The sequence below is a fragment of the Balaenoptera borealis genome, assembly GCF_965194805.1.
Source record: "Balaenoptera borealis genome assembly, chromosome: 15".
Taxonomy (NCBI): domain Eukaryota; kingdom Metazoa; phylum Chordata; class Mammalia; order Artiodactyla; family Balaenopteridae; genus Balaenoptera; species Balaenoptera borealis.
The window spans coordinates 5945273-6172558 of NC_138871.1; the positions used below are offsets into that span (position 1 = coordinate 5945273).

Here is a 227286-nt window from a genome sequence, read left to right on the forward strand (position 1 = left end):
TTTACTGGGTGAGTTATTGAAACCCTAGAACGGTATGTTAAAACTGGAGCACTGAGAAGGTGTGAGAATGAGCATGGAGTAAAGTACAAAACACGTTAAATCTGTGATATTCACATTTTGCAACCAGTTTTGATGTAAAGATGTATTTATTTATATATATATATATATATATATATATATATATAGTTATATTTTGTGGATCCTTTTAGAACTTTTAAGAAAGCTTCTGTATCAGACTTGAGATTTTAATTCTTAACAAGGGTTAATTATTTGTAATCTCTTTTCATAATTGGGGAAATTTTGGGGGGTAAATTCCTAAATATTGACGCATTTGTTGTTTAAGTAGTATGTGATTAATAAGGGAAATGTTGACTATTTAATGGTTAAAAGAATGCTAATCGATAAATTTATAAGATTAGTCAGTTGGACATTAAATGACTTACAGTTAGTGGTGACTATCTTTCCACGTACAAAATCCCCTTTGACAGAAATGAATTTACCAGCGTGGAGGATAAAGTGTTTCAGTTCATGTCCATGGGTGGGGTTGTGGCTTCACTGGAAGAGGTGGGGACTTTGGGGGGGGCAGATGGTTTTAAAGGAAGTTGAGTCACACACTGAATTAAATTCAGGACCTTTTAAGTGTGTATGAAGTGGTAACCCAACATTGGAGTTTATATTTTAAGGCCTGTATTATTTCAGTGAATGTGCTGATGGCTTACCCTGCTTCTCCCATAACTGGACGTTGGCTGGTTAGGGAATAATCCTAAAGGAAAATTTTTTTTCTTTCTCATGAGCTTTTTTCACCCGAAAAAATAAAGCTGCTTCACAGATACCATAAGGCCGTATATTTCAGCTATTTAGTCAACCATGTCATGCTTACAGAAGTATGCTATCGTTTGTACTATCGCACATAGGCATTGTATGAAGTTCATACGTCTGTGTCCAAAAAGCCACATATGTCATGTCTCCGGAGGATCCAAATTAGTTATTTGTCTGTGTTATTAAGGGATGACTTTAAAACCTTCAGGCTTCCCATAAAGTGAAGAGAGAAATTGAAGCAATTTTATACCCAACACCCACATTTTACCAGATAATTTTGGCAAGAGTCCAACACGTCATGACTTAGAATGATCTCATAGTTGATCAGTTCACCGTATTGCCTGTATAAACAAAAATTTTAAATTAATTTAATGGACGTTAGTTGCCATTAGAGACAGAAGATACTACATTTTAATTGAGTTAGCTTAAAATATTCTATAACTCGGTGTATTCCAGAGTTCACATTTCAGTCACTTCTCATGAGCCAAGACTTTATAGTTTTCCAAATAGAAAGGTCATGGCTTTTCTCGAAACAGAACAGGATTGCAAAACAGTTTTTTAATGACCAAAATTAAATGAATCAAAAGCTAAGGGACTAAACTTCCCCTGATGTTATGTGGGTTTAAAGAAATATCACCCAATAAGAGTTTTCTGGGTTTATCCAGACTCTGAACATGTGTAAGGTTTAAGCAATACTAAATTAAATTAGTAGCGTGACATACTCCGCCCTTTTCTAATGGCTTCCAGCTAGAAAATCCTAGGAAAACAAATATGCTGCTTCCATGAAAAAAGTTGTTCTACTTAGAAGTGCAGATTCTGACAGCCAATTAAAATACAAATTCTTTTACAGAAAAATCAGATCTGTAAACCTTTGAATTTACAAAACAGTTAAATTACAAAATAGGTAATCCAGTGTCACACAGACTTTTTGTTTTAAAAGGAGGGTTCCTTTAAAGAGTAAATGATACTAATATATGCAAAATATTTAGACTTACCTGTTTTCAGGAATATTGCAGTTGTGTGAATAATAAAACTCCTTTTGATGTATTTACCTGGCAGCCTCTTATGCCACTGAAAACTGATCCTGGCCAGAGAACGGAGAGGAGTTTCCCCTGTGTTACAGGGAAGCAGGTAGAAGCACAGAACTCCAGTGATGGAGCAAGGAAAGGAACTCAGTTCTCTTGGGCCAATGCTTGTAGAAAGGGCTCTGCTGAGCATGGCCATCTCAGTGATTCTCAATCACGGTGTGCCAGGGCACCCTCACTCCAGCGTGCTGAAGCCTCATGGGAAAGGGGGGGATGTCTGCTATTGCTGTATCTCCCCCGTCCACATGACGTGGGCACACATCTCCCACACAGACACACAAACCCTGGGCACATCACTGATACCTAAGTGCTAGCAGGCAGAGCCCATGCAACTCCAGCCCAGGTAAGTTTAATTATGGGCTATGCCTGCTTTGGTGGATAACAGCTTGGCCATCTCCATGGATTACCTGTGTCTCTATAAGGTGGAGATGTTTCCAGGAACTTTTTCTGGTTTTGTCAGTTTGTTTTGCTGTCATTTCTACAATGAACTGTTGTTTTCTTCTGGCACAATCTCTCAAATGAAGATCAGGATCCCGACAGGCTGAAGCACATGTTGAAGTCAAAGAACCTAAGGTCATTACCCGGCTTACTTGTTGCTTGCTCCCGCCTTTTCCGTATCTTTGATTATCCTTAAAAACATCTTGAAATTAAAAAAAAAAAAAAGTTTATTGATGAAAAGATGCATGCGTGCATCTAGAACAAGGGACAGAAACTGCCTCCAAAGGAAATCATACAAATTTGTTAATTTATTACAAAATGTCCACTCACAGAAATACACAAGAAAACTTTTATCCTCTTATATTTGGGAAAGGAACTGGTGTCTCAGATACAAAATAATTTACACATAATCCATACAATTTTATTTTATATAGAAATAGGTCCTTATTACAACAGCTGTACAATTCACTACACTTCATCTTATAATTACATAAAATCTTTTCTTTAGAAACATCTCAACAAAACATACAAAAAAAGCAAAGTGCATTTTGAAAAGGAAAATCCAATCCTCGGTCTTATCAGGAAAGATATGTAGAAAGATGCAGCATTCTCACTCCAAGGGCCAGCACATGGTGGGGCTTCCTGGGGACCTGGCGCTCCACAGACCCGTCTGGCTGGTAAAACCTTCCCAGTCGTCAAGTCCTCAACTAGAACTCCAGAACGTCAGCTGCGGGATTGTGCTTTGCTTCGAGTCCGCCTTCGTGGTTGTAATTGCCGAAGTAAACAGGAAACAGTCCAGTGTTATATTCGGGGGCAAAAAAAAAAAAACCAAAACCAAACCAAGCCAAAAGACACCCCACCGGAACGGTGTGGGGGGAAGGGCCTTATTCCGTTAGGGCCAGGCCGGAGGGTGTGGCGCTGCAGCCTGGTGACTGACCACCAGCTTTGCCATCTGATCCGTGGGCTGTTTTTGTTACTGGCGTCTCCAAATGAAGTCATGGGAGGAGACAGTATTTTTAAGAAAGGAAGGTGCCTAAGTTATCTCCTTGTGCAGCTGTGCAAATTAAAACAGAAGCAATCATCTAAAAATAACAAAAAAATCATCTCTTTATTCTCTCTCTTCAACAAATCCCTGACCCGGTGCTTCTCCAATGCAGAGGAAAGAGAGTCAAGAGAGCGCAGGCCAATGGGCACGTGCGCACGGGCGGCAGCGGTGGGAGGGACCGGCGCGCTCCGGGGGCGGGGGCAGAATGCAGTGAGATGAGCCACCGCTAAGGTGAACTAAGTGATGCACTCCCGTGGGGACCGCGGCCCCTTCCACGTATGGCTGTAGACTGTGGCCGTGAAGTGCAGGGACAGGGAAACACGGCCAGTGTCCCTGCCCACTTCCACGGGCCGGCCGCTGTGCTCAGACGTTGTCACCATTCAGGAGCTCTGAAACGGATGCGGCGCGTACGAAAGCCGGGGTGTCCTTTAAACTCTTCTCCCCAACTCCCTGGCCATCCCCCCCTCGACCGTCCATTGGTTAAAGCTGATGTGACCCAACTGAGGCGCCAGGGCACTACCGCGGTAGCTGCTGGAGGCCTGAGGACTCAGACAGGCTGCTGACCCTTCGGGGAGGGCGCGAGGGTGCGGGAGGTGGGTAGCCCAGGGTCCCTGGCTGCTGCGAGTAGGTGGAGAGAAGGAGCGAGTCCTGCGGCTCACTGTGCAAAGAGGTTGGTGCCTGCACCTGGAAAGAAAGGAAACGGCTCCAGGGGAGGTTCTGTGATTTGGGGACTCCTCCCCTGAACGGCTGGGGCGGTGATGTGGTCAGATGAAAGGCCATCCTCCCGGCCGGGGGTCTGGGGGAGCGCCAGGCGGGGAGAGAGGAAGCCGAGGCTCTGCCAGAAGGGTGCGAATTCTGAAGCCCAGCTCTCCGCCAGCGCTAGGGGTTCCTCCTGGCCCAGCGGCCGGGCCTAGGCTGCCGGGGACCGGTTTCCTGAGCACGTGCTCCACGTCGCCTGTGGGTTTGGGGATGTTGGGACCTGGGACCACACGCACACAATGGATGGGGCAGCATCCGAGCCCGCGTGCCGTCTGCCTACTTTTCACCGGTGGCCCCTGATTCCAGAACTACTTCCAAACACCATCACTGGCCGGCATCCACCAGGAAGCGTCCTAATTTGCAGCTCAGAACCTTCAACTGGTCAAACGTTAACTCTGGATCCTTCCATCTCACCTCCCACGGTCCCCATGCACGAAACCTCCTCTGCCAAGCAATCTGGTCCGCCCTGCTCCCCCAGCCGCCCAGGCATGGCTGCTCGCCCACTCTGGCTCGGGCTGCCTCCCCTGCTGGAACACTGTCCCCCCCGCCCCCACTCAGCCGTCCCCCCCTTGGAGCATCCCCCCGCCCCCCGTCCCTTCTCCACCAGGGCCTCTCCCCACCCTCCCTTTTTTTTTTTGGCCAAGCTGGCAGCACGTCATGCAGGGATCTTAGTTCCCCGAGCAGGGACTGAACCTGTGCCCCGGGCGGTGGCGGCGCGGAGTCGTAACCACTGGACCGGCAGGCCACCCTAGCCACAGTGCTCCACCCACACAGACCCAGGCCTGGGCGCCCTCTGCGATGTCCCCTGTCCCCCTGCGCTCAAGGCCCCTGAGCGCCCTTTGTACCCTGAGCCCTGACAACGCGTCTGTCACTCCCCATGCAGGAATATATGGGCGGCCTCTAACTCGCCCCCAGACGCTCCCTGCCTGCTCACACCCCATCAGTTCCCAGCCCAGATCCCTCGGGGGTCCTGTGGGCTGACGGGACAGGCAAAGCTGACGTCTTGAGTTGACTCCCACGAGGCCTGGGATCAGGGAGACTTGAACACTCTACCATAGTTGAGCAGCTTTGGAATTCAATTACATTCTAGACCTCAAGGAAGACTCTGCACCGCAGTCGCCTTGCTCAGCCCCCTATGGCTTTGAAGCTGCCCAAGCCGGGGGTGGGGTGGGGTCAGGGGCTGGAGGCCGGGGAGGAGGCCCCACATGACAGGGTCGGGCTGGGGCAGGAAGGGGCGCCCGGGCCGGTGCGGGACGGAAGGCCAGAGCCCCGGCAGACACTTCTGTCCCATCTGAACCCCCAGCCACTGGCTCTCCCCCTCCTTCCTTCCAGTGTACGTGGCACTTGCTGGAAGTAAGAAGTGACCACAAGGAAACATGCCCCCCATTTTCCTGGACAGCCCCAATTCCATGCAACGTCATCTCATTCATTTAAAGGAAGTTTGATGAATCTTTAAACATGATTTAATTTTATATTTATATGAGACTCTGCAATATAAACACACTAACAAGTCCAACAAACATAGCAATCAGTGTCTGATTTTTGCTCTAAAAACTCCAGACACCATAATAAAAATTACTTTAAAAAAAAATGGACCTTTTTAGCACATAACCACATGAGGCATAAGAGCTGCTTCTAAATTTCTCACACTGTATATACATAGACTTTAGCAACTTTGAGCATTATAAACTTTAGAAACTATGAAGATTCAACTATGAATCTGTCTGGGGCTTATTTTGATACTGAGGACCAGAGCCCTACTGAAAGCCCGGGGGGAAGGGCCGGTCCGGCCTGGGCTGGGGGCTCGGCCCTGTCTCCCCCGCCCCGGGTGCAGCCCGGCCCCACCTGCAGGAAGCACGGAGGCTGCTGCTGGGTCTGCGCGAGCTTCAGGGGCGACGGCTGGGAGGTGGGGAAGCGGGGGTGAAGCCCCATCAGCAGGACAGGGGTCGAGGCGCTGCTGGTGCTGGTGTGCACGTCTGGGTTTGGACACACGGCCTGGCTCTGTGGATACCTGTTTGGTGACACGTTAAGAAAGACCTTTAAAAAAAAAAGCTATTGACATGACACCAAGAACATGGGCAACAAGAGGAAAAAGAGACAGACTGGACTTCATCACAGTTAAAGACTTGTGTGCGTCACTCTATCCATGCAGGGAAAAGGCTGCCGGAAAAACCTTTGCAAATCATATACCTAATAAGAGATTGATATCCAGAATATAAATACAATTCCTACAACTCAGCAATCACAACAAATGCAAACAACCTGATTAAAAAATGGGCAAAGGGCTTGAATAGACATCGCTGTAAAGAAAAGATACAAATGGCCAATAAGCACGTGAAGAGATGTTCAATATCATAAGTCATTGGGGAAATGGAAATCAAAATCAAAATGAGATACCACTTCACACCCATTACAATGCTATTATGAGAAAAACCAGAACACAACAAGTGTTGGCAAGGATGTGGAGAAATTGGAACCCTTGTGCACTGTTGGTGGGAATGTAAAATGGTACAGCTGCTGTGCAAAACAGTATGAAGTTTCCTCAAAAAATTAAACTTAGCATTACCATCTGATCCAGCAATACCACTTCTTGGTATATGCCCCCCAAAAGTGAAAGTAGGGACTAAAACAGATATTTGTACATCCATGATCATAGCAGCATTTTTTACAATAACCAAAACGTGGAAGCAACCCAAGTATCTGTCGATGGATGATGGATAAACAAAACGTGGTCTATACAGACAGTGGACTATCATTCAGCCTTAGAAAGGAAGGAAATTCTGTCACATGCTACGACATGGGTGAGCCTTGAGGACAATATACTGAGTGAAATAAGCCCGTCACAAAATACAAATACTGTATGATTCCACTTAGATGAGGTACCTAGAGGAGACAAATTCATAGAGACAGAAAGCAGAAGGGTGGTTGCCAGGCGCTGGGGGAAGAACGAATAGGGAATTAGGGTTTAATGGGGACAGAGCTTCAGTTTGAGATGATGAAAAAGTTCTAAAGATGGACAGTGGTGATGGTTGCACAACAATGTGCATGTACTTAATGCCACCGAACTGTACACTCAAAAATAGATAAAATGGTAAATTTCATGTTATGTAGAATATACATTTTTTTTTTTTTTTTAAAGAAAGAGTAGTTAGTGAAAATGGTCCAATAACAAGGGGAAGGCTGTTTGGGAAAGCTCTGGAGGAGCCCAGACCAGGAACAGATATTTAAAGACACTACAGCGAAGTCCATTTAGCGTTATATTTGTAGAAATGTTATATCTCTGTATGGGTCATTTGTAACAGGCATTGGCGATTCCAAAATTCCCCTGAAGGGGCCTCTGTGTGTGGTAGGCAGACTCTGACCCGCCCTAGAAGATGGAGTGTTAGGTCATGTCTGGAAGAGACGGTGGGGAAGGTGGGGACGGTATAAATTATTGGGTTGACCGAAAATGGCAGTTTTCCTCTAGAGTTGCCAGAGGAAAGAATTTCCAGTTTTGCCTAGTTCACTGCATTTTAAGCATCTCTGGACAGCGATGTCACAAGACTTTTCTGTTTCCACTTATTTGGATCACTTGGAAAGAACAGTCAGAAACCAAAACCAACATTCCCCGCACCCCCTGCCTGACTGAGGGCATCATCAGAGAATTTGAAGGTGGTTTCCCCGCAGTGCCCAGCCCCTGCCCGCCTCTACCACCATAGGGTTTTCATGGATGTAGGTACAGGCCCCACCCCTCAGAAGACGCAGTAACCATCCGATGTTACTATTATTACTGGCTGAAGGAGGACACAGGAGGAAGGAAGCGGAGGGGACGGCCCCAGGGGATGGCTGCAAGGCCCCCGCATGGGGGCACAGCAGGCCTCATTAGCTAGCACTGTCCCAGTGAACTTCTGACACAAATTAAACCAGTGTTTATACGACAATGGTGTCTGCTTCATTTCTAAGGGCTAGAAACTATTTTCCAGTAGCTTTCCAAGTATTCCCTCCTCTGTCTTCAGTAACCTCTGTCCCTAATAATTCAACGGCAAAGCAAAGCTGCTTCTTTGGGTCCCGAGGGTTGCAAGCAAAGAGCCTGGGGGAGGAGAGAGAGAGAAGCTTGCGCGTCTGGGAGGGCAGGAGAGTCCCACATCTGCAGGGGGTTCCAGTTCCCGGCACAGCACCGGAACCACAGAGCAGGCGAGCTGGGTGTGCCCGTGGAATCTGCCAGCATCTGCCGGTCAGCTGGGGCTGCGGGAGTGCCCTCGGCAAGGCGGGGAAGGCTCCATTGACCTGGGATGTTACCACTTAGACCTGCAAAGATCGGAAGGTGGATTCTCTAGTAGGTCTGTGTCTTTAGTCCCTTCTTGCCACTAGGTTCTTCATGACCTTTTTTTTTTTTTTTTCCTTAGATTCCATATATATGTGTTAGCATACTGTATTTGTTTTTCTCTTTCTGACTTACTTCACTCTGTATGACAGACTCTAACTCCATCCACCTCACTACAAATAACTCAATTTCGTTTCTTTTTATGGCTGAGTAATATTCCATTGTATATATGTGCCACATCTTCTTTATCCATTCATCCGTACGGGGAGGGGGAAGGGTAAGCTGTGACAAAGTGAGAGAGTGGCATGGACATATATACACTACCAAACGTAAAATAGATAGCTAGTGGGAAGCAGCCGCATGGCACAGGGAGATCAGCTCGGTGCTTTGTCACCACCTAGAGGGGTGGGATAGGGAGGGTGGGAGGGAGGGAGACACAAGAGGGAGGAGATATGGGGATATATGTATATGTATAGCTGATTCACTTTGTTATACAGCAGAAACTAACACACCATTGTAAAGCAGTTATACTCCAATAAAGATGTTAAAAAAAAAAAAAGATCAGAAGGTGGTGACAAACTTGACATATAATTCATAGTTTCCTTTGGGTCCTGTTCTCAGCATGGGATGCTGACACAGAGTTTTCTCTCCTGACACGGGAAATGGAGAAAGAAGAGCTAAGAGGAGGAGTCCTTTCGAAGGGTGTGGGCACACTTGGACCCTGCCTGTAGTGCCAGACTCACAAGGGGTGCAGCTGGTCCAGGCAGGTGAAACCCTGACAGCCTGAGACCACTCGGTGCGGCTCTCTTCCTCCCCCCGCCCCCGGGGCCACCTACTTGACTTGCCGTCCAGGCCTGCCGACCTCTGGGGGCTGCCTCGCATCGCAGGACCCGGGCATCATGGGCTGAATGGGCTGGCTCAGCAATAGCCTTCGAGCAGAGGAAGAGATAAATGGGAAACTTTGATCAGTACCCAAGCTGTAGACCCACCGGCTGACCCAGCACCTGCCCAGCCTGGCTGTGCCCTTTCTGTCTGACCCGAATCCCCACTGGGCCTGCTCTGTCCTCAGAGGATCCTTGAGGCAGCAGGTCACTTCCTCTGGCCATCAAGACCCCAGCCCTGTCCTGCCGCTTCCTGAGCTGAGATCAACTGCAGAGGCTTTAGAGTCTAATGGTCTGAACTTTGCCTCCATCTCCAGCAGAAAGAAGACCAGAAACGAATGGTATAAAACTATGTCTCAGTTATCTTTCCAACAAGGACAGTGTCCGCACCTGAGCTGCCGATCGTGGCTGAAGTCTGGGCTGGGCCGGCCCTGGCTGGCCTCCTGGGAGGCGGAAGCAGGCGTGGTCAGGCTCAGAGCCGGCGGGAGCACAGCAGAGGTGCTGCTGAACTGGGGCGTCAGGCTGTTCCGCTGCATCATCTGCGAGCTTCTCAATGGCTTTGGACCCTGGAGCAACCAGTGCAGCGAGAAAGGTAAACCTTCAAGTCAACTCAGGTATCACCTCCCCAGAACCTCTGTCTTTTACCCACTTTGGCCTCTGCACTCGCTTAGGACCCAGTGACTATTGACTGAGTTGTTGTGAACTTGTCTTTCCCGTTGGATTGTAAGCATCTCAAGGATTCTTTAAATCCTTTGGGGCTAGGACAGTGCCGGGCTTGCGGCAGGCAAGCAACCAATGTGCATTGAACGGAACTAGGAACTACTTTCTGCTTCATAGATTCCACTCCCGACTTGTGGATCTCCTTGCTGACTCTCTAAGTCATCAGGCCCACCCCTGCCCCAGGGCCTTTGCACTTCCTCTACGTGGAATGCTCTTCTCCTTGGTACCAGTATGCCTCCTTCTCTCACCCGCTCAGTTCTTTGCTCGCATATTACCTTCTCAGTGAACCTCCAGCCCCTCGCCCACCTTCCCCAGCGGTCTCACATCACCAATTATCACATTGTTAATTGTCACTTGTTTGTTTCTCTCTCTCCCCACTTGGATCAGAGATTTTTTTCCTTTTCTCTTTTGTTCACTGCCGCCCCTCAGTGCTCAGGACTTAGTGCCTGGCATGCATTTGTTGAGTGAAATTGTAAATGAATGAGGGAATGAGCTTGCATGTGCTTTTGCTTTTTGGGTTTTCCACTCTGTTTCACTGACACCATTAATATGATGGTACCACCACATTCTCAGAGCTTTTACAAAATCTTTGAACGTGGTGTAAATCCTACCTCAGTTTTTTTCCTCTCCAGAATGTTCTTGGCTAATCTCATCCATTAATTTTCCTGTTAACCTTTAGAACCAAAAGGCTGCATTTTAAAGTAAAACCCTTAAATCTGGGTGAAGATGGAGGAACTCTCTTATACATAGACTTCTCCATATTTTATCATACGTCAATGTTTACGTCCCAGAACCCCTGCTAGACTAGAAGCTTCCTGGGGTCAAGGACAGCTCTCATTTATCTTTGTTCCCCTGGGAGCCCAGCAGATGCCACTGAATCCATGTGAATATAAGAGGCTTCAGGAGAGGCTGTATCCTGCCTTCCAAGCCGTGATCATCTGGAAACGAGGGCTCAGAACTTCTCGATTCCATTGGATTCAGTGCCACTGACTGATGGGTGACCCTGTCAGACTGCAAGGTCACTGGTGGCTTGTAGTAAGTGGCAATGGCTGCGAGGATGGGGCTCGACAGGGAATCTGGGGCACCGGGAGAAGCTTGGTGGCCCTGGGGAAAGCGATGATGAACAGAAGTGGGTAACTGTGATCTCACACTGATAATGGCTCAAACCAGTAGTCGGTGATGGGCACCAGGGACACGCACGTGGGGACGTGTGGCTTTCAGCGTGCATGTCTGGGATGGCCATATCCACCTCCAGCCCAGCTCAGGATCAGAGCTGAAAGTTTCAGCTGCATGATACCTCTTTTTTTTTTTTTAAATAAAGTTGTTCCTTTTATTTAGTTATTTATTTCCCCTGCACCGCACGGCTTGCGGGATCTTAGTTCCCCGACCAGGGATTGAACCTGCACCCTCGGCAGTGAAAGCACGAAAGCGTGGAGTACTAACCATTGGACTGCCAGGGAATTCCCTGCATGATACCTTTAAGGTATTTTAATATACTGATAAAACACAGAAGGAAACCAAGAGAACGTGGGGCTTCAAAGTGACAAAATAAAGAAAAGAAAACCCCCACCATCATCATCCAGCTCCGGTCACAGGGGAAGCAGGTTTCTGGTTCACGAAGACTGGTCTGCTGGTGGCAAGGACTGAGTCTGGAGACGAGCATGTTTACCTGGGTTGATATCACACTCGAGTCTCTGAGCAGGTGCTGGCTTGTGACCTGGGCAGAGGCCATCTGCCCCAGAAGCTGAGGGCTGGCCACGAGCTGGGGCTGGGGGCCTGGGCCCGACCTCTGCTGGAGTTGCTGCTGAGCCTCGGGCCGCTGGGCACTGCTGAAGCTCAGGGATACATCTGGCTGCTGCAGAAACATCTGGAAGCAGAAGCAAAACGCTTTTTAGGCTGGGATCACGGTGCCTTCACAGGCCTGCACCTTCTTTGTATGGCCTGTCCACGGCAAGATGGCAGCTTTCTCGCTCTCTCTGACCTGCCTGGGGAGGTTCACCCACTGGACTGAGTGCCTGGGATGCCACCAGCAGAGTGCACGGCCCGGAGAGGGGCAGTGGGTCAGACGGATGCCGACCCTGCCCTCGAGAAGGTTCCGGTTGAGCGACTGGGGTCTAACAGTGTGAAAGATGCTGAGACCCAGATACGTCACTTGATATGCTTGTTTAGTCTGGGTTGGCTTATCCATTTCTTATTAGAAGGAAAAACATCTTGTGAATGGAGGGAATGACGCAATCACAGTGGCAGAGGGTTGGCTGACCAGTGGTGTGGGGCGCATCGTCCTGGCAGTAGGACCTGCGCCTGGTCTTGAACCTCTGACCGTGACCATGGTCTGTACCCATCCTACGATCAGCATCTTCGACCCCAGCTTCCAGCTGAGAGGGCAGATCTGCTCTGGTTCATTAGTTGCCTCTGCATTCCCAGGAAAGCAAATAAATCCAAAGGATGACATAACATCAAGTCCATGTACTTTAAAATGATGTTTAAGAATACGTTTTACAATCACCATGCTAATCTCTATTTGTTATCTAAGATGTCTCAGACATTCAATAGGCTGTGATATATCAGCCTGGTTGTTTTAATGGGAAAGGTTTAAGAGAATTTGGTCAAGTTTATAAAGAGTGTTTAAGTGGTTCTGAGAACCTTGATCCACCTCGTTTATAAGTTTGGTGTATTCAATTTAAAAGAATTCCTTAAGTGCCCAGAAAGATTTTACTTCTTAGGTTTATAAGTCTGCCTTGTTAGGTACATGAAATGTTTGAAAGGTTCAGATATATTAAATTTGGAAGTTAATGGCTTTGGTAGAGAATGTTGATGATTTACCATTTGTTAAATTTATAAACTGATTGAACGTGAACAAACACAAGTAAAAGCATTGCTATTTTCAGCCAAATCAGTAGATTTGGAAATAAAATATAATCTGTGAACTGACGCTAAAGGCTTAAGAAAAACAACTTCGGTAATTTCAATAATAATTTAAACCTAAGACCTGTAGCTAGCTCTTTTAACAAAAGCTCCTCTTGGGCATTAAAAACTGGTATTCTCTGTATCAGATTCTTGACAAGCAGTGTTCCACTCCATTTTAGGCCCTTAGCTTTGACGGCTAAGGCTCTCTCCTTCCGAGCGTCTGGAGCTTTAACCCCGATTCCTGTACTCAGTGTAGCATAACCTCATACCCAGTATGGAACTGACAAGCCGACATTTCCTGAGTGACAGAGTGGTTTTGGAACAACAGATGTGAAATCACGCCAGGCAGACACTTAACTAGTTAGTTCAAGCATCCGCTCCGCAGGGGGTGTCAAGTCATCTCCCAGAGACCCGAGCGAGGTTCCCATCTAGTGCCCTTCCTGCCACACCACCAGGTCTCCCTACTTTCCTTCATACCCCACCCCCACCAGAAAAGCCTGCAGTTTTGAATGAGGGCTCTTTGTCACTTTAGAAGTTAAGAAGAATGTTCTGGGTCTCCATCCTCGCAGATCCAACACCCAAACCTTTAGGATTAGTGCTTTACGCAATCTCAGCGACCTGGCTTGTTTACAGCACACAGGGTAATTTACACTTCAGCAAAAACCCAATATTCAAACTACATAACATGTATTTTTTCTGGTGGGATACAATTTACCTTCTAATTAGAGTTCAAATAAATGCAACCTTTATGTATGACAGGCAGTATAATCTAGCTTAAATCGGACAGACTTTAGTTCAAATTCCAACCCCACTATGTACTGGTGGTAAGACCTTGGGCAATTTTCAAAACTTTTCAAAGTCACTGTTAGTTTCCTCACTAATAAAACAGTGACATTAACAGCACATATGTCATAAAAGATCAAATGGGATTTATGCTGAGGCACAGTACTAAGTGCTCAATAAATGTTAGATAATAACAATAACACTAAAATAAAAAAGGAGCTCCTTTTGCTCCTTTGTCTCTCTGGGCATATAAAAACTATCTGAGGAATGAATAGAATAAATAAATGAATCAACAAATAGATTAAGCTTTTGCTCAAAGAAGGGAAACTTTATGCTTGTGTTATGGCAGAGACTGCTTGGTCTGCTACTCTGTCCCACTGATGTATGCTCTCTGAGGGCAGAAACCCTGTCCTGTGTGTCTCTGTATCCCCACAGTACCTAATCAAGGGCCTGGTACATACTGGGTGTCTGCCAGATGGGTGGATGGATGGAAGGATGGAGGGGTGGGGGGGTGTGTGGGTGTGTGGATGTGTGGGTGTGTGGATGGATGGATGGATGGATGGATGGATGGTGGATGGATGGATGGTGAATGGATAGAGGGGTGGAAGGACGGACGGGTGGAAGGATGGATTAAAGAACCAACCATTGGTTGTTCTTTGTGAACCATTGTCACAGGTGTCTTTCTCGGTATTTCTTTCAACCGCCAGTAGAGGGCGCGAATGCTCTCTCAGAAATAAACTAAGAAGCAGCCTCCCACGGACGCAAGGGGTGACAACTTTTCAACAGAACAGCTCTCTATGTAGCGCCCTTCATGACCCCATCTAGGTGCAAACACAACACCCTGAGAACCTCTCCCTCATAACCCAATCTCTTTTGGAAAAAAAATCATACTTAGCAAGCATCTCAGGCACACACAGTATAGTCTCAATGAAAGCTCCGAGCCAATGGACTAGGTAGGAAAGTCCGCTGAACTTGGGATAAAGGACTTGGGCAGGGGGAAGGGGCGAGGGGGATTGCTACTGTGTGCACATTCCTGCCTCTGCTTTAGCGACAATAAAGGAGAATTCATAGCTTAAGAAGATGACTTTTTAACTAGGCTCGGGTCAGTTTTATAGAAAGCACGAGAAAAACAGTTCCCTAATTCAAGTGGAAAAAGTCATTAGAGGAAAAAAATAGTTCTCATTTTCCAGAACAAACCAATCCTATGCTCACATATGGTTTGTCATTGTTCTTACATGCTTAGCTTTACAAATACTTATTATCACAGAACATTTCAGACGTACAGAAAATAGATATTGTATAATGAAATCCGATGTGTCATCACTAGGCTTCAGCAATTATCAACGTTTTGCTCTTATTTAATCTATCCCCCCACTTTTCTCAGGGGGAGGAGCGGAGTAATTTTTACTTGCTTTTATCCTTTATGCTTGACTCTCTTTTTTTTTTTTTTAAGTCACATTTTGGCTAAACATTTCAGAACGTATTTCTTTAAATCCTTAGACTTGCAAAAATACATGAAGAAAGACTCCTTGAGGAATCGTTCTCTGGTTTGACTATCTGTGGATTTCCAAGTTCATTGGAAAATTCCACTGCAAAGATAAGGTCACAGGGAAGAAACCAGGGGAGGTACACGCAGGAGGCCTGGTTCCCACGTCATCCCTTACAAAGCTCAGGTGCTAGACATTGGGGGTCAACAAAATGCACTGTCAGGAGGAAGAAAAGCAATAATCCTTCATGTCAAGGAGTGAAAGAGATAGCCTTGTGTCCCAGTTATTTAAGAGTTCAGCTTTAAAGTTGAAAATAGAAAAGTCCGGGCTGTGAGGCGGCTGTTTATCCGCCTACCTTGCTTTCAGCAGCTTCTGGCTCAGTGCCCCCTCCCTGTTAGTGTAAAAATTCCATTCAAGTAATTGGAGTCAGGAGTTCTAGCCGTCGGACCCTGGATCAGTGAGAAAATAAGACTGCTGGGAACGAATAAGTAACAAGGGACTGACACCTTGATGACTCCATGCGTTTTCACCTAAATGCTGCAGTCTTGTCCCTAGGCAGTTTGGGGGTGTCACTGAGGAGGTGGGTGGGGTGAAGGGCTGTGGGCCGGGAGCAGGGCCATGGGCGGGGCTTGGTGCCCAGGGCTCTGCACAGGCGCACCTGACTGGGCTCCCCTGCCTTGGGGAGGGGAGGGGACGAGAGGGAGGGGGAGGGGAGGGAGGGGAGGGAGGGGAGGAGAGGGGAGGGGATGGAGGGGGAGGGGGAGGGGAGGGGAGGGATGGGGAGGGGAGGGGAGGAGGGGAGGGGAGGAGGGGAGGGGAGGGGAGGGGAGGCGAGGGGAGGGGAGGGGAGGCGAGGGGAGGGGAGGGGAGGGGAGGTGAGGGGAGGGGAGGGGAGGCGAGGGGAGGGGAGGGGAGGGGAGGCGAGGGGAGGGGAGGTGAGGGGAGGGGAGGGGAGGCGAGGGGAGGCGAGGGGATGCGAGGGGAGGCGAGGGGAGGCGAGGGGCCCCGCTGGACAGAGAAGGCTGCTTGGGGTCCCTGAACTTCTGGAGAGCCCGCCGGGAGCGCCTACGGGGGCCCAGGGAGGCAGGATGGCCGGCTGTAGGCGTCGCCAGGCCGCCTAACACCTCTGCGCTATCCTGCGTTCATCTCAGCTCAGGGCTGCGCCCGTTGGGGTGTTACTGTGTCCACACGCGGGGCTGTGTGGATGCTGGGGCAGGGGGCAGCAGGGCCAGCATTCCCGCCGTCTCCCCCAGGGGTGTCTTCTTCTTCCTTCTGTCTCCTCAAGTGGCTGCCAATGCTTACGTCTCTCAGGGCAGACTCCAAGGTTGGCTACATTTACAACCAAGGGCATGCACTTGGGAACAAAAATAGTCCTGGACTGATTTAAGTGGAAATAATTTATCCTTGAAAGAGATCCAATATATAAAGTTTTTCCTCCAGAAAGAATCTCTCGAAAGGCTTCAAAGACGTGACATCTGGGGATGGGGTGGGGTCACAGTTAAAAGCAGCTGCTGTCAGAGCATGCGGAATGCCCCAATCGCTGTGCCGCAGTGGGGTGGCCCAGGGGTGCCAGGGCGCTGACCTCCAGCTCCCACCTCCTCGGCCGCCCCCTGCAGGGTGCAGGGTACACAGCACAGATCATTTCCCATATCTCCCTGCATTCATGCTTTGGATGAGAGGAAAGAGCAGACCTGCTTCCATCTCTCTGTCAGCAGCCTGCGCCGGGTGCTCAGAAAGTAGTTACACATGTGCTGGGAGTTTAAAACCCCATAGGAGGGAGGCCGGAGTCAGGGCAGGGCGACCGACCACCAAACACGTGAAAGAAAGCGCATGTGATGCAGGAAACATGTGCCCAACAGAGTGAGGAGTGAGTGAAGAGGATGTCATGTGAATTTCAGGTTTGCCCTGGAGCTGGGGATGGAGGAGGTGGGATTCATTCCTCGCACTTCACTGGTGGAGGTTTCAATTTGTTTAGGAGGCAGGGCTCAGTAAGGCAGCACAGAGGACTTTGGAGGAAGTCCTGCCTGCCCCTGCAAGGGTGGATGAGGACACATCACAGAACAGGGGGGAGGACAGAGCTCAGTGCACCACCGGCCCAGGAAGGGGCATCACCTGGACGTTGGAGTCCTGGACCAGGCAGAGCTGCTCCTGGATCTTGTGGAGCTCTTCCTGCTGCCACCGGATGTTGGCTTGCAGGATCCTCGTCCTCTGCTCCAGCTGGTCTTTGATGGTCTGGAACATGCTGAGCTGTGCTGAAAACTTGAAGGCGGGGTCAAAACACAGAACCCGATGAAAGAGTTATCTCAGCCTTGCAGACAGATGTTGCTGCTGCTCTGAGCGGCCCTGCACACTTTCATTTCCGGTCCTTTACCCACCCTTTGCAGCATCCCTGACCCACTGCTGCAATGAGTGACCCACTGTTGAGGAGCGCACCAGGGAGCAGGGGTTCTGGCTGAGGGCTGGGTGGCCCAGGGCCCCCTGCCCACCCCACCCCCACCCCCCGTGAGCTTTTCTTAGGCCCATGGGAACCTGCAGGTCTCATTTATTGCGCTGGAGTCTGGGAGGGCCACAGAATCAGGACACGATTTTGTAAGCAGTGCAGTGCTTACAAACTCATATTCTAAATTCGGTTAGACGGACAAATGGTTTTGGAGAGGAATGTCAAAAGCAGGGCATGAGAATTTGCAACATCATGGATGGACTTGGAGGGCATTATGCTAAGTGAAATAAGTCAGTTAGAGAAAGACAAATACTGCATGAGATCATTTATATGTGCAATCTAAAATATAAAACAAACTAGTGATTACAACAAAAAGGCAACAGACTCACAGATACAGGGAACAAACTAGTGGTTACCAGTGGGGAGAGGGAAAGGGGGCGGGGCAAGATAGGCGTAGGGGATTAAGTGGTATAAACTATCATAGTATAAAATAAGTAAGCTACAACCATATATTGTACAGCAAAGGCAATATAGCCAATATTTTATAATAACTATAAATAGAGTGTAACCTTTAAAAATTGTGAATCACTGTGTTGTACACCTGTAACTTATACAATATTGTTCAGCAACTATATCTCAAAAAAAAAAAGCAAGGCATCAGACAGCCCCCTTCCCTTTTTTCTCTCATCTAGGGCATGACGATTTGCATGTGACAGCTTCACATGCTGTTTTGGATCCTATCATTATCCTAAAACTGATCCTGGAGAGCAGGGCTCTTCTGGAACAATTCACAGACAAGCTTGGATTTTTTTTTTTTTTTTTTTTTTTTTGGCTGCACCATGTGGCATGCGGGATCCTAGTTCCCTGACCAGGGGTTGAACCTGTGCCCCCCTGCAGTGGAAGCGTGGAGTCCCAACCACTGGACGGCCAGGGAATTCACAAGCTTGGATTTGATGGTACTCTAAACCCTCCTGGGGCCGTGAAAGCCTCATCACCCTCCCTCACTTCCCCAGGCTCACTTGCAGGCTGTCCCTGCACTTCTTGGAAATCTGTGTAAAAAAGAGCTAAGGAGACAAGCAGTACAGTCGCCCTATGTGCACCCCAGGGGGTACCGCTGGCGGAGGTGACCCTGCAGGAGCACGGACGTCTGCTGTGTGCAAGAGCCCAAGCGTCCCCTTCCTCCTGCCTTGTGACTCCTTCCTGGGATGGAGGCTGGCTTTAGGAAGATTTCCCAGGTGATCTCTGCCCTGTGTCACCTGTCTACCTGGACACAAGGTTCTTTCCTTGCAGGAAATGTGGAGGGGGGAGGTCATGAGACGGGAGGTGAAGCTGACACTCCCGGGGCTGCCCGCCCTGCTCTGGGCGATGTGGGGCTGTCCGTGACTCCTGCTTATTGAGGAAAGTGAGTTTGCTGGGCTGGGGCTTCTGCTCTTTATTTTGTCCCCCACTCACCCCTTTATTTTTTTTTACAGTGACTTAATCTGCATTCCCTCAGTCTCTACCTCCGACAACCTCCTGAGTCTGTTTCTTGCCCGTTGTCCTTTGCAAACACCTCCAGAGATTGTCTCTTTTCTTTTGCCCTTTGCCCTCCCATCCATGGAAACACAGGGAGCCTGGGAGAGGTTAGAATACAGGCAGGATAAACCAGAGGATGGAATCACACTGACTGCAGTTTTGGAGCAGCAGAATAATAAGAAAAAGAACCAGGAAGAAAAATAGTGGCAGGTGCCACCACTTGTGGAGACCTACCCTTGCCAGGCCAGCAAAGCAGGACCCTGTACCTCCTCGCAACACACCCATGCCACGCAGAGAGGTTGTGACTGGCTCCAGGTCCACGGCAAGGTGGGGGGGCGGCCCCAGTGTGAACCCAGAGTCTCAGGAGGTGGGAGAGGCCAAGAGACTTTGCCAATGACACCTCCCCACCCCCCAATTCCACCCCAATCAGAGCGGCTTTGACCTCAGACTTCACTGAAAAATCCTGCTGCTAAACATGGGCTTAAAAATACCTATACCAGACTGTATCACAAAAGTCTCAATCAGAATCTCACTCATCAAAGCACCAGCTGGGATTTTGAAAGAGAATTTGATTGAGAAAGAAAAGCTGTTATCAGGTATTCAATTAAAATAACAAAAGACAAAAGCATCTGTGCTGGGTTCTACAAAGTCTGGAGACAGTTCAGGCTATGACATCCACATCCAGGGGTAGATGCACTGGGCTGTCCGTCGGCTCCCAAGGGAAACAGTGAGGGGGTCGGTGGTCGGCAAGGTGCCAGCACCGAGCTTCATGAGTGTTACTCTATTCATTTATTCTTATTTTCCCAAGGCATTCCAGGACACCCAAGCATGAGTCTCTTGTTATATTCTTGATTGTGGCCTTTTTGATAAAGAGATTTCCCCTAACTTAGAGACACGTTAGCAACACGCTATGAAGCAAAACCATCACTTAGCCAGATAACCGTTTCCCAGATTTTGGATTTTATTTTTTTCCCCTTTCCCTTGATAGGGTACCACAGTGATAACATCAGTGAGGGGAAAGAGAGAAAATTGTAGAATCTCATTATTTCACGTGAGTAGGTATGAGAAGAACTATCTGATTTGAAAGGCCAGCATTACACAAGAACATCTTAAAGAATACGGTTACTGTTCATTGCAGCACTATATACAATAGCCAGGACATGGAAGCAACCTTAATGTCCATCAACAGATGAATGGATAAAGAAGGTGTGGTGCATATATACAATGGAATATTACTCAGCCATAAAAGGAAACGAAATTGAGTTATTTGTAGTGAAGCAGATGGACATAGAGACTGTCATACAGAGTGAAGTAAGTCAGAAAGAGAAAAACAAATATCGTATACTAACGCATATATGTGGAATCTAAAAATTGGTATAGATGATCTTACTTGCAAAGCAGAAATACAGACACAGACATAGAGCACAAATGTATGGATACCAAGGGGGAAGGGGGGTGTGGGATGAATTGGGAGATGGGGATTGACATATATACACATATATTGGTACTATGTATAAAATAGGGTACTAATGAGAACCTACTGTATAGCACAGGGAACTCTACTCAATGCTCTGCGGTGACTTAAATGGGAAGGAAATCCAAAAAAAGAGGGGATATATGTATACATATAGCTGATTCACTTTGCTGTACAGTAGAAACTAACACAACATTGTAAAACAACTATACTCCAATAAAAAAAATGGTTATTATTAAGTATAATCTGCCTAAGAGACTAAGAACTGTTACTGTTAATTAAAATGAAGATCAATATATGAAAAACTAGAATTCCAAAGGGGCCTTTATCACACCATGACTTATTACAATGCAAGACCCACAAGATGAAGGAATTCTCATTTCATGGGCCTTTGGACTGAAGAAGTTACTCATTTCATACCAAATGTGCCTTGGAAATTTGAAGAGAAAAAAAATTCTTCTTTTTCTTTTTTTTCCTAATGAGGATGAATATAGATCATTTGCATTAGTCGACTCTGGCTGGGTAGGTTTTATATCCTTACTTAAGCCTAACTCTGGCAAGGAGCACGTGCTAGCAGCATGTGTCTTTCTTATTCCAGGAAAACATGCGAGGCCACTGTTAGTGGGAACGATGTATGTTCTGAAAGAGTTTTCACCAGTGGTGACGGATTTGCACCAAGACAGACGTCCATACTTTGGCAAGTGTGTGGGCAAGGACACATCTTGGTGGACTGCCCCCCTGGGACCCCCTTGTGGCCAGAAAGGGGGCAAAGCTCAATATGTCATAAAGGAATGGAAATCAGAGGTCTGGCCAGTCAGCTCAACTGCCCTTGGACTTCCGTAGACAGAATATTTTCTTACTGGTTCTATAAAAACACACGCCCTGCCGTGGCGGTTTCTCTGTTTATATGCCCATCTCGCCCTTGAACTCCAAGTCCAAAAGCGAGGGCTGCGCCACAAGCATCTTTGCGTCCTTCACACTCACTTCCTGACTGACCCAAACAGTAACTCGCTGAACGTTGTTGCAACATAGAAGGAATTACTCAGCCAAGCCCTGATCCTTTATTTTAAAAATGTGGTATTTATAATACTGGACTCAGAGCTTTTAAACCCTTGCAAAGTCTTCCTGTAACATTTGGCTTCCTTCAGACCTTTTCTAAAATATCGTGACCAATTAGGAGTCGTGAAAAATGAGAGGAACACGGAAAAGTGGCAGAGAGATGAAGAAAGATTGTTAAAAGGATTGAGAAACAGACGCCGGAGAAGATCAATGGGAGGATGGATGGAGATGAGGACGGGGGAGGGGCAACGTCCACAGCTCCACACGCCCCACCTGCACGTGGGGAGAAACAGTCCCGTCTGGGGGGCCTTGGTGTGGAGCCTGTAGGTCGGCACCAGTGCACCCACACCCTCCAGAGGACCCCAGCATCCTGTCTCGGGGAAGTGCTGCCCCGGGTTTCCCTTGCCCTGAGTCCCAGACTCACCTGTGTCACGGGGGCAGGTGGGCTTTGCAAGATGGTCTGAGGCAGGAGCTGCTGTGTGATGTCACAGGACGCCGGGGCGGGCAGGGGAGCCTGGGGAAAGGAGAGGGGCCTTGCTGTCAAATGCAGCTTCTGGGCCGCTACAGAAAGGACCGGGTGCTGTCTCTCAGCCAGCTGGGTTCTCTGGCCTCAAGGAGGCCCTTCTGCCCTAGAGTGGACGGCTTACTTCTGGAAGGCATATGTTCCCCGGGAAAGGTGGGGTCGCAGGTTGCTGCCCTTGCAGGGCACGGAGTCAGCGGTGACACGCGGTTGGTGAAGGGTGGGGGGCACTGTGGGCACTCGGGCCCGGTGCCTTCCATCACAGTGTGCTCTGCAGAGCCCTGCCACCGGCCGGAGCTGGGCATCTCCACCCCACCCTGCCTCGCCTCCTGTTCTAGGCTCCGTTCTTGGTGGATTTGGTCGCTCTTTTCCCAGATCAATGCTTTCTTAGTGGTGCTGTCCAGCAGAAAGAATGGGAACTCATAACCCATGTCGGCTCTGCGTGGCCTTTCTGCTCAACACTAATGCCGACGGACAGGCCCCCGCACGTCTCTACCCGCTGACCCACCCAGGCAGTGAATGTGGCTGCAGCTTCGCCAGACTCTGCCTGCAATCTGGTGGAGAGAGTCCTGCAAGGTCAGCTGAGTCCCAGCCTCTGCGCCCTGATCACTCAGGTGGGCAGGGGGGCAGGGGTGGGGTGGGACAACGTGTAGAGACAAGAAATGCAGCCCTCAGCTTCCCGAGGCTCTTGAGAGTTTTGAAAAGAAAAGTAAAAACCTTCTTCTGAAGTTACCCCAAAGCTGCCCCAGGCCCTGGGGACTACAAAAGGCAGCCCCAGTGGAAAGCTGTCCCCGGAAGGACATCAGGAGCGGAGGCAGCAGGAGAGCTGTTCTGAGTGAGAACCCGGGACTGGCTCTGGTTCCCCCAGTTTTGTTCCCTTACACAGCTGGGACAGAACTGTGTCACCAGCAGTGGCAGAGAGAGTTGCACGGACAGCCAATACCAGAAGAGCGGCCATCAGAGCTCACAAGCTCGTCAAAAGGTGGCTGGAGACAAAGAAAGTGGTCTTTTTTTTTTTTTTAAGAAAGTGGTCTTTGTCATGTTCTGTTTGAAAATAAAACGTGTTGCCCAAGCTTTTCAGCAGGGTGGGCATAACTTCCACGGTGACAGCACGAAGGAAGGAGACACTTCACTCCCATCTCTAAAAGGTCAGCGAGGGATGAGTAGGAGGTACTTGGCCACTATGTGGATGTGGCCCCTAAAATTTGGGGACACTTTTCCCATTGACAGCGAGGTCTGTGTCCCTCTCTGTGGGTGAGCTTGTGACTGCTTTGCCCGAGAGGGATGGCAGAGGTGACATGTGGGACTTTTAAGGCAAGGTCACAGAAAGCCACGCAGTTCCGCCCGGCTCTCGTGGAAGTCCCTCTCCAGATATTTCCTCTTGGAACCCAGGAGCATGCCGGGAGGATGGCATGGAGAGGTCCACGCAAGTCAACAGAGGATGCTCTCAGCTGGGCCCAGCCATCAGCCGGGGATGCAGACACACCGGGGATGTGGACCTCCCAGCCCTGATCGGGGAGGCTTCCAACACCAGGCAGCAAAGGAGTCACCCCCACTGTGCCTTTTCTGAATTCCTGACCCAGAATCCATGAACATGGAAAATGACTGCTGCTTTCTTTCTTTTTTTGTGTGTTTTTAAAATTTATTTATTTTATTTTATTTTTGGCTGCGTTGGGTTTTCGTTGCTGCGCGCGGGCTTTCTCTAGTTGCAGCGAGCGGGGGCTAGTCTTCTTTGCGGTGCGCGGGCTTCTCATTGCAGTGGCTTCTCTTGTTGCACAGCACGGGCTCTAGGCACACCGGCTTCAGTAGTTGCAGCACGCGGGCTCGGTAGTTGTGGCTTGTGGGCTCTAGAGCGCAGGCTCAGTAGTTGTGGCGCGTGGGCTTAGTTGTTCCGCGGCATGTGGGATCTTCCCACTTCCCACTTCGAACCCGTGTCCCCTACATTGGCAGGTGGGTTCTTAACCACTGCGCCACCAGGGAAGCCCCATGACTGTTGCTGTATGCCACTGAGTTTGGTGTGGTTTGTTCCATGGTGATGGATAACGGGAGTGTGGTAGGTCCATCAGTGACTTTGCATCCAGCCAGCGTGCTTTCTAGGAGGCCACACGTTCCCTGATGTTCTGGAGAGGCCTGGCATATATGAGGGACACTGCCTGATATATGCAGGGGGACCTTCTTGCTGACATCAAGCTTCTCAGACATCTGCACTGGAGTGAAATGGGATCTAAACTAGGAGGGTCCTAATCACGCACCCCCAGAGGCTCTGGGGGTGTGACCCCAAATTTGAAGTTTTGAGCTTTATCTTTAAAACTCTTTTGGATTTTGAATTCTGTGGATATACATCCATGTTAATTTTGGAATAAAAATGTTTCAAATTTGTTGCCAATTAAACTTCTTAACTTCCCACCCCCACCTGCCACCAGCAATGTGTAAGTACAGCTGGCTCTCTGCGGAGGTGCAGCACGCAGTCCTGTGGCCCCGCAGGCCCCCGCGACGCCGCAGCACAGGCTGGGTGACGAGTTCGGGGTCACTCACGTACCGGCGTCGCGGCTGCTTGGCTGAGCCCTAGCGCGGGGAGCTCTCGAGCCGATCTCGGCAAAGCCGCGGTGCCGGCCTCTGCCCTCAGCTTGCCTGGAGTAGCTGCAAGAAACACATCACCTTTCAGACGTGCACACGCTTCACAGCTTTCTTATCAAAAGAGGGGAACGGTGACCACGGTGTGCTCGCAACACGGGCCTGGCTGGAATCTGATAAAGGAAGCCCAGCGCAAGTGGAGGTCGTTTCGAGAACCACGGAGGTTCTGCCAGCCTCCAGCATCACCTGGGAGCAGGTGGATGACAGCAGAGCACCACCCACGAGCTCTACGTCCGCCGCGTGGTGCAACCAGCTGCCTGATCTCACACGTCACCGGGTCCGCACGTCGCCTGCTTTATGTCGGCTGCGTGTGCCAGTGGAGAAACCAGAGTGTGGAGCCGGGGCGGGGGGGAAGAGACCAGTGGAGATGGGGCGGGGGGGGGGGAAGAGACCAGTGGAGATGGGGCAGGGGGGGAAGAGACCAGTGGAGATGGGGCAGGGGGGGAAGAGACCAGTGGAGATGGGGCGGGGGGGGGGGGAAGAGACCAGTGGAGATGGGGGGGGGGGGGAAGAGACCAGTGGAGATGGGGCAGGGGGGGAAGAGACCAGTGGAGATGGGGCGGGGGCGGGGAGAGACCAGTGGAGACGGGGCGGGGGGGGGGAAGAGACCAGTGGAGATGGGGCAGGGGGGGAAGAGACCAGTGGAGATGGGGCGGGGGCGGGGAGAGACCAGTGGAGATGGGGCGGGGGGGGGAGAGACCAGTGGAGACGGGGCAGGGGGGGAAGAGACCAGTGGAGATGGGGGGGGGGGGAAGAGACCAGTGGAGATGGGGCAGGGGGGGAAGAGACCAGTGGAGATGGGGCGGGGGGGGGGGGGAAGAGACCAGTGGAGATGGGGCGGGGGCGGGGAGAGACCAGTGGAGACGGGGCGGGGGGGGGGAAGGAGAGCAGTGGAGATGGGGCGGGGGCGGGGAGAGACCAGTGGAGATGGGGCGGGGGGGGGGGGAAGAGACCAGTGGAGATGGGGCGGGGGCGGGGAGAGACCAGTGGAGATGGGGCAGGGGGGGAAGAGACCAGTGGAGATGGGGCGGGGGCGGGGAGAGACCAGTGGAGACGGGGCGGGGGGGGGGAAGAGACCAGTGGAGATGGGGCAGGGGGGGAAGAGACCAGTGGAGATGGGGCGGGGGCGGGGAGAGACCAGTGGAGATGGGGCAGGGGGGGAAGAGACCAGTGGAGATGGGGCGGGGGGGGGGGGGAAGAGACCAGTGGAGATGGGGCGGGGGCGGGGAGAGACCAGTGGAGACGGGGCGGGGGGGGGGAAGAGACCAGTGGAGATGGGGCGGGGGCGGGGAGAGACCAGTGGAGATGGGGCAGGGGGGGAAGAGACCAGTGGAGATGGGGCAGGGGGGGAAGAGACCAGTGGAGATGGGGCGGGGGCGGGGGGAAGAGACCAGTGGAGATGGGGCGGGGGGGGGGGGGAAGAGACCAGTGGAGACGGGGCAGGGGGGGAAGAGACCAGTGGAGACGGGGCGGGGGGGGGAGAGACCAGTGGAGACGGGGCGGGGGGGGGAAGAGACCAGTGGAGATGGGGCGGGGGCGGGGGGAAGAGACCAGTGGAGATGGGGCAGGGGGGGAAGAGACCAGTGGAGATGGGGCGGGGGGGGGGAAGAGACCAGTGGAGATGGGGCAGGGGGGGAAGAGACCAGTGGAGATGGGGGGGGGGGGAAGAGACCAGTGGAGATGGGGCAGGGGGGGAAGAGACCAGTGGAGATGGGGCGGGGGGGGGAAGAGACCAGTGGAGATGGGGCAGGGGGGGAAGAGACCAGTGGAGATGGGGCGGGGGGGGGGGAAGAGACCAGTGGAGATGGGGCAGGGGGGGAAGAGACCAGTGGAGATGGGGCGGGGGGGGGGGAAGAGACCAGTGGAGATGGGGCAGGGGGGGAAGAGACCAGTGGAGATGGGGCAGGGGGGGAAGAGACCAGTGGAGATGGGGCAGGGGGGGAAGAGACCAGTGGAGATGGGGCGGGGGCGGGGAGAGACCAGTGGAGACGGGGCGGGGGGGGGAAGAGACCAGTGGAGATGGGGCGGGGGGGGGGGGGAAGAGACCAGTGGAGATGGGGCGGGGGGGGAAGAGACCAGTGGAGATGGGGCGGGGGCGGGGAGAGACCAGTGGAGACGGGGCGGGGGGGGGAAGAGACCAGTGGAGATGGGGCAGGGGGGGAAGAGACCAGTGGAGATGGGGCGGGGGCGGGGGGAAGAGACCAGTGGAGATGGGGCGGGGGGGGGGGAAGAGACCAGTGGAGACGGGGCAGGGGGGGAAGAGACCAGTGGAGACGGGGCGGGGGGGGGAGAGACCAGTGGAGACGGGGCGGGGGGGGGAAGAGACCAGTGGAGATGGGGCGGGGGCGGGGGGAAGAGACCAGTGGAGATGGGGCGGGGGGGGGGGGAAGAGACCAGTGGAGACGGGGCAGGGGGGGAAGAGACCAGTGGAGACGGGGCGGGGGGGGGAGAGACCAGTGGAGACGGGGCGGGGGGGGGAAGAGACCAGTGGAGATGGGGCAGGGGGGGAAGAGACCAGTGGAGATGGGGCGGGGGGGGGGGAAGAGACCAGTGGAGATGGGGCAGGGGGGGAAGAGACCAGTGGAGATGGGGCAGGGGGGGAAGAGACCAGTGGAGATGGGGCGGGGGGGGAAGAGACCAGTGGAGATGGGGCGGGGGGGGGGGGAAGAGACCAGTGGAGATGGGGCAGGGGGGGAAGAGACCAGTGGAGATGGGGCGGGGGGGGGGGAAGAGACCAGTGGAGATGGGGCAGGGGGGGAAGAGACCAGTGGAGATGGGGCGGGGGGGGGGGGAAGAGACCAGTGGAGATGGGGCAGGGGGGGAAGAGACCAGTGGAGACGGGGCGGGGGGGGGGAAGGAGAGCAGTGGAGATGGGGCAGGGGGGGAAGAGACCAGTGGAGACGGGGCGGGGGGGGGAAGAGACCAGTGGAGACGGGGCGGGGGGGGGAGAGACCAGTGGAGACGGGGCAGGGGGGGAAGAGACCAGTGGAGATGGGGGGGGGGGGAAGAGACCAGTGGAGATGGGGCAGGGGGGGAAGAGACCAGTGGAGATGGGGCGGGGGGGGGGGGGAAGAGACCAGTGGAGATGGGGCGGGGGGGGAAGAGACCAGTGGAGATGGGGCGGGGGCGGGGAGAGACCAGTGGAGACGGGGCGGGGGGGGGAAGAGACCAGTGGAGATGGGGCAGGGGGGGAAGAGACCAGTGGAGATGGGGCGGGGGCGGGGGGAAGAGACCAGTGGAGATGGGGCGGGGGGGGGGGAAGAGACCAGTGGAGACGGGGCAGGGGGGGAAGAGACCAGTGGAGACGGGGCGGGGGGGGGAGAGACCAGTGGAGACGGGGCGGGGGGGGGAAGAGACCAGTGGAGATGGGGCGGGGGCGGGGGGAAGAGACCAGTGGAGATGGGGCGGGGGGGGGGGGAAGAGACCAGTGGAGACGGGGCAGGGGGGGAAGAGACCAGTGGAGACGGGGCGGGGGGGGGAGAGACCAGTGGAGACGGGGCGGGGGGGGGAAGAGACCAGTGGAGATGGGGCAGGGGGGGAAGAGACCAGTGGAGATGGGGCGGGGGGGGGGGAAGAGACCAGTGGAGATGGGGCAGGGGGGGAAGAGACCAGTGGAGATGGGGCAGGGGGGGAAGAGACCAGTGGAGATGGGGCGGGGGGGGAAGAGACCAGTGGAGATGGGGCGGGGGGGGGGGGAAGAGACCAGTGGAGATGGGGCAGGGGGGGAAGAGACCAGTGGAGATGGGGCGGGGGGGGGGGAAGAGACCAGTGGAGATGGGGCAGGGGGGGAAGAGACCAGTGGAGATGGGGCGGGGGGGGGGGGAAGAGACCAGTGGAGATGGGGCAGGGGGGGAAGAGACCAGTGGAGACGGGGCGGGGGGGGGGAAGGAGAGCAGTGGAGACGGGGTGGGGAGGGGAGGAGACGAGTGGGATAGAAGGGAAGGCACGGGAACCGAATGGCAACTTCTGCTTCAGACCACAGACTGCCCTGCTTCTGCTCAAGTTCGGGGGCCCCTCGTGGGACTCTCGTATACCCCCCACCACCCCAGCCCAACAGGCGCCCACCCCCTCCCTCCGCGGTGTCACACTCACAGGGGGGTTCGGACACAGCCGTGCGCGATGATTTGTGGGAACTTCTTGAGGACGCCGATGGCGAGTGGCTGGTGTTAAGGCCCGAGGCGCCCACGTCGAGTGCATTAAAGTGCTGCGGAGCTTCCAGGCTGGAGCCCTTGTGCTGAACACACACACACACACACACACACACACACACACACACACACACACACACATATACACACACGCACACAGAGTTCCACGTTGCAGCATCGAGATCATGGCAATGAATTAGGTGACTTCAGTTGTTCTCTAAATATTTAGGAAACTTTGAAGGGTATTGAGAGAAATACTGTACCTGTTTGGAGATAATTCCAAACACATTCGGGTGGACTGTTTATACAAAGATGTAATCTAGCATCTTTGAGAGGCTGGTAGCCTGTAAGCAGTGTTTATTATACTTTCTCGCCTTGTAGTTTGATAGTTTAGATTTTCGTAAGGGATTTGGCATTTTCTTTTTTCCTTAAAATTGTCACCTCATGCCCAGAATCTTGGCTTTCCCGGAAGCGGGTGGAGAGGCCGGTTCTAGAAATAAGGTTGTTGGTGGTACTGGATTATTAATACTCCCATGAAACAAACGCCTTTGGACTCTTCTGGACACTATCCCCCCACTGCTCTTCCTCTGCAACCTCAGGGCCCCCGAGTGGAGAACAGGCAAAGGGCCAATGGTCTCCAGTTCTTGACCCCGGGATCCCAACTGATGCTGGGCCCCCAGGATGCCTCTGCCTTGAGCACAGAATGGTGAGAAAGCGGCTGTGACGTGCCAACCCTGAGGAACCATCTTTCCATCCTGCACTGGGGTAGGTGTCATAAGCCTAAGAAAACAGGGATTATAATGATTTTTAAGCTAAAGAAGAAACATAATGCTTACTCTCCTGGGCTAGGCTTCTACCTGGTCTCAGAAGGATGGCGAGATTCCTGGGCTGCTTGATGTCTCCTGGTCTCAGTTCTTAAATCTCTGTGTGTGACTCTACATGGCTGCTCTGTATTTTGAGTCGTGGCTCCAGGGAGGGTGGACACCGCGTGTGCCCGAGTACGGCTGAAATGATTGCTACGAGACCTACGGGCCTTTGTGCAAAACAGAAACGCAGGATGTGCCTGGGTTTGCTGTGCTAAATGTCCATTTTGAGGTCCTGTTGCTTGGTCACTGTCTCCCCCAGATCACAGCCCTTAGAGTGGGGTCCCTGGCCCATGGCCATTGGCGAATTGCATGCTCCTGGTCAGCAGAGAAGTAAGTACAGGAAGTGAGAGTAGGAGCTGAGAAACTTTTATAGCCGTTTGACATAGCCACACATCCCATCCAAGCAGGGGAATCTGCATTTTTAAAAAGCGTCCATCAGTGACAGGTTTGAAATTAAAAAACCAAATGGTCCATTACTGCTGAGAGTTTGAAAAGCATGGTCCTGGAGCTTTTCCTTTAAAAGGGGCTTCTTAATCTGGCAGCCTGAGATTGTATTTGTGTGCTTATACATAAGTGCAGGTTGATGAGAAGTTCCGTTGGGCTCTAATATTCCCAAAGGATCGGAAACCTCAATAATCAACTTCCGACTGGATGATACACACTCTGCCCGATCTTCAGCTGTGGTGTATGGTGTGTCTAACACCTGCCTATTAACAGCTTAATTCCACCCTTGGACGTGATACATGATGCATTAATGGACAGAGCTGGGTAATAAACACATCCATAAACGATGACAGAGGTGTCGCATCAGTGTGCTGGTGATGAATCACTGTACGACACATCACCATGTAGCCTGCCAGCAGGGGAGGCTCAGCAAAGATGCGACTGCTGTCTGGTCTTTAAAGGGGATTTCTCCCTCTTCCCAACTGAGTTCTCAATGGACCAGAGATGCTTTTGTCGGACCACTGCTGCTGCGTCAGTTTCTGGCCAGAGACTCTGGATTCTAGGTCACGGGCAGGCTGGAACTTGAACCCTATCTCATCAGTTCTAAGAGGCCCTTTCCCTCTCACATTGTGACATATCTGAAGTTGGGATGTGTCCTTCAACTAATGATAAGAAATCCTGACTTCACAGATTGGCAGCATTTTCTCTTTCTCAGTGGAGATAAAATAATGGTAGACCTTACAATTGATGGCTTCTTAGCTTTGATGAAATACAACACTCCCTTCCTTGCTTTCTCTCTTTTTCTCCCAACATTTGTGTTTGCTTGAAGAATGACCTTTGAGAAACAGAGCTCTCGTCTACTTGCAAGTTCCCTTCCAGTTGTCTGACACGCCAGGAGCAGAGACGGGGGACAGCCTGGCCAGAGGGGTCCAGAGAGTTCAGGCTGGACGAGGAAGGAGGTCTGGGCTTTGGGAAGAGAAATACCTCCCCACAACTCTCAGAGCTCCCTGATGCAAAGCTGGCTCCAACAAGGCTGTCAACTCAGAGCCCCAGACACAGAAATGGAAAGTACGCCCTGCCAGTGAAGCCACAGAGGGTGTGCGAGGGGCAGCGTGCTTGTGGGACGCTCTGTTGTAGGCAGAGTATCAGCCTTAGGCTAAGGGGAGGGCAGGGCACTCAGACTATTCTCTGCCTCGATGGGACGATGGAGTAACCCCCAACTTTTCATCTGTGGGACAGACACAAAGTGGACGTACTATAGGCAGACCTTGTTTTATCACGTTTCACCTTATCACACTTCGCAGGGAGTGTGGTTTTGTACAAATGGAAGGTCTGTGGCACCCCTGCCTTGTCAGATGATGCTTAGCATTTTTTTAGCAATGAAGTATTTTTAAATTAAGGTATGTACAATTTTAAAAAACCTAATACTATTGCACACTTAATAGGCTACAGTATAGTGTAAACAGATCTTTTATATGCACTGGGAAACCAAAAAAATGTTGTGTGACTCGCTTTACTGCGACATTCGTTTTATTGCGGTGGTCCGGAACCCACGCTATCTCTGAGGTGTGCCTGCACAGCCGTTCTTGTAAGGCTGGAAAGTGCCGAACCCTGCTCTGAGTCCAGAGGCTGTTTCTTGCACAGCTCTGTGAGTTCCCAGCCTCGGTGGCTTTGGGTACGTTAGCTACATCCTCTGTGTGCTGCTGTCTCACCTGAAGAAGGACAGTAACGGTGCCCGCCTCACAGGAACCTCACAAGGGGCAAATAGGCCAATACCCCAAAATTACATTGAACAGTACTGGGAACATAGCAAGAGCTCAATAAATACGACCTGCCATTTTTAGGATGACTGTCTGTATGATCACAACTCATGGAAGATTCTACTTAGCCAGACTTTGCCTTTAACCTCTGCTGGGCCTCACAATACCTTCAGTGCCGAAGGGTGGACGGTCTCCAGAAGCGGGTCCTCCAGGGCCAGCTCTTGCCTTCTTTCCACCCGGACCTCTGCGTAACTGCTCAGGAAATCAAGAGACCACAGCTGGAGGGGGGGACCTTCCAGGACGACACCAGCAAAGAGGGCTAGTGTGACAGGTCCAGGTTCCCTGCGTGATACCCCTCCCAGAACAGCCACCAGCAAGGAGGTTAGCCCTGTTACTTGTCTGAGGCTGGAGTTTCTTTCTGGGCCTAAATTCCACTGCAGTCACTTCCACTGTGACATTCAGGATTATCTTCCTTTCCAGGATGTTTTTATTTCCTTCTCCTTTACTGATCTCTACCCACCCTCACCCCGCAACCCCCAAACATAGTTGTCTTTAGAAACCTATTTTCCTCTGTAGAATGAGCCTCAGCCTTCAAATAATTAGAAGACTTTCTTAAGACCTACTCAGTTTGGACTATGCATAGGAGGAAGTGACACGTAACTTTTTTTTTAGTAATTACAGACTACGAAACTGCCGGAAGCTTTCTTTCGACCAAACCTAGAACTAACCAGACCCAGACTGTCGATTAGTCTATGGACCCACTTTTTGAATAGCGTGGGTAAATCAGTTCAACATGGTGATGGCTGAGTGACTCAGCTGTGGCTTTTGCCTCGTGTGTGGAGACGCAGGCTGGGCGAGGGGTCTTGGGAGTGGTGGTGGCTCTTGGGCCTATAGAATGCTTGTGACCTCGTTTACTCACTAGGTCACTCCCTACTTTCTCTGAAAATCTGGGATCTGGGAGGCAGAAGGTGGAGAGGAAGAACAGGGTCAAGGGCAGATCTGAGGAGAAAGGTGCTGATGATGTCCAGCCTTCCCTGGGGGCAAAGGGACCCTCTGGCAAAGGGCCAGGCAGAGAGGGGGGACTGGCCATGGAATCAGAAACCAGTGGCTGCTGACGTGCCCAGGGTAGGCTGCGAAGCCAGGATCAGGTCCCTGAGAGTGGGTGCGCAATGTGATGGTCATGGTCACTGGCCAAGAAATACCTGTGTTTCTTATCTCTCCTCTTTCCCCACTTACTAAAGAAGAGGGATTTACTTGTGTGTGTGTGTGTGTGTGTGTGCACGTGCGTGTGTGTATGGATAGTATTATTCATCCATTATCTACCTATCTATCCATCCATCATCTATCTATTATCTATCTATCCATGTATCTATTATCTACCTATCTATCCATCTATTATCTATCTATCCATCCATCCATCATCTATTATCTACCCATCGATCATATATCCATCTATTATCTATCTATCCATCCATCCATCATGTTATCTATCTATCCATGTATCTATTTTCTATCTATCTACCTATCCATTATCTATCCATCTATTATCTATCCACCCATCCATCATCTATTATCTCTATCCATGTATCTATTATCTACCTATCTATCCATCTATTATCTATCTATCCATCTATCCATCCATCATCTATTATCTATCCATCCATCATCTATCCATCTATTATCTATCCGCCATCTATCCATCTATTATCTATCCATCCATCATCTATTATCTATCCATCTATTATCTACATATCTATCCATGCATCCATCATCTATTATCTATCCATCCATCTATCCATTATCTATCTATTCACCTATCTATCATCTATCTATCCAAATATTATCTATCTATCCAAATATTATCTATCTATCCATATATTATCTATCTATCCATCCATTATCTATTTATCTATTATCTATCCATCCATCCATCTCTCCACCTACCTACCTACCCATTATCTGCTATCAATCATCCACCTCTTATGTACATGTATATAATGCAGTAGGTATGTATATGTAACTCTCCATCTATCATCTATCTGTTATCTATCATCTATCTGTTATGTACGTATATAAAATGCAGTCCTTCTAAACTTTCTTTCTTTGCTCTCCTCCAATGCTCTCCTCTAGACCAGTTTAAAACCGATTTATGTTCTTAAAATTTTTGTAGTTGGGAAACCCCCAAAGAGCACCTCTCCTTTACCTTCGGGAGGGACTGCGACCCGCACGGCAGCGCCCAGGGAACGCCGGTGTGCTGCCTCCCTTGGAAGCCCCGCCCACCCACGCTGGGCTGGGGGCGCCCCCGAGGCCACGGGACCGCCAGGAACCCTCTCCCACCGGCAGCCTGGCTCTTGTACCAACCCTGCCTCGGTTGCCAGCAGGGGTTTTTTAAAGCGTTCAAAAGAAAGGGGACTATGTCTCTGAGTTATTTAGAGGCAAAATTTTAATCTTCTTCTCCAAACAGCGACAAGGGAAGGCTGGGGGCCGAATGGAGATGAGGGGAAAATCTGTAAGTAGGTCACTGAAGCAGTAACTTACTAAGGAACATCCTGGCCACCTGGAAGGCTCAATAAGGCTTTTCAGAGGGGCCTGACGGGACGCTGGGAGGAAGTCTCAGCCCTGGGAGAACAGGGCTGGGTGTGGAGCCGGAAGGGATCTGAGCTCTGCGGATTATTCTGTCCACTGCAGAGCACAGCCCAGGCCCCGCTGAAGAATTCAAGCCCGGGGCTCGCTCCTCAGAAACGGGGTCCACTGAGGGTGACGGGGCTCTGACGGAGCTGCCGGGGGCCGGGCCCACCCTCCCAGCCCCCTGCCCGCACCTGACCACTGAGTGCGTGCACACGATGAACTCGGGCTTGGAGTTCCACTGGTGGTAGGTGATGTAGTAGTGAGTCTGCAGCCAAATCCACTGCTGGCCTTTCGTCAGAAACCGGTAGCAACACGACTTGCCTTTGCCAAACTGCATCACTGTGAAGAGAAGACAGAGTCCGCACATCACCAACGTTAAGACGAAAATGATCCTTTTGCCCCAAAGTTACCGTGAAAAACACCAGCTTTCAAAAAGACAGTGCCACACATTGGTCCCTTCCCCAGTTGTGACGGATTTTAAGTCATTATCAAGGTCAGGGTAAATGGTAATGAATTCTGAAACAACGGAGGAATGATTCGCCTGCTTTCCCAAATGCTCCAAGGCTTAAGAGAGCCTTAAATCAGGGCAGATCCTCCAACTGGAATTTAATTAAAGAGAGGCCCTGGCTTTCCTGGTGCTCATCCTCTTGCTGCAGGGGGAGCTGCCTTCGGAGCGGCAGGAGCCCAGCGTGGGAAAGACCATCCAGACGCTGGGAGAACTAGACTGAAAATAGACATGCCAGCCAGCGGCCTCTGGACACATCCCGTGGCTGCCAATCTGCCACGTATCCTCCTTCTACGCGGTTCCAAATAGAGAACCGGCCACAGGCGCCTTCCACCCCGGCTCCGCCGTGCGGGGCTGCGTGGAGGCCCTCCGGTCAAGCCTCTTCCGGCTTCCCTGGGGGCGCCCAGCACACACGGATGCCGCTGGTTTAAGCCCGGGCAGGGCAGAAAGCTGGGCCATGGGTCCCAGGAAGAGGAGCAGTTGGGCTTTATTGTTTTTATTTATTTATTTGGACGCACCAGGTCTTAGTTGCGGCAGGCGGGCTCCTTAGTTGCGGCATGGGAACTCTTAGTTGCGGCCTGCACGTGGGATCTAGTTCCCTGACCAGGGATCGAACCCGGATCCCCTGCACTGGGAGCGTGGAGTCTTCTCCACTGCGCCACCAGGGAAGTCCCAGCAGTTGGGTTTTTTTTTTTGTTTTTTTTTTAACATCTTTATTGGAGTATAATTGCTTCACAATGTTGTGTTAGTTTCTGCTGTATAAGAAAGTGAATCAGCTATACATATACATATATCCCCATATCCCCTCCCTCTTGCGTCTCCCTCCCACCCTCCCCATCCCACCCCTCTAGGTGGTCGCAAAGCACCAAGCTGATCTCCCCGTGCTATGCAGAGCCGATGGGTGTTATTGCCTCAGTGCCTGGAATTTAGCTCCTATTTACGCAAACGGTCAAGAGAAAGCCTAATTAGGAGACTCAAGTGACAAAAGGAGGCACTGAATCTACCAATAAAATAATATTTGTATTAAATTCTTTGAGCCTGAGACATGATTAAATGAAGATTGTACCAACACACTGCTAAGGGGACAGTTGGAGCCTCAGGTAGACAACTAAGTTACTCACAGGAAGATCCAACTGGATTTTTAAACTCAAGATGCCTTCAGTCTCTCCTCAACACAATAGGAAGAGGGACTTTTTCGACTACCTAAAATATATCCCAGAGTACTCAGAAAACAGTTTCCTGATATTTTACAGGAATCATACTGTTTACTGTCTTCCAGGGTGCCTAGAAAAACCTCTTCAATGGATAGTTTGTCCTTGTCAAAAACCTTTGTTCTGTTTCCCTAGGAGACTAATATCTTGAGGTCATTTTAAAAGGCCTGATCATCAAAATTGTTAATAAAATGTTCTAAAGCTTAAAGAAAAAAAAAAAGAAAAAAAAAACGAGGGAACTTCAAAAGGCAGGGCGGGTAAGGGTAGGGGCCCAACAAGCTGAGAGTGTCTTGCCCAGTCCTTCAGACACTTAAGGTAGTTCTACACCCAGGGTGGCCTTTCTCCCTTGGAAGAGTCAGAAGCAGCCAACGGCTTGAAGTAGCCGTGCTTCTCACATTTCACGGGCCCCCGGAGCGCTAGGGGATCCTGTTAAAATGGATGCTCTGATTCCATAGGCCTGGCGGCGGGGGACCTGAGGATCTATACGTCTAACAAACTCCTTTTGACACCCACGCTCTGCTCGAGGACCACCTTTGAGAAGCAAGGGGTTACCGTTTTCAAGGTGAGGCTTAACACCTAAGGGCGGCTCCTGATGGAACTCACGCCTGTTCTTGTGTCAACGAGATTACCATGGGTCCGACAGACGGGCATCTGGCAAAACGCAGTGTTGGTGGTCAAGCCGTGTGGCAGGAGCCGTAGGTCAGTATTACTACAAATGTTCCTAACTCAAAGGTAGAACCTGGCACCAAAAATATGGCTTTAAATGGTGAATTCTTGACCCCTCTTGCTAAGTGAGAGCCCAGACGTGCTTCTGGTTTCCCCTCCGTCACACCATGAGCCTCGCCCCCCATCCCTTCGCCAGTGTGTTCCCCTGGTCTGTGGCAGAGCGCCTTCCCCGACCCCGTCCCCCAGCGGGGTGAGGGACCCTCCTCTGAGCCCCTCGATACCCTGTGCACAGCCCCTTCCAGACACCAACATCCCATCAAGTCACTGTGCTTTTCCATCAAACCTTGCTCCTGCAGGGCAGCAAGGAGATTCCGGTCATCTTTCTGTTGTGGGCCTCGCTCAGTATCTGACCTGTTGCTTGTGACCCACACATGTCTGCTGACTAAAGAAGAGTTAGGAGAATTCGGTATTCTGTCTTTGAAACGTATTGAATAATTTAGAAAAAAACACGGAGCGGCATCCCCTTAGTTTCTTAAGATCAAACAGCTTGCGTATCTCAGGGGTGCTGGGAAGGGGCTGGAGGTGGAAGCAGACAGACCAAAGTCAATTCCAGGTGAAAGCAAAACATGGGGAAATCCAGATAGGGACTTCCACCTACTCCTAGATCATCTCCGAGAAGACAAAGTCCTCCACCTCAGAAGAAACCAAGTAATAAGTTGACTTCCAAAGCCTAAGAGTCCTGCCGTCAGGGCTGCGGGGAGAGAGCGGGGGGCCCTCTGGCTGGGGCTGGTGTGAGGTACTCACGGTGCTGGTGGCACCTGGCCAGGAGCTCCAGATCGTCCACGTGGTAGTAATCATAGCCCGAGGTTCCCAGAACTTCAAACGGCAGGTATCCTATGATCGGAGGAGCTCTGCCGAGCAGAGTGGGGGTCATTCATCAGAGAGGAAGGACCGCAGGGCTTGCCATGGTGGCCGACGAGGGGGCAGTTTGCATGTGTAATGATCAACCTGGGGGCCTCATTTCTCGAGAATAAGAGCAGGAAAATAATTTTGCAATGGTCAAAACCGGAGAGGCTGTGTTTTCCAAAGTGCTCAAATTTTTTTTGGCATTTAGATACTCAGTTCCCTTGGCCTGACCTGGCCCCGATAATCATAAATGTTGTCACTACTGAATAATTAAAAACAGCTATACATTGGGTCAGCCCAACCCCAAAGTGTAATAAAAAAAAACAAAGGGTGGGAAGGGGAGAGTTCTTGTTCTTAAACTGTGAAAAATGTCACGAAAGAAACTAAGCAGATTGGGTTAAAGGGACAGAAGGGTGGTGAAAGAAATAAGATGAGAGTTTCCCTCACATCTGGTCCTGCCTGATGGGAGCTGGAGAGGGTCCCGAGTGGGGTGGCGGGTGAGAGTATCCCGAAGATGTCCCGGGCTGAGATGCCTGGCTCTCCTGAGAGGCTCTGACCCAAACCCAGGACATATCCTCAGAGGGGGCAAATGCAGTGGAGGGAAACCTCCTGCCCCCGGCTGGGAAGCAGTTTCCCCACTGCCAGAGAGCCCTTCTTGCATAGACCAGGCCTGACTTTCCTCCCCCAAGGAGAGCCTGGCTCATGGAAACAAGCACTTGAAAAGCACCCAACCCAAATATGTTTTTCTTTTCACAAACCTGTGATCCAGAAATAAAAATTTCCATTCCAAGCTATGTCTTGAAGTGAATTCCTCTAAAGGTTTGTCAACGATGCACATTTCCTGTATTAAGAGGGAGAAAAATATTACTCGGGGTGCCAGATGCTCAACCCCGGTTCGTTCAAGAATGCACGGTCGGCAACAGAAGTTAAAATCGTTTAGAGCAAGTCTCCAAGTTGTGTCGGACTGCAACTCCGCATCTGTAGCTAATTTTGGTATCAGATGATGCTAAATTTATTTCACAAGCTGCGGAAAAATACCTAAGAGCCAAAATGTCACACCACTCCTTTCCTATTATCTAGACGTGTGGTAAACATGTGGCAAATGGCTTTTCATCTGAATTTGAATTACTAATTTAACTCAGCATTCATGCAATGTTAAATTTGCAATGCTGAATTCATGCAATTCATGTTGAATTCATGATGTTAAATTCTGATGTGAAAGCAATCACAGATAAGAGACCACAGGCCGGCTCTCAATTTGACTCAGTTTTTACCTCTGCCTGCCCTGAGTGGTGTCAACAAGGACGTGAAGGGTAGGGAGGCTTACAGAGTTCTAGAAGAGCATCTCTGCAGGCTGACCAGCAATTCATGCTGCCTTCCAACAAAATGGCTCGCAGGGAACCAAAGTTCGGGGAAAGAGCTTGTGGGGCTGTCACCATACAGAAATCAGACATTTAACATTCTCAGAGTCGGTGACAAGTTCGTTGAAATCTTATTCTTTCCCAGAAAGACAATGAATTACCCATCACTCAGTGTGACTCAGTGGTACTCGCTCCGCATGATAAATTCTCTCCGGGTACTTGCCTTCAAGAACTGTGGTGTTGCCAGGCGAACAGTGGCAATGAAGCAGACCTCCTTTCCCAGGGGCATTCGGCAGGGCCTCGAAAGGGCGCTGTCAAAGCCGTTACAGGAGGGGCTGGGCGCTGGGCAGAGGGGAAGAGACACAGGTCAGCCCCGGCTGGTGCAGAGCCAAGCCCCCACTGGGCACTAACTGAGAGGCCTCAGGTCCATCAGCTACCTCATTTTCACGGCGACTCGGGGACCTAGGTGCTACTCTCATCCCCACTGCACAGGAAGCCGAGGCTCAGGCTGGGAAGCAACTCGCACAGGCCAAACAGAGCTGGAGTTCGAGTGAGTGGCACGGTGCTCTCCCCCGCCCGCCCCCCCCCCCCAAGTCCTGCAGCCACGGCGGTTACGGAGCCGGGAAGAATTCTCTGCCAGCTGAGCAGCCGGCCCCGTGCTGCAGCAGGGCCTGGATGAGCACATCAGCCAGGGGCCTGAAGGACGAGCTGCATCGTCAGGCAGTGCTTCTGATACTGATGGGCTAGGGGAAGTCGCAGGTCTTGACACACGGTGACCCCGCCTCTGCCCCTGGCCCTGGAGCGGCCCACTTGGGATTCAAGGGCTTCTGTCCTGAAACCCCCCATCTACCCACCCCCCGGGAGCCCACGCTGATGCAGGGGCTTGACTGAGGAGATGGACTCAGGATTCAGGGTGGCCCCAACGGGTATGCAGTGTCCACAACAAAACTCGCCGCACAGGTGACAAAACCTGCTCACTGTGTCTTACGTATTCTTACAAGTCTGGGAAGCTGTGACTTCCCTTATTCTACAAATGAGGATGTTGAGGTCCAGGAAGCTTGTGTATATTAACCGAGGTGACTCAGAGTGGAAATGATGCAGCCGGGCCTCCACCCAGGTCTTGGGACTCCCAAGGGGGGGCTGTTCTGGGCTCCTGCCTACCATGATGCTGAGACCAGGCCCCCAGGGACCTGGGGGCAGTACCACTTGGCATTAGCAGCAGTTTCCCTGGGAGCCGAACACCTGTCTTCATGGTGCCTGTGAAAAACCGCTTTACCTTCCAGGCCAGAGAAATATTCTGCTATTTTAGGTGGAGTTTGCTAGGTGGGAAAAAGAGCCCTGTTCAATATGAGAAAACTCACTGAATTCTCTCCAGATTCCCCAGAACATTCGACATGATTGCCCCCATCCCAGGTCAGCTAATTCAGAAACTCGGGGTGAAGCCCAGGTATCGGCACTTTTAAAAGCCCCCCAGATTTACTAACGTGCAGCCAGGGTTGAGGATTATTATTCGAGATAAACTATACTACCTCTTTCTTTTTAAAATGTATTTGATTATATCCTGTACATTTCTGAATTGTAGATTAAGACAGAGTTATGTTTTCCAATCTGAGGACATATAAAGCGTCAGAAAACTAACTGTGTTCTAAAATGAAATCTGCGCAACTCTCTTTGGATTTTGGCTTTCCAGTAATCTTTTGTTTTCTATGTTTACAGCTTTCTAAGTGATTCTATCTATAATGGGTCTTCTATCTATAGTGGTCTTCTACCCACTAACATGAATAAATTCTTTTTACCAAACATAGTCTCTGAATGCATTCCCATAAACACTAATAAAGGTTTCCAAACATGAATATAAAGTGGGTAAAATAAAAAACCGTGGGCCTGAGAGACTTTACATCTGTCAGTTGTTGGCTTCAACAGATTAATTTGTAGGGCGAGCCAAGGAAGTCATCAAGGGAAAGGAAAATAAGTCCACATAAGGGAAGGGCCTGCAGATGTGAACATCTGCGTAATAAAAAGAAAGACATTTAAAATACCCCAGATGTGAAAATATCCTCTCTGCTTGGATCTAACAGACATCTCCCACCAGAAAACAACCTAATAAAATTCTCTCTTTCAGGATAGCAAGGCCTTCCAAGTGAATATCTGAGGACTTCCCAGGAATTTAAGAGAACGTCTCTTTAATCTGTCTCTAAACCATGAACTGGTTTGATCCTTTCGGCTGCTAAATTCACGTGCTCTGTCAGTAAGCGCCTTCCTCGGTGATTTACAGTGAAGAGGACAAGGTTGGGAACACCAGCCCCTGACCACTTCTTCAAGGGGCAGAGCCTCAGATCACGGAAATTAAGTGGATGTTTTGCAGACCTTGCCATTGGCCTGGGTGTCTCCCAAGGTGGTTTTACCAGTCCTTTTATAACTTCAAAGGCTTTAAAGATGGAAATGCATCCAGGAGGGAAATTTCATGATTGCTTATAGTCTGCACTTGATAAGCCAGATACTTAACAGAGGGGCCTGGAACTGAGCAAATTCCTTCTAAACAAGCTTCTCCCTCCACAAAACCTGAAGCAGATGAAGGCTTGATCAAAGGTGAATGTGAATCAAAGCTGAAAGTTGTAACAGAGGGCAAGGGGAAAACCTTGGGGGAAAACCAGGGGGAAGAGGACACTTTCAACCTTTGGCCAGTTGTGTCTGAAATGACTTGTTCTCTCAGCAGGAGCCTTCTCACAAATTCTAGAGGCAAGGAGAGCAGGCTGTGCCCTGGGACCTCCTGGTAATAGGGAACACTTAGAGTAACTTCTCTGGCACTTCTTATCCCAAGGTGGTTTAAAAACATTAATTAAGGATTTAATTAGTTGTTTCGATTTAAGTCATAGAAAAAAATAGATCTAATTACAACTGGCCTCCCTAGCCTCTCAGAAGGATTAGCCACTCATTGCAGCATAGCCCCATCTTATCAGATCTCTGACTGCTTCCAGACTTTTCCTTTCCCCGCCACCCAACAGGCATGCGTGTGCACGCGCGCACGCGCGCACACACACACACACACCGCACTCACAACCAACAAAAGTGATGAATGCTTGCTACTGATACACTCCCCATCCCCGCCCCCCAGAGTTACTCAAAAGTGATCTGAGCACAGCCTAGTGAATCACTACAGTGCGGCCTCACTGTTTTGTTTGAGGTGTAACAATAACATAACAATATTTTACAACATTTATATCTTGTGTAATTATAAAACCCAATATAGGGGCTTCCCTGGTGGTGCAGTGGTTGAGAATCTGCCTGCCAATGCAGGGGACACGGGTTCGAGCCCTGGTCTGGGAAGATCCCACATGCCGCGGAGCAACTGGGCCCGTGAGCCACAATTACTGAGCCTGCACGTCTGGAGCCTGTGCTCCACAACAGGAGAGGCCGCAATAGTGAGAGGCCCGCGCACCGCGATGAATAGTGGCCCCCGCTTGCCGCAACTAGAGAAAGCCCTCGCACAGAAACGAAGACCCAATACAGCCAAAAATAAATAAATTAAAATGGTGCTAATATTAAAAAAAAACAACAACAACCCAATATACTATCAAAGATAAGTAATTTTGTGGTTATTTGCCATGCAAAAGGATCCAGTATTTGTTTGCATCCCATTAATACAAATAATGAAATACGATCTGTTTTAAACTGTAATAAACTGATTTATAGTGCGGGGACCGCAATATACTAGAGATATATTTAATTGTTACCTCTGCCCTCCTCAAACACGTATTAGGACACAATCCCCAGAATAAGTATTTAACTTTGCATCAGATGTAAAGGAGACTCTGGGTGCCATAATTAGATTATTTCGAGGCAGACAGAGAGCCGTTATTCCCAACTGATTTAGTATGTTCTGGAATGGAGAAAATGTTCACCAAACTATACTTTTTAGTGATTTACATGTACATTTTACAGGGGACATGTTCTGTGTATAGTGAATAAATAGCTTCTATAGTATCCAAAAGAAGAAGTGACCTTGTCTTGCCCAAAGCTAAAGAGCTAGCCTTCTCCGCGCGGCAACGGGGGCAAGGCTTCTGTCTCCAGTTCTGAGTGGGCGTCTTACCCACAGCAGGCATCCAACATGTGTTTACTGAATGATGCTCTCACGAGGTGACCTTCCACCTCACAGCTTAAAGCCTAGTTCGGGAAGAGACCTTCTGATCCTCACCAGCAACCAACGCGCAGACCTTAAGACCCCAAGGTGGCTTCCCTTCCACAGCCCAGCCTGGTACTGCCGGTGGCTGGCGCACAGTGGGAGGGTGGCCCACGGACACGGTTCTGGTTCCACTGAGGCTCAGGCTGACTCACTGCCCTCTGATGCATTAACCCCGGTCAGAAGGACACCTGGGTGAGATGAGCTGCGAACCTGCTGTGAACCAGCACACGGCCATCACCACTCGGTGGAAAACAGTCAAGCGCCCGTCGTGGGCCTCGTGCTTGGAGAGATGCAGGATGTGAAAAGGGTCTACGGGGTTATGGATTCCCTTCTTTACTCCCATATCGTTCATCACTGAAGCCTCTGATTTCTGAGATCCCGAAAGAACTTTGCCTTGGGCTGGCATTCTTAGGATTCCAAAACCAAGAGATCCCAAAGGTTCTCTGGAGAATAAGAATGATGAGGTCTGTCTCACCTGGCACCTGGGGCTGGCTTCCAAGTCTGCCTGATGACAGAGGTGAGCTCCCAAATCACTCATGATGAGGAGATAAGGATACCATGGGGGCAGGGAGACCCCAGGGGGTATGAGAACGTGCTTCCAAAGGGACAGGAGAGATGGAGGGAGAGGCAGGGATGGTGACAGGGAAGGTCAGCCAACAGCACAGACTGGGAATAAATGGAGAAAGAGGTAACTTTTTCTCCTCAGCATTGGTTCAGCCATCAGGCCCACACAATGGAGTATTCTGATCAGAGGTGGCCTGCGGATAAATTCGTTCCAACAGCTGTAGGAAAACACACTAATAGTCCACAAGGAGAGTGACAAATAGCTTTCTCTGCACTTCTTGGAACAAACGAAAAACAAATCTGGTAGGTGTCTGGGAAGACGTGAAACAGTCGATGAGGAGGTTTGTTAAAGGAGGAATAAAGTCCCTGAATTTCATTTGTGATAAATGTCCAAAGTGTTTGGGATGGAGTGTTAGAATGTGGAGGGAAAAGTTAATTTTCTGCACCTTCGTGAGAAATCATCTCTGGCTAATTATGCACTCTTTCCAGACTCTTTTTCTCTCTCTTCACAGTATCCTTCCCCCAGTGTGTTGTGAAAAGCCAGCCAGGTGACCGGGCTCTTAGGAGAGTGGCAGCAAAATAATCCCGTGCAGTTTTTAGCCTGGGCCACCACCCAACTTGCTGGGGTAACACACGGTTCTTCTTTTCTTTCTGCCAGTTCTGTTTGGCATTTGGAAAAAAACAATGTCGGAGAAAGGCTGAGAGCCACACGGGGGAGCTGGGGGTTTGCAATGTGCTGGACTGAAAAAAAAAAAAAAAAATCACCCTAATGGAAAAATACATGTCTTACTTGAATTTCTTCTTTCCCCTGGCATTCGTCAATTAAAATGAGTATTTGTCGGGGCCAGAAGCTTGTGAGGGCACAGATAAGATCTCCCCCAGCTGGTCGGTGCCCACAGGGCCTGATTACTGGCTGCTCAGGAGAGTGAACTTCCTACAGGCCCTCGTCCCCTCCTCCAAGTGGATATCTTGTGCACATTTTTATCACAATTATCGGACAACCCGGACAAAAGTTCCCTGCTCCCGGGCTGAAACAAGCAGAAAGATGGGGTTGATAAAGGTCTGACCATTCCTCACCACTCCATTTTAATAGATGCTCATGCGGGACGATGCCCTTGGGTAACAATTTGTTCTAGATCGTGATTCCTTTGCAATCTAATCTGGCAGCGATGACCGTTGCTGGAGAAGGACGCCGTGCATCGCCGTCTGGGTGGCAGGGACACTCCGCTTCTTACTCTTGGGGGCCTGGGACAGACAGATCAGACTTCCCTCCGTGAAGCTGTCCTTCTGTGCGAAACTCACGTCCCCACTCCCAGCGAGGTCTGGTGGGCGTGCCGTTGGTTCCCTTCACTGAGACGTCTCAATTAGTTCAGCTCAGGAAAAAAAACAAAAACCCCAAAGCCATAAAGTGAGGCAGCCTACAGAAATCCCACAGAACATACGGCATCAAGTGTTGAAAGCTGGAAAGCGTCCACTTCTGCCAGCATTTCAAATCTGGTTGCGTGGTTAGAGGTGAGGAGGTAAAATGAGGGCAGGGAAACTTTTAGCCTCTGGCGTGTGGTTTCTGGAAAGCCCAGAGCGGAATGTTTGCTGAGGGTGACCTATCTGGAACCACACCAGCCACTTTTGAAATACTGCTTTCTGGATTTCAGTCAGATGCGCACTTAAATCCAAGTCTGGGGGCGGAGGTCGGCTCACAGAGAGGACACTCTGCTTCCAGATGCCAAGTTCTTTGAGGAACGGGGGGACCTGCTTCTTAGGACCCCTTCAAGCTGTCCCTTCTTAGGACTGTTCTTTATGCCTTTGAATATCATCTGGACGGTTCCTTCCCAATCAGACTGTAGGGCTGGGGCTACCTGACTTGGGTTGGGGGTGTATTTATTCGAAAGCTTAAAAAAAAAAAATCTGTTAGCAGACAAACATAGCCCCAAATAAAGTAATTTTGTTTCAACTCTATTCTGGAAACAGTGGGCAGAGCAGAGGTGGCCCAGGGGCTGCTCTGACCAGCGGTCCACCCCGGGGCTCCAGACCACATGGCTGGGGTCAGAGTGGGCTTTTTATGGGGACAGGATGAGACATGTGATTCTACATCCCAGCTTCGATTCCTACAGGAAGCTTCTCACACAGCAGGACAGAAACTGTCCCGAAGTGAAACAGTTCGAAGAAAACTACTTTCTCATCCCATTTCCTGACACGTATGTCTTCACAGTGATTAAAAATCTAGGTTAAGGATGGGAAGTCCTGTCTGCCCTCCCTTCCCCTAGAACATCTGTGGCAAATGATGGAGTCCTAAGGAGTGACCAAGACGTGAGGATACGGATGCAGGGACATTCCATTTTGCTCAAGTATTCAGGCAACGGTTGGTGCGTTTGTCCCAGTGCCCAGGAGTCGGGGGCGGGGGGGAGGTAAGGTGGCACAATTGATGGGTGAATCTGAAAACATCCAATTAGAGGGTTTAAGCCCGTCAACAAGGGCAAAGGTGCTTTGTCCTCCCCTGCCCCGGCCCCCCAGGGTCATAGGGCCAGACGGATCCGAGCAGGTGAAGCCGATGGCATCTTCATCTACACGGTGTCAGCGTCTCCTATCTGGCTCCGTCCCACCCTCTCTTCCCTGCCCTGCAGTTGACACATTTCACCTGGGGCCTTTCGGCTTACGGCCCAGGGGTTCCCCGTGGATGTAAGTTTGGAGTAGCAGCCAGCACCTATCAGCCTGGGGTCCATCTATCCATCAGATGGGTTGGTGAGATGAGCTCTAGGCTGGGAGAGGGTGTCAAGGACAGTTCTGGGGGGGGGGCTCCCGAGTGAGGGGCCTGGGAAAGACACCAGGAAGGGGGCCACTGGCCTCCCAGCACCCCGAGACCCCAGGTGGGAGGGGGTCAGTGGGGAGTGAGTGGAGGCCAGGGGTCAACTTCTCCGACCACTCAGCACTGCTCCAGAGGCCTGCCAGTGCAGACAGCTCACAGGGCAGCAGAAGGTAACACTCCAGTTTACCCAGTGTGTATGAAAGTGGATTTCATCTTCACTTTGGATTTAGGGACACAGAAGTGGCGGAAGCCCTCCAGGAAGGTGCTGGCCCTTCCCTGGAGTGCGCTCTGGGCTCAGTCTTATTAGTCAACTAATAAGAACTTGCTGTATAAAAAATAAATAAAATTCAAAAATTCAAAAAAAAAAGGAATGATGCCATGTATCTGGAGAAAACTATAATTTGAAAAGATACATGCACCCCAATTTCATAGCAGCACTATTTACAATAGCCAGGACATGGAAGCAACCTAAATGTCCATTGACAGATGACTAGATAACAAAGATGTGGTATATTTACACAATGGAATAATACTCAGCCATAAAAAAGAATGAAATAATGCCATTTGCAGCAACATGGATGGACCTAGAGATTCTCATACTGAGTGAAGTCAAACAGAGAAAGACAAATATCATATGATATCACTTATATGTGGAATCTAAAAAAAAATACAAATGAACTTATTTACAAAACAGAAACAGACTCACAGACATAGCAAACAAACTTATGGTTACCAAAGAGGAAAGGGGGAGGGGGAAGGATAAATTAGGAGATCGGGATTAATAGATACACACTACTGTATGTAAAATAGATAACCAATCAGGACCTACTGTACAGCACAGACAACTACACTCAATATTTTGTAATAACCTATAAGAGAAAAGAATCTGAAAAATATATATATTCATATATATACACACATATATACATATATAGGTATATATACATATATATATAAAACTGAGGGGCTTTCCTGGTGGTGCAGTGGTTGAGAGTCTCCCTGCCAATGCAGGGGACGCGGGTTCAGGCCCTGGTCTGGAGGATCCCACATGCCGCGGAGCAACTGGGCCCGTGAGCCACAACTACTGAGCCTGCGCGTCTGGAGCCTGTGCCCCGCAACAAGAGGGGCCGTGATAGTGAGAGGCCCGCACACCGCGATGAAGCGTGGCCCCCGCTCGCCGCAACTAGAGAAAGCCCTCGCACGAAACGAAGACCCAACACAGCCAAAAATAAATAAATTAATTAATTAAAGAAAAACTGAATCACTGTGCTGTACACCTGAAACTAACACAACATTGTAAATCAACTATACTTCAATTAAAGAAAAAAAAAAAAGATGGGATGATGCCATTAACACCATCTCATGAGATTGCCTCCAGAATTCAATGAGACGACCGGTGTCAGGACTGAGCCCGGGGCCTGGTACTGAGGAAACACTCCTAAGGTGAGCTATTTTTATGATCCCATCATTCCATGTTTATTGAGAAATAAACCTACAGAATCAAATCTGAATGATTTCTTATGTTAAATCTTACTTTAGCAGCCAAAAATGGTTGAATGTTGGTGACTTCATAGGGTTCCATCTTAGAAATTCATTTGTCTGACATTTTTTGCTGTTTTAATCCAAGTGAGAACTATATTTCAGTTTTTCCACAATTACATTTGGAGACTCTTGTCTCAAGAAAGCTCCCCTAACTTTGGTTTGTTTAGCAGGCTCTGCAAAGACACTGGTTTTAAACTCTTGGTTTTAAAATTTCCACTTTCAATGCTGTGTGTTTATAGCAGTAACAGTTCCCCCCACCAAAAAAAAAAAAATCACACATAACTTCCACACATTCTTTCAGGCAAACAAACATTGTCTCAACTTGAAGTGAAAATAAAGCCTTGCTGGTTAAAAAAAAAAAAAAGTCTCAGGTATGCACAATGAAGCCTGCCTATTTCCTTGAAATCCTCTAAAACGTGATAAAAGACAGGAAGCTTCAAAGCGACGTTCAGTAGCATCTTAATGAGAGTCGTGGAAATGTACATTCACAGGATAACGCTGCTCACCAGCCAATCACAACCCGGTACCCTTCATTAAGTGCGTGTGCTGTTGTCACGGAGACACGTGGGAGCAGCATCCCATGATTCCCACAGTCTCGGCACTCTGGGGACCCTTTCTTGCATGCGGCCAACTGGGATAGGCTGCTACCCCAGCAGCTGGCATTATGGCCACGGGACACATTTTAAGCAAATTCCAAACCACTGCTTATATTAATTCAAGGATAGAGGTGCCTGGCACCATAAAGCAAGAGGAGTGTCATTAAAATTCCTATGGAATGCCACGTAGTAGTACAATGGGGCAGTGTTTCTCAAAGTCCACGACCCTTTGCATCAGAACCCCTAGGTTCTTTTCCAACTGCTCAGTCCCAGCCGCACCCTCAGGTGTGCTGAACTAGAATCTTCCAGGGGCACCTGAGAATCTGCATTGTAACAGGCTGCCTCACCCAGGGAACCACAGCACCGGGCTGGCACCACGTTGAGTTTTCCACGAGGTACCCCTCAGGTCAGTTTCTTTACTTAGTTGTGTGGTTCATTACACACGTGTCTCATGAGGTTCAGGAAAGCCTCTCAGATGAGTCGGATTAGACACGGGCAGGTCTTGGCTTCATCCCGATTTGCCCAGATTTAGGGGTCCCCTTGGGAAGGCTGACCTGCCACCACTCCCAACCACTCGGGCACCCCGAGCCCTAGGTGGGGAGCTTCCGCAAATGGCCCCGACTTGGCCAGGGAGCCCATCATCCAGGCATCAGCCCTGAACACTGGGCCTGGGGGATCATGCTATTTAGCAAACAGTTGGAGCCTCTTAAGCAAAGCATGTATATTTACGCAAATAACATACAACAGGGACCGTCATTAGGACTCAGTGCCATTACTTTGGCTGCTTCTAATGGAAACTCTGGGACTCATTCGATGGGGGTAATAGACTGGACCGTGGGTCCAGAGTTAAACAACAGCAAGCGAAGCAGCACAAGTCAGCCGCCAGCATCCACTCCCTTGTGTCACCCACCGGCCCACCCCCTCCTTCCCGGGGCTCACCTTTCTGTATTTGTTTCCCTTTGCCATTTTTTTCTCCTTCCCTCTTCTCTCTTTCTACCATTCCCTGTCAACACCTCGTTCTATTCCCCCCGCCCCATCTTTGCTATTTTAGGAAACGTTAGAGCTTTCAAAGTTAGGTGTTTTGTGTTGGGTTTTGAGGACTGGCCACTCTGTCCCGGGCTCCCCAGTGGGGCTGCGTGTTGGGACTTGCGTTTCTGAATCTCTGGCGTCAGGCCTGCATCCCCATTTTGCCTGGGTCAAAAGTAAAACGGAGTGTTGAAGTCTGCTTGAGAGTTGCAGCCTGGGCTTGGACAATTAGTTATCTGGGTAATTTCAGAAAGCAAGATTTTACTGCTTGGCTTATGCTGCCTGATAATTCATCTAAGGGAGATGGCTGGCTCCTCTTAAAAGGACCATGTCCTGTGCATTAGGGCCAGACTTAGCAGAAGGGCCGTGGAGTAGAGCTATGAAAACAGGCTGTAAAAAGCAGCCTGTAAAAAGGAGGATAAAAATGCAGAAGCCAAGGTTAGGGATCTTCATGTCACAGTGAAGCCCTGTTTGGCTGTGTGTAGGCTGAACCCGTTCTTTATGAACCGTAAGTTGTTTCTCACAGCACAGAACTATTCCATTAGCCTGAAAATAAATAAATGAATACGGTGCCTCTCAGTGGGACTTCATGGGCTGGCATAAACAGGTGGGGATGCGTGTTCTTCCTGAATGGGAGATACCATTTAGGAGCACAAAAAAACACATCTTGGGAACACAGAAATCCAAATGCAAATATGGAAAGCACATATGCTCGCCCTTCCTCCCGCCCCTACGTGCACGTTTGCGTGAGAAAAGCCACTGCCACAATTATACGACAATGAACGCTTACCATTGTTGTAAGAGCGAAAATTTCCTACAAATTTTATGTATTCATAAGTTGGAAATTCCTTTGGGTTCAAGCTGCCTCTGAGAAGATGGCAATAAAACTCTAAATCGTTGTCAGCTGGGCCATTAAAGGAAAAAAGGAGAAACGGAATGAGAGCATTACACTGATTCTAGACTAAACAAGCTGCATCTTGTGAAACTCACAGGGTTTGGTCAACACATGGCCGGGCTATTTCTCTCATTATGACTGACTTTCGGACATGGTTTTATAACCTTTGCAACACAGGTTTTTCCCCTCCGTAGTTTACAGATGTTTTGCACTCCATACTCGGACCCGATTAGTCTTAATTTGCTCACAGATGTCTGCGGTTGGTTCTGTCGGCCTTAATTAGTTCTGGTTGTTTTCATACTGTATATTAAAATAAAGCTGCTCAGATAGAGCTGCTCTCTTTAATCTTTCCACTTTGCTCTGAAGGAAAATCAGATGTACAATGGGACACATTATTCACGGAAAATGGACTAAGGCTTGAATAAGTACAAGGCACCCTTGCTACTGCCATCAAAATACATGCTTCATTAAGTGACCAGACCAGCTTTCTATCCAGGCCGCCAATTTTGACAAAAACTTTAAAATTCCATAAAACCTGCAAATGTATATAAATAACCAGATGACAGCCTCAAAAGAGAATTTGGAGTTTTGACCTAATTATTCAGTTTTTAGTTGGTTACTTAGTATCATAAATACAAATCTAGCCTCATAGTGTCCTCCAAAATAAGCAGATTATTCACTTAATTTTGTACCCTTTATTACTAAAAGGCTCTCATGTGGGGGAAAAAAAAAAGGGATCTCTTGTATTCCATGCAAAACAAGTTATTATTCTTAAGCTCTGTGCTTTAAAATTTTCCGCATAAAAGTTCAACGTCTTACATATTCCAAACTCCGGTTTTAGCTTTGAACTTAAAATATACCTCTAAGGATCTTGGAAATGTTCTGAGTCACAAGGAAAATTATTTTTAAAATTAGTCCTCCCTTCTTAATTCATTCTAACCTCCTTTCAAAAGTGACATTCTCATCTTTCTATCTCGTAAAACCAGTGAAGTTAAACTTACATTTTAAGTGTTCTGGGGAGGGGGAGTCCGTCACGAGCATATGGGAAGAAAGCATTTTGTAGACTTCTGAGTGTTCTTGTTCTGGAAGGAAACGTAACAAATTCTGATCCGTGACATCCGACTGGAAAAGAAAAGAAAGAACCAAGGCACACATTCCACAAAGACGAAAAATAAAAGCATAAGCAAAACCTGAAACTTCGTGACAATTCAGAACTGGTTTCTGAAATGAGAAGTTCCAGATCTGAGTTTCTGTGAAGACTGTGTAATTTTGTTCTTCTTTTTTTTTTTTTTTTTTAATTTTTTTTTTTTTAAGTTAGTTTATTTATTTATTTTTATATTTATTTTTGGCTGTGTTGGGTCTTCGTTTCTGTGCGAGGGCTTTCTCTAGTTGCGGCAAGCGGGGGCAACTCTTCATCGCGGTGCGCGGGCCTCTCACTATCGCGGCCTCTCTTGTTGCGGAGCACAGGCTCCAGACGCGCAGGCTCAGTAGTTGTGGCTCACGGGCCTAGTTGCTCCGTGGCATGTGGGATCTTCCCAGACCAGGGCTCGAACCCGTGTCCCCTGCATTGGCAGGCAGATTCTCAACCACTGCGCCACCAGGGAAGCCCAAGACTCTGTAATTTTGAATTGTAATCTAAAAGGGTTTACCTGTTCAAATGCAAACGTGCTATTGCCTGTGGGCCTGAGAAGGAACTAAGACTCAAGCCAGACAAACACGCATTGGAGCCCCATGTGCTGACAACACCCCCGTGTTCTGGCTGGGGCGGCACGGCTGGTGTGGAGCCCCAGCTCGAGGCCAACCACGCACATGAAGGCCCCTGAAGAGCCCACGGGTTCCTTCTCCGACCTCTAGGCCAGCAAACGGCTGACTGTTTACTTCTTAAAGGTCTCTAATCAAAGGAACTGTACTTTTTTTCTGAGGACCTGGGCACCCGTGGACACAAAATAAATACAATGGAGTCTAGACTCAGTGTCATCCAACAGAACGGTCTGTGATGATGGTCTGTAACCTGCACAGGCCGTTAGGGAAGCCACCAGCCACAAGGCTTCGGAGCACCTGAAACAGGGCTAGTGTGACTGAAGACAGAATTTTTTTTTTTTTTTTTTTTTTTTTTTGCCGCACCGCACAGCTTGTAGGATTCTTAGTTTCCCCATCAGGGATCGAACCTGGGCCCCGACAGTGGAAGCACCGAGTCCTAACCACTGGACTGCCAGGGAAGTCCCTGAAGACAGAATTTTTAATTGTATTTAATTTTAATTATTTTAATTGAAATTTACATCACCACATGTGGCCGGTGGCTCCCATAGTGGACAGTGCAGGTTGGAGATCACGGTGGGGAGAGAGGAGACAGGCACTTCCCTATCCCTCAATAAACTCACCCCCTCCCACAGCTTCAAACACGGTCTGTGCACACCCTTTCATTTGCACGCCAAGGCAACTCGCCCTTGGGGGTGCTGACTTCACATTCCATCTGCCTCCCAGATATACCTGGGGACCCCAGATCCACATACACCCGCAATGTCCTCAGTATCTCCTCCCCCCGCTGTGTTTTCTGTCCCCACGTGTGGTGTTGTCAAGCGGTCACCTGCCCATACCCGACACCCAGCTGGCATCCTTGACCTCTCCCTGTCGTCTTCACATCCAGTGTCCCAGTGCTGTGAGATTTTCCTCCCTCGAACTCTCTCAGATCCATTCACTTCTTTTCCTCTGGCCTCTACCCTAGTCCAGGCCGTCATCTCCTCTGGGGAGTGAAATGGTCAAGCTGGTCTTCCCACATCAACTTTCGTCTCTGTCCAATTTGCTCTCCGCCAGCAGCCTCGTATCAGACCAAGTCACCACCTTGCCAACTAACACAGCATCGTAAATCAACTCTACTCCAATATAAAACAAATATTTTAAAAAAACAAACTTTCGCTGGCTTCCCGCTGCTCCCGGGATGAAGCCTAAGCTCCTCAGTTCATTAGTCAGGCTCCGCACGGCACAGCCTCCGCTCCCAGCCCTTCTCCAGCCCCGCAGAGTGCCTTTTCTCCGGGTCGCCAGCGCTACTCTTCCTCTGGGCCGCCCCTCGGGCTGCACCCGCAGGCTGGAGCATTCTGCACCCCCTCCCTGTGCTCAGTAACTCCCGTGCTTCCTTCAGGTCCTGGCTTCGAAGTCACTTCCTCTGTGAAAGCACCCGTGACAGCCCCTCGCCTGGAACAGGACCACCACTGCCCCTGCTCATGTGGCCGCTGCGCCCGTGTCATCTGCACCCACCGGGGAAGGGCACGTCTGTGACCACGTAGTAAGCCCTGGGAGGGGCCGGCGAGGCAGGCGAGAGCCCTGGAGGTGGGGTGTGGGAGCCAGCTCTGCCCTCCAAGCTGCACTTTGCTTGACGGAAAGACGAGGGGGCTGTGAGGGGGCCACGAGCTGGCTTGAGTCAGCTGCCGATACAAGGGCGCACGGCGAACGCCAGGCGTGATGGGGGTTACTAACCATGTAGGAAACAACTCCAAGTTTTCTTGTTCCTTCCCACGATAACGTGTGGCCCCTGCCTGCCTCACCCCTGTACCCCTGACATCGGATGGTGCTTGGTCTTCAAGAAAAACATGTTGATGAACGGAAAGAACAACATGGCAAGTGCTCTGATGGAAGTAAAAACCAGGCGCCTGGAGAACTCCGAGCATGGAGTGCCGGATCCAAAAGGACGGGGAAGGGGAGCCTCGCAGGGGCAGTTGCCACGGGGAGGGATCCTTGCGGCGGGGGGCGTCTGGGGACAGGCGGTGCCCGCCAGGCAGCTCGGATGCTCCGGGCAGGGGCACAGCCCACACAGAAGCGGGGATGGGGGCGAGGGTGGGCGCCCTGACAGCACAGTGGGTGGGGGAGCAGTGGGGAAGGGCAGTAGGGCTCGGGGTTAGCAGCCCACAGAGGAGTCAAGGCTGAGCCCGCGTGCCAGGGGACCCGCGGGGGTACGTGGAGGAAGGCGGGCAGGGCTGTGCTTGTATTTCGGACCCTCTAGTGGCCTGGGGAGGAAGGGAGCACAGGAGCCAGGCTAGAGGCGGTCGAAGTCTGAACAGGTCCAGGGAAGGGGAGACACAGAGGAAGGGGCCGCGTGCAGACCACTCAGCCCATAGCACCATCCAACGGACACCAACTCAGGGGGCCGTGTGCCAGCCGCGGCTTCCGGCACCGGAGGGAAGCACAGCAGAGGGGGCAAGTCCCTCCCCTCCTGCAGCCACGGTTCCAGGACTGTAAGCATGTGCTTGGTGGCTGAGGAAGGGCAGGGCAGCAGTGGAAGGAGGGGCTTGGGGGTCCCCAGGCTCCCTGCTTGGACGCACCTGTTTTGATCTCTGTGGACACTCTGCAATCCGCCCCCCCCCCCCCCGCCGCACTAGCTGTGCTACCATTTTCTCATTCTGGCTTTCTCCAAGTTCCTTCTGATGTTCTTGACTTTATTTTAAGCCCAATCCCTTTAGTTTTTTAGAACATGACTAATGCTCACACATGACAGTACTCTCTCTTCTTAAAGACATTTCAGATACTTGAAAATGCTAACTCCGTCACTGCATGGTCTTTTCTCGGAGGGCCAGTCAGAAGCCCACTTCCCTGATGGAGGGGGTGGCAGAGCGCAGGGTGGGGGGCCGCCTGGCCTCGCTGCTCCTGTGGGACACGGTTGGCAGGTCACAGGGCATCTCAGGTGACAAGTTCTGCACAGAATAAAGACGAACACTGGAGGGAGGCGGAGGTCCTGAGGGTTATGAGTTGACCCACGAGGAGGGCTCAGAACACACTTGGCAAACAGCAAGCTCTTTCTATGCCTTTGCTCTTATACTCCTATTAGGCCATTTCCATGTGCTGGAAACCAACACGAACAATGATATTTTGAGAATTTAAATCCTAGTGCTTACAGGAGAGTAAATTATATCTGCAACTGAACTGTCCCTTGAATGCGCTGAGCTCTGTTTATTAAAATCATGGCAATTACAGAGACGAGGGAGGGAAGGCACCATCTTCACAGCTGAATCACCTTATCAGGAACATCATTTACCTGTTGGAGGCGGGAGGTTCTCCAGCCAAACTTATTGCTATGCCCTTGGCTACTTTGTCAAGAATCTGGCCCTTTTCTGAGTTTCGCACTAAATGCCTGATCTAAATCCCCAACAGCACTTCTCCTACCTTTTCTCTGGAGGCCCTGTGACAGCCTGGGGAGGATGTGAACAGACAGGAAGCATATTCCTCTCTCTGTCTTTTGAACCCACAGCACCGGTGCAGTCGCATCAGCAAAGTTAAATGAGCCTGCACAGGAGTCCACAGGCTGGCCGGCTGAGCTGGAAGCGGGCTGTGTGGACATCCAGTTCAGGATGTCCCCAAGGGGCCCCGGCAGTTCTGACTGGAGATCTGTGTCGGCCACGGTTAGAAGGGGGACCGGTGAGTAGCCTCATGCTGAGAGGGGGCAGGACTGGGTTGGGGAAGCAGAGAGGGCCCTGGGCTCCCGAACGACCAGGGTGTGGGAGGCATACGTGATCTGCTTTGATTCAGTTTAGATTCAGAATCAAACTGACGGCCAAACAGGAATGCTTTCCGAAGACAGTATAGAGAATAGCTTCGACCCGGGAGGAGTGAAGAATGAATTCAGGTAGAAAAAGGACCAACTCTAAAGACTCTCTCTGTTCATCAAAAGACCCTAAAGATAGGGAAAGGCAAACCACAAAGCGAGATCAGATATTTGCGACACACAGACCTGTGGTACAAGCCCGGAATGAAGGGTCAGTGTGATATGCTGCCTTGTCACCTGGCAAAACCGAGAGGGTCTTGACTGGACCAACCAAAATCCTCCTCCCCACTCTAACGGAAAGTTCCTTCCTGCCACCAATAAGGTCCCCTAGCTAAACAAGCCTCCTTACTGTTGGGGGTGGAGAGAAGCAGCCGCAGTTACTGTTCGTCCTGCAAGTGGGTTTCAGTGCCCTGCCAGCCAATCGTATCCTCCGTGGGAAGCAGGGGGCACCCCACCCTCTTGCTACTACCACACCACCCCTGCTTGTTCACTCTGTTCCCAAGTGCAGCCCTGTGCGTCCCTGCATGGCATGTGGTACGCCCCTCCCTGGGGCTGTAAGTACATGGGATTAATACACCGTCAATTAATACACCGTCTCACCTGTCCAGTATCGGCTGTCGTGTGTTTGGCCATCCCTGTCACCCTAGGGCAGTGTGACGAGGAGGCGATTAAAACCATACCCGACAGAGGACTCGCGTGGAAAGAACGCTTACAAATCATTACACAAAAGACCCAGACAGTCCAGTAGGAAAACGGCAAAATACCTGAAAGAGCATTTCATAGAGAAAGGAAATCCAAATGGCCGACAAACTATGCAAAGACACTCAGTCACACCGGCAACTGGGAGAAAAGCAAATCAAGACTCCATGAGATGCCTTCGCATGCTAGGTTGACAAAAACTGACAATTCTGATAATACCAAGTTCTGGTGACATGGAGGAGCTGGAACTCTCCACCCCGCTGCTGGATGGTGGAGTGGTGCCATCACCATGGAAACAACTCGGTATCACCTAGTAAGGGTGACGGGTTCCCACCCCACAACACAGCGATCTTACTCACAGTCAGCTCTCTGAAGGATGCTTGCAAATGTTCATCAGGAAATACATACAGACATCCACAGACACACCCTCTCAGAGTTCCACACTGGCCTGGGGGCAGGGATTGTAGCACATGCCTACAGCAATGAGGACAAACCAACGACAGCTACTCTGGACGGTGTGAGACGACGAATCCCTTAGCAAAGCTGAGCGAAAGGAGAGGTCACCAGAGTACACTTCCTATGACTCTGTTTACAGAAAGCTAAACCAAAGGTCATACTAAATTACAGTGATTAATGATGAATTAAAAGTGGGCAGAACTGCAGAGAGAAACAAGGACACGATGGTGTGGAAGTGGTCATCTCTAGGTGGAAGCGGGTGGTGTGATGGGAAAGGAGCGGACAGGAGATTCTGCGGGCCTGGTCACGCTCTGTTTCATACCCTTGGTGACAGCTACATGTATGCTTGCGCTCACCTTATCATTAGTTTTAAAACGGAACCTATGTTTTATACATAGTTCTGCAGGTATGACACAGAAAGATCAAAAGGCACATAAAAATCAAACAAATCTAACTGGCAACCTGGACCCTTTTAACCTGTGATCAACTCTGAGCTGCAGCCACATCTCCCTCTTGGGGCCCCTCCTAGACAGAGCATCTACCCAGGTCCGCCCTGACATGAAGCCACCTCCGACAACCTGACCTGGACCAGGTGGGCTCTCCCAGCAGGTGAGGACACGTGGGTGACGGAGGGCAGAGGGATGCTTCCTGGAAAGCCCTGGGCGGCCAGGGACTTGCTGCTGCGTTTCATGGTATCATAAGCCAGGCGCTCTGTCTTCCTTCTCTGTGACCTCTTCTCCCTGGCTGTGACCCCTGCCCCAGGAACTCGGCCCACTGTCCCCTTTGACCTTGTACTTCCAGCCAGAGCTTTTACTTGGAGAAACAGCATTACACAGAGGTATTTTTTTGGTGAGTAGATTTCTCCAACTTTATAGTCACTCTGTGCCTTAGATTTTTTGGGGAGGGTGGGGGGAAGTTGTATTATCCACGCCTGTATTTCTCACTTCTGAGGCACTGTCCACTTGTGCCAAGCTGTTTGCAACTGCTCTCGATGCAGGAGCCCCACTTGCACCCAGTCCCTCATTCAGTGAGCATTCGGGCACGTGGGTATCTGCTCGGGGCTGGGGACAGGGCTTCTGCCTGACGAGCGAAGTGTGATCCAGCTCCTTAGGCCAACATCGCCTTCATTAACAGATCGGAAAAGCAATCCAGGAAGTTAAATTTTCTAAAAAATCAACGTCCAAACAGGAAACACAGACAGTGCCCACTTTGGGTGTCATTTGGCTCTGCCTCAGCCATACTCTTTCCCAATTATGTCCAAGGCATGTGATGCTCGCCCCTTGATCTTTTTCCTGAAAGGTTTTCATGCAGAAGCCCCTTGAGGCCCTGGTCCTCCATCAGCATGCTCATCTGTCAGCCCAGGTCTCTTCCTTGACCACCTATGTTAATTCTAGATGCCAAAATGTGCTGGTGTCACCACCACGGATAAGTTTTGACTTTCCCTTAAAATCATTTTCTGCTTTGAGCTATTTTCTTCTTTCTTTTCTCTGTCAAACTGGAAAAGAAAGTTCTAGGATCTTTCATCAGGAAATTGCTGTACAAAAATCTACCATGTAAACTTTGGAGTATCTGAGTTTCTAGTGGTAGGAAGGACACACAGAGAGATGCTGAGACTTTTGACAGACTTAGAAGAAGAAAGGAATTCTTGCTGCTCTTCCCCCCGCCCTCCAATCGCCAATGGTCCCCCAAACCCAGGCCACACAGGGCGCGGTGGTACCCAACGCCTGGCATGCCAGCTCGTGATGCCAACAGGGGGCATCCCTGTTACCGTGAGGCCCTTGGCCTCCTGGCCCCAGCCCGCTGTCTCTGCTGGCCGTGCCTCGATTGATGGCTGCCTCTTCCACGAGACAGGACATTGCCTTCCAGGTCCTCATCCTACCTCTGCTCAACACCCACCCCACCAGAGAGCATTCAGCTTCACGCTGTCACATGTAGATGTCCGAGTGGTGGGTAAGCACCAAGTTCTGGGGTCAAAGTGTCCACGTGCAAATCCCAGCCCCACCACGTGCTGGCTGTGGGGCCTCAGCTGCTCTGTGCCTTGGTCTGCTCATCTGTGAACAGGAGTAAGTGCCTATTTCATAGAGTCATCATAAGGACCAATAAGTATAAGGAGAATGGACCTTCTAAGTGCTTTAACCATATTAGTGCATAGCAGGGACTCTTAATAGTGCCTGGTACATAGTAAGTGCTCAATAAATATTTTTATTAGTCTTTGATGGCTTAACAGATGAAATCTCTCTACAAAATTGCAAACCGTTAAGGTTTAAAGAATCTCATATGGATTTGCAAATGAAGTGACTGACAAGGGATTAATCTCCAAAATATACAAACAGCTCATGCAACTCAATATCAAAAAACAAACAACCCAATCAAAAAATGGGCGGAAGATCTAAATAGACATTTCTCCAAAGAAGACATAGAGATGACCAAGAGACACATGAAAAGATACTCAACATCACTAATTATTAGAGAAATGCAAATCAAAACTACAATGAGGTATCACCTCACACCAGTCAGAATGGCCATCATCAAAAAAGTCTACCAACAATAAATGCTGGAGAGGGTGTAGAGAAAAGGGAACCCTCCTACACTGTTGGTGGGAACGTAAATTGGTACAGCCACTATGGAAAACGGTATGGAGGCTCCTTTAAAAATTCAAAAATAGAGCTACCACATATGACCCAGCAATCCCACTCCTGGGCATACATCGGGAAAAAACTATAATTTGAAAAGATACATGCATTCCAATGTTCATTGCCCCACTATCTACAATAGCCAAGACCTGGAAACAATTTAAATGTCCATCAACAGAGGAATGGTTAAAGAAGATGTGGTATATATACAATGGAACACTACTCAGTCATAAAAAAGAATGAAATAATGCCATTTGCAGCGACATGGATGGACCCAGAGACTGTCATGCTGAGTGAAGTCTGACAGAGAAAGACAAATATCATATGATATCACTTACATGTGGAGTCTAAAACAATGGTACAAATGAATTTATCTACAAAACAGAAATAGAGTCACTGATGTAGAAAACAAACTTATGGTTACCAAGGGGGAAAGGGTGGGGGAGGAATAAATTGGGAGATTGGGATTGACATATACACACTACTATATATAAAATAGGTAACTAATAAGAACCTGCTGTATAGCACAGGGAACTCTACTCAATACTCCCCAATGATCTACATGGGGACAGAATCTAAAAAAGAGTGGATATATGTATACGTATAACTGATTCACTTTGCTGTATACCTGCAACTAACACAACATTGTAAATAACTATACTCCAATAGAAAAAAAAAAAAAAAAAAGAACCTCATATGGGCCATTTGAATCACTGCATTGTCTGTGGACGGGTCCTGCGCTTGTACTGAGTAATAAGCAAGTTTGAACTGAAGTGAACTAAACTGAAAGCGGAATTCCTAAAAGGCAACCCAAATCCTCAGCATCAGACACGCACTAGGTAGAGAGGTGGCGAGTTTGGGCTCTGCGCTCAGTGGGCCTGGCCTCAGCCCTGCTCTGCTCCTCGCCGGCTGGGCCACCTCGGTCTCATCCTCTGTCAAGTGGAGGTGACAGGGCAGCTGTGTGATGGGCACCAGGGAAGTTTCTTGTCTACCACTAGCAGGGGTACAGCGAATGCTAAGTAAAAAGGGGGAAGAAGATGACGATTTGGGTAAAAACTGGACAATGTAAGCTACAAGTAAATAGAAGTTAAATGTGGAGATTGTCCATTCTGGCGTCACCTCCGCTGGGGAGCGTGAGGGCTGACTCGGTGTGCGTCTGGGTCCATGGATAGGCACTTAATAAGCATTCAAATGGGTCCGGCATTGACAAATGAGAGTTGGGGTCATTTCTGGCCCTTCCAGAGTAAGAAAATAATTCATAAAGGTGATGCTAAGTTGCTCCAGAATTTCAAATCAGAATTCCCAGCTTACTAAGTCCGCTCTGCCACGTATGGCAATTGGGTCATCAGGTAATTCCAAGAGTAGAAATCAGAACAGTGCAAATCCTGTTTCCCCAAACAGCTCTGGGTCACTCCCAGGCCATTCTGGAGTTGACACCTGTTTGCTTTCCATCAGCGCCGCTCACTGCCAGATCCCGTCCACTCAATACAAAACCCAACGCCCTCCAAAGAAGCACCCCACCTCCTCAGATCAGCCCAAAGAAGCCGTGCTGATTTGATGGGGTCTCATCACTACTCCAGCATGAGACGAAAATCAAGATGAAACTGCTTTCCCGACTCCTTAGGGCTGAGTGAGAACCAGCCTCTTCTGACGGCTCTCAGAGGAGAGAACCCCCAGCCTTGTGCACCCTGGAAATGGGCTGAACCACAAAGGTCAGATGGATTCAGGGTAATGCAAAGGTATCTGCCTTGCAAAGTAAAAAATGCTTTTCTGGGCTACCACACACAGTGACCCACAAAGGAAAAACATGGACGGTGGTTTTGATCTACACACAGCATCGTTTGCAGGAGCAATGGGAGGGGGGAGTGGCTTCTGAGGAAAAGAATGATCCAGGATGAAGTGGAATCCTGGGCCATTAGGGAAGCCGGGGTCATCACCGCTGGCGGGGGGGCTGCCCACACAGCAAGGCCACAGTGCTCCCGGGCAGGTGCGGCTAGGGAGGGGCCACCATGGTCCTCCAGCATCACCTGGCCAGCGATTCCCTACGAGCAGGCACCCAGGGCAGCTGCCACCCTCCCATCTGTGTCCTGGCCGCGCATCCACCCACGTGTGGGAGTCGGGGGGGGCTCAGCGGTTTGGCGGGGTTTTTTGGGAGGAGAGAGAAGAGAGGACGTTTTAGCCCAATCAGTCCCACAGGTGCTCCTGGTACAGCTTCCTTCCAGGTCGGTCTCTGTGGGAATAAACGATGGTGTGGCGGGAAATGGAAGGCTGGCCAGACGCCTCCAAGGGGCCCCCCAAGGTGGACCCTCCACCAGCTGGGTGCTGCTCTGTGAGTCAGAGCATCCTGACGGGGGTACCAGGGAGCCAGCGAGGCTCAGGCTGAGAGGAGGGAGTGTGATGGAGATGGGAGGGGGGAGGGAGAGGGGGTGAGGGGGAGGGGAGAGGGGGAGGAGAGGGAGGGAGAGGGAGGGGGAGGGAGATGGGGGAGGGAGATGGGGGAGGGAGGGGGAGGGAGATGGGGGAGGGAGGGGAGGGAGATGGGGAGGGAGGGGGAGGGAGATGGGGGAGGGAGGGGAGGGAGGGAGGGAGATGGGGGAGGGAGGGGAGGGAGGGAGGGAGATGGGGAGGGAGGGGAGGGAGGGAGGGAGATGGGGGAGGGTGGGGGAGGGAGGGGGAGGGAGGGACGGAGATGGGGGCGGAGGACCCGGAACCACACGGCACTCGCCCTCCTCCGCGCCCCACCTGGCTCGCCAGGACAGGACGGCAAAGCTTGCCCTCCTGCTCAAACCCTCCTTGTTCCTCAAGTCCTTCCTGGTCCAACAACATCTTCCCAGAGTATTTCACTCCCCCACTCCCGCCATCATCCCTGGCACTGAACCCTTACCACCAGCAAGCGTCACAACCTACTGCATCTCAGTTACATCTCCAGCGACCCCCAAACCCCCTTCTGTCCCCAGCCATCCAGTGCACATCCCTCCACCAGCTCTCAGGGGACCCTGTCTTTCTTTGCAGGTGTCCGTCAGCCTCCGTAAAGGCTCTGAGCTCTGCTAACTGTGCCGTAGGCTCACGGCTCCTGGGTGGTTTCTGGGGCACTGGAGGGTCAGGACGTTCACCACAGCCCCCGTTCCAGGTCTTGCTCGTTCCGGGATGACACAGGCCTGCACCCGCCTCCCTCGGGCAGCCTCCGAGGCTTGGCCTTGGCCTGGTGGAGGGCACTCCTCGGCCCTCCTCACACACAGACTCCCGCACACCTGCAGCGCCCCGGCTCTGAGATCTGAATGGTTCTCGGGGAAGGAGGATCACACGTACTGGCAGAGGCCATCAGAACAGAAACTCACCGGTAAATGCCCAAGGAGAGGCGTGATGCTGTCAGAAACGTAGAGGATGCTGCCGTCCGTCGTCACAGCGATGATGAAGCCGTCTAATGCCTGCGGAAAACACGGCAGGTGAAGCCTCCTCAGTCATGCTTTTAAGGACGAGAGGGTCCCCGAAGCCAAGGACCCCGGGTTAGGACGCCAACTTTATTTCGTAACCCTTCAAATATTTTCACGACTAACCTCACAGCACTTTCCTGTCTGGCACATAAGGCGGTTTCTTACACAGAATTTGTCTAGCCCAGGCAAACTGCTTGCAAAGCACAAAAAGGCTCGGTGAAAAACGGGACCTATTGGTATCATGAAACAGAATTTAGCCATGGAAATTACCTAACTAGTTTTTTTTTTTTTTAATGTCTAATTAGGTTTAATCTTAAAAGTACAAAATGAAAAAAATCTAGAATGTGTTTCAAATAATCTGAAATAGCAATCCTATGACAGTTTTAACAACTGCAATTTCAAACACCAAGGCTTGCATAACTTCACAACATAATCATCTCAAAACATGTGATCAAAAACTTTGGGTAGGAGCTTCTTTCATAAATCCTTTGAGGATAGCTACCACACTTTTGGCTTTGGGCATTTCTTCGTGTTCCACTTTAACAATCTCCAAAAGGATATCTCCACTACCACAGTTCTTTAGGAACATGAAACATTGAAACAAAGCATAATGATTCATTTCAGCCTGCCAGATAAATCTCTTCAAATTATCTGCTTCTTGTATGGCTTTTAAAGTTCTCCAGGACTTGCCGAAAAAGAAAAGGGTTACCTCCGTCAGCACCATTCAAAAAAGCCTGCATTCCATCCTCACAAGACCAGTTGCTTCCTGTGCCGTGGAACTGAGGCTGGGAGCTACTACAGTCGATGATCATGGACTTAAGCTGCTCCTCCGTGGCCATGCACAGAGACGTCATGGTGCCTTCGTGAATAAGGCCTTGGAGACTGGCCACACTCAGAAAGCTGTGAATGTCTCTGTTTGCTTTTTCATCTGATTCTTTAACCTCAACATGAGTATAACTCAGAACAGCGTGTAGCAGAAAGGTAAGCTTCTCCTGAAAGAGATGAACCACCCTTTGGATTGGGCACACAACATCCTCAAACCAGCTGCTCGGGTCGGACTGTATGTGGTTCTCCCCAGCCCTTTCCTCACAATTCATGTTATTTTTCAGCCCTTGAATATACTTGTCCAATACAAGCCTGAAAAGCTCAAAGTCCTTTTTCAGACCCTCCTCAAAAGCAGACCGTATACTCAAGAGTATACTCAAGGGAAGCAGTTTTTTTTGTGGAAAAGGCAGTAATAATAACCGACTCTGTAACCTGGAGTTCTCAGCTCCACAGATGCAACATTCCCCAGCCCTTCAAAGACTGCTCCCTTAGAAAGACGCTTAGCAATGAAACTGCGCAGCTCTGGCTCCACTTCAGAGGGTAGATTAGCATCCGCCAAGGAGGGGCTGAAATCATCACCAGAGGGAGTTTCTGCATCTGTGCCACTTGGGCTTCCACCATCACTGTCTGCTCGCTGCTGTGCCAATCTGCTTCCGCGGTAGCTGTAGACACAGTAGTGGCCGCTGGGCAGCGGCTTGAGTCTCCACTCCTCGGCGGGGCCACCCTGCTCGCTGCTGTCTAGCTCCTTCTCATCCCCATCCAGCGATTCCTGCAAGGAGGGGAGCGTCGCGGCGGCCTCTGACCGGCCCTGTACCTAAGTAGTTTTAACGATAAGCGTACCTTTGGGCCGAATCAGAAATATCACAATTACCCATTAAAAGATGTCAGTGATATTTTACGGTCCTTGTCCTCCTATCCCCCATATCACTTTGAGTTCACTGGTAAACATTTACTAAAAGATATCAGACCTCACAGAGGTATTAAAAAAAAAGAAAACCTGTGCCTGTTGGTTGGCGTAGACCTCTGCTTACATCCATTGCCTTAGAAAGACCTCCTGAAGGAACTGTTTGTAAAGAACATTCACATGAATCCACCAAAGTGAAAGGTAAGGGCCGTTGGGGAAGTGCTGTGTAACTCAACTAGATCCATGAGAACAGCAGTCCCTCAATATCCATGGGGGATTGGTCCCAGGACCGCTGCAGACACCAAAATCCACAAATGCTCAAGTCCCTGAGAGTTGCCCCCATATCCGTGGGCTCTACATTCTCAGATTCAACCAACCTCGGATGCGGAACCCACGGACACGGAAGGCCAGCTGTATTTCAAAATAACTGGAAAATTCATTTGTTTAGAAGTTTTCACTGAGTGCCTGCTCTATGCTAGATGCACTGCTCTGGGTGCTCATGAGAGAAAAGATAGAGGCCATCCATGATTTCTCACAGACTCACTGACTGTTTTGTTTTCAGGTTCCTTATCAGATGATCATGACGCTCTCATAAGACACATGAGAAAGGTGATTTCTAAAATTCAGACTCTCTTCAGCAGAGAATGGGGTCATCCTGGCAACTGGCTCTATGGGCACATTGATGAGATGGAGGAGATGCAAAACAAAGTCCATCTCCCCAAAAACAAATTTTTGAGGACGTAATACGCTCAGGCAGACCATCCCTGTAAACTATCACTGTTGCCTCACTGACTGTATTGTTAAAATAGCATCTTCTGCAAATATGGGAATTTTTCCACTTTGGGGGAAAAAACCCCAAACTGAAATATGTGTTTAGAAAGTTCTGGAAACATTTTGTATGCACTCAGCTATATCCTCCTAGGGTGTTACTGAGCATCTGCACAGCCAAAGGGCACGGATTCCTTCAGGGTAGGAGGGCGTGGCCAAGTGCATGGCAGCAGTAAGCGGAAATAGTCCAGTAAGTGTGCAGAGAAGGGCACCCACCATCACCATGCACCAAAGTGGGAAAGAGTTCTTTTCACCAGGAATATTAACATGTGGGTCATTTACTGTTTAACACTTATGTACTGCGGGATTTAAGACTGAAAAATATATTAAAGCACATTTCTTAAGTGGACCTCATCCACTTGGAATTTAACTGTGGTTTTCAACTGGGGGCAACTTTGCCCCCCTGGGGATATCTGGCAATGTCTGGAGACATTTTTGGTCATCAGTTCTGGGGTGGGTGCTCCTGGCATCTAGCGGGTAGAGGCCAAGGATGCTTTGAAACATCCCATCTACAACACACAGGATGTCCCTACAACAAAGAGTTATCAGGTCCGAAATGCCAATAGGGCTGAGCTGGAGAGATCCTGGATCAGATTTATGGCTCATGGTGAACACCGAGGTACATCCTAGTGACCTTTATTACTTTTTCCCTTAAGTATTTTTCTAAATTAAAAAAAAAAAATCATATAAGCAGTGCTCCTGGAAGTGAATTTTTTTGAACAGGTGGAGGCACTGTTGATGACGTCAGCTGGACCATTTTGGAAAAAGTAGATTAGAATACCGGGAAAAGCAGGAGCAACATAAATTCTCCCCTTGCACAGGGAGCCCATGCCCTCCTGAATTTGTAAAGCAAGTGGGTGTTAAAAAGCTGAAGGTATTCATAGATGGAAGATAATGCTCATCAGCCCATTGGCGTTTTCCATCAAATGCACAAGAATTACACTGAGTCACTGCTTTAAGAATGCTCGTGATGGTTTTAGAAGTCCCATCAGCGGCATTTGAGAGGGACTCAATAGAACGTGATTGAAAAGCGATGTGCCCCTCTTATTGCAATGGGGACTCTGGCAGGAGCTTCAGGGACGCCAGAGATGCCATAATGGCCCGAGTTTCATACCTGCCACACACCAGAAGGAAATGAAACCACCCCTTTCTGCCAATTCCTGGCTCTGATAGAATGTTTTTTTGTCTTCTCTGGGACAACATCTGGGCTAAGAGAAAAGATGGCTGTAGCTTTTCTGAACAAAATTCAGAAATACCACACACTCCCTAATTGCCAGTCAATAAGAGCGTTCCCTTTTTTGAGTTTACTTGTTCCAATGCTTATAGCCACCATCTTGGCCAGTTTACACTCAACCAGCTTGGCTGGTCTGCGACCAAGTCATTTTGTTCTTTCAAATTCCATAACTCTATGAGTTCTCATGGAGTCTGGTTTGGGGCTTTTTTGGGAGAAGAGGGAAGAAGGAGGGATTCACATCCAGACGGCACCAGCAGTGCAGTTCCCTGGGGCCTGACGGGTTCTGTCCTGGGTTTCATCTTCGTTTAAAAAGGAACCTCCTGGTTATGAAGACATGGCATCTGGATTCCTCACGCTCCCTGAAATGGCGCTGAACAAAGGAGGGGGATATGCAGCTGGAATGGGACACACACTATGGAGAAGCTGCATCCTGGAAAATGAGAGCATCATCCTGTGGGAACCATCATGGAGAAGGTACCGGAGGCTCCAGTCACCCGTCACCTGGTCTGTATCTACTGAGGGGCAAGAGGGTAGAAGAGGAGGCTAAAACAGTCAGAGATAAGTCAAAAGTTCTAGTCGGTGGGTTTCCCATATGTCTCAAAGATTCAATTCACCCAGAAGGTCCACTTGTTGTACAGGCTTAATTTCGGGTCCAATTCACTCATCTAGCATGATTTCCTTTAGACTGGCTTTAGGGAGTCTATACTGGGAGCAGAGGAAAGTGCCTAAAGCATATCCGTACAAATCTAAGATCTTCTTTTTCTAGAAATTCCAGTCTCCTAAGTCTCAGTTCAGCCCAAATTTTTGTCTTTAAAATAAAGACTGTTATAAGAGACAAAGAAGGACACTACATAATGATCAAGGAATCAATCCAAGAAGATACAACAACTGTAAACATATATGCACCCAACATAGGAGCACCTCAATACATAAGGCAAATGTTAACAGACATAAAAGGAGAAATTGACAGTAACACAGTAATAGTGGGGGACTAACACCTCACTTACATCAACAGATCATCCATACAGAAAATCAATAAGAAAACACAGGCCTTAAATGACATATTAGACCAGATGGACCTAATTGATATTTATAGAGTATTCCATCTGAAAGCAGTAGAATACACATTCTTTTCAAGTGCACAGGGACCATTCTCCAGGTTAGATCACAGACTGGATCACAAAGCAAGCCTTAGTAAATTCAAGGAAACTGAAATCATATCAAGCATCTTTTCTGACCATAACGTTATGAGATTAGAAATCAGCTACAAGAAAAAAAAAACTGCAAAAAACACAAACACATGTTTTGGAGGCTAAACGATATGCTACTAAACAACCAATGGATCACTGAAAAAACCAAAGAGGAAATCAAAAAATACCTAAAGACAGACGAAAATGAAAACACGATGATCTAAAACCTATGGGACGCAGCAAAAGCAGTTCTAAGAGGGAAGTTTACAGCGATGCAAGCTTACCTCAGGAAACGAAAAATCTCAAATAAACAACCTAACCTTACACCTAAAGCAACTAGAGAAAGAACAAACAAGACGCAAAGTTAGCAGAAGGGAAGAAATCATAAAGATCAGAGCAGAAATAAATGAAATAGAGACTAAGAAAACAATAGAAAAGATAAATGAAACTAAAAGCTGGTATTTTGAAAAGATAAACAAAATTGATAAGCCTTTAGCCAGACTCAGCAAGTAAAAAAGGGAGAGGGCCCAAATCAGTAAAATTAGAAATGAAAAGGGAGAAGTTACAACCAACACTACAGAAATACAAATGACCATAAGAGACTACTACAAGCAACTATTATACATTGTTAACCTTATAAAAGTCCTGTTTCCTCAAATACTTTTGATACCCTGAAACTCCCTGGGGGGGAAAAAAGCTGTGCTACAGACTTTTTAAGAGGGTTATATGCTACAGGGTTATGTGTTTTAATTACTTTTTCCTAAGAATTAAAAGATAAAATGATTTCTGTGAAGTAGCATAATGATGCATTAATTCAACATGATATTTCACAAGCTCCTCTAAATTTAACATACTTAAAATGCATTGCTTCTGGAGAAAGTTCTGTATTTTCTTTAAATATAGTTCACATGCAGATTTAAGTATCTTTCATTTCATGCAAATGTACATTAATGCTTTTATATTTCATAATATTTGGACATCTTCATTCTGGCATTTTCTTACTCCAGTAACTTTCTGTTTTCTGCACACTTAATCTATGTAAATTAACGTTTACATCAGTCTTATATAGGCACATAAGATGAGATCTAGACAGACAGATCCCAAAGAGCCATTCTCTAAAACCCTGCCAGGAACCACTGACACAGCCAGTGTCTAACTTCCTCTGGCTGAACCCATCCGTCCCAGGTTTCTTCTTCTAATTCAAGGGCCCAGACATGCCATGCCTGGGGCTTTCTCTCTGTCCACCATTGTATCCGAACACTCCCAGTCTTATCCCCAGTTCAGAAGTCAGCACCATCTGGATGTTTGTGCAGTGACTTATCTTCATCTGTACTGAGAAGGTTCACCCATAGAGAAACGTGATGTTGAAGAAGGCCAGGCACTCAGATCAGTCAGATTTCCTCAAATCCAGCCCAGCAGATGGGCGTGGGCCCTTAACTTTCCGGAGGAAGAAATGTGAACATCCTTCTTGGCACAGAGAGACCACGTGCTGGGTGGGGAGGCACAATCACGTATGGCTGATATCCACACGTCATGTTGATGGAATAGGAGCTCAAGTTAAAAGCATTATTTTAAAAGAAGACTTTTGCTTTCAAAATGTGTCCTACTAAGGGAAAAATATATAATTGCTGCATTATATTCTACATAAATACAGTGCAGAGACGTAATCCCCTCGCTCTCCCCTACGTCCAACTCTGTTCCTGCCTGGCTCCCCCACTAGGTGTCCTCTGGTTGGGAGATGTGAGTGGGCCGGCAGTCACCATGGCAACGGTACACACTTGCATTGAGTTTGGGGCTTCTCGCTTCTACTGCCCAACTCGGTAGCCAAAACATAAGCAAGAGCAGGCAGATTTTTCAAGAGTCTATCTGTTCCCAGCCCTCTTTCCAGGGTCAAGAACAGTTGTTTACTTTGGGCACAGGGTCTTATCTGGAACACGCAGCTACATTTTAATTTGCAACCCATTAAGCTAATTGGAAAGCGCATTTCACCTCCAACATCAGCTGGGTGAATTCTTCATTACTGAGGAATGAAGGTTTCCAGTCCTGCTGAATGTCACAGATTTCCGTTTGCGCTGAGACTTCTAAAAAAAAAAAAGCATAAACAAGCTTTTAGATGGGAAGGCACCTAGAAATTGGAATTAACAGATGAAGCACACATTATTTCTATGTGATTTTGTGTAAATGTGCAGTTTAACGAAAGAAGCTGATATAAGGACTTAGGTTACTCTGATTTCTGAGGACTGGGTGCTTTGGATACAATGGGCTTAAAAACACCTCTTGACGTTTTCACACCCCTTTAATGAGGCTTCTGTGAGGAGAGAACCCCACCCTCTGCACTGGGTGTACTGCCTACAATTAGCAGGTAGCACCATGCCCTTGAATTTCTACATGACAAAGCCCATCAACAGCAGTTGGAGTTAGGTGGTTGCCACCTCTCAAGGCAACAGGAACAAGGACAGGGATGGAGGGTCGCATCCTTAAGCTGCTTCTTCAAGGTCAAGATGAAACAAAATGCTTTAGCGAGCTGGTATTTTCAAAATTCCGGAAACATCTTAGGTGCGTAGTACCTAACCTACTGTGTCTGTGCAGATTGTAATGTATTTTTCAGCATTTCCAGTTCCTGAAGTATAATGTGCTATACAAATACACGTTACTTAGTTGCTTTTAAGGCCAGGATTTACTCTTCCCAAAACTTTTTTGGGTTAATCTGTACTTTGCCCGTCTCAAGTAATTACCTTGTTTGGAAGACGTTTTTCATATTTGTAAATTTAATAGTCATTGGTCTACACAGGACTCCTTAAATACTCTAGTTCTCTTGCCCTTTTGTCTTTTCTTTTCTTTATCATAGTTGATGGAAATTGGTTTTTACTATTCATGATTTAGAATAATTTCCTTCTGCTTCACAACTTGGTAACTTCATGTAAATTCTTAGGATTTTTGTCAAGTTTGGGAAAACGCCAATCAAGTTTCTTTCCTACAAAAACTGTAAGATTTCAGGGCATTTCACTTTTTTTTGGTTTACTGACTAATCTTCAAAGCTCTTTTTTTTTGTTTTTTAATTTTTATTTTTATACAATTTTTAAAGGTTACTTTCCATTTACAGTTATTATAAAATATTGGCTCTATTCCCTGTGTTGTACAATACATCCTGGAGCCTATCTTACACCCTACAGTTTGTGCCTCTCACTCCCCCAGCCCTGTATTGTCTACCCCCTCCCACCGCCACTGGTAACCACTAGTTTGTTCTCTATATCTGTGAGTCTGCTTCTTTTTTGTTATATTCACTAGTTTGTTGTATTTTTTAGATTCCACATATAAGTGATATCACACAGTATTTATCTTTCTCTGTCTGACTTATTTCGCTTAGCATAATGCCCTCCAAGTCCATCCATATTGCTGCAAATGACATTATTTCATTCTTTTTTTTATGGCTGAGTAATATTCCACTGTATATATGTACCATATCTTCTTTATCCATTCATCTGTCGTTGAACACCTAGGTTGTTTCCAGGTCTGGCTTCCGCCTTTTTGAAAGAGGGTGCTTTATTAACAAAGTACCTCTGATAAGATTATTACAGGGAGCTCAAATGCTGTACTGAATATATTTGTTTTTCCTTCAGTTTATCCCCCATCTTTAACCAATGTTTTGCTCCACTTTATGTAGTAAGAGGTTTCTTTAGGGGTTATTTTCTTGGTGCTAAGAAAAACCCACGTAGCTATGATTTCTCTCTTTACCTCAGAGAGAATCATATTCTGTTCAACAACTTCCTAGAAAATGCAAATTGTTCAGGCAGATAAGCTATAAACTTAAACGAGGAGAGACATTTCAAGGCCTTCTCCTTTGACGCTGTGTTGTTGGTAGTTTCTCCGCAGGGAGTTTGGCGAGTTCATCCTGCCATCTGAGTGAAGGGATGTGAATGAACTCAGTGGTCACTCCTGAATGAAGGTGCTGTGAAGGGTGAGTTACACGTGTGACTCTGTAAACCTTCCCGAGTTCAGTCACCCCGCGTTCCCTGCGGGGAAGAGATCGCCCTTCTCGATTTCTGAAAGAATATTTGCTGCTGTTGCACACAACTGAAGTTTTGTCTTTCATGATGTGAAAGGAGCACAAGAGAGCCACTAACAGCTGTTGGTCACTGAGCACAGGAAGAAACCCAGGAAAGGAAACCGTGGTGGACAGGCAGTCAGCCAACGGCACTGAAGGGCCACCAGCGGGGACCAGTATGGGGACCCCTCTCGGCTGGTGCCACTGTGGCCACAGGATGTGCCCAGTGAAAGGCATCCTGGGAAGCAGAGGCCGGGCGCTACACACACATCTGGGCCAGTGATCGTTCTGGGGTCCCAGCTGAGCCAGAGGGGAGAGGGTGAAACTCCCAGTTGCTCAGATCAATGACTGCGACCCTTTCACCACTTAGAAAAGAGATGGACTGCGGCTATGCTTATCAACTAACCCATAAATACCCTCCGCCTTTTCCCAACACATACGCTCATCTGTAAAATTCCTCTGACCATTAGGATCAAACTGTAGATTAATCGTTTGTCTAGGAGGAGAGTCTTTCTGGCAGCCCAAATCTGATATAGACAAGGACAATCCAACTTAATGGTAAAGGAAATGAAAGACCCATTTCTTTTAGATCATTCAGTATGACTAGATGCTTTCTAAAACAACAGCATAATAATACTGAAAGCTGCCATTTCATTCACTTTGATTTCCAATAATCTGATTACAGCCCTTGCAAGTTAAGGCTCCATCCATAGCATGTTAAAAAAATATACAGATAAGGGGCTTCCCTGGTGGCGCAGTGGTTGAGAATCTGCCTGCCAATGCAGGGGACACGGGTTCGAGCCCTGGTCTGGGAGGATCCCACATGCCGCGGAGCGACTAGGCCCGTGAGCCACAACTACTGAGCCTGCGCGGCTGGAGCCTGTGCTCCGCAACAAGAGAGGCCACGATAGTGAGAGGCCCACACACCTCGACGAAGAGTGGCCCCCGCTTGCCACAACTAGAGAAAGCCCTCGCACAGAAACGAAGACCCAACACAGCCAAAAAAAAAAAATAAAAACAAATAAATTAATTAATTTAAAAAATATGTATAAATACAGATAAAATGTCTCCAAGCAAGTTAAACTGGGAAATCGAATTCAGTGTTATAATCACATCTCTACTGGCATTTTACGGGAACAATATTACAAGCTATAGGTGATAGGGCAGGATTAGCAAAGCAATATCGTCCAAGTGGTTTCCAAACCGCAAGGGAAGCACAACCATCTGGGAGCAATTCTACAGGGAAACATTGCAATCAGAAGCTGAACCCCAAAAGCCTACCATAGTTTAAGTTGTACTTGTGCCCTAGAACGCTCACCTCCCAATAGCTCATGCTATGCATGAACAAACAGGTACGACTTTGGGTTATATATGGTCAAGGAAGAGTCTGGAAAATGGGGCAGAAAATAGGCTGGATGGGGTAACTATTACCCTGTCCAACAGGGACATTTCTCCTTGTTCTGCTGCCATCTCCACCCCACCCCCGCTCACTAAGGCAGACGTACTGAAGGGGCAAGGTTGAGGACTAGGATTTGATGTTGGGAGAAAAGGACATTGAATCAGCTGAGACTCGCACAGGAAGAGGAAAGCGCACAGGTCGGCCTGGTCTTGTAGAAGTAACATTTCGACGGGTGTGGCTAAGGTTGCCCAATATGCCTTGCTATTTACATAGTTTAGGGGTTTCTCTCCTGTAGTAGATACTGATGACACAACATTTCCCTACAGAGAAACACGGTCAGGTTCTCATGTTGATTTGGATTACTTCAAAGAGAAAAAGTATGCATTCCAGGATCAAGGTTTATCTCCCAAGCTGAGAAAATAGGGATGCTTGACAGATTATTGGGGAAAGAGCTAAATAATTATAACGACTACCTGCACCTCATCATCGTGCCTGACGCATCACGTGGCCTACCTTCAGCGTGAAGGCAGAAAGCACATCTAAATCCACAGTTCTTAACCCTGGCTGCATGCTGGAATCACCTGGGCAGCTTTAAAAATACTGATGCTTAGGCCTGACCCAGGGATGAGCTGGTAAAAGGCTCTCCACACCCACAACAGTACTGTTTGCCTGTTTTTATGGTGGAAATACTCAGACCCTGGCTGATTTCAAGCTGCCAACTTGATGTCAACTGGCGTGTAAAACTCTTGAAAATTTAACAATCACCTTTTGCAAGCTGGTACGAGCCAGCTCCAGCTCACAACCCGGGTTCCACCCCTAGAAATTCTGAGGTGTTGGCCTGTGAGGTGTGACCCAGTTACATGTATTTTTGAAAGCTCCTCAGGTGATTCTAAGGGGCCACCAAGGGTGAGAGCCAGTAGTCTAAATGGCCACAGTAATAAACAGCTATAGTGTAGCTATGATGTCTCTATCTATAAGAGTCCCATAAATCACGTCTTGTGGAGAAGCATCACGGTGTAATGTTAAAAACTTGGGCTCTGGAGACAGAAGGCCTGGTTTAGATTCTGTACCTTCCTGGCTGTCTGATAATAGTGGCCTAACATCTCTGTGCCTCGGTTGCCTCGTCTGTGAAAAGGTACCAACCCAAAGGGCCGCTGTAAGGCTCAGATGAGTTACACTCCAGTGAGTTACTATATGGAGTCCTTAGAACAATGCCTGCCTGGCTCAAGGTGAGCCCCAAATTGATGCTAATCATGCTATCCGCCACTCCACTGCAGATGCTTGTGGAGTTCATGTCCATTTGGATTATAAGTTAAGTTATTGTTTGTTTTTGTTTTTTGCTTTAATCTAAATTTTGGCCCAACCATTATATTTCTCAATAAAATCTGTCTTGGATTTTCTATTTTCTTTTGAATGTGGAATAAGGATGAGGGAGATCTGGGGTTGATCCTGGTTGCATTTCAGGGGGCTGTGTGGAGTAGGCCTTAGTCGTAAGAAAAAGGTGAGATGGACACAGGCACTCCTGGTGGTAGGAGGCTGCATTTCTGCTGACTGATCCTTTCCAGGTCCCAGATTTGACAGTTCTGTAATTCCACAGTGGACAGAGCCCAGCATAAATGTCACACGGATGAACTTGATCTCAGCTGTCCTATTTCTCAGTGGCACTGACCTAGTTTGAGTAATTTGCACACAATATCTTGGTAATCAAACCAAGCTGCTCTTTCATTTAGCTAAATCATCATTTAGGAAATATAACCATTCTGCTTAAATTATTGGGGGCAATCAAATATTGCTGCAATACTTTTTTTTTTTTTCATGCAACAGCTATCTGGGGTTTTTTTTGCTGTTTTTTTTTTTTTTTTAATTTTTGGCTATGTTTGGTCTTCGTTTCTGTGCGAGGACTTTCTCTAGTTGCGGCAAGCGGGGGCCACTCTTCACCGCCGTGCGTGGGCCTCTCACTATCGTAGCCTCTCTTGTTGCGGAGCACAGGCTCCAGCCGCGCAGGCTCAGTAGTTGTGGCTCACGGGCGTAGTTGCTCCACAGCATGTGTGATCTTCCCAGACCAGGGCTTGAACCCGTGTCCCCTGCATTAGCAGGCAGATTCTCAACCACTGCGCCACCAGGGAAGCCCGCTGCAATACTTTATCGTTCTTGTTCTCGGCTTGACTGTTCTTCCCTGACTTTTAACAAAAGCAATTAACATATTCTTTACTCTCCCCTGGGCAGCTTTGGGGTAAAAAGGAGATATATCATTACTGTCACATTTGTAATAGGTATATACAATTATTACAGAAATAATAAAAGAATAACAAGTATAATGAAAATTTCTAGTGTCCCAGCTGTGCCCTCTTCCATGAAATCATCTTGTCTAGGAAAATGTTCAGTGAAGGAGAAGCATCACGGTAAGCACAGAAGAACTGTAATTATCTCCTCAGTAATCTGACATTTCTGACTTTAATATGTTTGGTGACATGGTTAAGGAAAAAAAAAAAAAAAGAATTCTGTTCTTGCTTGTTAGTTGCTCCTGAACCCTCCTAACTCTTCTTCAATTTTCTGGTACCATCCACAGGGGAGCAGTAGTGCAGGGTAGGCCGTGCTAAGAGGTAAAAGGGTTGGAAGGAGAGTAAAATGGAGACAGGATGATTTGAGAAAGACATAAGTTCAAGGATGGATTCAAGTAATAAATTCATATAATGGAATACTAGGTACCAATGAAAATGAATTAGCCATTGCACTGGAAGAACACAGAGTAGTCGCACAAACATCATGTTCATAATGTATGATTTCATCTGAGTAAGGGCCCAACAGACGAAGCCAGTCTCTGGTATTAGAGGTCAGCCAGAGAATACCTTTGGGGAAAGCAGAGGTAAATAGGAAGGGGCAACTATTGGGGAAGCTTCTATTTCTTGACCTGGGTGTTGGTTTCCTGGCTGCATTCACTCTGTCATAACTAATTCAACTGTACAGTTATGATCTGTGTATTTTCTGTATGAGTGTTATACCTTTATAAAGTATTGAAAAGTTTAAAAAAAAGAGTGGAGTGCTGGAATAACTAGATAGTCACATGTAAAAGGATGAATTTTGACTCCCTACCTTACTCCATATACAAAAAATTAACTCAAAGTGGATCAAATATCTAAATGTCTAACCTATGGCTTATATCTAACTGGTTAAATTATAGCTTAAAATTATAAAACTCTTAGAGGAAAATATAGATTTAAATCTTCATGACCTTCATCAACAATAGTTTCTTAGATACGATACCTAAAGCACAAGAAACCACCACCACCAACAAAAAGATAAGTTGGGTATCATCAAACCTAAAACTTTCCTATGTCAAAGGACATCATTAAGAAAGTGAAAAGACAACCCACAGAATGAGGACTGTATTTGCAAATTATATATCTGATAAGGGTCTAGTACCCAGAAATCTTACAACTCAGCAGCAAAAACATAAATAATCCAATTAAAAATGGGCAAAGGATTTGAATAGACAGTCTCTAAAGAAGACATACAAATTTGCCATGTGCCAATAAGCCCATGAAAAGCTCAACATCATTAGATATTAGGGAAATGGAAATCAAAACCACAATGAAATATCACTTCTTATCAACCAGGAAGGCTATAATAAACACACACTCACACAATCAGACAATAACAAGTGTTGGTGAGGATGTGGAGAAACTGGAATCTTCATACATTGCTGATGGGAATGTAAAAATGGTATCGCTGCTATGGAAAACAGTCTGGCAGTTTCTCAAAAATTTAAACACCAAGTTACCATTCGACCAAGCAATTCCACTCCTAGGTATACCCAAGAGAACTGAAAATATATATCCACTCAAAAACTTGTATAGGAATGTTCACAGCAGCATTATTTAACAGCCAGAAAAGGGAAAATAGCCCAAATGTCTGTCAACTGATAAACAGATAAGTGAAGTGGTATATCCTCACAATAGGATATTATTTGGCCATAAAAAGAAATGAAATACAGATACTTGCTAAAATAAGGATGCTAAGTGAAAGAAGCCAGAAACAAAAGACCATATATTGTATGATTCCATTTGTATGCGATACCCAGAACAGGCAAATCTATAGAGACAGAAAGTATTCAATAGATCAGTGGTTGCCGAGACTTGGAGGGAGGGTGGAAATGGGAAGTAACTGCCAGTGGGGTACAGGGTTTCTTTGGGAGATGATAAAATTAGATAGTGTCTATGGTTGCACAACCTGTGAGTATACTAAAAGCCAGAGAACTATAAACTTTAAAGTAGAGAATTTTATGCTATGTGAGTTACATCTCAATTAAAAAATGGATTTGATATTAAGTCAATTAATTATTTTTGATTAATTTTTTCCATGGTATTTTTTTTCCATGGTATTAATTTTTTCCTTCTACCTAAACTCTTTGGTAGAAGGCCAAAGCATTTAGGGGCGGTGGCAGCAATGGATGGAGACACCAGTACCGTCTGATCCACTGGAAAATGAATACCTGGGCATGGCAGGGCTATACGAAAAGGCTTGCTCCAGACATTTTTCATCAAGGTGCTCCCATTGTCAGTGCCGCCCTACTTGGGTTGGGTGCGACCTGTGAGTCTGCTCTGGATTCCCTCCTCTGGCTGAGAAAGCAATTTGGGAGGTGAGTGTCCCGTCCCAAACCTGCTGGAGATAGGGTTTTTCTAGAGGGTGGAGTGCCTTGGAAAGAGGAAACCTATGACGGAGGAGATCGGGTTTGCTGGGGAGAGAGAACCAAGCAGGAAGATCAACTTGAGGAAGTCACTGCCAAATGGAAATGGCAGGAACGGAGTAAAAACGGAGAGAAGCGTCACCATTACCGTTGTGTTTCTGCAGGAGCCCGATGACCTTCTCCAGCACGGTGGTCTTGTCCATCTTCCGCGTGTTACCAGGCAGCATGGAGCTGAGCTCTTTGATGAGAACATTGAACTGGTCCCGACGTTTCTTCTCAGACTTGTTTCGAGAAGCTCTGTCAACGCAAAATACACAGGTTACTGGAACACTCCACTTCTGGAAGCCTTCCTTACGGGACGGAGGCACTTTCGGTCAGAGTGTGTTCTGCTGAGATCATCTAATCAAAACTTTTCAAGGAAAGAAACGTGCGCCATATTTCCGAGCTGAGTAACGGGGACAGAAGAAATGTTACGCTAGGCTCCCGGCCACAAAGAGAGACAGTATCAGTGAGTCCTGACTCAGATGCAGAATCTTACAGATCGGCTCTGTAGCCAGATGCTCTGACTTCAGAGAACAAGCGACATGCTGATTATCAAGATAAACAGCCCCGAGGGGTTTGCTCTGACAGTCTGTCCTCAGGCCCACACCAGGTCCCCTCCAACCCAGAGCGCCTAGCCCCTGATGCCAAGTCACGAGGGATAGCCAGGCATCCTGAGTGTCCAGTAGAGAGCCAGTGCCACCCTGGCACACGTCCTGCCCACTGCCCCAGAGCTCATCGTCCGGCTGGGGAGTCCAGGCTCACCCCACACAAAACCATCCACAAGCCACGCATGGTCCAGAGCCAATGTGACAGGGACTGCACGTGACTGTCAAACTGCTAAATGTGGCTGAACCCTTTTAAAAATGACATGGTGGAAACTTCAGTGCATGTTACTAAGTGAAAGAGCTAATCTGCAAAGACTCCACACTCGAGGACTCCAACTCTGTGACGTTCTGGAAAAGACGAAACTATGGCGACAGGAAAAAGATCAGTGGCTGCCAGGGGCTGAGGTGGTGGGGGAGTGAACAGGTGGACACAGAGGATATTTAGGGCTGTGAAACTACTCTATATGATACTATAATGGCAGATGCGTGTCATATATTTGGCCAAACCCAGAGAATGTACAACCCTAAGAGTGAACCCTAAAGTAGACTACGGTCTTTGGGGGACAATGTTGTGTCAATGTAGCTTCATCAGTTGCAGCAAATGGACCAGTCTTGCTGGTGGGGTGTTCGTAATCGGGGAGGCTGTGCATATATAGCGACAGAGAGCATATGGAAAATCTCTGTACCTTCCACTCAATTTTGCTGGGAACTTAAAACTGCTCTAAAAATAGAGTCTATTTTTTTTAAAAAATGACATACTACACTGCACGCCTACAGAAGAGATCAAAGTGGAGCTGCTCAGTTTGAAGGGAGGGGATCTGCCCTGAGCCACTGAGGCACTGAGGAAGCCTAGGATCCCAGGAACTCGGATAGGAAATCGCGGCTGCAGGGGCTGCTCTACTAGACAAGGGACCACCCCGCCCCCCATAGCCCGAAGAAGTCTGAGAAGCTGTGGCACCCCAGAGGCCTTGATCCTTAGACACACCACAGGCCAGGCATTCCTCCACAGCCAGCTTGCTCAAAGCTGACCCACCCCGCCCAAATTCACCCCAGATGGATTCGTTCCAGAAAGTCAGCTCACCGAGACAGAACAAGGGCCACAGCTGCAGGGTCCATTGAACTTGTTGGTCCAGGCCCCCTGGGGCCCGGGGTCAAGGTGCCTGGAGCAGCAAATCACCCACCAGGAGGCCACTGGCCAACGCGTGGTCAGGACAGGATGCTGGTGGCTTGTGACAACGCAGCAGGTTCCCCTCAGAGGGATTCACCTCCCCTAGGGTGGGTACCAATATCCACAGGTGTCAGTATCACCATAGATTCACCTTCCCCAAACAGCCCTTAGAAAGAGAGGCACACACCCCAAACACCCTTTCCCTTGATGCTGTGATGGTCACAACAATTCCGCTTGTCACTGCCTAATTGCACACGACCTGTCTTGGTTTCAACCCACCCGTTTACAAGTCATCTTTTGCTGATTTCGTCTCAGTTTGGGGGGTTTCCTGATAACATCTGAGGTAATTCTTCACAGCTCACCTCAAGCGCATGGTAGCTACCCTTACCTAAGGGTCTCTTCCTTTTCCTGACTTTTCCCTCCTTCCTCTCTCTCCTTGGATTTTTGGGAGGACCTGAAATCCTCAAGGCGTTTCTACAAAGGCCTCATTCCTAGGCCAGTCACCATCCTCAAGTACACTCTCTCCCAATCTCTCCCACAGTCTGACTGCAGGTGTAGCAGTAAGATGCCGAGGTGCCTTTGTGCTAGTCCGAGGTAAAAAGCATACTGTTCAAACACATGGGAGAGAAGAAAGGAACCTTTTAACTTTCTGAGTGACTGTCTATGCATTATAAATAATTTTTTGGCCTAGATTTGAAGAGTGACATGCAACCTCCTTAGTCAGAAAAAGCTCTGTTCCTGTCCTAGTTTGCCCATTATAAATTATTGGTGAGCAGATAACACCCAGCTCATTATGACTCTGTTCTCTTCTTCAGTGGGTATAACGGCAATGAACACAGCCTGGCAGAGACAATGATGAAGGCTTGTATCATTAGTGACAGGAACACAAGCTTGCTTCTGTCGCCTCCGCCTGGGACACACGATGGTGCCCACTGGAAATTGGTCAGTGTCAGCGGAATCCACAGCTCTGAGCCAAGAAGGAAAATAAAAAGCCTTAAATGACCTTATTTCTGATAAGGAGGTCTGCTCGGCAGGCCCTGAGACCACCATGCCTAAGGCACTGGGAAAACAGGCTGAAAGACACTTAAACAATCAGCCTTTGGGTTTGTTTTTTCCTTTAAGGCATTATTTATGTTCAGTGAAACTCATCCATTTTATGTGTGTAGTTTGATGAATCTTGGTAACTGTGGAACCACCACCAAAATTGAGCTGTAAAATAGCTCCTCCATCCTAAAAGGTTTTCTCCTGCATCTTTGTTTGCTGTTGATCTCCCCTGGACCACAGCCCTGGGAAACCACTGGTCTGCTGTCACTGTAGTTTTGTCTTTTCGAGGATTTCATATAAATGGAATCAGATAGCACAGAGTCTTTGACTTTTATTTAGCATAAAGTTTTGGCGATTCAGCCATGCTGTTGCATATATTAATACTTCATTCCTTTTGCCGGCTGACTAGTATTCAATTGGGTTGTTTCTACTTTGGGGGTATTAAGAATAATGCTGCTCTTATTATACAACACAGAGAATATAGCCAATATTGTGGAATAATTGTAAATGGAAAGTAACCTTTAAAATTTGTATAAAAAATTAAAAAAAAAAAGAATAACGCTGCTCTGAGTATTCATTTCCTTGTCTTTGTGTAGACACAGGGGTAAATACAAAGGTACGAAATTGCTGGGTCATATCATAAGAGTATGTTTAACATTGTAGGATAGCACCGTACAGTTATACAAAATGGCTGTCCTGTTTCTGCATTTCCACCTGCAACGTATGAGAGTTCCTGTTGCTCCACATCCTTGCAAACACTTGGCATTGTCGGTCTTTCTTCACTTTAGCCACTGTAGCGTTATCTCATTGTGGTTTTAATTGGCATTTTTCTCATGATGAGTGATGTCAGCATCTTTTCACATGCTTAACTCTCGTATATCTTCTTTTGTGAAGTGTCTTTTCAAATCTTCTGCCCATTTTTCAATTGGGTTGTTTGTCTTCTTTTTATTGAGTTTAAGAGAGAGAAAAAAAGAGAGAGGAGGTCTAGGAGGAGGGAAGGGGTGTGTGTGTGTGTTTTAAACATACATTGATATAAGCCTCAGCCTTTGACTTTGAATGCAGGGCTCAAAAAGCCCCATGTTACCTTTTCTGATGTCTCCCATGGGACACTGGTGACATAGATAACACTTGCTGGGCACTTACTATGTAATAGCACTATTTTAAGTGCCCTACATGTATTCATTCCTTTAATCCTCACAATGACCCTTGAAGGTAGGTACTGTTATCATTCCCATTTCACAGGTGAGGCTGAGGCACTGAGAGGCTGTATAACTCCCGACGTCACAGGACTAGGAAGTGGTGGAGAAGGCCAACTCAGGTGCCCAGGCTATGAGGCACTGCACTCTCCCACCTCCTTCTACAACTCCCTCTAAAACTCCCTCATTCTCTCCACATCTGTAACCCCTGGAAGCCCCGGTTCTGTTCTCCATCATTGTGTTCTCTTTTTGAGAATGTCATATAAACAGAATCAGACAGCATGAAACCTTTTGAGCTGGCTTCAACCCAGCACGATGCCTTTGAGGTTCGTCCAAGTTGCTGCACCCACCAACACCTTCCCCTTCTCATTGCCGAGTAGTTTTCTATTGCATGGATGTTAACACAGCTGGCTTATCCATTCACCTGCTGAAGGAGATTTGGGTTGTTTCCCATTTTCGTTCATAAGTAGAGATGCCGTAAACATTTGTGTACAGGTTTTTGTGTGAACATAAGTTGTCAGCTCTCTGAAGTAAGTAACCTGGGAGTAGGATGGCTGGATCACGTGGAAAGTGTATGTTTAACTTTCTAAGAAACCGCCAGACTGTTTTCCAGGGTGGCGGTACCATTTTATCTCTTGCTAGCAATGTAGGAGTGATCCAGATGTTCCACGTCCTCAAGGGGAGTTAGTATTGTCAGTACTTTTTATTTTAGCTCATCTAAGAGATGTGCAGTGCTATCTCATTGGGCTTTCATTTGCATTTTTCTAATCGCTAATGATGTTGAACATCTTTTCACGTACTTTTATGCCATCTGTATATCCTCTTTGGTGAAGCATCCGTTCATGCCCTTTGGCATTTTAAAATGGGGCTGTTTGTTTCCTTACTGTTTGAGGTTTGAGAGTTCGTTATATATTCTGATACAATCCTTTGTCAGACATGTGATTTGTTATTTTTCCAGCTTGCCTTTTCATTCTCTTAATAAGTGTCTTTCACAGAGTAAAAGTTTTCAATTTTGATGAAGCCCAAGTTAACCATTTTTTGCTTTTTACGGACTGTGCTTTGGTGTCAGATCTAAGAACCCTTGGCCTAACCTCAGGCCACGAAGATTTTCTCCTGTGTTTTCTTCTAAGAGTTTTACACATTTTACCTTTAGACTTATGATCCATTTTGAGTTATTTTTATAACACGTAAGGTTTAGGTGAAAGTTTGTTTGCATATGCTTGTCCAGTTGTTCCAACTCCACTTTTTTGAAATGATATTTCTACACTGAGTTACCTTTGCACCTTTGTAAAAAATCAATTGGTCAACTTTATGTGATTCAGTTTCTGGATTATCTATTCTCTGTTTGTTCCAGGGATATGTGGAGCTTTCCCTCCACCAGTACCATACTGTGCAATTACTGTAGTTTTATAGTAAGTCTTAAAATTAATAATGTGATTCCTCCAACTTTATTCTTCTTTTTCAAAATTATTTTGACCATTCTAGTGCCTATGCCTTTCCATTAAATTAAAAAAAATTGATTTTATATTGGAGTATGGTTGATTTCCAATGTTGTGTTAGTTTTAGGTGTACAGCAAAGTGATTCAGTTATACATATACATATATCTATTCTCTTTCAGATTCTTTTCCCATATAGGATATTGCAGAGTAATGAGTAGGGTTCCCTATGCTATATAATAGGTCCATGTTGATTATCTATTTTATATATAGGAGTGTGTATATGTTAATCCCAATCTCCCAATTTATCCCTCCCCTCCACCTTTCCCCTTTGGTAACCATAAATTTGTTTTCTAAGTCTGTGAGTCTGTTTCTATTTTGTAAATAAGTTCATTTGTATCATTTTTTCCAGTTTCCACATATAAGTGATATTATATTGTCTCTCTCTGTCTGACTTACTTCACTTGGTATGATCATCTCTAGGTCCATCCATGTTGCTGCAAATGGCATTATTTCATTCTTTTCTAATTTGACCATTCTGGTGCCTATGCCTTTCCATTACATTTTACAAGTAACTTGTCTTTATCTACAAAGAGTTCTGCTGGGATTTTGATTGGAATTCTTTTAAATCTATGGACCAATTTGGGGGAAATTGATATCTTTACTCTGTTGAGTCTTCCAATACATAAATACAATGTCTTTCCATTTACTGAGGTCTTCATTAATTTCTGTTATGAGCATTTTGCAGTTTTTATATACATATTTCATACATGTTTTATTAGATTTATACCTAAGTATTTCATTTTTGGGGATTGATTATAAATTATGTTTTTAATATCAGTTTCTAAAAGTTTTCATAGCTAACCTATAGAAAGATGATTGATTTGTGTGTTTTAACTTTGTATCCTGTAACCTTGCTAAATTCACTTATTACTTATAGGAGCTTTTTTTTTTTTTGGTAAGTCTCTCAGCATGTTCTATATACACAATCATGTCATCTGTGAATAAGGAAAGTGTTGTTTCTTTTTTTCCCAATCAATATGCCTTTGATTTCTTTTACTGTCTCATTACTCTGGCTAGAACTAGCAGCACGATGTTGAATAAAAGTCATGAGAGCAGACAATTTTACCTTGTTTACCATTTTAGGGGGAAAACATTCAGTCTTTTGCCATTAAGTATATTAGCCATAGGTTTTATGTAAATGCCCTTATGCCTTTTATGTAAATGCATAAATAGGAGGAAATTCCCTCCTACTCCTAGTTTGCTGAGAGTTTATATCATGAATAGAAGTCAAATTTTGTCAAATTCCTTTTCTGCATCATTTAATATAATCATGTGGTTTGGTTTTTCTTCCACAGCTTTCAAACTTGGTGGGTTACACTGATACACTGATTGGTTTTCAAATATTGAATAGCCTTATTTCCCCTGGATAAAACTCTGCTTGGTCATGATGTATTTGATAGGCAGATAGATAGATATAGACAGACAGATGGATGGATATGATTTGCTAATGTTTGGTTGAGGATTTCTGCATCTATGTTCATGAAGAATATTGGTCCATAGTTTTCTTTTCTTGTACTGTCTTTTTCTGGGTAATGCTGGTCTCACAAAATAAGTTGGGAAGTATTTCCTCCTCTGGAGGAGACTGTTAAAATTGGTGATATTTCTTCTTTTAATGATTGACAGAATTCATCAGTGGAACCATCTGGGTATGGAGATTTCTTTTTCACAAGATTTTAAACTACAAATTCAATTTCCTTATTAGTTATAGGATTCTAGGCTTTCTATTTCTTCTTGTATGAGTTTTGGTGGTTTATAGTTTTTGAGTAATTGCTTCCTCCCATCTAAGTTGTTGTACTTATATAGGTCCCGTTGTTCAAAGAATTCCCTTATGGTCCTTTTAATGTCTAAAGGGTGGTGCAGTGACATCTCCTTTATAAAATTCCTGCTGTTGGTAATTTATGTCTTCTTTTTTTGTCATTCTTGCAATAGGCTTACCAATTTTACTGATTTTTTAAAAATCACCTTTTGGTTTCACTGATTTTTCTCTATTATTTTTGTTTTTACTCTTATTGATTTCTGCTCTTATATCTATAATTTCCATTCTTCTTCTTGTTTTGAGCTTACTTTGCTCTTTCATTTCTAGTTTCTTACAGTGGAAGCTTAAGTTCTTGACTTAAGACCTTTTCTCTTTTCTATTATGAACATTTAATGCTATAGCTTTCCCTCTAAGCACTGCTTTAGAGGCAACCCACAGATTTTGCTATGTTATAATTTTACCCTCGTTCAGCAGTTCAAAATAGTTTCTAATATTCCTTGAGACTTCCTCTTTGACCCTTGGATTACTTAGAAATGTACTGTGAAAAAAGTGCTATCTTCCCCCCCCCCCACTATATTTCTGTTTCTAATTTAATTTCAGTTCATTAGACTTTTTTACATTTGTTTTGTGAAGCAGGATTTGATTTATCTTATTGAACGTTCAACGTGTACTTGAAAATAATGTGTATTCTGCTACTGTTGGGTGGAGTTTTCTACAAATGTCAAGCATATCTTTTTGGTTGATAGTATTTTTAAATTCTTCTATATCCTTACTGAATTTCTATCTACTAGTTCTATTACTGAGAAAGGCATATTAAATTCTTGTCACAGTTCTTTAGGTTGTGCTTTATGTATTTCGAAGCCCTGCTGTTAGGTGTATACACATATAGAATTGTTATGTGTTCTTAGTATACTGACTCTTTATCATTATGTAATATCACTCTTTATTCCTGGCAATTTTCTTTGCTATGAAGTATACTTTATTTTATAGTATTTTACAGCCACTCTGGCTTTCTTTTAATTAATTTATGTGGTATATCATTTTCCATAGTTTTACTTTTAACCTATCTATATCATCATATATAAAGGGAATGTCATGTCATGTCATTTTAAAAAATCCATTCTGAAGATCTGTCTTTTAGTTGGCATGTTTAGGCCATTGCATTTAATGTAATTATTTATATGTTTGGATTTAGGTATACCATCTTACCATCTGTTTTCTGTTTTTTCACTTTTTGTTTGTTCATTTGTTTTTTTGTTGTTCCTGTTTCTCCTTTCCTGCCTTCTTTTGGGTTTATTCCATTTTAATTTATCTAACCCATGCAGCTACGGTCAATTAATCTTTGACAAAGGAGGCAAGACTATACAATGGGAAAAAACATTCTCTTCAGCAAGTAGTGCTGGGAAAGTTGGACAGCCGCGTTTAAATCAATGAAGTTAGAACAAACCCTCACACCATACACAAAAATAAACTCAAAATGGCTTAAAGACTTAAACATAAGACATGACACCATAAAACTCCTAGAAGAGATCATAGGCAAAACATTCTCTGACATAAATCATACTAATGTTTTCTTAGGTCAGTCTCCCAAGGCAATAGAAATAAAAACAAAAACAAATGGAACCTAATCAAACTTACAAGTTTTTGCACAGCAAAGGAACCATAAACAAGATGAAAAGACAACCTACGGAATGGGAGAAAATATTTGCAAATGATGCAACTCACAAGGGCTTAATTTCCAAAATATACAAACAGCTCATACAACTCAACAACAAAAAAACAAACAACCCAATCAAAAAATAGGCAGAAGACCTAAATAGACATTTCTCCAAAGAAGAAATACAGGTGGCCAATAGGCACATGAAAGATGCTCAACATCACTAATTATTAGAGAAATGCAAATGAAAGCTACAAGGGACCACCTCATACCAGTCAGAATGGCCATCATCAAAAAGTCTACAAATAACAAATACTGGAGAAGGTGTGGAGTAAAGGGAACCCTCCTACACTGTTGGTGGGAATATAAGTTGGTGCAGCCACTGTGGAAAACAGTATGGAGGTTCCTCAGAAAACTAAAAATAGAATTACCATATGATCCAGCAATCCCACTCGTGGGCATATATCCAGACAAAACTATAATTCAAAATGATACATGCACCCCTATGTTCATAGCAGCACTATTCACAATAGCCAAGACATGGAAACAACCTAAATGTCCATTGACAGATGAATGGTTAAAGAAGATGTGGTACATATATACAATGGAATACTACTCAGCCATAAAAAAAGAATGAAATAATGCCATTTGCAGCAACATGGATGCAATTAGAGATTATCATACTAAGTGAAGTAAGTCAGACAAAGACAAATACCATATGATACCACTTATATGGGAAATCTAAAATATGACACAAATGAACCTATCTGTGAAACAGAAACAAACTCCTAGACACAGAGAACAGAGTGGTGGTTGCCAAGGGGGAAGGTGTTGGGAGAGGGATGGCTGGAGTTAGCAGATGTAAGCTTTTACATATATGATGGATAAACAACAAGGTCCTACTGTGTAGCACAGGCAATTATATACAATATCCTATGATAAACCATAATGGAAAAGAATATTAAAAAAAGGAATGTATATATATGTATAACTGAGTCACTTTGCTGTACAGCAGTAATTAACACAACATTGTAAATCAACTATACCTCAATTAAAAAAATAAATATCCACTGTGTTTTTATTTACTATATTTCTTTGTGTAGTTTTTAGTAATTAAGGATTATAATAGAAAAACATCTTTTCAGGGCCTACTTAGAATATTTTGCTATTTCAAGTGGAATGTGGAAACTTTACTCCTAATAGTTTCCTTTACCCTCCCCGTCTTTATGTTGTAGTTATGTTACATACACTGAATCAGATCTACATACGCTGAATCAGATCTACACACGCTGAATCAGATCTACATACACTGAATCAGATCAGATTACTTTTTTCCCCAAGTGTCAGACTACCTATTAATATTATATTTAGGCAGATATTTACCATTTCTGTTACTCTTCCTATTTCATATCCCAAGTTTCCATCTGGTATCATTGCCTTTCTGTTAAAAAAAAATCCTTTAGCAATTCTTTCAGAGCAAGTCTCTTGATAAGAAGCTTTCTTAGGTTTCCTGAATTTGAGAATATCTTCATTTATCTTCATTTCTGAAGGATATTTTCACTGGATATAGAATTCTGGGCTAATGGTTCTTTTGACATTTAAAAAATATCCTGCCACTACTAGAAGGCTCCCATGGTTTCTGGTGAGAAATCCATGGTGCGACGGAGGAGCTTCAAGATGGTGGAAGAGTAAGACACGGAGATCACCTTCCTCCTCACAAATACATCAGAAATACATCTACATGTGGAACAACTCCCACAGAACACCTACTGAACGCTGGCAGAAGACCTCAGACTTCCCAAAAGGCAAGAAACTCCCCACGTACTTGGGTAGGGCAAAAGAAAAAAGAAACAACACAGACAAAAGAATAGGGACGGGACCTGCGCCAGTGGGAGGGAGCCGTGAAGGAGGAAAGGTTTCCACACACTAGGAGCCCCTTCGCGGGCGGAGACCGCGGGTGGCAGAGGGGGTTAGCTTCGGAGCCACGGAGGAGAGCGCAGCCACAGGGGTGCGGAGGGCAAAGCGGAGAGATTCCCGCACGGAGGCTCGGCGCCGAGCAGCACTCACCAGCCCGAGAGGCTTGTCTGCTCACCCGCCGGGGCGGGCGGGGCTGGGAGCTGAGGCTGAGGCTTCGGTCGGATCCCAGGGAGAGGACTGGGGTTGGCGGCGTGAACACAGCCTGAAGGGGCTAGTGCGCCACAGCTGGCCGGGAGGGAGTCCGGGAAAAAGTCTACAGCTGCCGAAGGGGAAAGAGACTTTTTCTTGCCTCTTTGTTTCTTGGTGCGCGAGGAGAGGGGATTAAGAGCGCCACTTAAAGAAGCTCCAGAGACGGCGCGAGCCGCGGTCATCAGCACGGACCCCAGAGACGGGCATGAGACGCTAAGGCTGCTGCTGCCGCCACCAAAAATCCTGTGTGCGAGCACAGGTCACTCTCCACACCGCCCCTCCCGGGAGCCGGTGCAGCCCGCCACCGCCAGGGTCCCGTGATCCAGGGACAACTTCCCCAGGAGAACGCACTGCGCGCCTCAGGCTGCTGCAACGTCACGCCGGCCTCTGCCGCCGCAGGCTCGCCCCGCCTCCTCTGTACCGCTCCCTCCCCCCCGGCCTGAGTGAGCCAGAGCCCCCGGAGCAGCTCCTCCTTTAACCCCGTCCTGTCTGGGCGGGAACAGACGCCCTCAGGCGACCTACACACAGAGGCGGTGCCAAATCCAAAGCTGAACCCCGAGAGCTGTGCGAACAAAGAAGAGAAAGGGAAATCTCTCCCAGCAGCCTCAGGAGCAGCGGATTAAATCTCCACCATCAACTTGATGTACCTGCATCTGTGGAATACCTGAATAGACAACAAATCATCCCAAATTGAGGAGGTGGACTTTGGGAGCAACGATATATATATATTTTTCCCTTTTTCTCTTTTTGTGAGTGTGTATGCTTCTGTGTGTGATTTTGTCTGTATCACTTTGCTTTTACCATTTGTCCTAGGGTTCTGTCTGTCCTTTTTTTTTTTTTTTAACTTAAAAAATTTTATTTTCTTAATATTTTTTATTTTTTATTTTAATAACTTTATTTTATTTTATTTTACTTTGTTTTATTTTCTTCTTTCTTTTTTTTCTCCCTTTTATTCTGAGCCATGTGGAGGACAGGTTCTTGGTGCTCCAGCCAGGCGTGAGGGCTATCAGTGAGGTGGGAGAGCCAAGTTCAGGACACTGGTCCACAATAGACCTCCCAGCTCCACGTAATATCAAATGGCAAAAATCTCCCAGAGATCTCCATCTCAATGCCAAAACCCAGCTCCACTCACCGACCAGCAAGCTACAGTGCAGGACACCCTACGCCAAACAACTAGCAAGATAGGAACACAACCCCACCCATTAGCAGAGAGGCTGCCTAAAATCATAATAAGGCCACAGACACTCCAAAACACACCACCAGACGTGGACCTGCCCACCAGAAAGACAAGATCCAGCCTCATCCACCAGGAAGCCTACACAACCCACTGAAACAACCTTAGCCACTGGGGACAGACACCAAAAACAATGGAAACTACAAACCTGCAGCCTGCAAAAAAGAGACCCCAAACACAGTAAGTTAAGCAAAATGAGAAGACAGAGAAACACACAGCAGATGAAGGAGCAAGGCAAAAAACCACCAAACCTAACAAATGAAGAGGAAATAGGCAGTCTACCTGAAAAAGAATTCAGAATAATGATAGTAAAGATGATCCAAAATCTTGGAAATAGAATGGAGAAAATACAAGAAATGTTTAACGAGGACCTAGAAGAACTAAAGAGCAAACAAACAGTGATGAACAACACAATAAATGAAATTAAAATTTCTCTAGAAGGGATCTATAGCAGAATAACTGAGGCAGAAGAACGGATAAGTGACCTGGAAGATAAAATAGTGGAAATAACTACTGCAGAGCAGAATAAAGAAAAAAGAATGAAAAGAATTGAGGACAGTCTCAGAGACCTCTGGGACAACATTAAACACACCAACATTCGAATTATAGGGGTCCCAGAAGGAGAAGAGAAAAAGAAAGGGACTGAGAAAATATTTGAAGAGATTATAATTGAAAACTTCCCTAATATGGGAAAGGAAATAGTTAACCAAGTCCAGGAAGCACAGAGAGTCCCATACAGGATAAATCCAAGGAGAAACACGCCAAGACACATATTAATCAAACTATCAAAAATTAAATACAAAGAACAAATTTTAAAAGCAGCAAGGGAAAAACAACAAATAACACATAAGGGAATCCCCTTAAGGTTAACAGCTGATCTTTCAGCAGAAACTCTGCAAGCCAGAAGGAAGTGGCAGGACATACTTAAAGTGATGAAGGAGAAAAACCTACAACCAAGATTACTCTATCCAGCAAGTATCTCATTCAGATTTGACAGAGAAATTAAAAGCTTGACAGACAAGCAAAAGCTAAGAGAATTCAGCACCACCAAACCAGCTTTACAACAAATGCTAAAGGAACTTCTCTAGGCAAACACAAGAGAAGGAAAAGACCTACAATAATAAATGCAAAACAATTAAGAAAATGGTAATAGGAACATACATATCGATAACTATCTTAAATGTAAATGGATTAAATGCTCCAACCAAAAGACACAGACTGGCTGAATGGATACAAAAACAAGACCCGTATATATGCTGTCTACAAGAGACCCACTTCAGACCTAGGGACACATACAGACTGAAAGTAAGGGGATGGAAAAAGATATTCCATGTAAATGGAAATCAAAAGAAAGCTGGAGTAGCAATTCTCATATCAGATAAAATAGACTTTAAAACAAAGACTATTACAAGAGACAAAGAAGGACACTACATAATGATCAAGGGATCAATCCAAGAAGAAGATATAACAGTTGTAAATATTTATGCACCCAACATAGGAGCACCTCAATACATAAGGCAAATACTAACAGCAATAAAAGGGGAAATTGACAGTAACACAATCGTAGTAGGTGACTTTAACACCCCACTTTCACCAATGGACAGATCATCCAAAATGAAAATAAATAAGGAAACACAAGCTTTAAATAATACATTAAACAAGATGGACTTAATTGATATTTATAGAACATTCCATTCAAAAACAACAGAATACAAATTCTTCTCCAGTGCTCATGGAACATTCTCCAGGAGAGATCATATCTTGGGTCACAAATCAGGCCTTGGTAAATTTAAGAAAATTGAAATCGTATCAAGTATCTTTTCCGACCACAATGCTAGGAGACTAGATATCAATTACAGGAAAAAAACTGTAAGAAATACAAACACATGGAGGCTAAACAACACACTACTTAATAACCAAGAGATCACTGAAGAAGTCAAAGAGGAAATCAAAAAATACCTAGAAACAAATGACAATGAAAACATGACGACCCAAAACCTATGGGATGCAGCAAAAGCAGTTCTAAGAGGGAAGTTTACAGCAATACAATCCTACCTCAGGAAACAAGAAACATCTCAAATAAACAACCTAACCTTACACCTAAAGAAATTAGAGAAAGAAGAACAAAAAACCCCCAAAGTTAGCAGAAGGAAAGAAAACATAAAAATCAGATCAGAAATAAATGAAAAAGAAATGAAGGAAACGATAGCAAAGATCAATAAAACTAAAAGCTGGTTCTCGGAGAAGATAAACTTGATAAAGCATTAACCAGACTCATCAATAAAAAAAGGGAGAAGACTCAAATCAATAAAATTAGAAATGAAAAAGGAGAAGTAACAACTGACACTGCGGAAATACAAAGGATCATGAGAGATTACTACAAGCAACTCTATGCCAATAACCTGGAAGAAATGGACAACTTCTTAGAACTGCACAACCTTCCGAGACTGAACCAGGAAGAAATAGAAAATATGAACAGACCAATCACAAGCACTGAAATTGAAACTGTGATTTAAAATCTTACAACAAACAAAAGCCCAGGACCAGATGGCTTCACAGGCAAATTCTATGACACATTTAGAGAACAGCTAACACCTATCCTTCTCAAACTCTTCCAAAATATAGCAGAGGGAGGAACACTCCCAAACTCATTCTACGAGGCCACCATCACTCTGCTACCAAAACCAGACAAAGATATCACAAAGAAAGAAAACTACAGGCCAATATCACTGATGAACATAGATGCAAAAATCCTCAACAAAATACTAGCAAACAGAATCCAACAGCACATTAAAAGGATCATACACTATGATCAAGTGGGGTTTATCCCAGGAATGCAAGGATTCTTCAATATACGCAAATCAATCAACGTGATACACCATATTAACAAATTGAAGGAGAAAAACAATATGATTATCTTAATAAATGCAGAGAAAGCTTTCAATAAAATTCAACACCCATTTATGATAAAAGCCCTGCAGAAAGTAGGCATACAGGGAACTTTCCTCAACATAATAAAGGCCATATATGAAAACCCACAGCCAACATCGTCCTCAATGGTGAAAAACTCAAACCATTTCCACTAAGATCAGGAACAAGACAAGGTTGCCCACTCTCACCATTATTATTCAACATAGTTTTGGAAGTTTTAGCCACAGCAATCAGAGAAGTAAAAGAAATAAAAGGAATCCAAATTGGAAAAGAAGTAAAGCTGTCACTGTTTGCAGATGGCATGATACTATACATAGAGAATCCTAAACATGCTACCAGAAAACTCCTAGAGCTAATCAATGAATTTGGTAAAGTAGCAAGATACAAAATTAATGCACAGAAATCTCTTGCATCCCTATATACTAATGATGAAAAATCTGAAAGTGAAATTAAGAAAACACTCCCATTTACCACTGCAACAAAATGAATAAAATACCTAGGAATAAACCTACCTAATGAGACAAAAGACCTGTATGCAGAAAATTTTAACACACTGATGAAAGAAATTAAAGATGATACAAATAGATGGAGAGATAAACCATGTTCTTGGATTGGAAGAATCAACATTGTGAAAATGACTATACTACCCAAAGCAATCTACAGATTCAATGCAACCCCTATCAAACTACCAATGGCATTTTTCACAGAACTAGAACAAAACATTTCACAATTTGTATGGAAACACAAAAGACCCCAAATAGCCAAAGCAATCTTGAGAAAGAAAAACGGAGCTGGAGGAATCAGACTCCCTGACTTCAGACTATACTACAAAGCTACAGTAATCAAGACAGTATGGTACTGGCACAAAAACAGAAATATAGATCAATGGAACAAGATAGAAAGCCCAGAGATAAACCCACACACATATGGTCACAGTATCTTTGATAAAGGAGGCAAGAATATACAGTGGAGAAAAGACAGCCTCTTCAATAAGTGGTGCTGGGAAAACTGGACAGGTACATGTAAAAGTATGAAATTAGAACACTCCCTAACACCATACACAAAAATAAACTCAAAATGGATTAAAGACCTAAATATAAGGCCAGACACCATCAAACTCTTAGAGGAAAACATAGGCAGAACTCTCTATGACATAAATCACAGCAAGATCCTTTTTGACCCACCTCCTAGAGAAATGGAAATAAATATAAAAATAAACAAATGGGACCGAATGAAACTTAAAAGCTTTTGCACAGCAAAGGAAAACATAAACAAGACGAAAAGACAACCCTCAGAATGGAAGAAGGTATTTGCAAATGAAGCAACTGACAAAGGATTAATCTCCAAAACATACAAGCAACTCATGCAGCTCAATATCAAAAAAACAAACAACCCAATCCAAAAATGGGCAGAAGACCTAAATAGACATTTCTCCAAATTAGATATACAGATTGCCAACAAACACATGAAAGGATGCTCAACATCATTAATCATTAGAGAAATGCAAATCAAAACTACAATGAGATATCATCTCACACCAGTCAGAATGGCCATCATCAAAAAATCTACAAACAGTAAATGCTGGAGAGGATGTGGAGAAAAGGCAACCCTCTTGCACTGTTTGTGGGAATGTAAATTGATACAGCCACTATGGAGAACAGCAGGGAGGTTCCTTAAAAAACTAAAAATAGAACTACCATACGACCCAGCAATCCCACTACTGGGCATATACCCTGAAAAAAACCATAATTCAAAAAGAGTCATGTACCAAAATGTTCATTTCAGCTCTATTTACAATAGCCAGGACATGGAAGCAACCTAAGTGTCCATCAACAGATGAATGGATAAAGAAGATGTGGCAAATATAAACGATGGAATATTACTCAGCCATAAAAAGGAATGAAACTGAGTTATTTGTAGTGAGGTGGATGGACCTAGAGACTGTCATACAGAGTGAAGTAAGTCAGAAAGAGAAAAACAAATACTGTATGCTAACACATATATATGGAATCTAAAAAGAGAAAGAAAAAAAAAGCTCAAAAGAACCTAGGGGCAAGACGGGAATAAAGATGCAGACCTACTAGAGAATGAACTTGAGGATATGGGGAGGGGGAAGGGTAAGCTGGGACAAAGTGAGAGAGTGGCATGGACATATATACACTACCAAACGTAAAATAGATAGCTAGTGGGAAGCAGCCGCATAGCACAGGGAGATCAGCTTGGTGCTTTGTGACCACCTAGAGGGGTGGGATAGGGAGGGTGGGAGGGAGGGAGATCCAAGAGGGAAGAGATATGGGGACATATGTATATGTATAACTGATTCACTTTGTTATAAAGCAGAAACTAACACACCATTGTAAAGCAATTATACTGTAATAAAGATGTTAAAAAAAAAAAGAAATCCATTTAAATCCATAAATTTAAATTTATCCCATGTGGCTAGTCTTGGACCTTGGATGGTGGTCTAGCCTGAAGTTCAGATCTGAAAGTCTATGGTACACATTAAGGTCAGATCCATGCATATTCAGCTCAGTGGTGAGCTCAGGGGCTCACAAACTTCTTTACAGGGTCACTTTCCTGAGCTCCTCCCTCTCTGAGATCTCTGCCTGGTATTCTCTGGTTCCCAAGGCTCCCTTTTTCCTCCTCTGGTCAGAAAGCTGGTTCTTTATTTCTTCTGCTCTGCCTCAAGCTCCCTACAGCTGCATCTTCATCTGGGGCAGTAGGAAGATACAGAGGAAAATAAAAGCAACAGGGTTCATCCCATCCCCTTAGAACTAGAGCTCCTCTGCTCAGAGAGATGGGTCCCCCTCCCTCAGCATTTTAGGTTCCTGTGGATTCCTTTTGGCACTTGCTGTTGCTACTGCTGTTGCCACTATCAGAGGATTGCTTACAGGGTGCAAGAAAATGGAGAAAAGAACTAAAAAAGACAGATTCCCCCTCAATCTGAGCATTAGAGACCCTGTTTCTGTTCCTCACACAGTACTAGAGGGCTTCTCCTGGTCCTCTCTCCAATGGCACAGATGCCTGCTTCTGGGTTTGGAGTTGCCTTGAGTCTAGGCTAGAGGATGCTGGAGGGAAGAAAATGGTGAGCTCATCGCCAGTTCGCTGGTACCTCAAATTCTGATACTTCCCCAACCTGCTCCCTACTATTGACTTCTCAGGGTCCTCAAATAGCTGTTCCATGCACTCTGCCGAGATGCAGGTGTGATGGATGTATTCAGTATGACAGACAGGATGGAGTCGGCTGACTTCCTCTTACCCCAATCCAGAACCCCCATATGTTTTTTCAGACTTATTTATTTTTTTTAAAATTAATTTTTATTGGAGTATAGTGATTTATAATGTTGTGTTAGTTTCCGCTGTACAGCTAAGTGAATCAGTTATACATATATACATATATCCACTCTTTTTTAGATTCTTTTCCCATATAGGTCATTTCAGAGTATTGGTAGAGTTCCCTGTGCTCTACAGTAGGTCCTTATTAGTTATCTGTTTTATATACAGTAGTGTGGATATGTCAATCCCAATCCCACAATTTATCCCTCCCCCCCCTTTCCCCCTTGGTGACCGTAAGTTTGTTTTCTACATCTGTGACCCTATTTCTGTTTTTTAAGTAGGTTCATTTGTACTATTTTTTTTAGATTCCACATATAAGTGATATTGTATGATATTTGTCTTTCTCTGTCTGACTTACTTCACTCAGCATGACAATCTCTAGGTCCATCCATGTTGCTGCAAATGGCATTATTTTGTTCTTTTTTCACACTTTTTAAATGAGTATGTAAGAGACCCATAGGAATCAAAAGGTGGGAACACAGATTCTGAAAGCCTGAAGGCAGTGTCTGTAAATAACACCCTTTTGCAGGAAAGCATATAGGGCTGAGCTGGACAATGGCCACAACAGACTCTTGAGGAGACGTATTTCTGGGTGGTTCTTGGGGAACAAAGAGGATAACAGATAAATTGGGCAGGTCCTCCTTCCCTGGGCATGCGTGTATCACTCTGGTATGACCTAACATTAAAAAAGCATCAAATAGAAACTGTCACTGTAAATCCCCATGGGGTTCTAGTAAACCGATAAAACTACTCCCCCATGCTTCCCTACCCACCGAGGGTAGATTAGGGCACCCCTCCTGGCCTAGCTAGGGGATCTGGGGTGAGGGGAGAGGGGTGGGCCCCCAGAGCTCTGGAATTCCAGAGGAGGGTTGTGCTTGTAACTCAGGATCTAGGTGAGATTTAGTAGAGCCGCCTGTGTTCTTACAAGGCGACCATGTTTATGGTGTGTCAAGAGGACTCAAGGAAGGAAAGGTGCTGCAGAAAGTAAGGCGGGAGAGGACCATGGTTCCAAGGCCAAGTGTCGTGGAGGGGAAACGTGCATATGTGCACATGCACACACACACGCACACGCACACACACACACACACAGCCCTTGGGTTTCTCCAACAGGCAGAACCTTGAAGGCCCTTCTGTTGGTGGATTTCATGAGAGAGACGTGTATTAATAAACCATGCTCAATGCCTCTCTCCTTCTTGGTGGGGAAATGGTCAGAGGCATGTACTCGTAGCGTGCAAGACTGAGCTTCACCCAACTACTCAGGAGGCATGGCTGTCACTGGGGTGGGTATCCGGTCCCTCTGAGGAGCCTGTGGGCATAGACCAGGAAGGGAGATGTTCATCTCCCATCCTTCTGGGCGAGGCCCCGAGGCAGGAACGGGGAGTTTGAGTGAGCAGGTGAATGCGACTGTGCACCCCCAGGTCTGTGTGCTCGGCCTCTCTCTTCCTTAAAAGCACAAGGGCACGAGACAGTGGGGCAGGTGCATTTTTAAACGTTACCCCAAATCCCATGTCCCTAGGGGAGAAATTAAAAATCACTGTATCAGAACTCCTGATCTGTGAGTCAGATCAGGAGTGAGGATAAAGTCCATGAAAAGAGGAAAAATTAACTATTATCACGATCGGGCACTTCCTTTTAATCCACTTCATGTGCAGACCAGCCGGGCTGGCAATGCGTCAGCTCAAGCCTCCTCAGCATCCAGTGGGAAAACATCCATGACTCCTCAGAGGCTTTCATACTAGGATCTTTTTCTGATCTTCGATCCCAAGGCTGCCATCTTTTAAACTGGCCCCAATAACTCTAGTTGTTAAGGAGTCAAGAGAACAAAGCTGATGGGGAAACAGAAGATGCTCTTGGAATCCAATGCACTTGGTTAAATGGAGTAAAAGCTGGTAAAATCAAATACTTCCCAATAAAAGTTGGAAAGCAAAGGACAGAACTGGTGACGGAGGCACCAGTGGGCTCCCCTGGCTCTCAAGAGCAGCTGGGGCTTTGAAAGATAGGTGTAATAATGAGTCTGTAAGTATGCAGTTCCATGAAGAGCGGCTTTTTACCTGTGGAGGGTCTCCATGGTGAGGAGCTAAAGCCATTTGATGAGGCATGTGATTTTCACATTTACAGTCACCGCTGCAAGCGTTGGGGAGCAGGAGAATCGGGACAGTGCAGCTTAGCTGCAGGAGCATCAGACAGAAGATTCAAGTTCTCACCCTGGTTCTGCCACCTGTACCAGGAGAGAGTGGGCAAGGCAATCCCCCTTCCACAGGCCTCAGGTACCTCTTATAAAATAGTGATGATATTGTTAGGGTCATTTTTAAAAATTATTTTTAAAATTTAATTTTTATTTTATATTGGGGTATAGTTGATTTACAATGTTGTGTTAGTTTCAGGTGTACAGCAAAGTGATTCCGTTATACATATATCCACTCTTTTTCAGATTCCTTTCCAATAGGGGTTATTGCAGAATACTGAGTAGAATTGATAGGGTCATTTTAAACCAGAGAATTCAAAATTCTCTGAAACTCCCCCCATGGAAAGATGAGCCCTAATTCCTCTCCCTTTGAGAATGGCTGGCTGGCCTTAGTGATTTGCTTCTAGTGGGTTGAATGTGGCAGAAGTGACCCTGCCTGACTTCCAAGACCAGGTACTAACGGGACACACAGCTCCCCCTCCTCCCCCAGCTCTCTCTCATGATGCTCACCCTCGAACCCAGTCATGTGCTGTGAGAAGGTCACACCTCCACGTGGAAAGCCACAGTGCCAGCTGACAGCTAATGTCACCGCCAGCCATGGGGGTGAGTATGTCTTCAGATGGCTCTGCCCATCATCTTTGAGCCACTCTAGCTGAGACTACATGGAACAGGGACAAGCATTCCCTGCCAAGCTCCACCCAACCTGAAGATCCATGAGCAAATAAATGTCTTTGTTTCAATCCCGTCAATTCTGGAGTGGTTTGTTACACAGCAACAGATACCCAGGATAGCTAATGCCTAAAATACAGGCTCAGTGAGGTCCAAATTCCTTCCAGGTGGGAATTCTGACATGTCTTAAAGGGGTTAACTGGTGCCACATTATAGGATGAGACAGAAACTGATAAGGGTGGAGACTAGGCCTCCCAAATCTGAGTGTTAGAAACCTGAGCAGAAGGAACCTGTCTGAGAAGGTTATCTGGATTAGATCTTCTGCTTCTTTTGTAGCCTCCACAAAAGTCCTTTGTAGCCCCTGAAGCAGAGGGGATGGTTGTAGAAGGAACTCAAATTTCATGTAGAACTGAAATATGCCAAGTGGGGGCTCACTGTCAATGTCCGGAGAGGCAACTGTGACGTGCAACGTTCAGCCACAACGTAAATTTTAAGTGTCCTCTACACGAAGACAGTCCTGTCCATGAAAGAGAACTTCCGTGAAGGATAAATAAGAGTCTGATCAGGCACATTAACAAAGAGCTTATAAGAATATTCCTGGAACTACAATCCTGCAGCCTGTGGAACAAAAACCACATTCACAGAAAGATAGACAAGATGAAAAGGCAGAGACCTATGTACCAGATGAAGGAACAAGATAAAACCCCAGAAAAACAACTAAATGAAGTGGAGATAGGCAACCTTCCAGAAAAAGAATTCAGAATAATGATAGTGAAGATGATCCAGGACCTCGGAATAAGAATGGAGGCAAAGATTGAGAAGATGCAAGAAATATTTAACAAAAACCTAGAAGAATTAAAGAACAAACAAACAGAGATGACCAATACAATAACTGAAATGAAAACTACACTAGAAGGAATCAATAGCAGAATAACTGAGGCAGAAGAACGGATAAGTGACCTGGAAGACAGAATGGTGGAATTCACTGCTGCAGACCAGAATAAAGAAAAAAGAATGAAAACAAATGAAGACAGCCTAAGAGACCTCTGGGACAACATTAAACGCAACAACATTCGCATTGTAGGGGTCCCAGAAGATGAAGAGAGAGAGAAAGGACCAGAGAAAATATTTGAAGAGATTATAGTTGAAAACTTCCCTAACATGGGAAAGGAAATAGCCACCCAAGTCCAGGAAGCGCAGAGAGTCCCAGGCAGGATAAACCCAAGGAGAAACACGCCGAGACACATAGTAATCAAAGTGGCAAAAATTAAAGACAAAGAAAAATTATTGAAAGCAACAAGGGAAAAACGACAAATAACATACAAGGGACTCCCATAAGGTTAACAGCTGATTTCTCAGCAGAAACTCTACAAGCCAGAAGAGAGTGGCATGATATACTTAAAGTGATGAAAAGGAAGAACCTACAACCAAGATTACTCTACCTGGCAAGGATCTCATTCAGATTTGATGGAGAAATCAAAAGCTTTACAGACAAGCAAAAGCTAAGAGAATTCAGCACCACCAAACCAGCTCTACAACAAATGCTAAAGGAACTTCTCTAAGTGGGAAACACGACAGAAGAAACGGACCTACAAAAACAAACCCAAAACGATTAAGAAAATGGTCATAGGAACATACATATCGATAATTACCTTAAACGTGAATGGATTAAATGCTCCAACCAAAAGATACAGGCTTGCTGAATGGATACAAAAACAAGACCCATCTATATGCTGTCTACAAGAGACCCACTTCAGACCTAGGGACACATACAGACTGAAAGTGAGGGGATGGAAAAAGATATTCCATGCAAATGGAAATCAAAAGAAAGCTGGAGTAGCAATACTCATAGCAGATAAAATAGACTTTAAAATAAAGAATGTTACAAGAGACAAGGAAGGACACTACATAATGATCAACGGATCAATCCAAGGAGGAGATATAACAATTATAAATATATCTGCACCCAACATAGGAGCACCTCAATACATAAGGCAACTGCTAACAGCTATAAAAGAGGAAATCAACAGTAACACAATTATAGTGGGGAACTTTAACACCTCACTTACACCAATGGACAGATCATCCAAAATAAAAATAAATAAGGAAACAAAAGCTTTAAATGACACAATAGACCAGATAGATTTAATTGATATTTATAGGACATTCCATCCAAAAACAGCATATTACACTTTCTTCTCAAGTGTGCACGGAACATTCTCCAGGATAGATCACATCTTGTCACAAATCAAGCCTCAGTAAATTTAAGAAAATTGAAATCATATCAAGCATCTTTTCTGACCACACTATGAGATTAGAAATGAATTACAGGGAAAAAAATGTGAAAAACACAAACACAGGGAGGCTAAACAATGCGTTACTAAATAACCAAGAGATCACTGAAGAAATCAAAGAGGAAATCAAAAAATACCTAGAGACAAATGACAATGAAAACACAATGATCCAAAACCTATGGGATGCAGCAAAAGCAGTTCTAAGAGGGAAGTTTATAGCTATACAAGCCTACCTCAAGAAACAAGAAAAATCTCAACTAAACAATCTAACCTTACACCTAAAGAAACTAGAGAAAGAAGAACAAACAAAACCCAAAGTTAGCAGAAGGAAAGAAATCATAAAGATCAGAGCAGAAATAAATGAAATAGAAACAAAGAAAACAATAGCAAAGATCAATAAAACTAAAAGTTGGTTCTTTGAGAAGATAAACAAAATTGATAAATCTTTAGCCAGACTCATCAAGAAAAAGAGGGAGAGGACTCAAATCAATAATATTAGAAATGAAAAAGGAGAAGTTACAACAGACACTGCAGAAATACAAAGCATCCTAAGAGACTACTACAAGCAACTCTATGCCAATCAAATGGAAAACCTGGAAGAAATGGACAAATTCTTAGAAAGGTATAACCTTCCAAGACTGAACCAGGAAGAAATAGAAAATATCAACAGACCAATCACAAGTAATGAAATTGAAACTGCGATTAAAAATCTTCCAACAAACAAAAGTCCAGGACCAGATGACTTCACAGGTGAATTCTATCAAACATTTAGAGAAGAGCTAACACCCATCCTTCTCAAACTCTTCCAAAAAATTGCAGAGGAAGGAACACTCCCAAACTCATTCTATGAGGCCACCATCACCCTGATACCAAAACCAGACAAAGATACTACAAAAAAAGAAAATTACAGACCAATATCACTGATGAATATAGATGCAAAAATCCTCAACAAAATACTAGCAAACAGAATCCAACAGCACATTAAAAGGATCATAGACCATGATCAAGTGGGATTTATCCCAGGGATGCAAGGATTCTTCAATATACGCAAATCAATCAATGTGATACACCATATTAACAAATTGAAGAATAAAAACCATATGATCATCCCAATAGATGCAGAAAAAGCTTCTGATAAAATTCAACACTCATTTATGATAAAAACTCTTCAGAAAGTGGGCATAGGGGGAACCTACCTCAACATAATAAAGGCCATATACGACAAACCCACAGCAAACATCATTCTCAATGGTGAAAAACTGAAAGCATTTCCTCTAAGATCAGGAACAAGACAAGGATGTCCACTCTCACAACTATTATTCAACATAGTTTTGGAAGTCCTAGCCACGGTAATCAGAGAAGAAAAAGAAATAAAAGGAATACAAATTGGAAAAGAAGACGTAAAACTGTCACTGTTGGCAGATGACATGATACTATGCACAGAGAATCCTTAAAAATGCCACCAGAAAACTACTAAAGCTAATCAATGAATTTGGTAAAGTTGCAGGATACAAAATTAATGCCCAGAAATCTCTTGCATTCCTATACACTAATGATGAAAAATCTGAAAGAGAAATTAAGGAAACGCTCCCATTTACCACTGCAACAAAAAGAATAAAATACCTAGGAATAAATCTACCTAGGGAGACAAAAGACCTGTATGCAGAAAACTGTAAGACACTGATGAAAGAAATTAAAGGTGATACAACTAGATGGAGAGATATACCATGTTCTTGGATTGGAAGAATCAACATTGTGAAAATGACTCTACTACCCAAAGCAATCTACAGATTCAATGCAATCCCTATCAAATTACCAATGGCATTTTTTACAGAACTAAAACAAATAATCTTAAAATTTGTATGGAGACACAAAAGACCCCAAATAGCCAAAGCAGTCTTGAGGGGAAAAAAACGGAGCTGGAAGAATCAGACTCCCTGACTTCAGACTATACTACAGAGCTACAGTAATCAAGACAATATAGTACTGGCATAAAAACAGAAACATAGATCAATGGAACAAGATAGAAAGCCCAGAGATAAACCCACGCACCTATGGTCAACTAATCTATGACAAAGGAGGCAAGGATATACAATGGAGAAAAGACAGTCTCTTCAATAAGTGGTGCTGGGAAAACTGGACAGCTACATGTAAAAGAATGAAATTAGAACACTCCTTAACACCATACACAAAAATAAATCCAAAATGGATTCGAGACCTAAATGTAAGACCAGACACTATAAAACTCTTACAGGAAAACATAGGAAGAACACTCTTTGACATAAATCACAGCAAGATCTTTTTTGATCCACCTCCTAGAGTAATGGAAATAAAAACAAAAATAAACAAATGGGACCTAATGAAACTTAAAAGCTTTTGCACAGCAAAGGAAACCATAAACAAGACGAAAAGACAACCCTCAGAATGGGAGAAAATATTTGCAAATGAATCAACGGACAAAGGATTAATCTCCAAAATATATAAACAGCTCATGCAGCTCAATATTAAAGAAACAAACAACCCAATCCAAAAATGGGCAGAAGACCTAAATAGACATTTCTCCAAAGAAGACATACACATGGCTAAGAAGCACATGAAAAGCTGCTCAACATCACAATTATTAGAGAAATGCAAATCAAAACTACTATGAGGTATCACCTCACACCAGTTAGAATGGGCATCATCAGAAAATCTACGAACAACAAATGCTGGAGAGGGTGTGGAGAAAAGGGAACCCTCTTGCACTGTTGGTGGGAATGTAAATTGATACAGCCACTATGGAGAACAGTATGGAGGTTCCTTAAAAAACTAAAAATAGAATTACCATATGATCCAGCAATCCCACTACTGGGCATATACCCAGAGAAAACCATAATTCAAAAAGACACATGCACCCCAATGTTCATTGCAGCACTATTTACAATAGCCAGGTCATGGAATTGACCTAAATGCCCATTGACAGACAAATGGATAAAGAAGATGTGGTACATATATACAATGGAATATTACTCAGCCATAAAAAGGAACGAAATTGAGTCATTTGTTGAGACGTGGATGGATCTAGAGACTGTCATACAGAGTGAAGTAAGTCAGAAAGAGAAAAACAAATATCGTATATTAATGCATGTATGTGGAACCTAGAAAAATGGTACAGATGAACCAGTTTGCAGGGCAGAAGTTGAGACACAGATGTAGAGAACAAATGTATGGACACCAAGGGGGGGAAACCGCGGGGAGGTGGGGATGGTGGTGTGCTGAATTGGGCGATTGGGATTGACATGTATACACTGATGTGTATAAAATTGATGACTAGTAAGAACCTGCTGTATAAAAAAATAAATTAAATAAAATTTAAAAATTTTAAAAAATAAAATAATTTTAAAAAGAAAGAATATTCCTGTTATGTAAATTGGTGCAGCCACTACGGAAAACAGTATGGAAGTTCCTCAGAAAACTGAAAATAGAGTTACCATATGATCCATCAATCCCACTCCTGGGCATATATCCAGACAAAACTATAATTCAGAATGATACATGCACCCCTATGTTCATAGCAGCCCTATTCACAATAGCCAAGACATGGAAACAACTTAAGTGTCCATCAACAGCTGAAAGGATAAAGAAGATGTGGTACATATACAATGGAATATTACTCAGCTATAAAAAGAATGAAACAATGCCATTTGCAGCAACACAGATGGACCTAGAGATTATCATACTAAGCGAAGTCAGAAAGAGAAAGACAAATACCATATGATACCACTTAGATGTGGAATCTAAAATATGACACAAATGAACTTATCTGTGAAACAGAAAGAGACTCAGAGACAGAGAACAGACTGGTGGTTGCCAAGGGGGATGGGGGTTGGGGGAGGGATGGAGTGGGAGTTTGGGGTTAGCAAATGCAAACTATTATTATATATAGAATGGATAAACAACAAGGTCCTACACAGGGAACTATGTTCAATATCTGGTGAAAAACCATAATGGAAAAAGAATATGAAAAAGAATGTATATATACATATAACTGAGTCACTTTACTACATAGCAGAAATTAACACAACACTGTAAATCAACTATACTTCAATAAAATAAATTTTAAAAAGAGTGTTCCTGTTAGAATTTGATGGAAATGTAGAAAAACATGATGGGAAATATGTCAAAACATTAACAGTGTCTGTATCTCTAGGTGGTATGATTATTAATCAACTACGTTTACTTCTTCAAACATTTCAGTATTTTTCTTTTTTTATAAATTTATTTATATATTTTGGGCTGTGTTGGGTCTTCGTTGCTGTGCGCGGGCTTTCTCTAGTTGTGTCAAGTGGGGGCTACTCTTCATTGTGGTGCGTGGGCTTCTCATTGCAGTGGCTTCTCTTGTTGCAGAGCACGGGCTCTAGGCACATGGGCTTCAGTAGCTGTGGCACGCAGGCTCAGTAGTTGCGGCTCGCGGGCTCTAGAGCGCAGGCTCAGTAGTTGTGGTGCACGGGCTTAGCTGCTTCGCAGCATGTGGGATCTTCCCGGACCAGGGCTTGAACCCGTGTCCCCTGCATTGGTAGGCGGGTTCTCAGCCACTGTGCCACCAGGGAAGTCCCAACATTTCAGTATTTTTCAAGTGTTGTTTTGGTATTGTTTATGTATTAGAAAACATACTCAAAATGATGGGAATAAAGTTGACATGCCTACTGCATAAGACAGTATTGGGTAAGGGTCTTCCATGGAAAATCATGAAGAATTATTTGGAGAAAGGGGAAGGACTGTAGACAGAGAAGTTTGTTTTGTTGTTACTACTTTTAAAAATTTTTTCCAGATAATTTTTTTTCAATGCAGGGTGACATAAAATGGAACAAAGTGGGCTTCCCTGGTGGCGCAGTGGTTGAGAATCTGCCTGCCAGTGCAGGGGACATGGGTTCGAGCCCTGGTCTGGGAAGATCCCACATGCCATGGAGCAACTGGGCCCGTGAGCCACAACTACTGAGCCTGCGCGTCTGGAGCCTGTGCTCCGCAACGAGAGAGGCCGTGACGGTGAGAGGCCCGCGCACCGCGATGAAGAGTGGCCCCCGCTTGCCGCAACTAGAGAGAGCCCTCGCACAGAGGCGAGGACCCAGCACAGCCATAAATAAATAAATTTAAAAAAAAAAAAAAAGGAACAAAGTTTGGTTTGCTTATGTGCTAATTGCAGCCGTAGTACCTTTCATGTGCTAAGAAGCCCTGAAACTTTCCAAAAGGGAGAAACAGTAAACAGCATGGCTCAAACGTGTTTTTGAGGGCACTTCGCGGGATTAGAGTTTCCTAGAATACATTTTGGGAAACTCTCGCATAAAGCAAGGTCCATTTAAGGCCCGGCTCACCCCTCCTCATTTCCATAACCACACAGCATCCCTGCACACCAAGGCAGCGGGGTTTGCGGGCACCGCCAAGCCCAGGAGCCTTCAGCAACTTGGTTCAAGAAGAGAACATCAGAAGAAGAAAAAAAAAAAGAGAGAGAGAACGTCATCTGTATGGGGGGTGGGGAGGGGAAGTCACCCCACAGGGATCAAGATGGGTCAGGCTGGTGCCACTCTCATCTCAGAAAAATCTGGCAACTCAGTCTGTTTTCTACTACACAGCCCCAGCTAAGCATTTGGGGCATAACTGAGCTCCACTGAGCCTGTTCTTTTGTGAGATGTAACGGGGACATCTTGACTCTTAACCAGAGTTATCAGAAAATGTTGAGGCTTAAATGGGAAGCTGGCCTCATTTCCTAGTGATTCTTACTTAATGTTTACCTGGGGGGAGGATTTCATGGGAGCACAATCCTTAGGAACTTGTTACCGAAATTCTAAGAGAAATGTTTAGACTTTTCTAAAGAAAGGTTGCATTTTCAAGATGGTGGAGTTCTGAGCATCCTTTTTCAATTTAAAATAGGTTGGGAGAAACCCACACACCTATGGTCACCTAATCTATGACAAAGGAGGCAAGAATATACAATGGAGAAAAGACAGTCTCTTTAATAAGTGGTGCTGGGAAAACTGGACAGCTACATGTAAAAGAATGAAATTAGAACACACCTTAACACCATACACAAAAATAAACTCAAAATGGATTAAAGACCTAAATGTAAGGCCGATACTATAAAACTTTTAGAGGAAAACATAGGGAGAATACTCTCTGACATAAATTGCAGCAAGATCTTTTTCAATCCACCTCCTAGAATAATGAAATAAAAACAAAAATAAACAAATGGGACCCAATTAAACTTAAAAGCTTTTGCACAGCGAAGGAAACCATAAACAAAATGAAAGAAAACCCTCAGAATGGGATAAAATATTTGCAAACGAAGCAACCAACAAGGGATTAATCTCCAAAATATACAAACAGCTCATGCAGCTCAATATCAAAAAAAACAAACAACCCAATCAAAAAATGGGCAGAAGATCTAAATAGACATTTCTCCAAAGATGATGGTTAAAAAGCACATGAAAAGATGCTCAACATCACTAATTATTAGAGAAATGCAAATCAAAACTACAATGAGGTATAACCTCACACCAGTCAGAATGGCCATCAACAAAATGTCTACAAACAATAAATGCTGGAGAGGGTGTGGAGAAAAGGGAACCCTCCTACACTGTTGGTGGAAATGTAAATTGGTGCAGCCACTATGGAGAACACTATGGAGGTTCCTTAAAAAACTGAAAATAGAGCTACCATACGATCCAGCAATTCCACTCCTGGGCATATATCAGAGAAAACCATAATTCGAAAAGATACACGTACCCCAATGTTCATTGCAGCACTATTCACAATAGCCAGGACATGGAAGCAACCTAAATGCCCATCAACAGAGGAATGGATAAAGAAGATGTGGTATGTATATACAATGGAATATTACACAGCCATAAAAAAGAAAGAAATAATGCCATTTGCTGCAACATGGATGGACCTAGAGATTATCATACTGAGTGAAGTAAGTCGGACAGAGAAAGACAAATATTATATGATACTGCTTATATGTGGAATCTAAGAAAGGGCTACAAATGAACTTATCTACAAAACCAAAACAGAGTTACAGATGTAGAAAACAAACTTATGGTTACTGGGAGTTAAGCAGGGAAGGGGGGGATGGATAAATTGGAAGATTGGGACTGATACATACACACTACTATATATGAAATAGATAACTAATAAGGACCTATTGTATAGCACAGGGAACTCTACTCAATACTCTGTAATGGCCTATATGGGAAAAGAATCTAAAAAAAGAGTGGATATATGTATTTTTATGACAGATTCACTTTGCTGTACACCTGAAACTAACAACATTGTAAATCAATTATGCCCCAATTAAAAAAAAAATAAAGCATTCAGACAAAAAAAAAATAGATTGGGAGTTTGGGGTTGACATGTACACACTGCTATATTTAAAATAGACAACCAACCCTAACCTACTGTATAGCACAGGGAACTCTGCTCAATATGCTGTAATAACCTAAATGGGAAAAGAACTTGAAAAAGAGTAGATACAGGACTTCCCTGGTGGCACAGTGGTTAAGAATCTGCCTGCCAGTGCAGGGGACATGGGTTCAATCCCTGTTCCGGGAAGATCCCATATGCCGTGAAGCAACTAAGCCCATGCGCCACAACTCCTGAGCCTGCATGCCACAACTACTGAAGCCCGCGCGCCTAGAGCCTGTGCTCCGCAACAAGAGAAGCCACTGAAATGAGAAGTCCGCGCACCATAACGAAGAATAATCCCCGCTCGCCACAACTAGAGAAAGGTCGCGCACAGCAACCAATACCCAATGCAGCCAAAAAAAAAAAAAAAAAAAAGAGTAGATACATGTATAACTGAATCACTTTGCTGTACACCTGAAACTAACAGAACATTGTTAATCAACTATACTCCAATATAAAATAAAAATTAGAAAAGTAAAATTTATTGAAATGATTGAAAGGGAGTTTAGGAAATTGCCCTTTGCCTCAGATGCCCCCAGGAAGGTGTCAGGTCTCCCTGAGCTGGGACAGTCCCAAGTTTCTAGGCCTACCAGGAAAACATTTCTCCTTCTGACAAGTCTTCTTGTCAACCGAGGGACCCCACTAGGGTGAAAGCCAAGAGCCCCAAACAGAAGGCGGCGCCGTTCCCGTCTCTGTTTACTGGGCCACAGTAAGAATTAGCATTCTGCCTGCAAGTACACTGCTACCCTCCCCTTTGCTTTGAATGCAGTCACTCATCTGGAAACTACAGGGTAATAGGAATGCATCGTGTGTCCTGATACCACTATGTTCTCGCAATGCCTGCTGCTGCCTTAATCACCAAATAAAACAGACAGAAAGGAGCCTCAAATTTTTTGACTGCCGTTTTCTCCCTGTGTGTGGGCTTATGAAGATGTACCTAACACCCGGTCAGAAGCCTAAGAAAGAAAAACACAGCAAAATTAGCATGATAGATGTGCTCCAGCCGGGAACAGCTACATGCACTGCCCAGGGCCAAGCTTTTTCTCTCCGCACTGAGCCTGACACAGGGACATTGGCAAGTGTGCACAGGGCAGAAGTCCTCCAAGTGGGCTACAACCTTCACGGTGCAGGCCGGCCTTTCCTGTTACACCTACATAATTTACAACAGAGAAATGAAACGATGAGGTCAGTCTCTCCTCTTAACCAAGTTACTCTCCACGAAAGGACACCCGGCTGAGAAAGCAGAGCTCACAAATTCTGATCATCTTCCCGGCTCTGCCAAACACAGACCCCTCGGGTATGTTCTTTCCCCTTTATGCTTGGAGGATGCCCCCAACCTGCCTAAAAGCTCTTGGAGGGCAGGGTAATGCTACGTTATCCCCTTCTGTATCTTCCATTTGCTCACATACTTAGTTAACCAATCCTGATGCGAGGGTGATGGAATGGCAGCTGTCATTGGTCCACAGCAACCAACACCCCCAGGAGGGACCGGAAGTAACAACCAGCCTCCCAGTGCTGAAGCTTTTCCTTCTGCAATGCCTGCTTCTGCAAAACTGCATGTAGAGACTTAACTGGTGGCGCAGTGGTTAAGAATCCGCCTGCCAATCCAGGGGACATGGGTTCGAGCCCTGGTCCAGGAAGATCCCACATGCTGTGGAGCAGCTAAGCTTGTGTGCCACAGCTACTGAGCCTGCACTCTAGAGCCCACGAGCCACAACTACTGAGACTGTGTGCCACAACTACTGAAGCCCATGCTCCCCAACAAGAGAAGCCACCGCAATGAGAAACCTGCGCACTGCACTGAAGAATAGACCCCACTCGCCGCAACTAGAGAAAACCTGTGCACAGTGACAAAGACCCAACGCAGCCAAAAATAAATAAATAAATAAATAATTTTTTTTAAAAAACTGCATGTGTAAGCTTCTTATTTGTTGTGTTTTAACTCCTCCCTCTTGCCTGAACCATTTCATTGGTGTTGAGACTAAGGATTAGGGTCAAAGAATAATAAAATGGTCTAGCTTGTGTTTCAGAACCAGCACTCGCCCTGTAGAGAACTCTAAGAAGCAGCTACTCTTGCCTGACACTCTTGATCCTTATTGACGAAAGGCCACAAAAAAAAAAGAAAATTTGTCGTTTGCAGCAACATGGATGAAGGTTAGAGGTTATCACACTAAGTGAAGTCAGTCATACGAGAAAGACAAACACCATATGGTATCACTTATATGTGGAATCTCAAAAATGATATAAATGAACTTATTTACAAAACAGAAACAGACTCACAGACAGAAAACAAACTTATATTTACCAAAGGGGAAGCAAGGGGAGGGATAAACTAGGAATTTGGAATTAACACATACAAACTACTATACATAAAATAGATAAACAACAGGATCTACTGTATAGCACAGGGAATTATACTCAATATCTTGTAATAACCTAAAATGGAAAAGAATCTGAAAACGGGAAACAAATCTGAAAAAAATATGTATGTATTATGGATATATATGTATGTATAACTGAATCACTTTGCTGTACACCTGAAAGTAACACAACATTGGAAATCAACTATACATTGATTTAAAAAAAAAAGGCGACATGGTTAGCAAACATTTGGTCCTGTCCAAAACATCCATAAGACATCTGGTCCATAAGATGCTTGGTCCATGCCAAAATGTCCTTGAACTTTGGTCCTATCCAAAACTTCCAGGGAGACATCTGGTCCATGCCAAAAGGTCCTTGATATTTTGGTCCCGTCCAAAACCATTTGGCATGGACCAAATATGTTCATGGATGTTTTGGATAGGACCAAATTTCAAGGGCCTTTTGGTGTGGACCAAATATCTTATGGACCAAGTGTCTCATGGACATTTTGGACAGGACCCAATGTCCTGCAAGGGCAGCACAATTCTAAACTCACCACCCATCCTCCCTCCCTCAGTGCAAATGCACGAGGTTATGGAAATAGACCTTCACTGATGAGATACTGTAATTTTAATTAATACCAATGAACTGACCATTTAATATTGGATTAAAGGAGGCTCACATGAAAGACTTTCTTCTTAGCATTCACTTCTATCAAGAAATGGAGTGAGCTGTATTTTACAATACTGCCAAGTTACAGAAGCTTGCTTTCTTTGGAAAGTGATGATTCTTACCAATGCTTTCTGTTCCTACCCCTTGGGCACGTGGGTGAATCATGTCATGAGAAGTTGTCAGGAGCCCAGACTTTAGGAACTGATGCCTGAATGGGAATCCCTGCCTGCCCCTGCCTGCCTGTGTGAGCCCTCAGCCTCCGGTTTCTCCACTGTAAAATGGGACTAAAAATAACCTATGTCGAGGTTTAGAGTTAATGCATGCAAGATGCTGCAGACACACAGTGTGTGCCCCGGAAGTGTTAGCTTTTCTTATTAGCACTGTGTACCCTGCACTGTGCTAGGGTCTTATACTGAGCTCCATTTAGTTCCTGCAATAACCCTAGGAAGAGGGTGCTGCTATTAACACCCCCATTTTACAGAGTAGGAAACTGAGGCTAGGAGAGGTTTTTTTTTTAGCTCGTCTAAGGACGGAAAGTAAAAGTGGCAAGAATCAAAGCTGGGACTGTCTGATTCTAAGCCCATGCACTTCCTGCCACACCACACTACTTCCTGGATGACACACACACACATACACACACCGCCAAACAGTGTCACATAAGAATTAGAAAAATGTGCTTATGACTGGTAAACTGTGCCTCATTATCTAGGGATCCAAATGTCTCTCAATCAAACAGTTTCTTTTCTGAGTACAAGGACCATGTTTTTACATCTTCCCTAAAGAAAAAGCACATAGTTCTGTACACACAATAGGGCACTCAATACTCACTGGATTTACATGGAAATTCACAGCAGAAAGTGGATCCGTGTCCTGGTTTAGAATACTTGATCAAACAATCCAAATAAACCATGAATTCCCCAAAGCTTTGAAAACCTTGCCTAATATAGCTCATGTTTTCTGGAGACAACGAGAGATCTGATCTGAAGCTAAACATTTCTAATCTCATCAAAAATACCAGAGTGAAAACAATTCGTATCAGACCTCCAGGTGGGATTAGGGGAAGGGCCTCCCATGTTGCTGCTATAAAACCCACATAGCTAGAGGCTTTGGAAGTGATACAATTTTAGGAGTGTGTTTGTTTTGTCCTTGTTTTTTTTTCCCGCAAGTGTTACAAAGAATACTGCATTATTGCTGCTCTTCTGGCAAAGAGATCTGAGTATTCCTAAACATTATAAAACCCGTTTCCCCATCTGAGGACAAGAGGGGAGTGAGGACCAGCTGCCTCACTGACGGGTGTCTGTGCTGGGAGGTTTCCAAATAGGCAATTTGGTGGCATGGGTGCCCACGGCTCAAAGCAAATGGGGATGGGAATAAACGGAAAGAAACTGCATACAATTGGATTTCTAAGAATTTTTAGCCAAGATTTTATTGGAATATCTGTATTGGATGATCTCTGAGTATGGTAGAGCCTAAACATGCATTACCTCTTCTTGATTTTGAGGTAAGCCGTGCAGTAAAAAGACAAGGCCGAGACTGTGGGCCTGGGGGTGACATTAAAGATGATGACGGCAAAAGCCAAACTCCTGTGGACTCAAAGTCACATCAGGACACGGTCTGGACCTGCCGGAGAGACCGAATTAGTTCTCATGTGAAGAGATATGTGTGTGGTCCGGAGAATAAGAACAGAGTCCAAGGTTTAGGAAGCCTGTGTTTATCTTCCACTTCTGCTACTTGTTAGAGCTTTAGGGTGTTTGACAAGTTACTTAACCTTATTGGGCCTTAGTTTCCTCATCTGTAAAATGGGAATAACGATGATACACACCTCAAAGGAACGTGGAGGAGGTGGTATGAGATAATGCATAGAAAAGCACTTAGCCTGGTACTGTGCACCCGAAAGTTATCAGGGCACACAGGACACGCCCAGTGACCACGGGCCACCACCACTGACCTTTTCATTATTGCTAATGGGAACAGCTTATAAATGTATTAACGGAAAATGTCCTGCATCTTCACATACAGGTAGCGATTAATACTTAAAAAAATAAAAAGCTTCTTGGTGTATTTTGTGGCTGTTCCCAAAACAGCCCGAGAGGAGGGCAGGGCAGAAATGATGACCCTCGTGTTGCAGCTGAGAAGGTGGAGGCTTAGCGAGGTGAAGGCGCTTGTTGGAATCCATCAGGTAGGAGAGGGCCAGCCAGGAGTGCAGCCCAGGCCTCTGCCTCCTGCCCTGTCTCCACAGCGGCCTGGCAGGCAACCAAGAGGCGAGATGCCCCAGAGCAGAGAGCTGGAAGCCTGCCCAGGAGAGAGGGCATAAGGACTCCATTCCAGTTTGGTCTCGTCTGACCTATTCATTTGCATGTTGCTTGGGACCCACGTGGAGTTTACAGCCCTTGTAGGTGGTGGCCTAAGGGAGCCATGGTCCCCAGTGCCAAGTGATGTGCCTGTAAGTTCAGAATAATCCGGGGAGTTCCTCGTATTGCTGTTTGTTTACCTTGTTATTACGGAACATTTGCAAACCTACGGAGAAGTAGAGATTTAGAGTATGATGAACCCCCAGTGCCGGCCCTCCAGCTCCAACAACCCTCACTCCACACCAACCTGAGTTTGCCTACCCCTCTGGCCATTGCCCAGCTCCCTGATGTGCTTAAGGAAATATCTGGGAAATTAACAACCAATGCACACTTCCCCTGTGCCCCACAGGGGAAGACTCAGGTCTCAGAGGTCTGAGTGGCTGGGGATTTATTGTCCTCATGGCTGCCCCCGCACCAGGTGATGGGGAAGGACAGACACCCCCGGGGCTGCTGAACTGGGTGACTTCTGAGGGCTCCGTCATTCGATAGTGGAGGATTCTGTAGGTGACAACCAGGGAGTGGGCTCTGTGAAGGGAGGTGGGCAAACCCTTCAGCCCTGTAGGTGTTTAAGAGGCTGTCAGAGGGCGGAGGGACCTGCCAGGCATAGGCAGTGGCAGGAGCAGAGGGGAAAGAGCTTGAAGGAAGGAGGCTAGTCCTCCGGGCCTGAGTGAAGGCCCTCCTGAGACAGGACATCCCGTGTCGCCACAGGACACCACCGCTGGGCCTGTCACCGTGCAGCCTAATGACCTGCGGTCACCTACCCATCACCACCATGCACCTGGGCCCTCCTCATGGGCACGCCTCTTATTCATCTTTATTTCCCCAGAGCCTGGTGTGGTCACTGCCAACTCGGTCTGATCATGCGAGACAGATAACACCCGACCGGCCTCTACCTTCAAAATATCCACTTTATGGGGGACTTCCCTGGCGGTCCAGTGGTTAAGACTCCACACTTCCAATGCAGGGGGCACGGGATCAATCCCTGGTCAGGGAACTAAGATCCCGCATGCCCCGCGGTGAGGCCAAAAAAATAAAAATAAAATAAAATAATACAAAATATCTACTTTATGACTCCACCTCGTATACAGTAGGTGTTCAATAAATGTCCAGTGAAAGATTAAGCACGGACACGGTTCTAACAGCACTGATGTGCCAGCGACCAAGCTAGGCTTTCTGGTCAACCCGACAACAGTGCCAAGCTGCTGTGATAGCTCCATTTTCCGACGGGGAAGCTGAGATAACATATATGGAAGAGCTTAGCCCAGTGGGGATGGTTATTCCATGTTCAGCGCGTGCCGATGATTATTCCAATTATTGTCCAGGGCCAACAGCTCCCTGACAGCACATCCAGGATTTAAACCCAGGCTGGTCTGGCTGCAATCAGGCTGCCTTGCCAAGCAGCGTCCGTCCTGGAAATGCAGTAACTGGAGGCTTCTGAAAGGAGGCCCCGGTCAACAGGGTCACCACATGGACATGCGAAAACTGTAAACCACTTGGCAAGTCCCAAACAATCAGTAATTTCTGGGTAAGGAACAAAATTGAGGGAACTGGTTTGAATTTTTTGAGCAAAGCGATGCAGTATTTCAAGGAGTGAAAGGCATGTGCCCCAGCCGCCTGCCTGCCTGTGCTTTCCGCTGTAGAGTGAGGACGAGCAGGGCTCAGACGGCGGACCACACAACACTGCCGGGGCGGGGAAGTCGCCCCTCTTACCTCTTTGCCCTGTCTTTCTCATCTTCATCCATTAGATTGTCTCTGCAGTTTTTCCTGCAAAAAAAAAAAAAGAGAACAGATGATGACTCTCTGATTCTCGACCTTTCTCACAGGTCTTTCTGGCTGCCATCATTTTGGTCTGATCTAAATCACATGCCTTAATCCACAGGTTCTCAGACTTTCTGGTTCCAGCAACTCCTTGCACCCTCTCAAAAATGACTGAGGGCTCTGAAGACCTCTTGTGTATGTGGGTGAAAACTGAGAAATCTTAAATATACAATATTCCATTAAGCATCAGAAAGATGTCATCAACAGAGCTCCAAGAGCTTTGGGAAAAGTCCACTGTATACTCAAGAGAGTAAACAGGCAAATGATATGTTAACATTAGGAAAACTGTTTTGACCTCAAGGACCCCCCTGGGTCCCTAGATCACACTTTGGGAACTGCTTTCCAGACCCAGCTCAACAAAGCATCTGTTTATTTCAAACCTGCAAGCTGCCCGTGACGTTCTAAAGGAGAGCATTTCTTTGTTTATCTGTTCATTTAAATACACAAACTCCTCTTATGCAGCCTGTAGGGATCGGGGCCCCAAAGGAGTAGAACTGCTCTCCTATCTTTTAGGCACGTACACCCCCTAGATAGTCAAGGTACACAGTTGTGAAAAATGAAGTAACAATCCAGGAATGTTCTCACAGCCCCAAACCTCATCGCCTGGGCCTCTACTCTCCCAGGCAGCTGGCTCAAAGGCTCTTGGGCCCACTGACCCGGTGTCCTCTGCTACACGCAGGCCTGTGGTCCTTCACCCCTCACAGCCACATCCCTGATTACTCTTCCTTCACACGTTTCCCAGAGTCCCATCTGTCTGGGGGGGTTCCCCCTCCAGCCCCTCCATGCAGAAAGACTTTCAGGGTGTCCCTGAGGCCCGAGTTGGGGGAACTGGAGGCGAAGTGTGATGGAAATAAGGGTGGGGACCACAAAGAAATGGAGTCACCATGACCCACATGCTTCCGGTCTCTAAACAGAGGGCCTGACATCAGAACTCCAGAATCAACACTTTGCAAATGCACTAAGCTTTACTCTCAAAATTCCAAGTTCCTGATCACAATTTTTTTTTTTATGAAAATAGCTCATTTTATGAAAAGGCCAGTATGAATTTTGAAACAGAAGTAGACAAGGATATTAACAGAAAGAATTATTATAGGTCAATCTCATTCATGAACATGAATATAAGAATTCTCAACCAAACAGCAAATCCAATAGAACCATATATAAAAATTGTAACATTAGATAAAAAGTTTTAATGGGACAAATGAATCTTTTCTCTGAGATAACTTTGTTTTGTGATTTTTGGTCTGCTGTGAGCCCAGGCATGAGTCTGAGCCAAAGAGGAAAAGGAATTCTGCAGTCACAGCCCCTGTTTACTTACAAGCCCCATTCGGTAAATAGCAGGCATATTTTAGTGATAGATTCGCAAGAAACACCATTCAGCAGTTGAGGCTTGTGTCATAATTAAAATGGGGTTAGCATATCTGCAAACAGGCATCTGCTTAATGTTTTCCAGGTGGAATCTGTTCAAAGCTTTAAGACATGAAAAATGCAGTCCATTCGTTTAATGATGTGCTACCCCAGGTCTGCACTCCATGGAAAGTGGTGGTTGCCCGTGTGCTGAGGGCATGAGCCAGGATCCAGCCATGGCAAAGGGTAAAAGCCATGCCCCTTACCAGGTACCCCTGGACAGAGCACGTTTACGGGAGGATGTGGGCTTCGGTCTGCTTTGCTGAGGATCTGGAATCCTGTCTGGATGACAGGGGTTGCTTTGTCATACATGAAACGTTGTAGAAACACCTACAAATGACTAATAGCTACTCTGTATCAACTGTGGCAGCTCTGATTCCTCTCTCTCTGTTCTTAAACACTTCCTGAATCCATGAAGCCCTGATGTTCTACACCCACTTCCTCTTCTTTCCCATCCCTCCCCCATTTCCTTGCCCGATTCCTGTCACTTGACCCCTAAGTCACTCTGCTCCACTGCACCTGAGGGAAGAGAACACACCTGAGTTGTGCTCCCCAGGAGCACCTGCCCCAGAAGCTTCACACCAATGTCCTGTTTTGTCACACCTGTTGTCTCCCATGCCTTCCTCATGTCCATCAACAGAGGAATGGATAAAGAAGATGTGGTACATATATACAATGGAGTACTACTCAGCCATAAAAAAGAACGAAATGATGCCATTTGCAGCAATATGGATGGACCTAGAGATTACCATACTAAGTGAAGTAAGAGAGAGAAAAACAAATATCATATGATGTCATTTATATGTGGAATCTCAAAAAATGATACAAATGAACTTATTTACAAAACAGAAATAGACTCACATACTTCAAAAACAAACTTATGGTTACCAAAGGGGAAAGGTTCGGGGGAGGGATAAATTAGGAGTTTGGGATTAACATATGCACACTACTATACATAAAATAGATAAACAACAAGGACCTACAATATAGCACAAGGAACTCTACTCAGTATTCTGTAATAACCTATATGGGAAAAGAATCTGAAAAAGAATGGATATATGTATAACTGATTCACTTTGTTGTACACCTAAAACTAACACAACATTTTAAATCAACTATACTCCAATATAAAATAAAAATTAAATTAAAAATCAAAAAAGTTAAGTGCACATAAAAAAACAATTGCGGTCATGTACACGTAACATAAAATTTACCATTTTTAACTCTACAGCTCAGTAGCATTAAGTACATTCATATTGTTGTGCAGCCATCACCACCATCCATCTCCAGAGCTCTTTTTATCTTGCAAAACTGAAACTCTGTCCCCATTAAACACTGACTCCCCACTTTCCTTCATCCAACCCCTGATGACCACCATTCTACTTTCTGTCTCTACAATTCTGACGACTCTAGGGCCCTCATATAGGTGGAGTTATACAGGATTTGTCCTTTTGTAATGGATTTGTGTCATTTAGCATAATGCCCCAAGGTTCATCATGTCTTGGCATGTGTCAGAACTTCCTTCCTTTCTAAGGCTGAATCATATTCCACTGTATGTATGGACCACCTTTTGTTTATCCATCCTCTGTTGATGGACCCTGGGTTGCTTCCACCTTTTGACTATTATGAGGAACATGGGGGTCCCTCCCCCCTTGTATCTTTGAGTCACTCTTTTAATTCATGATGTGGAGGAGCTGGAGGGGCCCAAAGCACACAAGAAAGAGGGAAAAGGGGAAGAAAAGTAGTCCTGTGAGGTTGGGTTAAAGGAACAATAGAGAAGTTTAAGGGGTGACAGTGACTTTTCTCAATTGTATAAAGAGTTTCCAATTAAGAGAGGAGGGGAGAGGAATAAATTAGGAGTTTGGGATTAAAATATACACATTACTATATATGAAATAGATAACCAACAAGGACCTACTGTATAGCACAGGGAACTATACTCAATGTCTTGTAATAACTATAATGGAAGAGAATGTAAAAGAAGAATACATATATCTATCTGAATCACTTTACTGTATAACTGAAGCTAACACAACATTATAAATCAACTATATTTCAACAAAAAATTTTTTAAAAAAGAATTTCCAATTAAAAAGGATTTTGAGCAGCAGTTTTTTTGTTTGTTTTTTTTTAATGACCACAGAAGGCCAGGGAAGAGAAAATGAGCTCAAACGAAGGCAAAGGAGATTCTGTTTAGAGCTGAGAAAATAACTGTTGATATGATTAACCCCCAAAGTGAACAACGGTGGAAGCTCTAGTATTTTTACTCCAGATAACCACACATCCTAGATGGGCTAGACATTTAGGGGTTTCTTCGTCACGGTCCCAACAAGAAACAGGACTTAATTGTAAGGAGGCTGTTTGTAAAGGTGTGTGGAGGTGGGGTGGCTAGGGAAACCAGGAGAGATGGTGCAGGTACCTAGGGTTGGTGTCAGCAGAGCTGTTGACACCTCTATGCATCAAGGGACAAGAGGGAAATGGTTACCTGGACCTGGAAGGAGTGTGTCATATAGGAGAGGTGGCATTTGGTGGAGGGATGCAGTCAGCCTGAAGAAACCTTGTAAGAAGGGAGCCGAGGGGATAAATATCTCACCTCCTTGTCCGCCCTCCCCAATCTCCCACTTGTGTCTCCTGTTGGCCACACCACCCAGAAGACAGAGAGGGAGGCTACTTATGACATCCTCACAGGGGAGCCTCCGGGGCAGACAGAACGGTGGGGACGGGGAGAGGGGCACAGGGAGGTGACCCAGCATACCCAGTACATTTCATTTCTTGGGGGCTCTTTCAGTTCTGGGTTTCTTGCCTTTTTCTGGAACACAAACTATTTGGAGTCTTTTTACACCTTGTAACATCTCCCAAAATTTCAAGTATAGGCATCTGCATCTACTAACTAACCACTCAAGAAATAATAACCAATGAGAATGATGAGAGGCTGAGGAAAAGAGAGCCTGGAACTATTGGAACTCTGTAATGATAGATTGTAACCCAGAGAATAAACTAAATATTCATGAGTCCATTGGTACAAATAAATAATTAAATGAATAAATAAATGGAGGAGGGGACAGGTTTCCCTTACAGAAGAATTTCAATTAATAAATGTAGAAGGAAGAAGGGAAATTGAAGATCACCATCCATACATCAAAGTAATAACTGTTGCAGGCAAAATCCACTGATGGATGCTGAAATTAATGGGCAAAAGTTTGAGGAGAATCAGGTTATTTGCATAGTTCAAAGTATCTCCCTCAAGATATTTATTAATTATAAAAGAAAAATAGTAACTTTATAAGTAGAGAAGATCGGCAGACACCAACTTCACCCGGGGTCAAAATTAACATCACCAGGATAAGTTAAATCCAAGTGTTTTGGTGGAAATAAGCACTCATTCTTCTAAGTATACACAACTAAGAGTGTACCTGCTGGATCACAGTATAGCCATATGCTTACTATATTAGAAACTGCCCAACTGTTTCCCAAAGTGACTGTACAATTTTATATTTGCACCAGGAGCACACGAGAGTTCCAGAGGCTCCACATTCTCACCCAACACTTGGTATGTCTTCTTAATTTTAGTCATCCTAGTAGGTATGTTTTGGGATCTCATCGGGATTTGACTTTGCATCTCCCTGATGATTAATGATGTTGAGCATCTTTTCATGGACTTATTTGCTGTCTAGACAGCTTCTTTTGTGATGTGTCCAAGTGTTTTGCCCACTTTTCTTTCTTTTTCTTCTTCTTTTTTAAAGAAATTGGGCTGTTTATCTTCATCATACTACTCTGTAGAAGCTTCTCTCTTTTGGATATAAGTACTTTGCCAGGTATATGTATTGTGAACATTTTCTCCCAGCCTGTGGCTGGTCTTTTAACTTTCTTGATGATGTCTTTTGATGAACGGTTTTTAATTTTGATAAATTTATATATTTTTTATTTTTGTGTCCTAAGAAGTCTTTGCCACCTAGGTGTCATGAAGAATTATCCTACGTTTTCTTCTAGAAGCTTTATCATTTTAGTTTTTACATTGATTTACATTCCACTGCAAATTAAATTTTATGTGTGGTGTAAGATAGTGGTCAAGGATCACCTTTTTTTCCCCCATCTGTACACTCACTTGTTCCAGGATCATTTATTGAAAAGATATTTCTTTCCCAATTGCATTGTCACTTTGTCAAGTATCTTGTGTGATCCTATATGCGTGTGTATTTACAGAATCTCTGTTCAGTTCTATTTATCTATAGGGTGTCCTTAAAGTTCAGACACATAGGATAAACTTATTTTTTTTAAATACAATTTTTTTTCTTAATTTCATTTTTGGGGTATTCATTGCTAGTATATTGAAATACAATTGACTTTTTTTTTTTTTTGCCACGCCGCACAGCTTGTGCAATCTTAGTTCCCCAGCCAAGGATTGATCCTGGGCCCTCGGCAGTGACAGCACGGAGTCCTAACCACTGGACTGCCAGGGAATTCCCTAAACTTATTTATTAAAATAAACTTTATTTTTTAGAACAATTTTAGATTTATAGAAAATGCAAAGACTGTATTGAGAGTTCCCACATATCCTGCACCCAGTCTCCCCTGTTATAAATACCTTACACTACTATGGTGTATTTGTCACAATTAATGAACCAATACTGATACTGATATGTTATTATTAAGTAAAGTCCACACTTCATTTATATTTTCTTAGTTTTTATCTAATGTCCTTGCTCTGTCCCAGTATCCCATCCAGGAAACCACACTCCATCTAGCTGTCATGTCTCTTTAGGCTCCTCTTGGCTATGACAGTTTCTCAGACTTTCCTTGTTTTTTATGACCTTGACCATTTTGAGGAATACTTGTAGATTGTCCCTCAATTTGGGTTTGTCTGATGTTTTTCCCAGATTGGGCAGATGGGTTTTTAGGAGAAAGCCCACAGAGGTAAAGTATCAGTCTTTTTTTTTTCTTTTTTGGCCGCGTGCCATGTGGGATCTTAGTTCCCTGACCAGCGATCAAACCTACACCCCCTGCATTGGAAGCACGGAGTCTTAACCACTGGACCGCCAGGGAAGTCCTAAAGTACCATTCTTATCACATCATCTCAAGGGTATTAAGAGGCTGTATCACTGTTAAGTTGACCGTAGTCACCTGCTGAAGTAGCAATAAACTTATCTTCAAATCGTACTGTAGTTACATTTACACATAATATGTACAATGTGTTTTTCTTCGGCTTCCAAGGATCCTGTTTTCAGATGAAGAATCTCTAAACTGAAGATGGTAGGTCCAATTATTAGTCTCAAAAAAAGTACACAAAATGCACGATTTTCCCTGTGTTTTGAGACTTTGATATATAATTATTGAACTTTGATCAGATTAACAGTTGGACCTATGTTTAAACTTAGAGTTACTTCACCTGGAAACACACTGAGCATTTTATTTGAAAACATAACTAACCTGCTGTTTAAGTAAAGTTATCTTATGTTTCCTGATCCTGCGGCATCTTGTATTTGTCTGTTTCTATGCCAGAACCACACTATCTTAACTCCTGGAGTTTTGTAGGAATTCTTGACATCAATGGAGTGTGAGCCTTCCAACTTTGTTCTTCTTTCTCAAGATTCTTGGCTATTTTAGGTCTTTGCATTTCCAAGTACGTTTTAGAATTGACATTGTCAATTTCTATAAAAATGCCTGCTGTGATGTTTCCTGGGATTGTCTTTCTGTGAAGAGACACCGAGGTGTAGTCACCGAAGCACTAAGATGACATCCACATGCGATGTTCTATGATTCAATAGATATTCCCTGAGACCCTGGGCAACGCCCCTGCTCCCATGGCGCTTAGGTGGTAGGGGGCAGGCAGGCGGTGAGGGCAAGCCACAAGCACTTAAGTAAGTAAACATATGGCTTGTCATTGGTTATAAGCGGTGTGGAGAAAGATAAAGGAGAACCTGGGGGAACAGGGAGCGCTCTAGGGGGCTGGGGCCGTGGTCCGGTGCTTTAGGAGCACCACAGACCTCACTGATAAGGTGATATGTGAGCCATAGCCTGAGAGAAGAGAGGGCGTGAGTGTAGAGACAGCAACAAGAGCCAGAAAGAGCCAAGAGGCCAGCGTGGTGGAGGGGGTTAGCGAGGGGGAGACACGCCAGGGAGACTGGATGGAGTCTGGCCTTGGCTCGGAGTGAGATGGGAAGGCACTGCAGGTTTCGATCAGAGGAGTGATGGAGACCTACCTCCGAGGACAGCCGTGACTTTTAAATGAGCTTAATTAAGTCGGCACGTACGACAGTACCAGCACGAGCCTGGCAGACACTCAACATCCGGTTCCCCATTTGGATGGCAAGGATGAGGTACAAGGCGTCTTTACCCGTTACCCAGGCCACGATGTCTAGCCCAGCTCCTTACCCGTATCAGGTGCTCAATAAACATATGAGGAATGAAGGAGAGAAGGGAGGGAGGAAGGAAGAGAGGAGGGCACAGCCAGGACCAAACCCCTGTCTGAATTCCCACAATACGGACTAATACCGACTCCCACAAACCCCTCAATGATCACGGTTAATCCAGGGTACCAGTACTTACAAGGTACACGTGAAGGTACAGTGACGTGCTGATGACCAAAAATTAAAACAAAAATTGCCATGTGCGCAGGAGCTATTGACTAAAGGGAAAATCCACTTGGAGCGGCGCCTTCGGGAGAAGCCAATGGCTCCCTCACCAACCCTCGGCCGCCGCTGCGTGCCGGAAAAGCATCATCTCGTTTCCTCTCCATCCATTCTGTGGGTGGAATGGGCCATAGTCTCCTTCCCTTAAGAACTGGTCCCTGAGCTGCCCAGGGACCCCCGGCTCTGCGGATAGAGCCCACCCTGGACTGCGTCTCCTCGGGCTGACCTGACCCACTGCCTGCTCGGGATGTGTGGGCTCCTGACCTCAGAGGCAGCCCGATTTCAATTTCAGTTCCGACCCACTTGTTCCATTTGACCTGAAGCAAATCCCTTGAACTTCATGAGGTCACCAGGCAGAGAGCATGTGAGGCGTAAGTGTCAGGGTGCACGTGTCCAAGGAGGGCCAGGGTGCCCCCTACAGCACAGAGGGCCCCGTTCACCCCACTTCCGCCCTGTGTAACCACCCTAACCTCTGTATGCCCTCTGTGGTCCTGAGCCCCCGCGGAGGCAGGTGCGTCCAGCCTCATCCGTTCTCCTTGTCTGCCTTAAATTTCAATGCACACACTCTCTGCCCAATGAGAAGGGCACCATGGGGTGAACGGGGTGGCACAGACCTCAGGTTTCAGAGGGGCACTCCTGACCAGGGAAGAAAGGGATGTTTTTTTTGGGGGGGGGGAGCTTTTCCAGCAGAGGCACCAGACACGTGCTCCCGCCCCACCTCCAGAGACCACCTACGGCTGCCGGCCAGCAGGGCTACTGCGGAGTCCCTCACTCATTTGACCCCGGCGCAAAAGGGGCATGGGAAGATTTTAGCTACTATTAACCACAATATCATTAGTGACAATGCGCAGTGGAAACTGGTACTTAAGCCTATAATAGGTCTTCGGGCGGAGTGGGGTTCCTGTTCCGGCCTGCTAGTCAGCCTCGAAAACGTGTGTGTGTGTGTGTGTGTGTGTGTGCGTGTGTGTGTGCGCGCGCGCGTGTGTGCGCGTGTGTGTGCGTTGCATGCGTGTGTGTGCGTGTGTGTGTAGGCATGGTGGAAAGACAGACAGACAAACACGCCCAGGGGGTGCTGCCGGCAGCATCCAGTGATAATAGAAACTTGGTCCTTGTGAGGATGGGAGGGAGGGAGGGAGGGAGGGAGAGGAGAGAGTGAAAGAAACACAGGTTGAAAATGACCGAGGACGTCCTCGATGAGCATCTAGTGACCTAATTGAATGGAAGGACCCAAATGAGGTCGGCAAATGACATCCCCATTGCCTAAGTGAAATTTCCGCCCCCAAGGGCTCTCTCTCACAGGCACCTACTACATCATGGATCACAACTCTGGCCCTTGAACAGGGACCAGCAAGTGGCAGTGTGACCGTTTTCTCATGCTACATCTGCCCTGGGTAGCACAGTGTGTCAGCAGGGAGACAAGAGATTAATGCATCCTACAGGGGACAGGGACCCCGCTGGGGGCTGGCAGCTCCCTCCTGGGGCTCCAGGGAAGGCTAATGCAACCTACATGGAAAGGTATGTCATGCTCCTAAAGCAGGGGTTGGCAACACTCTTCTGTAAAGGGCCACCTGCTGAGTATTTTAGATGCAGGCCATCCAGTCTCTGCTGTAACCACTCAACTCTGCCATCATAGTGTGAAAGCAGCCAGAGGTGGTGTGTCAGCGAGCGTGTATGGCTGGGTCAACAAAACTTTATTTGTAAAAGCAAGATGGGGGCCAGAAAGACACTAGCATCATTGCTCAGCCTTCCTCTTCAGTGTCTTTTTAATTTTGAACTTTTTGTACAGCCTTAAGAGGCCCAGTGGGTCACTCCACATCATCATGAATTTCCCCTGAAATGACTACCCTAAGCCTATTGCATTGCAAGGCCCATGTTTTTTCAAACTAAAATCATGACCTTTTAAAATTGGTGGAGAAATGGTTTGAATCACAGATCCCAAGGTAGCTGGAAAATCCGAATATTCCTCCTCACTGTACCGACCAAACCTGGTGACTTTCGATCATGAAAAAGAAAAAAAATACTGCAAACAAGAGCAAATGGAAACCCAAAGGGGCGCTGCCATACAGATATCTCCCCAGTCGGCTGGGGCTTATTTATTGTCAAGAGCAAGTGTGCCTTCTGTCCTCCCAGCCTGCCCCTGGTGAAGGCACCTCATGTCGCTTTGGATTAACATCTGGATCTCCCACGTGGGAGCTCGATAATGATTTTTCCTCATTATATTTAAGAAATAAAAAGGCTTTGAAATACAGTCACTGATGAGCTACAGTGCCGACTTGTCTCCCTTTGTCCTTTGGGGGAGGCTAGGAAATAACTTCCACATTTTAATTCTTCCTCTCCAGGGCACATCATTTTGATTGCAATGATTCATTCACTGGGAAAAATAATAGTTCTTCTAAAGGAAATGGACAGTGCCAACCTGAGAGCTGCCCGCTCCTGCAACCCCAATTCCCCTCCAGCTGGGGAATTCTCAGCATGATCTCTCACATTCTGCAAATTGGGAAAGTCAAGGTGGATGGGTCCATCCTTCACCGAAGCTTTACCAAAGCCTCCCCCCTCCCCTCTTCCCCCCAGCTGGCTGGGGCCTCACAGAGCCAGACTCCCAGGAGAAACCAAAGAGAGACCCTCACTCAGCAAACTTCCCTGACCCTATGAGAATTATCCCACAAGCATCTCCAAGGTCAAGGCTGAGGCTTTATCTGCCTGTTATGATCACGATGCCCCCTTCATGCTTTCCTTTTTCCAAGGGTCTGATGATTCATTACTCAGGGAAACAGTGACATAAGCAATGAAGGAACAGAAGGAGAAAGTTAGAAATTTGGTATTAAGTAAATTTGCAATGACATCGTTTGGTCAGCAAAGAATTTCCAAAATAGAAATCATTACCATATCTTGATCGACGGGTCATCTACCATGACATGTGATTCTTGCAACCTTTGGAACTTACGTTCCAATCACTGACGATTCCTTTTAGTGGCCCCTTTCTAAAGAATTTAGACTGCACAGTGTAAACCGAGTCAACTAGAGAATCAGATGGGTGAGAGTGCGTGGTCAGAACGTGGACAACAGACGCCTATAAAAATCAGCACGAGGGGGAAAAGGAGATTTATGAGTCATACGCGGAACTGAGTCAGTGCAAGCCATTCAGCTGCCACAGACAAACCAAAATGAATCCATAAGACGCTGCTGCAGCCCGGCATCTCCGGCCACCTAACCATTGGTCCTAACGCTCCTTTGGGCGTGGGAGCGCTCATCCTAATGGGCTCAAGTTTGCAAAGAGAGCACGAGAAAAAGAAGATGTCCTTGAGATGAGAAGTCATGTTTGTTTTGGACACCCAGGCTTTGGAGTCTGTGGTTTAATATCAGAGCTTCAAATAACATTTAATAAAAATGTGGGATGCTTCTGTAACTGCTAACTGTGGGACGCAGCAAAATTAGTTTGGAAGCTAATGAGATCTAGGTTTGTGTGTCCTCTTGCCTCTTTCCTTCACTCAGTGCGGTGGTCCAGACAGAGCCTGGGGAATGATGAGCTCATGTGTAAATGGGGGATGATCCCCACTTTCCGCCGTCCTCCTGAGAACCCAACAGGACACCTCATCTGGGTAAAGCACTTAGCAGAGGGTGGGCTGGGCAAGAAAGGTGAACCGCCTCCTTTCCATGGTGCACTGAGCAGAAGCCATGACTTTGGAATGACAGCAGGTCAGCATCTTCAGAGTCGCAGGTAACTTACCTACTGCTGCACACCTGGTTGGTACCAAGCATTGCCTTCCCTCTTCTCCCATCATTGCAATCACTTCTTTTCTTTACAGTTTAAACAGAGAGCACGGCCTTCTCCGCAAACCCAGGGAGCTCCAGCTACCACCTCTGCTCAGAGCTCAGGGGCTGCAGGGGCCCCACAGAACGCTCTTCCTAATGCTTCCAACTCTACCGCAACTTTCCATGCTCGCTTTTCACAGGTACCCATGAAGTTAGATCGTCCTACACTCCTTCTGTCCACTCTCTACATACAATTCAGCTGAGTTCAGTTCTCCTGGGGGAAGCGGGTGCTGCCCGGGGTGGGGTGAGGCTGGAAGGTCCACCCAAGCTGCCTGGACACACCTCCTCACATGACATGAGAGTCTGGGTTGATCTGGAGCCCATCGTTGGGAAACCGGCCGTCGTGACTGATTCCCGGACCTATCTGTGCTGAAAAAAAGAGGTGGGCTCCTTGTGCAGACTGGTGTCTCTGCTCCAGGTCACTGTCGCTCTCAACGTGCTATCCCCAGGGGCCTCAGAGAGGGGCCCAGCCCCACCCAGCGGGAAGCAGCCCCTGATGAGGGAGGGGGTACCACCCCCCAGTGAACGACCGCATTCATGAGACTAAGGACCCATCAAAGGCCCCAGAACCAGAGTCACATTTTGGGATGCGCCATGGGCTTTGGGTAGGGGACAATTTACAACAAGAATAGTGTTGTCCCCTCTCCCACCAGACGCCTGCCCTCAAAGCATCCCCACGGTAAGGACATCAGTGGCCCGAGTCTCCCTGGGGCTTCCCAGCAGCATCCTGTACTCTGTCTCTCCATCCCTGGCTGCCACTGTCAAATGCACACCGGGGTCTGCAGGACGGGGGGTCGCAGGTGGGCCCTAAATGTCCTGGAAGCTGGCCTTTCTCCTCAAGAAACACTCGCAGACCTTTCGCACAAAGTCTGAAAAAGGCCTGCCCTCCGGACACAAAGGGGAGATGAGATACAGAACAGACGCAAACAGCACGTAGGGCAGGAAGCCCCCAGCACCCTCCCCCGGGAGAGGGGACTTGAAGCATCTCTACCAGGAAGACCCGGCCACGGGCAGAAAGAAAGCCACCGACTGAGACCCAGTCCTGTTCATCAAGCAAGCAGAGCATCAGCAGGTCCAGAAATGTCTGGTTTTCACACCTTTAAAGGTCAACCCGGCAGGACTGGAAATGTCCAGTTTCCCCATTTTGTACCTTCAGATATTCATGGTGTAAGTTAAAGAGATCTTAGAAGACCTCTCTCCTCACTCACATCCACCCCTGGACAGCACTGCAGAAACTCCAAGGGGAGCGAGAAGGGTATGTTTTCTTTTTAAAAAGAGACTGAGCTCTCTCCTCCTACAAACATCTCCTGACGTGACCCCAATCAATGTACAATTCGCCCACCGGCCCGACACCCCTTCTACGCCAGCTCTGAAGCCCTGGTGGAGGCTTCAGGATGTCAGGGAGCGTGCAAGACATGACCCCTCATCAAGACGCTCAGCCAGGGCTGAGAAAGTGCAGGCCCAGAACACTTTCCAGGAGGCATGTGCTGGGCACACAATACGTGAGTTAGTGAAATAAACTACAGGTAAAGCTCAGCTTCTGTTTTCCCATGTCAGCTTATTCAATCATGACTATCTCATCCTATGCTTGTTCCCTGCTCTAGCAAACATTATCCTGTGCCCACAAGCAGCAATGCAGAGACATCCAGCTAAGAATAAAAGTGTGTGTACCAGTCAGAACGGCCATCATTAAAAAATCTACAAATAGCAAATGCTGGAGAGGGTGTGGAGAAAAGGGAACCCTCCTACACTGTTGGTGGGAATGTAAGTTGGTGCAGCCACTATGGAGAACAGTATGAAGGTTCCTTAAAAAACTAAAAATAGAGTTACCATCTGATCCAGCAATCCCAGTCCTGGGCATATATCCGGAAAAAAACTCTAATTCGAAAAGATACATGCAACCCAAAGTTCATTGCAGCACTATTTACGATGGCCAAGACATGGAAACAACCTAGATGTCCATCAACAACAGATGAATGGATAAAGATGTGGTACATACACACATACACACACACACACACACACACACACACACACACACAATGGAATACTACTCAGCCATAAAAAAAGAATGAAATAATGCCATTTGCAGCAACATGGATGGAACTAGATATGACCATACTAAGTGAAGTAAGTCAGAAAGAGAAAGACATACCATATGATATCACTTATATGTGAAATCTAAAATACGACACAGGTGAACTTATCTACAAAACAGAAACAGAGTCATAGACATAGAGAACAGACTTGTGGTTGCCAAGCGGGAGGGGGTTGGGGGAGGGATGGAGGGGGAGTTTGGGGTTAGCAGATACAAACAGTTATATACAGAATGGATAAACCACAAGGTCCTACTGTAGAGCACAGGGAACTCTATTCAATATCCTGTGATAAACCATAATGGAAAAGAATGTATGTATATGTGTAACTGAATCACCTTGCTGTACAGTAGAACTTAACACAACATTGTAAACCAAGTATAGCTCAACAAACTGAAGTTTAAAAAAAAAAGAATAAAAGTGTGTGTAGCACGTGCACTTACTGGTACGCACCCCTCGGCTTCCAGGACACACCTGAATCCCCAAGCACGGCATCCAAAGCCCTCAGCAACGAGCTGCCTTTGTGACTTCAGCTACTCCCACCCCATCATGTCGTCCCCCATCCATGCCCCCCAACATCTGCACTGTCGTGACATCCTCCTGCTTCCACCGCCATCACCACCCTCTTCATCCCTCCAGCCCTCCCCACGCCATCCAAGGTCTGGGTCCTACCCCCTGCCCCACCTCCGCCATTCCCGCCTCATTATAACATTCATCTGTTTCTGCCACGTTGGCCTTAGCCGTCCACCCTCCACCCCGACTGGATGGTAACCTCCTCCAAGGCCAGCACGGTGCCCACCCTCTGCGTCTCAGCAGACATTCCGGGCTCAGTGCAGATTCCCGCAGAGAAGATGCCCGGTGGGAGAGCTTCCATTTAGGAATCTGTTTTTAAAGTTTGGAGAGAAGCCCGGGCCTGCGGTTCCAGCAATCATTCACCGTAACGCAGGCTCCCTGGCGGGGAGGCCGCCCCTGTGCTTGGATGGTGTCCCTGGGTCACCTCAGGCCCCGGGTCCTAACCCGTTAGACTAATGGAAAACAGGGCAACCAGATTAAATCACGTTCCCTCCGAAGACTGCCATCTGTACGACTCGGAAAGCTCCTTGCTCTGCCCGGCCCCTCCGGACAATGCTAAACAGGCTTAGCCTGCTGCGGGCAAACAGGAAAAGTAGGTCAGCTCAGCGACACGGTTCTTCCCCGGCGATGAACTAATGATGCGAGGGCAGGGCCGGCCGGGGGAGAGGGGCGGTCCCCTCTCGCCCCCCCGTCCCACCCCCCTCCGGCCCTCGGAGGCTCTGGGCCCAGCCTGGGGGGGCTCAGGCAGCCTTCGGGGGCAGACAGAGGACCCAGGGAATGAGGAAAACTCAAAGAAAGTGTGGGTAAATGGTTCTTAAAAAAAAAAAGCAAACTGCAGGAAGTGAACAGTGTAGACGCCCTCTGCCATCTCCCTGTCTTCAAAGACAAATCAGTTAGTGTCTTCATGGCGGTGGGGTCACCCGCTTCTCTTGCAAAGCTGTGCCCTCCTGACAACGTGCACAGATACTGCAAGCCACCCGTGGAGCTGCTTCCCAGCTCACAGGGTCCCTCCACCCTCGACTACTGGTAATAACTAGGTGCTTGCTGGGGCAAGGATGGACTTGAGTCAGATGTCTGGCACATCCCAGGGCCCCGGCCTGGAGGGGAAGTTGCCGCGCTGTCCCTACGATGCCTGTGTTTGGTGTGACTGCAGCCGTGCAGATGGGAAGCCCACCCCTTCCGGCCTCTCGGGCTCAGAAGTCGAACAAAGCACCAGACACCTTGAGGGAGGCTCCCCCGAGGCCCGAGTGATCTAACCTACTTCCAGGAGCCGGTGTCTGAAATCAGGTCTCAGGAGGGCCCAGCACAAACCTGGAGGCTGATGCTGGGGACCCTGAGGCCCAGGTCCTGCTCCCCCGGGCTCCCAGGAGGGACAGGCCCCCTAGCTCACCCCCTCAAAGAGCTCACTGGTGCCCCTGGGGCAGGAGCAGACCCAAGTCAGCCTGGCGCCCCACAGAAATTTCCCAGGAGAGCAGTGGCCTTGTGGCCCTGGCCAGGCCACGGTGACCGAGTCTATAAACGCAGATGTGTAAGATGCTGGACATTGTTTCCCCTGTATTGCATTTCTGTAACAAAGGTATCGGAAGGCTTTGACAATAAACCATGGAGATGTGTTCAGATCTAAAAACCCACAAGTTTGGGAATGTCCACCCAGCCTCTTTCAGCCATGACCTTCTCTGAAAAGTTTTCTCCTTGGCATTTTCAAGAACGAAAAGGCAGAGGCCAGGGTATCCCTGGGCCTCGACAGCAGCCCTTCCTTCCTCCTCCTCCCGGCCTTTGTTCACATGCTTATTCAGCACACATGTTATGCCCTGGGTTCCCCACCAATGACGAAAAGGCAACGGTCCAGGAAGATCCAACATATTCAAAATGTGACTCTTGTCGTTTAACTAGCTGAGTGACCTCAGGCAAGTTACTGAACCTCTCTCTGCCCGGTCTTTCACCTTCACAGGGTGGCTGAGATTTAAGGACATAATACCTGTCAAGCACCTAGATTGTGAGCCATGGGGTAAAAGTTCAAGGAGTGTTAGCTCAGGTGGTTGGGATTATTAGAGCAATCCAGGAACCCTTCACAAGGTTCTCATTTCAATAACAGACGTTAACCATGGACGTCAGTTAGCTTCATTTTCAAATTCCAAAGATATTTACCAGCAAGCAGGGAGCCTGCAAGGCAAGCCCTTTTAAACTTCCCTTGCAATCCGAAAGGTTCCTGTACAGGGGATGTCAGCTTGCATAACAGAATTTTCCGGAAGAGTTGGTGATAAACAACATTTCTGGGAACTGAATCATACTTTACATGTGTGAGTGGCTCACGGCCCACCCACTGGAGGAGCTCAGAATCCCACCCTCCCTCTTGATCCTTCTGCAAAGCAAAGCTCCTCACCACCCATGAGTCTGCTTAACGGACTATCATACACCTGGTTTCCAGGAGGCCACAACGAACTACTTTTTTTTTTTTTTAACTTTGAAATTCTAGGTAAAATGGGAGGAAGTTTGGATTCTTTTTTTTATTTTAAATAATTAATTTTATATGTTTAGCCAAATTTAGCAAAGGTGAACGTGAAATGCTGTTAAAAGCAGTTGACTCTGTCTGTCCAATCTACTCTTCAATGCATTTATTAATTAATGCAGCATTACCTCAAAGCATGTTCCAGTTACTTGATTACTTAACTAAGCAACTCAGTATATTTAATGGTGTTATATTCTTTTTTTTAGAGGTACTGTTTATTTAAAAATTTTTATTTTATATTGAAGTAGAGTTGATTTACAATGTTGTGTTAGTTTCAGGTGTACAGCAAAGTGATTCACTTATATATATATCTATTCTTTTTCAGATTCCTTTCCTATAATGGGGTTATATTCTTATCTTCGCCTAAAAAAGTCATGCAGTCTTCAATCCTTAGAATATGCTAAATTCTCGAGTCTGTGAAAAAGCTATCAGATTCTTTAGGACAGAACGAAATCATCATTCCATGGCCATGCTCAGATTTTTGGATGTTATGAACGTAAACAGAAGTACATTTCATTTCCACAAACATCTTTGAAAGAAAAGGAAACCCACCAATAAATAAAACAAAAGGAGATGGTCTGGTTTAAATGAAAATATTAAAAAGTTATCTCACAGCAAGATCCTTTTTGACCCACCTCCTAGAGAAATGGAAATAAAAACAAAAATAAACAAATGCGACCTAATGAAGCTTAAAAGCTTTTGCACAGCAAAGGAAAACATAAACAAGACGAAAAGACAACCCTCAGAATGGGAGAAAATACTTGCAAATGAAGCAACTGACAAAGGATTAATCTCCAAAATATACAAGCAGCTCATGCAGCTCAATATCAAAAAAACAAACAACCCAATCCAAAAATGGGCAGAAGGCCTAAATAGACATTTCTCCAAAGAAGATATACAGATTGCCAACAAACACATGAAAGGATGCTCAACATCACTAATCATCAGAGAAATGCAAATCAAAACTACAATGAGGTTATCACCTCACACCAGTCAGAATGGCCATCATCAAAAAATCTACAAACGATAAATGCTGGAGAGGGTGTGGAGAAAAGGGAACCCTCTTGCACTGTTGGTGGGAATGTAAATTGATACAGCCCCTATGGAGAACAGTACGGAGGTTCCTTAAAAAACTAAAAATAGAACTACCATACGACCCAGCAATGCCACTACTGGGCATATACCCTGAGAAAACCATAATTCAAAAAGAGTCATGTACCACAATGTTCATTGCAGCTCTATTTACAATAGCCAGGACATGGAAGCAACCTAAGTGTCCATCGACAGATGAATGGATAAAGAAGATGTGGCACATATATACAATGGAATATTACTCAGCCATAAAAAGAAGTGAAATTGAGTTATTTGTAGTGAGGTGGATGGACCTAGAGTCTGTCATACAGAGTGAAGTAAGTCAGAAAGAGAAAAACAAATACCGTATGCTAACACATATATATGGAATCTAAAAAAAAAATATTGGTTCTGAAAAACCTAGGGGCAGGACAGGAATAAAGACGCAGATGTAGAGAATGGACTTGAGGACATGGGGAAGGGGAAGGGTAAGCTGGGACAAAGTGAGAGAGTAGCATGGACATATATACACTACCAAACGTAAAATAGATAGCTAGTGGGAAGCAGCTGCATAGCACAGGGAGATCAGCTTGGTGCTTTGTGACCACCTAGAGGGGTGGGATAGGGAGGGTGGGAGGGAGGGAGACGCAAGAGGGAAGAGATATGGGAACATATGTATAACTGATTCACTTTGTTATACAGCAGAAACTAACACACCATTGTAAAGCAATTATACTCCAATAAAGATGTTAAAAAAATAAAATAAAATAAAAAAGATCAGAACCTTAAAAAAAAAGTTATCTCATTGTTTTCAGAGGGAGAAGCAATACGTATTCATTGTAATTTCTTCCTTCTTTCATTCAGAATGAAAGGTCAAGATCTTAGGCCATGTTTCATTAGGCAAAGTCAAGTTCTCTATTATATATATCATATATAATTATTAAAGATTTTTTTGATGTGGACCACTTTTAAAGTCTTTATTGAAATTGTTACACACTGCTTCTGTTTTATGTTTCGGTTTTCTGGCTGCGAGCCATGTGGGATCTTAGCTCCCTGACCAGGGATCGAACCCACAACCCACACCCCACACAATGGAAGGCGAAGTCAACCACTGGAATGCCAGGGACGTCCCTATACTTATTAATACATATTATTGTAAAAAAATAAAATGGCAGTAAGGAATATTAAGTCCTTCCTAACTCTTTCTTCTAGAAATATTTTCTCTCTTTTTTACCTATACTCTCACTGAATTGCTCACTTGAGTTGCTTTCCTCCTTCACATGATTGAAACTGTTTATTCTGCCTTGTTCCAGGGTAGAAGTTAAGTTCATGTCTATGTCAGAATGACACCAGGCCAGCTCACCCTGAGGAGTGGTCTGTCTCTGGCCCTATGCGTGCAAACATTTTGAGGTCATGAAAAATTATATGAAAAACAACAAAGCCTTAGCTACGATTTTAACAACGTATGGTTGTGTGTGTGTGCCGCGTGCTCATAAGTCTTGCATGGCAACACAGTGAGACAGCAACACTGTAGGATTTATACCACCGTGAGGCCAAGAATCCCAGGGGCAGGAAGAACACATCCGCATCAGAGGTGGGATCGTGGTGAGTCGTACAAAGCATATGCTTTCCTCTTTCTGTTGTCTCTTATCTTGGTTGCAGAAAAACAGATGCAACCAGTGCAATGAATGAATTTTCTGTCTTCCCAAGGTACTGTTTGCTTTCTGATAAGCTCCTAAGTGCCCTCATATGGCCACAGGGAGAAGGCGAGAGCATGACTTGGATTTAGACAAAGAGGAAGGAACTGAATTCGGGAAGAACAGCCTCAAGGAAACTTTAAAATACTGAAAAATATCATGGTTTTACTCAAAAGCAAACATCTTGACAGATGCCCCATGGAGCTGTAGCCAGAGCTGGGTTTGGAAGCCAGAATCCAGAACCAGGGTCAAGCTCTCTCCAGCCCCTGCCTGCCCTTGGGGGACCTGGAAGGGGCAGGATGAGCAGAGATGAGTCCGGGTCAGGGCTCCCCATGGAACCAGGGGCTGCTCCTCGATCTCCCACAAGCTCACAAAACGCTGCAGCGCTGCGTACCACGCTCCAGGGCCAGACAGGAGGACTGCTCTGTGTGGGATGGGCCTCAGTCAGTGGGAACGTGTTATCAGAGGATTCAGAGGGCTACGGGATCCACTGACCAGCTGGATGAGCTTGGGGAATCACCCACTTCTTTTGGACTGTGGTTTCTTCCTTTGGTGGAATAAGAAATAACTTTGTAAACTCTAAAATGTTGTATAAAATGTGGTCCTCTACATGGAAACAACCCAAATGTCCATCAACAGATGGATGGATAAAGAAGATGTGGTGTATATATATATATATATATATATATATATGTATACACACACACACACACACACACACACTGGAATATTACTCAGCCATAAAAAAGAATGAATGAAATAATGCCATTTGCAGCAATGTGGATGGACCTAGAGATTATCATACTAAGTGAAGTAAGCCAAAGACAAATATGATATTGCTTATATGTGGAATCTAAAATATGACACAAATGAACCTATCTATGAAACAGACTCACAGACATAGAGAACAGACTTGTGGTTGCCAAGGGGAGGGGTTGGGGGAGGGATGGAGTGGGAGTTTGGGGTTAGCAGATGCAAACTATTATATATAAAATGGATAAACAACAAGATCCTACTGTATAGCACAGGGAACTATATGCAATATCCTGTGATAAACCATAATGGAAAAGAATATGAAAAAGAATGTATACATATAACTCAATCACTTTGCTGTACAGCAGAAATTAACACAACATTGTAAATCAACTATACTTCAACTAAAAAAATGTGGTCTTCTAACTATTTGAAGATGGTCATTTAGCCCATGTACTCTTCTGGGTGAGAAATTACCTGCCCAGGTGTCCAGACAGGTGACAAGGAGGCAGGATGAGGAAAGCCTGGCCGCGACAGAGCATTCGCCATCCATGATTGTGCCATGGTGACAATCAGGGCCATTTGTGCTAGCCTGCTCTGCTCTTAACAGTGGGCACGTAAATCCTTAGTATCCCGGAGCATGTGGTGCCTGAAGTCCAGGTTTGTGGCACTGACATGCCTGTCTGCAAGCAAATGAGTCAGATGTAGGTCAAGGACCTGCCTTCCGGTCTCCTGTCAGGTACTGATGCCGTCAGTGGCAAGGACTAGGCCGTGAACCCATTGTGACCCCGGGACCTCATTTGCACCACCTGTGACCGAGTTTGCCGATGGTCTGGCATAAACTCAGTCACTGAGGACAACATCTGGCCCCAATGGATCCCAGCCTTTGTGTTCCGGACTGGGGTTAAAACAAAATTAACCCCTCTATCTGAAATTTAATACTAAACAGGTAAAATGGCAATACTTGTGGGTTGTCTGCTCTATGGTTTCCGGGTGCAAATGCTTCCTCTAGTTTAGATTCCAATTCATTGTAGACTCCGTGTCCTTGAGGGCTATGTCTGTGTTTGGACGTGTAGGACACAAATGATTCCAAGTCATTTCCCGATGGTGGGGTGGGGTCGTTTTTCCTTACACGTGAAAGCAACTTCCATTTCTATCGCTATCTGACCTCATGCTGATTTCTCCTCTAAAAAGGGAGACAGGTCAACAGAATGGGCTCTCTCCTTTCCAAGGAGGGAGCAGCCTTAGGAAAAGGCTGCCAAACACATCCACGTCTTCCACAGACAAAGCGCGCATCTGTGTGTGTACAGTGTGTGTGTGTGTGTATGTGTGTGTGTGTATGTGTGTGTGTGTAAGTGCGTATGCGTGTGAGTGACTTCACGTACGCCAGGCAGAGGGCCGCTGCACCACACAACTCCAGGATACAACGTGAACTGTGTCTCCTTCATCTGAAATGTACATAGCTCCTTCCCGCCACCAGGAAATCAGTCTTTTGGGAGTTTGTGAGGATCCCACAACTATTCTTAAAAAAAAAAAAATCAAGAGAATGGGAGTGGTGGTCACACAAAGTTACACATGTGGTAAAATGACAGAACTATACACGCACATTGTGCCGGTGCCATTTCCTGGCTTTGGCATTGTATCCTAGTGATGCAAGATTAACCACTGGGGTGAAAGGGTGACGGGCACATGGAACTCAGTTCTTTGCAACTTCCTAGGAACCGATTATTATTTCAAAATAACAAGTTTAGGGGAAAAAAAAAAAAAAGGAAGGAAACAGCAAATGACAATAAGAGCAGGGAGGACCCGCAGAGCTTTAAGCCCCGAGGCTGGGCCGGGTTCCCCGGTCCCTCCAGCCCCTCCTCCAGCAGGCTCCGCCCCCGGAAGAATCCTGCAGCTCCTTTAGGCAAGAACCCCTCAGTGTCGGGGGGCGGGGACTGAGATGCCCACATCTATCCCTCTGCTTGTGGATGCTGGACGCCGTGAACACTGGGATGAGAAAGGCCGTGTCCCGAGATCTGGGGCCCGGCCAGGTCTTTACTGCCTGTTCCACTGACTGACCTTCCCACTCCTGGTTTGACCGAGCGTCATAACACCCCCAGAGCCTGCAGACTTTCAAAGGGTAACTTGGCAAACCAGCTCTGCTGCAAATTCACACGTGGAGGGCCAACGGCTTATACTGTAAGGAGTCCTTACAAGAAGCCTGGTGACCATCGGGGCCGCCAGGGCCTCCTCCCGGGCCTCCTTTCTTCTAGTTACCCTTCCCCTCCCACTCCCCTACAGGGCGGCCTCTAGCGCCGCCGTGATGCTTCAGTGAGTTCCTGCAGGGAAAGGAACTGGTTTGATCTGGGGGTGCTTGGCTGGCCACCAGCCCCCCAGGCCTTCTCCCCTTGCGTCTTGGGCCCCAGAGGGCTTCATGGAATGGTCACCATTTTACCAACGAGGAAGCCAAAGCAGAGAGGGGTTAAGAAGGTCACATACCATGAAAATGTTTCCTAGATGTTAGCTAGCAACAATACTTCCCCAGCCAGGGGTGTCAGTACTCGGAAAGGGGCCTTGGGTCCCCACTCCAGCGCATCAGAAACAAGACGCCCTCCAGCCCCGGCCGAGGGTGCGTCTCCATCCTTTCTCACCTCTGAGGGAGCCACCGTGTGTGTCCACCCCCATCCTCAGCCTCACCAGGACCCTCAGCTGGGCCCTCACATCACAACCCAGAGCCCCCAGCACAGAACTGAGATCAGGAAACAGGCAGCTGGGCTCAGGGTAAGCTCAGGTGCCTTTGGCCTGAGAGCTTGATACAGAAGGGCCCCCGAGGTTCCTCCACCCTTTGTCTGTCTCTTCCTTCTCAGCACATCAAATATTTACTCAGGCAGGGCATTGCAGGACGTGGGCCTGGATTAGGCATCAGGAGATTGGCATCGCCTGGAGGGAGAGACGCCCTCGGGGCCTCAACTTCCCCTCCGGCAAACACATCTGATCTGGCAACAGTGACTGTGGCCTGCCCTGGTGACCACTCGCAATGGTTCACAAGATAAAATGAGAAGCAGCCGTTCAAAGTGTTTGACAAATAAAGGTCTACAGCAGTGCTTCTCAAACGCCAGTGGACACACCAATCACCTTGGGATCTTGTCATAGTGCGATTCTGAGCGGGTGGGTCTGGGGCGGGGCTGAGACCCTGCATTCCTAAGCAGCGCCTGGTGGCACGAAGCTGCAGGTACACAAGGATCGCTAGGCATGGGTGGCAGGAGGGATGCTAAGTGCCCCCTGCTTCCACCTAAAGCAGATGGACGCCGGGCGCCTTTGACCAGAATCCCAGGCTGTGTCCTAGACCAATGGCATTAACACCTCTGGGGGGTGGGCCCAGCCTGACTCTTTACGCCCCCAGGTGATTCCCGTCCACCCAGAACCACTGCTGACGGAGAACCCCCGCTCTGGAGCCCAAATGCCACCCACAGCATCCCAGCCAGTGAGGGGTCCGTCTCCACGGAGAGGGCACGCACGGCTTTCTCTGGCAGCCTCTTCTAGTTCCTGTTAGTTGAACTTATTAGAAAATTCTTCCTATTGAGCCAGAATACCACCGTCCCCCCATCCCTCCTCCTGGTCCTACTCATTTCTTCTCATGTGTCCAAGGGCTACATAGAAAGACAGCCCTCAGATCAGATTATTATTTAAATTGAGGTGAAATTCACTTAACTTCACTTTAAGATCACTTACAGTAAAACGTGATCCACAACATCGTGAGCATTTCAATATTATCAAAGAAGCAAATTATTCCTATCTACCCGTCTGTGCCCCAGACTTTCTACTGACTTCCATGAAAAGGGTTAGAGGGCATTTTCCTCTAAAAAATTCACAATATCTTTTTTAAAAAATCAGTGGTGAGCATTTAAAACCCAGGTTATATTATTTGAACTCGGATAAATTTCAGACAAGTAAACATCAAGCCCTTAGAGCTGGGTATCAATGAGAATCGACAAACTCAACACCAACAACATTAGCAAACATTTCTTGCAACAAAGCAAGGCTGTTACCTGGATACTGTTGGCAGATCAGTGAAGGTGTGTATTCCTATTGAGCCTAATGTACATCAGATGATGGCTAAAGCCAGGTGATCCTTTTAAAGGAGAAATGAAGCAGCATAAGCAGAAATGAAATCTCTCTCTTATTTCTTTGTTCAGGTAGGTGTTTTTTCCCTAGCTTATGGCTGTGGATCTTTCTCATGTTTTCACCCAAGGCTGGAAAGATGAGCCACTAGTTTTCTGGGTTCTCAGCTGTTTCCAAAGCATGCCTATTTTGTTATGGGGACGCCATCTCCTCTCGGCCCGTAGAAGTCTTGATGAGGCATAAATATCAGGGAAAACTTCCTCCCTCTTGCTCCTGTCTCCTTGCTGAGCTCCTGGGACAGCCCTCTAGATTCTTTCTTCCTCCTGCTCAGCCTTCCTTGGCGTCGGGAGCCCGGGGGACACTGACCCCTGCACGGCCACTTGCACTGACCCGGTTCTTGGAGACTGTCCTCTGTTGCCGGCCGCCCATCTCAGCGGCTGCCAAAGAACCTTCCACGGACGCTGGGTAACTCCGAGTCGTCACCACTTTCTGCAATCAGCGTAGGAGTCCAGAGGGTCCACAAACACACAGCGTTCTGGGCTCAGCTCTACCACTGGTAATTTACAAATTCTGAAGTCCCCAGGCTGTAAGAGTTTTCAAACGTTCCACTGTGTTTCAGCCCTGTTTGGTAAATCTGTTTTCCTTGGTCTCTGGTACTGTACGGGTCTTACAAGCTGGAGTAAAATCAGGAGGGTTCACCAACTTAAGGTAAAGCTGCATCTCAGTAAAACGATGGCACTCCCTAAGACACGTTAGGAAGGGTGCTGAACCAAGACTCATGGCATATTCACCGCTGAAGGTTGGAGCGATGACCACAGAGTGCAAACGCGTCAGAAAACGCGGATGCAGGGCCCTGGGAAGTAGTGAGACGACCCCTGCAGTTGTTCTCAAATGAGAGTCCCGGGGAAGGCGCGGGGCTGTAGAGCCCACCCAGGGGCGGGGAGGCTGATGAATTTCAGATGTGTCAGCCCTTATGCGGCTCAGCTGTGTAGGAGAACAAATCTTTCTCAGAGCCAAACTGGTCCAGAAGGTTCTCTTATTATTTTATCCATTTTGGATGTAGCAATTCCCACAGCGATCTCGCACCTCCCTGTCTGCCTCCGTGGAGTGAAATGAACATAACTGTCCCCTCTGCCGGGTGGCTCAGGGTCCTCAAGATGATTGTGATGAGTGATGTTCGGGGTGAGGGGCTCCTGACGGGGGACTGGGTACAAAGTCAAGTGCACCTGGAATGCCAAGCCTCTTTATTCTGCCATCAGCTTCTCTGGTCCCTGGGGCCACCTGCCCACCTTCACAGCACTTCTTCCCTGAGCACCAGAGAGCAGGTGACCTCCTCCTCCTCCAAGGCCTGAGGAGCTCAGCACGGGTGGCCCTGTGACCTGTCTGGCTGTGTGTTCCAGACAGGTGAGATGGCCAAGGAGACGGATGTCAGCGCCGTGTGGCTTTCCTGAGAGAGCTGAGCTGTGCCACCAGCATGCAGGCCCATCGCCCCCCGGTAACTGCCATCCCCTCCCAGCCTCTCCACCCATCATGCACCAGCTTCCCGTTTAAGCTCTTTATTTGCTACCACTGATGGAAGAGAACTGATGAAAGCTGTGGTTCCCAGATCTGCCTGGGCGGCAGAACTAAGCCGGAGAGCCACTAAAATACAGAGTCCTGGGCCCCGGAGAGATTCAGACACACAGCCTCGCCAGGAAGCCAGGTCCAAAGGAAGAGGCCAACACCCGAGTCCACGTGCCCTGAGGGCCTAGCTTAAGGGAGCGCAGCAGCGACCCCCGCTGACCGCGTGTCCAGACCAGTGGAGGGGTCCCGAGGGGCCGGCCTGGGACCGCACATTTCTCCACGCAGCGCATTCTGGCCCCCCGAAATGGTACCAGCCACGAGCTCTGGTTCAAAAATTTCAATTGTCCTGTCTGCCCTGGAGAAATGCTGAAAAGTGCATCTGTGGCTCCAGTGTGTCACTACAAGGACCGGATCAACGAACCAGCGATGCCCAGTTGACCCCAAAGTAGGCCTCTCTGCCTGAGGTCGGCTGCCGCTCAGGCAGGCCTGCTCTGATTCCATCAAACCCTAACAATTAGTGCGGTAAAAGCAGAGAAACGCAAATAATTCAATTCACCGGAGTGTCACGGAAAAACAGGATTTATAGCATTGTTGATGCTAAAAATAGCTTAAGAGCCCTCACTTGCGAACCCTCTGCACTTCACACAGTTTTCACCCGTCTCCGTTTCCCTTCTGTGCTAACATCATGTGGTTTGAAATTTGCTTTCTGCAGTATTTGATTCCATGTGGGTGTTTTTTGCCTCATCCGTCTTCCTTTGTGTTACTTCAAGGGAAAAATAGCCCTGGGAAAGCTTTTATGCCGTCTGCTATTGTTCTGTATTTAAGTAAAAGAGTACATGCTGCTTAACCGGGGCCTTAAGACCAGGCCGACTGGCAAATTCCATAAGCTTTAAATCTTTGTTAAAAATGCCAAAGGAAATCACCTCCGGTCTACAAAGCCAGAGGAACACAGCCCTGCCCACGCTTTCAGGTCTCAACAAGTGTACGCTTCCAGGGACCACACAGGTCTGATTCTGTCCAGCCTCAGGAAAGGAGCTTCAAAACCACATATGCATGATCCCCCAGTGTCGGGTATGTGTTTTCTGAAGCTTTTTTTTTTTCAATTGCGGTAAAATATACATAACATACAATTTACCATCTTAGCCTTTTTTAAGTGTACACTTCAGTGGCATTAAACACATTCACAGTGTTGTGTAACCATCACCACCATCCATCTCCAGAACTTTTCCAGTACCCCAAACTGAAACTCTGTAGCCATTAAGCACTAACTCCCCACCAGCCACTGGCAACCACCATCGTACTTCGTGTATTTATGAATCTGACAAACCTTAGGAACCTTGTATAGGTGGGATTGTGCAATATTGTCCTTTTGTGTTTGGCTTCTCTCACTCAGCACAATGTCTTTTTTTTTTTTTTTGGAGTATAATTGCTTTACAATGTTGTGTTAGTTTCTGCTGTACGATGAAGTGAATCAGCTATATGTATACATATATCCCCTCCCTCTTGGACCTCCCTCCCCCCATCCCACCCATCTAGGTCATCACAGAGCACCAAGCTGAGCTCCCTGTGCTATACAGCAGGTTCCCACTAGCTATCTATTTTACACATGGTAGTGTATTTATGTCAAAACTAATCTCCCAATGCATCCCACCCTCCCCTCCCACCCCATGTCCACACGTCCGTTCTCTACCTCTGTGTTTCTATTCCTGTCCTGCAAATAGGCTCATCTGTACCATTTTTTCTAGATTCCACATATATGCATTAATATACGATATTTGTTTTTCTCTTTCTGACTTACTTCACTCTGTATGACAGACTCTAGGTCCATCCACGTCTCTACAAATGACCCAACTTCATTTCTTTTTATGGCTGAGTAATATTCCATTATATATATGTACCACATCTTCTTTATCCATTCATCTGTCGATGGACATTTAGGTTGTTCCCATGTCCTGGCTATTGTAAATAGTGCTGCAATGAACATTAGGGTACATGTGACTTTTTGAATTATGACCCATCTCCTAGAGTAATGAAAATAAAAACAAAAGTAAGCAAATGGGACCTAATGAAACTTAAAAGCTTTTGCACAGCAAAGGAAACCATAAGCAAGATGAAAAGACAACCCTCAGAATGGGAGAAAACATTTGCAAATGAAGCAATGGACAAAGGATCAATCTCCAAAATATACAAACAGCTCATGCAGCTCAATATCAAAAAAACAATCAACCCAATCAAAAAATGGGTGGAAGACCTAAATAGATATTTCACCAAAGAAGACATACAGATGGCCAAGAAGCACATGAAAAGCTGCTCAACATCACTATTAGAGAAATGCAAATCAAAACTACAATGAGGTATCACCTCACACCAGTGAGAATGGCTATCATCAAAAAATCTAGAAACAATAAATGCTGGAGAGGGTGTGGAGAAAAGGGAACCCTCTTGCACTGTTGATGGGAATGTAAATTGATACAGCCACTATGGAGAAAAGTATGGAGGTTCCTTAAAAAACTAAAAATAGAACTACCATATGACCCAGCAATCCCACTACTGGGCACATACCCTGAGAAAACCATAATTCAAAATGCACAATGTCTTCATGGTTCATCCATGTTGCAGCATGTGTCAGAATTTCCTTCCTTTTCATGGCTGCATAATATTCCCATGTGTGTGTGTGTGTGTGTGTGTGTGTGTGTGTGTGTGTGTGTGTGTGTATGCCATGCGTGCTCAAGCTTTTGATTCTACAAATGATGAAAACAACTCTTTTCAACCTGCCAACATGTCCAGGATTCCAAACTCAGTTTCAATAACTACAAACTTGACAGACAAATTATCCAGCAGGAGGCCCACCACATGGTCACAAGAGTCTATCCACCCCGCTTGGGGCTGCAGCCCGGAACCTGGTATTAGAGCACCCGAAATCCTAGGTTAGCAGCCAGCCTGTGGTGAAGAGCCCCAGGGTTCTGGGTGTTCCCTGCCTTTACCACACTGCAGGGCTGTAAGAAAGCTTGCAGAAAACTGATGTCTTACTTTATTTTTATCTCGTAAAATCGTAATTGCTGTCTAAGAATTCCCAGTTTCTCTGTTGAAGCAGAAACCATGCCTCCAGCCTGGGTGAGGCAACGTGGGGTGCTCAGCACATGGCAAGTTCAAGTGTAATCAATCTTTGTCACACTCCATTGTGTGGGTTTTATTCCACTACTCTTCTCTACTTGCTGGACAATCAAGACTGGATTACATATTTAAAACCGCCCTCTGAGAAAAAGCATCCAGAAGCCCCTCCCATTTTTCAGGTTCACTGAACTGTAAAGCTACTTTCTGTCCTTAAGTACTTCTGAAGCTCTATAAAGCTGTAGAAAGTTCCAACAAGGAGCAACAGAGAAGACACAACACTTATATAAGGGGTGGTGATTGGGATTATGAGCTTACTTAGACCTTCCATGACATGGGTCCAGCAACCCTGCTTCTTGTGTAAACCAAACAAATCCCCGTTGAATTATTATAAAATTAAACATTTAATAATATAATTCTAAAATATTTAGAGGTGACATTAATAAGTGAAATGGCATTTGAACAAAATGTAAAGAATAGGAGAAAACACAGAGGCTTAAAGGACAACATGGCTGAATTGGCATATATCGTTGGTGATCTTGTGTGCGTATTTCCATTAACTCTGCAATTTGGAGCCAGATAGAAAAAAAGGCATCTATTTATAGAGTACTCTTGTAAGATTGAAATTGTGTTGAGAAAATGAGCCGTACTGAACAATTCTTAAGATAGGTATATTCATTGTGTATTCTCAAAGAACTTTTAATTGGCATCTGTTTATTTGTTTTTGTGTGCACAGAACCAGTAGGTCTTTGGTACTTACTGGAACACAGTCTGCCAGTCACAACAGATATGCAGACAAATAACTCTGTCTCTGTCTCTGCAGACAGATAAAGTCATTGTGTGATGTAACAGAAGCGCCAAGGTGGTGGGACTTAGAAATCCGGGATGGCTCCCTGGAGGTGGTGGCTGAGTGTTGGGTAAACAGAGTTGGTAGAAAAACTAACAGTCACCTTTCTGGGCTTCTCATGCAGTGTTCAGCCATAGAACAAGCCAAAAGCAGTCATTGAAGGCCCTCCATATTGAGGATGTTTCTAGAAACCATTTTTTTAAAAAAGGAACTTACAGATAGCCTCAGTAGGGAAAAAAAGATATGGGACAATTATTAATATTAATGAAACCTGAAAAAATAGTATCTGTCTACCATTTATTTGCCCTGTTTTGGTGCTTTGAACCCATAATGGTTACTCCTCGAACAAAACAGAAGTTTGTTATTGTGCTGTCCATTTTACAGATGAGGAAACACAAGGTCAGAAAAATTAAATAGCATGATAATGGCTAACACGTGAAGGGCTTCTAGGTTCCAGGCACTGTTCTAGGTACTTTAAAACATTTGATCTCATTTTATCATGTTAGTGGCCCTCCGACCCCTTTACCCAGATGAGGAAACTGAGGCACGGAAAGACTAAGTGACTTGTCCACGGTCACCAGTTAGTTAGTGGCACTGCCACCAAGCGGTCTGACTCTGCAGTCCATGCTCCTGGCCATGAGGCCGTTGAGGCCGTCAACGGCCTGTGTCCTTTCGGCTATAGATGAGCCTCTCCTGCAAAACAAGCATTGTTTTCGGTATAAATTAATTCTCCACTGTTCAAGATTTTGCTTTAAAAGAAAAGCTCCTCTAATGCCATTAAGTGCTATTTAACTTCACTAGAATAGTGTTTTACAAGTTTGTTGTTGTCTTATTTCCAAGACTATGTCTGCTGCTGGAAACGTGTATTTGCCGTGAATATGTAAATAGATGGAGGCAAGATATCTGTCTTCCCCAAAAGGTCTGAAATTGAAGACCCACTCCAGGGTGGAGGAAGGTTCCCGATGGAGCACGAAGACTATCAGAGTCTAACTTCATTAAGGGAGGGTTTCTCAGGGCACATCACTCACTGTCTTTTAACAAGCAGAGATGCATTTCTAGTGTTTCAAAGGGCAAATGAGGACCAGGCTTAGGAAAGGAGGGAGCCATCGGGGAAGCAAGGCTTGAGCTGGTGGGGTTGTGAGTGCAGGTAATACAGAAGGGGCATCTGGATACAGGATGCACCAGGGAGGAGCTGAAGGAGGGGAGAGTAGCCTAGTGAGGCCTCAGAGCAGGGCCAGCAAATGCTTTCCGTAAAGGGATAGATAGTAAATATTTTCAATTTTGTGGGTGGGACATTACGGTGCAAAACAAATGGGCATGGCTGTGTCCCAATAAAACTTTATTTACAAAAACAGGCTGTGAGTGAGATGCAGCGGCAGGCTGTATGCCGGCCCCTGCCTTAGAGCCGGGGGGTTCTGAAAAGGGGTGACAGGATGCCTGGGGCAGTGTGGCAGGACACTAGCCTCTCCTGGGAGCAGGCTGCCAGAACAGCAGTGACAAAGGGCCAAGAGTCATTGATCTCGGGCCTGAGTGATACAGGACCTGACCCTTCCAAAGTCCAAGGTGCCACTAAGGGTCACACAGCTCAATTCAGAGGCACAAAAGGAAGCACCGAGCCCCTACAGGAATCATCACCTGGAGGCGTCTGCAGCATCAGCCTTTGCCACATCCATGTCTGCTGGTATCCGTACAGCCCCTCACACTAGAGTGCTGGTTGGGCTGAGGGTGTTGCAGGACAAAGGATGTGGAAGAAGACGGGGGCCGTCCACGCCACCCTTCGGTTGAGCAACTGGATGGAAGAGGTGGCATCTGCGAGAGACAAGATGGCGACCCTTGGCCTTCACAATAGAGAACGCGGATTAACTGTACATGGTTCTAATTCCAGATACTTTGGACAACCCTCCGCTGAAGTCAACTAAAAATGAAGGATAAAAGAATAAAAAAATATCCGAATCACTGCTGAGCTGATAAGAAAACAGGAGTCTGTACAGGCCAAACACAGAGTGGAGGTAGGGGTCCTGGGAGTAAATGAGGTTGAAGCTAGGTTCTCCTAGGAGGTGAACCCTGGTGACCTTGACCTTTGATATGACGCTGTGTAGGATGAGGCAGAAGGAAAGAGACAAAGCCTGTCCATGTTGGGAATCCAATAGGAGACCCTTGCATAAAGCTCGATCTCAAAGGAGGGCTATGATCAGTGTGGGTGAGAATGAGAAGGATTACACAGAAGGGGCAGGAAGGAATTTGCAGTTTTCAATCCCAAGGAGAAAAATCATCTCTCCCATACAGTCATAATCACAAGATGGTCTTCACATAGGTTTCAGGGCCAAATACCACTTGTGTGATTTGAAAATCTATAAGAGAATTTAAGTGGTTTCAGGTAGACAGGACTCAGGTGCAGAGCAGAACAAACCCAAATCCTCTTTAGAGGAAAGTAACCTTAACCCAAGCTTCAAAAAACGTTCACAGATCAAATTCCAAGGAATATGAGTCCAGTCAAAATTTACAAAATGTGCAAGGAAAAAGGACACTTGCAGAAACAATCAGATTGGCAATGATTCCAAAGATTGTAAGGATCACACCTAAACTATAAAGTGAGTATGTTTAATATGTATAAAGATATAAACAAGAAGCCTGAAGATAAAAGCGAGGAACAAGAAATTACTAAAACAGAAAGACAAAACATTTTGAAATTTTGACAAAGGAAGAAAGAATAACAATATAATAATTTAAATTACCCAATGGACTAGTTAAAATTAAGTTGAGACACAGGTGGAGCAAGAATCAGTAAAGTTGGGCTTCCCTGGTGGCGCAGTGGTTGAGAATCTGCCTGCCAATGCAGGGGACACGGGTTCGAGCCCTGGTCTGGGAGGATCCCACATGCCGTGGAGCAACTGGGCCCGTGAGCCACAACTACTGAGCCTGCACGTCTGGAGCCTGTGCTCCGCAACAAGAGAGGCCACGATAGTGAGAGGCCAGCGCGCCACGATGAAGAGTGGCCCCCGCTCGCCGCAACTAGAGAAAGCCCTCGCACAGAAACGAAGACCCAAAGACACAGCCAAAAATAATAAAATAAAATAAATTTTAAAAAAAACGACTGCTTCTGGCAGTAAAAAACACAATAGTAACACATAAAACAGGACGGGAATTGTAATTAAAGCTGTCATATTAAAAAAAAACAAAAAAAAACTATATTTCAATAAAAATTAAAAATTTAAAAAAAAATGTTAAAAAAAAAAGAATCAGTAAAGTTTAAGACAGATTTGAAGAAATTATCTAGATTGCAGAATACAGGGACAAAAAGATGGCAAACAGAAAAGGTAATTTAAGAGGGTAATTGCCCTCTGTTAAAGGTAATTTAACAGAGGGCAATGAAGTCTAACAGACAGAAATCTAATACATGTCAAACTGGTTCTAGTAAGAGATATTGGAGAGAATGGTGAACAGGAAATATTCAAAAGAAAAATTTCCAAAATTTATGACGAACATGAGTCTTTAGGTTCAGGAAGCCCAACAATCCTAAGAGGAATAAATAAAAATGTATCTACTCCTAGAGACAATCACCATGAAATTGCAGACTACCAAAGACAAAGAGATGATCTTACATGAAGCCAGAGAGAGAAAACATTGATCACCTAAAAAGGAACAACAACTGGATTGGTGCCAGACTTTGCAGGCACAACAGTGGAAGCCAGATAATAGGAAAATATTAACTTCAACGTGATGAGAGAACATAACCATCATTCTAGAGTTGTTTACCCAACAAAAATGTCTTTCAAGAATTGAGATAAAATTGAGATTTCAGATGCAGGAAAAAACGGAGTTTCCACTAACAAGCTGTCACCAAACTAAATTCTAAATGATATCCTTCAGAAAAAGGGAAATTATCCCAGATGGGAGTTCTAAGAGGCAAGAAGAAATGGTGGGAAAAGATATTGTGCTTTACAATAATAATAACAATAATAATAATGACCAATTTAGGGTGCAAAAAGATGGAAAAAAATGGTGGATAACAACAGCATGTACGTAATAAATCATTCTAAGGTCCTTGTGTTTGGTGGGAAGAAGAAAAATATTATTAATGTTGAACTCTGGTAAGTATTCATGTTAAAATACTAGGGTAATCATTAAACTCAGAGGCATAGACATTATAAATTCAAATTAGAGGGAAAAATGTAATGAAGCGAAAAAGAAAAATCCAAAAGGAGGAAGAAAAAGAGAAAAAAGGAAGCAGAAAAAGTGGGACAAATATCAAGTATACTATAAAATGATTAAAAATAAATTAAAGGGACTTCCCTGGTGGTCCAGTGGCTAAGACTCAGCACTCCCAATGCAGGGGGCCCAGGTTTGATCCCTGGTCAGGGAACTAGATCCCACATGCTGCAACTAAAGATCCCACACGCGGCAACGAAGATCCCGCATGCCTCAACTAAGACCCGGTGCAGCCAAATAAATAAATAAAATAAATAAATACTTCTTTAAAAAAGAGTTCTTAAAAAATAAATTAATTAAAATATCTCAGTAATCATAATAAAGATATGGACTATTCTCTCCAGTTTAAAAAAGTGATCGCCAGACATGCTTATTAAGAAACCAGCAAATGTTGTTTACAAGAAACATTTCTGAAATGTAAGGACAGAGAACTAAAAAGTAAAAGGAGAAAAAACAAATCCCAGATAAATACTAACAAAAGAAATACGGTGTACCTCTATTAATATCAGATAGATAGACTTCAAGGCAATAAGCACAACTAGAAATAAGAGAGGGTCACAGAATATTATCAGTTTCAATTCACCTGGAAGAGGAAATAACCCTAAACTTGTATGCACCTAACAACAGAGCATCAAAATATATAAAGCAAAAAGTAATGAACTATAAGGAGAAACTGACAACTCTTCTATCACACTCACATGTTTGACATATCTCACTTCATAAATGATATATCAGGCAATACGACAATTAGTATATATAAAATCGAACGGCAGAGATCTAATGGACATACATGAAATATTGCACCCAATAATGGGAGACTAAACACTCTTTTCAAGCACACAGAGAACAAATATTGACCATCTAGAAAGTTGCTTTTTTAGGTCAGAGTACACTATTTTTCAGTGTTCCTAACAGAGGATTTGGAGCAACTATTTCAAATTCAACTAGTTGTAAGGTGACCAGATATTATGCTGGTTACAAAATAACTTAATCTGTAAACTATTGCCTTTAGAACAGTGTGCCTGATATCATCAAAGAGAACAAGCTCTGTTTTCCTCACTCATACTCAGCTCCCTAGACATCTCCCCCAAGGCAAACAAGAAACAGTATAGAAGCTACAACAACCAAAGTGGCCACTGAGAATCTAGAGAAAAGATGTATTTCATCCAGAATTTTGGATGGATGATGACTTGTTACTGTCTAGAATGTAAGTACAATGAGAGCAAGAATCTTTGTTTTGTTTACAGATATATCAATGTCTGGCATATTACGGCACTCAGTAAATATGCTTGAATGATGGGAGGCATACATGAACAAAAATGATACCCCTACTATTAGGTGTCATCTTGCCTTTCCTTGGAGCACTGTAACAATTCTAAACATTTTGCGGTGTATGTCCTATTTGGCAAGTGAGTAGCCTAATCATTCTGCATTCAGGTTCAGACACGATTTTCAAAAAGAAAGCACCAGCATCTGTGTTCATCTCAACGTGCCAGGTTAACTCTGAGACTGCTGGAACGTAGAGGTTCCTTGATGGAAATATCTGGGCCTGCGGACAGGGGTAAGCTTTGCTGGAAAAAGCAGAAAGGGGGCTGGATAAGAGGAAAATGAACTCAGCTCTACTTCCCTAGGATTTCTTTTTCCAGGGAGGGGAATGAAATCACACAGTAAACAAGTGACTCATGAGTGGCCTGATCTTGACAAACTGTGTGAGGAGCATTCAAAGAGAAAAGCAGAAGGTAGACAGGAATCCTTTGCACTGATCGATTGTTCTCTTCTATCCTTTCTGGCCTCAACTCCTTTGTCACGCTGCTCACTCCAGGTCCAGTCTTCCAGCCCTGACTGATGGCACAGCTGGGTTCCAGCTGAGTGTGTGTTTAGACCGCAGGGATCAATGCCAGGCAATGAGGAGAGAAACAGTCCATTCATAAGGGGAAGAGCTGAGTGTGAACACAGATGAGGGGGTGGAGGGGACATTGGGGAGTCAGGCTGGGGTTTGGGTCACTGGCTGGAGTCAAAGTCGGTGAAGAGGCAGGAATAAGCAGTTATCAGGGCCAGAGTCTAGGCAAGCACTTGGGAAGGTCAACAGTTCTATCTGGAGTCAGCTGAAGGTCTCCCTCTGCAGCACTGCTCCAGGTTCCGGCCTTCTAAAACTCACAAAGTCTTGGTCCAAACAGGAGATCCTTGTTCCCCAAATGCCAGTTGTCCTTCCTATACAGAGCGCCTTTGGTTGCCAAGTCAAGAGGAAGCATGACCTTGTGCATGTGGTTGAAGATTCAGTCAACAGCACCAAGCTCCTGGAACTGCCCCTTTTCTAAATTCTTCTCTGAGACAAGGCCAAAGGGTTGGGTTTTTGACTAGGGTTCTGTTTGTTCAAGAGCTCACCTTCTTATTTTAATTGGTGTCGTGGTGGTGGTCTGTGCGACCAGGTTGCCCGAGTTGAGCAGAGGTGTCGTACAAAGTAGAACATGTCAGTGACCCCTGGTCAGGGAAGCATGTGAGCTGCCCAGAGGGCAAGAGCAGGTCAGTAGAGCTTTCACACCACCTAAGCAGACAGGAGGCCAGACTGTGTCCCCAGGACAGAGGGAAGGTTGAAGGTGGCCAAAGGATCACACCAGCTTGGGCAGGCAGCACAGTACACTTCCTCACAGGGACTGTCAACACCTTGGCACCGAGAACAGATTTTTAGTTGAGTTCAGGGTTCTCACGTTCAAGAGTATCCTGGTTCAACTAACCGCTCTACATTAGCAGTTTTCGAAGAGTGGACCAGTGACCCCTGGGGTGCTCATGACCTTTTCAGAAGAGCCAGAGTCAAAACTATTTTATAATAATACAAAGACATTATTTGTCTTTTTCAGTCTCATTTTCTCAAGAGTGTGCAGTGGAGTCTTTCAGAGGATATTAACAGGTGATACCTCCCTTCTGGTAAGCCGGACAATAAAAAAGATTTGCAAAAATTCAAACAATGCCACCCTTCTCACTAAATTATACTGTTTGAGGAAACACAGTATTTTTATGTTAGAATGCAATGCACTTTTCACTATTTTTTTTTTAACATCTTTATTGGAGTATAATTGCTTTACAGTGTTGTGTTAGTTTCTGCTTTATAACAAAGTGAATCAGCTATACATATACATATATCCCCGTATCTCCTCCCTCTTACGTCTCCCTCCCACCTTCCCTACCCCACCCCTCTAGGTGGTCATAAAGCACCGAGCTGATCTCCCTGTGTTATGCGGCTGCTTCCCACTAGCTATCTATTTTACATTTGGTAGTGTATATATGTCCATGCCACTCTCTCACTTCGTCCCAGCTTACTCTTCCCCCTCCCCGTGTCCTCAAGTCCATTCTCTACATCTGCATCTTTACTCATGTCCTGCCCCTAGGTTCTTCAGAACCATTTTTTTTTTTTAGATTCCATATATATGTGTTAGCATACAGTATTTGTTTTTCTCTTTCTGACTGACTTCATTCTGTAGGACAGTCTCTAGGTCCATCCACCTCACCACAAATAACTCAATTTCATTTATTTTTATGGCTGAGTAATATTCCATTGTATATATGTGCCACATCTTCTTTATCCATTCATCTGTCGATGGACACTTGGGTTGCTTCCATGTCCTGGCTATTGTAAATAGAGCTGCAGTGAACATTGTGGTACATGACTCTTTTTGAATTATGGTTTTCTCAGGTTCACTATTTTTTAATGAATTAAAAATTATTTTAAATGTTTCTCAGCTTTAATTTCCAAGATGGTAAATATCCATGGATATAAGCCACATAAACAAAAACTGGGGGATGCTCAACAGTTTTTAAGAGTGTAAAGGGGTCCCAAGATCAATAAATTTGAGAACTTCTGCTCTTTATCTTCCCTGTAAATCCCATTTACAAGCCTTGACAGTTACTTGAAACACTTAGCAGTCTCTTTGCAGCATAAAGTAGTGCTATGCTACATTTTTTTGGTTATGTAGACGAACGAACAATATAAATGACTCGCCAACCATTTTTCAATGTCATTTTCCTTCAGCCTCAGAAATGGCTTGGCCTGTGTTCTAAAGCAGGGTTCCCGGGGAATTATTTATTCCAGGGAACTGCTAGCTGGTCATATGGGATATTAATTCTCAACTAATCACCATCAGATGCTGTAGAGGCTTTATTTATATCTTCTTCGGAAGCAGAGAATCTTATTATATCACAATATTTTGGAAAATATCAAGGAAGTTTATGAGCAATTCAAATATACTCCTAATGTTTTATCTCAATGGACCACTGACTCTAGGATTTAAGGTAACTTGGTAATTACTAAACAATAACCACAAGATGTTGAGTTGACATTCAGATAAGACCTCGTTCCTCTTTTCATATTTTATTCGGCCCAATAACTACCCACAAGGGACTTTCCTGGTGGCACAGTGGTTAAGAATCCGCCTGCCAATCCAGGGGACACAGGTTCGATCCCTGGTCCAGGAAGATCCCACATGCCACAGAGCAACTAAGCCCGCGAGCCACAACTACTGAGCCCGCGTGCCACAGCCACTGAAGCCCACGTGCCTAGAACCCGTGCTCCGCAACAAGAGAAGCCACCGCAACGAGAAGCCTGCGCACCACAACGAAGGGTAGCCCCCGTTCGCCACAACTAGAGAAAGTCCGTGCATAGCAACGAAGACCCAATGCAGCCAAAAATAAATAAATAAATAAAATTAATTTTAAAAAAAACTACCCACAAATCAACAAGCCAGAAAAGATAAAAGGAATCCCACATGTGCTCTGAATTATTTATAACTTCCAAAGAAATATGATGCTAAGTCATAATAATGTAAGTCAACCAAATTCCCAACTAAGCATCTAGCTTCTGATATTTCAAGTGCAATACGCATCCCTTCTTGACAACATCTCAGCAAAGCATTTTCACAAGACCAGTCTTAAGGCAGTAGAAATGTTTTCATTCATTCATTTCTTGCAATTCCTCAGTGCTGGCTTGTGTTCAGCTCAGGTTAGGCAGTGTGACAAATTAAGATGTGCTTTAGGGCCAAAGTGTGCCTTCAGGGAGGGTAGAGTCTATGAGAGAGAGCTGTACAGCAATGATCACACTACAAAGCAGAACCTAGGGAGTTCTGTATGAATTAGATACTTAGTAGGAGCTATTAGAGCTCACAGATGGAAGAGACTCATATAAGGATGGGCAAAATGGCAAAGATATAAAATATGTGCACCAAAAGCGTTTCTTCACTGTTGGATGAAAATGGTCCAACTGTATTTAAATATGCAACCCCCTAGCGTCCATAATTTCCTATTCCTGCGTTTAGACTTGCGGGAGGAAAGACAGAAAAGCTATTTAAAGTCCTTCACATGCCATTCGTTTTTGTTTTTTTAAATTTGTTTTATTTATTTAGTTTTGGCTGCGTTGGGTCTTCGCTGCTGCGCGCGGGCTTTCTCCAGTTGCGGCGAGCGGGCGCTACTCCCATCCCGGGGCTGGGCTCTCTCCCTTGTGACCCAACAACACCGTTTCACTAACAGCTCGACAAGCAGCTGTTACTAATGCTGCTAAAAGGCGGTATAAGGAGACAGTCACACAGGTCTCAGACAGCTACCTTTCCTCGGGTCGTGAGGGCACAAAATGGGATCTGTACATGGTGACCCCTGTAAAGGAAGGCTCTCGTTAAGGGTAAGCGGAGAACTGTCTGCATCCTTCCCCACAGACCTTCAGCCAAACTGGCGATACGTAGAAACCAGACCCTACACACGGTTCAGGCGTGATGAACAGCAAGAGTGACTGCGGCTCGCTGAAAAAAGGATGCCTGTGGACAATGTAGAATCTCTCAGCAAAATCTGAAACCCTCCTTCCTGGTCTCCCAAGGATTCAGGAGGGTCACGATAAGGAAGCATCGGGATAGTGATTGTTGGGCCGTGGGCTGCAGCGCCCCCAGGACCCCCTCCACGACCAGGCATTCTACATGGACCACCGTCTGGCCATGGCACCAGCCCTGGCATGGCACTAGCTTTCCAGTTGGCCTCCCAGCTTCCCGGCTACACTTAATGCCAATCCTTGATTTTTCAATAAAATTTAACATAAGAGGCGCTGCCAGTTCTCAACTTTGCTTTTCAGACAAAAGCCAAAGTTAAAAGCAGCCCCACAAACATCAGTAAAACTGGCCGTTTCTGATTTAGAGGCAAAAATCACTCCGTAAACGTTAGCAAAATTGCCAAAGCAAACAACATCCATCTCTACCGCGATGACTGAACTCTAGTGCATGAGAGCCGGAGCCCTGGCTCATGGCTTGTCTGAGGAGCAAGTCTTGGGTGACGAAACCACTGTGTGTTTGCGCTCTAAGCGTCTACATAGCAGCAGATCTGACGCCGGGCTCCTGGGGTTGGCAGGCACCCTGCTTCCAATATATTCCTTTCACCCTCTGATGGGCTGTGGGAAAGCCATGATTATAAGTCTTCTTATTAGGGATTCTTTATCTACGTTCTGTTTTCAGTAATTCCTTGTCAACCTTAATTTTGAGAAAATGTGTTTTTTGACGGCAATCATTTTAGGTACTGCATATTACACGTATGTGCACACACTTTTTTTTTTTTTAACACATGTACAGTTCAGTACAGAATCCCTAACACACAAAGTGTGACAATTACTGTCGAGGTAATTCCCAGTCTGCTGGGGTCGGGTTGTCACGAGTAATGCAGGGAGGCGATCTGTTTACACTCCTCCTTCTTGATTAAATGGATCAAAGGTGAGTTCAGAAAACGGGCCCCCCGGGCTTTGAACTCTGTTGTGAAAATGCCAAGCGCTTGCCGACAGCTGCAGAAAGAAGACAATGCAGATTGCAAGCGTGAGGGAGAAGCTGTTACAGCCAGGAAGGCCTGATTCAAAGCCTGCCCATGAGGCCCTCATAGATGTGGCCAAACCTCACGAGTCTCGGGTCCACAGCTCCAGCCCAGGTCTCTCTTCTGAGTTCCAGGCTCCTGTGTCCACCTGCCCCCTTCCCTGGTTACCCAGAGCTCTCGAGGGTTGCAGACCCAAACAGGAACTCATGACCTACCCTGCCCCATTTTTCTTATTCCAGGAAAGGACGCCTCCATTCTCCCCCTTGGTCACTCCCCACATCCCACCATCACCTGTCAGTTCTAGCTTTAAAGTCTTCCTTCAATCCGTCCCCACTATCCATCTGCAATGTCACGATCTCGCCCGAGCCACCGGACTGAGCGACAGCGAACAACCTCCCCGTGGCCTCCCGGATTCTCTCGCCTGTGCCTTCATGGCACCCCTCAAAGGCAGCCACAGTAATATTTTAAAAATGCCCATCAGATCAGGTCGCTCTCCAGCTCAGAGCCCTTCAGTAGGATGCTCTTCGCTAAAGGGCAGCAGGCTGATTGCAGGGCCAGAGCAGGGAGAGGACAGGGTGGGCCTGGAACAGCTTATTGTCTCAGAAAGTAAGACGTACTCAAAGATTGATGGGGACACGTCCAAAACCAGCTCGAGAGGGCTCTCACTGACCAAACCAGGGGCAATCTGAACATCCGAATTGTAATTTATTGAATAAAGCAGGAATCCATGAAATCGTACTGATACAAAGGAATGGACGAACGAACAAACAAATGAACAAATGAATGAATGAATAAGGGAGAAGGAGAGCTCCTCCTCCAAGTAGATTGCCAACTGCTACATGCAGAAGGGATGAAGGAATTTGAAACTTACCACCTGGCAACCGCCCTAGCAATGACTGTTTCAAGCAAGAAGCATCAATGGATACTAAACCTAGTGAGTGAACACTTCATAAGAAACAGTATGTTTAGCTAGCCTCAAAATATCTTTTAATACTTATTAGTTAAAAGGACAAAAGAGTTCCGTGGAGAAACCTGGCAACACAGCCTTCATTGAGCGATCAAAGTTAATGTCACTAGTAATGGGGCTGATGGATGGCCCGGCCTTTTGCTGTGTTGTATCACTCTGTGTATTCCTGCCAAAAATACATCATCTTAATCAGACCACTAGGACACATCAGCCAAACCCAAATGGAGGGTCATTCTAGAAAGTAAACGACCTGTCATCTTCCGAAATGTCTAGGCCATAAAAAACAAGTGAAGACTTAGGAACCGTCCCAGATGGAAGAGACAAGTACATGCAGGATGGGACCCTGGATTGGACTCTAGACCATCAGGGACATGAGTGGGAGAGTCTGCAAAATTTCAGCGGGGGTCTGAGGCTCTGGGGATACTATGGTATCAATGTTAATTGCCTTATTTGGATGATTGTACAATGGACATAGAGGAACGTGTCCTTCGGCACCATATCAGCAACTCACCTCCAAATGCTTTAGTAAAAAATAGTCCTATGTACATAGAGAGCACAATAAGGCAGGTGTGATCAAACATTGGCAGGAATTCTTAGTGCAGGCTCTGAGGAAGCTAGCTGGACGGTTTTTGCAACTTTTCTCTAAGTTTGAAATTAATTCAGAATAAAAATGTCAAACACACAAACTTTCATGACTTCCCCATTAAACTCAGGACAAAATGGTAAAGAAGCACCACCAGGCCGTTGGTAATCTGGTCCCTGCGTAACTCTAACCGTCCCATAAATCACATTTCGGTCTCCCCCCCACCCCAGGCCTCTATATATGTTGTTCTTTCTGCTTGGAAACGCCCCCTCTCTGCGTCACTGCCCCATTCAGGTCTCGGTTTAAACGTCACTTCCTCAGAAAGGCCATCCCTGTCCTTAGACTGGATCAAGTTCTCCATCACTATGTGATACCCTACGCTGGTTTTAGGGATCGTCCGTTTAATGCCCCCCCCCCACTCCCCACCAGTCAATAAGCTCTGGGTTCTACTGGTTTTCCTCTCCTTCCTTGCCCAGGGTCCATGCACAGTGTCTGGAGAAAAGGAGCCACTCAACAACAAATGAGTGGAGTTTTGTTATTCGACTCCTACACCTTGTTTTCTTGAGACCTTGATCTTGCCAGCCTTACTTCATTTTACCAAACAAGTTACTGCACAGGGAAACCAGCCCACAGAGCTGAAGGGGCTCTTTAAATCCAAATAAACAGGACTGAACGAGTACAGGGACATGTAGAATGATGACCCTTAATGACGTAAAACAACCGATGTCAGTAATTAGGACTCTTCTCATAGTACAGAGAAGGTGACTTAAAAAAAACCTAAGGACTAATTAATTTCACATAATAGTCTCCCTGGGACCTACTGTGAGAGCTGCCGTTAATGAAGTATTTTCCTGTAATTAATTTTTATGTGCCTCCTCGGGGCTCCCGTCACCTTCTCTGGAATTACTCCTTGATCCCTGAGCCTAACACTTCCATCCCGTCTACATCCATCAGGCCAGCCTTCCCTGCAAACAAAGGGGAAACAGAGAACTGGAAACAGCTACCCATGCAGCAGAACTTTAGTGGGACAATGCTTTCTTTGCTCAGAGAGGAAACTAGGTAATTAATACATGCAAGAGCGTATTTTGGAAATCGTGGGGTTTTCTCTGCATTTTTAAAAAGTCTAAAGGGGAGGACACAAGGGAGAAAGACAGTGTTCAATAAACAGAAGGGCAAGAGATCCAAGTTCAAGACTCATGACTGCCACCACTTTGGTAGCTCGGAAAATCACGTTCTTTCTCCAGATCTCATTTTCTCTAGGTCATGGTTTTTAAATGTGGACAGCGCCCTGAGCCCTGGAAGGCAGAGGCCGAGGCCGAGGCCGATGACCTGTGGCTTTTATGGTGAGAAGTACTGTCAGTTGCAGCAAAAGCTTTGACAGGCAGCAAACAAGCCCCGTCCCCCTGTCCCCATGCCTTAATCCCCCCACTCTTGCCCATAATGCAAACATGGGTTAACACTGGGCAAATCATGACTTCTTTAAAAACTACATTGTTTCCTCTTCTTGAGTACCAACTTTTTCCTGGAGATTCCTAAAGAAAAGAACCAACTTTCCAACCCACCTGGAACAGGTAATGGCCAAATACACAATATTAGGGCAACATGCTGGTTCTCCAATGCAGGGAGGGAGACAGCTTGAATTCTCCAAAAAAAGATGTAATAGAACAAGATACTCACGCACAAGTGGTTGTTTCAGGGGGACCAAGGAGAGCCGACCTGCAGGGTGGAGGCTGGAACAGACACCTGTGCTCAGGAACACACACAGGTGTGTGGTAGCACATACTCCTACGTGGCCCGGTTTCCACTGCCCCTGTCCGCAGTTTACCAAGTCACTGCGGTGGCCGGCTTGGGCCTGTCGTACCTTGATAGGCGTGGACCCAGGAAGCCCAGCGGCCACATCAGAGGGCAGCCATCTCATGAGTGACAGTCTACACGGCCGTGCCTCCCACTAGCCCGTTCCTTGAGAACAGAGGCTGAGTTTCTCACGTCTATGTCCTGGCCACTTGGTCTACAGTACGGCTTAGCAAATGACGCCAATGAATGAAAACACAGGGGCATCTCAGGAAATGACAATATCTTAAGCTTGTGCTTGGATGTCCCGCTCTTTCTACCCCATGCCGTCCTAATTCCAGCAACAAGGCACCCCAGCACCTGCCAGCACCTGCCCTGCCTATTTACCCAGGTGTCTTCTTACTCCCGGCTCGGAAATGTTTAAATGACTCATAACTAAAGCACAAAGATCACAGTGCGGTAGTCCAGCTGCCATGTAGTATGGACCCATCTCCCTTGGAGGCTTCCTTTCGATTCAAATTAATTATGATTCTGACACCCCTTCCCCAGGCACATCCACAGGTTCTTTCTATGTTGCTTCTGATGTCCTGGTAGTTAAGCAGACACAATACACTGAGTTGCATCAGAGCATGCTGAACGGGCTTAATTCTGCTGAGCATTATTATTTCCATTTTTTTCTTTGAAAACGTTAGATTTAAAAAAAATCAGTTTCAGATAGTCTTAAAGGGAAAGAAAGGGGAAAATGTTTTCTTTCCTTTTTTCCATCACCCCAAGTCTTCATGAATTTAGTTTCATTAAGGTCTAAATGGGATGTATTTAAATGCTCATCAAAGGATGCCCCTTCCAGCAGCAGGTGAAAGGTTGCCCTGTGATTGGATCTGCACAGCTGACCAGGGCTCGTGGGAAAGGCAGGCAGAGCACACAGCATTGGGAGCTTTTGCTCAGCAAGTAGGCAACGGCTTAATGAATCAGTTATCACCACTTGAGCAAATTAACTATGTGTTTAATTCAGGAGAAGAAAGATGAGTAATTAGCAAGCAAAAAACAAACTGTGCCTCACTTCAAAGAAATCCTAACTTAGAGCCTTTCCTGATTTCTATTGGGTATTTACAAATCAGAGGGAGAATTACCTGAAATCTACTGCCTGTCGTAGAGAAAAGATGCCTAAGAACCCAGACAGACCTGGATCCATTTTTCTTTGTTTTGGGATGTAGTTCTCTCAATATGTCAATTTCAGGAACGCTCCTTAATTTTACTTGATTAGGTAGGGATCTTAGCTCTAATCCATCTAATCAAAATATATTATGGGAAGACATAATAACTAAAACATGCTTGGAGAGAGAAGGGTGATTCAGAGCAGGGGTTTTCAGAGACGCCCTTTAGGAGGGGAGCGGCCTGGACCCCTGCCCTTTCCTCACCTTCCCTATTCAAGCTGAGCTATTCTGAGACCTTCCATAAGAGACATTATACTTCTTCTGCAAGAGTTTTGGGGAAAATCGGCTTCAAGCCACTGATTCACCAGACGTGAAGGGACACAGAGGCAGGGAATGGCCTGGTTGGCTCACTGCTCTATTGCCAGCAGCCTGCCCAGCGCCTAGGAGCACACCAGGGGTGTGACCACTTGTGAATGAAGAAATGGATGGGTGGAAGGACGGAAGGATGGAGGGAGGGAGGGAGGGAGGCAAAAATGAGATCTACAAGTGGGCAGAGAGCTCCCACTGTGATTAAGCTCTGAAACATTTTCTCACATCTGGATTACAGACTAAATGCATGATGACTCAACAATGGAGGTTTAAAAAAAAAAATCTGTAAGAGCGAAAACAAAGCAACTCCGAACGCTAGTGGTTTTAACGGAGATGCAAGCCTGCGCTGATGGGATCCAAGAATGAGATTCCGCACATAAGTTGTGACATCTGTCACTCACTGCTCTCCCCCTGAATCCGATGCGGTCCCAGCTTCTTCCACATTCTGGGCCTTGGGGAGACAGCCTAAACAATTTGGGAGGCTTCTGTCTACAAATCATGCAGGGCAAACAATGACTTACTTACTAAAATCCCCAAACATTTCAACAGGGAGCACACACTGAAGTGTCAGGAGATGATTTCAAGGAAAATAAAAGTACATGACCCAGTGGGTAGTAAATGTAAGGATTAACTGCTATTTTGCTACATGAATTCCCCCCCAAGATAGAAACAGGAACATAGTCTGCAACAGTGCCGTCCAGAGAAATATAACATGAGCCACCTACGTAATTTAAAATGTCTAGTAGCCACATTAAAAAGGTAAAATGAATACAACAAACTAGTAAATATAACAAAAAAGAAGCAGACTCACAGATATAGAGAACAAACGAGTGGTTACCCGTGAGAAGAGGGAAGCGGGGAGAGGCAATATAGCGGGAGAGGAGTAAGAGGTTACAAACTATTAGGTATAAAACAAGCTACAAGGATATATTGTACATGGGGAATATAGCCAATATTTTATAATAACTATAAATGGAATATAACCTTTAAAAATTGTGAATCACTATATTATACTCCTGTAACTTATATAATATTGTACAACAACTGTACTTCAATTTAAAGAAAAGTAAACGAGAGAGGTAATTTTGATAATATACATTGTTTAACCCAATATACACAAAATATTATCATTACAACATGTAATAAATTTTAAAAAGTTATTCATAGGATAATGTATATTCTTTTTGTCCTATTAAATCTTTGACATCTAGGATGTATTTTACAGTCACAGCACATCTCAGTCTGGACTCACCACATTCTAGGGGCTCAATAGCCATATGCGGCTAATGGCCATGCACTGTCAGCACAGGTCCAGCAGGACAGATGGATAAACAGTGGGCATTAACCGAAGAAGCAGGTCTGGAGCGCACCCCATTGTGGGGCTTCAGTCATTCTGGTCTACTCTTACTTCCTTGGGGTTCCTGCCATATGGTTTTGAGGAGACTTAACTCATAGTAATCCCTGACCCCTGACTCCCAGGCTGAGCCCAGGACCCTGGTTTTCCAATCATAATTCACGCCACTGCCATAGTCCAAGAGGAGGGCACATTACCAAGCCAGGCCAATCAGAATCTTCTCTGAGACTAGTATCCAGAAGCCGGGGAAAAGGGCTTTCTCCTTCCCCTGGTGCTGCTGGGGTGTGAGTTGGGGGTTCTCCCCATCACAGGGAGAGCCTGTCTCAGGATGGGGCCATGAAAGCCAGCCCTGAGACCCTGGTTTGGGGTCTCTCTTTCATGGATTCTGCATCTACCCCACATCCTCTCAGTACCTGCTCTCATTTGCTTCTGCTAATTTGAGTTGTGTTTCAGCCACTCTCATTAGACAGAGTCATGATTCAGGCCAAGCCAACAACCCCGGCCCACTGCCATATTCTCCCGCCATGCATCTAGGGCTGTCTCAGAGACAGTATCCCAGGCCACAGAGGGCCCACGGCCCAGACTTGAGAGGTGGACTTTCATCCTTTAAGCCTCATCAGTGCTTTGGAGCTCTTGTTCCCTCCCTGGGTCACCACCTGGCTTTCGCCCTGACACCTCCATCCGGGGCACAGATGTGTGCTAGGCAGCTGGGCTGCCCTGCTTTGCTGCAGAAGCCTGTGCTCCCCTTTGTGCTCCCCCATGAGTCTGTGCCTCACTTCCTGTCCCCCTTCGTGCATCCCGCCTCGAGAAGCAGAATGGTACCCTGAGTTTGCCTTTCCACGCCAGGATCTCACTGGCCTCCTCATGAACTGTATGAAGGCCTATTCTGAAGCGCTGACCTTTTAGAATCAACCAAGCACAACAGGAGACCGTTCCAGGCCCGAGGTTATAAACACAAAGATGACAATCCTGTCCTCTGCGTATGCATGGGACTTGCACGGATATTCCCAGCATGACAGCAAACACGTTCATCAGGAAGTAGCCACTTAGGGCCCCGGTGAGCAGCCCCTTGGGGGACTGTGGGAATGAAGCCCAGCCTGGCCTTGACCCCATTGTAGAGAGTGAATTACTGAGAGAATTCTAAGAAATGTAAATTTAAGTTGACATACTATGCGAGTTTTAGTGTGATGAATTCTACTAGACTTCATGGCTAAGCTAAGTATTTATTAACTGTCCCTCCAGATTAGGTTTTATTTTTTCCCAAGAAAGTTTCAGAGAAAGCTGAGGGCCTTCCCTTCAGGCGCTGGACCACTTGATTCCCATGACAACAGTCCACTCACTGCAGTTACCACCATAGTCTTAGGAAATCTGAACCAGCCCCATGAAGTCTACAGGGAGGTAGATGGGGCCTCTTCTCTCCACCCTGCATGGCAGAAGGAGTTTACAGATAGGTGATTAAAATCCATGGTTCAGATTATTCCTGTTCCTTGCAGGAAGCTCCACAAGCTAATGAATGCTTCAGTGTGCTTAATGTTTTAAGTGATATGCAAAAATCATGAGTGAAATTCGTATCGAGCCATTAGTGCTTTTTTCACCACTGAACTCCCCTGCCAGGAACCAGCGCTAACCAGGTCTGAGGCTTCTGGAGAGTGAAGACCACAAACCGTCTCTCCTTCTGTCTTGCCCATCATCCTCCTTCGGACATGAACGGTGGGGCAGACACAGGCCGGGAGCAGCCCTCCCATCTCCCCACTGCATCTGCAATTTGGGGGCTTGAATGTCCTCCTGCCTTGTCCCATCACAGGCTCCCTGCTTCCCTACATTAGCGAGAGGACAGGTTTGCGGGTCTGATGGGCTACCCTGTGCTGCTCTGAGATCTCTGAAGTTGCGAACATCTGTCCAGTTGGGTTCTGTTCTTACACTGGTGGGTAGAGACCATTGGGAAAAATTCTTTCCTCCAAATGGCAAGGGCATCCCTTCTTGGGGGGTAATCCCAAAACGCTTTCTTGCTGAGGAGCCCAAGGCAAGTTATCTACCCTGCCTGAACCTCAGTTTCTCATCTTCAAAGTGGGAGCACAGTCATATCTCCCTGGTTCAGCTGCCACAAGGACCACCCGAGATAACTCAGGACCCCCTGAACTGCCTGCTCCACTGGCCTGTAGGCAGCAGGTCATCGCTTCTTTACCTTCACTGAATGTCATTTTTGAGGGTGTTCCCACCTCCTCTCACATAAATAAGAATACTCATTCAAAAACCTGGAGGACCCAGAAAAGTAGAGAAATAAAAATTTCAACTCTTCCGCTGACTCACGACCCACGATAACCACTATTAACAATTTGTGTTTCTTTTCCTAAGTGTGGGTACATTTTACGGAGTTGAGATCATGCTGTGGATATAACTTGGTAGAGTCCTTTTCTCACTTAACATGATACGTGTTTTCCCATGTTACTCTATCATCGCCAGAAATAATCCTTGCAATAGCTGAGTTTTATTCCACCCAGTGTTTTCTCGGGGTTGACCGAACCACACCCAGCTTTCCAGACGTCTCGGTTTCCAACTTCTTGCTAACACAACCACACTGTGGTGGGCATGGCTTTTTCTTCAGTTGGGCTTATTCCCTTACGAGAGGTTCCGGAAGGGTTATGGGGCTCAAAGTGTGAGGATGGCAGTGGCTCTTGACACCTCCTGCAGGTGGCTTTCCTTGCATTCACCTCCACAAGCAACGCCATGGAAGCCCTTTTCACATCCCTAGGGATCACCTTTTAGTACTTTTTTGATAACTTAATTGAGGAAAATGATCTTATCATTTTTATTTGCACTTCCTTGATTCTCAAGAGACTGTTTTCCCATTAACCATATGCCATTCCTTTTTGTGCAGGGCAATGGACTCCTTTAGTGCACTTGAAATTGGTGGAAGCGTTTGGCAGATGACGGGAATCTATGTTTTTAATTAGTGCTGATGCAAGTGTTTCTTGGGCCAGAATTGGAACAATTCTGGATTAGAGGGTTAGTTTTAAAATCTGTTCCTAGGGTTTTTCTTATACCGGAGATTTCATTCTTTTTGGCAAACATCCTCTCTAGATGTAGCCATCTTTACATTTGGATCACTTTTTAATGAAGTACAGGAGTTTAAGTCTAATCTGTCAATATTTTCTTTTGCGATTTCTCTTTATTCTTCTCAGCTTAGAAATTCTTTACTCTCAGAGTTTTGCAAAGATTCCTTTTTCTATTTTTCTCCTGCTTTTCAAAAAAGCTTCACTGTTTATTTGGAATTTCAATTGGCTATTTAGGGTAAAGGGAGGATGTAAACTTTAAATTTTGTTTTTCAAAATGTCTAACTACTGTCAGCAAAAATTTGATGGAGGCAAAAAGAGGCATCAAGAGACATTGAGGGAGGAAGAGGTTACTCTGTGTGGGTCAGAGAAAGTGGTTAGACATTTTGAAAAACAAAATTTAAAGTTTACATCCTCCCTTTACCCTAAACTGACAGTGGGGCCTCGGATGGGGGCAGAACCGTGCCCTGTGTGCTCTCCTTCTCCCCTACCTCTCTCCAGGTTTTCAAAACCTCTTTGTCCAGCACTTTAGCCTTGAGAAAACTCCTAGTACCCGAAGCCTTCTGCAACCTTGCTTTAAAGTAAAGTTAAGAATTTAACAATTTTAATTTCTTCCTACAGATGATTAGGAAATGCATTATAATATGTTATCATGCTTTTTAAAGATACTGTTATATTAGGTGTTATAAAGTCATATTTATCATTTTCTAAGAATCTTGTGATTTGAATTATAGTTGAGGCAGAGATTTTTAAAGCTGAAGAGACCCTTGGGACCATCTACCTGTAGTTCAGTCCCCACGAGGAAGTTGATGCCCAGAGACATAAAATCCGCTGCTCAAATTCCTGCAGCCAATGGGAGACAGGGCTGGAATTCACAGCTGGTCTCTGCTTACCACTGTGTTCCTCCCACTGACGTGCTGTCACCATCCTCTCCTTTCCAGGACTTACTGGTGGTCACAATTAAGCAGGAGGTGACAGTTTATTTAAAGACACTATTTATGGAGTCTTAATTACTTTTGTTCAGGCTCTCAGCTACACAAAACAAAAACACCCAACTACCCTCCAAACCAGAGACAGGAGAGCTGATTTTCAGCTGATGCACCCCATTGGTCTAGAAGAAATGCTTCTAGAAGAATCCACCTAGAAGACATGCATCTAGAAGAAACTCTTCTAGAAGAATCCACCTAGAAGACATGCATCTAGAAGCAATGCTTCTAGCAGAATCCACCTAGAAGAAATGCATCATGTAACAGCTGTTGGGTAAGGAAACTATGTTCCTCTCCCCAGTAAGTCTCTAAACTCAGGCTGTGCCTAGATTAAAATGTGGGAGGAAACTCATATTCCTGAGACAAACACACGGGAAAGGCTGTCAGATGACCTGCCACGGATGGCCCTGTGTGCTGACCGTCTGCCCGGCCCACGGACTTGTGGCCAAGTGGCTCAGGGCAGAAGTATGAGTGTCAAGGCAGTTCGGAACAAACAACAACAAGCTTTTCCCCAAACAGAATTATTTTTACCAGTATCCAGTCTAAAGTTAAGTAGAGAAAGTCTTATTGGACCTATGGGCACATTTCTTGACCACGTGAACGTTAAACTAAAATAATTCCCAGCTCTAGCTCTATGTGTTCACTGAGTAGAGGGAACTGTCTCTTGAGGTGTCTCCAGCTCTACGGTCTCTGATGATGCAAGGAACTCTCTCAGACACCCACATATTTAAGCAAAAGATCACTGTTTCAACCCATGACGGCATGTGTGTATGCCCATCATTTGCCAGGATGCTTTTGAGAAATAGCATATGCTCTAGATATGGAAGTGACCATGTTAAGGTGACCTGACTTATTAGCTCTTTGCCAAATTGGGGGGTGGGAGGGGGAATTCAAGGCTCTGCAAATTCTCTTTTCACTGTCTGTTGAGTTCGCTTGGAGCCCAGAATGGCAACGACTCAAGCTCTGATTCGGATCTTGACCATTCCCTGTTACTATAAGAACTTTTCAGGGCATTACCTTCCTAAGTGTGATGCAGGTGTTTCTTCTAGAACATGATCTATGTGATGCTGAAAAACTGCACCCGAAGAAAAACCACGACTTATGAAAAAAATAGGGTTGGAGCAGACCATTAAGGACCCATGTGACTTTGTAACTAGAATCTCGCAAAATCGACAAAAATCCTCGTAAGAACATGAGCCCAGCTGAGTCTGCGGGCCCATCGGAGGCATTGCGGCCCCCCACCTGTACAGGCTTCCTCCTGGAGCTTGTGCCTCCTCCTTGGGGAGGAAAGTCCTTAAAGACGTTCACTTTTTAAAGAGACTAGATCCATCAAGATTAAAAATCTGGCTCAGGGGTCCCCTTCTTCAGCAAGCCTTTGTTTTCCTTCTTGTAAGCACAAGGAGGACATGTCTTCCCAGTGTCTTTGCACTTACAGCTCTCCAAACACAGCAGGAAATAAAGTGGTTCTTGAAGCTACTAAATCAGCCACTTCTTGCTCCAAAAGAAGGCACTTCTACACTATTCTTGGCTTTTTTCTAAAGGTCGTCATATCCTACTAAGCTTTCTCATTCCTTGTGAGATCAAGGCACAACAGTTAACATACAGGGGAAAATCTCACACCGGCCAACCTAAGCTGCGAGACCTACAGACATCACGCTTTACTGAGGAGTCACCCATGAGCTCACTGGATTAAACAATTTTTTAAAGCTACTTATTTATTTACTGTGGTAAAAATATATAACATAAATTGACCACTTTAACCATTTTAAGTGCACAGTTAAGTGGCATTAAGTATTTTGTTACAGTAAAAAAAAAAGCAAGTCTGCTAAAAATTTATTTAAAAAAAGAACTCCAAGATAAGAAGGTGATCATAAATTATTTTTACCACCATCATCCTCCCTGTTTTTTCACTTGTCTTTCCTCAGATTTAGCTCTAGGAATAGCAAAGCAGCAGCAGCAACCATATATGCGATAGTTTGGCCAAATTCCAGGAGAGGGTCCAATGATCATTATTTCTTAGACTCCAAAAGCTTGAAGGGTTCTGAGCTAAATACACTCATAGTAAATATTTCTTTACCTTTCTAAGGTTATGTTCTGGGGGAAAACCACAGAGAAACTAAATGCCTTGACAGCATGCAGGTGGAAACTTCTAGGGTCAACGCAGGCTTGCCATGGATGTCTGGTGGCCCAGGTCCAAATCGTGGCTGTGTGACCTCGGGCAAGTAGCTGAACCTCTCTGGGCCTCAGTGTGCAAGCTATAAAGTGAGGGTAATATGAGAGGCAGAGGAGTTAATATATTTAAAGCATTTCCAACAGTGAATGTCACACACTAGTCCTCCCTAAATAGCTAACTATTATAGAAAGGCCAAGATCCACCAACCAAAATATTTCAGGTGGAGGACTTATATATTTAAAGCATTTTTATTTTGTGTGGCTGAACTTCCAAATGACTTATTCTCAGAATTCACAAAAATACTTTAAATAACTTAAGGACATGAAAATTGTTGTTCTTTCAGTGACAAAAATAAATACTCTTTTTGAACTTAAGAAAAGGCTTATTGTTATTCTTGGTAGTCAATGGCACAAGAGTTGTTATTAGGAGAGAAGAAAAACTTGACAGCTTTGACTAACCTCCTACATTCAGAGGATGTCATTTAATTGTAAAAGCGCAAACACACACAAAGGCAAGAGAAGAGATGCCTTTTTAAAACCATCTCTTCTTCAAAACTTGCAGATGTCTTTCAAAACCCTACATAATATTTTTAGAGTCTCTTTAGAAACTTAAGTACTTTAGGCACATTTGATATAAAACTTAATGTTATAAACTCTGAACACTTTTTTCTTTAAATTCTAGAAAAGTCAAAGATTCCAGGATCGTCACTGGCTATCCATGATGTCACCACCTAGGAATTTTCTGTAAATGCCCAAGCAAAACACACACCAAACATATAAACAAAAAAATATGTAGAGCTGATTCACTTCGCTATACAGCAGAAACTAACACACCATTGCAAAGCAATTATACTCCAATAAAGATGTTAAAAAAAAAAAAAAGAGGAAAATGGAAACTGGGAAAAAACAAAACAAGGGGGTGGGTGGGGAACCACCTTAGAAGACCCCACGTGGTCTGCCAGGATGGAGTGGTGGCACCGAGGGCTGGCATGGACCCTGCCAAGCCGCTTGGGGCAGCATCCGTCCTCCTCAGGCCAGACGCAGCGCGCAGAGTAGGGAGGCCACGGCGTCAAATTTCCAGGAGTGGCAAGAAATTGACTAAAGAAGGAGGAGATTACTAAAGAGATTCCAGAGCCATCTGGAATACTCCATTCCTGGCCAGAGAACCCTCTGCCATGTCATGGCTGAGAGCAGGGGTGAAATGACACATAAGAGAACCTTTCATTGTCAGGGGAGTCAGCCAGTCACTACCAAAGCGGACTGAAAGCTGGGATGGGGCTGGCCCTGCCTGATGCACCGTGAGCCCCTCAGAGAAACAGCTCGCTAATGTCAATCCCAAGTTTAAGACGCGGCATGCAAATGCTGCAGTGTCTACGGCCCATGACCAGGGACTCAGCTGACATTCACCAGGCTGATGTCAGTGGTCACAGTGTGGTCCTGCCCAGCGACCACTGGTGGGGTCTGAACGCTGCTACCTGGTGGAAGCTAGTCAGCCCGAGAGCCCCGGACCAACAGGTGCGCTGGGTCTCTTGCTTATTTTTAGCCAGCGTTAGTTTGGTACGGAGCTACTAAATATCCAAACCAACAATGGCCAGACAATATGTAAAAACAGAACTCTGACCCACAACCAGCAGCAATCTGCCCAGGAAACTGACCCATCATCTACAGTAACCAGCCCAGGAAGCCAGCCTGCTATGCCTTGTAGGAGGTCAGACCATGATCTTTAGCAAAAATCCAAAAAGTCAAACAACCCCTATAACAATCAGCCCCAAATGGCTAGGATTTGATTAATAACTGACAGTACCCCTAATTTCCAACCCCCCACTTCCAATTTAGGAACTACCAGAGAAAGCTAAAATACACACCCTTGGAGAAAAGGGAACCCTCCTACGCTGTTGGTGGGAATGTAAGTTGGTGCAGCCACTATGGAAAACAGTATGGAGATTCCTCACAAAGCTAAAAATAGAATTACCATATGATCCAGCAATTCCACTCCTGGGCATATACGCAGACAAAACTATAATTCAAAAAGATACATGTACCCCTACGTTCACAGCAGCACTATTCACAATAGACAAGTCATGGAAACAACCTAAATGGCCATCGACAGAAGAATGGATAAAGAAGATGTGGTACATATATACAATGGAATATTACTCAGCCATAAAAAAGAACAAAATAATGCCATTTGCAGCAACATGGATGGACCTAGAGATTATCATACTAAGTGAAGTAAGTCAGACAGAGAAAGACAAATACCATACGATATCATTTACATGTAGAATCTAAAACATGGCACAGATGAACCTATCTACAAAACAGAAACAGATTCACAGACACAGAGAACAGGCTTGTGGTTGCCAAGGGAGAGGGGGTGGGAGAGGGATGGAGTGGGAGTTTGGGATTAGCAGATGCAAACTAGTATATATAGGATGGAAAAACAACAAGGTCCTACTGTAGAGCACAGGGGACTATATTCAATATCCTGTGATAAACCATAATGGAAAAGAATATAAAAAACAGAATGTCTATATGTGTCACTTTTTATAACTGAGTCACTTTCTTGTACAGCAGAGATTGGTCCAACGTTGTAAATCAACTACACTTCAATAAAAATAAAATAAAATTAATTAAAAAATAAAATACATACCGCTAGCCGTTCACATAGGGTGCCCAGCTTCTCCTGAGCCCATCTCCAGCTGCCCTAACAGCCTCCAACCAGGGCACCCCTGGAGGCTTGCCTTCTTTCCACCCTAAATCCTTCCCACTCCTCCGCCTGCCCTTGAGGCTCTGCCGAAACACGAGTGATGGTGGCTGACTGCCTCGCTTTGCCAGCTCTGAGTAAATAGCCTCAGCTGGTCCTTATCGGGTGGCTCTTCATTTATTTCCACAGTCCAGGGTCTCCCGTGCCTTCCCCATCCTTGCCTCCCTATCTCCTTCTCCAATCAAAGCGGCATCAGGAGAATGAATACATTTCCACAAGGGGTCAACCACTGCTCTGGAAAATGCTGCATCTACAGAACCAACACAGAGCATCACAAGACAGTCTCTCCTTACTTCCAAGTCGTGTATGTGACTTTCCCACACAGCATCAATGGTGAATTCTCACTCATTTGAATTGGAGCCACTGTAAGCTCCTCTATACTCATCAAGTAAGAGGGCTAAATGAAAAGGAAAGATATTAAGGAGTTGTTTCAAAATGCACCTTTGGGCCTGAGTGTATCCGTACTGTACCCCACAACTTCTACCTGTAGAGCCAACGGGGTATCACGCAGAACGCGGTCCATAATCATCAGGTCCTCAGCCCCGCTGGAGATCGAGTGAGCGAAGACAGGTGAGCTTTTCAGTAGAGTCTGTGCACACCTCATGCTTCTAATTCTCCGAAAACTGGTGTCCTGATTATGAAGTATGAGCTTAAGGAGAATTATCAAAATACTTGCTGATCTGAGCCCCCGAGTCTCCAAGCATCCTGGGTGAAAGGGCCCTCGGGCTCCTCCAAGCACCGAGCCTTCCCATCCCAGCCCCCCGGGTGCCTATCCCCAGGGGCGTCCCAGCACCAGCTCAGCGCCTGGCACTGTGGGAGTCTGGGAAATGCTGGGTGGGTTGGGTAAACTACTTTACTGACTATGGACCTAACGACACAAACCATAGGTTAACTAGGTCAGAACTAAAGAAAAAAAACTATCTTTAAGGCAAGGCTCTGGCAAGACGGGGAAGCTGACGTGACCTTCTCTGTGAATGTCAGGGCCAGATCAGGCCGAACCAGACCAGGCGGGCCTCTTTCTCTTTTCTATTCTGGGGTATCTGACCTCCTGAATCGTCTACCTGTGTCTCCCTCTGGGGAATGTAGGACATTGGGGCTGGAGCTGCTTAGTTCTGGTGTGGCTTCACAGGACCCCATCTTGCCACCTGTCTGAACAATTCATTGATGGGTGAGACAAAGGATGGTCTGAGAGCAATTTCATTCACACAGGAGCCCTTCAGAAGCCCATCCATTTTCCTTGATAAAGGGATCCTTTAGACTCCTTTATAAATGTCATCTCTTTCCTTAACAGACACAGAAACTTTTTTTTTTGTAATTAAAAAGAAGTTAAGCATGTTTTCATGTTGAGCCTGTCTCTAAGAATTAGCGATGCATCGCTAATTATCAGAGAAATGCAAATCAAAACTACCATGAGGTATCACCTCACACCAGTCAGAATGGCCATCATCGAAATGTCTACAAATAATAAATTCTGAAGAGAATGTGGAGAAAAGGGAACCCTCCTACACCGTTGGTGGGAATGTAAATTGGTGCAGCCACTATGGAGAACAGTATGGAGGTTCCTTAAAAAACTAAAAATAGAGCTACCATATGATCCAGCCATCCCACTCCTGCATATATATCCAGAGAAAACCATACTTTGAAAAGACACATGTACCGCAATGTTCATTGCAGCACTATTTACAATAGCCAAGACATGAAAGCAACCTAAACGTCTATTGACAGATGAATGGATAAAGAAGATGTGGTACATATATACTCAGCCATAAAAAAGAATGAAATAATGCCATTTGCAGCAACATGGATGGACCTAGAGATTGTCATATTAAGTGCAATAAGCCAACAGAGAAAGACAAACATCATATATTACTTACATGTGGAATCTAAAAAAAAAAAGATACAAATGAACTTATTTACAAAACAGAAACAGACTCACAGACATAGAAAACAAACTTATGGGGCTTCCCTGGTGGCGCAGTGGTTGAGAATCCGCCTGCCAACGCAGGGGACACGGGTTCGAGCCCTGGTCTGGGAAGATCCCACATGCCGTGGAGCAGCTGGGCCCGTGAGCCACAACTACTGAGCCTGCGCGTCTGGAGCCTGTGCTCCGCAACAAGAGAGGCCGCGACAGTGTGAGGCCTGCGCACCGCGATGAAGAGTGGCCCCCGCTTGCCACAACTAGAGAAAGCCCTCGCACAGAAACGAAGACCCAACACAGCCAAAAAAAATAAAATAAATTAATTAATTAATTTTTTTAGAAAAAGAAAACAAACTTATGGTTACCAGAGGGGAAAGGGGGGTAGGGGAGGGATGAATTAGGAGTTTGAGGTTACCATATACAAACTACTATATATAAAACAGATAACCAACAAGGGCCTACTGTATAGCACAGGGAACTATAATCAATATCTTGTAATAACCTATAATGGAAGAGAATGGAAAAAAGAAGATATATTTATATATATGTATAACTGAAGCACTTTGCTGTACACCTGAAACTAATACAACATTGTAAATCAACTATATTTGAATAAAAATTAAAAAAAAAATAAGTTAAATACTGGAGTTCAAAAAGCATTTGAATTTAAATTATTTTTCTTCTTTTTCTTGACATAAACATCAAAAAACAGCAGAACATGGCTTAGGACCATTTCAACAATGAACAAAATTCAGTATATAGAACAAAATATCTCAAACATACTGAAAAGTTACATTGAAAAAATTGTTAACATTTACCTGAACTGTCCAAGCACCTTCCCATAATGAAGGCACTGATTACTTCTTTATCTAGATATATATTCCCTACCCACCCCCTCCAACCCCGTTTGGCTGTAACCTGATTTTTATGTGTGTGTGTGTGTGTGTGTGTGTGTGTGTGTGTGTGTGTGTGTGTGTGTGTGTAATAGAAGGACGCTTTATAGCCAAAGATTAAAGCTGCAGCAAAGCAGAGACTTTGGACTTTGATCAGAAAATGTATTAAATTCCCAGATGAGGCTGATCAAAAGTGGGAACACCAGGAGACTGCAGCATTTTTTCACTCCTTTCAGGAACAGCTTGGGGCAGAGTCATTTCATTAGAACTGTACTTTACTATTAAAGAATCCAGCTACAATTTGTAGAAATTGGCTGTTTACTGATGTACGGGGTCTCTCTGGTAAAAGAAGGAATGCCAGTGAGGTCACCTGGATTCACCTGGTCCTGCCGATGTACCCTGGGCTCTGTGCTGACCCAGCTCCCTCGGTCCTCAGACACGTCCTACAGACAGGGACCCAGGGTTCTCTGGGCCAGCGAAACACCCAGTTATACGGACCTGTTTGTCAAATTGTGCAGGGTCTGAGATGTTGCCCACTCACAGTTATATGCTTTATATAAATGAACACTGCAGAAACACGAGGCAGCCGGAGTGGCCCTGCAGTGTGGGCCCCCAGACCCAGATCCCTGGGCGTGGTGATGAGAGCCGACGGGAACTTTCTACACGTGCCGATGACACCCTAGCGACGCGGGATGGAAAACAAAGGATTCTGCCTGCTTTTGTGCAGGAGAGAAGCAGGTGCCTCCCTCCCTGTCTAGAAAGGAAGGAGAGAAACCTTTGCTCCTTTGAGATGGGAGGGAAAGGACCCTGGGTTCTTACCTTGACCTTTTGGAATGTAAATAAAATATCTCTGGAAGTCAGAGAGTCTCCTGTGTCTGGGTTTTTATGACCTTGAGATGTTTCCAAAGTCTGGGCTTCATCCCTTTGGGCATGTAGATACCCAGGGAGACTACACTCCAGTTTTCCTGGCACCTGGGGGCTTAACTCCGTGAGCGTGTGTGTGTGTGTGTGTGTGTGTGTGTGTAATTCTGCAGGGTCAGTCTGGCTATTGACTTAGTCACTGGGCACAGCCATCGGTCACTGGTCCAGCCTGTCTCCTACACAGCCCTGTAGCAGTGCCAGCTACACAGGTAGGGATTATGCTGGCTGGCTTTCTCTAAACATTTCATACTTTTTCCAAAATTTTCATAGGTATAATTGGCCTGAGCAAACATGTTCACTGTAGAGAACAGAATAGTGACAACTAACTGCTTGCCTCCTGTACTGCCAGCACAATCCTAGGGGCTCTGCATATAGCATCTCAGCTAATCCTCAGAACGACAGCAAGGAGTAGGAACCGCCATATCCCCACTGGACAGAGGAAGACGCGGAGGTTCTGGGTGTAAGCCACTTTCCTGAGTTGCACAGCTGGCCGGGAGCAGAGCTGGATTTGAACCCAGGCAGCATACACACCATCCCCATGATTTGTAAGCACTGTGTTCTACCACCTCCCCACACTTCTGTTTGGCAGAGAGATCACTCCTTTCATTTTTCCATGTTCTACCTGAAATGGAATCAGACCATCCGTTGTCACGTGCTCTTTCCACTCAGCCTATGTGACCTTCTCCGATGGATGTAGTTCGCAGTGTTCCTTGCCCCGCCGCGATGGGACATGTGACTTCACAGGCACCTGATGTTCTCTGAGATATCAGATCTGGAATTCCAGATTCTGAACCCTAAAGCCTCAGGAACATTGGGCTGAAAAGGATTAAGACAAGAAGAAAGGCTGTAGCGGAAAGATTGTCCAGTGGCCACCAGGAGGTAGATGATTGCGTTTTGAGGAACCAGGGCCTGTGAACACAAGTGGATTAGCCCTTGGCTGAGGAGAGCGCTTAATACAACACAGGATCTCAAGGACCCAAAATGACTAAATGATTTACTTGTTTTAACTTTTTATTTTATATTGGAGTATAGTGATTAACAATGTTGTGATAGTTTCAGGTGCACGGCAAAGCGACTCAGCCATACATATACGTGTATCCATTCTCCCCCAGACTAAATGATGTAACTTTATTAAAGTGGGTCCCATGACCCACTTCAAATGAACAGAGGTTTTCTGTCCTTCGGTTCAGTTCAACAAACACTGATGGAGCATGTCTGCTACACAGCAGCTCCTGCAAGACAAAGGGGAAATTCTGATCTCTACTCCCAGGGACCTACAGTCTAGTGGGGAGACAGCCACAGAAGCTGGTAACTTCCAAACTGTAAAATCTAGATACTGCCACGAAAAAGACATGCAAGAGGTTCTGGAGGACTCCAGAGCACAGCCATTAGACCCCCTCAGGGAAGGATCCTGGAGGCCAGAGCTGAGTCCAAAAGGGTGAACAGGAGTCAGCAGGTGATAAAGGCAGGAAGGGTGTTCCAGGTGGGGGGGAACAGCATGGGCAAAGGCCCGGGGGTCTGGAGAGGTGAACAAAATAATGCCATTAACTTTTGTTTTTCATGTAAACTATCAAAATATAGACACCCCAGATATAGACGAGAACAGTTTGCCTTAACATCCTTTGCATGTACTAACAAGGCACAGTTTTCAATAAATCCTAAATTCCATCAAGAAGAAAAAAGTGTTATTTAAACATTCAACAGCTGTTTTAACTACTGTTCAAAGACTGTCTTCCTGTCAGAAAGTGGGCCTTGTATTCTCAACTTCTCAGAGGATGCAGAGAAATAACGAACTTCCCCACGGGTAAAAGGGGCTAGACCGGGGGTCTGCTGGCCCTGGGGCCACTACGCCCTCTGTCTCAACTCACTGAGTATGCAAATTAATTGTCAAGGAAAAGAAGTTAAATCAGTGCATGCAATCATGAGAAAGCAAATTTAAAATGTTTATTATTATCCATCCAACTTAACGGGAATCATACAAATGAGCTAAACCAATGGTGGTGATCTGGGGACTTAAACTAGGCAGTATTTGTCTTTTCTTTCACAGCTGTAATCCTGTTCCTGTTTGTAAAAATGATCAACATGTACACTGAAAGGCAGGTGGGCAAGAAAGGGGAGGGAGGTGAAGAGAAGCAGACAATGACCTCAGGACATGGGGCTGAGACCTGCTTCCACACTGGACTCTGACACTGCCCAGGTCCTGCCTCAGTTTCCCCATCTGTGACATGATGGTGTTAGTGGCCTGAGACTCTGAGGTTTCCTCCAGGTCTATTGTCCCCGACTCTCCTCTTTGGAGGACAAATTCCCAGGGAGACTCTGCCACAAGAATCTAAGTCTCTTCCACACCATCTTCTCTACACGCGCCCAATTTTTCTTCACTTCAGCTTGAAGAGGAGAAAAGGACCAGTTTGAAGGAAATTCAGTTTATCTTCACTCAGATTAGAAGCTCACCCCAGATATTTCCCAGAAGTTTTCTGATAGTTACTGAAAGCGGAAATTGCTGAAGTAAAATGTAAACTGTCTTAAAAAACGGCAACCCATGGTTAGGTATAACAAAGAGATTAGGATAGTAGGATAAATGTGGCAGTTTACAATCTAACTTTTAGACAGAAGATAAAATAGATCCACTATGGGCCTCAAGTTATCTGAAAGAATTCTTCATTCTGCCTGAATTCAAGTGAATTCCAGTTTCTTCTTTGGCTGGGGAAAAAAAAAAAAAAAAACTCTTTGGGATACTAGGTTTGCCCTAGAACATTAATTAATTCTGGAAGGACGGGGACCCACTGCTGAATGACTCAGGTGTTTGGGAACATCATAATTTCCTAGAAGTAGCAACACAAGGGCTGCCGCCAGGCAAGCTTACACTAAAGGGCTCAAAGGTATTCTTGGTTTTAATTCTGGATCCTGAAAAATCTGCCCCAGAACTAAGAGAAGCCCCACATTTCACAGACCTCATCTCATGTTCTTTGTAAAGTTTTTTTCGTATTTTGGATCAAACTTTTCACCCTCTGGGAAAGCTGGGGTGAACCATTCCTCCCAAACCCTGTATACCTCTTTCCCCTGACACCATGCTTGGGGTAGGAGACCCACCTTCATGATAGGAGCAAAAGGCAAGACCAAAGAAGCAGGAAAGCATTGAAACCAAGATGCCAAAAGTTCTGTGTGTAGGGAACTGATGAAAAAGGGAATTTACCTGGCATAGCCCACCCTTTGCATAACTGGTACAACGCAGTACCCCTTGAATCAGAGTTAACTCCTGGCCCTATTAGTTCATGGTTGGTCCCGACAGCAAGTAATTCCAAGCCCACCATCTCCATCCTCATCGTCGAAGGCACATGTTTAACTTGCCATCACCAAAATACCTTCCTAAATCAGTTTGTTTTTAGGGACCTCCCTGGCGGTCCAGTGGTTAAGACTCTGTGCTTCCACTGCAGGGGGCACAGGTTCGATCCCTGGTCGGGAAACTAAGATCCCACCAAAAAAAAAAAAAAAAAAAAGAATGCTAAATCAGTTTGTTTTTAGAACTCTCTGAACTGATACACAGCCCAGAATAATTCAGATGGATGTTATTAAAGGATGGTGGAGAAAAACAGAAATTTCTCGGGTAGGGTAACACACTCATTCTGAGAAGGTGCTGGATGGATAATCCTTCCTCTTTGGAGAGAGTGTGGTACAAATCTGAGCAAAGTGGCTGGAACACATTTGCTTTTGCCTGTGCCTATGTGTGCCAATCCTAGGACAGACCGAATTATCGTACAGATGTTTGTGTTGGGGTTTTGCTTCTGTCTCCATAAATGGTGGGGACAGAAGGACAGGCAAGGACAGAATTGATCCAACCCAGCCCACATGGCGAGCCCAGCCCCTCTGCCTACAGCTGCCCAAAGGTGGAGGGAGATGGGATTGGGGTTTTCTGGACCGCCCTTCATAAGTTAAGTGGACCGGCTTTGTAGATACTTCCCCTGGAGTCAAATCAAAAGGAAACGACTTAGAGGAGCCTTTAAAAGCCTTTAATACCTTTCCTGCATCTATTTTCTTTGGCATCTGCTGAGTGCTGAGGTTCCTGCCTCTGTGTGTGTGTGTGTGTGTGTGTGTGTCAGGGGTGGAGGGGCACACTTCAGGTTAACCCAGGTGACTTCCAGGAGGCTCGTGCGTCAATAAGGCAGCTGCTGGTTTTCTAGGTCCAGGATGATGAGACTCAGGTGAAAGTGTTTTCGCAAATGTGGTACCAGGCGGCCCCTACCTTTTCGTGCTGACTCTATGTTGAGTTCGGCCAAAGAAAGATGTCCCTGAGCCCAGACAAAACAAGCAGAGGCGGAAGGAGTGTCCTGATTTAAGAGTCCTTATTACAGCAAAAGAAACCATTCTGAAAAGCAGGTTAGCTACTAAAAGATGGCAAGGAACAGAATAATGATTTTGCCCTAAAAAAGATTTTCCTGCCAGCCTTCCTCTTCGTGCCCTCTCGCACACGGCCTCCTCCTCCAAAGAGCCGCATTGAAAACGGACCCCAGATTGGAGTTGTTTTCTACTCCAGCAGCCGCATGATAACCTCATACTCAAGAAAACCCACTTAAAAAAAAAAGTCACATGTAAGATGCTTAAATCGTTTTCTACATATCCTAGCTTCTCAGACGTGGCGTTTCAGAAAAAGTAAATAAAACCGGCTGTTCTATTTTTGGTCCTTCTTTAAAGAGCTACATTCAAATTCCTGCTCTGAATGTCCCTGTGATAGTCTCTTAACCTCTCTGAGCCTTGGCGTCTTGTACACAAAACGGGGATCCAACAGCGCTTCCCTCCAGAGACTGCTGTCGAGTCCAAGGCGCTAATGTGTGCGACAGTGACAGTGGACACAGCCCTGACCCCAGACCCGATGATATTTTACCTTGCCTCATGTGTTAAGGAAACATGATAAAGAGAGGCCCAAGCGGCACAGGTGACAAAGTCAAGGCATAAAAGACGCTCAGGTGGGAAAGTCCTACCGTGGACCCCGGCCCCCCAGATGTGAGAAGCACTTTGGGAAGTTGTTCAAATAAAGAGGCATTTCATCCTTCATCCTGGAAGTGAGCGAGTTCTGTGCTTTTATTCTGTTTATCTGGAAGGAAGTCGATGTCAGCAGCTACAAGAGCAAGTGGGTTCCAGAAGTGAAAGGGGACAGTCTGTGTCCTGCGTGTGCTTGTTCCTCCATTCCCAGCAACCCCAGGACTCTGACTCCCTTATCTGACTGTCACGTTGGAGAGCAGATTGCGTGGTGCTCCGAGAGATAGGACGGATCTGGGGGGAGGCTGACCGTTCAAGCTGCAGGCATTCCCCCTCCCAGTACTTCCGGGCATGAGTGTACTGGCCGAGGCCGGGGAAAGCCTCATCCTTGCATTGGCTGGATTTCAGCTGAGAAGCAACATCCTCAGGTCTCAGGGAAAAGGGGAAGCACAGAATCTCCTGGAAGGGTCAGCAGGTCTGCCTGGCTGCAGGACCTGGGCCTCCAGGAGCAGGGAGAGGCCCCTTTGCTTTCTGAACCTCTAATTTTCATCTGGAAAAGGTGAGCTACCTTGCGCTGGATGATCTCTGAGGTCCTATCTTAGTCCATTCTGGCAGCTATAACAAATGACCAGAGACTGAGTGGCTTAGACGACAGAATTTACTTCGCATAGCTCGGGAGGCCGGACATCCAAGATCAAGATGCCAGCGTGGTCAGTTCTGGTTAGGATTCACTTGCCACCTGCAGGTGGGGGCCTTCTTGTTGTGTCCTCACATGGTGGAAGGAGGGCTACCGAGCTCTCTGGCCTCTTCTTATAGGGGTACTAATCCCATCCACGAGAGCCCCACCCACATGACCTAATCACCTCCCAAAGTCCCACATCCAAACACCATCATATTGGGATCAGGGTTTCAACATATGAATTCTGGAGGAGGCACAAATATTCAGTCCGTTGTAGGTCCTTTCCTTTCATCTTAAAGCCAACTTATTTTTTAAATTAATTTTTATTGGAGTATAGGTGATTTACAATGTTATGTTAGTTTCAGGTGTACAGCAAAATGAATCAGTTACATATATACACATATCCATTTTTCTTTTAGATTCTTTGCCCATATAGGTCATTACAGAGTACTGAGTAGAGTTCCCTGTGCTATACAGTGGGTCCTTATTAGTTATCTATTTTATATATAGTAGTGTGTATATGTCAATCCCAATCTCCTAATTTATCCCTCCCCTGCCCTTTCCCCCTTGGTAACCATAAGTTTGTTTTCTACATCTATGACTCTATTTCTGTTTTGTAAATATAAGTTCATTTGTACCATTTTTTAAGATTCCATGGGACTTCCCTGGTGGCACAGTGCATAAGAATCCACCTGCCAATGCAGGGGACATGGGTTCAATCCCTGGTCAGGGAAGAGTCTACATGCCGCAGAGCAACTAGGCCTGTGCACCACAACTACTGAGCCTGAGCTCTAGAGCCTGCATGCCACAACTACTGAGCCCGCACACAACTACTGAAGCCTGCGTGCCTAGAGCCCATGCTCCGCAACAAGAGAAGCCACCGCAATGAGAAGCCAGCGCACCACAACAAAGAGTAACCCCAGCTCGCCACAACTAGAGAAAGCCTGCGCACAGCAACGAAGACCCAACACAGCCAAAAATAAATACAATTAAATCTTTTACAAGAAGAAAAGATTCCACATATAAGGGATATCATATATTTGTCTTTCTCTGTCTGACTTACTTCACTCAATAGGATAATCTCTAGGTCTATCCATGTTGCTGCAAATGGCATTATTTCATTCTATTTAATGGCAGAGTAATATTCAATTGTGTGTGTGTGTGTGTGTGTGTATGTATATATATATATATATACCACATCTTCTTTATCCATTCATCTGTTAATGGACATTTAGGTTGCTTCCATGTCCTGGCTATTGTAAATAGTGTTGCTATGAACATTGGGGTGCATGTGTCTTTTTGAATTATGGTTTTCTCTGGATATATGCCCAGGAGTGGGATTGCTGGATCATATGGTAGCTCTATTTTTAGTTTTTTAAGGAACCTCCACACAGTCCTCCACAATGAAAACCAACTTATTAACCAGAATCGGCGTATTTGTGTGTGTCCAGTCCAAAGACTAAACTCCTGGTTCCACTGAAAATCAGGAGATCCTTGCTCTGTAAGGAATTCTGACACAGGAGGAAAGTCACAGCATTCTTCCAGGGTGGTCAGAGCTGAGTCCCAATTCCACAGGCCAACCCTCTTTAGAAAGAAACAAAAGGTCACAAGAAATAGCACATCACATTTATCATGGGGAAATGCCCCACACATCCCATAAAATCTTAGAATTCATGGGAACATGCTGAGTCTATTTGATTTAGTTTGAATTTTCAGGCACCAAATGTTTTCAGGCTACTTTGTTCTTATAAATGGCAAAAGCTTTCGAAAGCAAACTGCAAGCCCAAGCCACTGCCAAGATGTTCCAAGTGTTTGGCTTCTATAGTTGAAGGATTTCACTTTTTCCCATGACGTTAGCTTTCAAGAGAACACTGGCCTATATTGTGTTTTTAATTGCTAGCATGTACCTTGTGTGAAAGAAAACCAAGTGCTTCATTCAAAAAGAAGTCACCTTGGGGCTGGCATTTACCCAGCTGGGTGTGGAGGAGCTTGAATGACGAGCTGGTCACAACAGCAAGTAATAAGAAGAGTACTACAACTTTTCAGTTTTATGGAACTCTTTCACAAACATTCTCTCTTCTTGGTTTTCCCCCTTCAGTATCAATACCTCCCTGTTAAGATGAAGAGACTGAGTGTGTATGTGACTTGCCGAGGTCACTTGGCCACAGCGACCGTGTCAGGGTGTCAGGGCTTTCTGCCACGGGCCACAAGCTGTCATCACTAAGTCATTGTCAAATGCTGCTGACTCACCATAAAAAACACTGAAACAATGCCATTTGCAGCTACATGGACGGACCTAGAGATGATCATACTAAGCGAAGTAAGTCAGACAGAGAAAGACAAATATCATATGATATCACTTATACGTGGAATCTAAAATAGGACACAAATGAACTTATCTGTGAAACAGAAAGAGACTCAGAGACATAGAGAACAGACCTGTGGTTGTCAAGGCGGGGAGGGAGATGGTGGAAGGATGGATTGGGAGTTTGGGATTAGTAGATGCGAACTAGTATACAGAGCATGGATAAACAACAAGGTCCTACTGTAGAGCACAGAGAACTCTATTCAATATCCTCTGATAAACCATAATGGAAAAGGATATGAACAAGAATGTATATATATGTATAACTGAATCACTCCACTGTACACCAGAAACTAATACGACATTGTAAATCAACTATATTTCAATAAAAAAAGAAAAAAATGCTGCTAACCTGTACGGCGATGGCCACCCCATGCTGTGATTTAAAATCAGGTCATAGGTCAATGCCGCCACATGGGAGAAAACGGCTGCAGGCTTTTACAAGTATCTCATATAAACAGGTTGCAATATACATACAGGAGCTGCCAACCTGAGATGTTAGAAAATACAAACACAGCCTCAAGTGAGTTCCTCCTAATGACGCCACCCCACAGCCTGAGGGATGAGACCCTGCTGCTTAACAGAGACAAGAACTTAAGACACGTGGCACGACGGAAACCAGGGTTTGCTCCATAAAGCAGAGGTTAGACAGCTGGCCACTCTGAACAGCTGACCGCTGCAAACACAGCACAGTTTTGGAGAAACTGGGAACGCAGAGGGAACTATTCTTCTTTTTAAAATACAGGCACGCCCCACAAGTTCCCAGGTCTTTGCAGGAAGGGGCCATCCCAGCCTCTGGAGCTGGTCAGCTGCAGCTTCTCCTGCGTGCTTGGAGAACGCCACCAGTCGAGGCCGGGGGAGGTAAGAGAGGGGGGAAACAGGCCACTCCCACCCAGTAACTCCATATGGACCCGACGGCACAGGTCCAGATAAATGGGCACAAGCTGGGCGGCTGTCTCACTGCCCAGACGTGGGTGTCTTCTCAGAGCACCCGGGATGGCGGCCTGGCACTGGGCAGCCAAGGTAGAGGCACTGGTTGAGGACCTGCCAGGGCAGATCCAGCCGGGGGAACCTCCCAAGGAAGTGCTTGGACACCCAGGATGAAGATGAGTGATGAGCTGCCCCCAGGTGGGGAGGGGACCTGCCAGCGGCCCCCGTGCAGGAAGCCGGGCGCTGCTGAGCTTCCTTGGTCACTGCTGAGCGGATGACACCTGCTGTTTGGCAGCTGGGAACCCAACGTGCACGGTCTCCTCTCGTTTCTTCCACTGAGCCCTGCGATCGCCTACCTGCCGGCCCTGCACGAGGTGTGGCGTGCAGGGGGCTCGCAGACCAGCCTGAGCCCAGGCTCGGGCACAAGAATGACGCGCACACACGTGGACCAGGGCAACGACCTGGGACGCCGGGTCCAAAGCGAACTGTTAGAGAGTCATGGCTGCAGCCCTGCCCGGAAGCGTCCTGTTACTCACCTGAGAGCAAGGGAAGGACTCAGAGCCCTGAGAACTAAGCGTCAGCCTGCTGAGGGGTGAGTGGCGGCCAAGAAGGTGAAAGCGCAAACCTGAGCTAGTGGAGAAGTCAGGGCTGGGATGTGAGATGCAGGGGAGGGGGTCTGTGCTCATCAAGGCCACCTTCATTTAACTCTAAAATCGAGGGGTCTTGTGCTTCCCCTGGACACAGCCTCCAAAAGTGGAGCCTTTCCAGAGCCAATGAAAGTAAAGGTGACAGTCACAGGGCGGAGGTTTTTTCTGAGCTGCCACCCCATGCTGGTAAACCTGGTGTGTGGAGGTGAGTGACAGACTCCCAAAGAGGGACTGTGGCGCGTGACAAGTGCTTCCAGGATCCCAGGACCAGGCAGAACGAGGCCGCCTCGCGCCCTCAGTGTCGAGAGCTGAGAGGCAGAGGCTGGAGTGGACACACTGAGGGGAAGTCCCAGAAGTGGCTTGAAAATCAGAAGCTCTCTTACCTCAAATGAAATCAGTTCGTCTTGAGCCATGAATCCAAGTGATTATTATCAGCCAAGGGCTACACAGGATCGGAAATAGAAGAAAGTTCTCTAGCTGGAGAGATAGTAAAACCTCGACAAAACCCCCGTGCAAATTTGCTGTGAATGAGTTTCTCTCTCTGACAATCAACGTAAAGGGGAAGAAAGCCTTGGTGAGGTCAAGAGTAATCTCTGCTTTGGGTCTCTGGAGGAACTGATAGTCCAGAGCGACACAACAATTCGTTCTTGGCAACATTCCACCCCACCACAAACACACACCAACACTGGGGGTTTTAAATTGTTTTCATAGTTTTAGTAGAACATGATCTCCAGGGAAACAGGCATCTTATGTAGTAAATGATGATGACACCAGGGGCCAGGTCTTTTTTTTTGATTTGTTAATTCCTTTTCTTTTTTTTTTTTTTTGAGGAATTCTCTTTTTTTTTTTTTAGTTTTCTTTTTTTTTCCTGCAACAAGAGAAGCCACCGCAGTGAGAAGCCCGAAGCCAACTATACTCCAAATTTCATATTGGAGTAGAGTTGATTAACAATGTTGTGTTAGTTTCGAGCATACAGCAAAGTGATTCAGTTATACATATACATGTAGCTATTCTTTGTTTTTTCTTTTTTTTCGGAGCTTGGCATGCAGGATCCTAGTTCCCTGACCAGGGATTGAACCCATGCCCCTGCAGTGGTAGCACAGAGTCTTAACCACTGGACTGCCAGGGAAGTCCCCATGTATCTACTCTTTTTCAAGTTCTTTTCTCATTTAGGTTATTATAGAATATTGAACAGAGTTCCTTGTTGGTTATGTATTTTATATATAGTAATGTGTACATGTCAATCTCAAACTCCCAATCTATCCCTCCCCTGGACCCTTCCCCTCAGGCCATGTCTTTTGTAGATGGTACAAATGGGAGTGTTGATGTGGAAAATCCATGATTTGTTGGATCAACTCAGCAGCCGGATGGGCTCTTCCCTGTCTCACTCCAACCCACCTCCTCCCAAAAACTTCTCAGGCTGCGAGGCAACGTCTAACCCTTCCCCCACTCTGACAACATGCAGGCTGACTATTCACACTGCGATGTGTACACCTATCATGCTGCCTATTTCTTTCTTTTTTTTAAAAGGGCATACAGTTTTTTTTTAAATTAATTAATTAATTTTTTGGCTGCGTTGGGTCTTCATTGCTGCACGTGGGCTTTCTCCAGTTGCGGCGAGTGGGGGCTACTCTTCGTTGCGGTGCGTGGGCTTCTCACTGTGGTGGCTTCTCTTGTTGCGGAGCACGGGCTCTAGGCGCATGGGCTTCAGTAATTGTGGCACGTGGGCTCAGTAGTTGTGGCTCACAGGCTCTAGAGCGCCTGTTCAGTAGTTGTGGCTCACGGGCTTGGTTGCTCCATGGCACGTGGATCCTCCAGGACCAGGGATTGAACCCGCGTCCCTGCATTGGCAGGCGGACTCCCAACCACTGTGCCACCAGGGAAGTCCCATGCTGCCTATTTCTAAATAGGCCTTAACCTTGCAAAACGAAACAGAGGAAAAATTGAAGCCTTCTAGTTCTGAAATTGAAATAATACTGGTATTCTGTAGATAGCACTAAAGATAAATCTGAATTTCACTGAAATGGGCTATTAGTGAGGATCAACGATTAGGCACCAGACTCGAAATGGAATTACCCTGTCCCTGGGAACTTCCCCGAAACATCAGATTTTCTTCTCTGAATTAAGGCGAAAAAATGTGATTAACATGTTTTATGTGTTTCATCCATCCCATTTGCTTTCCTGTCTTCTCTTGCAGAATTGGAAAATTTCATACAGCAAACTCATATTTCCGCTCTGCTTCACGAAATGCACGAAGTCTTTGTTTAAATGACTCCTGTATATTCAGAGATAGAACGTCTGTCAGAGTAAAAACTGTGGATCCCAGAAACAACAAAGCTTCTTAGAAACGCTTGGGCAGCCCACTGTCTGACTGGATTGAGGAGGGTGTGGAAGGCTGTCTCCTCCAAGTTTCCTTGGAAACAGATCACTGGAGGGGTGTGTCTCCTAACACCACTTCAGGACTCTTTGGAGATTACTGCAAGGTTGATCATGTCTAGTTAGTTTTCATGGAGAGCCTCCATTTCAAATATTCTCTTGTGTGTCCTCACAAACCACTGAAACACTCCAAAAACAATTATCGTGGCCTATTACACAGCCATTAAAATCATGTTTACCCGGAATATTCAATGAATTGGAGTTTGGTTAAGACATGGAGACACAACACCCTTCCATACTGTGTTACTCATATACCTAGCAGCATCTATCAATCTTTCAAAGAGGCGTGCCCCTTTACCCAGGAATCCTCCACTGGTAATCCCTGAGAAAAATCTGAAATGTACCTGAAGCTATACAGATCAGGAAGTTAATACAAGCAATGTTTGCAATAGTCAAGAAGTGGAAACAAAGCACAATAAATGTTTAACAGTAGGGAATGGGTTAAATGAATTATGTGTCAGCCATACTTTTGAATATTACTATGTAACCTTTAAAAAGAATAGATATAAGAAATGACCAAAAAAAACACCTCATGCCACACACAAAAAAGTCACTAAATAAAACGCATAGAATTAGCTCTGTTGGTTTAGAAAGAAAATGTACATGTATGGGTATATACGTAAATGCAGTGAAAATGACTAGTAGGTTATACCCACATGGCTAACAGCAATCACCTCCTGAGAGGGGTGGAGAGCTGTGGGATGCGTCAGTTAGGATGCTTTTGGCTACAACTAACAAAACACCCAACTCGACCTGCTTTAAGGGGTCAGGAAGGCTTCAGGTCCCAAACGTCCTAAATCAGAGACTCCTCTTGGGTAATTCGGAAGGTCGAGGGCACTGTGGAGGCCCCATTCTTCACCTTTGCATTCTTCTGCAGGTCAGTTGGGACCTGGCCCAGCCTGCTCTGGTGGCTGACGGCTGCCCCACTTACAGGCATTGTGTCCATAAGAAGAAAAGCTGCCGCTTCCTCCCGCGCCTCTTTTTAAGAGTCAGGGAAGTCCCCCCAGTAACCCACCCTCATGTTTGATTGGCCAGGATGAGGGCCATCTGCTCACCTCGAGCCTATCACTGGCGAGGACAACAGGCCCCGCCCCATGGTTGCTCAGCCAATCAGGATTTACCCCTGAGACATGTGGACTAGGATTGACTCCTGAGCAAAATCAGGTTTCTACCCGGCGGAAAAAAGGGGGTGATGATTAGGTAGGGCCAGACAGCAAAGCGGATCTTTTTCTTTTTACTAAGAAGTGGTTGTGGATTACTTGAAAATTTTAAAAGATTATATTATTTTTAAAAATCTAACATTAAAAAAAATAATTTTAATGCATAGAAAAAAGACTGAAGGGAAACACACCTCGAGATTGTGGGTAATCTTCATTTTCTTCAGTCTTTTCTACATTTGCCAAAAATTAAGTATACTTTTATAACAGAAAAATAACTTTTACAATGTTCTCCAGTTCTCAGTATTTTGACTTTCAAAGGGGCCCAGATATCCCTCAAGACATTGCACAGCGCCACTTTGGGTTCAGAAGAGGCTGGAAGTATCGTGCAGCTCGGCTCTGTCACCTGCCTTCCTTTAGGAGGGCTTGTGTCCACTGGAAGCCCAGACGATTTTCAGGGACCTGGGACATAACCCTCCACGGCCTTCAGCAAAGTAACGAAATGCATAAAGTCAGGGCCCTGGGTCCCACCTCCTACCCTCTGGCCCTACCTCTGCTGTGATCTTCATTTTAAGTGTTCAGATGCTCCTTGCCCCGCCTTCCCTCCCTTGTTACCATATCCCCTCCCCCCAGGTCTGCTTTGGCTCCAATCACTGCTCTACTTGTCCTTCCCTCACACATATCACAGGGTCACACAGGCCGTTGCCATTCTCTTGCACTTGGTTTTCAAGGTTTATTTGGGCAGGGCATGGAGTTAGGAGTGGGAGCAGAGAAATCTCCTTTGCAAATAATAAGTGGACCTCTCAAACATACCTGTAAGAGCAACGTGGGCTGAAGTATTTAGAGGGCTACCCAGATTACCCTTCCTAAAATCAGGGTGAAGGAGACCGCTACCGTGGAACATCCATCTTCCCCAGACGTCAGGAGGAAGCTATCACCTCAGACCATGAAGTATAAAGCGCTGGGTGGTGAATTCCCACCCACCCCGCACTGCCTTCAGGGAGCTCAGATTAAACTGAAGAGGGCTGATGGATGGCTCTGACCCTTAAAAGGGCCTGGTCAGGGACACACCAATGCCCTTCCCTCCAAAACATATTTTTAAGGCGTGCCTGATTGCCACAAACACCAGTCGGTCTTGATCAACAGAACCTACAGGGTGAGTACCAGGAACAGCCTCAGGTAAATATATTGCTAGAAGAGTATCACCAAGGCTCACCAGAAGCCAGGGCCCTGCAGAAGAGTGGAGATGTGGGTGCTTCCCATCATTCCATTTTGCATCCCATTAACTTGCACAGCTGCCCGCCCTCCATCCCCAGGCGGGGTTCTCTACTGCCGACCTTGGGTTTGTTGATTAACCAAATGGAATCTCTAATTGGTGAACTACACACAAAAATATTTTTAGGAACCTCTTCTTCCTCCTTGCCTCGCAGCCATCAGCAGTAATAAAAGCAATCCCTTTTGTTATGCCTTACATGTGTCCTTCACTGGTCATCCTACCAACTTGACGAGGTAAGCATGATTCCCATTATTTTTCTGACCAGGACACTGAGGCTCAGGGAGGTTAAAAAAAGGTGCCCCAAGTCACACAGTAGCTGAGCAGGGAGGCTACCCCAGGTCTGTCTGATTTCAATATCTGCATTTTATTTCCTGGCGAGTCACAGAGCTTTCCATTTAAAGAAGACTAGAGATCAAGGATGACCAATGTGAGAGCCCTACCAGAAAAACCCCCTTTCCTCGGTCCCTCTCTGGCCACACCACTGAAGAGTGGTGTTCCAGGGCCTCATTTCAGTCTAGAAAGAATCTCCCTTCCTCATCTTAGCTCCTTGAGGGCAGGGAAGACCCATGTGCTTTCTTTCCCTGTCACCTGGGCCTACTACGCAATAGATGCTTGGTCAACACAGGCTGAACTGAATTAAGAATATTCCAGAAACTTCTAGTGTGTCACAGCCTCCAGAGCACCTGGGATCTTGTAAGAAATGCAGAATCTCAGGTCCCAACCCAGACCCAAGGTCCCCAGACAATCAATGCCACACGCTATAAAGTTTGACACGGGATGTTCTGCACCCTCCACTTTTTTTTAATATACCTTTGTTTGTTTGTTTTTTCACACCAACGTAGAAGATAAACTTTCGTTTCTATTCCAAGTCATCATACGGAAACCACACATTGTCTTATGACCCACAAAAATTCAAGTGATCTCTGGGGGAACTTTACCCAAGAGATTACTTTGCTTAAAATGCCAAGTGGTCCCCAACCTCAAAGAATTCAGCGAGAAACAGTCGCGCCTTAGATAAAGACTGCATTAAAAAAAAATTCCCCCTTTAAATATGTTCACATTTAGTAAGTGTTTATTTAGTGCTCTAAGGTGCTATTAATCATCTTCAGATTTAAACTAGAATTACTCAGAGTTGAGTACCCCATTAGCATTCAGCAATTTCTACCCTTTGGATAACTGTCATCGACAAGTCAGCTCATTTCCTACACCTACTTATTACTGAGCACTGATGATGAACAAGGCCTCCGAGGGATGAGATGCTGGGGGGAGTATGAATGTGGCAGTCCCTGACCTCCTATCTTTGCTACACATAGAATGAAGATCAGGAACATGCTAGTCAAATATTTCTGTAAGCAAATAATGCATATCATTTCCACTATTTAAATGCAAAACTCAATTAGAGGCTTCTTTGATGCAGCCAATTACACTGTTGCTGTAAGGAAGCCAAGAATACGGTGTCACTGGGCTATTTTCAACACCCCATAATCTGACCTCTCTTGGGAAAGAGATGATACCCTGTGCATGGCATCAGCATGGGACAGTCGGTGCCTGGATCACCATGGAAAAACTGACTTCTCACGGAAAGAATAAAATACATACTTGTTTTAAAAATTAAGAAACAGGACTTAGCCCCCTGGAGGCTTAAGGTTCAAAAGCCAAACATGAAAAATTACTATAAAGGTGGTGATATAAAGAGTATATGCATGCATTATTATTTTAATCTGAAAGGAATCACTAATTTTGAATGTTTAACCTAAAAACTAGTAGCAGTGCTAAGAGCCAGCTATAAAGATTACCAAGAGTTAAGAAAGACTGTTCCAAAAATAAGATGAATTCAACTTCATAACGACACACATCAGACGCTGTCGTCATTTTAAACTATTTTTACTATTTTTTAAATCATTGTCATAATTAAATAGCCAGAAATAGTAAAAAGGGGCCCAAACACTTACAAGAATCAAATGAGCTTAAAAACAATTGTCATTTTCTACAGAAAGATGAATTCTTGAGTCACCATCTGAACACTCGCTTCTCCAATCAGGGAATTTTTTTCATCACACTAATTAGTGAAGCCTCACTTGGTTCTTTTCTTGGCATGTTTAACTCTTTGGGGGGTAACGTTTTATTAATAACATATTTCCTCTGGAATATATTCCCTTCTCTGGCCTCCATGGGAGTCACTATGGGGACCAGTGAGAATAAAACTGATTCTACGTCTTGCTACAGTGGGACAGATCAGCAAATAAATAGAGGCATCGATTTCCAAGAAGAAAATGGCTAAAAACAGCATATTTACAATTCTTCTAATCCACACTCCACATCTCTCTGTGAGATGTAAGACAATTATTGAAAACCTTTATGGTGCACACTTTATTTTTAACTAAATCTTTAGGTAGACTGCTGAGAAATGCCAATACTTCTATCGGTCTTGGTTTACCTGTGCAAACAGATTTTTTTGCTTTTGCAAAATAGTGGCCCAAGCCTGAATAGCTCATTTAAACATCATATGTATTGGGGAGTTATTTTAAAATACATTTGGGGGTTATTTTTGGCAAACTTCTCCTTCAAGAAATCTTCTGGGCAGAAAGACGCAGCTACTACTTGCCCTTGAATTTTGAACTAGCACCTCCCAAGGAAAAGCAATTAAAACTTGCTGTGTTTTAATGCAAGTCATAATGAGTCGGTCAATTCACTGATCAGGGACTGAGTTAGCTACTGTCCGGTAGACAGAGGGATGGACAGGGCTGAACCCTGCCAGGAACTGCCTTAGAGCTAATTATCTGGAAAGTCCAAATGGGGAAAACCCTTCTATTAAGGAAAAGAAGGTTTGGGTTCTAAATAATCAAGAATGACCAGTTCGTCTCTGCTAATTAAGTTAATAACTACTCAATATTTTACCTTAAAGAAACAGGCCAATCAATTTAATGAATCAAAGGAGCAGGTACTAAAAAGATGAAACTCGCCAAGCTCTCCCCTTCCGGACCCCTTCTGAACACCTGTTGAACTCAGGGGCTTTTAACTTTCCGAACTAAAGCCTCCCGGATAAAACCTTGGGAGCTTTTAGACTTTCTGGAAGTGCGTACGTATTTTTAAGGTTTCCATCTTGCTTCATCAACAAAACTGGTTACTAATTATTTATGAACCACAGGGCTGAAAACAAACTTTCTTACCTTGAGCAGTTAAGGAGGGGCAGGCAGAGGAGAGGGCTTGGTTTTTAATTTGGCCCCTTGGTACCCGTCCCTACCCCGCCCCTCCGCCCCCGTTTCCGACCCCGCGGCGCTCTACGGAAAGGTCAAAGGTAAGCCTCCCTCCTCGGCTCTGGGAGCGGGCGCACTTCCCAACAAAAAAACACCCTGGCATCCAACCTGAGGAGCTCCGGGTAGCACGGCGGCGCGAGGGGCCGGGACACGCGCTCTCCGGGCGTCCGGGGGGCAGGCTCGGCACCCATTCCGGCCCGGAACCAATTCCGACCTAGGTGGTGCCCGGGGCGCGCACGACACTCTCTCCGGGGGTCCCCGGCGCCCCACGCTCCAGGGCGGGGCGCGCGGTGGGGCTCGGGGAGGCCAATGGGCGACCCTCGAGGCTGCTACCCGGGCACGGCCTCCGCCCACCCCCAAGGTACTCTCAGAGCACCCCAGATCCTGCGGTTCGGGGTGTCTCGTCCTCTGCCTCTTTGGCGAGACGCACCCGGAGCCCACCCGCCCGGCCGCCGCTGCGGTCCCGCAGGACGCGATGTCCCCGCCGCGGGACCCGGGACTGGGGGTGGGGACCCAACCGCCCCGCACCCCCGACCCCCGCGCCGCGCAGCCCCGGGCCCGAGCGTCCCTCCGCACCCCGCGCGTCCACCGCGCCGGTGAGCAGGTGACGGAGTCCCGCGACCCCGCGCGCACGTCCTCCCACCCGGGCCACCCGCGTCCCGGGGTGCGGCCCTTACCTCGGAGCGGGCCGGGGCGGCCCCGCGGGGCCGGGCGCGGACTGGGCCGGGGAGACGCGCCTCCCGCCGCCGCCGCTGGGAGCCGAGGCGGCGAGCGGGCGCGGCGAGCTCCTCCCGGGCGGCGGCGGGAGGCGCTGCTCTAGCAGCCGCCGCCGCCGCCGCCGCCGCGGCTGCGGGTCTCGGAGCTACGCGGCCGCGGCTCCCGGGCCGCCGCCGCCGCGGGTTCTCTTGGCTCCTGCGGGAGGCCCGCTGCTCGCGCGGCAAACTCTTCCGCACGCAGAGCCGGCGGGGAGAGCCGCAGCCGCCTCTTCCTCCTCCCCCTCCCTCCTCCCGCCTCCTCTCGGTCCTCCTCCTCCTCCTCCACCTCCTCCTCCTCCTTCCCTCCGCTCCCGCTGCCGCCGCCGCCGCCGCCGGCCGGGTCTCTCCTGGCCGCACGCCGGGCCTTGGCCGCGACCCAGCCTGGGCCACGCACCCTGCGCGCCGTACGGGCAGATGGACCCCCGGACCCCCCAGCTTCCCTGGGCGGCGCAGACACCCGCGCCCCGAGGCCGCCACCGCCTCTGCTGGGCTGTTGGGGACGCGCGGCCGGGTCCGGCGGTGGGCGAGGGGTCGGGACTGGGCGCGGGGCGGGGGCGGGGATGTGCTTGGAGGGAAACTGGCCAGAGGGAAGGCCAGCAGATGCGGGGCTGCCGGCTGAGGTCCCGTCAAAGTTGTCAGTGGGGGTGGCGGGGAATCCTCCTCCCCTGCCCCGTGCCGACCCTCGCCCTGCCCGCGGCCACCCCGCTGTCCCGTGCGCTGGGGGGGCGAGCGCGCCACCGCGGTCCCCTGCACGCCGTCCTCGCGGGGCGGGCCTGCTCGCGGAGCCCCAGCCAGGGCACCGGGCGCGTCTCTGCGCGCCGACCACTGCGCTCTCTCAATGAGAGGCGGCGAGGGTCGGGGAGACGCCGGCGAGCGCGGTTCGCGGAGGACCGCGGCGCCTGCTGGGGAGGAATGATCGCTGTTTCTTCCAAGGCGAACGTAGCTGGTCCGGAAAATGGGCCAAGGATGGAAAGGAGCCGGCTCATTGCCCCCCTCCTAAGCAGAGGCCCGAGGGGTGGGGGACCGTGGCCAGGAGCGCGCGCCCGGAGTTCCACGCGGCCGCTCCCTCCCCTCCCCCGCTGCCCTCCTCTCCTTTTGCACCAGTGCAGGAAATGTTCCACTGACCTACATATTTTTCCAAACATACGTGACCTTTTTTTTTTTTTTTCCCTCTGTGGGAGGAGACAGGCGAGAATCCAAGAAAAGGAGAAGCTGGAGCGGCGCGCGCGAGGAAACAGGGAGGCTTTCACCGAACACAGACACGTGCACATAAACAGTCCCAGGAGCCAAGAGCTGCTGTTCCATAGTCTGCTGGGCTCCGAGACAGAGTCGGGTGGGAAGCGGAGACCCCCGCGCCCCGCCAAGGCCCAGAACGGTGACCAGCTTCCCCTAGCCTGGCAGACCCCACTCCGTCCTCGGCAGCGGCGTTCCCCACGTGGAGGCGCCTGGCGAGAAGCCCAAAGGAGGGGCGAGGGCTCCTACCCCCGGGAGGTCCCCCTTCCCAGACATCACAGAGGTACAGTGCCTGGCGCAGCGCTCTGCGCCCAGCAGCCTTTTTTCGGATGTCCCTGGGTCCTTCGCACATTCCTCCAAGTAGCCCTGGAGAGGAAAGCGCCCCCACCGGTCCTTTTCCATCAGACTCCTGTTTTGCGGCCAGAAGGAATCTCCTAGGGCCTTTCCTCTGAACGTCAGACGGGGCCCCCAATTCGGTTCCAGGGCCCTGGCTTTATTCTCTCCCCGCTCGAGTTCAAGACAAACCCTCTACCGCGCAGACCCGACCCACAACGCCTTATTTGGGCATGCAGCGCCGCACTGTCAATTAGATCAAAACGCTCACACAGAGCTCCTTTTTCCCCCCTGTAAAGTAGGTCATTCTCTTTATTTCCCTCTTGTATTATTTTTGTCTAATTCTCCTCCTGAAAAATAATCAGCTGCAGGAGCTTTGCGCATCCTGAGAAGCTGTTATTCTCAGGCTTGCTTCTGACTTGGAGGGCTTTTCAAGAAGGAGGAGGACGCATTTGGCACGTTGTGGTCTTGAAATACCTCCCTTTCCAAAAGGAGAACATTTTTAAACTTTATTAAACTTTTTATTAATGTTTAAAATGTTTATTAAACATTTTAAACTTTATTTTAAACTTTATTTTGCTTTGTTCTTTTACCCCCTCCCTTTACTTCGGGCAAGTACGTTTTGCCCTGCCCTTAAAGCGTGCCATGACTAATATCTACTAAAGGATAAAGTTGTGTGCCTTTAACCGGATTTAATGCAGAATTTAAAGCCACCTCCCTTCCTTTCTTGCTTTGAAAACGATTCCAGCTCCCTCCTCCTCCCTTTTGGGAACTAGTTGAACAATCATTAAACGATCTTTTAGGAAACAAATGGCCTACAGAAATAACACAGCAAGTAATTCCACAGTGCAACAAATATTTTTGCTATGGTCTGTTTTTACCTGTTGCCTGGTAGGATATCCTATTAAATGTGTGGTTCCTGCCTTTTGATCATGGAGATGTTGTATATGTAGTTGTACTTATTCCAGACGCCATCCCATCTCCTAATGTTAATTCCACTGGGGTAGGACACCTGTCTGACCATAAAGGGGAGTGGAGTCTGCAGCAGAGAACCCAGTCAGGACCAGAGCACATCATGCCCTTTCCCCAAATGTAGACAAGAGTCAAAGAGGGAAGTTTACCTCCTGTTCATTCTTTGCATTTGGCAGTTCAGTTCCTTTTATTGGCATTTGTTGAAGGCTTGTCATGAATCAGGCTGGGCTTGGCCTGTGAGGGATGGAGGGAAATTTGATAACAGTTTATGTCTGTACAAGAAGGGTTTACAATGTAAAGGCAGGGATAAAGATGAAGCCAGAAGAATCAGGATGGGCTTCCTGGAGGAGGTGACATTGCTGCTAGAATTTTTCATCGACCAGATAACAAAGTCTCATCGGATCACAATCTGTGCATTACTCAAAATGTACAGCATGGAACAAAGGAACAATCTCAAAACTGCATTGCCAATTTGGGGAAATTCTGAAGTTTCACGTGGTTCGTCCTTTAAAAGAACATGTCTTTATTGATTGTATGGTGCAGTGATATGTCCAGGAACCCCAGCTATTTTTCAAAAAGTGAATATTTATGGAGGGGAGGATCAAATTGTTTTACTCTAGTTGGTTATGTCAATCTATGAAGAGAGCAGAGAAACAATTGAAAGTTTTTTCAGTCTAATCAGATATTCTTTTCCCTCATAGAAGTTGTGGCATATCCTAATTAAAAATATTTAGCCAATTAAATTCTCAAAATATGTACAGTAGAAGTGTCCATATATAGTGCTACACACAGGTGAGAATGTGTGGATGGTTACAAGAACTACAGCACTAGCTCAGGGGACCCATATTAGGCATGTATAGTTGGTAAGTTAAACACACACTTCAGGAGAAACAGCAAGGACAGTGTTCTATGCTGGATGACATCATCTCATTTTTTTAACTAATTTTAAGATAGAAGAGCCTTCTTCTTCTTCTTTTTTTTTTTTTTTTGTATGAATGCCCAGAAGTCCTTTTATGGAGTCTTACCTCTGAGTAGCGGTTTTTGCTTTAAAAGAAAAAAAAAAACAAACCACAATTCTATGCATCATTAAGTAGAATAACATCATGCTAGGGAAGAAAATTGTTGCAATTGAGGCAGAAGGGAAAGTTGGGTTAGAATAAGGATGAAGAAGAGACCTCAGAGCCCATAACTGGAGACTGAATACTCAGAGGCCAGGGCTGATGAGCACCGAGAGAAGAAAGATTCAAGAATGTCCACGTGCATTTGAAATACCGAGGTTTGAATTTGAATGCCTTGGTTCTGCAGGAGCTTCATAGCGAGAGAAAAGTACGGGATAGGGATTTGGTCACTGCAGCAGGCTGGGCCTGAGGATGGTACCAGGAGAGAATCAAGGCCTTGTGTAGCTCGCCTGGGAGAGTGAGGACTGGACTTGGCATTGGTGCCCGTCAGATCATGTGGCTGGCAAACCAAAGAATGAAGTAAGATTCCCTTACAAAGCTGGCATGGAGGGCCCAGGGAGAAATCTGGGCTGGTGGAGTCTGGAGGTGACAAAGCCTTAAAGCCTGAGCTAATCCCCACTAGTTAATTGCAGTGCTTCTGAGGACACACACACACACACACACACACACACACACACACACAAACCGGAAAACGAGGTGGCAAGACTATTGACAATATAGGCACTTGAGAATCATCTTTCCTTATAGTTAAGCCACCTGAGGAAGTCCCTTCATGTACCTTTTCTCTAATAAAGTTTGATTTTAGGTCCCATTTATTTCTCTTCTAAGAGAATCTTTAAAAAAAAAAAAAGTCTTTAATTTTAGAGCAGTTTTAGGTGAGCACCAAATTGATCAGAAAGTACTGAGTTCCCATATACTCCCTGACCCCTGCCCCACCAGAGTGGTACGTCTGTTACCGTCCATGAACCTCCACTGACACATCAGTATCACCCAGATTTCTAGTTTCCATTAGGGTTGACTCTTGGGGTTATACTTCAATAGGTTTGGATAAAAGTATAATGACTTGCATCTGCCATTATCGTATCGTACAAGAGTATTTTCACTGCCCTAAAAATCCTCTGTGCTCCACCTATCATCCTGCCCTCTCCACTAAACCCTGGCAATCCCTGATTTTTTACTGTCTCCATAATTTTGCCTTTTCCAGAATGTCATATAATTGGAATCACACAGTATCTAGCTTTTCAGATTGGCTTCTTTCACTTATTAAAATGCATTTATGTTTTCACCATGTCTTTTCATAGAGCTCATTTCTTTTTAGCACAGAATAATATTCCGTTGTCTGGATAAGAGGGTTTTTAAAGTGATATTTTAGTAAGTAATGCTTTCAGTAATAACAGGTAATATTTGTCTAATACTTCCATGCCAGGTATTTACGTGACCTCATTTCATCTTCAGAAGTGCCTGAAGAAAAGTGATTTAGGATTTCCAGGTGACAGATAAGGAATCTGACTTAGGCTCAAGGTACCTTCAGTCTCTTGGCAGATGTGTGGCAGACCAAGGTTTGATCTTTGCTTGAAGACCACTGCTCCTGTGCTCCTTCCCTCCCACCTGATCCAGCACTCAGCTGTGTCAGATGCCAACACAAAGATATTCATGGCATCATTCACTCGCCATGAGATCTTTCTGGATAATGAACTAGCGCCAAAGCAGGCATGTGCTGCTCTGTGGATGCACATTTCTTGCCTCTGTTTTCTCTTGTTCTCCTCTCAATACATCAGCTATTAATATCTTTACTCCATTCTTGAATCAGCTCTCTTCCAAGCACTTGAAATAGAATTCCAGGATGAAGGCTTGGGGTTGGCAAAAGAGCAACACTTAGTCCTGATAAACCACAGAAGGAAATAAAATCACTGGGTCGATACGTGTGTTATTGGCATATCAGCATCTTGCCAAGGGCACTGTTTGGACTTTGGTGATGGCCTGGATGGGAGTGTCCTTTTGTCAACATCTGTGATCTTCAAACCGGCTCTGCGTCACAGGTTGGGAAAGGAAGCAAATTCCTCCCGTGACAGGGAAAGTTTGGGTGACAGTCAAGCTTTCCTCTCTTGGCCCACGAGAGTGGGACCAGGGTGGGCCAGCCCAAGGAGGACACCTTGCTCAGCTGTTACCTCTGGTCATCCTTCTGGTTAAGGCAGTGGCCGGGGATATAGCCTTTCTCACTGGAACTAGATTGTTTGCTTGGGGAGGTGCTCAGCTCAGATTTGCTCCCAGGAAATATTTAAGCAACCCCACCTTTCACAGCCTGTAGGAAGTGGTGAGACTGTGAAATACGGAAGGAACAGTGGCTTCAAAGCATGCAGAAAATTGAATGGAGGAAAAGTCTTTTGCGTACAGGGTGCCAAGAGATGGAGGAAGGAAGGTCCTTGGGGTGCAAACGTGGGTGGGCTGTAAAGGTGCCAGGAGGATGGGGTGTCTCTCAGCTCCTGCGATTAGCTGAGCAGATTTCAGAAGCAATTGTGGAGTCAGAGCTAAAGCACATACAGTGTAGAAGAAATCACTGCCACTCTGTAAGGCATTTGCTCCTAGCCTGCATTCACGAAGGGACCGGCCAGCTGCAGAGACATGCGCTTTTCCAACCTGCACAAGAAGCACCCTTGAAACGCAGGGCAGAAAGACAGCTGTGCTGACACACAAGTGGCTGTTGTCTTTTGCTGTTCTCAGCTCGTGTCCCATTGAACTCAACTAAGAAGAGGTCAGTTAATGTATTTACGTGTGTCTGTTTAAAATGGGCATTTTCAGCTCGTTTCTCAGAGTGGTTTCCATTTCTGTCTCATTTTAAAATTCTCTGACTTGGGAGCAATGCTGTTCGAATAGTTAAGTTTCTATACTAACAGACGCATAATCTACCATGTACTTTGCCCAGGAACAACATTTAGTGATCCAAGATTCATTACACACAGTTCACTTGAAGTGAACAGCTAATGATAGAAAAATGTTCTCCAAGGAGCTATTTATAACCCCTCCTAAGTAGGCAGAAGAGATGCATTTCCTGTATGGACAAGCATTATTTTCTCAGTAAGCTTTGTTACAAGGTTTTGGTGAGAAAGAGCTTTTCTCAGTGGCTTGGTTCTAACACTTGCACTGACAGTGAACATGATTCTCTAATAAAGACAACCTCATTCAATGTTTTTAACATGTGCTATTGCATGTCTCTCTAGATTTCTTCCTTTCAAGGCAAAGGAGGGATTGCCCTGAAATGAAAGATGCTTTCATCATGGCAACGGGGCTTGACTGTATTTTTGCATTCCAGAAGTTTCTAATTAAAGCCACTTTTCCTTTCTATGATACTAGCGAGGTTCAGATGGGGCAAAGTGTCTATGTCTGGGACTGACTGAGTACTAGGGCTTTTCTTTAAAGAGTTTTCACTTGCGAATTTGAGATGCCAGTGGGTGGCATTTTGTTTTCTTGGCCCTGAATGATTCAGACCAGTGGTTCTCAAAGTGTGTTCCTCAGGCCAATGGCATCAGCTTCACCTGGGAACTTGTTAGAAATACAAATTCTCAAGTCCCACCCAGATCTGCTGAATCAGAAACCCTGGCGATGGGCCCCAGCAAAGTGGGTCAAGAAGACTTTCAGGAGATTCTAATGTACATAACATTTGAGAACTACTGGTGAAGACAGTTGGTGATGTCGCAGGTAGGGGACTGTTCCGCAGTGATATGGCTTGAGCTAAGTTTATTGCTGTTCCTGTGCCAGCCCCTGGGTTAAGAACAAGCAGGCATTCATTTATTCAATCTTCACAGTCACCCTCTGAGGATGGTTTTGTTATTATCCCCTTTGACAGATGACAGAATGGGATCTGGAGGGGTTACGTTACTGGCGCAGGGAACGGTGCCAGTAGGGAGCAGAGGCAGGATGGAGACGGGGGTCTTTCTGCTGCCCAAGCTGATGCTTTGACCACCCTGCACTTTTGCTGGCCATGCGCACACCTGGCCAGGTGACTGATAAGAATTCAATAAGCCCCTTTCCTCAATTCTTCTCCCTATTTTCCTATTTCTTTATTCCTTCTCTTTCTCTCAGTATCTTCTAGTCGTGTCTTTGCTCTTGCCCTCACTCTCTCCCTCCCCCCCCCCCGATCCTGCTCCACGGAAATGAACTGCTTGAAAATATTACATCCCATCTTTCACGTTGTTCTCATCCAGCTCTTCATCAGATCCCAGTCCGGCCAAGTCTAAAGCACAGAGCTGAGCCAGTATCTGGTGACTTCAGGCTGTGCTGAGAGCCAGTTGGCTTGATTGTGGTCTTCAGAGAAAGTGAAGCTGGCAGGGAGGGATATTAAGTTAAAAGGCATATGACCCAGGGGGCTTTATTAAACACAGCAAGCTGTACCTATGCTGTACAAGGTGGGTTCCGTAGGCATTGTTTGAACTCACAGGGAGCTGAAGGTGTAAGGTCTAAGATACTGACCTAAGCCAACAAGTCAAGAAATAGACGTTTGTACTCTAAATTAACATAAAAGTTAAAATGTGAGGATAGTGCATGGATGGCAAGTATAAAACATTAAAGAAATAGAACTGAGAGCTTAGAAATAAACCCTCACAATTATGGTCAATTGATTTCGACAAGGATGCCGAGATAATTCAATGGGGAAAGAATAGTCTTTTGTAACAAATCGTGCTGGGACAATAGATATCAATACGCAAAAGAATGAAGTTGGACCCCAACCTCACACTATATAAAACATTAACCTGAAATGGATCGAATGCATACATGTAAGAGTTAAAACTATGAAACTCTTAGAAGAAAACATAGGGGTAAATCTTCATGACCTTGGATTTGTCCAAGGATTCTTACATACGATACCAAAAGTACAAACAACTGAAGGCAGGGAAATAGACAAGTTGGACTTCATCAAAAGTAAAAACTTGGGACTTCCCTGGTGGCGCAGTGGTTAAGAATCCGCCTGCCAGTGCAGGGGACACGGGTTCGAGCCCTGTTCTGGGAAGATCCCACCTGCCGTGGAACAACTAAGCTCGTGCACCACAACTACTGAGCCAGTGCTCTAGAGCCCGCGAGCCACAACTACTGAGCCCACGTGCCACAACTACTGAAGCCCATGCGCCTAGAGCCTGTGTCCTGCAACAAGAGAAGCCACCACAATGAGAAGCCCACGCACTGCAACGAAGAGTAGCCCCTGCTCACCACAACTAGAGAAAGCCCACGCTCAGCAACAAAGACCCAACGCAGCCAAAAATAAATAAATGAATAAATAAATTAAAAAAAAAAAAAGTTAAAACTTGGGCTTTCCCTGGTGGCGCAGTGGTTAAGAATCCGTCTGCCATTGCAGGGGACACGGGTTCGAGCCCTGATCCGGGAAGATCCCACAGGCCGGGGAGCAACTAAGCCCGTGTGCCACATCTAATGAGCCTGCACTCTAGAGCCCACGAGCCACAACTACTGAGCCCACGTGCCACAACTACTGAAGCCCGCATGCCTAGAGCCCGTGCTCCACAACAAGAGAAGCCACCGCAGTGAGAAGCCCACGCACCGCAACAAAGAGTAGCCCCTGCTCGCTGCAACTAGAGAAAGCCCGTGCGCGGCAACAAAGACCCAACACAGCCAAAAATAAATAAATAAAATAAATAAATTTATTTTTTAAAAAAAGACTAATAACTGAGGATTTCATTTATAGGAAACTCCAAAAACTGGCAAGTCTATAGAGATGGAAAGTAGATTATAGTTGCCTACTGCTGGGGGCATTTAGGTTTGGGATGTGATGGATGAAGAGTATAGGGGTTTTTGGGTGATGAAATGTTCTAAAATTGATTGTGGTGATGACTGTATAACTCTGTGAATATACTAAAAACCACTGAGTTGTACCCAATAAGTGGGTTAATTGTACTGGATGTGAGTTCCGTCGGCAGAAGAATGTTAACAGGAAAATGAAAGAAGTCCACCAAGGGTACCATATCTGCCCGTCTCTTCCCATTTGAAGCCTCTTCCATTCATGCAGCACCCTGCCTCTTTCACACCAAGGTCCTGACCTACCTCCTCCTCCCCACCGTGCCCCTCCCCCTTCCTTCTTCCTTCCCGTCTTCCTGCTGCCCCAGAAGTGAACAGGCTCCCACGGCTCTCTCTTCAGCCTCTGGCTCTTTTCCTTCTTTCTTGGGAGAATCCAGTCCTGTGGTTCTTATTCCAAAGCCTTTCAAATCTTTATCTCTCGTTCTGGGACAGCTCTCCTCCCATGTTGCCAACTGCCTGCTGATATTTCCATTTGGATGTCTCCCACTTCACTTGTCTACAACCAGTTTGTTTTCTCCTTTTCCCTTTTCTCCCCACCCCAGCTCATTCTCCCAACTGCCCTAGTCCTATGAATGATGTGACTTTTCTTCCGCTTACCTGCGCTTGAAAGCTGAATTCTGCTTTTAAACGCTTCCTCTCTCGTCTGCTCTCGTCATTCTATAGCTGAGGCTGATAGATGCTTGTCTCCTGGTGTTTCGTTCACTCCCCTCTTCCTTCCCATGCCCGTTGTCTCTCTCTTTTGTGGTTCGGCCCTAAGTGGGGGGGCTCACTAGCATTCTAACTGGCCAGAAGTAAATACAGAATATGAACTGTGGAAGAAAAGGAACACAGTCGTGACCTAAGGAAGGGCTTCAAAACTCCGTGCCCTGAACTCCATGCAGGAGATTTTGTAAGAGAGTTGTATGAAAGAAGATGAAACCCAAGGGCCTGGAAAGAAACCCATGAACTAAGGAAGCAGGTCATCTCAGGGGAAATTGACACATAGCCCCCAGGGTATGGGTTTAGAGAGCCCGCGACAGTGGACACTGCTACAACCAGGCCAGTGGTGGATGTACTAAAATATGTCGGTGCTCGTTGGTAAACAGCCACTGTCCTGAGCCCCCTGACTGCCCCCCCATCTCCCTGCTGCTCCCCCAGGACTGCCTGAAACTCCCCACCACACAGTGATGATGAGAAACCCTGCTGGTGGCCGTGCTATCACATGGCTCTGACTCTATAACCACCTGGTCTCAACTTTGGTGCTTTTCCAGTGGCCCCCAAACCAAGTCCACACTCCTTGGCATCCTCAGGACCCACCTTAATCCAACCACAGCCCAGCTCTCCAGTCTATTTTCCATTACTCCCTACACTGTATTCCACATATGTGACTTGTACTATCCCCACATCAAATTCTGCTTTTGCCTTTCCCTCCGTACTCTGCTGAAATTCTTTCTCTTTCCCAAGGTCTTGCTCATATGCTATCAAGAAGTCATCCGAGAGTCCTTTGGCCAGGTGTGAATTTTTCCTTCCTCACTGATTATTTTCAGGTACATAAAAAAATAATATTTATAAGCATACATGTATATTTCATGCATGTTATTATATATGTATTTAATATATTTTTATTTTTATTTTGTGTATATATATTTTTTATATATATATAATTGAATGTATTATTACATTCAATTTTTATAGCCCAGTACCTTCAAGTTGTTGTATCAATTAGGGTTATTTTGGATGTAGGAACAGAAACAGCTCTGCTTACGCAAACTTGCATCTCCCCTGTATCCACCATGTGGCCTCATGGCTGTGAGTCCTGTCTACTCTGTAGGCCGATGGCTCCCAGCTGGGTGACTCCAGGCTTATCTACCCCCTTTGCCTACTTGGCAAAGGAAACTTCCTGAATCCTAACTTAGGCAGCGGGAGGATGGCATCCAACAGATGCAGAATTCACAGCCTTTCCTGCTGCACCTCATACTTACATGTCTCGTCTGAAATTAAACCTCATGCGCTTTGGGCTGTAAGCTGTACCCTGTCTGAGAGCGAAACATTTTATTTCAACAGCTTCTTTTTTTTTTTTTTTTTAAGTAGGGACTGTTCTAGCTCTCCTGAACTGGCTAGCAGATTCTGGATGTTTCTTGTAAAAATTAATGCTCTGTTGGAACAAGAGGGAAAAAAATCCCAACACTCTCTCGTGGGGTTCCCAGTGGACCAGAGCTCATATTTTATATCCCAGACACGGAGCTGAGGATTTTAGAGTTTGCTTAGGTTCAGTGACCTGTTCCAGCATCTCAGGGTCAGAGGAGTCATGGATGACTTCCCCTCCGATGGAGTCCCCTGGTTAGTCCATGGCCTGGAGCGCTATACGCATGGTTATTGGTTTTTGGAGGAGACCTAGAGACTGTTTTAAGAACTCCTGAGTTCTTCCTACGTGCCAGGTGTTAGGATATTCTCCCTGAATACTCCTCCTACCTCTTGCGGCAGGCATTTCTCCTTTTGTTGACGAGAAACTGAGGCTCGGAGAGGTGAAGTCATTTCCCAGTCTAACCCCCGCGTACGCAGGGGACCAGGAGGCATCAGGAGCTGTACATGACTTACGCGCTCAGCCTCCCTGAGTTCTGGTCCCTGATTCCCTGGGGGACAGTATCCCGCCCCCAGGCTGCTCATCCACTGCCTTCCTCTCTCCTCCTGGAGCCCCTGGGACTGGGGCCTTGGTGGCATCAGCTCCATTGACCCTCTCAGCCCGAGAACCTCCACAGAGCATCGACCCGCTTATTTGTCTCCAGGGAGGTTCGTTTTCCTTGTAAGAGGAGCTGGGGGCCTTCCCTGGTGGCGCAGTGGTTGAGAATCTGCCTGCCAATGCAGGGAACACGGGTTCGCGCCCTGGTCTGGGAGGATCCCACATGCCGCGGAGCAACTGGGCCCATGAGCCACAATTACTGAGCCTGCGCGTCTGGAGCCTGTGCTCCGCAACAAGAGAGGCCGCGACAGTGAGAGGCCCGTGCACCATGATGAAGAGTGGCCCCCACTTGCCGCAACTAGAGGAAGCCCTCGCACAGAAACGAAGACCCAACACAGCCATAAATAAATAAAATAAATATATAAATAATTTTTTTTAAAAAAACACAAAAAAAGAGGAGCTGGGGTCCAGCCACGGTCCCTCCATGTCTGGTTCCACCCAGGTCGCCCCCAGAATCATTTGGTGAGATAGGGGCTGTCCTGGTTCAGGGCTGCTAACGCTGGGATTTCGGCAGATGCAGATTGAGAACTTTTGGAAATGGTGTTGAAATCAAATGCAGGAACTGAGAAATCCCTGAAGCAGCACCTAAATCCTGCTTTCATTATTGAGCAAAAGAGAAGCAAGTGGGGGTGAGGTAGAGCAAAGGGGCACAAGAGGCTGCTTGAGGCGTGTCACGTCAGATCTAAAAGCGGGCACTGAGGCCATGGGGCGTCCCGTTTAAGGCAGGCCCTGTTTTCTACCAGAGGAGAAGCTTCTGCAGTAAAGGAATGCTGGTAACATTGGTTAACTATTATATTACCTTTCTCAGGTAACATAAAGTGTTATCAACGGTCCAGCGTTCAGCTGTGCAGGTCGTGCACTGCACAACTCGGGGCCTGTAGTCACACAGACTACTGATTCATGAAAAAGGCACTTGAACTCAGGAAGCCCTTAGGGAGATGATGCAAATGATGGCAAGTGGGTAACTCTGCAAGAGGATTTGGGAGGCGGGTGATATATGTTGCAGGAGGGGACAAATAGAGCCCGTGGCAAGATCAAGAGCTTTAGAAGCAGACCAGGTCCCATTGTCACCATACCAGCACTTAGTAGCTGGCTCACCAGGCAGGTTACTTAACTTCTCTGAGTCTGTAAAAGGGATGATGGGAGGTTCTTCCTTGACGCTCTGTGCCCAGGGGGCCTGTTGGCTAGTTGTCAGGCCTGTGGCTTCCTGTGTCCTTCTACTCCTCCTTAGCTGGGAAGGGGGACAAATTGGGGGTCAGTGACCCAGCTAACAGATCCCTTACCACCCAAATCCAAATGCAAAGGGCTTCAGGCAGGTACAAATGTTATATATATGTATATATAATATATATATATATTATATATATATATACACACACATATATATTATCATGGTAAAATATGCATAACATAAATATACCATTTTAACCATTTTTAAATGTACAGTTTCAGTGGCATTAAATACATTCACATTGTACAACCATCACCACCATCCATCTCCAGAACCTGTTTCATCTTCTCAAACTGAAACTCTGTCCCCATTAAACAAGAGCTATTGGGGTTCCCCCCAAACCCCTGGAAACCACCATTCTGCATTCTGCTCTGTGGATCTGGTGGTTCTAAGGATCTCACATAAGTGAAAACATACAGTATTTGTCCTTTCGTAACAGGCTTATTTCACTTAGCATAACATCTTCACGGTTCATCCAAGTTGTAGCCTGTGTCAGAATTTCCTTCCTTTTTAAGGCTGAATAATAGTCCATTGTATGGATAGACCACATTTTATTTATCTGTTCATCACTGATGGACACTTGGGTTGCTTCCACCTTTTGGCTTTGTGAATAATGTTGCTATCAACATGGGGGTACAAATATCTCTTAGAGACTTTTTTCACTTCTTTTGCATATAGACCCAGAAGTGGAATTGCCAGATCATTAGGTAATTCTAGGATTAATTTTTTGAGGAACTGCCATACTGTTCCCACAGCCACTGCACCACTTTACATTCCCACCAGCATTGCACAAGGGTTACAATTTCTCCACATTCTCATCAGTGCTTATTACTGTTGTTAAATAATAGCCATCCCAGTGGGTGTTGCACATATATTTTTAAAATTAATGCCAAACACCTCCGAGTTGCCTTTATTTCTTTGTGGCAGCCTCCTGAGATTGCTGTGGGCAGAGAGATGGAAATTCCCCCATCTCCTCAGAAGTGATAGGACCAGAGGAGTCACTGCTGGTCCATCACCAAGGTGTACAGGTGACAGCCTGTCCTGAAGCCAGGGCACAGGTGCCGGTGGCGAGAGGAAACACAAAATAGGGTTGGATGTTTCTCCTGACTGAGGCATCAAGAGGAGCTCCGAGGAGGGAATGGCCTCCAGCTCCTACCCCGGAAGACAACGGCTTCATTCTGTTCATGTGTGTTTACTATCCCCGTAACAGCAACAAGTGTTTTCAAATTTTTTTTTTTTTTTTTTTGGTCTGGGCATATTTTAATACCCTACTTCCTAGAATAAGATTGTTTCTTCCTCCTTCCTTCCCCTACCCTCCTCTTCTTTAATCTTTTTTCATCAAATGCTTTCTGAATTCTCGCCAGAAAGAAAGAAAGGGACGAAGAGCAGCCTGTATCCAGCTCAGAGAATCCTTGTGCACCGTGGTTAAGGAATCACAGACTTAGGACATCAGAGGTTTGGGCGGTGTGCAAGCCCGGGATGCCCGACCCCAAGAAGAGGCATTTGGGGGTGAACTGCGGCCCAGGCTCTGTTCTTGGCTCCAAGCCCAGCATCCCCAGCTGGTACCTGGAGTTGGGACTCTGGCTCTTGGGACACGACTTTGCCATCAGATGTCAATTATCTGCCGTCTGTTCTGACCTACCAGCTGGAGAACTTTTCCACTCAGAACCCCGCTCTGGGCCCTCTCCTGTCTTTGTTCCCCAGATTTCCCCAACAATCTTCTCTCCCTGCTGCGTTTGTAGCCCCATGGGGGAAAGAACAGGGAAATTTCGCACATTTTCACTGGAATAGAACTGAAATGGCGAACAACGAAGGAACCAGGAGGGGCAGAATGCCCGTCCCCGCAGCAGCCACGCGCTGTCACGGCCACGTTCCCCCTCACCAACCCCCGAGAACCCCGGAACACACCCCCAACCCTGGGCTCTGGGGCTCTCGGGGGACCGGCGTGTGTGCCTTCATTCCCCAGCCTCTGCCCCCAGTGAGCCTCTCTCTTCTGATGGATGCCCCATTAGGCAATTGTTAAGCATCACACCTTGCCCCTTAACCTACGACTGTTAAAAAGATAGATCCAAGTAACCTGCAGCGCATGGGTGCCATAGAAAGAAAATGAGGCCAATTTAAAGAAATGAGGCTTGACTTAAATCTTGACACGCACCCACACAACTGCCTGCACCTCCCACTCCCTAACAGTCGGATCTGGGAGAAGGTTACCGAAACTGCTGGGAAATTATAGTTATCCAGCCCCTTGATGTGTGGGCCCTGGACTACCCACTAAGGCTTCTGGAATAAAGAAGTAATGCCTCCATCTGAGCGCCTGAATCCACAGGAACGGGCCTGTGTGGGCATGGGAGCTGGGCCTGGGCTCTTGAGCGGAATTTATATCCTTCATCTGCAATCAGCCCATTCTGAGAACAAGAAGAGTTCACTCCGTCGTTAATGGGAATGCTATTCTCACCCTGATGGGAGGAAAAATGCCCAGAAACATGTTTAATGGATTTTTTTGATGCTTGAACATATTGCAGTGATTTCCTGCTTCCAAAAAGGACACGTTGATAACTTTTCCATATGGTAATTTTCTGTTATGCTGGTTAGTGGCGAGGCCATTTTTAATATTAAATTCCGAACGGTCAGCAGAATTTCGTCCAGTTTTCAATCGGTAAGACCCGTTAAGTTTTCAGAGAGGAAGTCGTTATTTCTTCTCTGTTTATTCATAGTGAATAGACATCTCTGTCTGAGTCATCTCATCTTTTCATACGTGGCGTCAGGTTCATCAAAGACCGAGGGTTTACAGATGCAGACGCTCCCTAATGCGCATGTCATTCTCACGGTTCAGAGACGCAGATGCTAAGTTTACTCAGGTTACCTTTTCCAATCACACTCTGTGCGCCAGCGTTGCCAGAGTAGATGCAGCCACGCCAAGGATAGAACCCTTTTTTCCAGGCAGAGATGGATCTAACGCAAGCAAGGCTCCCTTCCCCACCCGACAGCAGGCTGTCTCACACGACTTAAAATATTCAAAATGCCTTTTTCCCAAAAATACCAAAGAAGACTCTTTCAAAACCTACTTAGTATCACTTGTTTTCCCTCCTGTGGTTGGTACTGACAGCAGAAGAAATTATGTGCATGTACTTAACAGAAATAAGGCAGATGATCGTAAAGATATTAGCTCTGGAAATGATGCAAATTTGGATGTCTGACGTGAGAGCCTAAATGATTTGCAACTCTCTCCAATTAGAATTGTGAATTCTCTTTTATAAAAGGCAAGTTACAGGTCTAGCCTGAATGACCCCCTAATATAAAAGGTAAATGAAAACCAGTCTTTTCAGATGCTATTTTGTGCAACCCTTCACTTTTGTGACTTCTTTCTTTCCCACTTGCTTCTGTGGATTAAACTATTTTCAACTTGCCGGCTGAGGCAAATGATGCTTTTTTGAAGTCTTGGTTTGATTTACAGTAAGTCCCCTACATACGAACCTTCAAGTTGTGAACTTTCAAAGATGCGAACGTGCGTTCACACGTCCAATCATGTAAGTTAGTTCACGTGTCTGGCGTACGTTGTCACGTGCGTGCATCCTCTACAAGAGGCTGGGTTGTGCTTTTGTGTACTGTACAGTACTGTACAGAGTACAGTAGTACAGTATCTTTATTTCTTGCCTGTTCACTCGATGCCACCCTCTGTATGCCAGCTGTTGTACTGTACTACTGTACTTTTCAAGGTACTGTACTGTGAGATTAAAAATAGTTTTTTTAATTTTTTGTTTGTTTTTTATGTATTATTCGTGTGAAAAGTATTATAAACCTATTATAGTACAGTACTATATAGCTGATTGTGTTAGTTGTGTACCTAGCTAACATTTTTGGACTTACAAACAAATTGGACTTACCAACGCGCTCTTGGAACGGAACTCATTCGTACGTAGGGGACTTAACTGTATTAACACTGGGCACTAGACATGTCATAATATATCAATCTGCTGGTGCCAGGTTATGTTTTTCTTTTTTAAAGAAAATCATAAGCAAGAGCTTCCCTGGCACACTGAAGCGTGTGTTTTATCTCAGGGGTCTGCAAAATGTAATTGACTGTATAGGTCCACACTCTTAGTTGCAGATAACAGAATCCGCTCTGAGTGGAAGGAGATTTATGCAGGGGTAAAGGTAGCCTTCAGAATCACTGGGAAGGATGAAAAAATGCTGTGCAATAAACTAACAGGAATAATATTTAAAATCATACACGGAACAGGTGCCAAGGACGCTGATGCTTCTTTCCTGCCCAGGAAGACGCTGCCTCGGCTGCTGGGCCCAGCACCTGGTCACTTTGGCCGCATTTGCTACTTACAGGCACCTGTGCCCTCTCTCCGTGTAACTCTGTTCAGAATCCAGTTGCCTGGGTCTCCATCTGATCCTTAGGTCCCAAGTCTTAGCCTGAACCCTAGTTGCCAAGAAGTCTGGGCAATGTAAACTTTCCAGCTCCTTCCGTGCTGGAAGGCACATTCGAACGAGACAGGAATGGAGTTTGAAGTCAGCTCACAGTAGCTACCACGTGTGAAACAGACCACCATGTGGTGAGGAGGGGGAGGAACCAAAAGAAACAACTTGCAGCTCAGTTGGCCAGCTCACAGCCCCTGGCTTAGGGAGTTTGGTATAAACTAGTTGGTGGAGAAGCTGGCATTGGTCCCTGGTCCTGGCACCCTGAAGGAGTCTAACTAGTGGTGCCTACCGGCCATCTGGCACCCCTCCGGGCCCACTTCCCAAGCAAAGCTGCAGGAAGGCCAGAGGATGGCTTCGGCGCCTGGGGCTTCTGTCTGGAGAGCACTCTTCCCACCCCCAAAGGAATCTGGGGGCTTCTGGAATGCGCCCCCCCACCTTCTCTGCCTCCTCTGTGCCCAGGCCTCCCCCTGGGTGGCCCGGGCTCTGGGAAGGTGGCAGCTGCTTCTACTCCAAGCTGCACCCCTGTGGGTGCTACCTCAGGGTCTCAAGCGCAATGTACAAGGTCAGACTTGCTTGTTTCCGCGTGCAGCTTGAGAAAGCCACGTTGTGATGGTACAGCTACTCCTTTTATGTTTTCTTTGCTTATTTCTTCTTATTTGGCTTTCATAAAAATCCCAAGGTTTTAAGAGAATTATGGATCTATTTGAAAGAGGCAAGTAATAGCAATGACATCATTGGATTTTTACTATGCTTGTGCTTCTGTAATACATATATATAACCATCCTGTGGGCTAGGTTGAATTATCCTCAATTTATAGATGGGAAAACTGAAGTTCAGAGAGGTTAAGTGACTTGCTTAAAGTAACACAGCAACTCTGGTCTGGTGACTCTCAAGGAAGAGGTTCTTTGTCCACGTATCTTACTCTTTTGGCATAAAGATACAAACAAGAGTAGATGGAGGTGGGAGGTTTGGTATTGGGGTGAGTGTTGTGTGTGTGTGTGAAGTGCTCACGCAGATTTTATGAATTTTTACATAAATGTATATATGTCACCTACAGCGCATGGCAGGTAGGATGTTGTATTTTTCAATTGAGATCTTGCAACTTGGCAGTTTATACCATAGTTATCCCCTGTTCTACCTTAACAAAGCCAGGGTAGTGGGGGGAATCAGGCCAGGATGGGACACATGCTTTTTATCTGCCACATGGGGCTGATCGGCAAGATGCCTGTAGAGAATTGATGGTCCAGGGAACTAGAAAACGCTGATCAGCCCCCCACGAGGTCAGACACTAGGAAGCATCTGTCTACAAGAATGAATATTCCCTGACTTTGCCTACACCAACCCTGGGCTGGCATTTCTGTTTGTCACCTCATGGAATGGGTGAATGAAATGAAGAAGGGGACGGCGAGGTTGGCCCAAGGCCCTTCGGTGAGTGGGTAGCCCCGGTGGATCTCCCTGGTCCTGCCTCGACCCAGAGGGGCGGACTTCAGCCTGGGCTCCTGAGAAGGGCTGGTCCCTGGAAAAAGGGGGCAGAGTCGGAAGGGAAGGCTCAGCAGGCACGTTGGGAGGCTGCGGAGTGGCCCGTGGGGAGGGTGACTCTCGGCAAAGTTCACTCGCTCGTGCAGCGTCCTTCTGTACCACGTGCCAGTGACACACAGGACACCCTGCTGCCCCCTGCATCACACCCATAGGCAACTATTCCTGCTTTGGAGGAGCTTCTACTAATTAACAGACGGATAACAACAACGCTAATAAATAGCAAGTCCACGTGTGTAACGTTCTCTACCTACAAAGCATTTTCACCCGCAGTACTTGGTTTCTTAGGCACAGTTTCCCAAGGCAGGAGGAGTGGGCCGGTGATCATTTCCTAGGGAGACTCTCTAAGGCTCAGAGGAGTTAGAGCCAAACATATTCTTCCTGCCCTGCATACCAACACTCTTTATTTTCACAATGGTGGTTTCGAGCCAGAAGTAGACTGTATTAATGGGAGGGAGAGGGAAACAGTGAAAGCAGTGTAGGTGAGATATAAGGTTGTATTTCCCCGGCGGTGACCGGCAGTTCCCTCCCCCTGACACGGCACCCAGCACCCCTTCCTGGCCCACTTCAGGGGAGGCCTGCGGCTCTCCTAAGTCTCCGTGCCCAGCAGCTGTGGCTTCCCTGTGTCGTGTCCCTCCCCCGACCCTCCTGCAAAAATTCTCTGCTGGCTTTCCGCTCGCCGCTGGTCCTCTGTGTGTGGCCTCGGGAGGAAGCCACGGCACTGAGCCACGGGGGAGGGATGACACATCCCAGTGAGACAGGCTGGGACCTGGGACCCTTTGCTGCAGTGCTTGTCCCTGGACAAACGTCTCCTCCAGCAACACAATACAAAGACACTCTAAGGGACTAAAGTAACTGGGGCACATTATGGACAACAAGATACAAAAAGACCAAAAACCCAACTGCCACTTCTGAGGAGCTGGAAGCAAAAGCAGGGCCCCGCGCAGGATCCCTGCACACGGCACCACCGAGGGGTGGGCAGACCACCTAAGCCCCCCCTCCGGCCTGACCCCTGGACACACCCCTACCCTCACCCCACTTAAGGAATCAGCTCGGCCCCCATCAGAGAGCGAGCAAGGGCAACTGTTACTTGTTTCCACTCCCTCTTCTGTAGCAGAGACCCCAGTCAAACCTTGCCTGAATTTCTTGTCTGGCCTCTGGTCAGTTTCTGTTGATTAAGGAGGCCAAGAACCGTGGCCGATAACACCAGGCTCTGAGGCACCTGGGAGGGTAGGTCAGAGGAAGGTCACGTTCCGGCCACACGCTTGTGCAAAATACAGTTTCCTGGGCCTGTGGCATGGACCTGACCCCCGCTGATCGCAGGTGGAATGTGAGGGTGAATCTTTCCCCCCCCACCAAGAAAAGGGGGCACAAGAGACTCTCATCTCTGTGTTAGGTATCCAGGGAATGACTGAGGTTGACAATTCCCCTGATGCTGCAAGACGGGAGGCAAAATTCGACAACAGTCAGGAAAACGGCAAGTGCCGGGTGCAGCCTGCAAAGTCAGGGGGGCGTTGGAGAGTAGGGTGGGGAGTGTTGAAGTATTCAAAAAACCCTTGACGTTGTATTTTACATTTAGAGACGCTCAGAAAATAGCAACATCTGTATTCATTTCCTAGAGATGAAGTAATAAATGACCACAAACTGGGTGGCTTAAAAAACCAGAAATCTATTGTCCTCCGGTTCTGGAGGCCAGAAGTCCAAAGTCAAGCTGTCAGCAGGGCCACGCTCCCTCTGATGGCTCTGGTGGAGGACCCTTCCTTGCCTCTTCCTAACTTCTGCTGGAGTGTTCTTTGTTTGCAGAGGCATCACTGCAATCTCTGCCTCTCTGGTCACGTGGCATTTCCCCGTGTGTCTCTGTGTCCAAAACTCTCTCTCTTTTCTCTTATAAAGACATCAGCCACTGGATTAGGCCCATCCTAATCCAGTATGACCTCGTTTTAACTTGATTCCATCTGCAAAGACCGCCTTTCCAAATAAGGTCACATTCACAGGTCCTGCGGGTTAGGATGTCAACATATCTTTTTAGGGAGACACAGTTCAACAGAAAGTTTTGTGAGTGTCCAAGCACAGTGATGAACGCAAAGGGGCAGTTTCAAACGTGGGAAATCGGACTGGAGATTTTAGTGAATAAAAGGATGAGAGGTATTAGCCGCAGACAAGAAAAAGAAAACATACGCTGTGAGTTCATTTTAAGTTCAGGGATGGGTGATGATGAACCAAAACATGAATACATTATGTTTTAGGACTTGCCACAGTTGCCGAAAGTGTGTCTCAAGAATCTTGACATCTATAGCAATATGATTATTAACGCAGGCAGGTAAACATAGTCTCGTAAAAAATAATTTGCTAGGAAGACAGTCCTTATCGCTTGACACTGAATGGAAGAAACAACGGAGGAAAATCCATCACTCGTGATGGTGAAAAGGGCATTTAATCTGATTGAAAGTCCTGTGTTTCAAACTGCTTACTTGGCTAAACACAGCACTTTCATTCACTAGATTATATATTCAGCTTCCTTAAAAGTAAGATACAGAAACTTTAGCAGCATCCAAATAAGTGAAGTGCTTTTCCATTTAAGTGACTTATTTTATCATTTCCATTTAATTGAAAGCAAATTGCCTTCTTCAATAGAGACTACTATTTCTGATTTCAGATTCTCCTTTCTGAAAGAGGGAGCTGAGATTCTTTTGTGTGCAGTTGTGAAGAGAGTTGCTTTTAAAGGAGCAGAATGATGGATGACTAGGGGATGTATTCTGAAAACAGTGATGAGGTGCCACGGGATGTGGCAGCAGTCTGGCTGTCGGGAGCGGGAGAGGGGACAAAGGGGGTCATAGAACGTGGCCTCATAGAACGTGGGCGCTCAGGAGAGGTGGGGTGAATGAATGAGTGATAAAGCAGTGCACGCAGTTGCAGGTGCTCTTACTAGAAATGAAGAAGGCAGGAGAGATGGACCGCACCGGAAAGGGGTAGAAGAAGTGAGCTTCATTTTGGAGATCCCGATCTCAAGTCTCCTGAAAGATGGCTCCAGGAGGGGGAAAAGCAAGACCAGGGCTCAGGAGTGAGGTCAGCATGGAATTCTAGTTTGGGAGGCATTCACATGGAAGTAATAGTTGAAATGACAGATCTGCTGAAATTGTTGAGGGAGTTTGTACACGGAGAGAAAAGAAGTGGGCTGAGCACAGAACAATGGAAACTGTCCACATTTAGGGGATGGTGGGGAAAGGGGGGTCGGAGGGGAAGGATGAAATGGGGTGAAGAGTGGTGTCTGGGCTAGAGCCCTGCCAGTGGCAAGCAACCCAGCCAAGGTGTCCCAAGTCCTGGAGATCAGACATAGCTCTCCTGGCCCCCATGAGGACAGGGCTTGGGGATGTCCCCAGCTGCAGAAAGGGAGGGAGGACAGGGATGGGAGAGCAGGGGATTCTCAGTATCCTGCAGTTCTGCGAGAACTGAGTTAAAGCAGGCGTTGGTACCCCAGGCGTGGCTGCCACTGGGAGGCATGAATCAGATGCTTGGGGTGATGGTTGAAGGCATCAGGCGGGATGGAAACCGGTGAGAGGAAGGCACGTGGTCAGTCTCAGAAGAAATTCGAGCGGCAGATTTGACTCTCTAGAGTCATATCTGTGTTCCAAAACCAGCTCTACTATGTTTGTGACCTTGGACAATTTATTGATAGTTAAATTAGCTGGTATTTAGTTTCCTCATCTGCAAAATGGCAACACGGTATGAACTGGCATTGACCATGAGGAAGTATGTAAAGGGCCTAGGCGAGGACACAGTGGGTGCTCAGTGAATGTTAGCTGTTAACAACAGCAGTCTCAGTCGCACTCACATGGCCATGAAGGTAAGACTTGGGTGTGGAGGTTGTATCAGTCAGGCTGGACTAGGATATGCTGCAGGAACAAACAACCCCAAACCTCAGTGACTTACGATAACAAAGGTCTATTTTTCACTCCAGTGGCAGGTGCATCATGTGTTGGTTGTGGCTCTACCTACATCATCTTCATTCTGGACCCCAAGCCTCTGGTGGTCATGGTGGCAGAGGGAAAAGAGTGCTTGGCAAAGAGCATGGTGGCTTTTACAGCTTCTGCCCTGCAGTAGCACGTCACTTTGGCTCACATTTCACTGGCCACTGTCGCATGGCACTGCCTGAATTCAACACAGCAGGGAAGATCTTCTCTTAGGTAGGGGCACCGAATGTTGGTAAACAGTAATTCAGTTGACTGCAGAGGGAGCTAGTCAGTGGAACTAGGGGAGTTTGACCACCTGGGTAAATCAGTAACTCTATTTTTAAGCCTGGGACACAGAATCAGAGCAGGGCCAGGAGGATTGTCCCCAAATCTGGAAAGGGCCACGTCCAGGATGGGACAAGAATAGGATGAGACAGGCATGGTGAGGCTTGAACAATTCTCTTCAGGAAGGAGGATGACCAGGATGGAGAAGGAAGAGTGGACAGAAATTACTCAATAACCTGACCTAAACTCCCACTGGCTCAACAGCCCAGGCACGTTCCCTGACAGGTTGGCATTTGTTTTGTGTGCCCAGGAGGGCAGGTCCCAGGTGGAGGAGAACCGCGGAAGCTGTGCAGCTCGGGCACCTGCTTCTGTTCTTGAAATCATCCTCGCCTCCTCAGGGAAGTTCCATTCTTTGTCAGCCTTAGATTCCTGGCCTGTCTTGGGTCAATACCAGTTCATATCTTCTACCTTCAAGGGCCCGTGCAAACAAGTGCACACATTTTAAATAGAATGGTCATGTCAGGTTAGGAGGGAGAAGGGGATGGGAGTGTGGAAAAGGGATAAAGGGAATTAATGAATTGAACAAGAGTGGCCCCTCCCCCAGGCTGTGATGGCAGTGCCCCCTGAGCCGAGAAGTGTAATTAACTCAGCCCTGTGCACCTGAGCTCAAAAAGGAATGGATGGATGGATGGATGGATATCTTCGCCTTCCACCCCTATCTTCCCAAAGTATTTCATGTTTCACCAAAAAGATCTTGTTAGCGCTTCAAAGACTTGGTGAGCAAGCCTGTTTGCTTTGTTTTTGCTGCTACTTTGGCCACCAGTCTCATCAAGCTTTGGTTGTGTGCTGTGTGCAGGGCGCATGCTCAGTGCCCTGCTTTTGCTCCCAATACCTAGTTTGTGCTCCTGGCTCTTCAGAAGTGGCAGTTGGTTGGGTTTTTTGTTTTTATCTTTCTGTATCCTTTGGCCCAGAATTTGCCCCAACTGTGCATGCGTGCAGTTAGTTTTAGTCCCTTATAGTTTCTTTGTATTTTGTTGCTAGAGGAGAGTTTGTCCAGGTGCAAGCACTGCAGTAAAGGGTCCCAGGTCCCAGGTCTGTCTCAGACTTGTTCTGGGACTTACCTGAAGGATGGGATTGGGACAGCCAAGAGGAAAGAGGCGGCCCTGTGAATGGGAGGACTGACCAGCAAGGGCCTCGAGTGGAGACGGTGTTTACAGACATCAGCCCCAAGGGGGAACATGAAGGGAGCAAATGTACTAACCTACTTAATCACTGGGATAGTTACACTTCAATTAATCAATTCAACACCCAGGAACTGTGTGCATTTGCTCTGTGACAGGTGTAAATAAAACACAGTGGAGACAGATCAGTAACAAGAAGGCTGACCGCCGGGGTCCCAGGTGCTCTGAGAGGCGCACCTCACCCGGACGGGCCGGGGAGGGCATGAGGAGGAGTCTGAGGGCTTCCCAAGGAAGCGACATTTCCAGGGACGCAGGACGGGGAGTGGGGATGCACAGAGCCTGTGCCAGCAGGCAGTGGGGGTGGGTGGCATTCAGTGCTTGACAGATTAGAGCAGAGTGGGCGTGGGGCAGGGTCCTGAAGGACCTCAGAAGGCCAGAAAGACCCTCGGGCTCTGTCCCAACAGCTGGGGGGCCGCTGGACAGGCTTAAGCTGGGGAGGGACCTGGTCCCGTCAGCAGTTCATTTCTTTCTGTTGCTGCCTGAGTGACTGAGTGGGCTCAGTGGTGGCTCCCGAGAGAGACGTATCCATGTGACCGTGACATTATTTGGGAAAAGGGCCTTGGCAAATGGAATGAAATTAAGGATCTCAAGGTGAGATCATCCCGGATTGGGGTGAGGCCTAAATCCGCTCACAGTGTCCTAAGAGAAGAGGGGGGAGAAGGCAGAGTCTGGGGGGCGGCGGTGGCGCGTGTGAGGATGGGGCAGAGATTGGAGGCCTGCATTCCCCAAGCCGTGAGTGCCTGGAGCCACCAGAAACTGGAAGAGGCAGGAAGGATCCTCCCCTGGAGCCCTTGGAGAGACTCTGGCCCCTTGAAGTATGAGTCCGGTATATATACAGATTTATTTCTGTTGTTTTCTAGTCACCCAGTTTGAGATCATTGTTACGGCAGGCCTGGTCTCTCCAAGATAACCATCTTCACGTGCTGCTCCTCTCTGAGGCCTGGCACTCAGAATCCTCCGCTGTGTGCAGGACGCGGGCCCTCCTGTCCTGCCCTTTTCCCTGGGCTTCCTCCGCACTGGCTCTCCGGCGCCAGCCCCAGCCACCATCTGCAGCTCCACTTGTTGCTGGGCCTTTGCCTTGACTGTTTCTTCAGCCCGAGCATCCCTCTCCACTCTGCCCCCAACTTGCCCCCCCCCCCAAATCTTGCTCTGTCTGGAGAACTCTTAATGACCCCTCTGATCTCAGCTTGGCTGTCACCTCCTCCAGGAAGCCCTCCTCCCCCTCCTAGCCTGCCAGAGCATTAGCCACATCGAAATGGCCCGTTTCTGAGTCAGTTTTCAGAGAAAAGGCGTTTTGCTCACACTCCTCAGGACATAGCCCAGGGTCAGCTACACAGCAGGCGCTCAGTCATTATCAGTTGATGAATGGGGCAGCCATGGGGCGGGGCGGGGCCTGGGGCCATCGTCTGAGTTGGACGTAATAGTCCTGGAGGTGGAGAAGAGGGTGAAGGACACCCCTGTGATGCTGGCTTGCAGCTGGGCGGAGCGTGGGGTCACGGAGAGAGGGAGCTCAGGGTTGCAGCGAGCGACTGAGTTGGGGCCGGTCAACCAGGCATTCAGAGAGCCCTTAATTTCCGCACAGTGGGGGGCTGTTATTTATCTTATTGAAGTAGAGGTGATTTACAATGTTGTGTTAGTTTCAGGTGTACAGCAAAGTGATTCAGTTGTGTATATGTGTGTATATATATGTGTGTGTGTATATATATATATATGTTATTTTCCATGATAGGTTATTATAAGATACTGAATAGAGCTCCCTGTGCTATACAGTAGGACCTCATTTTTCATCTATTTTATATATAGTAATGTGTACCTGTTAATCCCAAACTCCTAATTTATCCCTCCCCACCCCTCTCCCCTTTGGTAACCATAAGTTTGTTTTCTCTGTCTGTGAGTCTGTTTCTGTTTTGTAAATACATTCATTTGTATCTTTTTTTTTTTTAAGATTCTACATATAAGTGATATCATATGATATTTGTCTTTCTCTGTCTGACTTACTTCACTTAGTATGATAATCTCTAGGTCCACGCATGTTACTGCAAATGGCATTATTTCTTTTTTATGACTGAGTAATATTCCATCGTATATATGTACCACATCTTCTTTATCCATTCATCTGTCGATGGACATATAGGTTGCTTCCATGTCTTGGCTATTGCAAATAGTGCTGCAGTGAACATTGGGGTATACGTCTCTTTTCGAATTAGAGTTTTCGTCTTTTCTGGATATATGCCAATTGTTTTTGATTGGGGGAGTAGGTGGCGACAGCTCCGCTCAGAAGTGGATCTCTTCCTGCAAAAATGCCAGAACCACGATGCGTCTTCCACTGTGAGACTCAGAGGCAGGCAGCTGGTGTCACAGGTTAGGAAATGCACCAGCAGAGGTGCCATTCCTGGCCCACAGGCAGTGACAGACGACATGCCGGGTCTTAATGGGTGAAAACAATGCTCCTAAGCTCCAGCAAGCCAGGAATCCATAAGCTCTGAGGAACTGAGAGCTATCCAAGGATGGACAAAATGTCAAGTCCCATGAGTATCCTGGACGGCAGTGAAGAGAATGCCCTTTGCTCATCTTAAACGTAGTCACGGCTTCCCCGATGGCCCCGGGACTTGCTACAGGCTTCGGCTGACTTGTCCCCTGGCTGGGAGCAGTCCCTGCTAGAGCCTGACTCCTTGGATGGACCCTGAAGGAGCTGGGTCTTTTGGGGAAACGGGTAACAGCAAGTAGAGAGAGGTCTCTGATGAGTTGGTATGTTCCTATGGTCTATCTATTAATTCATAAATATGTTTTTGCTTTAAGAATATAACTTTTTCACATACATACAATGAAATATTATTCAGCCTTAAAAAGGAAGGAAATTCTGACATACGCTATAATATGGATGAAGCTTGAGGACACTATGCTATGAAATAAGCCAGATGTAAAAGGACAAATACTGTACAATTCCACTCATAGGAGGTCCCTGGAGTAATCAGATAGTAGAAGGATGGTTGCCAGGGGCTGTGGGGAGGAGGGGAAGGGGAGGTAGTGTTTAATGGGTGCAGAGTTTCAGTTTTGCAAGATGAAAAGCGTTCTGGAGATGGGTGATGGTGATGGTAGCACAACAATGTGAATGTACTTAATACCACTTAAAAATGGTCCAAATTTGATGTTAGATGTATTTTACCACAATAAAGAAAATTGGAAAAAAAAATGTATGTCTTCAGGAAGAGCTAGATTGTGCACATTTCTACAAAACATTTACCAGATTTCTTTGACAAACGAAGGAGAGAGAAAAATAACTTTGAGCAATTGGGAAAAAAGAGACCAACAGACTCTCTAAAGCATGCATGAAAGAGTCCTTCCCATGAAGATGGAGAGGCAGGGAAAGAGCTGCTGGGCTGGGGACAGAGGGATGAGGGGAGACCAATGTGCTAGAACCATCAGGGGCCATATACCCACTCACAGTTCAGAGATGGGGAGTTAATACTGATTGATTTCTCTCCACGGACTATTTATAATTCCTGGCATTCACATCTATGCTTAAGTTAACTACTTATTATTATGTTATCATTATTTATTATTAGAACTATTGGATCAGCTGGGTAGAGCTCTCATTCCATGCTGTGGGCTTGGACGTTCTCAGGGATTCCCTGTGTGGACTTCGTGGAGTCTGGAGCAAGGACTCCCTTGAGGTATAGTTCTGGGCCCCTCTTACTATCATAGTCTGTCAGGGCTCTCCAGTAAAACTTCCTGTGGTCATGGAAATGTTCTCCAATGTGTGCTGTTCAATAGGGTGGCCACTGAACACTTGAAACGGGGCTAGTACGACTTAGGAACTGAATTTTAAATTTAAGTCCAAATAGCCACGTGGCTACCATTTTGAACAGCACAGGCTAGATTCTAGGTCCCAGAGTTGGGGGTGCCAGATAGTTCCTGCCTTCTGGATGGGGCTGGAACCCTCCAGAGGGCCTGGCCTGGCTATTATCTGTTACATGGGCCACAGTGAGTTGCGGCTCCTTCTTGGAAGTTGATGTTTGATTCTGTGGGATGGGATCACGGCAAGGAGGCGGCAGATTCTAAGGCATCCTTTTTAAACTGGATTCTGCAAGAGAATTAGACCCCAAAGAATACAGTGGGAGTGCTTGTTCCCTTAATGTTCCCAAGAGCAGTGCTTGTCTAGAACCGCTCTAGGTACCTGCGGGAAGAGTGAATTGATTACGCCCAGTGGGTGTCTCAGGACCTTAGGGTCCTGGAACTGCGGTTGAGAAAGACTGACCTAAAGAGACTTCTCTAAAAAGAAAAAAGGATGTACTGAATCCCAGCCTTCTCATTCCTCCCAAAGACATTTCTCCCAGACCTACAGAAATACCACAGGTATCAGAATAGAGTAAGAGCCTGTGGTGTGTCCAAGGCCTTGCCTGATGAATCTCTAGTATTTAAAAAAAAAGCCTTTCATCATCCAAGGAAGCAGTTCTAGCCAACCGCTAAGCCATGACCAACCTTGTTTTCTTTACCATCATCCTCCCCGTCACTCCCTCCCCATCACCGTCTCCAGAACACTAGAAAGGACCTGATTTCCCGGCTGACCATGCTAAGTACCACATATGAGGGCAAGAGCAAACACAAGCTTTTAAGAGCTTACAAGTACAGACAGATACACAGAATGTAGGTTACGCTTGGCATATAAAACCTATTCCTGAGAACGTATGTGTAAATCAACTCACATCTTTAAGACAATACATAGCTTACATTGTTAATAGAATAGAGAAAAGCATAAGAAAAAGTCTATATATATATATATATATATATATGTATATATACACACTCACAAACACACATGTATGTGTATCTCTACATGAGATTCAGACAATATAGAAACAGAAAGTCAAAAATACAAAGGAAAAGTCAAAGTCTCTTTCCTTTCTTTTTCAGGTTTCTCTTCAACAAGGTAACTATTGTCAACTTGCCTTGATTCCTTCCAGAAATTAAAGAAATACACTTATATGTATCAGTGTTAATGTCAGTGCTCACACACTCACAAGTACACTATTTATAGAGGGGTCAAAATATACAGTCATACTATAAATAACAAATGCTGGAGAGGGTGTGGAGAAAAGGGAACCCTCCTACACTGTTGGTGGGAATGTAAGTTGGTGCAGCCAGTATGGAAAACAGTGTGGAGATTCTTCAAAAAGCTAAAAATAGAGCTACCATATGATCCATCAATCCCACTCCTGGGCATATATCCAGACAAAACTCTAATTCAAAAAGATACATGCACCCCAATGTTCATAGCAGCACTATTCACAATAGCCAAGACAAGGAAACAACCTAAATGTCCATCGACAGAGGAATGGATAAAGAAGATGTGGTACATATATACAATGGAATACTACTCAGCCATAAAAAAGAATGAAATAATGCCATTTGCAGCAACATGGATGGACCTAGAGATTATCATACTAATTAAAGTAAGTCAGACAAAGACAAATACTATATGATATCACTTATATGTAGAATCTAAAATATGAAACAAATGAACCTATCTATGAAACAGAAACAGACTCACAGATATAGAGAACAGACTTGTGGTTGTCAAGGGGGTTGGTGGGGAAGGGATTGAGTGGGAGTTTGGGATTAGCGGATCCTACTGTATAGCACAGGGAACTATATTCATATCCTGTGATAAACCACAATGGAAAAGAATATGAATAAGAATGTATATATGTTTAACTGAACCACTTTGCTGTACAGCAGAAGTTGACACAACATTGTAAATCAACTATACTTCAACAACAAAAAAAGATACAGACATATAGACTGGCTTTTTCACATAATATGTGTGGTCTCAGCACATGCAGATACACCTCCTTCTTTGTCCTGACTGCATAGTATTCCATTGTACGGGGTTATGGGTTGCATTGTATCTTCCCCCCAAATGATATGTTGGAGTCTTAACTCCTAGTAACTTAGAACGTGACCTCATTTGAAGACAGGGTCTTCACAGAGACAATCAAGTCAAAGTGAGGTCACGAGGGTTGGGCCTTAATCCAAAATGACTGGTGTCCTTATAAAAAGGGGAAATTTGAACAGAGACACACATAGAAGGAAGAGACTACGAAGAGGCCCAGGGAGAAGATGAACATTTACAAGAGGACTAGACGACATCCTTCCCTCATGGCCCTCACAGTGAGGTCATAAGTGCAAGAGGAATCTTTCGGTTGCAAGTGACAGAAGCTCCACTTGGAATAGCCTAAAGGAAAAGGAAATTAATTTTAAGGTTATTCAGCTGCCAGGATTTCAGGATAGCTGAGCTTCAGGGAAAATTGGGACCTGGTACCTAGACACCATCCAAACACTCTCCCTCTGCTTTAGTCCCGCTCCTCTCTGCATATTTGATCAATCCACCCCTACCCCCTCTTCTTCTTTTTTTTTTTGGCTGCATTGGGTCTTCATTGCTGTGCATGGGCTTTCTCTAGTTGCGGCGAGCAGGGGCTACTCTTCGTTGAGGTGCACGGGCTTCTCGTTGCACTGGCTTCTCTTGTTGCAGAGCACGGGCTCTAGGCACACGGTCTTCAGTAGTTGTGGCACACAGGCTTAGTTGCTCCACAGCATGTGTGATCTTTCCGGACCAGGGATCCAACCTGTGTCCCCTGCATTGGCAGGTGGATTCTTAACCACTGCGCCACCAAGGAAGTCCCACACCCCCCCTTCTTGAGATCAGCTTTCCCCACTTTTGTGG

The 227286-nt window shown here is 46.3% G+C and overlaps 1 protein-coding gene across 1 annotated transcript; it reads right to left on the minus strand.

Moving 5' to 3' along the window:
• Positions 1-2630: 2630 nt before the first annotated feature.
• NPAS2 (neuronal PAS domain protein 2) lies at positions 2631-195522 on the minus strand. The gene is made up of 21 exons (XM_082357201.1): positions 195227-195522; positions 117155-117208; positions 78989-79137; positions 70699-70790; positions 63633-63722; positions 51975-52095; positions 50869-50982; positions 39588-39706; positions 38762-38844; positions 37902-38008; positions 34907-35054; positions 32255-32339; positions 28962-29103; positions 24775-24875; positions 22140-22229; positions 17340-17486; positions 11720-11917; positions 9721-9896; positions 9286-9378; positions 5992-6157; positions 2631-4071 (listed from the first exon to the last, which is right to left on the minus strand). Exons 1-21 carry the CDS (start codon positions 195307-195309, stop codon positions 3904-3906), a joined length of 2526 nt encoding a protein of 841 aa, XP_082213327.1. The 5' UTR covers positions 195310-195522; the 3' UTR covers positions 2631-3903.
• Between the last annotated feature and the right edge of the window lie 31764 nt (positions 195523-227286).

Excerpts from the sequence above, each read along its gene's own strand:
- NPAS2 (XM_082357201.1), bottom strand. The coding sequence starts at position 195,309 with ATGGGTGCCGAGCCTGCCCCCCGGACGCCCGGAGAGCGCGTGTCCCGG. Across the intron at positions 117,209-195,226 it reads TGCTACCCGGAGCTCCTCAG|GAAAAACTGCAGAGACAATC; the intron begins GTTGGATGCCAG and ends TTTTTTTTGCAG. Across the intron at positions 39,707-50,868 it reads TTTTCGCTCTTACAACAATG|CGCCCAGCCCCTCCTGTAAC; the intron begins GTAAGCGTTCAT and ends CCCTCTGCCCAG.